Below are 288,358 nucleotides of genomic sequence, written 5' to 3'. Positions count from 1 at the left end.
ACAGGGAGGCCTATGCTCTGGGTAAGAAGGAGAGACTATATAATGTGTTACAGGGAGGCCTATGCTCTGGGTAAGAAGGAGAGACTATATAATATATAATGTGTTACAGGGAGGCCTATGCTCTGGGTAAGAAGGAGAGACTATAGATGTGTTACAGGGAGGCCTATACTCTGGGTAAGAAGGAGAGACTATATAATATATAATGTGTTACAGGGAGGCCTATGCTCTGGGTAAGAAGGAGAGACTATATAATATATAATGTGTTACAGGGAGGCCTATGCTCTGGGTAAGAAGGAGAGACTATATAATATATAATGTGTTACAGGGAGGCCTATGCTCTGGGTAAGAAGGAGAGACTATATAATATATAATGTGTTACAGGGAGGCCTATGCTCTGGGTAAGAAAGAACGTCCCCCCTTTGTTCCTCGTGAAGCGTCATCGTCTGAAGATGAGGCTGATCCAATCCCTGATGAGCTGCTCTGCCCCATCTGTAATTACCGCATTCATTATTATCATTACACTTTAATTATACAATTTGTTTATTGGTTTAATTTAACTAGGATAATTTTTTTTTTGTCAAAAACTCAAAAAATGCCATCTGAGCAGAGACTTGTTGTTAAAATGTCTTTGAATCACTTTGTCTTCTAATATGTTCCAGGTAACGACCTGATGAATGATGCTGTGGTCATACCCTGCTGTGGTAACTCCTACTGCGACGACTGTGAGTTAACACACACACAGCTGGTCCAGGCCTCCCACCCCTCGTTAGACAAACTGGTGACCCAGGGCCCCCTCCCCCCCGCCCAGACAAACTGGTGACCCAGGGCCCCCTCCCCCCCGCCCAGACAAACTGGTGACCCAGGGCCCCCTCCCCCCCGCCCAGACAAACTGGTGACCCAGGGCCCCCTCCCCCCCGCCCAGACAAACTGGTGACCCAGGGCCCCCTCCCCCCCCGCCCAGACAAACTGGTGACCCAGGGCCCCCCCCCCCCCGCCCAGACAAACTGGTGACCCATGGCCCCCTCCCCCCCCGCCCAGACAAACTGGTGACCCAGGGCCCCCTCCCCCCCGCCCAGACAAACTGGTGACCCAGGGCCCCCTCCCCCCCGCCCAGAAAAACTGGTGACCCAGGGCCCCCTCCCCCCCCCGCCCAGACAACCTGGTGACCCAGGGCCCCCCCCCGCCCAGACAAACTGGTGACCCAGGGCCCCCCCCGCCCAGACAACCTGGTGACCCAGGGACCCCTCCCCCCCCGCCCACACAACCTGGTGACCCAGGGACCCCTCCCCCCCCGCCCACACAACCTGGTGACCCAGGGCCCCCTTCCCGCCCGCCCAGACAACCTGGTGACCCAGGGCCCCCTTCCCGCCCGCCCAGACAACCTGGTGATCCAGGGCCCCCCCCCCCCCCCCACCCAGACAAACTGGTCACCCATGGCCCCCTCCCCCCCCCCGCCCAGACAAACCGGTGACCCAGGGCCCCACTTTCCCAGAGTGGGATGAATAGATGGCCTGCTAGCTGCTCCTGTAGACTTCCAGCGCTAATGCTAGTTAGCATTGTCTTTGTGAAACTAACTCTTATCTTCCTTTTTCGATAGCAGCAGACATGTGGTGAGCAATATGTCTGGAACATCGAAATCGCAATAAAATCGCAGTATTGAATCCTAAAACCCGTGGTATCGGCGCCTAAGTATCGTGATCGTATCGTGAGGCCCATCCCTAGGTTATATTTGGGCATTTCCCACGCCTATATTTGGGCATTTCCCGCGCCTATATTTGGGCACTTCCCACGCCTATATTTGGGCACTTCCCACGCCTATATTTGGGCATTTCTCACGCCTATATTTGGGCATTTCCCACGCCTATATTTGGGCATTTCCCACGCCTAGGTTATATTTTGGTCTGAATTCAGCCTTTTTCAAGCATAAAAAAAATAAGAATTTAAAAACAGAAGTATCTTGCAAGATGAACTTAAAGCAAGACATTAGGAAATGTAGCTGACTGTAAATCTCTCTCTGCCAATAAGACATCTGATGGCCTTTGCAAAACGTTCCTCTTTCATTGGAAGTTAAGTTGTGTGGCTGCCAGCCGAATAGTGTTGCCCTTCTGTTGTCATGGGAAAAAAAGCTATTTTCTGTTTGGTGAACATTTATTTAGTGATGAACTAGTCCCCTGAGCACTCTACTGAAGCAACACAACATTTATTTAGTGATGAACTAGTCCCCTGATCACTCTACTGAAGCAACACAACATTTATTTAGTGATGAACTAGTCCCCTGATCACTCTACTGAAGCAACACAACATTTATTTAGTGATGAACTAGTCCCCTGATCACTCTACTGAAGCAACACAACATTTATTTAGTGATGGTGAACTAGTCCCCTGATCACTCTACTGAAGCAACACAACATTTATTTAGTGATGGTGAACTAGTCCCCTGATCACTCTACTGAAGCAACACAACATTTATTTAGTGATGGTGAACTAGTCCCCTGATCACTCTACTGAAGCAACACAACATTTATTTAGTGATGGTGAACTAGTCCCCTGATCACTCTACTGAAGCAACACAACATTTATTTAGTGATGAACTAGTCCCCTGATCACTCTACTGAAGCAACACAACATTTATTTAGTGATGGTGAACTAGTCCCCTGATCACTCTACTGAAGCAACACAACATTTATTTAGTGATGAACTAGTCCCCTGATCACTCTACTGAAGCAACACAACATTTATTTAGTGATGGTGAACTAGTCCCCTGATCACTCTACTGAAGCAACACAACATTTATTTAGTGATGGTGAACTAGTCCCCTGATCACTCTACTGAAGCAACACAACATTTATTTAGTGATGGTGAACTAGTCCCCTGATCACTCTACTGAAGCAACACAACATTTATTTAGTGATGGTGAACTAGTCCCTTGATCACTCTACTGAAGCAACACAACATTTATTTAGTGATGAACTAGTCCCCTGATCGCTCTACTGAAGCAACACAACATTTATTTAGTGATGAACTAGTCCCCTGATCACTCTACTGAAGCAACACAACATTTATTTAGTGATGGTGAACTAGTCCCCTGATCACTCTACTGAAGCAACACAACATTTATTTAGTGATGAACTAGTCCCCTGATCACTCTACTGAAGCAACACAACATTTATTTAGTGATGGTGAACTAGTCCCCTGATCACTCTACTGAAGCAACACAACATTTATTTAGTGATGGTGAACTAGTCCCCTGATCACTCTATTGAAGCAACACAACATTTTATTTAGTGATGAACTAGTCCCCTGATCACTCTACTGAAGCAACACAACATTTATTTAGTGATGAACTAGTCCCCTGATCACTCTACTGAAGCAACACAACATTTATTTAGTGATGAACTAGTCCCCTGATCACTCTACTGAAGCAACACAACATTTATTTAGTGATGAACTAGTACCCTGATCACTCTACTGAAGCAACACAACATGTATTTAGTGATGAACTAGTCCCCTGATCACTCTACTGAAGCAACACAACATTTATTTAGTGATGAACTAGTCCCCTGATCACTCTACTGAAGCAACACAACATTTATTTAGTGATGAACTAGTCCCCTGATCACTCTACTGAAGCAACACAACATTTATTTAGTGATGAACTAGTACCCTGATCACTCTACTGAAGCAACACAACATGTATTTAGTGATGAACTAGTCCCCTGATCACTCTACTGAAGCAACACAACATTTATTTAGTGATGAACTAGTCCCCTGATCACTCTACTGAAGCAACACAACATTTATTTAGTGATGAACTAGTCCCCTGATCACTCTACTGAAGCAACACAACATTTATTTAGTGATGGTGAACTAGTCCCCTGATCACTCTACTGAAGCAACACAACATTTATTTAGTGATGGTGAACTAGTCCCCTGATCACTCTACTGAAGCAACACAACATTTATTTAGTGATGGTGAACTAGTCCCCTGATCACTCTACTGAAGCAACACAACATTTATTTAGTGATGGTGAACTAGTCCCTTGATCACTCTACTGAAGCAACACAACATTTATTTAGTGATGAACTAGTCCCCTGATCGCTCTACTGAAGCAACACAACATTTATTTAGTGATGAACTAGTCCCCTGATCACTCTACTGAAGCAACACAACATTTATTTAGTGATGGTGAACTAGTCCCCTGATCACTCTACTGAAGCAACACAACATTTATTTAGTGATGAACTAGTCCCCTGATCACTCTACTGAAGCAACACAACATTTATTTAGTGATGAACTAGTCCCCTGATCACTCTACTGAAGCAACACAACATTTATTTAGTGATGAACTAGTCCCCTGATCACTCTACTGAAGCAACACAACATTTATTTAGTGATGAACTAGTCCCCTGATCACTCTACTGAAGCAACACAACATTTATTTAGTGGTGAACTAGTCCCCTGATCACTCTACTGAAGCAACACAACATTTATTTAGCGATGAACTAGTCCCCTGATCACTCTACTGAAGCAACACAACATTTATTTAGTGATGAACTAGTCCCCTGATCACTCTACTGAAGCAACACAACATTTATTTAGTGATGAACTAGTCCCCTGATCACTCTACTGAAGCAACACAACATTTATTTAGTGATGAACTAGTCCCCTGATCACTCTACTGAAGCAACACAACATTTATTTAGTGGTGAACTAGTCCCCTGATCACTCTACTGAAGCAACACAACATTTATTTAGTGATGAACTAGTCCCCTGATCACTCTACTGAAGCAACACAACATTTATTTAGTGATGAACTAGTCCCCTGATCACTCTACTGAAGCAACACAACATTTATTTAGTGGTGAACTAGTCCCCTGATCACTCTACTGAAGCAACACAACATTTATTTAGTGATGAACTAGTCCCCTGATCACTCTACTGAAGCAACACAACATGTATTTAGTGATGAACTAGTCCCCTGATCACTCTACTGAAGCAACACAACATTTATTTAGTGATGAACTAGTCCCCTGATCACTCTACTGAAGCAACACAACATGTATTTAGTGATGAACTAGTCCCCTGATCACTCTACTGAAGCAACACAACATGTATTTAGTGATGAACTAGTCCCCTGATCACTCTACTGAAGCAACACAACATTTATTTAGTGATGAACTAGTCCCCTGATCACTCTACTGAAGCAACACAACATTTATTTAGTGATGAACTAGTCCCCTGATCACTCTACTGAAGCAACACAACATTTATTTAGTGATGAACTAGTCCCCTGATCACTCTACTGAAGCAACACAACATTTATTTAGTGGTGAACTAGTCCCCTGATCACTCTACTGAAGCAACACAACATTTATTTAGTGATGGTGAACTAGTCCCCTGATCACTCTACTGAAGCAACACAACATTTATTTAGTGATGGTGAACTAGTCCCCTGATCACTCTACTGAAGCAACACAACATTTATTTAGTGATGGTGAACTAGTCCCCTGATCACTCTACTGAAGCAACACAACATTTATTTAGTGATGGTGAACTAGTCCCCTGATCACTCTACTGAAGCAACACAACATTTATTTAGTGATGGTGAACTAGTCCCCTGATCACTCTACTGAAGCAACACAACATTTATTTAGTGATGGTGAACTAGTCCCCTGATCACTCTACTGAAGCAACACAACATTTATTTAGTGATGGTGAACTAGTCCCCTGATCACTCTACTGAAGCAACACAACATTTATTTAGTGATGGTGAACTAGTCCCCTGATCACTCTACTGAAGCAACACAACATGTATTTAGTGATGAACTAGTCCCCTAATCACTCTACTGAAGCAACACATTTATTTAGTGGTGAACTAGTCCCCTGATCACTCTACTGAAGCAACACAACATTTATTTAGTGATGAACTAGTCCCCCTGATCACTCTACTGAAGCAACACAACATTTATTTAGTGATGAACTAGTCCCCTGATCACTCTACTGAAGCAACACAACATTTATTTAGTGATGAACTAGTCCCCTGATCACTCTACTGAAGCAACACAACATTTATTTAGTGATGAACTAGTCCCCTGATCACTCTATTGAAGCAACACAGCATTTATTTAGTGATGAACTAGTCCCCCTGATCACTCTACTGAAGCAACACAACATTTATTTAGTGATGAACTAGTCCCCTGATCACTCTACTGAAGCAACACAACATGTATTTAGTGATGATGAACTAGTCCCCTGATCACTCTACTGAAGCAACACAACATTTATTTAGTGATGAACTAGTCCCCTGATCACTCTACTGAAGCAACACAACATTTATTTAGTGATGAACTAGTCCCCTGATCACTCTACTGAAGCAACACAACATTTATTTAGTGATGAACTAGTCCCCTGATCACTCTACTGAAGCAACACAACATTTATTTAGTGATGAACTAGTCCCCTGATCACTCTACTGAAGCAACACAACATTTATTTAGTGGTGAACTAGTCCCCTGATCACTCTACTGAAGCAACACAACATTTATTTAGTGATGGTGAACTAGTCCCCTGATCACTCTACTGAAGCAACACAACATTTATTTAGTGATGGTGAACTAGTCCCCCGATCACTCTACTGAAGCAACACAACATTTATTTAGTGATGAACTAGTCCCCTGATCACTCTACTGAAGCAACACAACATTTATTTAGTGATGAACTAGTCCCCTGATCACTCTACTGAAGCAACACAACATTTATTTAGTGATGGTGTACTAGTCCCCTGATCACTCTACTGAAGCAACACAACATTTATTTAGTGATGAACTAGTCCCCTGATCACTCTACTGAAGCAACACAACATTTATTTAGTGATGAACTAGTCCCCCTGATCACTCTACTGAAGCAACACAACATGTATTTAGTGATGAACTAGTCCCCTGATCACTCTACTGAAGCAACACAACATTTATTTAGTGATGAACTAGTCCCCTGATCACTCTACTGAAGCAACACAACATTTATTTAGTGATGAACTAGTCCCCTGATCACTCTACTGAAGCAACACAACATTTATTTAGTGATGGTGAACTAGTCCCCTGATCACTCTACTGAAGCAACACAACATTTATTTAGTGATGGTGAACTAGTCCCCTGATCACTCTACTGAAGCAACACAACATTTATTTAGTGATGGTGAACTAGTCCCCTGATCACTCTACTGAAGCAACACAACATTTATTTAGTGATGAACTAGTCCCCTGATCACTCTACTGAAGCAACACAACATTTATTTAGTGAACTAGTCCCCTGATCACTCTATTGAAGCAACACAACATGTATTTAGTGATGAACTAGTCCCCTGATCACTCTACTGAAGCAACACAACATGTATTTAGTGATGAACTAGTCCCCTGATCACTCTACTGAAGCAACACAACATTTATTTAGTGATGAACTAGTCCCCTGATCACTCTATTGAAGCAACACAGCATTTATTTAGTGATGATCTAGTCCCCCTGATCACTCTACTGAAGCAACACAACATTTATTTAGTGATGAACTAGTCCCCCTGATCACTCTACTGAAGCAACACAACATTTATTTAGTGATGAACTAGTCCCCTGATCACTCTACTGAAGCAACACAACATTTATTTAGTGGTGAACTAGTCCCCTGATCACTCTACTGAAGCAACACAACATTTATTTAGTGATGAACTAGTCCCCTGATCACTCTACTGAAGCAACACAACATGTATTTAGTGATGAACTAGTCCCCTGATCACTCTACTGAAGCAACACAACATTTATTTAGTGATGAACTAGTCCCCTGATCACTCTACTGAAGCAACACAACATGTATTTAGTGATGAACTAGTCCCCTGATCACTCTACTGAAGCAACACAACATGTATTTAGTGATGAACTAGTCCCCTGATCACTCTACTGAAGCAACACAACATTTATTTAGTGATGAACTAGTCCCCTGATCACTCTACTGAAGCAACACAACATTTATTTAGTGATGAACTAGTCCCCTGATCACTCTACTGAAGCAACACAACATTTATTTAGTGATGAACTAGTCCCCTGATCACTCTACTGAAGCAACACAACATTTATTTAGTGATGAACTAGTCCCCTGATCACTCTACTGAAGCAACACAACATTTATTTAGTGGTGAACTAGTCCCCTGATCACTCTACTGAAGCAACACAACATTTATTTAGTGATGGTGAACTAGTCCCCTGATCACTCTACTGAAGCAACACAACATTTATTTAGTGATGGTGAACTAGTCCCCTGATCACTCTACTGAAGCAAAACAACATTTATTTAGTGATGGTGAACTAGTCCCCTGATCACTCTACTGAAGCAACACAACATTTATTTAGTGATGGTGAACTAGTCCCCTGATCACTCTACTGAAGCAACACAACATTTATTTAGTGATGGTGAACTAGTCCCCTGATCACTCTACTGAAGCAACACAACATTTATTTAGTGATGGTGAACTAGTCCCCTGATCACTCTACTGAAGCAACACAACATGTATTTAGTGATGAACTAGTCCCCTAATCACTCTACTGAAGCAACACATTTATTTAGTGGTGAACTAGTCCCCTGATCACTCTACTGAAGCAACACAACATTTATTTAGTGATGAACTAGTCCCCCTGATCACTCTACTGAAGCAACACAACATTTATTTAGTGATGAACTAGTCCCCTGATCACTCTACTGAAGCAACACAACATTTATTTAGTGATGAACTAGTCCCCTGATCACTCTACTGAAGCAACACAACATTTATTTAGTGATGAACTAGTCCCCTGATCACTCTATTGAAGCAACACAGCATTTATTTAGTGATGAACTAGTCCCCCTGATCACTCTACTGAAGCAACACAACATTTATTTAGTGATGAACTAGTCCCCTGATCACTCTACTGAAGCAACACAACATGTATTTAGAGATGATGAACTAGTCCCCTGATCACTCTACTGAAGCAACACAACATTTATTTAGTGATGAACTAGTCCCCTGATCACTCTACTGAAGCAACACAACATTTATTTAGTGATGAACTAGTCCCCTGATCACTCTACTGAAGCAACACAACATTTATTTAGTGATGAACTAGTCCCCTGATCACTCTACTGAAGCAACACAACATTTATTTAGTGATGAACTAGTCCCCTGATCACTCTACTGAAGCAACACAACATTTATTTAGTGGTGAACTAGTCCCCTGATCACTCTACTGAAGCAACACAACATTTATTTAGTGATGGTGAACTAGTCCCCTGATCACTCTACTGAAGCAACACAACATTTATTTAGTGATGGTGAACTAGTCCCCCGATCACTCTACTGAAGCAACACAACATTTATTTAGTGATGAACTAGTCCCCTGATCACTCTACTGAAGCAACACAACATTTATTTAGTGATGGTGTACTAGTCCCCTGATCACTCTACTGAAGCAACACAACATGTATTTAGTGATGAACTAGTCCCCTGATCACTCTACTGAAGCAACACAACATTTATTTAGTGATGAACTAGTCCCCCTGATCACTCTACTGAAGCAACACAACATTTATTTAGTGATGAACTAGTCCCCTGATCACTCTACTGAAGCAACACAACATTTATTTAGTGATGAACTAGTCCCCTGATCACTCTACTGAAGCAACACAACATTTATTTAGTGATGGTGAACTAGTCCCCTGATCACTCTACTGAAGCAACACAACATTTATTTAGTGATGGTGAACTAGTCCCCTGATCACTCTACTGAAGCAACACAACATTTATTTAGTGATGGTGAACTAGTCCCCTGATCACTCTACTGAAGCAACACAACATTTATTTAGTGATGAACTAGTCCCCTGATCACTCTACTGAAGCAACACAACATTTATTTAGTGAACTAGTCCCCTGATCACTCTATTGAAGCAACACAACATGTATTTAGTGATGAACTAGTCCCCTGATCACTCTACTGAAGCAACACAACATTTATTTAGTGATGAACTAGTCCCCTGATCACTCTATTGAAGCAACACAGCATTTATTTAGTGATGATCTAGTCCCCCTGATCACTCTACTGAAGCAACACAACATTTATTTAGTGATGAACTAGTCCCCCTGATCACTCTACTGAAGCAACACAACATTTATTTAGTGATGAACTAGTCCCCTGATCACTCTACTGAAGCAACACAACATGTATTTAGTGATGATGAACTAGTCCCCTGATCACTCTACTGAAGCAACACAACATTTATTTAGTGATGAACTAGTCCCCTGAGCACTCTACTGAAGCAACACAACATTTATTTAGTGATGAACTAGTCCCCTGATCACTCTACTGAAGCAACACAACATGTATTTAGTGATGAACTAGTCCCCTGATCACTCTACTGAAGCAACACAACATTTATTTAGTGATGAACTAGTCCCCTGATCACTACTGAAGCAACACAACATTTATTTAGTGATGAACTAGTCCCCTGATCACTCTACTGAAGCAACACATGTATTTAGTGATGAACTAGTCCCCCTGATCACTCTACTGAAGCAACACAACATGTATTTAGTGATGAACTAGTCCCCTGATCACTCTACTGAAGCAACACAACATTTATTTAGTGATGAACTAGTCCCCCTGATCACTCTACTGAAGCAACACAACATGTATTTATTGATGAACTAGTCCCCTGATCACTCTACTGAAGCAACACAACATTTATTTAGTGATGAACTAGTCCCCTGATCACTCTACTGAAGCAACACAACATGTATTAGTGATGAACTAGTCCCCTGATCACTCTACTGAAGCAACACAACATTTATTTAGTGATGAACTAGTCCCCTGATCACTACTGAAGCAACACAACATTTATTTAGTGATGAACTAGTCCCCTGATCACTCTACTGAAGCAACACAACATTTATTTAGTGATGAACTAGTCCCCTGATCACTCTACTGAAGCAACACAACATTTATTTAGTGATGGTGAACTAGTCCCCTGATCACTCTACTGAAGCAACACAACATTTATTTAGTGATGGTGAACTAGTCCCCTGATCACTCTACTGAAGCAACACAACATTTATTTAGTGATGGTGAACTAGTCCCCTGATCACTCTACTGAAGCAACACAACATTTATTTAGTGATGAACTAGTCCCCTGATCACTCTACTGAAGCAACACAACATTTATTTAGTGAACTAGTCCCCTGATCACTCTATTGAAGCAACACAACATGTATTTAGTGATGAACTAGTCCCCTGATCACTCTACTGAAGCAACACAACATGTATTTAGTGATGAACTAGTCCCCTGATCACTCTACTGAAGCAACACAACATTTATTTAGTGATGAACTAGTCCCCCTGATCACTCTACTGAAGCAACACAACATTTATTTAGTGATGAACTAGTCCCCTGATCACTCTACTGAAGCAACACAACATGTATTTAGTGATGATGAACTAGTCCCCTGATCACTCTACTGAAGCAACACAACATTTATTTAGTGATGAACTAGTCCCCTGAGCACTCTACTGAAGCAACACAACATTTATTTAGTGATGAACTAGTCCCCTGATCACTCTACTGAAGCAACACAACATGTATTTAGTGATGAACTAGTCCCCTGATCACTCTACTGAAGCAACACAACATTTATTTAGTGATGAACTAGTCCCCTGATCACTACTGAAGCAACACAACATTTATTTAGTGATGAACTAGTCCCCTGATCACTCTACTGAAGCAACACAACATGTATTTAGTGATGAACTAGTCCCCTGATCACTCTACTGAAGCAACACAACATTTATTTAGTGATGAACTAGTCCCCTGATCACTCTACTGAAGCAACACAACATGTATTTAGTGATGAACTAGTCCCCTGATCACTCTACTGAAGCAACACAACATTTATTTAGTGATGAACTAGTCCCCTGATCACTACTGAAGCAACACAACATTTATTTTGTGATGAACTAGTCCCCTGATCACTACTGAAGCAACACAACATGTATTTAGTGATGATGAACTAGTCCCCTGATCACTCTACTGAAGCAACACAACATTTATTTAGTGATGAACTAGTCCCCTGATCACTCTACTGAAGCAACACAACATGTATTTAGTGATGAACTAGTCCCCTGATCACTCTACTGAAGCAACACAACATTTCTTTAGTGATGAACTAGTCCCCTGATCACTCTACTGAAGCAACACAACATTTATTTAGTGATGAACTAGTCCCCTGATCACTCTATTGAAGCAACACAACATTTATTTAGTGATGAACTAGTCCCCCTGATCACTCTACTGAAGCAACACAACATTTATTTAGTGATGAACTAGTCCCCTGATCACTCTACTGAAGCAACACAACATTTATTTAGTGGTGAACTAGTCCCCTGATCACTCTACTGAAGCAACACAACATTTATTTAGTGATGGTGAACTAGTCCCCTGATCACTCTACTGAAGCAACACAACATTTATTTAGTGAACTAGTCCCCTGATCACTCTACTGAAGCAACACAACATTTATTTAGTGAACTAGTCCCCTGATCACTCTACTGAAGCAACACAACATTTATTTAGTGGTGAACTAGTCCCCTGATCACTCTACTGAAGCAACACAACATTTATTTAGTGATGGTGAACTAGTCCCCTGATCACTCTACTGAAGCAACACAATATTTATTTAGTGAACTAGTCCCCTGATCACTCTACTGAAGCAACACAACATTTATTTAGTGAACTAGTCCCCTGATCACTCTACTGAAGCAACACAACATTTATTTAGTGAACTAGTCCCCTGATCACTCTACTGAAGCAACACAACATTTATTTAGTGATGAACTAGTCCCCTGATCACTCTACTGAAGCAACACAACATTTATTTAGTGGTGAACTAGTCCCCTGATCACTCTACTGAAGCAACACAACATTTATTTAGTGGTGAACTAGTCCCCTGATCACTCTACTGAAGCAACACAACATTTATTTAGTGATTTGGTGAAATAAACAGTTCTGTATTTGTTTCACCACTGACCTCTAACTTCTGTGTATGACCTTTTAACCTCTAGGTATCAGGACCAGTCTGCTGGACTCAGAGGAACACACCTGTTTCACCTGCAAACAGTCTGACGTCTCACCTGACGCTCTCATCGCTAACAAGTTCCTACGACAGGTACACATCACGGAGACGCATTAAGCCAAACCCCACACACACACACACACACATTGACAAACCACACACACACTCGGTCGGTCAGTAATTAAACTACACTCATACACACTATAGCTTTATTTATTAATTCCAAATCTCTCCTCCTCTCTCTCTCTCTCCCCTCAGGCAGTGAATAACTTTAAGAATGAGTCTGGTTACACCAAACCAGCGCGAAACAAAACCCTGCAGCAGTCTGCCCCGCCCCCAGCACGGCCTCAGCCATTCAGAACCCTCGGCTCACGCCAGCAGGACCCCCTATTGGCCAACACTCGCCAGCAGGACCCCCTATTGGCCAGCACTCGCCAGCAGGACCCCCTATTGGCCAGCACTCGCCAGCAGGACCCCCTATTGGCCAGCACTCGCCAGCAAGACCCCCTATTGGCCAGCACTCGCCAGCAGGACCCCCTATTGGCCAGCACTCGCCAGCAGGACCCCCTATTGGCCAGCGCTCGCCAGCAGGACCCCCTATTGGCCAGCGCTCGCCAGCAGGACCCCCTATTGGCCAACGCTCGCCAGCAGGACCCCCTATTGGCCAACGCTCGCCAGCAGGACCCCCTATTGGCCAACGCTCGCCAGCAGGACCCCCTATTGGCCAACGCCTCTCGCCCCCCAGCCTCCCTCACTCCTCCTGTCGCCCTGACACAAAGCCTGCCCATTCAGACCCCACCGATGGGACCGCCTGAGGTGTCAATCTCTCCTGACCCCGCCCCTGAACCACACCGGGCGGAGCCACGGCACTTGGCCAATCACAACGAGCCACCGCCTCCAGGGTGAGTTGCCGGGACTACGGACGCCACACAGATGCACATCTCAACCGTTGATATTTGACTGATTTGATTAACTGACTGATTCATTGGTGTTTTGTTTTTTTCTCTCAGTGAGATGGAGGCGGGGCCTTACATGGTGTCAGAGCCACCAATCAGATCAGCCGACAGCGGACCTCAGGTGAGACACTAGTTGTATTAGAGGCTACATTATGACCTGTCGTAGCCTCTGTACATTCTAAGACACACTTAAAAAGAACTAACTATCTTATTTGCATTTCATAAAATGTTCCTCTGTACTTCCTTGAGATTTCTCTCTGATTGGTTCCCCAGGGATACCACATGCCTATGATTGGTCACCCTCCACCCATAAGGCCCTCCCACCCATCAGGTCCACCTCCACAGCCCTCCCATTCCCACAGAGGAGGACCCAGACCACCTTGGGACAGGTACGACACTGATCACACAGGACTATAGAATATAGAGGTCATAACAGGGTTACTGTAGAATACAGGACTATAGAATATAGAGGTCATAACAGGGTTACTGTAGAATATAGAGGTCATAACAGGGTTACTGTAGAATACAGGACTATAGAATATAGTGGTCATAACAGGACTATAGAATATAGAGGTCATAACAGGGTTACTGTAGAATACAGGACTATAGAATATAGAGGTCATAACAGGGCTATAGAATATAGAGGTCATAACAGGGTTACTGTAGAATATAGAGGTCATAACAGGGTTACTGTAGAATATAGAGGTCATAACAGGGTTACTGTAGAATATAGAGGTCATAACAGGGTTACTGTAGAATATAGAGGTCATAACAGGGTTACTGTAGAATATAGAGGTCATAACAGGGTTACTGTAGAATATAGAGGTCATAACAGGGTTACTGTAGATATAGAGGTCATAACAGGGTTACTGTAGAATATAGAGGTCATAACAGGGTTACTGTAGAATATAGAGGTCATAACAGGGTTACTGTAGAATATAGAGGTCATAACAGGGTTACTGTAGAATATAGAGGTCATAACGGGTTACTGTAGAATATAGAGGTCATAACAGGGTTACTGTAGAATATAGAGGTCATAACAGGTTACTGTAGAATATAGAGGTCATAACAGGGTTACTGTAGAATATAGAGGTCATAACAGGGTTACTGTAGAATATAGAGGTCATAACAGGGTTACTGTAGAATATAGAGGTCATAACAGGGTTACTGTAGAATTAGGTCATAACAGGGTTACTGTAGAATATAGAGGTCATAACAGGGTTACTGTAGAATATAGAGGTCATAACAGGGTTACTGTAAGATATAGAGGTCATAACAGGGTTACTGTAGAATATAGAGGTCATAACAGGGTTACTGTAGAATATAGAGGTCATAACAGGGTTACTGTAGAATATAGAGGTCATAACAGGGTTACTGTAGAATATAGAGGTCATAACAGGGTTACTGTAGAATATAGAGGTCATAACAGGGTTACTGTAGAATATAGAGGTCATAACAGGGTTACTGTAGAATATAGAGGTCATAACAGGGTTACTGTAGAATATAGAGGCATAACAGGGTTAACTGTAGAATAAGAGGTCATAACAGGGTTACTGTAGAATATGAGAGGTCATAACAGGGTTTACTGTAGAATATAGAGGTCATACAGGGTTACTGTAGAATATAGAGGTCATAACAGGGTTACTGTAGAATATAGAGGTCATAACAGGGTTACTGTAGAATATAGAGGTCATAACAGGGTTACTGTAGAATATAGAGGTCATAACAGGGTTACTGTAGAATATAGAGGTCATAACAGGGTTACTGTAGAATATAGAGGTCATAACAGGGTTACTGTAGAATATAGAGGTCATAACAGGGTTACTGTAGAATATAGAGGTCATAACAGGGTTACTGTAGAATATAGAGGTCATAACAGGGTTACTGTAGAATATAGAGGTCATAACAGGGTTACTGTAGAATATAGAGGTCATAACAGGTTACTGTAGAATATAGAGGTCATAACAGGGTTACTGTAGAATATAGAGGTCATAACAGGGTTACTGTAGAATATAGAGGTCATAACAGGGTTACTGTAGAATATAGAGGTCATAACAGGGTTACTGTAGAATATAGAGGTCATAACAGGGTTACTGTAGAATATAGAGGTCATAACAGGGTTACTGTAGAATATAGAGGTCATAACAGGGTTACTGTAGAATATAGAGGTCATAACAGGGTTACTGTAGAATATAGAGGTCATAACAGGGTTACTGTAGAATATAGAGGTCATAACAGGGTTACTGTAGAATATAGAGGTCATAACAGGGTGACTGTAGAATATAGAGGTCATAACAGGACTATAGAATATAGAGGTCAACTGGTCATAACAGGGTTACTGTAGAACACAGGACTATGGAATATAGAGGTCATAACAGGACTATAGAATATAGAGGTCATAACAGGGTTACTGTAGAATACAGGACTATAGAATATAGAGGTCATAACAGGACTATAGAATATAGAGGTCATAACAGGGTTACTGTAGAATACAGGACTATAGAATATAGAGGTCATAACAGGACTATAGAATATAGTGGTCATAACAGGACTATAATATAGAGGTCATAACAGGGTTACCGTAGAATACAGGACTATATAATATAGGACTATAGAATATAGAGGTCATAACAGGGCTATAGAATATAGAGGTCATAACAGGGCTATAGAATATAGAGGTCATAACAGGGCTATAGAATATAGAGGTCATAACAGGGTTACTGTAGAACACAGGACTATAGAATATGGAGGTCATAACAGGACTATAGAATATAGAGGTCAACTGGTCATAACAGGGTTACTGTAGAATACAGGACTATAGAATATAGAGGTCATAACAGGGTTACTGTAGTATATAGGACTATAGAATATAGAGGTCAACTGGTCATAACAGGACTATAGAATATAGAGGTCATAACAGGGTTACTGTAGAATACAGGACTATAGAATATAGAGGTCATAACAGGGTTACTGTAGAATACAGGACTATAGAATATAGAGGTCAACTGGTCATAACAGGACTATAGAATATAGAGGTCATAACCGGGCTATAGAATATAGAGGTCATAACAAGGTTACTGTAGAATACAGGACTATAGAATATAGAGGTCATAACAGGACTATAGAATATAGAGGTCATAACGTTACTGTAGAATACAGGGCTATAGAATATAGAGGTCATAACAAGGTTACTGTAGAATACAGGAGTCATAACAGGGCTATAGAATATAGAGGTCATAACAGGGCTATAGAATATAGAGGTCATAACAGGGCTATAGAATATAGAGGTCATAACAGGGCTGTAGAATATAGAGGTCATAACAGGGCTACTGTAGAATAGAGGTCACAACAGGGTTACTGTAGAATACAGGACTATAGAATATAGAGGTCATAACAGGCTACTGTAATGCTGTTTTGTCACCTTTACATAAGAGCTACTAAATTACTCAAGTCTAAATTGTAACCCTCTCTCTCACCCCCCTCCAGACCCTACAGACCTCTTTCTGACCACATCCCCCCCCCACGCCACCCCCTTCCTTCCGCCCCGGGCCCAGCCCCTCATCTCTACCCGGGCCCTAACCTTTACCACCCTCCCCCCAACCCCCACTCCATCCCGCCCCAGTCCTACCCCCCTCCATACTCCACCGGACCCCCTCCCCCTGTTAACTACCCCCCTCAGCCCCTCTACCCACACGGCCAGATGCCTCCGGGGGTTAATGCCCCCTGGGTTCCCCCTCCCAACACCCAGCCCCACTCGCTGGGCCCCCCGCCCCTCCTACCCTCCGGACCCCCTCTCTCCAAGGAGGACTTCTACAGACAGAGGAGACTCCAACAGGAACAGTGAGTTGTACCTGATTTCATTCATTGTAATGATGCTTCATTGTAATGATGCTGAGGCTGCTAGGCCTGAGGCTGGTAGCTTCACATTACTGGGATTAGTAAACAGTTGCCGGTTTACACAGGCAGCCCGATTCTCATCTTTTTCAGATCTGATCATTTGAATTGCTACCTGTGTTAAACGCAGAGGCCAAACTAGCCCACCAAGGCACGGCGCAGAATGTTACCCCGGGATAGTAGTGGGGGGGAGGATGTTACCCCGGGCTAGTAGTGGGGGGAAATGTCACCCCGGGCTAGTAGTGGGGGGAAATGTCACCCCGGGCTAGTAGTGGGGCAGAATGTTACCCCGGGCTAGTAGTGGGGGGAAATGTTACCCCGGGCTAGTAGTGGGGGGAAATGTTACCCCGGGCTAGTAGTGGGGGGAAATGTTACCCCGGGCTAGTAGTGGGGGAAATGTTACCCCGGGCTAGTAGTGGGGGGAAATGTTACCCCGGGCTAGTAGTGGGGGGAAATGTTACCCCGGGCTAGTAGTGGGGGGAAATGTTACCCCGGGCTAGTAGTGGGGGGAAATGTTACCCCGGGCTAGTAGTGGGGGGAAATGTTACCCCGGGCTAGTAGTGGGGGGAAATGTTACCCCGGGCTAGTAGTGGGGGGGGGGGAAATGTTACCCCGGGCTAGTAGTGGGGGGGGGGGGAAATGTTACCCCGGGCTAGTAGTGGGGGGGGGGGGGAATGTTACCCCGGGCTAGTAGTGGGGGGGGGGGGGGGGGGGAATGTTACCCCGGGCTAGTAGTGGGGGGGGGGGGGGGGAATGTTACCCCGGGCTAGTAGTGGGGGGGGGGGGAATGTTACCCCGGGCTAGTAGTGGGGGGGGGGGGGGGGGGGGAGGAATGTTACCCCGGGCTAGTAGTGGGGGGGGGGGGGGGGAATGTTACCCCGGGCTAGTAGGGGGGTGGAAATGTTACCCCGGGCTAGTAGTGGGGGGGGGAATGTTACCCCGGGCTAGTAGTGGGGGGGGGAATGTTACCCCGGGCTAGTAGTGGGGGGGGGGGGGGAGGGAATGTTACCCCGGGCTAGTAGTGGGGGGGGGGAATGTTACCCCGGGCTAGTAGTGGGTGGGGGAATGTTACCCCGGGCTAGTAGTGGGGGGGGAATGTTACCCCGGGCTAGTAGTGGGGGGGGAATGTTACCCCGGGCTAGTAGTGGGGGGGAATGTTACCCCGGGCTAATAACCCGACTATTCTAAATCCTTGCGTTCTGTGACCTGTTCAAAGGTTTCCCTCAGACATGTATTATGGGATGTGACCAGTCCTGTCTCTCTGTGTTACCAGGGTAACGTCCAAGCTGGATGAGTTCACTAAAGACTTTGCCAAAGAGCTGATGGAATACAGACCTGCTCCCAAGAGACGGAGACGCTCCTACTCCAGGTAACACCATGACATCTCATCATATTTCTGGATTAAACCTCTTGAACTGTTCATAGAGATATCTTCTCTGACAGAGATATATCTAGGACAGAGATTATATGAATTTTGTAGAGATGGTAAACAGACGATATCAAGTGTGTTTCTCTCCTCCCCAGGTCTCGTTCCTACAGTCGTTCTCCGTTCAGCCGTTCCCCCTACTCCCGATCTCCTCGGTCCCGCTCCAGGTCTTACTCGTACACCCCAAGCCGCTCCCGTTCCCGTTCCAGGTCTTACGGACGCTCCCCCTTCTCCAGACGCAACGTTTCCCGGGGAGGACGCAGCCGATCCTACGGTCGCTCGCCACGGTCCCGCTCACGCTCCCGTTCCTACGGCTACCGTCGCTCCGGCTCTCCTCGCTCCCCTCCGCCTTACCGAGGTGGTGGTGGTGGAGGGGGCTGGGAAGGAGGAGACGGAGCTGAAGGAGGAGGAGGGGGGTATCGGCCCAGGTCTCGCTCCCCGGGGGGCTACAGGAGGAGCAGGAGTCCTGGAGGGGTTAGAGGTCACCATAAGCCCCCCCCTCGAGAGCCGGCTCCTTACGAGCCTAAAGGCGGACCTGACCTGTCTCCCGGCGGCAGGGAGCGCTGGGAGAGAGACAGCTACAGACAGTGGGAGAAAGAGTACAGGGACTGGTACAACAAGTACTACAAAGACTACAGTACCCAGCATGCCTCGGTGCACCACCGCGGTGGCCGGGGCAGCAGAGAGAGGGACCGCCTCACCCCTCCGCCCAGAGACTACTCCCCCCAGGGGCGGGTGAGGAGGGGTGAGAGAGGGGGACCTCCCGGACCCCACAGAACTCACCACGCCTTGTCCGCTCTGCCCTCTGCCTCTGTCAGGGGGGGTGGAAGTAAGGAACGCACGCAGGGGGGAACCAAAACGTCAGAGGGCGGAACTAAAACTCTGAAAGGGAAGAAACTGAAGAAAAAGAAGAATGGGGAGGAGCTGGATTCAGCCGACCAATCGCTGGACAGGGGAGACGCCACACCCGTCAGGGACGAGCCAATGGATGATCTCCACACCCTGACCCCTAGCAAAGCCCCACCCACCTCCACCAAGGTCTCGAGCAATAAGGCAGCGCTGCTGTCCGGTAAAACCCCTCCCACCTCATCCGGCCAATCAGAGAAGAGCAGGAAGGAGAAGGTGGGTAAGGTGAAAGTAAAGATGGAGGGAAAGGTAAAAGGAGAGAAGGTTAAGAGAAAGACTGGAGGAGAGGCGACGGTCACAGCCTCTAAGAACAAAGAGTCTTCAGCCGCTAAACCAACCAAAGCATCCAAGGTCAAACCGGACGAGCCAATCAGGAGAGAGAAGGGGCGGAGCACCCCTACTGTTCGAGGAGGTTTGGCTAAACTCCCCCTGCCCCGCCCCCTCCCCCCTCACCCCCACGACCTCCCTAAACACCTGGGCGACGCCCGGGGGGGAAGGAGAGATCCCATTCACAGTGTCGGGGTACGCCCCCCTGGTCGCCCCCTCCAGCCTGCACCTCCCTCCCCAGCAGAGAAGAGGAGGAGAGTGGAGGAGAGGGAAAGGGGGAGGGGGATGGACAGGGGGATGGGGGGGCCCCCGGCTAAGCTCCGCCGCGCCGAGGGTCCGTACCCCCAGAGAGGACTTCCTGCCAAGCCTTCCCTCCTCCTGAACCTGGCATGCAGAGAGTCGGGTAGAGGAGAGGGTCTGCTCCCCATCCCAGGTTCCTCACAGACAGGGAGGCTAGACCGTTTCCATCCCATCTCCATCTCCATCCCTGGTTCCTCCATGGACCTGGGGAGAGAGGGGAGAGGCGATGGGCTGCTGCCCACCCCAGGGAGCTCTGAGGCGGGCAGAAGAGAGAGTGACAGGGGGTCTATCTGGCCTCTCATGGGTCTGCAGGTCAAACCCTTCCCCCAGAGGAGAATCAAACTGAACAGAGACCTAGGGAGAAACAGCAGTATGGCCCGCCCAGAGGAGAGACCAGCTCCAGCTGCTAATATCACCACCACTATCACCTCTACTGGAGAGAGACCTGCTGGTCCTGAGAGAGGAGGAGCAGAGAGGGATGGAGGGACGGAGAGGGTGGCGGTGATGGTGGAGCGGAGGTCGTCTGGCGAGAGGTCAGAGGTCAGGTCTGTTAGGTCCGAGAGGCCGTTGTCAGGGGAACGTTTGCCGGAGAGAGGAGGAGGAGGAAGGTCAGTCTCTCTAGACCGCATGACCATCGCGGAACGCTCGGCCATCGCTAAGAAACCTGATGTCACCGGGGAGAGAACAGAGAGCGAGTACACGCCGCCCGCTGAGAGAGAGAGACCAGCTGAGAGCTCCAAGGAGAGAGAGAGACCAGCTGAGAGCTCCAAGGAGAGAGAGAGACCAGCATCAGCCAAGACGGACAGGTCATCTTCCAGGGAGAAGTCAGCCACCAGGGAACAGAAAGGAGAGAAGACCTCGTCCTCCGTAGACAGGCCTGCCTCTACAGGGGAGCGAGCGGCAGGGTCCCAGAGAGAGACTGTAGCTGAAGACAGAGTGGTAGTGGTGGTGAAGGAGGGTTCTGGTTCTGGAAAGACCAGAAAGATCAGCAGAAAGAGTTCTGAGCCCACCACCCACCACTCATCAGACCACTCTGTCACTTCAACTGGGTGAGTTGCCCGTTCTCCTTTAGTCAACACTATCAGCTTTCTAGAGCTTTCTCCTTTAGTTAACACTATCAGCGTTCTAGAGCTTTCTCCTTTAGTCAACACTATCAGCTTTCTAGAGCTTTCTCCTTTAGTTAACACTATCAGCGTTCTAGAGCTTTCTCCTTTAGTCAACACTATCAGCGTTCTAGAGCTTTCTCCTTTAGTTAACACTATCAGCGTTCTAGAGCTTTCTCCTTTAGTAAACACTATCAGCGTTCTAGAGCTTTCTCCTTTAGTCAACACTATCAGCTTTCCAGAGCTTTCTCCTTTAGTTAACATTATCAGCGTTCTAGAGCTTTCTCCTTTAGTCAACACTATCAGCGTTCTAGAGCTTTCTCCTTTAGTCAACACTATCAGCGTTCTAGAGCTTTCTCCTTTAGTTAACACTATCAGCGTTCTCCTTTAGTTAACACTATCAGCGTTCTCCTTTAGTTAACACTATCAGCTTTCTCCTTTAGTTAACACTATCAGCTTTCTCCTTTAGTTAACACTATCAGCGTTCTCCTTTAGTTAACACTATCAGCGTTCTCCTTTAGTTAACACTATCAGCGTTCTCCTTTAGTTAACACTATCAGCTTTCTCCTTTAGTTAACACTATCAGCTTTCTCCTTTAGTTAACACTATCAGCGTTCTCCTTTAGTTAACACTATCAGCGTTCTCCTTTAGTCAACACTATCAGCGTTCTCCTTTAGTCAACACTATCAGCGTTCTCCTTTAGTCAACACTATCAGCGTTCTCCTTTAGTTAACACTATCAGCGTTCTAGAGCTTTCTCCTTTAGTCAACACTATCAGCGTTCTCCTTTAGTTAACACTATCAGCGTTCTAGAGCTTTCTCCTTTAGTCAACACTATCAGCTTTCTCCTTTAGTTAACACTATCAGCTTTCTCCTTTAGTTAACACTATCAGCTTTCTCCTTTAGTTAACACTATCAGCGTTCTCCTTTAGTTAACACTATCAGCGTTCTAGAGCTTTCTCCTTTAGTCAACACTATCAGCGTTCTAGAGCTTTCTCCTTTAGTCAACACTATCAGCGTTCTCCTTTAGTTAACACTATCAGCGTTCTAGAGCTTTCTCCTTTAGTTAACACTATCAGCGTTCTCCTTTAGTCAACACTATCAACGTTCTCCTTTAGTTAACACTATCAGCGTTCTCCTTTAGTTAACACTATCAGCGTTCTCCTTTAGTTAACACTATCAGCGTTCTCCTTTAGTTAACACTATCAGCGTTCTCCTTTAGTTAACACTATCAGCGTTCTCCTTTAGTTAACACTATCAGCGTTCTCCTTTAGTTAACACTATCAGCGTTCTCCTTTAGTTAACACTATCAGCGTTCTCCTTTAGTCAACACTATCAGCGTTCTCCTTTAGTTAACACTATCAGCGTTCTCCTTTAGTTAACACTATCAGCGTTCTCCTTTAGTTAACACTATCAGCGTTCTCCTTTAGTTAACACTATCAGCGTTCTCCTTTAGTTAACACTATCAGCGTTCTCCTTTAGTTAACACTATCAGCGTTCTCCTTTAGTTAACACTATCAGCGTTCTCCTTTAGTCAACACTATCAGCGTTCTCCTTTAGTTAACACTATCAGCGTTCTCCTTTAGTTAACACTATCAGCGTTCTCCTTTAGTTAACACTATCAGCGTTCTCCTTTAGTTAACACTATCAGCGTTCTCCTTTAGTTAACACTATCAGCGTTCTCCTTTAGTTAACACTATCAGCGTTCTCCTTTAGTTAACACTATCAGCGTTCTCCTTTAGTCAACACTATCAGCGTTCTCCTTTAGTCAACACTATCAGCGTTCTCCTTTAGTCAACACTATCAGCGTTCTCCTTTAGTTAACACTATCAGCGGTCTCCTTTAGTTAACACTATCAGCGGTCTCCTTTAGTTAACACTATCAGCGGTCTCCTTTAGTAAACACTATCAGCGTTCTCCTTTAGTAAACACTATCAGCGTTCTCCTTTAGTTAACACTATCAGCGTTCTCCTTTAGTTAACACTATCAGCGTTCTCCTTTAGTTAACACTATCAGCGTTCTCCTTTAGTCAACACTATCAGCGTTCTCCTTTAGTCAACACTATCAGCGTTCTCCTTTAGTTAACACTATCAGCGTTGCCCTCTACTATGAGAATTGTGATCGAATATTCTGCACAGACCGGTGCAACAACCAATCAGAGCTGCAGTAGGCCTATATGCAAATAGCCATTTCCATATATGAATCTGTGCCACTGTTAAAACTGGAACTTAAAGCAGGTATAGCCTTCACAGTAAACGGGTGGGGACTTCACAGTAAACGGGTAAGGGCCTTCACAGTAAACGGGTAAGGGCCTTCACAGTAAACGGGTAAGGGCCTTCACAGTAAACGGGTAAGGGCCTTCACAGTAAACGGGTAAGGGCCTTCACAGTAAACGGGTAAGGGCCTTCACAGTAAACGGGTAAGGGCCTTCACAGTAAACGGGTAAGGGCCTTCACAGTAAACGGGTAAGGGCCTTCACAGTAAACGGGTAAGGGCCTTCACAGTAAACGGGTAAGGGCCTTCACAGTAAACGGGTAAGGGCCTTCACAGTAAACGGGTAAGGGCCTTCACAGTAAACGGGTAAGGGCCTTCACAGTAAACGGGTAAGGGCCTTCACAGTAAACGGGTAAGGGCCTTCACAGTAAACGGGTAAGGGCCTTCACAGTAAACGGGTAAGGGCCTTCACAGTAAACGGGTAAGGGCCTTCACAGTAAACGGGTAAGGGCCTTCACAGTAAACGGGTAGGGCCTTCACAGTAAACGGGTAAGGGCCTTCACAGTAAACGGGTAAGGGCCTTCACAGTAAACGGGTAAGGGCCTTCACAGTAAACGGGTAAGGGCCTTCACAGTAAACGGGTAAGGGCCTTCACAGTAAACGGGTAAGGGCCTTCACAGTAAACGGGTAAGGGCCTTCACAGTAAACGGGTAAGGGCCTTCACAGTAAACGGGTAAGGGCCTTCACAGTAAACGGGTAAGGGCCTTCACAGTAAACGGGTAAGGGCCTTCACAGTAAACGGGTAAGGGCCTTCACAGTAAACGGGTAAGGGCCTTCACAGTAAACGGGTAAGGGCCTTCACAGTAAACGGGTAAGGGCCTTCACAGTAAACGGGTAAGGGCCTTCACAGTAAACGGGTAAGGGCCTTCACAGTAAACGGGTAAGGGCCTTCACAGTAAACGGGTAAGGGCCTTCACAGTAAACGGGTAAGGGCCTTCACAGTAAACGGGTAAGGGCCTTCACAGTAAACGGGTAGGGGCCTTCACAGTAAACGGGTAGGGGCCTTCACAGTAAAGGGGTAGGGGCCTTCACAGTAAAGGGGTAGGGGCCTTCACAGTAAAGGGGTAGGGGCCTTCACAGTAAAGGGGTAGGGGCCTTCACAGTAAAGGGGTAGGGGCCTTCACAGTAAAGGGGTAAGGGCCTTCACAGTAAAGGGGTAAGGGCCTTCACAGTAAAGGGGTAAGGGCCTTCACAGTAAAGGGGTAAGGGCCTTCACAGTAAAGGGGCAAGGGCCTTCACAGTAAAGGGGCAAGGGCCTTCACAGTAAACGGGCAAGGGCCTTCACACCCGCCGGAAGCTGCACAGTATTTTCACAACATTCAAGTTTGAGCTCAGCTGACCTGAAATTTCTCAGTCCCGAAACAAATGAGGGAACATTGGTTAGAATGGTCCTAGATCTGTGTATATAACATGGGTATAATGGTTCCTAATTGATGTTCTCTCTAACCCCTGATCTTGGATCTGTGTATATAACATGGGTACAATGGTTCCTAACCCCTGATCCTAGATCTGTGTATATAACATGGGTATAATGGTTCCTAACCCCTGTTCCTAGATCTGTGTATATAACATGGGTATAATGGTTCCTAACCCCTGATCTTAGATCTGTGTATATAACATGGGTATAATGCTTCCTAGTTGATGATCTCTCTAACCCCTGATCTTGGATCTGTGTGTTCCAGCAGCAGCAGGTCTGAGCCGAGCCAGAGCCAGGGTGCTGTGTCAAAACCCCGGGACCTCCAGACCCAGAGGAGACCCAGTCCCGTCCAGTTCCCCAGCCCAGGCAGGGAGAGGAGGGACCGTGGGACCGGAGGAGTTCTCATCCAGCCTCCACCCCGGTCCAAGTGGGAGAGAGAGGAGGAGGAGGAGGAAGAGGAGCAGCACTCAGCGTCCAGGGAGAATGGGGCATTGGCGGTTTCCTCCTCCGTGCCCAGAGACGCTCTGAGGAGAGAAGTCTCACCAGCACCGCCTAGTGGCCAAGGCAGGGAGGTGCAGGGTAGTGTCTCTAAAACAGCCAACACAGAGGGGAGGAGAGGGAGGGAGGAGGGGACTAGAAGGAGGGAGGAAGGCAGAGGGCTTAAAAAGGGGCAGGTGAACTTTAGAAAACCAGCTAAGACCGAATCCAGAGGAGTGAAGGAGGAAGGAAGAGGAGGGGTAGGGAGGGAGGAGAGTCGAGGGGCGGGTCCAGAGCCAAGGCGACAGCGTCTGTGTTCTGACCTGGGTAGAGAGACGGACGAGGCAGCCTTCGTCCCCGACTACAGCGAAGGGGAGGGGTCAGACGGGGAGCGGGGCAGTGGCCTGAGCCATAGCCCCTCTCACAACACCCAGAGCCCCGCCTCCCAGAGCCCCGGCGGCTCCCCTAGCAACCACAGCGGCTCCACGGCGACGGACAAGAAGAAGAAGAAGAAACACAAGAAGCATAAAAAACACAAGAAGCACAAGAAGCATTCTGCCGACGTGGAGCCTCCCGTCGAAGGAAGGAAGGAACACAAACACAAGAACAAGAAGAAGAAGCACAGGAAGAATAAAGAGGAAGAGGGAGGAGGAGGAGGGGAGGCAGAGGAGAAGACTGGGCAGGAGTCAGCCACCATCTGAGACCCTGCTAGCTCCGTTAGCATCTAGCTCATGGTTACAACCTGAGTTTTTCTAGTTCATGCTAGCTCTTTTAGCATCTAGCTAAAGACTACAACTGAGACTGCTAGCTCATGCTATCTCCGTTAGCATCTAGCTAATGGTTACAACCTGAGTTTGCTAGTTTATGCTAGCTCCGTTAGCATCTAGCTAATGGTTACAACCTGAGTTTGCTAGTTTATGCTAGCTCCGTTAGCATTTAGCTAAAGGTTAAAACTGGACTAAACCTTCTTGGGGGGGATACTTTGTCAAATTCTTTTAAGTACTTAAGCTGAGCTGGATATAGTTTGTCTATAATGGAACCACTGGAATAAGTGGAGCTCACCTCAGATATTTGTACGTATTTTGTGTTTTCTGTTAATGTGATGCTGTCTCTCTGATGCAGGTTCTCTGTGAATGTGTTTTTGTACAAAGATGATGCTGCGTTCTATTCAATTACCCTGATCTATGACTATAAGGTGTCTGAAACTCTGAAGTGTTCCAAATTTAACCCTGTTCACTATATAGTACACTACATTTGACCAGAGTCGTATGGGCCCTAGTCATTAGAGCCCTTGTCTCATGAGCCCTAGTCCAATGGGCCCTAGTTTTGCAGGACTCTGGTCGAATGTAGTTCACTATAAAGGGATTCGAGGTTAATTTGGGACACCTCCCTGATGTATAGTAGGTTATATCATCATGTTCATATGAACTGATCTGAAGCGGGGCTAACTGATCTGAAGCCGGGCTAACTGATCTGAAGCCGGGCTAACTGATCTGAAGCCGGGCTAACTGATCTGAAGCCGGGCTAACTGATATGATGCCGGGCTAACTGATCTGAAGCCGGGCTAACTGATCTGAAGCCGGGCTAACTGATCTGAAGCCGGGCTAACTGATCTGAAGCCGGGCTAACTGATCTGAAGCCGGGCTAACTGATCTGAAGCCGGGCTAACTGATCTGAAGCCGGGCTAACTGATCTGAAGCCGGGCTAACTGATCTGAAGCCGGGCTAACTGATCTGAAGCCGGGCTAACTGATCTGAAGCCGGGCTAACTGATCTGAAGCCGGGCTAACTGATCTGAAGCCGGGCTAACTGATCTGAAGCCGGGCTAACTGATCTGAAGCCGGGCTAACTGATCTGAAGCCGGGCTAACTGATCTGAAGTCAGGCTAACTGAATGGTGACTAGTGGATGTTAGTTATTAAACTTTGTTTTCCCTTTAAACTTTCTGACTGTTGTCTTTTCATTTATAGTTTGGTGAATAAAACCTAATGTTTATTATCAGAATACCACAGTTTGTGTTTTATTGACTTTATTGACATGTTTAAATGGTTTATTTTCTAAACTCATAACACTTGTAAAACCTATCTTATGTCCAGAACCTTTTGATCAGCCATTCATTGGAGTTCAACACTTCTCTCATTAACACCATATGTACATTTAGCTGAGTCACCAGTCCATAATCATAAGCTGGTTAGTCACCAGTCCATAATGATAAGATGGTTAGTCACCAGTCCATAATGATAAGCTCACTAGTTAGTCACCAATCCATAATGAAAAGCGGGTTAGTCACCAGTCCCTAATGATAAGCTCACTGGTTAGTCACCAATCCATAATGATAAGCTGGTTAGTCACCAGTCTGTAATGATAAGCTCACTGGTTAGTCACCAATCCGTAATGATAAGCTCACTGGTTAGTCACCAATCCGTAATGATAAGATGGTTAGTCACCAATCCATAATGATAAGATGGTTAGTCACCAATCCATAATGATAAGATGGTTAGTCACCAATCCATAATGATAAGCTGGTTAGTCACCAGTCCGTAATGATAAGCTGGTTAGTCACCAGTCCGTAATGATAAGCTCACTGGTTAGTCACCAGTCCGTAATGATAAGCTCACTGGTTAGTCACCAATCCGCAATGATAAGATGGTTAGTCACCAATCCATAATGATAAGCTCACTGGTTAGTCACCAATTGATAAAGGAATTTATATGTTTAAGGTAATGACTAAAGTATTCCAGCCTGAAACAGTACAACAGAGTGAAATATATTAGAATTATAAGAGTATAATTCTGTAATGTGTGTGCATAGGAAGACTTAAGACAGTATGTCACTATTTGACAATAAGCAGAAGTTGAGACATTCAAGGAGAAGAGTAACTGTCAACAGACGACTTGTGAATCTGTTAACAGGAAGGAAGTCTCCCCACCCAGGGAGGGGAGAAACCGTTAGGCTTGCGGTAGATTATGGAACATGTGGCAGAATAAGATGAGCAATATATGGGTAGAACATTGGGATAGAGTTAGAGAAGAGGGGCATTTATAAAGTATATGTTATAACGCAATGTATGATTTTCAGAACTCTTGAAAAATCTCAGAACTCAGAACCTTTTGCAGAATTCTGAGACTGTCTAATTCTTCTATTAGCCAGGGCCTTACAACCTCTGGGGAATTGGTCAAAGCTTATAGTGATTATTATCATCATTGGGATTAGATATTCTCGTGACACCAATCCATAAGGATAGACTCACTGGTTAGTCATTCTGACATTTAGGGCACCATTCAATCAGATCAAACAACCTAAATAATGGTATCAGACTAGTTGAGGTGTAGATTACATATAACTTAATTAATTAGATAATTACATAGCAACTGTTGTGGAAATTCAATCAGAAGGAAGAGGCAGATTCTTAAAACAACGTTTATTATAAGAATTACAATTCTGCAGGGGGTTAACAATCACTCAGTGGTGAGGAGATAAGAGCCCCTGAACAGAGTTGGGTCTCAGGTTTAATAAAAAGCTCTTTGTCTACGTAGCAGTCAGCAGAAGTGTGAAAGCATAAAAGGGTATATTGTGCACTCAAGCAGGAACAACAAGATTAGCTCAGAGCAGGTGGAGTTTCTGTCTCCAGGTCATATTGCTGTTGCTATACAAAAGTCATCTTTCAGTTCTCCTCCAATCAGCTGGAAGACAGGATGTAGCTGCACCCTCAGTGTCTGGAAGACAGGATGCAGCCTTATCACAAGGTTACACCAAATCGGCTGTTGGCCCAGAGGCCTACCTGTTGGCTTTAAACCCAGAGGCCTACCTGTTGGCTTTAAACCCAGAGGCCTACCTGTTGGCTTTAAACCCAGAGGCCTACCTGTTGGCTTTAAACCCAGAGGCCTACCCGTTGGCTTTAAACCCAGAGGCCTACCTGTTGGCTTTAAACCCAGAGGCCTACCTGTTGGCTTTAAACCCAGAGGCCTACCTGTTGGCTTTAAACCCAGAGGCCTACCTGTTGGCTTTAAACCCAGAGGCCTACCTGTTGGCTTTAAACCCAGAGGCCTACCTGTTGGCTTTAAACCCAGAGGTCTACCTGTTGGCTTTAAGCCCAGAGGCCTACCTGTTGGCTTTAAACCCAGAGGCCTACTTGTTGGCTTTAAGCCCAGAGGCCTACTTGTTGGCTTTAAGCCCAGAGGCCTACCTGTTGGCTTTAAGCCCAGAGGCCTACCTGTTGGCTTTAAGCCCAGAGGCCTACCTGTTGGCTTTAAGCCCAGAGGCCTACCTGTTGGCTTTAAGCCCAGAGGCCTACCTGTTGGCTTTAAGCCCAGAGGCCTACCTGTTGGCTTTAAGCCCAGAGGCCTACCTGTTGGCTTTAAGCCCAGAGGCCTACCTGTTGGCTTTAAACCCAGAGGCCTACCTGTTGGCTTTAAGCCCATAACAGTATAGAACATAATCTTGTAATTGTGCACTGTACAACATATCAGGCTAATCGGGGTGTAGATTACAGCATATCAGGCTAATCAAGGTGTAGATTACAGCATTATATCAGGCTAATCAAGGTGTAGATTACAGCATTATATCAGGCTAATCAAGGTGTAGATTACAGCATTATATCAGGCTAATCAAGGTGTAGATTACAGCATTATATCAGGCTAATCAAGGTGTAGATTACAGCATTATATCAGGCTAATCAAGGTGTAGATTACAGCATTATATCAGGCTAATCAAGGTGTAGATTACAGCATTATATCAGGCTAATCAAGGTGTAGATTACAGCATTATATCAGGCTAATCAAGGTGTAGATTACAGCATTATATCAGGCTAATCAAGGTGTAGATTACAGCATTATATCAGGCTAATCAAGGTGTAGATTACAGCATTATATCAGGCTAATCAAGGTGTAGATTACAGCATTATATCAGGCTAATCAAGGTGTAGATTACAGCATTATATCAGGCTAATCAAGGTGTAGATTACAGCATTATATCAGGCTAATCAAGGTGTAGATTACAGCATTATATCAGGCTAATCAAGGTGTAGATTACAGCATTATATCAGGCTAATCAAGGTGTAGATTACAGCATTATATCAGGCTAATCAAGGTGTAGATTACAGCATTATATCAGGCTAATCAAGGTGTAGATTACAGCATTATATCAGGCTAATCAAGGTGTAGATTACAGCATTATATCAGGCTAATCAAGGTGTAGATTACAGCATTATATCAGGCTAATCAAGGTGTAGATTACAGCATTATATCAGGCTAATCAAGGTGTAGATTACAGCATTATATCAGGCTAATCAAGGTGTAGATTACAGCATTATATCAGGCTAATCAAGGTGTAGATTACAGCATTATATCAGGCTAATCAAGGTGTAGATTACAGCATTATATCAGGCTAATCAAGGTGTAGATTACAGCATTATATCAGGCTAATCAAGGTGTAGATTACAGCATTATATCAGGCTAATCAAGGTGTAGATTACAGCATTATATCAGGCTAATCAAGGTGTAGATTACAGCATTATATCAGGCTAATCAAGGTGTAGATTACAGCATTATATCAGGCTAATCAAGGTGTAGATTACAGCATTATATCAGGCTAATCAAGGTGTAGATTACAGCATTATATCAGGCTAATCAAGGTGTAGATTACAGCATTATATCAGGCTAATCAAGGTGTAGATTACAGCATTATATCAGGCTAATCAAGGTGTAGATTACAGCATTATATCAGGCTAATCAAGGTGTAGATTACAGCATTATATCAGGCTAATCAAGGTGTAGATTACAGCATTATATCAGGCTAATCAAGGTGTAGATTACAGCATTATATCAGGCTAATCAAGGTGTAGATTACAGCATTATATCAGGCTAATCAAGGTGTAGATTACAGCATTATATCAGGCTAATCAAGGTGTAGATTACAGCATTATATCAGGCTAATCAAGGTGTAGATTACAGCATTATATCAGGCTAATCAAGGTGTAGATTACAGCATTATATCAGGCTAATCAAGGTGTAGATTACAGCATTATATCAGGCTAATCAAGGTGTAGATTACAGCATTATATCAGGCTAATCAAGGTGTAGATTACAGCATTATATCAGGCTAATCAAGGTGTAGATTACAGCATTATATCAGGCTAATCAAGGTGTAGATTACAGCATTATATCAGGCTAATCAAGGTGTAGATTACAGCATTATATCAGGCTAATCAAGGTGTAGATTACAGCATTATATCAGGCTAATCAAGGTGTAGATTACAGCATTATATCAGGCTAATCAAGGTGTAGATTACAGCATTATATCAGGCTAATCAAGGTGTAGATTACAGCATTATATCAGGCTAATCAAGGTGTAGATTACAGCATTATATCAGGCTAATCAAGGTGTAGATTACAGCATTATATCAGGCTAATCAAGGTGTAGATTACAGCATTATATCAGGCTAATCAAGGTGTAGATTACAGCATTATATCAGGCTAATCAAGGTGTAGATTACAGCATTATATCAGGCTAATCAAGGTGTAGATTACAGCATTATATCAGGCTAATCAAGGTGTAGATTACAGCATTATATCAGGCTAATCAAGGTGTAGATTACAGCATTATATCAGGCTAATCAAGGTGTAGATTACAGCATTATATCAGGCTAATCAAGGTGTAGATTACAGCATTATATCAGGCTAATCAAGGTGTAGATTACAGCATTATATCAGGCTAATCAAGGTGTAGATTACAGCATTATATCAGGCTAATCAAGGTGTAGATTACAGCATTATATCAGGCTAATCAAGGTGTAGATTACAGCATTATATCAGGCTAATCAAGGTGTAGATTACAGCATTATATCAGGCTAATCAAGGTGTAGATTACAGCATTATATCAGGCTAATCAAGGTGTAGATTACAACGAACATTTGAATCTAAAAAGACCGCATGAGATTATCCAATGGCAACATCCGTGATGATATTACAGCAGGTTTCTGATTGGACAGCTCTAATGTGGTTACACCTCGGACATCACCGGAATAAAAACAATGAAACGACTCTGCAGTTGTCGGATATCGCGGGTTAAGGTAGAATCCAGCCTTAATGTTTATCATTTGTATCCAATGAAACGACTCTGCAGTTGTCGGATATCGCGGGTTAAGGTAGAATCCAGCCTTAATGTTTATCATTTGTATCCAATGAAACGACTCGGCAGTTGTCGGATATCGCGGGTTAAGGTAGAATCTAGCCTTAATGTTGTTTATCATTTGTATCCAATGAAACGACTCTGCAGTTGTCGGATATCGCGGGTTAAGGCAGAATCTAGCCTTAATGTTTATCATTTGTATCCAATGAAACGACTCTGCAGTTGTCGGATATCGCGGGTTAAGGTAGAATCTAGCCTTAATGTTTATCATTTGTATCCAATGAAACGACTCTGCAGTTGTCGGATATCGCGGGTTAAGGCAGAATCTAGCCTTAATGTTTATCATTTGTATCCAATGAAACGACTCTGCAGTTGTCGGATATCGCGGGTTAAGGTAGAATCTAGCCTTAATGTTGTTTATCATTTGTATCCAATGAAACGACTCTGCAGTTGTCGGATATCGCGGGTTAAGGTAGAATCTGGCCTTAATGTTTATCATTTGTATCCAATGAAACGACTCTGCAGTTGTCGGATATCGCGGGTTAAGGTAGAATCTAGCCTTAATGTTTATCATTTGTATCCAACGACAAGTTGTGAGCATGTTGAGAAATGTGTCCGTTCTCCGGGCTGGATTCAATCAGATCCGTTTCCATCTGCATAGCGGTTGTTTTGGCGGAACTGCAATAGAGCTGTCCAATCCACAAGCGGCTCCTGGCATGATAAATAAAGCGGACATTGCCATTGGCTGCACAGAGTCAATCCCATGAGGCCGTGTTTCAAAGTTCAAACGATGTTATTGACTCTGAGCAGCCAATGGCAATGTCCGCTTTATGTATCATGCCAGGAGCCGCTTGTGGATTGGACAGCTCTATTGCACCTTGACAGAAATACTCATTTTGTTGAATGTTTATGTAAATGTCGTTTATATATATTTACACTTTCTCATTTGGGAACTTCTAATGTGGGTGTGGCTTTGTGACAATGATGAAAAATCTAAATCACAATTTATAAAAGCCCTTTTTTACATCAGCAGAAGTCACAATGTCCTTTTACAGAAACCAAGCCGAAAACCCCAAACATTGCAAACATAGAAGCACGGTGGCTCTGAAAAACTAGCCGGTCGACCTCTCCACATGACATGGATTAATGGCCGTCGGTGAGGAGACTGACCAGAGTGATGTAACAATGGATACCAGAGTAGTTTGACAGAGGCTGTTGTATGAGGTGCAGTCATTGGTGTAGAGTGAGTAGAGGGGAGGGGAGAGTATCCTTGCTGCTCTCTGGTGCTGAGGGACAAAGAGTCACGTTTTAGCCTAAATGAAAAACTATGGGTTTTGGTCAAATCCACAACACTGAGTGAAAGCCTGTGTGGTTTCAGTTGTGGGAATTGTCAAGGACAACCTAGAAGTGTTTCATGTTTCACAGTTGTTACTGTGTGTCCATGATGCTCATTCTATAAAATGTGTTCCATCATTTACAAAATTACATATTTGATCCAGGCATATCTATCAGTGTGGGTTCTCTTGTGCACAGCCATTAGGCCTCAAACCTGTGTGTGATAAGGTTTCTCTCAGGTGTGCATTCTCTTGTGCGAAACTAGAGTTCCTGAATTTGTGAATCTCTTCCCACATTCATCACAGCTGTAAGGCTTCTCTTCTGTATGTGTCCGCTGGTGTGATTGCAGACTGCTCCTTTTACTGAAACTCTCGTCACACTGATCACAGCTGTGAGGTTTCTCTCCGATGTGAATCCTCCTGTGGTACGTCAAAACCACACCCGCAGTCGGTGCATATGAATGGTTTCTCTCCCGTGTGTGTCATCTGGTGGTACTTCAGATGCTGAGGGCAGCTGAAGCTGCGCTCAGAGGGTGCAGTGGTAGGGTGTCCCACTGTTTGCGCTGAACGTGGCATCTCAGGTCCATTAAACACTTGAAGCTCTTGCCGCACTCTGCGCAGTAGTGAGGTTTCTCTCCTGTGTGTCTCTGCTGTTGTCTTGTAAGGTGACTCTTCAAAGTGTATCTTGTCACACTCTGAGCAGCTGTATGGCCTCTCTCCTGTGTGGACTCTCTGGTGAATCTTTAAGTAATCAGATCTAGAAAAACTGAGTCCACAGGCTGTGCAGCAGTATGGCTTCTTTTGGAGTGAGTTTGCAAGTCACCTGACGTGACAAAACTCATCCCACACTGATCACAGTGGTGCGGCTTCTCTCCTGTGTGCCTTCTCTTGTGAACTTTCAAGGCGCTGGCCTGGGCAAAACTCTTCCCACAGTCAGGGAAAGGGCATTGGTATGGCCTCTCTCCTGTGTGTCTTCGCTGGTGAATTCGCAAGGTTGCCATTGTGGCAAAGTTGTTCCCGCAGTCTGAGCAAGAGAACGGTTTCTCTCCCTTGTGACTATGCTCGTGTCCTTTGAGAGACTGTTGCCGAAGGAAGCTCTTGTCACAGTGGGAGCAGTGGTAAGGCTTCTCTCCAGTGTGTATAAGCTGGTGTTTCCTCAATGCGTCTGGCGTTGTGCAGCTCGACTCACACTGGGAGCAGTGGTACATCTTCTTCTCTGAATGTGTGAACATGTGATTTTTTAATGAGCCAAGTCTTGGAAAGCTCTTCTTGCAGTCAGAGCACTGATAGGGTTTCTCTCCTGTGTGTATTCTTCGGTGTGTCCCAAGATCGGTTCTATGTGCAAACTTCTGTCCACATTCAGAGCACTTGTACGGTTTCTCTCCAGTGTGAATCCGCATGTGTCCTTCCAGTGCCCTGGCAGAGGAAAGACTAGCACCGCATTGGGAGCAGCAGTGAGGTTTATCTTCTGTGTGTCTGACCTCATGTTCTTTCAGAGATCTGTTGTTAGTGAAACTCAGCTCGCACTTAGAGCAGTGGTATGGCTTTTCTCCTGTGTGAATTTGCATGTGAATTTTCAGGTGATCGGACCGTCCAAATCTCCTCTGGCAAACATTGCAGCTGTGTGGTTTCTCACCTGTGTGAATTATCTGGTGTTTGTACAGGGCTGAATTAGTGGCAAAGCTTAATTTACAGTGGGAACAGTGGAAGGGTTTCTGTCCAGTGTGTGTTCGCTTATGCTGCTCTAGAGAATTAGATGATCCTAGCTTCTTGCCACACTGTGGACATTGGTATCCTTTCTCTCCAGTGTGCACTATGTTATGTCGCAAGAGTCCAGTCTTAACAGCAAACCTCTTCCCACACTCAGTACATTGGTGGGGCTTTTCTCCAGTATGTCTTAGCTGGTGACGTCTTAAAGAAGATAAAAATCTGAAGTTTTTCCCACAGTCAGTGCATTGGTAAGGTTTCTCCCCTGTGTGAATCCTCTGATGTATTCTGAGTAACTTAGCGGAGGAATAGCTTCCACCGCACTGCTCACAGTGGTGAGGCTTCTCTCCTGTGTGTATTAGTTTGTGTTCAGACAGTGCTGAGGCTTGTTTGAAACTCTTCCCACACTCAGAGCAATGGAACGGTCTCTCTCCAGTGTGAATCCGCCAGTGAGCTTTTAAGCGTTGGGATGTAACAAATCTCTTCCCGCAGTCAGAGCAACAGTGTTGTTTTTCGCCGGTGTGTTTTATTCTCTCGTGTATCCTTAAACCACTGTTGTCTTTAAATCTCTGCCCACATTCTGAGCACTGGTATGGTTTTTCTCCAGTGTGAATCCGCATGTGTCCTTCCAGTGCACTGGCAGAGGAGAGGCTCACTCCACACTGGGAGCAGCAGTGAGGTTTCTCTCCAGTATGAATTCTCTGGTGTCCTCTAAGGTTTACTTTAGAGGTGTAACTCTTCCCACAGTCAGAGCAGCAGTGAGGTTTCTTCCGTGTGGGTCTCTGCTGGTGTTTCTTGAGGTGTTCTGATCTGGAGAGACTTTTCTCTGCCTCCTCAGCATCAGCCTCCCAAGTTGACAAGCCCCTTCTACTGAGAGAGTGACAGTTAGGACTGTCCCCTGTGAAGCAAAGACAGACAGTTATGGTTCCTTCATATCGAAGCCAGATTTAGGCATTCTGACATTTCACACTCTTGTAACCGAATTTAAGAATTTAAAATCTTCAATGTAAAATCGTGTTAAATCTTCAAATTGTCAATATATCCAAGGGTGTAGGAGTGTTGTAATGATAAATTAAATCTAGAATCGGCTTCCTACTTTGCAACAAAGCCTCCTTCACTCACGCCCCCAAACATACCCTCGTAAAACTGACTATCCTTCCGATCCTCAACATCAGTGATGTCATTTACAAAATATCTTCCAATACTCTACTCAGCAAACTGGATGCAGTCTATCACAGGTCTATCTGTTTTTCACCAAAGCCCCTTATACTACCCACCACTGCGACCTGTATGCTCTCGTTGGCTGGCCCTCGCTACATATTCGTCGCTAGACCCACTGGCTCCAGGTCATCTATAAGTCTTTATGCTAGGTAAAGCTCCGCCTTAGCTCACTGGTCACCGTAGCAACACCCACCCATAGCACGCGCTCCAGCAGGTATATCGCACTGGTCATCCCCAAAGCCATTGTTTACAGACCTTTTTTTCTATTGGGTTATTGACTGTACACTTGTAAATTCCATGTGTAACTCTGTGTTGTTGTTTGTGTCGCACTGCTTTGCTTTATCTTGGCCAGGTCACAGTTGTAAATGAAAACTTGTTCTCAACTGGCTTACCTGGTTAAATAAAGATGAAATATATATATATATTTGCTTAATTCTACATCTTTAAAAACAGATTGTATTTAGTGGTAATTAATGACATTCAGGCAGTGTCCTATAATAAATGTTTGTAAGATCATAAACCCACTTAGCGCCGGTGTTTTCCTGCAGTCGACCAACCGCACAGACACCCTCTTCAGACCCAGCAGTAAGGTGTTACCAGGAGAGGTACGACCCGGGGACTCCGGGAGGGGTAGGGGGGAGGAGGGTTGGAGGGAGAGTGTTTCCTGTTAATCCAAAAAGAGAGGAATGTTGTCAAGTAATTTAAAATACTCAAATCATTCCAATCTCGTTTAAAAAGGCAAACGTTAATAACCTCTTTGGGATAGGGGGCAGCGTTTTCACTTTTGGATAAATAGCGTGCACAATTTCAACTTCCTGCTACTCATGCCAAGAATATAAGATATGCATATTATTAGTAGATTTGGATAGAAAACACACTGACGTTTCTAAAACGGTTTGAATCATGTCTGTGAGTATAACATAACGTATGTAGCAGGCAAAACCCAGAGGACTAACCATTCAGAATGATTTATTTTGAGGTCGCTGTCTGTTCAATGAGTTCTATTTGGTAAACAATATTTCTTAGGAGCTTGTTTGCAGTTCCTACCGCTTCCACTGGACGTCACCAGTCTTTGGAATTTGGTTGAGGTTATTCCTTTGTGCAATGAAGAAGTACGGCCATCTTGGACCAGGGTAACGTTGTGTACTGTTGGGAGTTGCGCAAGACTTGAAAAGTGACGTTGGTTTGTGATCCTCATGCATTGAACACAGATAGACCCGTCTTCAATTTGATCGATTATTAACATTTAAAAATACCTAAAGTTGTATTACAAAAGTAGTTTGAAATGTTTTGGCAAAGATTACAGGTAACTTTTGAGATATTTTGTAGTGACGTTGTGCAAATTGGAAGCTGTTTTTTTCTGGATCAAACGTGCCAAATAAATTGACATTTTGGACATATAACAACGGAATTAATTGAACAAAAGGACCATTTGTGATGTTTATGGGACATATTGGAGTGCCAACAAAAGAAGCTCGTCAAAGGTAAGGCATGATTTATATTTTATTTCTGTGTTGTGTGGCGCCTGCAGGGTTGAAATATGCTATTGTCTCTTTGTTTACTGTTGTGCTATCATCAGATAATAGCTGCTTATGCTTTCGCATAAGAACTTCTCCAGAGGAAGTTGATGCCAATATTCCTCTCCTAGTGCAGAAATGCTAGTTTAGTTCCAACCTCTGAAAACTGACAAAATATGGATTAAATTCAGCGTGCACGTCACCTTCTTCTGTGTGCACAGCCAAGTGGAACTTGTGGTCTTCTTTTATTAAAAGATACAAACTGTCGGTTTGCATTTCAGGCCTGGCGGGAAGCAAACATCATTCTGCTGACCAAGACTAGTAAAAACACCCTTTACTGGCTCAAACAGCCAGAACATGCTCAGAACATTTGACAGACTAACACCTCTCGATATTTCTCCTCTCTGAGCTTAAGAGCTTGAAACGGAGATATCTTTAGTTGTTCTCAAAACACGGTCTGGACGTACTGCCAAATTGCAGATACTGTTAGGTGATTTGTACAGTCAGCCACTTGCATGAACACAGAAATTGGTTTACAGAACAGCAGATGAATAGATCGCTGCAATTAGTTGTAAGAAAAGCACAAACATTAAAATTCCCATTACATTATGCTACAGTAGGTCACTAACTAGACTGTCCAACAAATACAAGCAGCAGCAACTCCTATGTCAAGTTGCGTTTACAACTATTATATATTTTATTTTACTGTTATGAAATGAAGAGAGATAAAAAAAAAAACTTGATTCAGATATTCTGCAGACCAAATTAACCGTAATGTCAGGAGCAGAAAAATATGTCCGGATCTCCAGTTGGTAGCTCGTTCAGGAAAATCCAAGGCTTTGCTGCGGCCTACTTTAGCAATCTTCCATTCAGCAATTCACGGCCATTATTACCGTTCGGGAAGAGCAACGAGACATTAAACTACGTAAACAATACTTAGTAAAGCGAAATTAATTAAACAATAAATGAAACTGTGCTATAAGTTAAATAAATTTGTCACCATCTGACCGAGCTCCGTGAAACGTGTTACGTCGTTCGTGGCCGCCGACGTGTCTTTATTTACATGCGTCTTACTCACCTGATTCATTGTAGACACTCGTTTACGGTCGGTCGTTTGCAGAGTTCAGACCAAGTGAACCAGATGAGATGTCCTATTCCTAGTCTGTTGAATTGTAGATTATGGAGGTAACGGACGGTTATATTTCAACTCTGCCTAAAGTCCCGAAAGAAAAGACTCTGCCTTCACATCCGTTCCATTGAAAACATTTCCTTCACGTCGCAGATCATGAAAAGGCGGATATGTTACTCACCTGATTCATTGTAGACACTCGTTTACGATCGGTCGTTTGCAGAGTTCAGACCAAGTGAACCAGATGAGATGTCCTATTCCTAGTCTGTTGAATTGTAGATTAGGGAGGTAAGAGTTTATTCTAACCTGTGACTGTGGGAGCATGACTATGGTTCCATTTCCATTATTAGCAGCATCTAGGCTGTCCACTTTGAAGAGCTGAGACAGAATGGCTATATAAGGAATGGAACGTGGTAGGTCTTAGCTTGCATTTTGAATCGGGAAAGAGAGGTTGGTGACCACTGTACTAAGTAAATGACCTTGATAACAGCATTTTCAGGATGTTAAATGTAACAACAATATTTTTTTCTCTCCAAAAAGCAATCTATTAGTATGGTTTTTAAACACTATACATTTGCTTGCATCATGATCAGAGCTCTATAATAATAGATAATGGCATGCTTACAGGCTGAGCAGAGCTCTATAATAATATATAATGGCATGTTTATAGGCTGAACAGAGCTCTATAATAATATATAATGTCATGTCTCCAGGCTGAGCAGAGCTCTATAACAATAGATAATGTCATGTTTACAGGCTGAGCAGAGCTCTATAACAATAGATAATGTCATGTTTACAGGCTGAGCAGAGATCTATCATAATGATAATGTTTATAGGCTGAGCAGAGCTCTCTAATAATAGACAATGTCATGTTTATAGGCTGAGCAGAGCTCTATAATAATAGATAATGTCATGTATTTAATCTGAGCAGAGCTCCATATTAATAGATAGTTTATTCATAGGTTTCATTGGATCCATAGTTAAAAAGGGATAGCCCCCTTTTTTGCAATTTTAGCCTAAAATGACATTCCCAAATCTGACTGCCTGTAGCTCAGGACCTGAAGCAAGGATATGCATATTCTTGGTACCATTTGAAAGGAAAGACTATGAAGTTTGTGGAAATGTGAATTGAATGTAGGAGAATATAACACAATAGATCTGGTAGAGGAAAATACAAAACAAAAATCTTTGAAATGCAACAGAAAGGTCCCACATCACTCTGGTCGTAGTTCTAACCATCACTCTGGATGTAGTTCTAGCCATCACTCTGGCTGTAATTCTAGCCATCACTCTGGCTGTAATTCTAGCCATCACTCTGGCTGTAATTCTAGCCATCACTCGGGATGTAGTTCAGAAGGTTGTGCAATGTAACAGCAATATTTAGACTTATGGATGCCACCCGTTCGATAAAATACGGAACGGTTCCGTATTTCACTTAAAGAAATGATAGTTTCCGGATTTGACCATATTAATGACCTAAGGCTCGTATTTCTGTGTGTTTATTATATTATAATTAAGTCTATGATTTGATATTTGATAGAGCAGTCTGACAGAGCGGTGGTAGGCAGCACATTCATTCAAACCAGCACTTTCCTGCGTTTGTCAGCAGCTCTTCGCAATGCTTGAAGCTCAGCTCTGTTTATGACTTCAAGCCTATCAACTCCCGAGATTAGGCAATAATATAGTGCCTATAAGAACATCCAATAGTCAAAGGTATATGAAATACAAAATGGTATAGAGAGAAATAGTCCTATAATTCCTATAATAACGATAACCTAAAACCTCTTAACTGTGAATATTGAAGTCTCATGTTAAAAGGAACCACCAGCTTTCATATGTTCTCATGTTCTGAGCAAGGAACTGAAACGTTAGCTTTCTTACATGGCACATATTGCACTTTTACTTCTCCAACACTTTGATCTTGCATTATTTAAACCAAATTGAACATGTTTCATTATTTATTTGAGACCAAATAGATGTTTATTTATGTATTAAGTTAAGTGTTCATTCAGTATTGTTGTAATTGTCATTATTACAAATATATTTAAATATCGGTATCAGCTTTTTTTGGTCCTCCAATATTCGGTATCAGCGTGGAAAATTCATAATCGGTCGACCTCTAGTTTAGATCCCTGTAATATGGATGTCATACAGGGTTGTAGCACAATACGTTCAGAAGAGTGTGCTTCCACTACACCGAGTCACTACATGTCCAGAAGAGGTTCCACTACACCGAGTCACTACATGTCCAGAAGAGGTTCCACTACACCGAGTCACTACATGTCCAGAAGAGGTTCCACTACACCGAGTCACTACATGTCCAGAAGAGGTTCCACTACACCGAGTCACTACATGTCCAGAAGAGGTTCCACTACACCGAGTCACTACATGTCCAGAAGAGGTTCCACTTGACCGAGTCACTACATGTCCAGAAGAGGTTCCACTACACCGAGTCACTACATGTCCAGAAGAGGGTGCTTCCACTACACCGAGTCACTACATGTACAGAAGAGGTTCCACTACACCGAGTCACTACATGTCCAGAAGAGGTTCCACTAGACCGAGTCACTACATGTCCAGAAGAGGGTGCTTCCACTACACCGAGTCACTACATGTCCAGAAGAGGGTGCTTCCACTACACCGAGTCACTACATGTCCAGAAGAGGTTCCACTAGACCGAGTCACTACATGTCCAGAAGAGGGTGCTTCCACTACACCGAGTCACTACATGTCCAGAAGAGGTTCCACTACACCGAGTCACTACATGTCCAGAAGAGGTTCCACTAGACCGAGTCACTACATGTCCAGAAGAGGTTCCACTACACCGAGTCACTACATGTCCAGAAGAGGTTCCACTACACCGAGTCACTACATGTCCAGAAGAGGTTCCACTACACCAAGTCACTACATGTCCAGAAGAGGTTCCACTACACCGAGTCACTACATGTCCAGAAGAGGTTCCACTACACCGAGTCACTACATGTCCAGAAGAGGTTCCACTACACCGAGTCACTACATGTCCAGAAGAGGTTCCACTACACCGAGTCACTACATGTCCAGACAGGATGTCCCTTCTTTAATGCATTTATTCCATTCCTCGTACCTAATGTTTTGTCCTGTGTAATTGCGTGTCTTGTTAGCTAAAAAAAAATCCATCGTTTTTAATCAAACACATTTTATGTGACGTCTTTCCATTGTTGTCCAATGAAGTAAAGGACTCCAAGCGTGCTCTACCACTCGATATTTTATAAACATCCATTCTTTAACACCTACTGTGTACCTATCCTGACTGTTAATCAGTTGGCAGTTGGAATCCATCGTTTTTTTTTTTTTTTAAATTGAATTCTATGCATCCGTTGCCAAACCAAATCTGCAGTGGAATGGCGGGCTGCTCCTTCTCCGTTAAGAAACAACGACCCCTCTCGGGCAGAGGTCGCATTTAAATAGTTTATTTAGATTTCTTATTTATTTATTCAAAGCTACGGATTTCAGAAAACAAAGAAAGGCACGCAATTACACAGGACAAGCATAGGTACAAAGAATAAAAATAACTGACATTTTTACAAGTACGGATTTAAAGTGACTCGGTGTTGTGGTGGAACCTCATTCTGGACTCATTAAGATAGAACCCTGTACGGGAGATAGAACCCTGTACGGGAGATAGAACCCTGTACGGGAGATAGAACCCTGTAAGGGAGATAGAACCCTGTACGGGAGATAGAACCCTGTACGGGAGATAGAACCCTGTACGGGAGATAGAACCCTGTACGGGAGATAGAACCCTGTACGGGAGATAGAACCCTGTACGGGAGATAGAACCCTGTACGGGAGATAGAACCCTGTACGGGAGATAGAACCCTGTACGGGAGATAGAACCCTGTACGGAAGAGAGAACCCTGTACGGGAGATAGAACCCTGTACGGGAGAGAGAACCCTGTACGGGAGAGAGAACCCTGTACGGGAGATAGAACCCTGTACGGGAGATAGAACCCTGTACGGAAGAGAGAACCCTGTACGGAATAGAGAACCCTGTACGGGAGATAGAACCCTGTACGGGAGATAGAAATAGGAATGAATAGAAAGGGCATCTGTATTGAAGTCAATGAAGGCATCATGTAGGGTTTCCCACACTCTGTCCTCAGAACCCCAAGGGGAAGCACGTTTTGTTTTCTCTCCCCTCCTAGCACTGCATCAGCTCATTCAAATCATCTAATCATCAAACATTGAATCAGCTGTGTAGTGTTAAGGGCCCTTGTTGTACCGAGTTTAGGAAACTCTGGCAGAATGGGTGGAGTGGCAGCCATTTTGAGTGGACCCATGCCAGGAAGTAAAAGTAGGAAGTGTACCCTTCAATATGTGCTGTGATTGGTTGAGCAAACTCAACTGACATTACAAAAAATGACATTCCATTGCATGAGCCACATCAGTTAAATGAACATTCTACATTACCACTGCAATCCAGCATCAGTTAAATGAACATTCTACATTAGCATTGCAATCCAGCATCAGTTAAATGAACATTCTACATTACCATGGCAATCCAGCATCAGTTAAATGAACATTCTACATTACCATGGCAATCCAGCAGAAGTTAAATGAACATTCTACATTACCATGGCAATCCAGCATCAGTTAAATGAACATTCTACATTACCATGGCAATCCAGCAGAAGTTAAATGAACATTCCAAAACACCATGGGAATTATTGCATCACAATACAAGGCAGACATTGTGAGTGTACCTATGTGTTTACCAGTCAATTTCCAGGGTTGGACCTTCCAAGCACGTTCTATTCATTCTTATTTCTATGGTATGGTATTACAGTGATCTAAACTAGAGACAGAGTTGGAGCCAACAACCTACAGGAGGGTGGCTCTCCAGGAACAGGGTTGGAGAGCCCTGTTTCACAGCGTAGTTTTAACAATTCCTACAGTACTAAACAACATATTCAAGTGTAAAACGACAGTAGAATGACCCTTTAAAACCACACATGGGTTTAACAATTGCATAGTTTGTATCCTTGTTGAGACAGTACTCACTCATGGTGTTAATCAGATCTCCTGTCTCCTCCTCCTCTCCTTCCTCCAATGTGACAGTCATCTCCCCCTCCTCTCCTTCTTCCTTTACTCCAAACACGTCTTCCTCTTCTTTCACCGTGACAGTCATCTCCTCCTCTTTCACTCTTTCAATTGCATCCTCTTCTTTCACAGTAACATCTTCTTTCACAGTAACATCTTCTTCTTTCACAGTAACATCTTCTTTCACAGTAACATCTTCTTTCACAGTAACAACTTCTTCTTTCACAGTAACAACTTCTTCTTTCACAGTAACAACTTATTCTTTCACAGTAACATCTTCTTTCACAGTAACATCCTCTTCTTTCACAGTAACATCCTCTTCTTTCACAGTAACATCCTCTTCTTTCACAGTAACATCTTCTTTCACAGTAACATCTTCTTTCACAGTAACATCTTCTTTCACAGTAACATCTTCTTTCACAGTAACAACTTATTTCACTGTACAACTTCTTCTTTCACAGTAACAACTTCTTCTTTCACAGTAACATCTTCTTTCACAGTAACATCTTCTTTCACAGTAAGATCTTCTTTCACAGTAACAACTTCTTTCACAGTAACTTCTTCTTCTTTCACAGTAACATCTTTTTTCACAGTAACATCTTCTTTCACAGTAACATCTTCTTTCACAGTAATTTCTTCCTCTTCTTCTTCCACAGTAACATCCTCACCCTCTACTTCTCTTTTAACAGTCTCTTCTTCTTCCACAGTAACATCCTCACCCTCTACTTCTCTTTTAACAGTATCTTCTTCCACAGTAACATCCTCACCCTCTACTTCTCTTTTAACAGTATCTTCTTCCACAGTAACATCCTCACCCTCTACTTCTCTTTTAACAGTCTCTTCTTCTTCCACAGTAACATCCTCACCCTCTAGTTCTCTTTTAACAGTCTCTTCTTCTTCCACAGTAACATCCTCACCCTCTACTTCTCTTTTAACAGTCTCTTCTTCTTCCACAGTAACATCCTCACCCTCTACTCCTCTTTTAACAGTATCTTCTTCCACAGTAACATCCTCACCCTCTACTTCTCTTTTAACAGTCTCTTCTTCTTCCACAGTAACATCCTCACCCTCTACTTCTCTTTTAACAGTCTCTTCTTCTTCCACAGTAACATCCTCACCCTCTACTTCTCTTTTAACAGTAACTTCTTCCACAGTAACATCCTCACCCTCTACTTCTCTTTTAACAGTCTCCTCTTCCACAGTAACAGCCTCAACCTCTACTTCTCTTTTAACAGTCTCTTCTTCTTCCACAGTAACACCCTCACTCTCTACTCTTTTAACAGTAACTTCTTCCACAGTAACATCATCACCCTCTACTTCTCTTTTAACAGTCTCTTCTTCTTTCACAGTAACAGCCTCACCCTCTACTCCTCTTAACAGCATCTTCTTCCACAGTAACATCCTCACCCTCTACTTCTCTTTTAGCAGTATCTTCTTCTTCCACAGTAACATCCTCACCCTCTACTTCTCTTTTAACAGTATCTTCTTCTTCCACAGTAACATCCTCACCCTCTACTTCTCTTTTAACAGTATCTTCTTCTTCCACAGTAACATCCTCACCCTCTACTTCTCTTTTAACAGTCTCTTCTTCTTCCACAGTAACAGCCTCACCCTCTACTTCTCTTTTAACAGTATCTTCTTCCACAGTAACATCCTCACCCTCTGCTTCTCTTTTAACAGTATCTTCTTCTTTCACAGTAACATCCTCACCCTCTACTTCTCTTTTAACAGTATATTCTTCCACAGTAACATCCTCACCCTCTACTTCTCTTTTAACAGTATCTTCTTCCACAGTAACATCCTCACCCTCTACTTCTCTTTTAACAGTATCTTCTTCCACAGTAACATCCTCACCCTCTACTCCTCTTTTAACAGTATCTTCTTCCACAGTAACATCCTCACCCTCTACTTCTCTTTTAACAGTCTCTTCTTCTTCCACAGTAACATCCTCACCCTCTACTTCTCTTTTAACAGTCTCTTCTTCTTCCACAGTAACATCCTCACCCTCTAGTTCTCTTTTAACAGTAACTTATTCCACAGTAACATCCTCACCCTCTACTTCTCTTTTAACAGTCTCCTCTTCCACAGTAACAGCCTCACCCTCTACTTCTCTTTTAACAGTCTCTTCTTCTTCCACAGTAACACCCTCACCCTCTACACTTTTAACAGTAACTTCTTCCACAGTAACATCCTCACCCTCTACTTCTCTTTTAACAGTCTCTTCTTCTTTCACAGTAACAGCCTCACCCTCTACTCCTCTTAACAGCATCTTCTTCCACAGTAACATCCTCACCCTCTACTTCTCTTTTAACAGTATATTCTTCTTCCACAGTAACATCCTCACCCTCTACTTCTCTTTTAACAGTATCTTCTTCCACAGTAACATCCTCACCCTCTACTTCTCTTTTAACAGTCTCTTCTTCTTCCACAGTAACATCCTCACCCTCTACTCCTCTTTTAACAGTATCTTCTTCCACAGTAACATCCTCACCCTCTACTTCTCTTTTAACAGTCTCTTCTTCTTCCACAGTAACATCCTCACCCTCTACTCCTCTTTTAACAGTATCTTCTTCTTTCACAGTAACATCCTCACCCTCTACTTCTCTTTTAACAGTATATTCTTCCACAGTAACATCCTCACCCTCTACTTCTCTTTTAACAGTATCTTCTTCCACAGTAACATCCTCACCCTCTACTTCTCTTTTAACAGTCTCTTCGTCCACAGTAACAGCCTCACCCTCTACTTCTCTTTTAACAGTCTCTTCGTCCACAGTAACAGCCTCACCCTCTACTCCTCTTTCAACGGTCTCTTCTTCTTTCTCCTCTTCTGTACCGGGTGGGAAGTAGCTTAGTGAGCTCATGGTTGGGGATGTTAGCTAGCTAGTTAGCCTAGCACTAGGCTAATGCTATTTTAGCTATTCAGAAAGTTACTAGCAACGTAAAGGGGATAACTACCTATACGACAAAAGTGTAATTACAACAAAGTGGCTATTTTACATCGAAAGCGTATACAGAGCTTAAATGTTTCGTCTGTGTTGGCTAGCAAGCTACCGAAGTGGCTGACAAGCTGCTGTTGAGGAAGCGTCTCGTCCACTAGATTAGACGTCACGCTGGCAGCGTCGCTACCGAAGTGGTGTTCGCGCCTACCATTTTCTCAATGGCGTCACACCTGGAGTTGATGAGTAAGGAGAGGGTAGCCACGATGTCAGAGTTCATGTTTTTTTTTTTGGAGGGTGGAGGTTTGCACGGAGTAACCGGTAAAGAGGGGAATTCGTCATCTTCAGCATTCGAAAGCATGATATTATCCATAGGCCAAGTGTAGTTATGGCAGTTGTCTATAAGCACGTTCCTCTCTTGTTGATTAGCAATAGAACGGCTAACTTTTTCCTTTCTTTTTTTGTCACGACTTTGCATGGACATGCTGAAATAAATGATCCAATTATCATTCCAGTCACAGGAAAGGTCTAATATCTTGAACAAATAAAAATAATAATGACTAAACTTTTTTTTATTTTTTTTCACAATCTTTCTGAAGTTTGGTACGGAGCTCGGTAAAAAAAAAGCGTCTGTTCAAGCAGCCATCTTGGCACTGTCACCAGCAAGCTACCGAAGTGGCTGACAAGCTGCTGTTGGTTGAAGAAGCGTCCCGTCCACTAGATTATACGTCACGCTGGCAGCGTCGCCTGAAAGATGCTCATCTGCTGACTGGAGTAGACAACGCAGTTAAGGAAAATATGTATTACATATTTTTATGTATTTAATTAAATAATGTTATATTGAGATGTATAAAGAGAAGCATGTGTTGATTGATTAGTTCAGAATTTTAATGAGTGAGAATTTAAAACAAACTTCACACAAACTAAACATCTACATTTAAAGCAATTTCTGATTCATTCAGTCAAACAGACAGATAATATCAAAATACGCATCTAGGTCTATAAAATAAATAAATGTACAGCACCAATCAAAAGTTTGGACACGCCTACTCATTCAAGGTTTATTTTTTTAAATTTTTTTTTACTATTTTCTACATTGTAGAATAATAGTGAAGACATCAAAACTATGAAATAACACATATGGAATCATGTAGTAACCAAAAAAGTGTTAAACAAATCAAAATATATTTATATTTTAGACTCTTCAAAGTAGCCATCCTTTGCCTTTGATGACAGCTTTGCACACTCTAGGTATTCTCTCAACCAGCTTCATGAGGTACCTGGAATGCATTTTAATTAACAGGTGTGCCTTGTTAGAAGCTCATTTGTGGAATTTCTTTCCTTCATAATCAGTTTGAGCCAATCGATTGTGTTGTGATAAGCCAGGGGTTGGAAACAGAAGATATTTGGTAAAAAATCAAGTCCATATCATGGCAAGAACAGCTCAAATAAGCAATGAGAAAAGACAGTCCATCATTACTTTAAGACATGAAGCTCAGTCAATCTGGAACATTTAAAGAACTTTGAAACTTCAAGTGCAGCCGCAAAAACCATCAAGCGCTATGATGAAACTGTCTCTCATGAGGACCGCCAGAGAAAAGGAAGACCCAGAGTTAGCTCTGCTGCAGAGGACAAGTTCATTAGAGTTACCAGCCTCAGAAATTGCATTGCAGCTCAAATAAACGCTTCACAGAGTTCAAATAACAGACACATCTCAACATCAACTGTTCAGAGGAGACTTCATGGTCAAATTACTGCATAGAAACCACTAATAAAGGACACCAATAAGAAGAAGAGACTTGCTTGGGCCAAGAAACACTGGACATTAGACCGGTGGAAATCTGTCTTTTGGTCTGATGAGTAGAAATGTGAGATTTTTGGTTGCAACCACTGTGTCTTTGTGAGACGCAGAGTAGGTGAACGGATGATCTCCGCATGTGTGGCTCCTACAGTGAAGCTTGGAGGTGTGATGGTGCTTTGCTGGTGACTCTGTCAGTGATTTATTTAGTGGGACTATCATTTGTTTTTCAACAGGGCATTGACCCAAAACACACCTTCAGGCTGTGTAAGAGCTATTTGACCAAGAAGGAGAGTGATGGAGCGCTGCATCAGATGACCTGGCCTCCACAATCACCTGACCTCAACCCAATTGAGACGGTTTGGGATGAGTAGGACAGCAGAGTGAAGGAAAAGCAGCCAACAAGTGCTCAGCATATGTGGGAAAGCCTTCAAGACTGTTGAAAAATCATTCCAGGTGAAGCTGGTTGAGAGAATGCCAAGAGTGTGTAAAGCTGTCATCAAGGCAAAGGGTGGCTACTTTGAAGAATCTAAAATATATTTTGATTTGTTTAACACTTGTTTTGTTACTACATGACTCCATGTGTGTTTTTTCATAGTTTTGATATCTTCATTATTATTCTACAATGTAGAAAATAGCAAAAAATTTAATAAAAACCCTTTAATGAGTAGGTGTGTCCAAACTTTTGACTGGTACTGTCAAACAATAGGTGTATTGTTTGTTAAACTTTGCAATCAATGTTTTTTTTCTTGGCATACATTTTAAAGTGGAAACGTGAGTCTCAGCATCACTCCGTTACAGTGGAATGGCCCATAAACAAAAACACATTCTCAGGTCAAAAACACAAGTCAGAACAAAGCCTCTCTATTCTCTCATGTGATTTCAGGTTCTCTGACTGGGAAAATGTCTTTCCACACTGAGAGCAGTGGTATGTCTTCTCCTCCTGTGTATGTATTCTTTCATGCTTATTCAGATGTCTTAACCGGTTAAATCTCTTTCCACAGTGGGAGCAGTGGTAGGTCTTATCCCCTCCTGTGTGTGTCCTGTCATGTCTATTCAGGCCTCCTAACTGGGTAAAACTCTTTCCACACAGGGAGCATTGGTATGGCTTTGCTCCTGTGTGGGTATTCTCGTGAGTTTTCATGGTCACCAACCACCTAAAACTCTTTTCACAATAGGAACAGTGGTAAGGCTTCTCACCTGTGTGTATTCTCTCGTGCATTTTCAGGGACCCTGACTTGGTAAAACTCTTTCCACATTGGGAGCAGTGGAAAGTCTTCCTCCCTTCTGTGTGTATTTTCTCATGTGTTTTCCAGTTCCCTATCCAGGTAAAACTCTTTCCACATTGGGAGCAGTGGTAAGGCTTCTCTCCTGTGTGTATTATCTCATGCGCTTTCAGGTTGCCCAACTTAGTAAAACTCTTTCCACAGAGGGAACAGTGGTGTTTTCCTGCTGGTTTGGGCGTCACTGGGTCTGGTTCCCCTGAAGGACTCTTCCCGCTGTCAGAGTGAGAGTCTGGTCTCTCTCCTGCCAAAACAAAGAGTATTTAGTTAATCAGAGACCTGAATGAAACCTTCACATGATAATACTGTCTTCCTATTTGGTTTAATCAAGACTGGTTCCCTCAGCTGTTAAAAATACACTTGGGTGAGATTTTAAAAGCAAATAATATAGAGCTTCAAATTGAATCTTGCACTTATGGAATGTCATGTTTATAGACTGAGCAGAGATCTATAATAATAGATAATGTCATGTTTACAGGCTGAACAGAGATATAATAATAGATAATGTCATGTTTATAGACTGAGCAGAGATCTATAATAATAGATAATGTCATGTTTACAGGCTGAGCAGAGATCTATAATAATAGATAATGTCATGTTTACAGGCTGAGCAGAGCTCTATAATAATAGATAATGTCATGTTTACAGGCTGAGCAGAGATCTATAATAATAGATAATGTCATGTTTACAGGCTGAGCAGAGCTCTATAATAATAGATAATGTCATGTTTATAGGCTGAGCAGAGCTCTATCATAATGATAATGTTTATAGGCTGAGCAGAGATCTATAATAATAGATAATGTCATGTTTACAGGCTGAGCAGAGATCTATAATAATAGATAATGTCATGTTTATAGGCTGAGCAGAGATCTATCATAATGATAATGTTTATAGGCTGAGCAGAGCTCTATAATAATGGAGCTCTAAATTAAAATGCATCATTGTTAACACTGGTACTCCCAACTTAAACAAGTGAAGACAACATAAAATATAACCAGGAACAAATATTAGTTTTAAATCCATTGAGATATAGCCTATAGGGCCTAGTTTTAAATCCATTGAGATATAGCCTATAGTGCCTAGTTTTAAATCCATTGAGATATAGCCTATAGGGCCTAGTTTTAAATCCATTGAGATATAGCCTATAGTGCCTAGTTTTAAATCCATTGAGATATAGCCTATAGTGCCTAGTTTTAAATCCATTGAGATATAGCCTATAGGGACTAGTTTTAAATCCATTGAGATATAGCCTATAGGGCCTAGTTTTAAATCCATTGAGATTTAGCCTATAGGGACTAGTTTTAAATCCATTGAGATTTAGCCTATCGGGCGTAGTTTTAAATCCATTGAGATTTAGCCTATAGTGCATAGTTTTAGAGCAAATAAATCCCAGAACGACAGCAAAGGACCTTGTGAAGATGCTGGGGGGAACAGGTACAAAAGTATCTATATCCACAGTAAAACACGTCCTATATCGACATAACCTGAAAGGCCGCTCAGCAAGGAAGAAGCCACTGCTCCAAAACTGCCATAAAAAAGCCAGACTACGGTTTTCAACTGCACATGGGGACAAAGATTGTACTTTTTGGAGAAATGTCCTCGGGTCTGATTAAACTTTTTGGCCATAATAACCATCGTTATGTTTGGAGGAAAAAGGGGGAGGCTTGCCGAAGAACACCATCCCAACCGTGAAGCACAGGGGTGGCAGCATCATGTTGTGGGGGTGCTTTGCTGCAGGAGTGGTGCACTTCACAAAATAGATGACATGATGAGGATGGAAAATGATGTGGATATATTGAAGCAACATCTCTAGACATCAGTCAAGAAGTAAAAGCTTGGTTGCAAATGGGTCTTCCAAATGGACAATGACCCCACGCATACTTCCAAAGTTGTGGCAAAATGGCTTAAGGACAACAAAGTCAAGGTATTATCGTGGCCATCACAAAGCCCTGACCTCAATCCTATAGAAAATGTGTGGGCAGAACTGAAAAAGCTTGTGCGAGCAAGGAGGCCTTACAAACCTGACTCGGTTACACCAACTCTGTCAAGAGGAATGAGCCAAAATTCACCCAACTTATTGTGGGAAGCGTGTGGAACACTACCTGAAACGTTTGACCCAAGTTAAACAATTTAAAGGCTATGCTACCAAATACTAATTTAGTGTATGTAAACTTCTGACCCACTGGGAATGTGATGAAAGAAATAAAAGCTGAAATAAGTAATTATCTCTACTAATTATTCTGATATTTCACATTCTTAAAATAAAGTGGTGATCCTAACTAACCTAAGACAGGGATTTTTTACTCTGATTTAAATGTCAGGAATTGTGAAAAACTGAGTTTAAATGTATTTGGCGTGTATGGTGTATGTAAAACTTTCGACTTCAACTGTAGTTATCATTGTTTTTTTGATGATCTCAGCATGTGTGGTTCCCACCGTGAAGCATGGAGGAGGAGGTGTAATGGTGTGGGGGTGTTTTGCTGGTGACACTGTTAGTGATTTATTTAGAATTCAAGGCACACTTAACCAGCATAACTCAGCATTCTGGTTACTACATGATTCCATATGTGTTATTTCATAGTTTTGATGTCTTCACTATTATTCTACAAGGTAGAAAAAAAGTCAAATTAAGAAAAAACCTTGAATAAGTAGGTGTGTCCAAACTTTAGACTGGTACTGTATATGATGTGGTATCAGACATCAGGTGGTTGCCATAGTAACATACTATACAATGTGGTATCATATATAGGACATTTCAATCAGATCAGTCTGCCTTACAATATAACTGAAAAACGTAGGACCTAATAAAACCATAGATTTTATAAACAAATTATTTAGATCTTCAAATCATATTTTAGAAAAATATATTCAAAGATGTTTTAAAATTGTGAAAAAATATATAACGGTGAGCATTTTATCCATTAACATTATGTTGGTTGAGTCCCCACTCTGTAGCTTTAACAATTCCTACAGCACAACATTATTCAAGTGTAGAATACCCTTTAAAAAACATTAGTTTAACAACTGCAGACTTCGTGCCCTTGTTTTTTAAGACTTACTGGTGTTAATCAGATCTCCGGTCTTCTCTTCTTGTTCCTCCTCCCCCAATGTAACGGTAATCTCATCCTCCTCCTCTTTCACTCCAAAAACTGCATCCACCTCTTTCCCTTCCTCTTCTTTCACAGTAACATCCTCCTCCTCTTCTTTTACTGTAACATCCTCCTCCTCTTTCACTCTGAACTCGTCTTCCTCTTCTTTCACTGGAACAGCCTCATCCTCTACTTCTGTTTTTACCGAGACATCCTCCTCTTCCTTCTCCTCTTTCACGACAACGTTCAGCCACAGACCCTCTTTCTCCGTCCAGCAGACCTCCTCTTCTTTATCAGGAGGAGAGCAGCTCAGTGAACTCATGGTCGGAGATGTTATCTAGCTAACTAGTCAGCATTAACGATTAGCCTAGTGCTACTGCTAACTTAACCAGACAGGTAGATGACTACGGTAACGAACAACGTAGGCATGAATATTAAATTAAATGGGATAACAAGTAGATACGACAGAAGTGTGTTTAAAACATAGCTAGTAATAGACTGGAGCAGTCTAAATAGCTTGTTTCGACTTTGTTGTCTAGCAAGCTACCGACGTATCTGAATAGCTGTTGTTGTTGAAGGAACGTCCCGTCCACTAGATTATACGTCACAGCTGGCAGCGTCGTCTGAAAGACGCTCATCGCCATCTGCTGACTGGAGTTGGTAACGCAGTTGAGGGAAAAGTCATTTCATTATAAAATTCCAATCTATAGATACGTACAAATATTAGCATGTGTTGATTGATTAGTGCAGATTTTTAATGAGTGAAATTTTGAATCAAACTCAACATCTACTACACATGTTGGCTTGGCCCCTAAGACCCTCACAAACTTTTACAGATGCACAATTGAGAACTTCCTTTCGGGCTGTATCACACCTGGTACGGCAACAGCATCGCCCACAACCGCAGGGCTCTCCAGAGTGTGGTGCGGTCTTCCCAACGCATCACCGGGGGCAAACTAGGACACCTACAGCACCCGATGTCACATGAAGGCCAAAAAGATCATCAAGGACATCAACAACCGAGCCACGGACGATTCTCCCCGCTATCATCCAGAAGGCATGGTCAGTAAAGGTGCATCAAAGCTGGGGCCGAGAGACTGAAAAACAGCTCCTATCTCAAGGCCATCAGACTGTTAAACAGCCATCACCAGCCGGCTACCTCCCGGTAACTCAACCTTTCACCATAGCGGCTGCTGCCCTATATACATAGACATGGAAACACTGGTCACTTTAATAATGTTTACATACTGCTTTACTCATTTCAAATCAAATCAAATTGTATTTGTCACTTACGCGAAATACAACAGGTGTAGACGTTACAGTGAAATGCTGACTACAAGCCCTTAACCAACGATGCAGTTTTAAGAAAATACCTAAAAAAATCAAAAGTAAGAAAAAAAAGTAAGAGAAGAAAAACAAATGATTAAAGAGCAGCAGTAAATAACAACAGCAGAGCTACCAGTACAGAGTCAATAGCAGAGCTACCAGTACAGAGTCAATAGCAGAGCTACCAGTACAGAGTCAATAGCAGAGCTACCAGTACAGAGTCAATAGCAGAGCTACCAGTACAGAGTCAACAGCAGAGCTACCAGTACAGAGTCAATAGCAGAGCTACCAGTACAGAGTCAATAGCAGAGCTACCAGTACAGTCAATAGCAGAGCTACCAGTACAGAGTCAATAGCAGAGCTACCAGTACAGAGTCAATAGCAGAGCTACCAGTACAGAGTCAATAGCAGAGCTACCAGTACAGAGTCAATAGCAGAGCTACCAGTACAGAGTCAATAGCAGAGCTACCAGTACAGAGTCAATAGCAGAGCTACCAGTACAGAGTCAATAGCAGAGCTACCAGTACAGAGTCAATAGCAGAGCTACCAGTACAGAGTCAATAGCAGAGCTACCAGTACAGAGTCAATAGCAGAGCTACCAGTACAGAGTCAATAGCAGAGCTACCAGTACAGAGTCAATAGCAGAGCTACCAGTACAGAGTCAATAGCAGAGCTACCAGTACAGAGTCAATAGCAGAGCTACCAGTACAGTCAATAGCAGAGCTACCAGTACAGAGTCAATAGCAGAGCTACCAGTACAGAGTCAATAGCAGAGCTACCAGTACAGAGTCAATAGCAGAGCTACCAGTACAGAGTCAATAGCAGAGCTACCAGTACAGAGTCAATAGCAGAGCTACCAGTACAGAGTCAATAGCAGAGCTACCAGTACAGAGTCAATAGCAGAGCTACCAGTACAGAGTCAATAGCAGAGCTACCAGTACAGAGTCAATAGCAGAGCTACCAGTACAGAGTCAATAGCAGAGCTACCAGTACAGTCAATAGCAGAGCTACCAGTACAGAGTCAATAGCAGAGCTACCAGTACAGAGTCAATAGCAGAGCTACCAGTACAGAGTCAATAGCAGAGCTACCAGTACAGAGTCAATAGCAGAGCTACCAGTACAGAGTCGATAGCAGAGCTACCAGTACAGAGTCAATGTGTCAATATGCACAGGTGTCGAGGTAATTGAGATAATTATGTACATGCAGGTAGGGTTGTTAAAGTTGCTATGCGAAAGATAATAACAGAGAGTAGTAGCAGCGTGGGGGGGGGGGTGCAAATAGTCTGGGTAGCCATTTCATTAGCTGTTCCGGAGTCTTATGGCTTGGGGGGTAGAAGCTGTTTAGAAGCCTCTTGGACCTAGACTTGGAGCTCTGGTACCGCTTGCCGTGCGGTAGCAGATAGAACAGTCTATGACTAGGGTGGCTGGAGTCTTTGACAATTTTTAGGGCCTTCCTCTGACACCGCCTGGTATAGAGGTCCTGGATGGCTGGAAGCTTGGCCCTAGTGATGTACTGGGCTGTGCGCACTACTCTCTGTAGTGCCTCGCGGTCGGAGGCCGAGCAATTGCCCTACTAGGCAGTGATGCAACCCGTCAGGTTGCTCTCGATGGTGCAGCTGTAGAACCTTTTGAGGATCTGAGTACCCATGCCAAATCTTTTCAGGGGGAATAGGTTTTGTCGTGCCCTCTTCACTACTGTCTTGGTGTGCTTGGACCGTGTTAGTTTGTTGTTGATGTGGACACCAAGGAACTTGAAGCTCTCAACCTGCTCCACTACAGCCCCGTCGATGAGAATGGGGGCATGCTCTGTCCTCTTTTTTCCTGTAATCCACAATCACCTCTTTTGTCTTGATCACGTTGAGGGAGAGGTTGTTGTCCTTGCACCACATGGTCAGGTCTCTGACCTCCTCCCTATAGGCTGTCTTATCATTGTCAGTGATCAGGCCTACCACTGTTGTGTCACCAGCAAACTTAATGATGGTGTTGGAGTTGTGCCTGGCCGTGCAGTCATGAGTGAACAGGGAGTACAGGAGGGGACTGAGCACGCACCCCTGAGGGGCTCCCGTGTTGTGGTGGATGTGTTGTTACCTACCCGTCAGGAAGTCCAGGATCCAGTTGCAGAGGGAGCTGTTCAGTCCCAGTGTCCTTAGCTTAGTGATGAGCTTTGAGGGCACTATGGTGTTGAACGCTGAGCTGTAGTCAGTGAATAACATTCTCACATAGGTGTTCCTTTTGTCCAGGTGGGAAAGGGCAGTGTGGAGTGCAATCGAGATGGCATCATTTGTGGATTTGTTGGGGCGGTAGACAAATTGGAGTGGGTCTAGGGTTTCTGGGATAATGGTGTTGATGTGAGTCATTACCAGCCTTTCAAAGCACTTCATGGCTACAGACGTGAGTGCTACGGGTCGGTAGTCATTTAGGCAGGTTACCTTAGTGTTCTTGGGCACAGGGACTATGGTGGTCTGCTTGAAATATGTTGGTATTACAGACTCAGTCAAGAACAGGTTTAAAATGTCGGCATTAAGTTAGATACTACTGCACTGTTGGAGCTAGGAACACAAGCATTTAGTTAGATACTACTGCATTGTTTGGAGCTCAGGAACACAAGCATTTAGTTAGATATTACTGCACTGTTGGAGCTCGGAACACAAGCATTTAGTTAGATATTACTGCACTGTTGGAGCTCGGAACACAAGCATTTAGTTAGATATTACTGCACTGTTGGAGCTAGGAACACAAGCATTTCTCCACACCCGCAATAACATCTGCTAAATATGTGTATGTGACCAATAACATCTGCTAAATATGTGTATGTGACCAATAACATCTGCTAAATATGTGTATGTGACCAATAACATCTGCTAAATATGTGTATGTGACCAATAACATCTGCTAAATATGTGTATGTGACCAATAACATCTGCTAAATATGTGTATGTGACCAATAACATCTGCTAAATATGTGTATGTGACCAATAACATCTGCTAAATATGTGTATGTGACCAATAACATCTGCTAAATATGTGTATGTGACCAATAACATCTGCTAAATATGTGTATGTGACCAATAACATCTGCTAAATATGTGTATGTGACCAATAACATCTGCTAAATATGTGTATGTGACCAATAACATCTGCTAAATATGTGTATGTGACCAATAACATCTGCTAAATATGTGTCTGGACCAATAACATCTGCTAAATATGTGTCTGGACCAATAACATCTGCTAAATATGTGTATGTGACCAATAACATCTGCTAAATATGTGTATGTGACCAATAACATCTGCTAAATATGTGTCTGGACCAATAACATCTGCTAAATATGTGTATGTGACCAATAACATCTGCTAAATATGTGTATGTGACCAATAACATCTGCTAAATATGTGTCTGGACCAATACAATTTGTAACAATACATCATGTATATAATGAACAGACTAGGTCTATACTGCTCCTACATGGTGTAACAATACATCATGTAGATGTATATAATGAACAGACTAGGTCTATACTGCTCCTACATGGTGTAACAATACATCATGTATATAATGAACAGACTAGGTCTATACTGCTCCTACGTGGTGTAACAATACATCATGTATATAATGAACAGACTAGGTCTATACTGCTCCTACATGGTGTAACAATACATCATGTAGATGTATATAATGAACAGACTAGGTCTATACTGCTCCTACATGGTGTAACAATACATCATGTAGATGTATATAATGAACAGACTAGGTCTATACTGCTCCTACATGGTGTAACAATACATCATGTAGATGTATATAATGAACAGACTAGGTCTATACTGCTCCTACATGGTGTAACAATACATCATGTAGATGTATATAATGAACAGACTAGGTCTATACTGCTACTACATGGTGTAACAATACATCATGTAGATGTATATAATGAACAGACTAGGTCTATACTGCTCCTACATAGTATAACAATACATCATGTAGATAATGAACAGACTAGGTCTATACTGCTCCTACATGGTGTAAAATACATCATGTATATAATGAACAGACTAGGTCTATACTGCTCCTACATGGTGTAACAATACATCATGTATATAATGAACAGACTAGGTCTATACTGCTCCTACATGTAACAATACATCATGTATATAATGACCAGACTAGGTCTATACTGCTCCTATGTTACATGTAAAATATGAAATATCAAAACCAAATGTTCCCCCCTTTGTTACTATGTAGTGGCAATAATTAACATGGTGAGGCATGGAATAATAAAACATGTATCTGTTGTCAGGCTGAATGTTTGAAATATGAGGTGATTTGAGTCATGCTTCTTCAGTAGTGGAATAAAGACAAATAGCACTATAATGTTGTAAAGAAATACTGTGTATACTGGAGTGATGTAGGATTGTCAATAAAATTGTTCATAGACCAATTTTTGATAGTCCATGTGTATAGGCTGCAAGTACGTTGAAATTAAGTTGTTTTCAAATCGCTGAGCACAAGCACCCGAAGAAGACATCTTTTCAACTTTCACTTTCAACCAAAACCGACCATATTGGATGTCGGGTCTGGTCTTATTTCAACGTCTTTTTAATGACATTTTGACATTGTAAATAAGACTTTGTTCTTAACTGACTTGCCTAGTTAAATAAAGGTTACATTACTACAATGTTAAAAACATTGTACATTGTGCTATTAATTCAAATACTCCTGTGATTTTAAAGCATTCTACATTGTGACATCATTAGAACACTCCTACTACAATGTTAAAGCATTCTACATTGTGACATCATTAGAACACTCCTACTACAATGTTAAAACATTCTACATTGTGACATCATTAAAACACTCCTACTACAATGTTAAAGCATTCTACATTGTGACATCATTAGAACACTCCTACTACAATGTTAAAGCATTCTACATTGTGACATCATTAGAACACTCCTACTACAATGTTAAAACATTCTACATTGTGACATCATTTCCATTGATATCATGAAACAACTCCTTCATAAATGTATTTTCTGATGTTTAAATCACAGATCTTTTATCAGAGTATCTCTTCCAACATTGACTACAGCTATGAGGTTTCTCTCCTGTGTGTTCTCAGGTGTGTAGTCAGATGGCTAGATGAAGTGAAACTCTTCCCACATTGATCACAGCTATAAGGTTTCTCTCCAGTGTGTATTCTCAGGTGTGCTACCAGGTTGCCTGCATGAGCAAAACACTTTCCACATTGATTACAACTATATGGTTTCTCTCCTGTGTGTGTTCTCTGGTGAATAGTCAGATTGCTGGATGTAACAAAACTCTTCCCACATTGATTACAGCTATAAGGTTTCTCTCCTGTGTGTGTTCTCTGGTGAATAGTCAGAATGCTAGATGTAGTAAAACTCTTCCCACATTGATCACAGCCATGTGGTTTCTCTCCTGTGTGTGTTCTCTGGTGAATAGTCAGATTGCTAGATGTAGTAAAACTCTTCCCACATTGATCACAGCTATGAGGTTTCTCTCCAGTGTGAATTCTCTGGTGTGATTGTAATGTATATAATTTGGAAAATGTCTTCCCACATTGATCACAGCTATAAGGTTTCTCTCCTGTGTGTGTTCTCTGGTGAATAGTCAGATGACTAGATGTTGTAAAACTCTTCCCACATTGATCACAGCGATGGGGTTTCTCTCCAGTGTGAATTCTCTGGTGTGATTGTAATGTATATAGTTTTGAAAAGGTCTTCCCACAGTCAGAGCAGCTATAAGATTTCTCCCCTGTGTGTGTTCTCTGGTGTGTTTTCAGGCTGCTTGGAGCATTAAAACTCTTTCCACATTGATCACAGCCATGTGGTTTCTCTCCTGTGTGTGTTCTCTGGTGAATAGTCAGATTGCTAGATGTAGTAAAACTCTTCCCACATTGATCACAGCTATTACGTTTCTCTCCTGTATGGATTCTCTGATGTCTTTTGAGCTCTGCTGAAGAGGTTCTCTTCCAACAGTCAGAGCAGCAGTGAGATGTCTCTTCTGTGTGAAATCTCTGGTGCACTTTCAGTGAACCTGATATTGAGTAACTCTTCCCACGGTCAGAGCAGTGGAGAGATTTCTTCCCTGTGGGTTTCCGCTTGAGATGTTCTGATGTGGAGAGATTCTTGTCTGCCTCGTCAGCTTCATGATGTTGTTGAGGCTCCCCAGTGGATCCACGATGGTCACGTCTCGCTCCTGTGTGAACAACAAGTCAAACAGATGGTTGAAAAGGCCCACAACAGCAGAAATCCACTGTTTATTTTAGCTAAAAAGGTGATGCCCATGATGCTGTACAACAATTTACGTTCTTAATGAATGTTTAAATGCTTTTACAAACTTATTTGACAATCAGTGAACAACAGTCACATTTTGTCTTGTTTTTTTTCTCACTTTAGTTGTAAAGTTGATGATTCTAGAATGTCTATATGGGCCCTTTTCTGTGTTTGCTCAAATTTGCCACACGAGGATGATGTGCATGCAATTTAGTTGCAGAAACTTTTCCCCGCTGAAGAAGAAACCACTAGTTATGGACGTTGTATATCTACATTGATAAAAAATGGTGAGGGGCGATTGTAGTTTTTCACAATGTATTCTGAATATTACAGCGCAAGATCAGGAGAGCTACTGAAGGAAACTCACATTAAGCTCTGTGTCTATTCACTAATTCACCACCGTGGGGAAAAACTCAGGGGAGTTCTCATAGGCTGACAGCAAAAATAGCCTCCATTTACAGGTTGAATATGAGTGCATTTCACACTACTTTTGGATTATAATTGTGAGGCTCGTTTCTCCTGCTTAATATAATGTTTAAGCGGTAAAAAATAAAAAACAACAACATTTTATTACATTTTAGAATAAGGCAAAACAGTCTGAACTGGACCAGACGGTAACCATAACAACCACAGACATGGTCAGAGAATCAGACAACCAATAAGAACCTCAGAAACATTTAAAAATGGACCAGTTTCACATAGTCTGCGTCCCAATTGGGAAAAAGTCAAGGGGCCTGAATACTTTCCGAAGGCCCTGTACACTGAATGAAAACATTGCTCTTTCTATGACATACACTGACCAGGTGGATCCAGGTGAATCAGAGAAGGGTGAAAGGTTAAGAGTTGACCCTGAACTGACAACCAATTAGCAAAATAAAAAACAATCCCAATAAAAAGCTGTTTCAGCTGAGATCTATTTGTTTTGCATCAATGGGCTGCATCTCAATCCACCAATCATCTGTCTTCTCACATAAACGTCTGTAGCGTCCGAACAGCTTGGGCCTAAACACTGATACTGAAACCCCCTCTGTGGAAAGGCAAGTCTCTCACAAAAAACACATACAGTACCAGTCAAAAGTTTTGGACACACCTACTCATTCAAAGGTTTTTACTAGATTTCTACATTGTAGAAATGGCTTGTTTTAATTGCTTTACTAGGAATACAGTAGACATGCTCATGTTATTTATATTAGTGCAGGCTGCACACAGTGGACTTCCTACTAGGGCACACTGCCTCAGTGTTAACAGTGGACTTCCTACTAGGGCACACTGCCTCAGTGTTAACAGTGGACTTCCTACTAGGGCACACTGCCTCAGTGTTAACAGTGGACTTCCTACTAGGGCACACTGCCTCAGTGTTAACAGTGGACTTCCTACTAGGGCACACTGCCTCAGTGTTAACAGTGGACTTCCTACTAGGGCACACTGCCTCAGTGTTAACAGTGGACTTCCTACTAGGGCACACTGCCTCAGTGTTAACAGTGGACTTCCTACTAGGGCACACTGCCTCAGTGTTAACAGTGGACTTCCTACTAGGGCACACTGCATCAGTGTTAACAGTGGACTTCCTACTAGGGCACACTGCCTCAGTGTTAACAGTGGACTTCCTACTAGGGCACACTGCCTCAGTGTTAACAGTGGACTTCCTACTAGGGCACACTGCCTCAGTGTTAACAGTGGACTTCCTACTAGGGCACACTGCCTCAGTGTTAACAGTGGACTTCCTACTAGGGCACACTGCCTCAGTGTTAACAGTGGACTTCCTACTAGGGCACACTGCATCAGTGTTAACAGTGGACTTCCTACTAGGGCACACTGCCTCAGTGTTAACAGTGGACTTCCTACTAGGGCACACTGCCTCAGTGTTAACAGTGGACTTCCTACTAGGGCACACTGCCTCAGTGTTAACAGTGGACTTCCTACTAGGGCACACTGCCTCAGTGTTAACAGTGGACTTCCTACTAGGGCACACTGCCTCAGTGTTAACAGTGGACTTCCTACTAGGGCACACTGCCTCAGTGTTAACAGTGGACTTCCTACTAGGGCACACTGCCTCAGTGTTAACAGTGGACTTCCTACTAGGGCACACTGCCTCAGTGTTAACAGTGGACTTCCTACTAGGGCACACTGGCTCAGTGTTAACAGTGGACTTCCTACTAGGGCACACTGCCTCAGTGTTAACAGTGGACTTCCTACTAGGGCACACTGCATCAGTGTTAACAGTGGACTTCCTACTAGGGCACACTGCCTCAGTGTTAACAGTGGACTTCCTACTAGGGCACACTGCCTCAGTGTTAACAGTGGACTTCCTACTAGGGCACACTGCCTCAGTGTTAACAGTGGACTTCCTACTAGGGCACACTGCCTCAGTGTTAACAGTGGACTTCCTACTAGGGCACACTGCCTCAGTGTTAACAGTGGACTTCCTACTAGGGCACACTGCCTCAGTGTTAACAGTGGACTTCCTACTAGGGCACACTGCCTCAGTGTTAACAGTGGACTTCCTACTAGGGCACACTGCCTCAGTGTTAACAGTGGACTTCCTACTAGGGCACACTGCCTCAGTGTTAACAGTGGACTTCCTACTAGGGCACACTGCCTCAGTGTTAACAGTGGACTTCCTACTAGGGCACACTGCCTCAGTGTTAACAGTGGACTTCCTACTAGGGCACACTGCCTCAGTGTTAACAGTGGACTTCCTACTAGGGCACACTGCCTCAGCTCAGTGTTAACAGTGGACTTCCTACTAGGGCACACTGCCTCAGTGTTAACAGTGGACTTCCTACTAGGGCACACTGCCTCAGTGTTAACAGTGGACTTCCTACTAGGGCACACTGCCTCAGTGTTAACAGTGGACTTCCTACTAGGGCACACTGCATCAGTGTTAACAGTGGACTTCCTACTAGGGCACACTGCATCAGTGTTAACAGTGGACTTCCTACTAGGGCACACTGCCTCAGTGTTAACAGTGGACTTCCTACTAGGGCACACTGCATCAGTGTTAACAGTGGACTTCCTACTAGGGCACACTGCCTCAGTGTTAACAGTGGACTTCCTACTAGGGCACACTGCCTCAGTGTTAACAGTGGACTTCCTACTAGGGCACACTGCCTCAGTGTTAACAGTGGACTTCCTACTAGGGCACACTGCCTCAGTGTTAACAGTGGACTTCCTACTAGGGCACACTGCATCAGTGTTAACAGTGGACTTCCTACTAGGGCACACTGCCTCAGTGTTAACAGTGGACTTCCTACTAGGGCACACTGCATCAGTGTTAACAGTGGACTTCCTACTAGGGCACACTGCATCAGTGTTAACAGTGGACTTCCTACTAGGGCACACTGCCTCAGTGTTAACAGTGGACTTCCTACTAGGGCACACTGCCTCAGTGTTAACAGTGGACTTCCTACTAGGGCACACTGCATCAGTGTTAACAGTGGACTTCCTACTAGGGCACACTGCCTCAGTGTTAACAGTGGACTTCCTACTAGGGCACACTGCATCAGTGTTAACAGTGGACTTCCTACTAGGGCACACTGCCTCAGTGTTAACAGTGGACTTCCTACTAGGGCACACTGCCTCAGTGTTAACAGTGGACTTCCTACTAGGGCACACTGCCTCAGTGTTAACAGTGGACTTCCTACTAGGGCACACTGCCTCAGTGTTAACAGTGGACTTCCTACTAGGGCACACTGCCTCAGTGTTAACAGTGGACTTCCTACTAGGGCACACTGCCTCAGTGTTAACAGTGGACTTCCTACTAGGGCACACTGCCTCAGTGTTAACAGTGGACTTCCTACTAGGGCACACTGCATCAGTGTTAACAGTGGACTTCCTACTAGGGCACACTGCCTCAGTGTTAACAGTGGACTTCCTACTAGGGCACACTGCCTCAGTGTTAACAGTGGACTTCCTACTAGGGCACACTGCATCAGTGCTTTCAAGGGGTTTTCTTCATTTTTTACTATTTTCTACATTGTAGAATAATCAAAACACTGGACATTAGACCTGTGGAAATCTGTATGAACATTAGACCGGTGGAAATCTGTCTTTTGGTCTGATGAGTCCAAATTTGACATTTTTGGTTCCAACCGCTTTGTCTTTGTGAGACGCAGAGTAGGTGAACGGATGACCTCCACATGTCTGGTTCCCACTGTGAAGCATGGAGGAGGTGTGATGGTATGGGGGTGCTTTGCTGGTGACTCTGTCTGGGATTTATTTAGAATTCAAGGCACACTTAACCAGCATGGCTACCACAGCATTCTGCAGCGATACACCATCGCATCTGTTTTGCACTTAGACTATCATTTGTTATTCAACAGGACAATGACCTAACACACTTCCAGGCTTGGTAAGGGCTATTTGACCAAGAAGGAGAGTGATGGAGTACTGCATCAGATGGCCTCCACAATCACCCAACCTCAACCCAATTGAGATGGTTTGGGATGAGTTGGACGGCAGAGTGAAGGAAAAGCAGCCAACAAGTGCTCAGCATATGTGGGAACTCCTTAAAGACTGTTGGAAAAGCATTCCAGGTGAAGCTGGTTGAGAGAATGCCAAGAGTGTGCAAAGCTGTCATCAAGGCAGAGCGGCTACATTGAAGAATAACACTAACACTTTGGTTACTACGTGATTCCATTTGTGTTATTTCATAGTTTTGATGTCTTCACTATTATTCTACAACATAGAACATAGAAAAAAGAAAAGAAAAGAAAAACTTGAGGCGGTAGGAAGGAAGTCCACTGTGTGCAGTTCACCCTGCACTAACATAAATAACATGAGCACGTCTACTTCGCTAAGCATCCCAGTAAAGCAATTAAAACAATCAAGCATCCCAGAAAAGTGCTAAAATAGCCCACGTTAACATACAGTGGGGAGAAAATTGTTTCCTACTTACAAAGCATGTAGAGGTCTGTCATTTTTACTTATGCCATGCAATAAAATGCAAATGAATTACTTAAAAATCATACGTGATTTTCTGGATTTTTATTTTAGATTCCGTCTCTCACAGTTGAAGTGTACCTATGATAAAAAATTACAGACCTCTACATGCTTTGTAAGTAGGAAAACCTGCAAAATCGGCAGTGTATCAAATACTTGTTCTCCCCACTGTATGTAGCTTAAAAAACAACAATAATTTGCTTGTAACAGTTGACATTCATATTCTGACTATCTCTGAAACTCACTTAGATAACACCTTTGATGATACAGTGGTAGCAATACATGGTTATAACAGCTACAGAAAAGACAGAATTTCCAAAGGTGGAGGTGTGGCCGTTTTATATTCAGAACCACATTCCTGTAACGCTTAGAGATGATCTCATGTGAAATGAAGTAAGATGGCTACAGGTTCATCTGCATCTCACCTAAAGCCCATTCTGGTGGGAAGTTGCTATAGACCAAGTGCTAACAGTCAGTATCTGGATAATATGTGTGAAATGCTTGATAATGTATCTGATATCAACAGAGGTATATTTTCTGGGTGATTTAAATATTAAACATCAAGCTGCCCACTCAAGAAAAAGCTTCAAACTGTAACTAGTAACTGTAAGCCGGTTCAGGTTATCAGACAACCTACCAGCATTGTTACAAACAGCACAGGAATTAAATCATCAACATGGTTTGATCATATCTTTACTAACGCTGCAGAAATGTGTTTTAAAACAGAATCCAAATCCATCAGATGTAGTGATCACAAAATAGTAGCCGTATCTAGGAAAACCACAGTTCCAAAGGCTGGGCCTAATATAGTGTATAAGAGGTCAGGCTGGGCCTAATATAGTGTATAAGAGGATTTATTCAAGAGGTTTTGTAGTGATTCATATGTTGTTGATGTGAATAATATCTGTTGGTCCGTGGTGTGTAATGAGGAGCAACCAGACGCTGCTGGTCTGTGGTGTGTAATGATGAGCAACCAGATGCTGCACTTGACACATTTATGAAATTGCTTATTCCAGTTACTAATAAGCATGAACCCATTAAGAAAAGGACTGTAAAAACGGTTCAATCCCTGTGGATTGATGAGGAATTGAAACATTGTACGGTTGAGAGGGACGAGGCAAAGAGAATGACAAAAAAAGTCTGGCTGCGCAACCGATTGCCCTGCAAACTGAGAAGTCATGTTTCTAAACTGAATAAAAAGAAGAAACTACACTATGAAACAAACATAAATGATAGAAAGAATGATAGAAAGAATGATAGAAAGAATGATAGAAAGAATGATAGAAAGAATGATAGAAAGAATGATAGAAAGAATGATAGTAAAAAAGCTTTGTAAAGTTGGGCAAAAGGGCAAACTCAGCTCCATCATTCATTGAATCAGATGGTTCATTAAATCACAAAACCCACTGATATTGCCAACTACTCGAATCACTTTTTCATTGATTAGCAAACTAAGGCTTGAAAAGCTGACACATCCAAATATAACTGTTCAAATTATGAAAGACAAGCATTGTCATTTTTTTATTTCGTAAACTGAGTGTGGAAGAAGCTAAAAAAAAATATTGTTGTCTATAAACAATGACAAGCCACCGGGGTCTGACAACTTGGAGGGAAAATGACTGAGGATAACAGCTGACGATATCGCCACTCCTATTTGCCACATCTTCAATTTAAGCCCACTAGAAAGTGTGTGCCCTCGGGGTCTGGAGGGAAGTAAAAGTCATTCTCAATAATATTAAAACACACTTTAGTGCCTCAAATAACCGACCAATCAGCCTGTAAACAACTTTTTTTTTCAATCTTTACTAACGACATGCCACTTCACTGACATTTTCAACGTCTCCCTGACCCAGTCTGTAATACCAACATGACAGACAACTATAGTCCCTGTGCCCAAGAACGCCAAGGTAACCGGTCTAAATGATTACCACCCCAAAGCGTCACATCCGTAGCCATGAAGTGCTTTGAAAGGCTGGTCATGGCTCACATCATCCCAGAAACCCTGGACTCACTCCAGTTTGCATACCGCCCCAACTGATCCACAGATCTCTATTGCGCTCCAAACTTCCCTTTCCCACCTGGACAAAAGGAACACCTACGTGAGAATGCTGTTCATTGACTACAGCTCATCGCTCCACACCATAGTGCCCTCAAAACTCATCACTTAGCTGGGACCGAACTCCATCTGCAACTGGATCCTGGACATCCTGACAGACTGCTCCCAGGTGGTGAGGGTTGGCAACAACACATCCACCACACTGACCCTCAACACAGACCCCTCAGGGGTCGTGCTTATCATGGACTACAGGAAACGGAGGGCCAAACTTTCCCACGTTCACATTGACTTGGCTGTAGTCGAGCCGGTCGAGAGCTTCAAGTTCCTCTCTGTTCACATCACTGACCAATTATGGTCCAAACACACCAACACAGTCGTGAAGAGGGCATGACAACGCCTCTTCAAATTCAGGAGTATGAAAAGATTTGGCACGGGGGCCTCAGATCTCAAAAAGTTATACAGAGGCACCATTGAGAGCATCTTGACTGGCTGCTACACCGCCTGGTTTGAGAGCATCTTGACTGGCTGCTACACCGCCTGGTTTGAGAGCATCTTGACTGGCTGCTACACCGCCTGGTTTGAGAGCATCTTGACTGGCTGCTACACCGCCTGGTTTGAGAGCATCTTGACTGGCTGCTACACCACCTGGTTTGAGAGCATCTTGACTGGCTGCATCACCGCCTGGTTTGGCAAGGTGCTATAGAGTGTGGTGCGTACTGCTAAGCACACCACTGGAGCCAAACTCCCACTCAGGGCCTCTATACCAGGCGGTGTCAGAGGAAGGCACTAAATATTGTCAGCCACCAGCCATCCTAGACTGTTCTCTCTAGGTCCAAAAGGCTCCTTAACATTCCACTTCACAATAACAGCACTTACAGTGGACCAGGGGAAGCTCTAGCAGGGCAGAAATTTTACGAACTGACTTGTTGGAAAGGTGGCATCCTATGACGGTGCTACATTTTAAAGTCACTGAGCTCATCAGTAAGGTCATTCTACTGCCAATGTTTGTCTATGGAGATTGCATGGCTGTGTGCTCGATTTTATACACCAGTCAGCAGCGGGTGTGGCTGAAATAGCTGAATCCACTAATTTGAAGGGGTGAACACAGTTGTATATGTAGTGTACTTGCAACTGCTCGACAAAATAAATATTTAAAAAATCTTGACAAACAGCCTACTGACAAAACAATCGACCAGTCGACTAGTGTCTGAATATTGGCTGAATATTATACAATGACTTATCAACAGCTCTAACAATTTGACCTCCACAGGGAATCTACACTGGTCATTCTAGAATATACTATATAGCCTAGAAACCTGGTTAAACTATCATTATGACCTCATGGATGAATTCTAGAATATACTATATAGCCTATAACCCTGGTTAAACTATCATTATGACATCATAGATGAATTCTAGAATAGACTACGGTCAACCCTAAAACAATTGGCTGAATATTACACAATGACTTATCAACAGCTCTAACAATTTGACCCCCACAGGGAAACCTACACTGGTAGCTATAGAACGACCCATATAATATATCACCATTGATTCCTGAAGAATAGAGCTTATAAACGACTCATGTTTCAACTGTCTCACCCCATCAGAAACCTATAATATAACAGTGCCTGTATGACGCCACTGTTTGTAAACAAACACTGTATAGCTTCAAAAGTAGGTTAAAACTCTTATGTTTAACTCATGGATGGCCAGTCCTTGTATTCATTATGTAGTAAACTCAGGGGGTAGCCCTGAGCTTAACTCAAACCTGGGTCCAGTGACCGTCAAGCCAACAACTTATAACTGTTACGCCAAGATGTCTGAACTTCTTGACGAGGTCGCTCGGTGTTGGGTTACGGTTTCTACAATAGCGTTCTCTATGAATTTGAGAGTGGTTACACTTCTCCTTTCCCCATCTGTTCACCAAACCAAGTCTCTGGGCAGCCATTTTGTTGCTGTTTAAAAACCCCACACAACCCAGCAATCTGCAGTTCAAACAAAAACAAATCTGTCATTCCGCCACTTCATAAACGTTTATGATGTAACAATGATGTGATGATGTAATTCCACATTCCATCACTGTTTAGGTAATAAGATGATGGATGGGGCTGGAGAAATGTAACTACTCTCAAATTCATAGACAGACCTATGGATGCAAGGACTGACCATCCATGAGATCAACATTATAGTTTTAACCATGTTGAGGCTATACAGTGTTGGTTTACATTGTTTCTAAACATTGGAGTAAAACAAGCTTATTTGGGTTCTGATGGGGTACAACAGTTGAACTCAGCTCATGAGGCATGTCTTATATTCTTCAAGAATCAATGGATATAAATTAATAATTTAAAAGTCCAAACATGGATGTAGAAACTACAGATTTCCCCTTTAACACCAAACATCAGTTCAATAACTGCAGAGTTTGTGCCTCTGTATTTAAAACAGTACTTACTAGTGTTAATCAGGGAACGGTTTCTCAAAACCATCTTACTGCTATGTTCATCATTAGAACCATTGGATGCCTTAAGATGCGTTTGGGAAACCGGGCCCAGATATTCAGTTTCCTCCTCTTCTGCCTCCTCCTTTTTCGACGTGACAGTCATCTCCTCCTCCTCCTCTTTCACTCTGAACGCGTCTTCCTCTTCTTTCACTGAAACGTATTTCTCTTCTTCTTTCACGGTAACAGCCTCACCCTCTACTTGTTTTTGTATTGTAACAGCCTCCTCTTCCTCTTTCATGAGACCCTCTTCCTCCGTCCAGCAGACCTCCTCTTCTTTATCAGGAGGAGAGTAGTTTAGTGAACTCATGGTCGGAGATGTTAGCTAGCTATGCTAATGCTAACTTAACCAGCCAGCTAGAAGACCAATAATAACAAGGCCGTAAATGGGATAACTAACAAGACGACAGAAGTGTGTTTAAAACCCAGTGGCTAATAAACACTAATGCGTCTAAAGATCTTTATTGGTTCGTCTATTTTGTCTATCAAGCTACCGAGGTGTCTGACTAACTGTTGCTGCTGTTGAAAGAAGCGTTCCGTCCACTAGATTATACGTCACACCAGCAGCATCGCCTTAAAGTCGCAGACCGCCATCTGCTGACTGGAGTGGGAAACGCAGTTGAGAGAAATCAATATTTTATTTTCAGAAGAAAAAAAAAAGTTAAACGGTAGGAAGTTTTTACTCACCAATGTAGCAACACAGTGTAGTTTTATAAAGACGTAATAATGTAGTTGTAGTCACGACCTGATTACCTATATGGCGGTGCACAATTCGACGTCGTCTGGGTTTGGCCGGAGTAGACCGTCATTGTAAATAAGAAGTTGTTCTTAAAACTGCCTGGTTAAATAAAAGGTTAATAATAATAATAACAACACTGCTAACTGCTACACTAAATGTTCAGTGAATGTGAGTCTATTTAGATGGTTCATTCATAATTAGCTTTCCTTTTTCCCACAGCCTGTCTGCCTGCTCTGTGGTGCTCAACCCAGACAGTTAGCTTTCCTTTTTCCCACAGCCTGCCTGTCTGCTCTGTGGTGCTCAACCCAGACAGTTAGCTTTCCTTTTTCCCACAGCCTGTCTGTCTGCTCTGTGGTGCTCAACCCAGACAGTTAGCTTTCCTTTTTCACACAGCCTGTCTGCCTGCTCTGTGGTGCTCAACCCAGACAGTTAGCTTTCCTTTTTCCCACAGCCTGTCTGCTCTGTGGTGCTCAACCCAGACAGTTAGCTTTCCTTTTTCACACAGCCTGTCTGCCTGCTCTGTGGTGCTCAACCCAGACAGTTAGCTTTCCTTTTTCACACAGCCTGTCTGCCTGCTCTGTGGTGCTCAACCCAGACAGTTGGCTTTCCTTTTTCACACAGCCTGTCTGCCTGCTCTGTGGTGCTCAACCCAGACAGTTAGCTTTCCTTTTTCACACAGCCTGTCTGCCTGCTCTGTGGTGCTCAACCCAGACAGTTAGCTTTCCTTTTTCACACAGCCTGTCTGCCTGCTCTGTGGTGCTCAACCCAGACAGTTAGCTTTCCTTTTTCCCACAGCCTGTCTGCTCTGTGGTGCTCAACCCAGACAGTTAGCTTTCCTTTTTCCCACAGCCTGTCTGCCTGCTCTGTGGTACTCAACCCAGACAGTTAGCTTTCCTTTTTCCCACAGCCTGTCTGCTCTGTGGTGCTCAACCCAGACAGTTAGCTTTCCTTTTTCCCACAGCCTGTCTGCTCTGTGGTGCTCAACCCAGACAGTTAGCTTTCCTTTTTCACACAGCCTGTCTGTCTGCTCTGTGGTGCTCAACCCAGACAGTTAGCTTTCCTTTTTCCCACAGCCTGTCTGCCTGCTCTGTGGTACTCAACCCAGACAGTTGGCTTTCCTTTTTCCCACAGCCTGTCTGCCTGCTCTGTGGTACTCAACCCAGACAGTTAGCTTTCCTTTTTCCCACAGCCTGTCTGCCTGCTCTGTGGTACTCAACCCAGACAGTTAGCTTTCCTTTTTCCCACAGCCTGTCTGCCTGCTCTGTGGTGCTCAACCCAGACAGTTGGCTTTCCTTTTTCCCACAGCCTGTCTGCCTGCTCTGTGGTACTCAACCCAGACAGTTAGCTTTCCTTTTTCACACAGCCTGTCTGCCTGCTCTGTGGTGCTCAACCCAGACAGTTGGCTTTCCTTTTTCCCACAGCCTGTCTGCCTGCTCTGTGGTGCTCAACCCAGACAGTTGGCTTTCCTTTTTCCCACAGCCTGTCTGCCTGCTCTGTGGTGCTCAACCCAGACAGTTAGCTTTCCTTTTTCACACAGCCTGTCTGCCTGCTCTGTGGTACTCAACCCAGACAGTTAGCTTTCCTTTTTCACACAGCCTGTCTGCTCTGTGGTGCTCAACCCAGACAGTTGGCTTTCCTTTTTCCCACAGCCTGTCTGCTCTGTGGTGCTCAACCCAGACAGTTGGCTTTCCTTTTTCCCACAGCCTGTCTGCTCTGTGGTGCTCAACCCAGACAGTTAGCTTTCCTTTTTCCCACAGCCTGTCTGCTCTGTGGTGCTCAACCCAGACAGTTGGCTTTCCTTTTTCCCACAGCCTGTCTGCCTGCTCTGTGGTGCTCAACCCAGACAGTTAGCTTTCCTTTTTCCCACAGCCTGTCTGCCTGCTCTGTGGTACTCAACCCAGACAGTTAGCTTTCCTTTTTCCCACAGCCTGTCTGCCTGCTCTGTGGTACTCAACCCAGACAGTTAGCTTTCCTTTTTCACACAGCCTGTCTGCCTGCTCTGTGGTGCTCAACCCAGACAGTTAGCTTTCCTTTTTCCCACAGCCTGTCTGCCTGCTCTGTGGTACTCAACCCAGACAGTTAGCTTTCCTTTTTCACACAGCCTGTCTGCCTGCTCTGTGGTACTCAACCCAGACAGTTAGCTTTCCTTTTTCCCACAGCCTGTCTGCCTGCTCTGTGGTACTCAATCCAGACAGTTAGCTTTCCTTTTTCACACAGCCTGTCTGCCTGCTCTGTGGTGCTCAACCCAGACAGTTAGCTTTCCTTTTTCCCACAGCCTGTCTGCCTGCTCTGTGGTACTCAACCCAGACAGTTAGCTTTCCTTTTTCCCACAGCCTGTCTGCCTGCTCTGTGGTACTCAACCCAGACAGTTGGCTTTCCTTTTTCCCACAGCCTGTCTGCCTGCTCTGTGGTGCTCAACCCAGACAGTTAGCTTTCCTTTTTCCCACAGCCTGTCTGCCTGCTCTGTGGTGCTCAACCCAGACAGTTAGCTTTCCTTTTTCCCACAGCCTGTCTGCCTGCTCTGTGGTACTCAACCCAGACAGTTAGCTTTCCTTTTTCCCACAGCCTGTCTGCCTGCTCTGTGGTACTCAACCCAGACAGTTGGCTTTCCTTTTTCACACAGCCTGTCTGCCTGCTCTGTGGTACTCAACCCAGACAGTTGGCTTTCCTTTTTCCCACAGCCTGTCTGCCTGCTCTGTGGTACTCAACCCAGACAGTTAGCTTTCCTTTTTCCCACAGCCTGTCTGCCTGCTCTGTGGTACTCAACCCAGACAGTTAGCTTTCCTTTTTCCCACAGCCTGTCTGTCTGCTCTGTGGTACTCAACCCAGACAGTTAGCTTTCCTTTTTCACACAGCCTGTCTGTCTGCTCTGTGGTGCTCAACCCAGACAGTTAGCTTTCCTTTTTCACACAGCCTGTCTGCCTGCTCTGTGGTACTCAACCCAGACAGTTAGCTTTCCTTTTTCACACAGCCTGTCTGTCTGCTCTGTGGTGCTCAACCCAGACAGTTAGCTTTCCTTTTTCACACAGCCTGTCTGCCTGCTCTGTGGTACTCAACCCAGACAGTTAGCTTTCCTTTTTCACACAGCCTGTCTGCCTGCTCTGTGGTGCTCAACCCAGACAGTTAGCTTTCCTTTTTCACACAGCCTGTCTGCCTGCTCTGTGGTGCTCAACCCAGACAGTTAGCTTTCCTTTTTCACACAGCCTGTCTGCCTGCTCTGTGGTGCTCAACCCAGACAGTTGGCTTTCCTTTTTCACACAGCCTGTCTGCCTGCTCTGTGGTGCTCAACCCAGACAGTTAGCTTTCCTTTTTCACACAGCCTGTCTGCCTGCTCTGTGGTGCTCAACCCAGACAGTTAGCTTTCCTTTTTCACACAGCCTGTCTGCCTGCTCTGTGGTGCTCAACCCAGACAGTTGGCTTTCCTTTTTCACACAGCCTGTCTGCCTGCTCTGTGGTGCTCAACCCAGACAGTTAGCTTTCCTTTTTCACACAGCCTGTCTGCCTGCTCTGTGGTGCTCAACCCAGACAGTTGGCTTTCCTTTTTCACACAGCCTGTCTGCCTGCTCTGTGGTACTCAACCCAGACAGTTAGCTTTCCTTTTTCACACAGCCTGTCTGCCTGCTCTGTGGTGCTCAACCCAGACAGTTAGCTTTCCTTTTTCACACAGCCTGTCTGCTCTGTGGTGCTCAACCCAGACAGTTAGCTTTCCTTTTTCACACAGCCTGTCTGCTCTGTGGTGCTCAACCCAGACAGTTGGCTTTCCTTTTTCACACAGCCTGTCTGCCTGCCCTGTGGTGCTCAACCCAGCCAGTTGAAAACTGTCTGCCTGCTCTGTGGTGCTCAATCCAGCCAGTTGAAAACTGTCTGCCTGCTCTGTGGTGCTCAACCCAGCCAGTTGAAAACTGTCTGCCCACTCTGTGGTGCTCAATCCAGCCAGTTGAAAACTGTCTGCCTGCTCTGTGGTGCTCAATCCAGCCAGTTGAAAACTGTCTGCCTGCTCTGTGGTGCTCAATCCAGCCAGTTGAAAACTGTCTGCCTGCTCTGTGGTGCTCAATCCAGCCAGTTGAAAACTGTCTGCCTGCTCTGTGGTGCTCAATCCAGACAGTTAGCTTTCCTTTTTCACACAGCCTGTCTGCCTGCTCTGTGGTGCTCAATCCAGCCAGTTGAAAACTCCAAAAAAGAAGACCGCTCTGAGCCGTCCGCATGGTCCTAAAGCACACCCCATCCGTTTTTGTATCACATTGCAATGATATAACTAGGTAAAAGTGAAATTTCAGAATGTGGGGGGGACACCCCCCTGGCTCCAGTTAAAGCTGCGTCCCTGCAAATAGCACCTGCCTTTCAGAGAGCAGCATTTCTTTATCAACCGGAAGCAATAAGCCCAATTAGTCTTCCATGACAAACAAAATCATAAACAACAGAGTAGGCTAATAAGTGCTTAGTTTTAGGGTTATGCTCAGGTTAAACAGATTTATACTTCATAATTCAAGTCTTATTCCTGAAGACTGTAAAATATGACAGAAAATGTTATCTTTTAGGCCTAAAGATATAATGGGGCGGCAGGGTAGCCTAGTGGTTAGAGTGTAGAGGTGGCAGGTAGCCTAGTGGTTAGAGTGTAGAGGCGGCAGGTAGCCTAGTGGTTAGAGTGTAGAGGCGGCAGGTAGCCTAGTGGTTAGAGTGTAGAGGTGGCAGGTAGCCTAGTGGTTAGAGTGTAGAGGCGGCAGGTAGCCTAGTGGTTAGAGTGTTGAGGCGGCAGGGTAGCCTAGTGGTTAGAGTGTAGAGGCGGCAGGTAGCCTAGTGGTTAGAGTGTAGAGGCGGCAGGTAGCCTAGTGGTTAGAGTGTAGAGGCGGCAGGTAGCCTAGTGGTTAGAGTGTAGAGGCGGCAGGTAGCCTAGTGGTTAGAGTGTAGAGGCGGCAGGTAGCCTAGTGGTTAGAGTGTTGAGGCGGCAGGTAGCCTAGTGGTTAGAGTGTAGAGGCGGCAGGTAGCCTAGTGGTTAGAGTGTAGAGGTGGCAGGTAGCCTAGTGGTTAGAGTGTAGAGGCGGCAGGTAGCCTAGTGGTTAGAGTGTAGAGGCGGCAGGTAGCCTAGTGGTTAGAGCGTAGAGGCGGCAGGTAGCCTAGTGGTTAGAGTGTAGAGGCGGCAGGGTAGCCTAGTGGTTAGAGCGTTGGGCTAGTAACCAGCAGGTAGCCTAGTGGTTAGAGTGTAGAGGCGGCAGGTAGCCTAGTGGTTAGAGTGTAGGGACGGCAGGGTAGCCTAGTGATTAGAGTGTAGGGATGGCAGGGTAGCCTAGTGGTTAGAGTGTAGAGGAGGCAAGGTAGCCTAGTGGTTAGAGTGTAGAGGCGGCAGGTAGCCTAGTGGTTAGAGTGTAGAGGTGGCAGGTAGCCTAGTGGTTAGAGTGTAGAGGAGGCAAGGTAGCCTAGTGGTTAGAGTGTAGGGACGGCAGGGTAGCCTAGTGGTTAGAGTGTAGGGACGGCAGGGTAGCCTAGTGGTTAGAGTGTAGAGGAGGCAGGGTAGCCTAGTGGTTAGAGTGTAGAGGAGGCAGGGTAGCCTAGTGGTTAGAGTGTAGAGGTGGCAGGGAGCCTAGTGGTTAGAGTGTAGAGGCGGCAGGGTAGCCTAGTGGTTAGAGTGTAGAGGTGGCAGGGTAGCCTAGTGGTTAGAGTGTAGAGGAGGCAGGTAGCCTAGTGGTTAGAGTGTAGGGATGGCAGGGTAGCCTAGTGGTTAGAGTGTAGAGGAGGCAGGGTAGCCTAGTGGTTAGAGTGTAGGGATGGCAGGGTAGCCTAGTGGTTAGAGTGTAGAGGAGGCAGGGTAGCCTAGTGGTTAGAGTGTAGGGACGGCAGGGTAGCCTAGTGGTTAGAGTGTAGAGGAGGCAGGGTAGCCTAGTGGTTAGAGTGTAGGGATGGCAGGGTAGCCTAGTGGTTAGAGTGTAGAGGAGGCAGGGTAGCCTAGTGGTTAGAGTGTAGGGATGGCAGGGTAGCCTAGTGGTTAGAGTGTAGAGGAGGCAGGTAGCCTAGTGGTTAGAGTGTAGAGGAGGCAGGGTAGCCTAGTGGTTAGAGTGTAGGGATGGCAGGGTAGCCTAGTGGTTAGAGCGGTGGACTAGTAACCGGAAGGTTGTGAGTTCAAACCCCCGAGCTGACAAGGTACAAATCTGTCGTTCTGCCCCCTGAACAGGCAGTTAACCCCACTGTTCCCAGGACGTCATTAAAAATAATAATTATTATTATATTGTATTATTATTATTATATTATTATTATTATTGTTATTGTTTTATTATTATTAAATATTGTAAATAAATAAAGGTCAAAATAACCTAATAGTTTTATTATCTGTTGTAGAAAGCGATGGTTTAGAAGAAGAAGCCTAAATAAAATTCATAGTTAAACACAACATCCAGCTATGTCTATATCTAACATTATCCTGCAATAGATGTTACAATTGGTAATATTATGTCTGTCTTCTTCTAATGCCTCTTAAGCAGGTTGATGTTTATTGTGATGAATCTCGGCCCGGAGGCAGAACTGACAGATTTCCGCTAGACGGACCAGCTGGAGTCAAAATGTGCAATATTGTAAAAATGTATGAATTTTTTTTAAAATGTTTATTAGGCATTAGGGTTAGTAGTATGGTTAAGGTTAGGGTTATTTAAGGTAAGGATTAGGCATTAGGGTTATCAGTATGGTTAAGGTTAGTAGTATGGTTAAGGTTAGGGTTATTTAAGGTAAGGATTAGGCATTAGGGTTATCAGTATGGTTAAGGTTAGGTTTAGGCATTAGCGTTAGCAGTATGGTTAAGGTTAGGCATTAGGGTTATCAGTATGGTTAAAGTTAGGCATTAGGGTTATCAGTATGGTTAAAGTTAGGCATTAGGGTTAGCAGTATGGTTAAGGTTAGGGTTATTTAAGGTTGGGGTTAGGCATTAGGGTTAGCAGTATGGTTAAGGTTAGGGTTAGCAGTATGGTTAAGGTTAGGGTTATTTAAGGTTGGGGTTAGGGTTAGCAGTATGGTTAAGGTTACGGTTAGGGTTAGCAGTATGGTTAAAGTAAGGGTTAGGTATTAGCAGTATGGTTAAAGTTAAGGTAATTTAATGTTAGGGTTAGCAGTATGGTTAAGGTTAGGTTTAGGCATTAGGGTTAGCAGTATGGTTAAGGTTAGGTTTAGGCATTAGGGTTAGCAGTATGGTTAAGGTTAGGTTTAGGCATTAGGGTTAGCAGTATGGTTAAGGTTAGGTTTAGGCATTAGGGTTAGCAGTATGGTTAAGGTTAGGCATTAGGGTTAGCAGTATGGTTAAGGTTAGGCATTAGGGTTAGCAGTATGGTTAAGGTTAGGTTTCATCTCAGATTTTTGGTACTCTTTAGGGGAGGATAATCTAAAAGTAATCAGATTACTTACTGATTACAATTCTGGACAGGTAACTAGTAACTAACAGATTACTGATGACACTTTTAGACAGGTAACTAGTAACTAACAGATTACTGATGACACTTTTAGACAGGTAACTAGTAACTAACAGATTACTGATGACACTTTTAGACAGGTAACTAGTAACTAACAGATTACTGATGACACTTTTAGACAGGTAACTAGTAACTAACAGATTACTGATGACACTTTTAGACAGGTAACTAGTAACTAACAGATTACATTTAGAAAGTAACCTACCCAACCCTGGATACAGTATAAAGGTCTCTCCATGGGTGGGAGACAGACATTTAAGATGATCAACACTCTCTTTATATTACTGACTTGTTGACTGATTGATCCATTCATCCTTCCATCCCTCCTCAGCCTTCCTCTCCTCTGAAGACCCAGTGAGGGTGGAGCTCAGTTAGAGAGCTGTTGAGGGACTGGTTAGGAAGAACACTTCTACAGCCAGAGAGGTGAGAGGTCACACATGGTTTAGATGGTAAATATTTATGGTTCATCACATCAGCAAAGGGAAATATGTTCCATCATCCATGTTTATTTACATTAGTACAAATTGACCACTGATATTGGTGTAATTTCTCACCCCTTTTGGCTGTATGAAAGTTAATTTCCCCTCAAACAAACATTTTAATTAATTAATTAATTTGGGCTCGTTCGACATTGCAGCCGACAGAGCAGGTGGCTGCTGACTGCTGACGGATTAACTACGGGAGTTTTGTAACTTTTTCCACCTTGGCTTACTGTTAGTTGGGTTCTAACTGGTCTCCGGTAGTTAGTCTCTTTGACCATAACCATGCTGGTTGGCCACGCTGTTTAGGCAAATTGTCCACTGATATTGATGTAATTTCTCACCCCTTTTGGCTGTATGAAAGTTAATTTCCCCTCAGGCACATGCATTTGTTCTTTGATATTATGAAGGTAATTTGTGTCAAATATACTTTCCCCCACTCATTCACCCCATCTCTTTACATTGCTTATGCATATTCAGTGGCCAGACTCAAATTCCGAACACAATGCCCATCCTGGTAGATCTGAACCGAATGCAGCTTGGAGTGATCAGATGACAGAAGTCACAATTAGGGTGCCAGGTGTAACTGAGGCTGTAGATTGGACAAAACCGAGTGTAGATTGGACATCGGGCAGAGGCATTGAATAATAAAAACGATCTTTTGTCAGGCAGAATGTTTGAAATATGAGTAGGTGATTTGAGACATGCTTCTTCAGTAGTGGAATAAAGACAATTAGCACTTGAATGTTGTAAAGAAAAATACTGGAGTGTCAGATGGTTAATAAAACTGTTAATTGTTAATAAAACTGTTAATTGTTAATAAAACTGTTAATTGTTAATAAAACTGTTAATTGTTAATAAAACTGTTAATTGTTAATAAAACTTTTCATTGTTAATAAAACTGTTCATTGTTAATAAAACTGTTAATTGTTAATAAAACTGTTAATTGTTAATAAAACTGTTAATTGTTAATAAAACTGTTAATTGTTAATAAAACTGTTAATTGTTAATAAAACTGTTAATTGTTCATAAAACTGTTAATTGTTAATAAAACTGTTAATTGTTAATAAAACTGTTAATTGTTAATAAAACTGTTCATTGTTAATAAAACTGTTAATTGTTAATAAAACTGTTCATTGTTAATAAAACTGTTCATTGTTAATAAAACTGTTCATTGTTAATAAAACTGTTCATTGTTAATAAAACTGTTCATTGTTAATAAAACTGTTCATTGTTAATAAAACTGTTCATTGTTAATAAAACTGTTCATTGTTAATAAAACTGTTAATTGTTAATAAAACTGTTCATTGTTAATAAAACTGTTAATTGTTAATAAAACTGTTCATTGTTAATAAAACTGTTAATTGTTAATAAAACTGTTAATTGTTAATAAAACTGTTCATTGTTAATAAAACTGTTCATTTACTGTTTCTTTTATATATATAAAAGCCTCCATGCTGCAAGTATGTTGAAACTAAGTTGTTTTCAAGTCGTTGAAACAACCTGCAAAAATACCTACTTTCAAAATAAATGTCAACTTCAAATTCCAAAACTGAATTTAGATTGGATGTCAGAATAGTCTTTACTTGGTGTTGCTAGGTGGGATAGCCCCAATGTCAAAACACAGTTTTAACCTGTCCGAATCAATAAACAATTTCCAGAAACAACAAGAGGCAATAAATCACTGATATATCTATTAGGGGGGAAATCAGGCTGTACATGCTATTGATGCTAACAGAACAACAAAAAAACACATGGAAATGGGAGATATCTTCTACCTCCCTGGTTAGAGGACAACCTGCAGAAGACAGTCAGCTACATGTTGGAGTGATACATTTAAATGTAGGGGTCGCTAAACAAAGGAGAGCAACACTTATTTCTCATCACTCATATACATATCACGTTGAAATCAATTGTGCCGAGAGAAGGAGATGAGGTTGCACTTCCTGTTAAAACTAACAGCTCAAAAACCACAAGGAATCTGGGTTTAATGTGTACATCATTGGTTTGAGGACAATTTGTAGAAAACAGCTAGCTACATTTTGAAGTGTTGCATTTTGATTCAAGTGGGTCACCGACGAGGTAAGTCTAACACAACACGATGTTAATCACATAAATACTACTCTTTCATTTCAGAGCCTGGATTTTTCCCCTGACGAGGCTCATATCCATATCATGCTGAAATCAATAGAACAGGGAGCAAATGTTTAGGGTTCTACATTATGACATCATTAGAATACTCCTACTACAATGTTAAAACATTCTACATTGTGACATCATTAGAACACTCCTACTACAATGTTAAAACGTTCTACATTGTGACATCATTAAAATACTTCTACTACAATGTTAAAACATTCTACATTGTGACATCATTTCGTTGATATCATGGAACAACTCCTTCATGTATGTACTTTCTGATGTTTTATCAGAGATCTTTTACCAGAGTAACTCTTCCCACATTGATCACAGCTATGAGGTTTCTCTCCTGTGTGTGTTCTCCGGTGTGCTATCAGGATATTTGCCTGAGTGAAACTCTTCCCACATTGATCACAGCTAAAAGGTTTCTCTCCTGTGTGTGTTCTCTGGTGCATAGTCAGACAGCTAGATGTAACAAAACTCTTCCCACATTGATCACAGCTATAAGGTTTCTCTCCAGTGTGTGTTCTCAAATGTACCATCAGGTTGCTTGAGTGAGTAAACCTCTTCTCACATTGACTACAGCTATAAGGTTTCTCTCCTGTGTGTGTTCTCTCGTGAATAGTCAGCTGGCTAGATGAAGTAAAACTCTTCCCACATTGACTACAGCTATAAGGTCTATCTCCTGTGTGTGTTCTCTGATGTGTTTTCAGGCTGCTTGGAACATTAAAACTCTTCCCACATCGATCACAACTATAAGGTTTCTCACCAGTGTGTATTCTCTGGTGTATAGTCAGACTGCTAGATGTAACAAATCTCTTCCCACATTGATCACAGCTATAAGGTTTCTCTCCTGTGTGTGTTTTCTGGTGTGCTTTCAGGCTGCTTGTAACACTAAAACTCTTCCCACATTGATCACAGCTATTAGGTTTCTCTCCCGTGTGGATTCTCAGATGTCTTTTGAGGTCTGCTGAAGAGGGGAATCTCTTCCCACAGTCAGAGCAGTGGTGAGGTTTCTTCCCGGTGGGTCTCCGCTGGTGTTTGAGGTGTTCTGATGTGGAGAGACTCTTCTCTGCCTCGTCAGCATCATGCTGTTGTTGAGGCTCCCCAGAGGATCCACAATAGTCACGTCTCTCTCCTGTGTGAACAACGAAGTCAAACAGATGGTTAAAGGCCCACAACAGCAGTAATCCACTGTTTATTTTAACAAAAAAAATTATGCACATGATGTTGTGTCCAAACTTGTTTAACAATTGTCTTAAGACAGAAGGGGCGGTAGGGTAGCCTAGTGGTTAGAGGGGAGGGGGGTCAGGTAGCCTATTGGTTAGAGGGGAGGGGGGTCAGGTAGCCTAGTGGTTAGAGCGTTGTACTAGTAACCGAAAGGTTGCAAGTTCATATCCCCGAGCTGACAAGGTACAAATCTGTCGTTCTGCCCCTGAACAGGCAGTTAACCCACTGTTCTTAGGCCGTCATTGAATATAAGAATTTGTTCTTAACTGACTTGTCAAGTTAATTAAAAGTAAAATAAATTTAAAAATGAATTTTCTTCTTCTTCGGTTTCTTTTTTTCTTCGGCAAGTTGAGGCATCTGTTTCTAGACATTTCTAAAGTACCTGACCACCCCAGTAAAACGAATCCCGCCCGAATAGGGCTGTTTCCTCATCTCTCTGCTGCTGCTGCCTCCGTCACATCCTGACCCAGTCTGTAATATCTACATGTTTCAAGCAAACCACTATAATCCATGTGCACAAGAACGCCAAGGTAACTGGTTTAAATGACTACCGACCCGTAGCTCTCACATCTGTAGCCATGAAGTGCTTTGAAAGGCTACTTCATGGCTCACATCAGCACCATTATCCCAGAAACCGCCTCAACACCCACTCCAATTCACATACCGCCCCAACAGATCCACAGATGATTGCAATCTCTATTGCGCTCCACACTGCCCTTTCCCACCTGGACAAAAGGAACACCTATGTGAGAATGCTATTCATTGACTACAGCTCAGCATTCAACACCATAGTTCCCTCAAAGCTCATCACTAAGCTAAGGAACCCAGGGGGCGAGGGGCTCTCTGGGATCCATCCGTCTTGGGTGGTTTGTGACCTGGCGGTTGAGAGCTTGGGCCGGTGGCCAACAGGAGCTTGGTGAGAGATCTGTCGACGTTTCCTTGGGCGCTTGACCCTGGTTGCTCCTGTGGGTCCCTCTGGACGGGAGTCTGCAAGATGACTAAAGTGAATTGTAAATGTTGAGCAGCTTGTTTTAATAATCCTTTTTTTTTTATCATCCGCCATACTGATCCTCAACACGGGAGCTCAGTCCCGTCCTCTACTTCCAAGTTCACCCACAACTGTATGGCAGCGCAACACTCCACCACCATCATTAAGCTGGCTGACAACCAGACGGTGGTAGGCCTGATCACAGATGATGAAGAGACAGGCTATAGGGAGGAGGTCAGAGACCTGACAGTGTTGTGCCAGGATAACAACCTCTTCCTCAACGATGAGACAGGCTATAGGGAGGAGGTCAGAGACCTGACAGTGTGGTGCCAGGATAACAACCTCTTCCTCAACAATGAGACAGGCTATAGGGAGGAGGTCAGAGACCTGACAGTGTGGTGCCAGGATAACAACCTCTTCCTCAACGATGAGACAGGCTATAGGGAGGAGGTCAGAGACCTGACAGTGTGGTACCAGGATAACAACCTCTTCCTCAACGATGAGACAGGCTATAGGGAGGAGGTCAGAGACCTGACAGTGTGGTCTCAGGATAACAACCTCTTCCTCAACGATGAGACAGGCTATAGGGAGGAGGTCAGAGACCTGACAGTGTGGTGCCAGGATAACAACCTCTTCCTCAACGATGAGACAGGCTATAGGGAGGAGGTCAGAGACCTGACAGTGTGGTGCCAGGATAACAACCTCTTCCTCAACGATGAGACAGGCTATAGGGAGGAGGTCAGAGACCTGACAGTGTGGTGCCAGGATAACAACCTCTTCCTCAACGATGAGACAGGCTATAGGGAGGAGGTCAGAGACCTGACAGTGTGGTGCCAGGATAACAACATCTTCCTCAACGTGGGCAAGACAAAGGAGCTGATCGTGGAGTTCAGGAAACGGAGGGCCGAACACGCCCCCATTCACATTGACAAAAACACACCAAGACAGTCGTGAAGAGGGCACAACAAAGCCTATCCCCCCTCAGGAGACTGAAAAGATTTGGCATGGGTCCTCAGATCCTCAAAAGGTTTTACAGCTGCACCATCAAGAGCATCCTGAATGGTTGCATCACTACCTGGTATGGCAACTGCTCGGACTCCAACCGCAAGGCACTACAGAGGGTACTGCGTACGGCCCAGTACATCACTGGGGCCAAACATCCTGCCATCCAGGACCTCTATACCAGGCGGTGTTAGAGGAAGGCTCCAAAAATTGTCAAAAGACTCCAGCCACCCAAGTGACAGACAGTACTCTCCGCTACCGCACAGCAAGCAGTACCAGATTGCCAAGCCTGGGACCAAAAGACTGCTGAACAGCTTCTACCCCCAAACCATAAGACTGCTGAACAGCTTCTACCCCCAAACCATAAGACTGCTGAACAGCTTCTACCTCCAAACCATAAGACTGCTGAACAGCTTCTACCCCCAAACCATAAGACTGCTGAACAGCTTCTACCCCCAAACCATAAGACTGCTGAACAGCTTCTACCCCCAAACCATAAGACTGCTGAACAGCTTCTACCCCCAAACCATAAGACCGCTGGACAGCTTCTACCCCCAAACCATAAGACCGCTGAACAGCTTCTACCCCCAAACCATAAGACTGCTGAACAGCTTCTACCCCCAAACCATAAGACTGCTGAACAGCTTCTACCCCCAAACCATAAGAATGCTGAACAGCTTCTACCCCCAAACCATAAGACTGCTGAACAGCTTCTACCCCCAAACCATAAGACCGCTGGACAGCTTCTACCCCCAAACCATAAGACTGCTGAACAGCTTCTACCCCCAAACCATAAGACTGCTGAACAGCTTCTACCCCCAAACCATAAGACTGCTGAACAGCTTCTACCCCCAAACCATAAGACCGCTGGACAGCTTCTACCCCCAAACCATAAGACTGCTGAACAGCTTCTACCCCCAAACCATAAGACTGCTGAACAGCTTCTACCCCCAAACCATAAGACCGCTGGACAGCTTCTACCCCCAAACCATAAGACCGCTGAACAGCTTCTACCCCCAAACCATAAGACTGCTGAACAGCTTCTACCCCCAAACCATAAGACTGCTGAACAGCTTCTACCCCCAAACCATAAGAATGCTGAACAGCTTCTACCCCCAAACCATAAGACTGCTGAACAGCTTCTACCCCCAAACCATAAGACCGCTGGACAGCTTCTACCCCCAAACCATAAGACTGCTGAACAGCTTCTACCCCCAAACCATAAGACTGCTGAACAGCTTCTACCCCCAAACCATAAGACTGCTGAACAGCTTCTACCCCCAAACCATAAGACCGCTGGACAGCTTCTACCCCCAAACCATAAGACCGCTGAACAGCTTCTACCCCCAAACCATAAGACTGCTGAACAGCTTCTACCCCCAAACCATAAGACTGCTGAACAGCTTCTACCCCCAAACCATAAGAATGCTGAACAGCTTCTACCCCCAAACCATAAGACTGCTGAACAGCTTCTACCCCCAAACCATAAGACCGCTGGACAGCTTCTACCCCCAAACCATAAGACTGCTGAACAGCTTCTACCCCCAAACCATAAGACTGCTGAACAGCTTCTACCCCCAAACCATAAGACTGCTGAACAGCTTCTACCCCCAAACCATAAGACCGCTGGACAGCTAATCAAAATGGCCACCCAGACTATTTACATTGACCCCCACCCTTTTCCCCCCTTAACTCGCTGAACCCCTTTTATCATTTATTTACCCCCCAAAAAGCTCCAATGACTCTACCCGCACACTCACTACACTCTACCCGCACACTCACCACACTCTACCCGCACACTGACTACACTCTACCTGCACACTCACTACACTCCACCCACACACTCACTAGACTCCACCCGCACACTCACTACAATCTACCCGCACACTCACTACACTCCACCCGCACACTCACTACACTCCACCCACACACTCACTAGACTCCACCCGCACACTCACTACACTCAACCTGCACACTCACTACACTCTACCTGCACACTCACTACACTCCACCCGCACACTCACTACACTCAACCTGCACACTCACTACACTCACTACACACTCACTACATTCTACCTGCACACTCACTACATTCTACCCGCACACTCACCACACTCTACCCGCACACTCACTACACTCTACCCGCACACTCACTACACTCTACCCGCACACTCACTACACTCTACCCGCACACTCACTACACTCTACCCGCACACTCACTACACTCTACCCGCACACTCACTACACTCTACCCGCACACTCACCACACTCTACCCGCACACTCACCACACTCTACCCCGCACACTGACTACACTCTACCTGCACACTCACTACATTCTACCTGCACACTCACCACACTCTACCTGCACACTCACCACACTCACTACTCTACCCGCACACTCACCACACTCTACCCGCACACTCACCACACTCTACCCCCACACTCACTACACTCTACCTGCACACTCACTACACTCTACCCGCACACTCACTACACTCTACCCGCACTACACTCTACCCGCACACGCACTACACTCTACCCGCACACTCACTACACCTACACACTCTCTACACTCTACCTTCACACTCACTACACTCTACCCGCACACGCACTACACTCTACCCGCACACTCACTACACCTGCACACTCACTACACTCTACCCGCACACTCATTACACTCTACCCGCACACTCATTACACTCTACCCGCACACTCATTACACTCTACCCGCACACTCATTACACTCTACCCGCACACTCATTACACTCTACCCGCACACTCATTACACTCTACCTGCACACTCACTACACTCTGCCTGCACACTCACCACACTCTACCCGCACACTCACCACACTCTACCTGCACACTGACCAGACTCTACCTGCACACTCAATAAACTCAACCTGCACACTGACCAGACTCTACCAGCACACTCACTACACTCTACCTGCACACTCACTACACTCACCACACTCACCACACTCTACCGGCACACTCACAACACTCTACCCGCACACTGACTACACTATCTGCACACTCACTACACTCTACCCACACACTAACTACACTCTACCAGCACACTCACTAGACTCTACCCCAACATCCTACACTGACACTCCAACACACATACTACTAGTGTTACACAGTACCACAAGAATGTAACGGTAGCAAAACGTTATGATACACTACATGACCAACAGTACGTGGACACTCCATGACCAACAGTACGTGGACACTACATGACCAACAGTACGTGGACACTAAATGACCAACAGTACGTGGACACTACATGACCAACAGTACGTGGACACTACATGGCCAACAGGACACTACATGACCAACAGGACACTACGTGACCAACAGTACGTGGACACTACATGACCAACAGGACACTACATGACCAACAGGACACTACATGACCAACAGTACGTGGACACTACATGACCAACAGGACACTACATGACCAACAGGACACTACATGACCAACAGGACACTACATGACCAACAGGACACTACGTGACCAACAGTACGTGGACACTACATGACCAACAGGACACTACATGACCAACAGGATACTACATGACCAACAGGATACTACATGACCAACAGGATACTACATGACCAACAGGACACTACATGACCAACAGGACACTACATGACCAACAGGACACTACATGACCAACAGGACACTACATGACCAACAGGACACTACATGACCAACAGGACACTACATGACCAACAGTACGTGGACACTACATGACCAACAGTACGTGGACACTACATTTTTATTTATTTTTATTTATTTCACCTTTATTTAACCAGGTAGGCTAGTTGAGAACACCTTTATTTAACCAGGTAGGCTAGTTGAGAACAAGTTCTCATTTGCAACTGCGACCTGGCCAAGATAAAGCATAGCAGTGTGAGCATACAACAAAGAGTTACACATGGAGTAAACAATTAACAAGTCAATAACACAGTAGAAAACAGAGGGGGGGTCTATATACAATGTGTGCAAAAGGCATGAGGAGGTAGGCAAATAATTACAATTTTGCAGATTAACACTGGAGTGATGAATGATCAGATGGTCATGTACAGGTAGAGATATTGGTGTGCAAAAGAGCAGAAAAGTAAATAAATAAAAACAGTATGGGGATGAGGTAGGTGAAAAGGGTGGGCTATTTACCAATAGACTATGTACAGCTGCAGCGATCGGTTAGCTGCTCAGATAGCTGATGTTTGAAGTTGGTGAGGGAGATAAAAGTCTCCAACTTCAGGGATTTTTGCAATTCGTTCCAGTCACAGGCAGCAGAGTACTGGAACGAAAGGCGGCCAAATGAGGTGTTGGCTTTAGGGATGATCAGTGAGATACACCTGCTGGAGCGCGTGCTACGGATGGGTGTTGCCATCGTGACCAGTGAGCTGAGATAAGGCGGAGCTTTACCTAGCATAGACTTGTAGATGACCTGGAGCCAGTGGGTCTGGCGACGAATATGTAGCGAGGGCCAGCCGACTAGAGCATACAAGTCGCAATGGTGGGTGGTATAAGGTGCTTTAGTGACAAAACGGATGGCACTGTGATAGACTGCATCCAGTTTGCTGAGTAGAGTGTTGGAAGCCATTTTGTAGATGACATCGCCGAAGTCGAGGATCGGTAGGATAGTCAGTTTTACTAGGGTAAGCTTGGCGGCTTGAGTGAAGGAGGCTTTGTTGCGGAATAGAAAGCCGACTCTTGATTTGATTTTCGATTGGAGATGTTTGATATGAGTCTGGAAGGAGAGTTTGCAGTCTAGCGAGACACCTAGGTACTTATAGACGTCCACATATTCTAGGTCGGAACCATCCAGGGTGGTGATGCTAGTCGGGCATGCGGGTGCAGGCAGCGACCGGTTGAAAAGCATGCATTTGGTTTTACTAGCGTTTAAGAGCAGTTGGAGGCCACGGAAGGAGTGTTGTATGGCATTGAAGCTTGTTTGGAGGTTAGATAGCACAGTGTCCAAAGACGGGCCGAAAGTATATAGAATGGTGTCGTCTGCGTAGAGGTGGATCAGGGAATCGCCCGCAGCAAGAGCAACATCATTGATATACACAGAGAAAAGAGTCGGCCCGAGAATTGAACCCTGTGGCACCCCCATAGAGACTGCCAGAGGACCGGACAGCATGCCCTCCGATTTGACACACTGAACTCTGTCTGCAAAGTAATTGGTGAACCAGGCAAGGCAGTCATCCGAAAAACCAAGGCTACTGAGTCTGCCGATAAGAATATGGTGATTGACAGAGTCGAAAGCCTTGGCAAGGTCGATGAAGACGGCTGCACAGTACTGTCTTTTATCGATGGCGGTTATGATATCGTTTAGTACCTTGAGTGTGGCTGAGGTGCACCCATGACCGGCTCGGAAACCAGATTGCACAGCGGAGAAGGTACGGTGGGATTCGAGATGGTCAGTGACCTGTTTGTTGACTTGGCTTTCGAAGATCTTAGATAGGCAGGGCAGGATGGATATAGGTCTGTAACAGTTTGGGTCCAGGGTGTCTCCCCCTTTGAAGAGGGGGATGACTGCGGCAGCTTTCCAATCCTTGGGGATCTCAGACGATATGAAAGAGAGGTTGAACAGGCTGGTAATAGGGGTTGCGACAATGGTGGCAGATAGTTTCAGAAATAGAGGGTCCAGATTGTCAAGCCCAGCTGATTTGTACGGGTCCAGGTTTTGCAGCTCTTTCAGAACATCTGCTATCTGGATTTGGGTAAAGGAGAACCTGGAGAGGCTTGGGCGAGGAGCTGCGGGGGGGGCGGAGCTGTTGGCCGAGGTTGAAGTAGCCAGGCGGAAGGCATGGCCAGCCGTTGAGAAATGCTTATTGAAGTTTTCGATAATCATGGATTTATCAGTGGTGACCGTGTTACCTAGCCTCAGTGCAGTGGGCAGCTGGGAGGAGGTGCTCTTGTTCTCCATGGACTTCACAGTGTCCCAGAACTTTTTGGAGTTGGAGCTACAGGATGCAAACTTCTGCCTGAAGAAGCTGGCCTTAGCTTTCCTGACTGACTGCGTGTATTGGTTCCGGACTTCCCTGAACAGTTGCATATCACGGGGACTATTCGATGCTATTGCAGTCCGCCACAGGATGTTTTTGTGCTGGTCGAGGGCAGTCAGGTCTGGGGTGAACCAAGGGCTGTATCTGTTCTTAGTTCTGCATTTTTTGAACGGAGCATGCTTATCTAAAATGGTGAGGAAGTTACTTTTAAAGAATGACCAGGCATCCTCAACTGACGGGATGAGGTCAATGTCCTTCCAGGATACCCGGGCCAGGTCGATTAGAAAGGCCTGCTCACAGAAGTGTTTTAGGGAGCGTTTGACAGTGATGAGGGGTGGTCGTTTGACTGCGGCTCCGTAGCGGATACAGGCAATGAGGCAGTGATCGCTGAGATCCTGGTTGAAGACAGCGGAGGTGTATTTGGAGGGCCAGTTGGTCAGGATGACGTCTATGAGGGTGCCCTTGTTTACAGAGTTAGGGTTGTACCTGGTGGGTTCCTTGATGATTTGTGTGAGATTGAGGGCATCTAGCTTAGATTGTAGGACTGGCGGGGTGTTAAGCATATCCCAGTTTAGGTCACCTAACAGAACAAACTCTGAAGCTAGATGGGGGGCGATCAATTCACAAATGGTGTCCAGGGCACAGCTGGGAGCTGAGGGGGGTCGGTAGCAGGCAGCAACCGTGAGAGACTTATTTCTGGAGAGAGTAATTTTCAAAATTAGTAGTTCGAACTGTTTGGGTATGGACCTGGAAAGTATGACATTACTTTGCAGGCTATCTCTGCAGTAAACTGCAACTCCTCCCCCTTTGGCAGTTCTATCTTGACGGAAGATGTTATAGTTGGGTATGGAAATCTCTGAATTTTTGGTGGCCTTCCTGAGCCAGGATTCAGACACAGCAAGGACATCAGGGTTAGCAGAGTGTGCTAAAGCAGTGAGTAAGACAAACTTAGGGAGGAGGCTTCTGATGTTGACATGCATGAAACCAAGGCTTTTTCGATCACAGAAGTCAACAAATGAGGGTGCCTGGGGACATGCAGGGCCTGGGTTTACCTCCACATCACCCGCGGAACAGAGAAGGAGTAGTATGAGGGTGCGGCTAAAGGCTATCAAAACTGGTCGCCTAGAGCGTTGGGGACAGAGAATAAGAGGAGCAGGTTTCTGGGCATGGTAGAATATATTCAGGGCATAATGCGCAGACAGGGTTATGGTGGGGTGCGGGTACAGTGGAGGTAAGCCCAGGCACTAGGTGATGATGAGAGAGGTTGTATCTCTGGACATGCTGGTAGTAATGGGTGAGGTCACCGCATGTGTGGGAGGTGGGACAAAGGAGTTATCAGGGGTATGAAGAGTGGAACTAGGGGCTCCATTGTGAACTAAAACAATGATAACTAACCTGAACAACAGTATACAAGGCATATTGACATTTGAGAGAGACATACAGCGAGGCATACAGTAATCACAGGTGTTGAATTGGGAAAGCTAGCTAAAACAGTAGGTGAGACAACAGCTAATCAGCTAGCACAACAACAGCAGGTAAAATGGCGTAGACTAGGCAACGGGGCCAACAGATAAAACAAACAAGCAGAATGGAGTACCGTGATTAATGGACAGTCCAGCGTGCATCAGCTATGTAGCCAAGAGATCAGTGTCCAGGGGGCAGCGGTGGATGGGGCAGGGAAGCTGGACTGGCGAGTGTTATCCAGGTTAAAAAAAACTAACAATGACTAAATAGCTTGTAGCTAGTTAGCTGGTTAGCTTCTGGAGGTTCTTGAGTGTGTTCTAAAAATAAATTAAAAAATAATAGCGATTCCGAATCACATTGGGTGAGGCAGGTTTCCGGAAGGTATAAACAAATTAAAAGTCAAAAGAGATAGAAAGTAAATATGGGTCCGGTGGGCGTTTGGGACGCGGCAATTCAGGCGGTTAGCAGGCCTGTGCTAACAAGCTAACAGTTTGTAGGCCCGGGCTAGACAAGGTAGCAGTTAGCGGACCGGAGCTGGACAAGCTAGCAGTTAGCAGGCCGAATTAGCAAGCAGGGAGATAGCGAGGGCTAGAGAGTTAGCCTTTGGGGGACGTCGCGATGGGGTGAGTCTGTTTATTCCTCTTCATGCGGTGACATCGATAGACCGGTCGTGGGCCCGGGTATTGTAGCTCAGGAGTATGCTACGGTGGTAGCGCAGGCCGGGCTAGCTTCAAGCTAAGTGGGTGGAAACGCTAGCCAGGGGTAATCATCCGGGGTTGCGGTTTAGCTAGATAGCTAGTTGTGAAGATCCAGCGTATTTGGAAGCTTAGGTTTAGCAAAATGTTTTTAAAGGGATAGCTATGTAAAAAACGAAAAACATGTAAAAAACGAAAAATAAACGAAAAATAAACGAAATATACAGGGACACGACACAACAGGACGACAGGATGACTTACTGCTACGCCATTTTGGAGATTCATTTGACCAACAGTACGTGGACACTACGTGACCAACAGTAGGTGGACACTACGTGACCAACAGTAGGTGGACACTACGTGACCAACAGTAGGTGGACACTACGTGACCAACAGTAGGTGGACACTACGTGACCAACAGTAGGTGGACACTACGTGACCAACCGTAGGTGGACACTACGTGACCAACCGTAGGTGGACACTACGTGACCAACAGTAGGTGGACACTACGTGACCAACAGTAGGTGGACACTACGTGACCAACAGTAGGTGGACACTACGTGACCAACAGTAGGTGGACACTACGTGACCAACAGTAGGTGGACACTACGTGACCAACAGTAGGTGGACACTACGTGACCAACAGTAGGTGGACACTACGTGACCAACAGTAGGTGGACACTACGTGACCAACAGTAGGTGGACACTACGTGACCAACAGTAGGTGGACACTACGTGACCAACAGTAGGTGGACACTACGTGACCAACAGTAGGTGGACACTACGTGACCAACAGTAGGTGGACACTACGTGGCCAACAGTACGGGGACACTACGTGGCCAACAGTACGTGGACACTACGTGACCAACAGTACGTGGACACTACGTGACCAACAGTACGTGGACACTACGTGACCAACAGTACGTGGACACTACGTGACCAACAGTACGTGGACACTACATGACCAACAGGACACTACATGATCAACAGTACGTGGACACTACATGACCAACAGTACGGGGACACTACATGATCAACAGTACGTGGACACTACATGACCAACAGTACGTGGACACTACATGACCAACAGTATGTGGACACTACGTGGACACTACATGACCAACAGTACGTGGACACTACATGACCAACAGTACGTGGACACTACATGACCAACAGTACGTGGACACTACATGACCAACAGTACGTGGACACTACATGACCAACAGTACGTGGACACTACATGACCAACAGTACGTGGACACTACATGACCAACAGTACGTGGACACTACATGACCAACAGTACGTGGACACTACATGACCAACAGTACGTGGACACTACATGACCAACAGTACGTGGACACTACATGACCAACAGTACGTGGACACTACATGACCAACAGTACGTGGACACTACATGACCAACAGGACACTACATGATCAACAGTACGTGGACACTACATGACCAACAGTACGTGGACACTACATGACCAACAGTATGTGGACACTACATGGACACTACATGACCAACAGTACGTGGACACTACATGACCAACAGTACGTGGACACTACATGACAAAACAGTACGTGGGACACTACATGACCAACAGTATGTGGACACTACATGACCAACAGTACGTGGACACTACATGACCAACAGTATGTGGACACCTGCTCGTCAAACATCTCATTCCAAAATCATGGGCATTAATATGCAGTTCTGTGCAGGCAAGTCAAGTTCTTCCACACCGTACCTCGACAAACCATTTCTGTTTGGCTTGTGTTGTCATGCTGAATTGTCATGCTGAAACAGGAAAGGGCCAAACTGTTGCTACGGATTTGGAAGCATGCTGTAGCATTAAAATGTCCCTTCACTGGAACTAAAGGGGCCTGAACCATGAAAAAACAGCCCCAGATCATTATTCCTCTTTCCACCAAACTTTACAGTTCAAACTATGCATTCAGGCAGGTAGCACCCGCCAAACCCAGATTTGTCCGTCAAGAATGAATCACACTTCACCACCTGGCAGTCCGATGCTCCAGAATCACCTGGCAGTCCGATGCTCCAGAATCACCTGGCAGTCCGATGCTCCAGAATCACCTGGCAGTCCGATGCTCCAGAATCACCTGGCAGTCCGATGCTCCAGAGTCCAATGGCGGAAACCTTTACACCACTCCGGCCGATGCATGGCAGTGCGCGTGGTGATCTTGGTGCTCGTGTGCGGCTGCCCGGCCGTCCGAGTCAGAGTGGAACACACTTCAGCACTCGGCCTTCCCGTTCTGTGAGCTTGTGTGGCCTACCACTTTGCAGCTGAGCCGTTGTTGCTCTTAGACGTTTCCACTTCACAATAACAGCACACAGTGGACCAGGGGAAGCTCTAGCAGGGCAGAAATTTGACAAAACTGACTTGTTGGAAAGGTGGCATCCTATGACGGTGCTACGTTTTAAAGTCACTGAGCTCTTCAGTAAGGTCATTCTACTGCCAATGTTTGTCTATGGAGATTGCATGTCTGTGTGCTTGATTTTATACACCAGTCAGCAACGGGTGTGGCTGAAATAGCCGAAACCACTAATTTTAAGGGGTGAACACATACATTTGTTTATTTAGTGTACTTGCAACTGCTTGACCAAAAAATATTAGTCAACAAAACAGCCTATCGACCAAAGAATCGGCCAGCTGCCATAAAAAAAAAGTGGGGAAAAAATGTGCAGAATATTATACAATTTGACTTAACAGCTGTAACAACTTGACCCCCACAGGAAATCTACACTGGCAGTTATAGAATATACTATATATCATAGGAACCTGGTTAAACTATCATTATGACATCATGGACGAATGCTAGAATATACTACATAGCCTAGAAACCTGGTTAAACTAACATTATGACATCATAAATGAATTCTAGAATATACTATATATCCTAGACAATTTGACCCCCACAGGAAATCTCCACTGGCAGTTATAGAAATACACATTTACTATATAATTCTTGAAGAATATAACTTAGAAATGCCTCAAAAATGTCAACTCTATTACACTGTCAGAAACCAAAACATAAAGCTCCTATAACACCACTGTTTGTAAACAAACACTCTGCATAGCCTCAAAACCTGTTCCAACCTGCTTATTTGGGTTCTGATGTGGTACAACAGTTGAACTAAGCTCATAAGGCATGTGTTATATTCTTCATGAATCAATGACTATAAATAAATAATTTAAAAGTCAATATGGATGTAGCAATTGCAGATTTCCCCTTTAACACCAAACATCAGTTCAATAACTGCAGAGTTTGTGCCTCTGTTGTTAAGACAGTACTTACTAGTGTTAATCAGGGAACGGTTTCTCAAAACCATCTTATGGTTAAGTTCATCGTTAGAACCATTGGATGCCTTAAGATGACTTTGGGAAACCGGGCCCAGATATCCAGTTTCCTCCTCTTCCTCCTTTTTCGATGTGACAGTCATCTCCCCCTCCTCCTCCTCTTTCACTCCAAAAACTGCATCCTCCTCTTTCTCTTCCTCCTCTTCTTTTACTGTAACATCCTCCTCCTCTTTCACTCTGAACGCGTCTTCATCTTCTGTCAATGTAACGTCTTTCTCTTCTTCTTTCACTGTAACAGCCTCACCCTCTACTTGTTTTACTGTGACATCATCCTCTTCTTCTTTCTCCTCTTTCAGGACAATGTTCAGCCACAGACCCTCTTTCTCCGTCCAGCAGACCTCCTCTTTAGAAGGAGAGTAGCTTAGTGAACTCATCGTCGGAGATGTTAGCTAGGTAGGCTAATGCTAACTTAACCAGCCTGCTAGCTGACCAAGCTTGAACAAAAACAACACCGTAAATATTACATTAAATTGGATCAAATTAAATTGGACAACTAACTAGACGATATGAGTGGGTTTAAAACACAGTGGCTAATATACACTAAAGCGTCTAAAGAGCTTTAATGGTTCGTCTATTTTGTCTAGCAAGCTACCGAGGTGTCTGACTAACCGTTGCTGCTGTTGAAAGAAGCGTTCCGTCCACTACATTATACGTCACACCAGCAGCATTGCCTTAAAGTCTCAGACCGCCATCTGCTGACTGGAGTGGAAAAGCAGTTGAGTAAAATGTATATTTTATTTTCAGACAAAATGCTAAAGCGCAGGAAGAAATTAGAAGAAATTAGTCAAGGAAGTGAAGTCTCCGGAGGCAAGCAGAGGCCAAATTGAGCTCCATTCCGCATTGCTGTGTGCTTCTTAGGATTTTGTATCAATGCGGAGGGGGCTATGTATAGCTCTGCATTGACATGATTGATTTAAGGCAGGCGAGGGCGGGGACACAACCTCACAAACTCAATTCCTTGACAACTTTCTTGACAACAGCTCTGCGCTGCTCTGCGAAGCACGAGAAGTATGACACTTTTGTTGAATAATATATATATATAAATATATATGTATATATTTATTGTCGGTTATATATAAAGCCCCGCAGAACTGATCGATTTCCGCTACAGTCAAAATGTGCTATATTGTAAAATATCATGAAAACAAAAATGTAAGGTTAGGCATTAGGGTTAGCAGTATGGTTAAAGTTAGGCATTAGGGTCAGCAGTATGGTTAAGGTTAGGTTTAGGCATTAGCGTTAGCAGTATGGTTAAGGTTAGGCATTAGGGTTATCAGTATGGTTAAAGTTAGGCATTAGGGTCAGCAGTATGGTTAAGGTTAGGGTAATTTAAGGTTGGGGTTAGGCATAGGGTTAGCAGTATGGTTAAGGTTGGGGTTATTTAAGGTTGGGGTTAGGCATTAGGGTTAGCAGTATGGTTAAGGTTGGGGTTATTTAAGGTTGGGGTTAGGCATTAGGGTTAGCAGTATGCGTAAAGTTAAATCAGATTTTATGACTGTGGTACTAGCCTGTGCCTCTTAAGGGGAAAGTCATCTGAAAGTAATCAGATTACATTAGTGAGTTTGGGGAATCCAAAGGTTGTTACTGATTTCAATGTTAGACAGGTAACTAGTAACTAACAGATTACTGATGACACATTTAGACAGGTAACTAGTAACTAACAGATTACTGATGACACTTTTAGACAGGTAACTAGTAACTAACAGATTACTGATGACACTTTTAGACAGGTAACTAGTAACTAACAGATTACTGATGACACTTTTAGACAGGTAACTAGTAACTAACAGATTACTGATGACACTTTTAGACAGGTAACTAGTAACTAACAGATTACTGATGACACTTTTAGACAGGTAACTAGTAACTAACAGATTACTGATGACACTTTTAGACAGGTAACTAGTAACTAACAGATTACTGATGACACTTTTAGACAGGTAACTAGTAACTAACAGATTACTGATGACACTTTTAGACAGGTAACTAGTAACTAACAGATTACTGATGACACTTTTAGACAGGTAACTAGTAACTAACAGATTACTGATGACACTTTTAGACAGGTAACTAGTAACTAACAGATTACTGATGACACTTTTAGACAGGTAACTAGTAACTAACAGATTACTGATGACACTTTTAGACAGGTAACTAGTAACTAACAGATTACTGATGACACTTTTAGACAGGTAACTAGTAACTAACAGATTACTGATGACACTTTTAGACAGGTAACTAGTAACTAACAGATTACTGATGACACTTTTAGACAGGTAACTAGTAACTAACAGATTACATTTAGAAAGTAACCTACCCAACCCTGGATACAGTATAAAGGTCTCTCCATGGGTGGGAGATGGACGTTTATGATGATCAACACTCTCTTTATATTACTGACTTGTTGACTGATTGATCCATCCATCCCTCCTCAGCCTTCCTCTCCTCTGAAGACCCAGTGAGGGTGGAGCTCAGTTGAGGGACTGGTTAGGAAGAACACATCTACAGCCAGAGAGGTGAGAGGTCACACAATTCTCCTGTGTTATCTGGTGTCCTGTGTGAACTTAAAGTATGCTTCCTCTAATTTTCCTCTCTCGTGCCCTCTCTCTCTGGGGACCTGAGCCCTAGGACCATGCCTCAGGACTACTTGGCCTGATGACTCCTTGCTGTCCCCAGTCCACCTGGTCGTGCTGCTGCTCCAATTATAACTGTTCTGGCTGCGGCTATGCAACCCTGAACTGTTCACCAAACGTGCTACCTTGTCCCAGACCTGCTGTTTTCGACCCTCTCTCTACCGCACCTGTTGTTTCGACCTCAGACTGCTCAGCTAACTACAGATCCTGGTTCGATACCCGGCAGTGCCACAGCCGGACGCGACCGGGAGACCCATGAGGCGACACACAATTGGCCCAGCGTCGTCCGGGTTAGGGGAGGGTTTGGCCGGTTGGGATATCCTTGTCCCATTGGGCTCTAGCACTGGTGGTGCAGAAAGGTTAGGGGAGGGATATCCTTGTCCCATTGGGCTCTAGCACTGGTGGTGCAGAAAGGTTAGGGGAGGGATATCCTTGTCCCATTGTGCTCTATCACTGGTGGTGCAGAAAGGTTAGGGGAGGGATATCCTTGTCCCATTGGGCTCTAGCACTGGTGGTGCAGAAAGGTTAGGGGAGGGATATCCTTGTCCCATTGGGCTCTAGCACTGGTGGTGCAGAAAGGTTAGGGGAGGGATATCCTTGTCCCATTGGGCTCTAGATGGATTGGTTGAAAACTGATACTAAAGTTCTATACTATTTTGACACGGTGAAAGATGTACTGAATTGATATGGTTTATTGTACTAAAATGGACCAAGATGTGTTGATTTTGCACATGTTTGTTGATTGGTCAGTCATTGAGTTAATTTGTTTTGATTGGTCAGTCATTGAGTTAATTTGTTTTGATTGGTCAGTCATTGGGTTAATTTGTTTTGATTGGTCGGTCATTGAGTTAATTTGTTTTGATTGGTCAGCCATTGGGTTAATTTGTTTTGATTGGTCAGTCACTGGGTTAATTTGTTTTGATTGGTCAGCCATTGGGTTCATTTGTTTTGATTGGTCAGTCACTGGGTTAATTTGTGTTGATTGGTCAGTCACTGGGTTAATTTGTGTTGATTGGTCAGTCATTGGGTTAATTTGTGTTGATTGGTCAGTCACTGGGTTAATTTGTGTTGATTGGTCGGTCACTGGGTTAATTTGTGTTGATTGGTCAGTCACTGGGTTAATTTGTGTTGATTGGTCGGTCACTGGGTTAATTTGTGTTGATTGGTCAGTCATTGGGTTAATTTGTTTTGATTGGTCAGTCACTGGGTTAATTTGTTTTGATTGGTCAGTCATTGGGTTAATTTGTTTTGATTGGTCAGTCACTGGGTTAATTTGTTTTGATTGGTCGGTCACTGGGTTAATTTGTTTTGATTGGTCAGTCACTGGGTTAATTTGTTTTGATTGGTCAGTCACTGGGTTAATTTGTTTTGATTGGTCAGTCACTGGGTTAATTTGTTTTGCAATATGTTCAAATCAGATCAAGCTTTATTTATACAGAACATTTCAGACATGGATGCAACACAATGCAGAATAAAAAATATGAAAATAAAAACTGAAATATTTACAACACAACAAACATAAGAGCATAGAAAAACTAAAGAATAACAATAAAAGTGAGACTAATGATCATTCTAAGGAAATGACATTGATTAAAATAGTAAGAATAGGATGTAATACCCAACCAGAAATATAAACTAGTTTTACTACATTGTTAGTAAACAATATAATTGTACCAATAAAAATTCAGTTAGTCGCATAAATTGTGATTACTAAATGTTTCATTACATTGAAATCTTATGAAATATAAAAACCGAATATACACTCCTTTGTTAATTAATATGTATTAGCAACAATTCACTTCATGGTGAGGCATGGAATAATAAAACATGTATCTGTTGTCAGGCTGAATGTTTGAAATACGAGGTGATTTGAGTCATGCTTCTTCAGTAGTGGAATAAAGACAATTAGCACTTGAATTCTGTAAAGAAATACTGTGTGTAAATATTGGAGTGATGTATGATTGTTTAAAAAAATGGTTCACAAGATGGTTCAAGTTTTTTTTAAATTATACTGCATCCATATGTATAGGCAGCAAGTACGTTGATATGGAGTTTTTTGTTTTCATTGAAACGATCACCTGAAAACAGTTTTTTCGACTTTCAACCAAAACCGAACGTAGATTGGACGTCGGGCATAGTCTTATTTTCAACGTCTTTTCAACAACATTTTGAAACAAATTTAACGTGTAAAAAACAATAACCAATATGCAGAAACAGTTTGTGATACATTGAAACTAAAACATAACATTTACTATCGAAACAAACATGTTCCACATGTTAATCACATCTCTTGTATTTTTTTTAAACGAGCACCTTATAAACTGCACAAGTACCAACAACGCTGTTGTTTTGACAAGTAGCAAATACATCACTGATATCAATTAGGGGGGGAAATCAGGTTGTAAGTGCTGTTGAAACTAACACAACTTAAACAAACACATGGAAATGGGAGATATCTTTTACCTCACTGGTTAGAGGACAACCTGCAGAAGACAGTCAGCTACATTTTGGAGTGATGCATTTAAATTTAGGGGTCCCCAAAACTAAGAGAAACGCAACACCTATTCAGCATCACTCATATCGATATCACGTTGAAATCAATTGCGCGAGAGGGGAGAGATGAGGTTTCATGTCCTGTTAAAACAGCTCAAACAACACACGGAATGTGGGAATAATGTGAACATCACTGTTTAGAGGTTAATTTGTAGAAAACAGCTAGCTACATTTTAAAGTGTGTCAGTTTGATTCAAGTAACGCGGGAAGTGAAACGCAACACTTTATTTGCGTTTATGTTAATCATATAAATACTACTCTTTCAATTCAGAGCCTGTTCTTTTCTCAATGTGGCTAATATCCATATCATGCTGAAATCAACAGAACAGGGGGCAAACATTTAGGGTTCTACATTATGACATCATTAGAATACTCATACTACAATGTTAAAGCATTCTACATTATGACATCATTAGAACACTCCTACTACAATGTTAAAACATTCTACATTGTGACATCATTTCATTGATATCATGAAACAACTCCATGTATTTTCTGATGTTTAATCAGAGATCTTTTATCAGAGTCTCCCTTCCCACATTGATCACAGCTATGAGGTTTCTCTCCTGTGTGTGTTCTTTGGTGGGCTATCAGGATGTTTGCCTGAGTAAAACTCTTTCAAAACGTGTATTTAATTTCACCTTTATTTAACTAGGCAAGCCAGTTATGAATAAATTCTTATTTTCAATGACGGCCTAGGAACAGTGAGTTAATTGCCTGTTCAGGGGCAGAATGACAGATTTGTACCATGTCAGCTCTGGGATTCGAACTTGCATTGATTATAGACACAAGATTTCTATCCTGTGTGTGTTCTCTGGTGTGATATCATGTTCCTTGAGTGAGTAAAACTCCTCCCACATTGATCACAGCTATAAGGTTTCTCTCCTGTGTGTGTTTTCTGGTGTGATTTTAAATTCTGGGACGAAACAAAACTCTTTCCACAGTCAGAGCAGTGGTAAGGTTTCTCTCCTGTGTGTGTTCTCTGGTGTATAGTCAGCTGGCTAAATGAAGTAAAACTCTTGCCACATTGATCACAGCAATAAGGTTTCTCTCCAGTGTGCGTTCTCAAATGCACCATCAGGTTGCTTGAGTGACTAAATCTCTTCCCACATTGATCACAGCTATAAGGCTTCTCTCCTGTGTGTGTTTTCTGGTGTGATTTTAAATATTGTGAAGAAACAAAACTCCTTCCACAGTCAGAGCAGTGGTAAGGTTTCGCTATTGTGTGTGTTCTCTTGTGTGATTTTAAATATTGGGAAGAAACAAAACTTGTTCCACAGTCAGAGCAGTGGTAAGGTTTCTCTCCTGTGTGTATTCTCTGGTGTATAGTCAGCTGGTTAGATGTAGTAAAACTCTTCCCACACCGATCACAGCTATAAGGTTTCTCTCCTGTGTGTGTTCTCTGGTGTGTAGTCAGAATGCTAGATGTAACAAAACTCTTCCCACATTGATCACAACTATAAGATTTCTCTCTTGTGTGTGTTTTCTGGTGTGCTTTCAGGCTGCTTGTAACACTAAAACTCTTCCCACATTGATTACAGCTATTCGGTTTCTCTCCCGTGTGGATTCTCTGATGTCTTTTAAGGTCTGCTGAAGAGGTGAATCTCTTCCCACAGTCAGAGCAGTGGTGAGATTTCTTCCTTGTGGGTTTCCGCTGGTGTTTCTTGAGGTGTTCTGATCTGGGGGGACTCTCATCTGCCTCGTCAGCTTCATGATGTTGTTGAGGCTCTCCAGATGATCCCTGATAGTCAGGTCTCTCTCCTGTGTGAACAACAAAATCAGACAGATGGTTAAAGGCCCACAACAGCAGAAATCCACTGTTTATATGAGCTTAAGGTGATGCCCATGAACATGTGTCTACAACAATTTACATCTGTAATGAATGTTTAAAATCTTTCACAAACTTTGACTATTTTCTTAACTTCTTATGGGCATTGATTACAGCCACAAGATTTCTATCCTGTGTGTGTTCTCTGGTGTGATATCATGTTCCTTGAGTGAGTAAAACTCCTCCCACATTGATCACAGCTATAAGGCTTTTCTCCTGTGTGTGTTTTCTCGTGTGATTCCGGTGAAATTGCAGAGCACGAAATTCAAGCTGAAGAATTATAAATATTTAACTTGTGACATCAAAATAAAGTTTAACTTCTTCTTCTTCTTCTTCGCTTCTTGCCGCTGTGTCAGATTTCAAAAAAGGCTTTACGGCGAAAGCAAACCGTGCGATTATTTGAGGACAGCGCCCCGTATTCAAAAGCATGAAAAACATATTTCAACCAGGCAGGTGCGCCACGAAAGTCAGAAATAGCGATAGAATAAATGCCTTACCTTTGATGATCTTCTCCTGTTGGCACTCCAAAAGGTCCCAGATACATCACAAATGGTACTTTTGTTCGATAATGTCCTTTATATCCATAAAAAATCAGTTTAGCTGGCGTGCTTCAGTCAATAATCCATAATAATAATCCATATAGATATATAGATATATATATATATATGAGAGAGAGAGATGTTATCTAGTTATGGATGTGGTATATATAAACAGTAGTAGTATATTTGTTATCTACTTGTAGTATATCTGTTATCAAGTTATGGATGTAGAAATATATATATATATATATATATATATATAGATGTAGTATATCTGTTAACTAAATATGGATGCAGCACATCTGTTATCTAGTTATGAATGTAGTAATATATATAAATATATATATATATAGTTTCAGTACATCTGTTATCTAGTTGCAGTATATCTGTTATATAGTTGCAGTATATATGTTATCTAGTTGTAGTATATCTGTTATCTAGTTGTAGTTGCAGTATATCTGTTCTCTAGTTGCAGTATATCTGTTATCTAGTTGCAGTATATCTGTTATCTAGTTGCAGTATATCTGTTATCTAGTTCTAGTTGCAGTATATCTGTTCTCTAGTTGCAGTATATCTGTTATCTAGTTGCAGTATATCTGTTATCTAGTTCTAGTTGCAGTATATCTGTTCTCTAGTTGCAGTATATCTGTTCTCTAGTTGCAGTATATCTGTTATCTAGTTGCAGTATATCTGTTCTCTAGTTGCAGTATATCTGTTATCCAGTTGTAGTATATCTGTTATCTAGTTGCAGTATATCTGTTATCTAGTTGCAGTATATCTGTTATCTAGTTGCAGTATATCTGTTATCTAGTTGCAGTATATCTGTTATCTAGTTGCAGTATATCTGTTATCTAGTTCTAGTTGCAGTATATCTGTTCTCTAGTTGCAGTATATCTGTTCTCTAGTTCTAGTTGCAGTATATCTGTTATCTAGTTGCAGTATATCTGTTATCTAGTTGCAGTATATCTGTTATCTAGTTCTAGTTGCAGTATATCTGTTATCTAGTTCTAGTTGCAGTATATCTGTTCTCTAGTTGCAGTATATCTCTGTTATCTAGTTGCAGTATATCTGTTCTCTAGTTGCAGTATATCTGTTCTCTAGTTGCAGTATATCTGTTCTCTAGTTGCAGTATATCTGTTCTCTAGTTGCAGTATATCTGTTCTCTAGTTGCAGTATATCTGTTCTCTAGTTGCAGTATATCTGTTCTCTAGTTGCAGTATATCTGTTCTCTAGTTGCAGTATATCTGTTATCTAGTTGCAGTATATCTGTTCTCTAGTTGCAGTATATCTGTTCTCTAGTTGCAGTATATCTGTTCTCTAGTTGCAGTATATCTGTTATCTAGTTCTAGTTGCAGTATATCTGTTATCTAGTTCTAGTATATCTGTTCTCTAGTTGCAGTATATCTGTTATCTAGTTCTAGTTGCAGTATATCTGTTCTCTAGTTGCAGTATATCTGTTCTCTAGTTCTAGTTGCAGTATATCTGTTCTCTAGTTCTAGTTGCAGTATATCTGTTATCTAGTTCTAGTTGCAGTATATCTGTTATCTAGTTCTAGTATATCTGTTCTCTAGTTGCAGTATATCTGTTATCTAGTTCTAGTTGCAGTATATCTGTTCTCTAGTTGCAGTATATCTGTTCTCTAGTTCTAGTTGCAGTATATCTGTTCTCTAGTTCTAGTTGCAGTATATCTGTTCTCTAGTTGCAGTATATCTGTTCTCTAGTTGCAGTATATCTGTTATCTAGTTGCAGTATATCTGTTATCTAGTTGCAGTATATCTGTTATCTAGTTGCAGTATATCTGTTATCTAGTTGCAGTATATCTGTTATCTAGTTGCAGTATATCTGTTATCTAGTTCTAGTTGCAGTATATCTGTTATCTAGTTCTAGTTGCAGTATATCTGTTATCTAGTTCTAGTTGCAGTATATCTGTTATCTAGTTCTAGTTGCAGTATATCTGTTATCTCGTTGCAGTATATCTGTTCTCTAGTTGCAGTATATCTGTTCTCTCTATTGTTGCAGTATATCTGTTATCTAGTTGCAGTATATCTGTTATCTAGTTGCAGTATATCTGTTATCTAGTTGCAGTATATCTGTTATCTAGTTGCAGTATATCTGTTATCTAGTTCTAGTTGCAGTATATCTGTTATCTAGTTCTAGTTGCAGTATATCTGTTATCTAGTTCTAGTTGCAGTATATCTGTTATCTCGTTGCAGTATATCTGTTATCTAGTTGCAGTATATCTGTTCTCTAGTTGCAGTATATCTGTTCTCTAGTTGCAGTATATCTGTTCTCTAGTTGCAGTATATCTGTTATCCAGTTGCAGTATATCTGTTATCTAGTTGCAGTATATCTGTTCTCTAGTTGCAGTATATCTGTTCTCTAGTTGCAGTATATCTGTTATCCAGTTGCAGTATATCTGTTATCCAGTTGCAGTATATCTGTTATCCAGTTGCAGTATATCTGTTATCTAGTTGCAGTATATCTGTTCTCTAGTTGCAGTATATCTGTTATCTAGTTCTAGTTGCAGTATATCTGTTATCTAGTTGCAGTATATCTGTTATCTAGTTGCAGTATATCTGTTCTCTAGTTGCAGTATATCTGTTCTCTAGTTGCAGTATATCTGTTATCCAGTTGCAGTATATCTGTTATCTAGTTGCAGTATATCTGTTCTCTAGTTGCAGTATATCTGTTCTCTAGTTGCAGTATATCTGTTATCTAGTTCTAGTTGCAGTATATCTGTTCTCTAGTTGCAGTATATCTGTTCTCTAGTTGCAGTATATCTGTTCTCTAGTTGCAGTATATCTGTTCTCTAGTTGCAGTATATCTGTTATCTCGTTGCAGTATATCTGTTATCTAGTTCTAGTTGCAGTATATCTGTTATCTAGTTCTAGTTGCAGTATATCTGTTATCTCGTTGCAGTATATCTGTTATCTAGTTCTAGTTGCAGTATATCTGTTCTCTAGTTGCAGTATATCTGTTATCTAGTTGCAGTATATCTGTGTGGGCAGAAATGGTTAGCGAAGGTATTTGTTTTTCACAATGTATTCCAAATATTACCACACATTAATCAGAGCAAGATCAGGATGCTACTCAAGGAAACTCACATTAAGCTCTGTGTTCTCATAGTCTGACAGCAAAAACAGCCTCCATTTTACAGGTTGCTTATGAGCGCATTTCACAGGCTCGTTTGAATATCCCGCTTAATATCATGTTTAGAGTAAAATGCTCTTTGGTTAGCTTTGCTACCAGCCTGTCAATGAGTGTTAGCATTCAAGCTGAGAACTGCTGCATCAAAAATAGGTATTTTGCAAATATCACAACCAAATATCTTAGCGACTGTTCAAGCAACAATAAAAACAACAATTGTAAGCCCATGAGAACCCCAACAAGTAATAACCTGGTAAATCTAGACTGTTGAATGGACCCAGATGGTGAACAGTTTATTTAGAAGTAATAACCTGGTAAATCTAGACTGTTGAATGGTCCCAGATGGTGAACAGTTTATTTAGTAATAACCTGGTAAATCTAGACTGTTGAATGGTCCCAGATGGTGAACAGTTTATTTAGTAATAACCTGGTAAATCTAGACTGTTGAATGGTCCCAGATGGTGAACAGTTTATTTAGAAGTAATAACCTGGTAAATCTAGACTGTTGAATGGTCCCAGATGGTGAACAGTTTATTTAGTAATAACCTGGTAAATCTAGACTGTTGAATGGTCCCAGATGGTGAACAGTTTATTTAGTAATAACCTGGTAAATCTAGACTGTTGACTGGTCCCAGATGGTGAACAGTTCATTTAGTAATAACCTGGTAAATCTAGACTGTTGAATGGTCCCAGATGGTGTTGATGGTGAACAGCAGTTTATTTAAAAGCCAGACATTTAATTCACAGACAGTGATGATGTCATCTCACAGGGACGTGATCTAGATAGTCTGTTTCCCCAGTCATCTGTAATAATAATAATAATTCACAGACAGTGATGAGGTCATCTCACAGGGACGTGATCTAGATAGTCTGTTTCCCCAGTAATCTGTAATAATAATGATTCACAGACAGTGAATGAGTTGGTGCGTCCAAATTTTAACTGGTACTGATTTATAAAGCCAGGCATATTCAACAGTTAGGCAATTGATTACAGACCTAATGAAGTTGGGGTTTGCTCTCTCCTCAATTTTCTTAGACAATTAAGCTAAGACCAATTCATCCCTAAGGTGTTCGATGGTGTTGAGATTAGGGCTCTGTGCAGGCAAGTCAAGTTCATCCACACCAAACCTCGACAAACAAATTCTGTTTGGATTTCGCTTTATGCACAGGGGCATTGTCATGCTGCAACAGGAAAGAGCCTTCCACAAACTGTTCCCAAAACTGTTGGAAGCACAGAATCATCTAGAATGTCAGAATGCTGTAGCACTAAGATTTCCCTTCACTGAAACTAAGGGGCCCGAACCATGAAAAAACATACCCAGATCATTATTCCTCTTCCACCAAACTTTACAGTTTAATGCGTCACCAAGGTGGCATAGCAGTTCAGACGTCTTTTGTCCTCGTCTTGTCGTGTCCTGTATATATATATATTTACAACTTTTTTTTATTATTTTTTTTTTCCCATCAACTCATCTTCAAAACACTCTCCTGCAACCCGCCTCACCAATTTATATTTATAAAAAAGTATTATTTACCTCAAATCTGTAATCCTCCAAGAAGCTAGCCAGAAACTCCAAGAAGCTAGCCTGAAACTAGTCAGAAGCTAGCCAGAAGCTAGCCAGAAACTCCAAGAAGCTAGCCTGAAACTAGTCAGAAGCTAGCCAGAAGCTAGCCTGAAACTAGCCAGAAGCTAGCCAGAAACTCCAAGAAGCTAGCCTGAAACTAGCCAGAAGCTAATCAGAAGCTAGTTCTTCTTTACTGGCAAATCGTTAGTATTCAGCTAACCACGGTTTGTGGTCATCAGCTATCCTTTAGCTCGAAAATCTATCGCCAGTTCTGTACGGCGCAGCGCGGCTCGGAACGGAACATACCGGACCAATTTTTCTCTCATGTCCCTGGATTTCGACTGCTCTCTGGACATTCATACCCGGATCTCACAGCTAGCTAGCTGCTATCCGTGTGACTATCGGCCTTCGTCGATTCCGGAGCAAACATCAATTATTCCCGGAGCTAGCCAGCTCCGTCAATCACTCCTGGGCTGCAGTCACCTATCCGGACCCGTTTTGCTGCCTACGCGGAGCCCCACCGGGCCTTCACGGCTGGACTGCCGACGTTGTCTACCCGAAGGAGTTGTCCGGCTGGCTCCTCCGTCGCGACGTTGCCTGAACGCCCATCTGCGGCCTGCTAACCGTTAGCTGTCTTACCGGCTGCTATCTGAATAGACAAATCGGACAATTTATTTATTTTTATTATTATTATGTTTTCTTCTTGGGCCTCTATAACTATATCTATTGTTTTTATTTTTGTTGTTGTTGTGTGATTTGGATTGGTCCCCTCTACCACACGGAACCACACTGATCTACTGACGGAACGCAAGAGGTGGCTAACAGCAGACCTCCATCCTATGCTGGCTTGCTGCCGATGGCCTGGCTAGCGGTCTAGATCACCGTGATCCCCGGCCAACCTCTCCGCTCACTGGACCCTTTTGATCGCTTGACTAAGCATGCCTCTCCTTAATGTCAATATGTCTTGTCCATTGCTGTTCTGGTTAGTGTTTATTGGCTTATTTCACTGTAGAGCCTCTAGTCCTGCTCACTATACCTTATCCAACCTATTAGTTCCACCACCCACACATGCAATGACATCTCCTGGTTTCAATGATGTTTCTAGAGACAATATCTCTCTCTTCATCACTCAATACCTAGGTTTACCTCCACTGTATTCACATCCTACCATACCTTTGTACATTATACCTTGATGCTATTTTATCGCCCCCAGAAACCTCCTTTTACTCTATGTTCCAGACGTTCTAGACGACCAATTCTCATAGCTTTTAGCCGTACCCATTCTACTCCTCCTATGTTCCTCTGGCGATGTAGAGGTGAATCCAGGCCCTGCAGTGCCTAGCTCCACTCCTATTCCCCAGGCGCTCTCTTTTGACGACTTCTGTAACCGTAATAGCCTTGGTTTCATGCATGTTAACATTAGAAGCCTCCTCCCTAAGTTTGTTCTATTCACTGCTTTAGCACACTCTGCCAACCCGGATGTTCTAGCTGTGTCTGAATCCTGGCTTAGGAAGATTTTTATTCCAAACTACAACATTTTCAGACAAGATAGAACTGCCAAAGGGGGCGGTGTTGCAATCTACTGCAAAGATAGCCTGCAGAGTTCTGTCCTACTATCCAGGTCTGTACCCAAACAATTTGAACTTCTACTTTTAAAAATCCACCTCTCTAAAAACAAGTCTCTCACCGTTGCCGCCTGCGATAGACCACCCTCTGCCCCCAGCTGTGCTCTGGACACCATATGTGAACTGATTGCCCCCCATCTATCTTCAGAGTTCGTGCTGCTAGGCGACCTAAACTGGAACATGCTTAACACCCCAGCCATCCTAAAATCTAAACTTGATGCCCTCAATCTCACACAAATTATCAATGAACCTACCAGGTACCTCCCCAAAGCCTTAAACACGGGCACCCTCATAGATATCATCCTAACCAACTTGCCCTCTAAATACACCTCTGCTGTCTTCAACCAAGATCTCAGCGATCACTGCCTCATTGCCTGCATCCGTAATGGGTCAGTGGTCAAACGACCTCCACTCATCACTGTAAAACGCTCCCTGAAACACTTCTGCGAGCAGGCCTTTCTAATCGACCTGGCCGGGGTATCCTGGAAGGATATTGATCTCATCCCGTCAGTAGAGGATGCCTGGATATTTTTTTTAAATGCCTTCCTAACCATCTTAAATAAACATGCCCCATTCAAGAAATTTAGAACCAGGAACAGATATAGCCCTTGGTTCTCCCCAGACCTGACTGCCCTTAACCAACACAAAAACATCCTATGGCGTTCTGCATTAGCATCGAACAGCCCCCGTGATATGCAGCTGTTCAGGGAAGCTAGAAACCATTATACACAGGCAGTTAGAAAAGCCAAGGCTAGCTTTTTCAAGCAGAAATTTGCCTCCTGCAACACTAACTCAAAATAATTCTGGGACACTGTAAAGTCCATGGAGAATAAGAACACCTCCTCCCAGCTGCCCACTGCACTGAAGATAGGAAACACTGTCACCACTGATAAATCCACCATAATTGAGAATTTCAATAAGCATTTTTCTACGGCTGGCCATGCTTTCCACCTGGCTACTCCTACCCCGGACAACTGCACTGCACCCCCAACAGCAACTCGCCCAAGCCTTCCCCATTTCTCCTTCTCCCAAATCCATTCAGCTGATGTTCTGAAAGAGCTGCAAAATCTGGACCCCTACAAATCAGCCGGGCTAGACAATCTGGACCCTTTCTTTCTAAAATTATCTGCAGAAATTGTTGCCACCCCTATTACTAGCCTGTTCAACCTCTCTTTCGTGTCGTCTGAGATTCCAAAAGATTGGAAAGCAGCTGCGGTCATCCTCCTCTTCAAAGGGGGGGATACCCTTGACCCAAACTGCTACAGACCTATATCTATCCTACCGTGTCTTTCTAAGGTCTTCGAAAGCCAAGTCAACAAACAGATTACCGACCATTTCGAATCTCACCATACCTTCTCTGCTATGCAATCTGGTTTCAGAGCTGGTCATGGGTGCACCTCAGCCACGCTCAAGGTCCTAAACGATATCTTAACCGCCATCGATAAGAAACATTACTGTGCAGCCGTATTCATTGATCTGGCCAAGGCTTTCGACTCTGTCAATCACCACATCCTCATCGGCAGACTCGACAGCCTTGGTTTCTCAAATGATTGCCTCGCCTGGTTCACCAACTACTTCTCTGATAGAGTTCAGTGTGTCAAATCGGAGGGTCTGCTGTCCGGACCTCTGGCAGTCTCTATGGGGGTGCCACAGGGTTCAATTCTTGGACCGACTCTCTTCTCTGTATACATCAATGAGGTCGCTCTTGCTGCTGGTGAGTCTCTGATCCACCTCTACGCAGACGACACCATTCTGTATACTTCCGGCCCTTCTTTGGACACTGTGTTAACAACCCTCCAGGCAAGCTTCAATGCCATACAACTCTCCTTCCGTGGCCTCCAATTGCTCTTAAATACAAGTAAAACTAAATGCATGCTCTTCAACCGATCACTACCTGCACCTACCCGCCTGTCCAACATCACTACTCTGGACGGCTCTGACTTAGAATACGTGGACAACTACAAATACTTAGGTGTCTGGTTAGACTGTAAACTCTCCTTCCAGACCCATATCAAACATCTCCAATCCAAAGTTAAATCTAGAATTGGCTTCCTATTTCGCAACAAAGCATCCTTCACTCATGCTGCCAAACATACCCTTGTAAAACTGACCATCCTACCAATCCTCGACTTTGGCGATGTCATTTACAAAATAGCCTCCAATACCCTACTCAACAAATTGGATGCAGTCTATCACAGTGCAATCCGTTTTGTCACCAAAGCCCCATATACTACCCACCATTGCGACCTGTACGCTCTCGTTGGCTGGCCCTCGCTTCATACTCGTCGCCAAACCCACTGGCTCCATGTCATCTACAAGACCCTGCTAGGCAAAGTCCCCCCTTATCTCAGCTCGCTGGTCACCATAGCATCTCCCACCTGTGGCACACGCTCCAGCAGGTATATCTCTCTAGTCACCCCCAGAACCAATTCTTTCTTTGGCCGCCTCTCCTTCCAGTTCTCTGCTGCCAATGACTGGAACGAACTACAAAAATCTCTGAAACTGGAAACACTTATCTCCCTCCCTAGCTTTAAGCACCAACTGTCAGAGCAGCTCACAGATTACTGCACCTGTACATAGCCCACCTATAATTTAGCCCAAACAACTACCTCTTTCCCAACTGTATTTAATTTTATTTATTTATTTTGCTCCTTTGCACCCCATTATTTTTATTTCTATTTTGCACATTCTTCCATTGCAAAACTACCATTCCAGTGTTTTACTTGCTATATTGTATTTACTTTGCCACCATGGCCTTTTTGCCTTTACCTCCCTTCCCACCTCATTTGCTCACATTGTATATAGACTTGTTTATACTGTATTATTGACTGTATGTTTGTTTTACTCCATGTGTAACTCTGTGTCGTTGTATCTGTCGAACTGCTTTGCTTTATCTTGGCCAGGTCGCAATTGTAAATGAGAACTTGTTCTCAACTTGCCTACCTGGTTAAATAAAGGTAAAATAAAAAAATAAAAAAATAAATGAACTACAGTGGGGCAAAAAAGTATTTAGTCAGCCACCAATTGTGCAACTTCCCCCACTTAAAAAGATGAGAGAGGCCTGTAATTTTCATCATAGGTACACTTCAAGTATGACAGCCAAAATGAGAAAAAGAAATCCAGAAAATCACATTGTAGGATTTTTTATGAATATATTTGCAAATTATGGTGGAAAATAAGTATTTGGTCAATAACAAAAGTTTAACTCAATACTTTGTTATATACCCTTTGTTGGCAATGACAGAGGTCAAACGTTTTCTGTAAGTCTTCACAAGGTTTTCACACACTGTTGCTGGTATTTTGGCCCATTCCTCCATGCAAATCTCCTCTAGAGCAGTGATGTTTTGGGACTGTTGCTGGGCAACACGGACTTTCAACTCCCTCCAAAGATTTTCTATGGGGTTGAGATCTGGAGACTGGCTAGGCCACTCCAGGACCTTGAAATGCTTCTTACGAAGCCACTCCTACGTTGCCCGGGCGGTGTTTTTGGGGTTATTGTCATGCTGAAAGACCCAGTCAAGTTTCAACTTCAATGCCCTTTCTGATGGAAGGAGGTTTTCACTCAAAATCTCATGATACATGGCCCCATTCATTCTTTTCTGATCCATGATCAGTCGTCCTGATCCCTTTTCAGAAAAACAGCCCCAAAGCATGATGTTTCCACCCCCATGCTTCACAGTAGGTATGGTGTTCTTTGGATGCAACTCAGCATTCTTTGTCCTCCAAACATGACGAGTTGAGTTTTTACCAAAAAGTTATATTTTTGTTTCATCTGACCATATGACATTCTCCCAATCTTCTTCTGGATCATCCAAATGCTCTCTAGCAAACTTCAGACGGGCCTGGACATGTACTGGCTTAAGCAGGGGGACACGTCTGGCACTGCAGGATTTGAGTCCCTGGCGGCGTAGTGTGTTACTGATGGTAGGCTTTGTTACTTTGGTCCCAGCTCTCTGCAGGTCATTCACTAGGTCCCCCCGTGTGGTTCTGGGATTTTTGCTCACCGTTCTTGTGATCATTTTGACCCCACGGGGTGAGATTTTGCGTGTAGCCCCAGATTGAGGGAGATTATCAGTGGTCTTGTATGTCTTCCATTTCCTAATGATTGCTCCCACAGTTGATTTCTTCAAACCAAGCTGCTTACCTATTGCAGATTCAGTCTTCCCAGTCTGGTGCAGGTCTACAATTTTGTTTCTGGTGTCCTTTGACAGCTCTTTGGTCTTGGCCATAGTGGAGTTTGGAGTGTGACTGTTTGAGATTGTGGACAGGTGTCTTTTATACTGATAACAAGTTCAGACAGGTGCCATTAATACAGGTAACGAGTGGAGGACAGATGAGCCTCTTAAAGAAGTAGTTACAGGTCTGTGAGAGCCAGAAATCTTGCTTGTTTGTAGGTGACCAAATACTTATTTTCCACCATAATTTGCAAATAAACTCTTCAAAAATCCTACAATGTGATTTTCTATATATTTTTTTCTCATTTTGTGTGTCATAGTTGAAGTGTACCTATGATGAAAATTACAGGCCTCTCTCATCTTTTTAACTGGGAGAACTTGCACAATTGGTGGCTGACTAAATACTTTTTTGCCCCACAGTATGCATTCAGGCAGGTAGTGTTCTCCTGGCATCCGCCAAACCCAGATTAATCCATCGGACTGCCAGATGGTGAAGTGGGATTCATCACTCTGCTCCAGAGTCCAACGGCGGCGAGCTTTACACCAAGCCGACGTTGGGCATTGCGCATGGTGATCTTAGGCTTGTGTGCGACTGCTGGGCCATGCAAACCCATTTCATGAATCTCCCGACTAACAGTTCTTGTGCTGACGTTGCTTCCACAGGCAGTTTGGAACGCTCGGCGGTCCCGTTCTCTGAGCTTGTGTGGCCTACCACTTCGCGGCTGAGCCGTTGTTGCTCCTAGAGGTTTCCACTTCACAATAACAGCACTTACAGTTGACCCGAGGCAGCTCTAACAGGGCAGAAATTTGACAAAATGACTTGTTGGAAAGGTTGCATCCCATGATGGTGCTACATTTAAAGTAAGAGCTCTTCAGTAAGGCCATTCTACTACCAATGTTTGTCAACGGAAATTGCACGGCTGTGTTCTCGATTTTATTCACCAGTCAGCAACGGATGTGGCTGAAATAGCTGAATCCACAAATTAGAATAGCCGTTTCCACAAAATGTTGTATATATAGCGTATTTGCGGCTGCTCTACAAAAATAAATCACGGTCAACAAAACAGCCCATCAACAGAACAATCGACCAGTAGACTACGGTCAGACCTAAAACAAATTGTCTGAATATTATACAATGACTTATCAACAGCTCTAACAACTTGACCCCCACAGGAAATCTACACTGGTAATTCTAGAATATACTATATATCCTAGAAATCTGGTTAAACTATCATTATGACATCATGGATGAATTCTAGAATATACTATATATCATAGAAACCTGGTTAAACTATCATTATGACATCATGGATGAATTCTAGAATATACTATATATCATAGAAACCTGGTTAAACTAACATTATGACATTATGGATGAATTCTAGAATATACTATATACCCTAGACAATTTGACCCTCACAGGAAATCTACACTGGCAGTTATAGAAATACCCATGTACTATATAACCATTGACACTTGAAGAATATAACTTGTAATGCCTCAAATGATTCAACCGTATTACCCCACCAGAAACCAAAACATAAGCTCGTATAACGCCACTGTTTGTAATAAAGCACTATATAGCCTAGAAATCTGGTTAAAACTATTATTTTGACCTTATGGATGGCCAGTCCTTGTACTCATAGTGTGGTGAATTCAGGGGGAGCCCTGAGCTGAACTCAAACCTGGGTCCAGTGACTGTCAAGCCAACACCTTACAACTGTTACACCAAGATGTCTGAACTTCTTGATGAGGTCGCTAGGTTTTGGGTTGTGGGTTCTACAATAACTTTCTCTATGAATTTGAGAGTGGTTACATTTCTCCAGCCCCCAGCTGTTTACCAAACCACATCTCTGGGCAGCCAGTTTGTTGCTGCTTAAAACCTAGCTAGCTCCCTTTAAAAAAGCCACATCCATCAATCTGCAATTGAAACAATAACAAATCTGTCATTCCATCACTGTTTTGGTAATAAAATGATGGATGGGGCTGGAGAAACGTAACTACTCTCCAATGCATAGACAGACCTATGGATGCAAGGATCCATGATATGAACATTATAGTGTTAACCATGTTGAGGCAATACAGTGTTGGTTTACATTGTTTTGAAACATTGGAGTAAAACAAAGCTTATTTGGGGTTCTGATGGGGTACAACAGTTGAACTAAGCTCATGAGGCATGTGTTATATTCTTCAAGAATCAATGGCTATAAATAAATAATTTAAAAGTCACAATATGGATGTAGCAACTACAGATTTCCCCTTTAACACCACACATCAGTTCAACAACTGCAGAGTTAGTGCCTCTGTTTTTAAGACAGTACTTACTAGTGTTAATCAGGGAACGGTTTCTCAAAACCATCTTACGGCTAAGTTCATCATTAGAACCATTGGACGCCTTGAGTTGCTTTTGGGAAACCGGGCCCAGATATTCAGTTTCCTCCTCCTTTTTCGATGTAACAGTCATCTCCCCCTCCTCCTCCTCTTTCACTCTGAACTCGTCTTCCTCTTCTTTCACTGAAACGTCTTTCTCTTCTTCCTTCACGGTAACAGCCTCACCCTCTACTTGTTTCTGTATTGTAACAGCCTCCTCTTCCTCCTCCTTTTTCACGATAACTTCTTTCTCCGTCCAGCAGACCTCCTCTTCTTTAGCAGAAAGAGAGTAGCTTAGTGAACTCATGGTCGGAGATGTTAGCTAGCTAGGCTAATGCTTACTTAACCAGCCCGCTAGCTGACGAATAACAACACCGTAAATAGGAAATTAAATGGGATAACTAACAAGACGACAGAAGTGGTTTTAAAACACAGTGGCTAATATACACGAAAGCGTCTACAGAGCTTTATTGGTTCGTCTATTTTGTCTATCAAGCTACCGAGGTATCTGACTAACTGTTGCTGCTGTTGAAAGAAGCGTTATGTCCACTAGATAATACGTCACACCAGCAGCATCGGCTTAAAGTCTCAGACCGCCATCTGCTGACTGGAGTGGGTAACGCAGTTGAGGGAAAATGTATATTTTATTTTCAGACAAAATGTTAAAGCGTAGGAAGCATGAGTTTTTACTCACCAATGTAACAACACTGTGTGGTTAAAGACTTAGTACATTCGTTGCAGTCATGATCTGATTACCTATAAGAACAAACAGGGTATCTTCTAAACTTCCCACAATTCACTATTTCTCAACGTCATATGGATCTAGTCTGTGCTACTGAGTTCATATTGTAAGTATATGCATGTCCCTTAAGGTCCTTGTGTAATTGTAATGTGATATTGTACCCCCTAGCCCCGCCCCTAGCCCCGCCCCCAGCCCCGCCCCTAGCTCGATTGTCTATTGTTTGTAATCTATGTATGCTTGTGTTCCCTCATGTGCTTTATGTATTGATTTGTTATTAATAAAAAATATATATATAAAAAAATTGCGTTTTGTTTGATTTGATTTGTTGTTAATAATACAAATAAAAAATTAAAGTAAATAACATTAAATAAAACATTAAATAAAAAAAGAGTTGATATCCTAGTAAACCCATTACATTAGGACACCTGTTGTAATGAACACTTATGATGGGCTGAATCTTCTGGACTTTACTACCTTAATAAATAATACTCTTAAGATCAGTTGGATAAAACAATTCCTAAGAAGACCCACTTCTATGTGAAATGTTATTCCTCATCATGTCTTCTCTGCTTTTGGTGGCCTTAACTTCATGTTGGTTTGTAATTATAATATTGACAAAGTTCCAGTGAAATTGGAGCTTTGCATTTCTCTACGGCTGGTCAGCAGGTTTTCTTGTCCTCGTCCTTCATTTATAAGCATAATTCTTCTCCTCACAGGTATTATATATGGAATAATCGGGATATATTGTATGAAAATACTTCTTTATTTTTTAGAATATTGGTTCAGAAATAATATCCTATTGGTGAGCCAACTGGTAAATGCAGAGGGTCTTTAACTCAGTTATAAGGAATTCTTATCACTTTACAAAGTCCCTGTAACACCTAAAGATTTTACAATTGTTTTAGATGCCATTCCCTCAGGTGTTGTTTTACTATTCAGGAACGTGTCAAGACCTGACCCTCAGAGCCTACCTTCTATTGACCATGTTGACTCATCAGTAGGAAAGATTTGTTTCTCTTTTGGTCCATACAACAACAGAGAGATACAAACCTTGTTTCAGCAGGATGTTGTATCCATACCTTATGTCATTCCTTATTGGAACGGATTTATTGATAATAGCTGTTGGAAGAAAGTCTGGATTTTGCTAGGTGACCTAAACTGGGACATGCTTAACACCCCGGCCATCCTACAATCTAAGCTTGATGCCCTCAATCTCACACAAATTATCAATGAACCTACCAGGTACAACCCCAAATCCATAAACACGGGCATCCTCATATATATCATTCTAACTAACTCGCCCTCCAAATACACCTCTGCTGTTTTCAATCAAAATCTCAGCAATCACTGCCTCATTGCCTGCATCTGTAATGGGTCTGTGACCAAACGACCACCCCTCATCACTGTCAAACGCTCCCTAAAATACTTCAGCGAGCAGGCCTTTCTAATCGACCTGGCCGGGGTATCCTGGAATGACATTGAACTCATCCCTTCAGTAGATGACACCTGGTTATTCTTTAAAAGTGCCTTCCTCACCATCTTAAATAAGCATGCCCCCTTCAAAAAATGTAGAACTAGGAATAGATGTAGTCCTTGGTTCACTCCAGACCTGTCTGCCCTCGACCAGCACAAAAGCATCCTGTGGTGTTCTGCATTAGCATCGAATAGCCCCCGTGATATGCAACTTTTCAGGGAAGTTAGGAACCAATATACACAGGCAGCTAAGGCTTTTTCAAACAGAAATGTGCATCCTGTCGTACAAACTCAAAAAAGTTCTGGGACACTGTAAAGTCCTTGGAGAATAAGAGCACCTCCTCCCAGCTGCCCACTGCACTGAGGCTAGGAAACACTGTAAAGTCAATGGAGAATAAGAGCACCTCCTCCCAGCTGCCCACTGCACTGAGGCTAGGAAACACTGTAAAGTCAATGGAGAATAAGAGCACCTCCTCCCAGCTGCCCACTGCACTGAGGCTAGGAAACACTGTAAAGTCCTTGGAGAATAAGTCAATGGAGAATAAGAGCACCTCCTCCCAGCTGCCCACTGCATTTCTCTATGGCTGGCCATGCTTTCCACCTGGCTACCCCTACCCTGGTCAACTGCCCGGCACCCTCCACAGCAACCCTCCAAAGCACCCAACATTTCTCCTTCATCCAAATCCAGATAGCTGATGTTCTGAAAGAGCTGCAAAATCTGGACCCCTACATATCAGCCGGACTAGACAATCTGGACCCTCTCTTTTAATTTATTTATTTATTTTACCTTTATTTAACCAGGTAGGCAAGTTGAGAACACCTTTATTTAACCAGGTAGGCTAGTTGAGAACACCTTTATTTAACCAGGTAGGCTAGTTGAGAACAAGATCTCATTTACAATTGCGACCTGGCCAAGATAAAGCAAAGCAGTTCGACAGATACAACGACACAGAGTTACACATGGAGTAAAACAAACATACAGTCAATAATACAGTATAAACAAGTTTATATACAATGTGAGCAAATGAGGTGAGAAGGGAGGTAAAGGCAAAAAAGGCCATGGTGGCAAAGTAAATACAATATAGCAAGTAAAACACTGGAATGGTAGTTTTGCAATGGAAGAATGTGCAAAGAAGAAATAAAAATAATGGGGTGCAAAGGAGCAAAATAAATAAATTAATTAAAATTAAATACAGTTGGGAAAGAGGTAGTTGTTTGGGCTAAATTATAGGTGGGCTATGTACAGGTGCAGTAATCTGTGAGCTGCTCTGACAGTTGGTGCTTAAAGCTAGTGAGGGAGATAAGTGTTTCCAGTTTCAGAGATTTTTGTAGTTCGTTCCAGTCATTGGCAGCAGAGAACTGGAAGGAGAGGCGGCCAAAGAAAGAATTGGTTATCTCAGCTCACTGGTCACCATAGCAGCACCCACTCGTAGCATGCGCTCCAGCAGGTATATCTCACTGGTCACCCCCAAAGCCTTTCCTTCCAGTTCTCTCCTGCCAATGACTGGAATGAACTGCAAAAATCACTGAAGCTGGAGACTCATATATCTCTCACTAACTTTAAGCAACAGCTGTCAGAGCAGCTCACAGATCACTGCACCTGTACATAGCCCATCTGTAAACAGCCCATCTATCTACCTCATCCCCATACTGTATTTATTTACCTTGCTCCTTTGCACCCCAGTATCTCTACTTGCACATTCATCTTCTGCACATCTACCATTCCAGTGTTTAATTGCTATATTGTAATTACTTCGCCACCATGGCCTATTTATTCCCTTATCTTACCTCATCTGCACTATTTATTGCCTTAAAACTCCCTTATTTGACCTAATTTGCACTCACTGTATATAGATTTTTTGTTTTCTTTTTTCTACTGTATTATTGACTGTATGTTTTGTTTATTCCATGTGTAACTATGTGTTGTTGTATGTGTCAAATTGCTTTGCTTTATCTTGGCCAGGTCGCAATTGCAAATGAGAACTCGTTCTCAACTGGCCTACCTGGTTAAATAAAGGTTAAATAAAATACATGTAAAAAATCTATCCTGTTGTTGGGTGACCGATCTAAATCTCTCCAGGTGCTTCTGGATTTTGGGGCCGACGAGAGCTTAATGGACACTACCCTGGTGTCGGAGCTGCGTATCTCCACACAACTCCTCTCCGTTCCCATGGAAATGCTATCCTGTTGTTGGGTGACCGGTCTAAATCTCTCCAGCCTTATGTATTGGAGATAATGAACTGAATAGTGAGTCATGGAATAATTAAACATGTATCTGTTGTCAGGCTGAATGTTTGAAATACGAGGTGATTTGAGTCATGCTTCTACAGTAGTGGAATAAAGACAATTAGCACTTGAATGCTGTAAAGAAATACTGTGTGTAAATATTGGAGTGATGTATGATTGTTTTAAAAAATGGTTCACAAGATGGTTCAAGTTTTTTTTAAATTATACTGCATCCATATGTATAGGCAGCAAGTACGTTGGAATTGAGTTGTTTTGTTTTCATTGAAACAATCACCTGAAAAAAGTTTTTTCGACTTTCAACCAAAACCGAACGTAGATTGGACGTCGGGCATAGTCTTATTTTCAACATCTTTTCAACAACATTTTGCTAGGTGGGATAGCCCCAATGTCAAAACAATTTTAACGTGTAAATCTGTTGTCAGGCTGAATATTTGAAATATGAGGTGATTTGAGACATGCTTCTTCAGTAGTGGAACAAAGACAATTAGCATTTGAATGTTGTAAAGAAATACTGGAGTGATGTAAGATTGTTAATGAAACTGTTAATTGTTAATAAAATTATTCATAAGATAGTCTAAGTTCATTTTTTAAAAACTGCATCCATATGCATAGACTGCAAGTACGTTGAAATTAAGTTGCTTTGAAGTCATTGAAACAATGACCTGAAAAATAAGTATTTTCAACAACCGAACGTAGATTGGATGTCGGGCATAGTCTTCTTTTTCAACATTTTCCTAGGTGGGATAGCCCCAATATCAAAACAGTTTTAACGTGTCCAAATCAATAACCAATATGCAGAAATGGTTTGTGATATATTGAAAACCTAAACATAAAATGTTTATTTACACAAACATCTGCCACAATAATCATATTACTATTACTTTAAAACAAACTATTATTAAAATATTACTTAAACAAGCTCCTTATAAACTGCACAAGCACCAGAAACAATGTTGTTTTGACAAGTAGCAATAAAATCACTGAAATCGATTAGGGGGGAAATTAGGTTGTACGTGCTGTTGAAACTGACACAACAAAAAAACACATGGAAATGGGAGATATCTTTTACCTCACTGGTTAGAGGACAACCTGCAGAAGACAGTCAGCTACATTTTGGAGAGACGTTGGAGTGATGCATTTAAATGTAGGGTCGCTAAACAAAGGAACGCAACACTTATTCGTCATCACTCATATCGATATCACGTTGAAATCAATTGCGCGAGAGGGGAGAGATGAGGTCCCGTTAAAAGTAACAGCTCAAACACCACACGGAATGTGGGAATAATGTGTACATCACTATTTAGAGGTACATTTGTAGAAAACAGCTCGCTACATTTAAAGTGTTGCAGTTTGATTCAAGTAGGTCGCCAACGCGGGAAATGAAACGCTACACTTTATTTGTGTTTTATTTGTGTTTATGTTAATCATATAAATACTACTCTTTCAATTCAGAGCCTGTGCTTTTCTCAATGAGGCTAATATCCATATCATGCTGAAATCAACAGAACAGGGGACAAACGTTTAGGGTTCTACATTGTGACATCATTAGAACACTCCTACTACAATGTTAAAGCATTCTACATTGTGACATCATTAGAACACTCCTACTACAATGTTAAAGCATTCTACATTGTGACATCATTAGAACACTCCTACTACAATGTTAAAGCATTCTACATTGTGACATCATTAAAATACTCCTACTACAATGTTAAAGCATTCTACATTGTGACATCATTAGAACACTCCTACTACAATGTTAAAACATTCTACATTGTGACATTATTTCATTGATATCATGAAACAACTCCTTCATGTATGTATTTTCTGATGTTTCATCAGAGCTCTTTTACCAGAGTAACTCTTCCCACATTGATCACAGCTATAAGGTTTCTCTCCTGTGTGTGTTCTCTGGTGGGCTATCAGGATGTTTGGCTGAGTAAACCTCTTCCCACATTGATTACAGCCACAAGATTTCGCTCCTGTGTGTGTTCTCTGGTGTGATATCATGTTGCTTGAGTGAGTAAAACTCCTCCCACATTGATCACAGCTATAAGGCTTCTCTCCTTTGTGTGTTTTCTGGTGTGATTTTAAATATTGTGAAGAAACAAAACTCTTTCCACAGTCAGAGCAGTGGTAAGGTTTATCTCCTGTGTGTGTTCTCTTGTGTATAGTCAGCTGACTAGATGAAGTAAAACTCTTCCCACATTGATCACAGTTATAAGGTTTCGCTCCTGTGTGCGTTCTCAAATGTACCATCAGGTTGCTTGAGTGACTAAAACTCTTCCCACATTGATCACAGCTATAAGGCTTCTCTCCTGTGTGTGTTTTCTGGTGTGATTTTAAATATTGTGAAGAAACAAAACTCTTTCCACAGTCAGAGCAGTGGTAAGGTTTCGCTATTGTGTGTGTTCTCTTGTGTGATTTTAAATATTGGGAAGAAACAAAACTTGTTCCACAGTCAGAGCAGTGGTAAGGTTTCTCTCCTGTGTGTATTCTCTGGTGTATAGTCAGCTGGCTAGATGTAGTAAAACTCTTCCCACACCAATCACAGCTATAAGGTTTCTCTCCTGTATGGATTCTCTGATGTCTTTTAAGGTCTGTTGAAGAGGTGAATCTCTTCCCACAGTCAGAGCAGCGGTGAAGTTTCTTCCTTGTGGGTTTCCGCTGGTGTTTCTTGAGGTGTTCTGATCTGGGGGGACTCTCCTCTGCCTCGTCAGTTTCATGATGTTGTTGAGGCTCTCCAGATGATCCCCGATAGTCAGGTCTCTCTCCTGTGTGAACAACAAAGTCAGACAGATGGTTAAAGGCCCACAACAGCAGAAATCCACTGTTTATTTGAGCTAAAAGGTGATGCCCATGATTTTTACATCCGTAATGAATGTGTAAAAGCAAACGGACTATTTTCTTAACAGTCAAGTGAGCAACAACAGTCATATTTAGTCATATTATTTCACAGTAGTAAAGTGGATGATTGTAGAAATAAGATATTACAGTTGTTGAAAACCTAAGCAGACGACTCTTGGTCCCCAATATGCAGTATAACTGTTGTCTAGTTGTAGTTGCAGTATATCTGTTATCTAGTTGCAGTATATCTGTTATCCAGTTGCAGTATAACTGTTGTCTAGTTGCAGTATATCTGTTATCTAGTTGTAGTATAACTGTTGTCTAGTTGTAGTTGCAGTATATCTGTTCTCTAGTTGCAGTATAACTGTTGTATAGTTGCAGTATATCTGTTATCTAGTTCTAGTTGCAGTATATCTGTTATCTAGTTGCAGTATATCTGTTCTCTAGTTGCAGTATATCTGTTATCTAGTTCTAGTTGCAGTATATCTGTTATCTAGTTGCAGTATATCTGTTCTCTAGTTGCAGTATAACTGTTATCTAGTTGCAGTATATCTGTTCTCTAGTTGCAGTATATCTGTTCTCTAGTTGCAGTATATCTGTTCTCTAGTTGCAGTATATCTGTTCTCTAGTTGCACTATATCTGTTCTCTAGTTGCAGTATATCTGTTCTCTAGTTGCAGTATATCTGTTCTCTAGTTGCAGTATATCTGTTATCTAGTTGCAGTATATCTGTTCTCTAGTTGCAGTATATCTGTTATCTAGTTGCAGTATATCTGTTATCTAGTTCTAGTTGCAGTATATCTGTTCTCTAGTTGCAGTATATCTGTTATCTAGTTCTAGTTGCAGTATATCTGTTCTCTAGTTGCAGTATATCTGTTATCTAGTTGCAGTATATCTGTTATCTAGTTGTAGTATATCTGTTATCCAGTTGCAGTATATCTGTTCTCTAGTTGCAGTATATCTGTTCTCTAGTTGCAGTATATCTGTTCTCTAGTTGTAGTATATCTGTTATCTAGTTGTAGTATATCTGTTATCTAGTTGCAGTATATCTGTTATCTAGTTGCAGTATATCTGTTCTCTAGTTGCAGTATATCTGTTATCTAGTTGCAGTATATCTGTTATCTAGTTGCAGTATAACTGTTGTCTAGTTGTAGTTGCAGTATATCTGTTATCCAGTTGCAGTATATCTGTTATCCAGTTGCAGTATATCTGTTATCTAGTTGCAGTATATCTGTTATCTAGTTGCAGTATATCTGTTCTCTAGTTGCAGTATATCTGTTCTCTAGTTGCAGTATATCTGTTCTCTAGTTGCAGTATATCTGTTATCTAGTTGCAGTATATCTGTTATCTAGTTGCAGTATATCTGTTATCTAGTTGCAGTATATCTGTTATCTAGTTCTAGTTGCAGTATATCTGTTCTCTAGTTGCAGTATATCTGTTCTCTAGTTGCAGTATATCTGTTATCCAGTTGCAGTATATCTGTTATCTAGTTGTAGTATATCTGTTCTCTAGTTGCAGTATATCTGTTCTCTAGTTGCAGTATATCTGTTATCTAGTTGCAGTATATCTGTTATCTAGTTGCAGTATATCTGTTATCTAGTTCTAGTTGCAGTATATCTGTTCTCTAGTTGCAGTATATCTGTTCTCTAGTTGCAGTATATCTGTTCTCTAGTTGCAGTATATCTGTTATCTAGTTGCAGTATATCTGTTATCTAGTTCTAGTTGCAGTATATCTGTTCTCTAGTTGCAGTATATCTGTTATCTAGTTGCAGTATATCTGTTCTCTAGTTGCAGTATATCTGTTCTCTAGTTGCAGTATATCTGTTCTCTAGTTGCAGTATATCTGTTCTCTAGTTGCAGTATATCTGTTATCTAGTTGCAGTATATCTGTTCTCTAGTTGCAGTATATCTGTTATCTAGTTCTAGTTGCAGTATATCTGTTATCTAGTTGCAGTATATCTGTTATCTAGTTCTAGTTGCAGTATATCTGTTCTCTAGTTGCAGTATATCTGTTATCTAGTTCTAGTTGCAGTATATCTGTTCTCTAGTTGCAGTATATCTGTTATCTAGTTGCAGTATATCTGTTATCTAGTTGTAGTATATCTGTTATCCAGTTGCAGTATATCTGTTCTCTAGTTGCAGTATATCTGTTCTCTAGTTGCAGTATATCTGTTCTCTAGTTGTAGTATATCTGTTATCTAGTTGTAGTATATCTGTTATCTAGTTGTAGTATATCTGTTATCTAGTTGCAGTATATCTGTTCTCTAGTTGCAGTATATCTGTTCTCTAGTTGTAGTATATCTGTTATCTAGTTGTAGTATATCTGTTATCTAGTTGTAGTATATCTGTTATCTAGTTGCAGTATATCTGTTATCTAGTTGCAGTATATCTGTTCTCTAGTTGCAGTATATCTGTTCTCTAGTTGCAGTATATCTGTTCTCTAGTTGCAGTATATCTGTTCTCTAGTTGTAGTATATCTGTTATCTAGTTGTAGTATATCTGTTATCTAGTTGCAGTATATCTGTTATCTAGTTGCAGTATATCTGTTATCTAGTTGCAGTATATCTGTTATCTAGTTGCAGTATATCTGTTATCTAGTTCTAGTTGCAGTATATCTGTTCTCTAGTTGTAGTATATCTGTTATCTAGTTCTAGTTGCAGTATATCTGTTATCTAGTTGCAGTATATCTGTTATCCAGTTGCAGTATATCTGTTATCCAGTTGCAGTATATCTGTTATCTAGTTGCAGTATATCTGTTATCTAGTTGCAGTATATCTGTTCTCTAGTTGCAGTATATCTGTTCTCTAGTTGCAGTATATCTGTTCTCTAGTTGCAGTATATCTGTTATCTAGTTGCAGTATATCTGTTATCTAGTTGCAGTATATCTGTTATCTAGTTGCAGTATAACTGTTGTCTAGTTGTAGTTGCAGTATATCTGTTATCCAGTTGCAGTATATCTGTTATCCAGTTGCAGTATATCTGTTATCTAGTTGCAGTATATCTGTTATCTAGTTGCAGTATATCTGTTCTCTAGTTGCAGTATATCTGTTCTCTAGTTGCAGTATATCTGTTATCTAGTTGCAGTATATCTGTTATCTAGTTGCAGTATATCTGTTATCTAGTTGCAGTATATCTGTTATCTAGTTCTAGTTGCAGTATATCTGTTCTCTAGTTGCAGTATATCTGTTCTCTAGTTGCAGTATATCTGTTATCCAGTTGCAGTATATCTGTTATCTAGTTGTAGTATATCTGTTCTCTAGTTGCAGTATATCTGTTCTCTAGTTGCAGTATATCTGTTATCTAGTTGCAGTATATCTGTTATCTAGTTGCAGTATATCTGTTATCTAGTTCTAGTTGCAGTATATCTGTTCTCTAGTTGCAGTATATCTGTTCTCTAGTTGCAGTATATCTGTTCTCTAGTTGCAGTATATCTGTTATCTAGTTGCAGTATATCTGTTATCTAGTTCTAGTTGCAGTATATCTGTTCTCTAGTTGCAGTATATCTGTTATCTAGTTGCAGTATATCTGTTCTCTAGTTGCAGTATATCTGTTCTCTAGTTGCAGTATATCTGTTCTCTAGTTGCAGTATATCTGTTCTCTAGTTGCAGTATATCTGTTATCTAGTTGCAGTATATCTGTTCTCTAGTTGCAGTATATCTGTTATCTAGTTCTAGTTGCAGTATATCTGTTATCTAGTTGCAGTATATCTGTTATCTAGTTCTAGTTGCAGTATATCTGTTATCTAGTTGTAGTATATCTGTTATCCAGTTGCAGTATATCTGTTCTCTAGTTGCAGTATATCTGTTCTCTAGTTGCAGTATATCTGTTCTCTAGTTGTAGTATATCTGTTATCTAGTTGTAGTATATCTGTTATCTAGTTGTAGTATATCTGTTATCTAGTTGCAGTATATCTGTTCTCTAGTTGCAGTATATCTGTTCTCTAGTTGTAGTATATCTGTTATCTAGTTGTAGTATATCTGTTATCTAGTTGTAGTATATCTGTTATCTAGTTGCAGTATATCTGTTATCTAGTTGCAGTATATCTGTTCTCTAGTTGCAGTATATCTGTTCTCTAGTTGCAGTATATCTGTTCTCTAGTTGCAGTATATCTGTTCTCTAGTTGTAGTATATCTGTTATCTAGTTGTAGTATATCTGTTATCTAGTTGCAGTATATCTGTTATCTAGTTGCAGTATATCTGTTATCTAGTTGCAGTATATCTGTTATCTAGTTGCAGTATATCTGTTATCTAGTTCTAGTTGCAGTATATCTGTTCTCTAGTTGTAGTATATCTGTTATCTAGTTCTAGTTGCAGTATATCTGTTATCTAGTTGCAGTATATCTGTTATCCAGTTGCAGTATATCTGTTATCCAGTTGCAGTATATCTGTTATCTAGTTGCAGTATATCTGTTATCTAGTTGCAGTATATCTGTTCTCTAGTTGCAGTATATCTGTTCTCTAGTTGCAGTATATCTGTTCTCTAGTTGCAGTATATCTGTTATCTAGTTGCAGTATATCTGTTATCTAGTTGCAGTATATCTGTTATCTAGTTGCAGTATATCTGTTATCTAGTTGCAGTATATCTGTTATCTAGTTCTAGTTGCAGTATATCTGTTCTCTAGTTGCAGTATATCTGTTCTCTAGTTGCAGTATATCTGTTATCCAGTTGCAGTATATCTGTTATCCAGTTGCAGTATATCTGTTATCTAGTTGTAGTATATCTGTTCTCTAGTTGCAGTATATCTGTTCTCTAGTTGCAGTATATCTGTTATCTAGTTGCAGTATATCTGTTATCTAGTTGCAGTATATCTGTTATCTAGTTGCAGTATATCTGTTATCTAGTTCTAGTTGCAGTATATCTGTTCTCTAGTTGCAGTATATCTGTTCTCTAGTTGCAGTATATCTGTTATCTAGTTGCAGTATATCTGTTATCTAGTTCTAGTTGCAGTATATCTGTTCTCTAGTTGCAGTATATCTGTTCTCTAGTTGCAGTATATCTGTTATCTAGTTGCAGTATATCTGTTCTCTCGTTGTAGTATATCTGTGTGGGCAGAAATGTTGAGCGAAGATCTTCGTTTTTCACAATGATTCCGAATATTACCACACGTTATCAGAGCAAGATCAGGAGTGCTACTCAAGGAAACTCACATTAAGCTCTGGTGTCTATTCACTAATTCACCACCATGGGGAGAAAACTCTGGGGAGTTCCCATAGTCTGACAGCAAAAACAGCCTCCATTTTACAGGTTGCCTATGAGCGCATTTCACAGGCTCGTTTGAATGTCCTGCTTAATATCATGTTTGAGTAAAATGCTCTTTGGTTAGCTTTGCTACCAGCCTGTCAATGAGCGTTAGCATTCAAGCTGACAAATGCTGTATCAAAAATAGGTATTTTTTATTATGTTAGCGACTGTTCCCACATATGCTGAGCACTTGTTGGCTGCTTTTCCTTCACTCAGCGGTCCAACTCATCCCAAACCATCTCAATTGCGTTGAGGTCGGGTGATTATGGAGGCCAGGTCATCTAACGCAGCACTCCATCACTCTCCTTCCTGGTCAAATAGCCCTTACACAGCCTGGAGGTGTTTTTGGGGTCATTGTCCTTTTGAAAAACAAATGATAGTCCCACTAAGTGCAAGCCAGATGGGATGGTGCATTGCTGTGGTAGCCATGCTGTTAAGTGTGCCTTGAATTCAAAATAAATCACCAGCAGTGTCAACAGCAAAGCACCCGCATTCCATCACACCTCCTCCTCCATGCTTCACAGTGGGAACCACAGATGCGGAGATCATCCATTCACCTAATCTGCATCTCACAAAGACACCGCGGAACCAAAAATCTGAAATTTGTACTCATCAGACCAAAGGACAGATTTCCACTGGTCTAATGTCCATTGCTTGTGTTTCTTGGCCCAAGTAAGTCTCTTCTTCTTGTTATTGGTGTCCTTTAGTAGTGGTTTATTTTCAGCAATTTGACCATGAAGGCCTGATTTTACACAGTCTCCTCTGAACAGTTGATGTTGAGATGTGTCTGTTACTTGAATTCTGAAACATTTATTTGGGCTGAAATCTGGGGTGCAGTTATTTGCCCATTTCTGAGCCTGGTAACTTTAATGAACTTATCCTCTACAGCAACAGAGGTAACTCTGGGTCTTCCTTTCCTGTGGCGGTCCTCATGAGAGCCAGTTTCATCATAGCTCAATGGTTTTTGCGAAATTTTCCAGATTGACTGACCTTCATGTCTTAAAGTAATGACGGACTGTCATTTCTCTTTGCTTATTTGAGCTGTTCCTGCCATAATATGGAATGGGTCTTTTACAAAATAGGGCTATATCACCCCTACCTTTTCACAACACAAGTGATTGGCTCAAACACATTAAGGAGGAAAGAAATTCCACAAATGAACTTAACAAGGAACACCTGTTAAAACTTATTTGGGATAGGGGGCAGTATTTATCACATCTGGATGAAAAGTGTACCCAGAGTAAACTGCCTGCTACTCAGGCCCAGAAGGTAGGGTATGGTAGATTTGGAAAGAAAACACTCTGAATTTCTAAAACTGTTTGAATGATGTCTGTGAGTATAACATAACTCATATGGCAGGAGAAAACCTGAAACAAATCCAACCAGGAAGTGGGAAATCTGAGGTTTGTAGTTTTTCAAGTGATTGCCTATCCGATTTTCAGTGTAAATGGGGTCATATTGCACTTACTACAGCTTCCACTAGATGTCAACAGTCTTTAGAACATTGTTTCAGGCCTCTACTGTGAAGGGGGAGCAAATAAGAGCTGTTTCAACCAGGTGTCTGGCAGAAAGCCTTGAGCTAAGTCTCGCAAGCTCAGTTCCTTTTCATTTCTAAAGACAAAGGAATTGTCCAGTTGGAATATTATTGAAGATTTATGATAAAATCATCCTAAAGATTGATTATATACATCGTTTGACATCTTTCTACGAACGGTAATGGAACTTTTTTGACTTTTCGTCTGGACTAGCCCGCGCCTAGTGCATTTGGAATAGTGAACTAAACGCGAGAACAAAAAGGAGGTATTTGGAGATAAGTATGGACTTTATTGAACAAAACAAACATTTATTGTGGAACTGTGATTCCTGGGAGTGCATTCCGATGAAGATCATCAAAGGTAAGTCAATATTTATAATGCTATTTCTACATTTTGTTGACTCCACAACATGGCGGGTATCTGTATGGCTTGTTTTGGTGGCTGAGCGCTGTAGTCAGATAATCGCATGGTGTGCTTTTGCCGTAAAGCTTTTTAAAAATCTGACACAGCGGTGGCATTAAGGAGAAGTTTATCTTTAATTCTATGTATATCACTTGTATCTTTCATCAGCGTTTATGATGAGAATTTCTGTAAATTGACGTGGCTCTCTGCAAAATCACCGGACGATTTGGAGGCAAAACATTACAGAACATAACGCACCAATGTAAATTGAGATTTTTGGATATAAATATTAACTTTATCAAACAAAACATACATGTATTGTGTAACATGAAGTCCTATGAGTGCCATCTGATGAAGATAATCAAAGGTTAGGGATTAATTTTATCTCTATTTCTGCTTTTTGTGACTCCTCTCTTTGTCTGGAAAATGGCTGTATGTTTTTTTGTGACTAGGCGCTGTCCTCAGATAATCACAATGTATGCTTTCGCCGTAAAGCCTTTTTTAAATCGGACACTGTGGTTGGATTAACAAGAAGTTTATCTTTAAAATGGTGTATAATACTTGTATGTTTGAGGAATTTGGCGCCCTGCAATTTCACTGGCTGTTGTCGAGGTGGAACGCGAGCGTCCCACATATCACAGAGAAGTTAATTGAAATGCATTCCAGGTGACTACCTCATGAAGCTGGTTGAGAGAATGCCAAGAGTGTGCAAAGCTGTCATCAAGGCAAAGGGTGGCTATTTGAAGAATCTGAAATATAAAATACATTTTGGTTTGTTTAACACTTTTTTGGTTACTACATGATTCCATATGTGTTATTTTATAGTTTTGATGACGTCACTATTATTTCACAATGTAGAAAATAGTCCAAATAAAGAAAAAGCCTTGAATGAGTAGGTGTGTCCAAACTTTTGACTGCTACTGATTTATACTGCCAGGCATATTCAACAGTTAGGCTTATTATTGTCCTAATTAAGTAGCGGTTTGCTCTCTCCTTAATTTTCTTAAACAATTAAGCTAAAACCAATGTATCCCTAGGGTGTTCGATGGGGTTGAGGTCAGGGCTCTGTGCATGCAAGTCAAGTTCTTCCACACCGATCTCGACAAACCACTTCTGTTTGGACTTCGCTTTAGGCACAGGGGCATTGTCGTGCTGCAACAGGAAAGAGCCAAACTGTTCCCCAAACTGTTACCACAAAGTTGGAAGTACAGAATCATCTACAACGTCACTATATGCTGTAGCACTACAGGAAAGAGTCTTCCCCAAACTGTTGGAAGCACAGAATATTCTAGAATGTCATTGTATGATGTAGTGTTAACATTTCCCTTCGCTGGAACTAAGGGGCCCGAACCATGAAAAAACAGCCCCAGATCATTATTCCTCTTCCACCAAACTTTACAGTTGGCACTGTGCATTGACAGGTAGTGTTGTCCGGGCATCTGCCAGATGGGAGTCATCACTCCAGAGAACTCGCGTTTCCACTGCTCCAGAGTGCAATGGCGGCGAGCTTTACACCAAGCCGACGTTTGGTATTGCGCATGGTGATCTTAGGCTTGTGTGAGACTGCTGGGCCATGGAAACCCATTTCATGATGCTCACGACAAACAGTTCTTGTGCTGACGTTGCTTCCACAGGCAGTTTGGAATGCCCTTGAGCACATGGCGGTCCCGCTCTGTGAGCTTGTGTGGCCTACCACTTAGCGGCTGAGCCGTTGTTGCTCCTAGAGTTTTCCACTTCACAATAACAGCACTTACAGTTGACCCGAGGCAGCTCTAACAGGGCAGAAATTTGACAAACTGACTTGTTGGAAAGGTTGCATCCCATGATGGTGCTACATTTAAAGTAAGAGCTCTAATTTGAAGGTGTGTCCACAAAATGTTGAATATATAGAGTATTTGCGACTCTTCTACAAAAATAAATCACAGTGAACAAAACAGCCCATCGACAGAACAATCGACCAGTAGACTACGGTCAACCCTAAAACAATTGGCTGAATATTACACAATGACTTATCAACAGCTCTAACAATTTGACCACCACAGGTAAACCTACACTGGTAGCTATAGAAAAACCCATATAATATATCACCACTGATTCCTGAAGAATAGAGCTTATAAACGATTCATGTTTCAACTGTCTCACCCCATCAGAAACCTATAATATAACAGTGCCTGTATGATGCCACTGTTTGTAAACAAACACTGTATAGCTTCAAAAGTAGGTTAAAACTCTCATTATGACCTCATGAATGAATTCTAGAATATACTATATATTCTAGAAACCTGGTTAAACGATCATTATGACCTCACGGATGAATTCTAGAATATACTATATGTAACAGTATAACTTCAGACCGTCCCCTCGCCCATACCCGGGTGCGAACCAGGGACCCTTTGCACACATCAACAACAGTCACCCACGAAGCATCATTACCCATCGCTCCACAAAAGCCGCGTCCCTTGCAGAGCAAGGGGAACCACTACTTCAAGGTCTCAGAGCAAGTGACGTCACCGATTGAAACGCTATGTAGCGCGCACCACCGCTAACTAGCTAGCAGTTTCACATCCGTTACATATGAATTAATTCGAGAATATACTATATATCCTAGAAAACTGGTTAAATTATCATTATGACATCATGGATGAATTCTAGAATATACTATATAGCCTAGAAAACTGGTTAAACTATTTTATGACATCATGGATGGCCAGTCCTTGTATTCATTGTGTAGTGAATTCAGGGGGAGCCCTGAGCTGAACTCAAACCTGGGTCCAAACCTGACTCATGGCTGGCATTTTGTTGCTGTTTATATCCTACGTTGTCCCATTAAAAAAGCTACACAATCAATCAACCAATATGCAGTTTAAACAATAACAAAGCTGTCATTCCACCACTATTTTGGTAATAAGATGGATGGGGCTGGAGAAATGTAACTACTCTCAAATTCATAGACAGACCTATGGATGCAAGGACTGACCATCCATGATATGAACAGTATAGTTTTAACCATGTTAGGGCTATACAGTGTTGATTTACATTGTTCCTAAACATTAGAGTAAAAAAGCTTATTTGGGTTCTGATGGGGTACAACAGTTGAACTAAGCTCATGAGGCATGTGTTATATTCTTCAAGAATCAATGGCTATAAATAAATAATTTAAAAGTCCAAACATGGATGTAGAAACTACAGATTTCCCCTTTAACACCAAACATCAGTTCAACAACTGCAGAGTTTGTGCCTCTGATTCTAAGACAGTACTTACTAGTGTTAATCAGGGAACGGTTTCTCAAAACCATCTTACGGTTGAGTTCATCGTTAGAACCATTGGATGCCTTAAGATGACTTTGGGAAACCGGGCCCAGATATCCAGTTTCCTCCTCCATTTTAGATGTGACAGTCATCTTCCCCTCCTCCTCTTTCACTCCAAAAACGGCACCCTCCTCTTTCTCCTCCTCCTCTTCTTTTACTGTAACATCCTCCTCCTCTTTCACTCTGAACACATCTTCCTCTTCTTTCACTGAAACGTCTTTCTCTTCTTCTTTCACGGTAACAGTCTCACCCTCTACTTGTTTTTGTATTGTAACAGCCTCCTCTTCCTCCTCCTCTTTGACGAGAGGTTTTTTCTCCGTCCAGGAGACCTCCTCTTCTTTATCAGGAGGAGAGTAGCTTAGTGAACTCATGGTCGGGGATGTTAGCTAGCTTAGGCTAATGCTAACTTAACAAGCCCGCTAGCTGACCAAGAACAACAACACCATCAATATGAAATTAAATCGGATAACTAACTAACGCTAGCCGACAGAGGTGTGTTTAAAACACAGCGGCTAATATACACGAAAGCGTCTAAAGCGGTTTATTGGTTAGGCTATTTTGTCTTGCAAGCTACGGAGGTGTCTGACTAACTGTTGCTGCTGTTGAAAGAAGCGTTCCGTCCACTACATTACACGTCACACCAGCAGCATTTCCTTAAAGTCTCAGACCGCCATCTGCTGACTGGAGTGGGTAACGCAGTTGAGAGAAAATGTATATTTTATTTTCAGACAAAATGTTAAAGGGTAGGAAGCATGAGTTTTTACTCATTAAGAAAAAACAGTTATGTTTTTGCGTTATTACCTATTTATTAACTTATTTCCAGGGTATCTTCTAAACTTCCCACAATGCACTATTTCTCAACGTCATATGGATCTATTCTGTGCTACTGTGTTCATGTCCTAGCAGCCTTTTAAATATGAGGTTGGAAAATATTTAAGAATATATGGGAATATTCTTGCCAAGACGAGGAGAGTTGAAGAAGAAAGTATAATTCCAAAGATCACCTGTCTCGTTCCAAAGTCTGTTGAAAGGCTCTCAGAGGAGGACAAATCTGTTCTGTTTGAGCTACAACACAAGTTGGATGATATGTATAAACTGAAAGCAGAGGGAAACTTTGTCAGATCTGGGAAGAAGAAGTGGCTGGAGGAGGATGAACAAAATTAATCTTGTTTTTTTCAGGTTAGAAAAAGACCACTCTTAAAAAAATTATACAATTCAACAATTAAATATTAATGGTCTCATCACAGACGATCCCAAATTAGTCTCTGACTTTAGTTCCAACTTCTACAGGAATTTATATAGTTCTAAGTACTGTGAGATTTCCACCACTATTTTTATTTTTTTACTCTGGGGGATGTGAAATCAATTGGTGAGGCTGACAAGGAAACAGTGTGATGACTCTATTATAGTTGAAGAGATCATTTATGCTGTTGAACACCTAAAAAAGTATTTAGTCAGCCACCAATTGTGCAAGTTCTCCCATTTAAAAAGATGAGAGAGGCCTGTAATTTTCATCATAGGTACACGTCTACTATGACAGACAAAATGAGGAAAAAAATACAGAAAATCACATTGTAGGATTTTTAATGAATTTATTTCCAAATTATGGTGGAAAATAAGTATTTGGTCAATAACAAAAGTTTATCTCAATACTTTGTTATATACCCTTTGTTGGCAATGACAGAGGTTGAAAGTCCGTGTTGCCCAGCAACAGCCCCAAAACATCACTGCTCTAGAGGAGATCTGCATGGAGGAATGGGCCAAAATACCAGGAACAGTGTGTTGTGAAGACTTACAGAAAACGTTTGACCTCTGTCATTGCCAACAAATGTGATTTTCAGGATTTTTTTTCCTCATTTTGTCTGTCATATTTGCATAGATAATAAACACCAAATAGCAGCAGTGTAAAAAAAAATGCAAATAGTCTGGGTAGCCTTTTTATTAATTGTTCAGCAGTCTTATGGCTTGGGTGTAGAAGCCGTTAAGGAGCCTTTTGGACCTAGACTTGCCTGTAATCCATGGCTTCTGGTTGGGATATGTACGTACTAATGTTAGCTAGTTAAGATGAGCTAGAAGCCTAGTGGTAGGCTATTTTAGCTGTTCAGCTGATTAGTACATAAATATGAAATACATATTTTTTTCAAACACAGTGTCTAATATACACCGAAAGCATCTCAAGGAGCTATAATGTTTCGGCTATGTTGTCTGGCAAGCTACCGAAGTGGCTGACGAGCTGTTGTTGTTGACGAAGCTTCCCGTCCACTAAGATTATACGTCACACCAGCAGCATCATCTGAAAGATGCACATCGCCATCTGCTGACTGGGCAACGCAGTTTAGGAAAAATGTTTATTTTACTTTCAGACAAAACCTTTTTCTTCTTCATGTATTTAATTAAATAGTCCTAATATATTGAGACATACAAAAATGTACATATGTTGGTTCAGACTTTTAACGAGAATTGAAAACATACTAAGTGGCGAGTGGTGCAGTGGTCTAAGGCACTACAGTCCCTGGTTCGATTCCAGGCTGTATCACAGCGGTCTAAGGCACTGCAGTCCCTGGTTCGATTCCAGGCTGTATCACAGCGGTCTAAGGCACTGCAGTCCCTGGTTCGATTCCAGGCTGTATCACAGCGGTCTAAGGCATCTCAGTGCTAGAGGCGTCACTACAGTCCCTGGTTCGATTCCAGGCTGGATCACAGCGGTCTAAGGCATCTCAGTGCTAGAGGAGTCACTACAGACCCTGGTTCAATTCCAGGCTTTATCACAGCGGTCTAAGGCATCTCAGTTCTAGAGGCGTCACTACAGTCCCTGGTTCAATTCCAGGCGGTATCACAGCGGTCTAAGACACTGCATCTCAGTGCTAAAGGTGTCACTACAGACACCCTGGTTCGAATCCAGGCTGTATTACAACCGGCCGTGATTGAGAGTCCCATAGGGCGGCGCACAATTGGCCCAGCGTCGTCCGGGTTTGGTTGGTGTAGGCAGTCATTGTAAATAAGAATTTGTCCTTAATTAACTGACTTGCCTAGTTAAATAAAGGTTAATAAATAAATAAATAAATAAATAAATCAACTGCAAAACCACATTTAAGGCAATATATTATTCAGTCAATACTGCTTCTATATAATGTAAGAAAACATTGATGTAGCTGTATACAGTCCACTAGTGACGTTCCGAATTTGAATTCTATTCAGACAGAAACATGTGACATGAACTACATCCTTTTTAAATCAGCACTCTGACATGGTGGAAAAATACTGATGGGAAGAATTGATGAGGATTGGTGGCTGTTTTAATATATGTTGATAATTTATCAACGTTATCACAACATCACATTTCCGTTTCGCTACTAGACTAGAAACACAAATGAACTCAATTTATTTATCCGTTATTTTACCAGGTAAGTTGACTGAGAACACATTCTCATTTGCAGCAACGACCTGGGGAATAGTTACAGGGGAGAGGAGGGGGGATGAATGAGCCGATTGGAATGAAAGACATTGACTAAATTAAAGAGGTTTCAAGGTTGGCATGAATAAATGCACATTCTATTCATCTACTTAGTTATTTTCATTTTAAAATATCCAAATCATATACCAAACATCTAAGGATGCAATATATCAAAGTTCATGATCAAAACAAAATACACATTTTAACATTAAAACAAATTTTATTTAATTTCTCAAGTAGGTCTATTAAAAAAAAAAAACTTTCATGCCATTTCATTTAATTGTCATAGAAACACATTTTTAATCAAAAACTTAAGTCAGAACACAGTCTCTCTATTCTCTCATGTGATTTCAGGTCCTCTGCCCGGGAAAATGTCTTTCCACACTGAGAGCAGTGGTATGTCTTCTCCTCCTGTGTGTTAGTATGTTGGAAAGACTTTTCTCCTGTGTGTGTCCTCTCATGCTTTTTCAGGTTCCATGATCGGGGAAAACTCCTTTCACACTGGGAGCATTGGTAAGGCTTTTCTCCTGTGTGTATTCTCTCATGTTCCTTCAGGCCCCCTGACCACCTAAAACTCTTTCCACAGTGGGAACAGTGGTAAGGCTTTTCTCCTGTGTGTATTCTCTCATGCTCCTTCAGGCTCCCTGACCACCTAAAACTCTTTCCACAGTGGGAACAGTGGTAAGGCTTTTCTCCTGTATGTAATCTCTTGTGCATTTTCAGACTCTGTAAATGAGTAAAATTCTTTCCACAGTGGGAACAGTGGTGTCGTCCTGTTGGTTTGGGCATCTCTCGGTCTGGTTCCCCTGAAGGACTCTTCCTGCTGTCAGAGTGAGGGTCTGGTTCCCCTGAAGGATTCTTCCTGCTGTCAGAGTGAGGGTCTGGTTCCCCTGAAGGACTCTTCCTGCTGTCAAAGTGAGGGTATGGTTCCCCTGAAGGACTCTTCCTGCTGTCAAAGTGAGGGTCTGGTTCCCCTGAAGGACTCTTCCTGCTGTCAGAGTGAGGGTCTGGTTCCCCTGAAGGACTCTTCCTGCTGTCAAAGTGAGGGTCTGGTTCCCCTGAAGGACTCTTCCTGCTGTCAGAGTGAGGGTCTGGTTCCCCTGAAGGACTCTTCCTGCTGTCAGAGTGAGGGTCTGGTTCCCCTGAAGGACTCTTCCTGCTGTCAGAGTGAGGGTCTGGTTCCCCTGAAGTATTCTTCCTGCTGTCAGAGTGAGGGTCTGGTTCCCCTGAAGGATTCTTCCTGCTGTCAGAGTGAGGGTCTGGTTCCCCTGAAGGACTCTTCCTGCTGTCAGAGTGAGGGTCTGGTTCCCCTGAAGGACTCTTCCTGCTGTCAGAGTGAGGGTCTGGTTCCCCTGAAGGACTCTTCCTGCTGTCAGAGTGAGGGTCTGGTTCCCCTGAAGGACTCTTCCTGCTGTCAGAGTGAGGGTCTGGTTCCCCTGAAGGACTCTTCCTGCTGTCAGAGTGAGGGTCTGGTTCCCCTGAAGGACTCTTCCTGCTGTCAGAGTGAGGGTCTGGTTCCCCTGAAGGACTCTTCCTGCTGTCAGAGTGAGGGTCTGGTTCCCCTGAAGGACTCTTCCTGCTGTCAGAGTGAGGGTCTGGTTCCCCTGAAGGACTCTTCCTGCTGTCAGAGTGAGGGTCTGGTTCCCCTGAAGGACTCTTCCTGCTGTCAGAGTGAGGGTCTGGTCTCTCTCCTACCAGAGACAAACATATCATTTAATTAAACAGAGAACTGAAGGAAACCTCCACATGATAAAACGGTCTAATCCAAACAGGTTGAATCCAGACCATATCCCACAATAGCCAGAGATCAGTCTTCACAACATTTCATAATACAAAATAAACTTGGTGAGATTTAATGATGTAGAGATGCAAATCTAATCCTGCTCTCATCCTGCTCTAATCCTGCTCTAATCCTGCTCTCATGGAATGTCTTGATTATAGGCTGAACAGAGCTCTATAATAATAGATAATGTCATGTCTCCAGGCTGAGCAGAGCTCTGTAATAATAGATAATGTCATGTTTATAGGCTGAACAGAGCTCTGTATAATAGATAATGTCATGTTTACAGGCTGAGCAGAGCTCTATAATAATAGATAATGTCATGTTTACAGGCTGAGCAGAGCTCTATAATAATATATAATGTCATGTTTATAGGCTGAGCAGAGCTCTATAATAATAGATAATGTCATGGTTATAGGCTGAACAGAGCTCTATAATAATAGATAATGTCATGTTTACAGGCTGAGCAGAGCTCTATAATAATAGATAATGTCATGTTTACAGGCTGAGCAGAGCTCTATAATAATAGATAATGTCATGTTTACAGGCTGATCAGAGCTCTATAATAATAGATAATGTCATGTTTATAGGCTGATCAGAGCTCTATAATAATAGATAATGTCATGTTTACAGGCTGAGCAGAGCTCTATAATAATAGATAATGTCATGTTTACAGGCTGAGCAGAGCTCTATAATAATAGATAATGTCATGTTTACAGGCTGATCAGAGCTCTATAATAATAGATAATGCCATGTTTACAGGCTGAGCAGAGCTCTGTAATAATAGATAATGTCATGTTTACAGGCTGAGCAGAGCTCTATAATAATAGATAATGTCATGTTTACAGGCTGATCAGAGCTCTATAATAATAGATAATGCCATGTTTACAGGCTGAGCAGAGCTCTGTAATAATAGATAATGTCATGTTTACAGGCTGAGCAGAGCTCTATAATAATAGATAATGTCATGTTTATAGGCTGATCAGAGCTCTATAATAATAGATAATGTCCTGTTTATAGGCTGATCAGAGCTCTATAATAATAGATAATGTCATGTTTATAGGCTGATCAGAGCTCTATAATAATAGATAATGTCATGTTTACAGGCTGAGCAGAGCTCTATAATAATAGATAATGTCATGTTTACAGGCTGAGCAGAGCTCTATAATAATAGATAATGCCATGTTTACAGGCTGAGCAGAGCTCTGTAATAATAGATAATGTCATGTTTACAGGCTGAGCAGAGCTCTATAATAATAGATAATGTCATGTTTACAGGCTGAGCAGAGCTCTATAATAATAGATAATGTCATGTTTACAGGCTGATCAGAGCTCTATAATAATAGATAATGCCATGTTTACAGGCTGAGCAGAGCTCTGTAATAATAGATAATGTCATGTTTACAGGCTGAGCAGAGCTCTATAATAATAGATAATGTCATGTTTACAGGCTGATCAGAGCTCTATAATAATAGATAATGCCATGTTTACAGGCTGAGCAGAGCTCTGTAATAATAGATAATGTCATGTTTACAGGCTGAGCAGAGCTCTATAATAATAGATAATGTCATGTTTATAGGCTGATCAGAGCTCTATAATAATAGATAATGTCCTGTTTATAGGCTGATCAGAGCTCTATAATAATAGATAATGTCATGTTTATAGGCTGATCAGAGCTCTATAATAATAGATAATGTCATGTTTACAGGCTGAGCAGAGCTCTATAATAATAGATAATGTCATGTTTACAGGCTGAGCAGAGCTCTATAATAATAGATAATGCCATGTTTACAGGCTGAGCAGAGCTCTGTAATAATAGATAATGTCATGTTTACAGGCTGAGCAGAGCTCTATAATAATAGATAATGTCATGGTTACAGGCTGAGCAGAGCTCTATAATAATAGATAATGCCATGTTTACAGGCTGAGCAGAGCTCTATAATAATAGATAATGTCATGGTTACAGGCTGAGCAGAGCTCTATAATAATAGATAATGTCATGTTTATAGGCTGAGCAGAGCTCTATAATAATAGATAATGTCATGTTTATAGGCTGAGCAGAGCTCTATAATAATAGATAATGTCATGGTTATCCATGAAGACGAACAAACTCACAGGGGCCATACTTGCGAACAGTCGAGCACCACTAACAATAAGCAAGCATTTAAATTTAAACAGGTTCTCCTGCTCAACATTAAAATAGTTGACTGTAGCGTCTTAGTCTCTGACTGGACCTGGTATCCTGGATGTCAGGAAGCCTGGCCCCACCATACGCTCCACCCTCTGTAGTGTCTTAGTCTCTGACTGGACCTGGTATACAGGTCCTGGATGTCAGGAAGCCTGGCCCCACCATACGCTCCACCCTCTGTAGTGTCTTAGTCTCTGACTGGACCTGGTATACAGGTCCTGGATGTCAGGAAGCCTGGCCCCACCATACGGTCTACCCTCTGTAGCGTCTTAGTCTCTGACTGGACCTATTATACAGGTCCTGGATGTCAGGAAGCCTGGCCCCACCATACGCTCCACCCTCTGTAGCGCCTTAGTCTCTGACTGGACCTATTACAGAGGTCCTGGGTGTCAGGAAGCCTGGCCCCACCATACGCTCCACCCTCTGTAGCGTCTTAGTCTCTGACTGGACCTATTATAGAGGTCCTGGATGTCAGGAAGCCTGGCCTCACCATACGCTCCACCCTCTGTAGTGTCTTAGTCTCTGACTGGACTCTTTGGGCCTTCCTCTAACACCACCTATTATAGAGGTCCGGATGTCAGGAAGCCTGGCCCCACCATACGCTCCACCCTCTGTAGCGCCTTAGTCTCTGACTGGACCTATTACAGAGGTCCTGGATGTCAGGAAGCCTGGCCCCACCATACGCTCCACCCTCTGTAGCGTCTTAGTCTCTGACTGGACCTATTACAGAGGTCCTGGATGTCAGGAAGCCTGGCCCCACCATACGCTCCACCCTCTGTAGTGTCTTAGTCTCTGACTGGACCTGGTATACAGGTCCTGGATGTCAGGAAGCCTGGCCCCACCATACGCTCCACCCTCTGTAGCGCCTTAGTCTCTGACTGGACCTGGTATACAGGTCCTGGATGTCAGGAAGCCTGGCCCCACCATACGCTCCACCCTCTGTAGCGTCTTAGTCTCTGACTGGACCTATTATAGAGGTCCTGGATGTCAGGAAGCCTGGCCCCACCATACGCTCCACCCTCTGTAGCGTCTTAGTCTCTGACTGGACTCTTTGGGCCTTCCTCTAACACCACCTATTATAGAGGTCCTGGATGTCAGGAAGCCTGGCCCCACCATACGCTCTACCCTCTGTAGCGCCTTAGTCTCTGACTGGACCTGGTATAGAGGTCCTGGATGTCAGGAAGCCTGGCCCCACCATACGCTCTACCCTCTGTAGTGTCTTAGTCTCTGACCAGTCTCTGACTGGACCTGGTATAGAGGTCCTGGATGTCAGGAAGCCTGGCCCCACCATACGGTCTACCCTCTGTAGCGTCTTAGTCTCTGACTGGACCTGGTATAGAGGTCCTGGATGTCAGGAAGCCTGGCCCCACCATATGCTCCACCCTCTGTAGTGTCTTAGTCTCTGACTGGACTCTTTGGGCCTTCCTCTAACACCACCTATTATAGAGGTCCTGGATGTCAGGAAGCCTGGCCCCACCATACGCTCTACCCTCTGTAGCGCCTTACGGTCAGATGCAGAGCAGTTGCCATATCAGAGCCTGGCCCCACCATACGCTCTACCCTCTGTAGCGCCTTACGGTCAGATGCAGAGCAGTTACCATACCAGAGCCTGGCCCCACCATACGCTCTACCCTCTGTAGCGCCTTACGGTCAGATGCAGAGCAGTTGCCATACCAGAGCCTGGCCCCACCATACGCTCTACCCTCTGTAGCGCCTTACGGTCAGATGCAGAGCAGTTACCAGGCGGTGATGCCTCTGCCGTTCTATACCATCACTCATTCATATATTTTTTTTATGTACATTTTCTTATTCATTCCTTTACACTTGGTGTGTATAAGGTAGTTGTTGTGAATTTGTTAGGTTAGATTACTCGTTGGATATTACGGCATTGTCAGAACTAGAAGCACAAGCATTTCGCAACACTCGCATTATCTGCTAACCATGTGTATGTGACAAATAACATTTGATAATTACTTTGATGCAACCGGTCAGGATGCTCTCGATGGTGCAGCTGTATAACTTTTTGAGGATCTGGGGACCCATGCCAAATCTTTTCAGTCTCCTGAGGGGGAAAAGGTTTTGTCGTGCCCTCAGCTGGTGCTGCTCTCGATGAAGGATACAGTATACATTATATACATTTAAGATGAGTAATGCATAGATACGTAAACATTCTTAAAGTGGCATTATTCAAGTGACTAGTGTTCCACTTATTATAGTGGCCAATGATATCAAGTCTGTAGGTAGAAGCTGTTTTTCAGTCTCTCGGTCCCAGCTTTGATGCACCAGTACTGACCTCGTCTTCTGGATGGAAGCGGGGTGAACAGGCAGTGGCTCAAGTGGTTAATGTCCTTGATGATCTCTTTTCCTTTCCTGTGACATCGGGTGCTGTAGGTGTCCTGTAGAGCAGGTAGTTTGCCCCCAGTGATGCGTTGTGCAGACCGCACCACCCTCTGGAGAGCATTGTGGTTGTGGGCTGTGCAGTTGCCATATCAGGCGGTGATACAGCCCGAGAGGATGCTCTCAAATGTGCACCTGTAAAAGCTAGTGAGGGTTTTCGGTGACAAGTCAAATTTTTTCAGCCTCCAGAGTTTGAAGAGCCACTGTTGCACCCTCTTCACCACACGGTCTGTGTGGGTGGACCATTTCAGTTAGTCGGTGATATGAACACAGAGGAACTTAAAACCTTTCACCTTCTCCACTGTTGTCCCGTCGATGTGGATACCGTTGTAATGGACACATTTTTTTTTGCTTTTCTTTCAAAAACAAGGACATTTCTAACTGACCACAAACTTTTGAACGGTAGTTTATGGGATCAGCCTTTTTAAAATGATAAACTTGGATTAGCTAACACAACGAGCCATTGGAACACAGGAGTGAAAGTTGCTGATAATGGGCCTCTGTACGCCTATATAGATATTATTATTATTTTTTAAATCAGCCGTTTCCAGCTACAATAGTAATATTAACAATGACTACACTGTATTTCTGATCAATTTGATGTTATTTTAATGGACAAAAAGAAGAATCTTTTCTTTCCAAAACAAGGACATTTAAAAGTGACCCCAACATTTGAACGGTAGTGTGTTGTTCATGTCAAATACTTAGAAATACTTGAGCTGGATATATTCTTCTCAACTTTTGGATAATGGAACCAATGGAACCCTTTTGGATAATGGAACCAATGGAACCCTTTTGGATAATGGAACCAATGGAACCCTTTTGGATAATGGAACCCTTTTGGATAATGGAACCAATGGAACCATTTTGGATAATGGAACACTTTTGGATAATGGAACCAATGGAACCATTTTGGATAATGGAACACTTTTGGATAATGGAACCAATGGAACCATTTTGGATAATGGAACACTTTTGGATAATGGACCCCTTTTGGATAATGGAACCAATGGAACACTTTTGGATAATGGAACCCTTTTTGATAATGGAACCCTTTTGGATAATGGAACCCTTTTGGATAATGGAACCCTTTTGGATAATGGAACCAATGGAACACTTTTGGATAATGGAACCAATGGAACACTTTTGGATAATGGAACCCTTTTGGATAATGGACCCCTTTTGGATAATGGAACCAATGGAACACTTTTGGATAATGGAACACTTTTGGATAATGGAACCAATGGAACCATTTTGGATAATGGAACCCTTTTGGATAATGGACCCCTTTTGGATAATGGAACCAATGGAACACTTTTGGATAATGGAACACTTTTGGATAATGGAACACTTTTGGATAATGGAACCATTTTGGATAATGGAACCAATGGAACACTTTTGGATAATGGAACACTTTTGGATATGTGAACCAATGGAAGCTAACAATATTATATTGAGATGAATAAGGAGAAGCATGTGTTGATTGATTGGTGAAACATTTTTATGAGTGACAATTGAAAACAAACTTTACATCTACTAAACATCTGTATTTAGGCCATTTCTGATTAATTCAGTCAAATAAACAGAAAATATCAAAATATTTCAAAATAAGCATCTAGGTCTATACTGCTCCTACATGTAACAATACATCATGTATATAATGAACAGACTAGGTCTATACTGCTCCTACATGTAACAATACACAGATGTAGATAATGAACAGACTAGGTCTATACTGCTCCTACATGTAACAATACACAGATGTAGATAATGAACAGACTAGGTCTATACTGCTCCTACATGTAACAATACATCATGTATATAATGAACAGACTAGGTCTATACTGCTCCTACATGTAACAATACACAGATGTAGATAATGAACAGACTAGGTCTATACTGCTCCTACATGTAACAATACATCATGTATATAATGAACAGACTAGGTCTATACTGCTCCTACATGGTGTAACAATACATCATGTAGATGTATATAATGAACAGACTAGGTCTATACTGCTCCTACATGTAACAATACATCATGTATATAATGAACAGACTAGGTCTATACTGCTCCTACATGTAACAATACATCATGTATATAATGAACAGACTAGGTCTATACTGCTCCTACATGTAACAATACACAGATGTAGATAATGAACAGACTAGGTCTATACTGCTCCTACATGGTGTAACAATACATCATGTAGATAATGAACAGACTAGGTCTATACTGCTCCTACATGGTGTAACAATACATCATGTAGATGTATATAATGAACAGACTAGGTCTATTCTGCTCCTACACGGTGTAACAATACATCATGTAGATGTATATAATGAACAGACTAGGTCTATACTGCTCCTACATGGTGTAACAATACATCATGTAGATGTATATAATGAACAGACTAGGTCTATACTGCTCCTACATGGTGTAACAATACATCATGTAGATAATGAACAGACTAGGTCTATACTGCTCCTACATGGTGTAACAATACATCATTTAGATAATGAACAGACTAGGTCTATACTGCTCCTACATGGTGTAACAATACATCATGTAGATGTATATAATGACCAGACTAGGTCTATACTGCTCCTACATGGTGTAACAATACATCATGTAGATGTATATAATGAACATTCACTAGATATTCAGATTTATATTAAAAGATATGTTGCTTTGATAAAATGCTTTTTACTAAATTCATAACATTTCCAGGTAAAAAAATCAAGAAATGCACATTCTACTAATCTATTTAATAATTGTAATTTAAAAATATCCAAATCATATTTTGCATATCAACATTTAATAAAAAACGAAAACATACGTCAGTACACAGCCTCTATTCTGTCATGTGATTTCAGGTCCTCTGTCCAGGAAAGTATGTTAAGATTTCTCTCCAGAGTGTATTCTCTTCTTATGTTTGTTCAGGCTTCCTAACTGGGTAAAACGCATTCCACAATGGGTGCAGTGGTGTGGTTTCTCCCCCGTGTGTGTCCTTTCATGTGATTTTAGGTCCTGTGAACGTGAAAATCTATTTCCACAGTGGGAACATTGGAACGGCTTTTCTTCTGTGTGTATTATATTATGGTTGTTCAGGTTCCCTAACTGGGTAAAACTCTTTCCACACTGGGAGCAGTGGTAAGGCTTTTCTCCTGAGTGTATTCTCTTATGTTTGTTCAGGCTCCCTAACTGGGAAAAACTTTTCCCACACTGGGAGCAGTGGTGTGGTTTCTCCCCTGTGTGTGTCATCTCATGTGATTTTAGTTCCTGTGACCGTGAAAATCTTTTCCCACACTGGGAACATTGGAAAGGCTTTTCTCCTGTGTGTTTCATCTGATGTTTTTTTAGGTTCCCTAACTGGGTAAAATCCTTTCCACACAGGGCACAATGGTGTGGCTTCTCCCCTGTGTGTGTCCTCTCGTGTGATTTTAGGTGATGCAATCCTGAAAATGTCTTTCCACACTGGGAACATTGGAAAGGTTTTTCTCCTGTGTGTATTCCTTTATGCTTTTTCAGGCTCCCCAACTGGGTAAAACTCTTTCCACACTGGGAGCAGTGGTGTGGTTTATCCCCTGTGTGTGTCCTCTCATGTGATTTTAGGTGCTGTGATCGTGAAAATCTCTTTCCACACTGGGAACATTGGAAAGGCTTTTCTCCTGTGTGTATTCCTTTATGCTTTTTCAGGTTCCCTAACAGGGTAAAACTCTTTCCACACTGGGAGCAGTGGTGTGGCTTCTCCCCTGTGTGTGTCCTATCATGCTGTTTCAGCTTCCATAACCACTTAAAACTCAAATTACACTGGGAGCAGTGGTGTCGTCTCACTGGTTTGGGCGTCTCTGGGTCTGGTTCCCCTGAAGGACTCTTCTTCCGTCTGTCAGAGTGAGAGTCTGGTCTCTCTCCTGCCAAAGACAGAGTATTTAGTTAAACAGAGAGACCTGAATGAAATCTCCTGCTCTTCCTATGAGGTTTAATCCATTACCCTGTTGTAAAATATAGTGGCGCAGGAGGAGATGGCTGTGTTTTACAGGCTCTTAACCAATTGTGTATTTGTGTGTGTTCTTTCACATTATTTGTAACTTAGTTTGTACATAATGTTTCTGTCACAGTCTATTGCTGCTCTTTAATTATTTGTTTTTATTCATCTATTTGCTACTTAACACTTATTTTTCTTAAAACTGCATTGTTGGTTAAGGGCTGGTTGTGTTCCTGTTGTATTCGGTACCTGTGACAAATAAAATCTGATTTGATGACTAGATCCCTCGTACATTTGGATCCTGGATGCCGATTGGTTAATAACAGTTCCATTTGAATTATCCCTACACATCCACTGTTCCACAGCCCTGCCAGGAAATTCATCAACTAATCTCCACTGGAAAAAAGCATCTTGTATAATCTAGTGACCAATTGTTGGCTGGCTACTAGAATGGTACATAAGGGGTTATTAAGATGGGGCTAGAATGGTAATAAAACGGGTTAAGATGGGGCTAGACTGGTACATAACGGGTTAAGATGGGGCTAGACTGGTACATAACGGGTTAAGATGGGGCTAGAATGGTAGATAAGGGGTGAAGATGGGGCTAGAATGGTAGATAAGGGGTGAGGATGGGGCTAGAATGGTACATAAGGGGTTAAGATGGGGCTAGAATGGTAGATAAGGGGTGACGATGGGGCTAGAATGGTATGCAACAAGTGTTTTGTTTAATTCTCTTTTCTATGGCAAAATTAAGTTACTGTTGTGTTTTCTGCAACATAATATAATTACCAGTATGCCTATAGGGTTACTCGCACTCAAACCATGAAATGGAAAAAGTGTGAGATGCTAAACTTAATGCTGCAATATAATAACGAGTTTATATTTTCCCCATAAACAATGACTTGACTCAGGACTACGTTTGCTATTACCCTAATAAAGTTTAGAAACTTTTGTTTAGGTTTGGTGAGGATATTATAGGACTATGGTTTGGATATTATAGGGTTTAGTTATGGTTTGGTGTGGATATTATAGGACTATGGTTTGGTGTGGATATTATAGGACTATGGTTTGGTGTGTATATTATAGGACTATGGTTTGGTGTGGATATTATAGGACTATGGTTTGGTGTGGATATTATAGGACTATGGTTTGGTGTGGATATTATAGGACTATGGGTTGGTGTGGACATTATAGGGCTATGGTTTGGTGTGGATATTATAGGGCTATGGTTTGGTGTGGATATTATAGGACTATGGTTTGGTGTGGATATTATAGGACTATGGTTTGGTGTGTATATTATAGGGTTTAGTTATGGTTTGGTGTGGATATTATAGGACTATGGGTTGGTGTGGACATTATAGGGTTTAGTTATGGTTTGGTGTGGATATTATAGGACTAGGGTTTGGTGTGTATATTATAGGACTATGGTTTGGTGTGGATATTATAGGACTATGGTTTGGTGTGGATATTATAGGGCTATGGTTTGGTGTGGATATTATAGGACTATGGTTTGGTGTGGATATTATAGGACTATGGGTTGGTGTGGATATTATAGGGTTTAGTTATGGTTTGGTGTGGATATTATAGGACTATGGGTTGGTGTGGATATTATAGGGTTTAGTTATGGTTTGGTGTGGATATTATAGGACTATGGGTTGGTGTGGATATTATAGGACTATGGTTTGGTGTGGTTATTATAGGGCTATGGTTTGGTGAGGATATTATAGGGCTATGGTTTGGTGTGTATATTATAGGGCTATGGGTTGGTGTGGATATTATAGGACTATGGTTTGGTGTGGATATTATAGGACTATGGTTTGGTGTGGATATTATAGGACTATGGTTTGGTGTGGATATTATAGGACTATGGTTTGGTGTGGATATTATAGGACTATGGTTTGGTGTGGATATTATAGGACTATGGTTTGGTGTGGATATTATAGGACTATGGTTTGGTGAGGATATTATAGGACTATGGTTTGGTGTGGATATTATAGGACTATGGTTTGGTGTGGATATTATAGGACTATGGTTTGGTGTGGATATTATAGGGCTATGGTTTGGTGAGGATATTATAGGGCTATGGTTTGGTGTGGATATTATAGGACTATGGTTTGGTGAGGATATTATAGGACTATGGTTTGGTGTGGATATTATAGGGTTTAGTTATGGTTTGGTGAGGATATTATAGGACTATGGTTTGGTGTGGATATTATAGGGTTTAGTTATGGTTTGGTGTGGATATTATAGGACTATGGGTTGGTGTGGATATTATAGGGTTTAGTTATGGTTTGGTGTGGATATTATAGGACTATGGTTTGGTGTGGATATTATAGGACTATGGTTTGGTGTGGATATTATAGGGCTATGGTTTGGTGTGGATATTATAGGACTATGGTTTGGTGTGGATATTATAGGGCTATGGTTTGGTGTGGATATTATAGGACTATGGTTTGGTGTGGATATTATAGGACTATGGGTTGGTGTGGATATTATAGGACTATGGTTTGGTGTGGATATTATAGGACTATGGTTTGGTGTGGATATTATAGGACTATGGTTTGGTGTGGATATTATAGGACTATGGGTTGGTGTGGATATTATAGGACTATGGTTTGGTGTGGATATTATAGGACTATGGTTTGGTGTGGATATTATAGGACTATGGTTTGGTGTGGATATTATAGGAATATGGTTTGGTTATTATAGGGCTTATCTATGGTTTGGTGTGGATATTATAGGACTATGGTTTGGTGTGGATATTATAGGACTATGGTTTGGTGTGGATATTATAGGGCTATGGTTTGGTGTGGATATTATAGGACTATGGTTTGGTGTGGATATTATAGGACTATGGTTTGGTGTGGATATTATAGGACTATGGTTTGGTGTGGATATTATAGGACTATGGTTTGGTGTGGATATTATAGGGCTATGGTTTGGTGTGGATATTATAGGACTGACTGACAGTTGAACTTGAGGTGGGGAAGAATGTTTCAAGCCAAACAGAGTTACTCCTTTAATCTAACAATATAATGTTTGGACTTTATAGCACTCGCAGAAGGCCTGAATCATGGAGTCACCGTTCGTTTTACACTTAGGACATGACTCTGCCGTTGAGCTGTAGAATTTAAATAAACTGAAGAAAATAAATTCAAGAAGGGTACAGACTTTCTATAGGTACTGTATGTACAAATATAGATGTGGAGACACCCCACAGTTGGCCCCGGGGAGAGTAACAGCCATTATAACATAAAGAGGGTTAATATGTAAATACATATTAAGCTTCCAGAGTTGATAGTCCACAGCGTTCCATTGTCTATAACGGAGTTGAGTTCCAGAGTCCACAGCGTTCCATTGTCTATAACGGAGTTGAGTTCCAGAGCCCACAGCGTTCCATTGTCTATAACGGAGTTGAGTTCCAGAGTCCACAGCGTTCCATTGTCTATAACAGAGTTGAGTTCCAGAGTCCACAGCATTCCATTGTCTATAACGGAGTTGAGTTCCAGAGTCCACAGCGTTCCATTGTCTATAACAGAGTTGAGTTCCAGAGCCCACAGCGTTCCATTGTCTATAACGGAGTTGAGTTCCAGAGTCCACAGCGTTCCATTGTCTATAACGGAGTTGAGTTCCAGAGCCCACAGCGTTCCATTGTCTATAACAGAGTTGAGTTCCAGAGCCCACAGCGTTCCATTGTCTATAACGGAGTTGAGTTCCAGAGTCCACAGCGTTCCATTGTCTATAACAGAGTTGAGTTCCAGAGTCCACAGCATTCCATTGTCTATAACAGAGTTGAGTTCCAGAGACCACAGCGTTCCATTGTCTATAACAGAGTTGAGTTCCAGAGTCCACAGCGTTCCATTGTCTATAACAGAGTTGAGTTCCAGAGCCCACAGCGTTCCATTGTCTATAACGGAGTTGAGTTCCAGAGACCACAGCGTTCCTTATAAGTGGCTATTTTAGGTCGTCAGATTAGCCCAAATGCTAATTTCTCAGCCTATCACAGACACACACAACTTTTGAATGGAAAAAAATTTAATGGATGAAATGTATCTAAATGACTGTTCAAAACATGGAAAACATATTTGTAAAAAGTAAATTTGACAAAAAAAATGTGTACAAATGTTTTAATATGTTTATCTTGGTTAATTTAAAACAGTAACTGTTACAAAAGGTTAAGAAAATATAAATATATAAATGATATAAATGATCCATTTTTCCATAATTTCCAACATGGGGAATGCTGGTGTTTTTAGACTGAGCAAACATATGGAAGTGTTTTAAGATGGTGATGCCATTGATCATTTAGCTATTAGATTAAGAATTGTAGGATCCCTTTAGGTCCCCCCCCCCCCACAAAATATTTAAACATTTGATAAAATATTTTATTTGTCCTTTACTACTATAGCCCATAGAAAAGCATTTTAACAACACATTCATGAATGGCAAAAATGACAGTCAAAATGTTGATTAATAAGGTTTTGAAGTGTCTGTCCTAGATCTAGCAGATATAAAAGATCAGGAAATATTTTTTGTTTTTTTTTGGCACACATTTAACCCCTTATTTCTGTTGGCACAAAACTAACTCCATCGGATTTTAAATAACCTGTGGTAATTATTATTACATTTCATCCAGATCAAAATTTGATAAAAATTATCCTTCCTTGTCTCGTCTTCCCTGTATTTAAGATATTACTCACTGTTGTTAATCAGATCTTCTTTCTCCTCTTCTTCCAATGTGACAGTCACCTCCCCCAATCCAAAAACGTCATCCTCCTCTTCCTCCTTTACTGTAATATCCTCCTCTTTCACTCTGAACGTGTCTTCATCTTCTGTCAATTTAACGTCTTTCTCTTCTTCTATCACTGTAACAGCCTCACCCTCTGTTTCTTGTTTTACGGTGACATCCTCTTCTTCCTTCTCCTCTTTCACGACAATGTTCAGCCCCAGAGTGTCTTTCTCCGTCCAGCAGACCTCTTCTTTAGAAGTGGGGGACTCGTTTAGTGAGCTCATGGTTGGGATGTTAGCTAGATAGCTAGCTAGTTAGTTAGTGACAAGACTAGCACTACTGCTAATTTACCCAGCTAGCTAGCTAACAACAACGTAAATATTAAATTCAATGGTGTAACTAGCTAATAGATACGACAAGTGTGTTTAAAACACAGTGCCTAATATACAACGAAAGCATTTAAAGATCTGCAATTTTATCGTCTATGTTGGCTGGTAAGATACCGAGGTGCTCGAAAGCTACGGAGGTGAATAACTCGCTTTCGTTGTTTGAAGAAGTCCATTAGATTATACGTCACACCGGCAGCATTGCCCTGAAACAGGCACATCGCCACCTGCTGGGTGGGAGGGTAACACAGTCAAGGGAAATTTCCATTTTGGTTAATACTCACTGTAGAAACATCTGTTGGGTTGGTAGAATGTGGAAAGACACACCTAATTGGTTAATATTCCCTGTAGTAGAAACATCTGTTGGGTTGGTAGAATGTGTAAAGACCCACCTCATTGGTTAATATTCCCTGTAGTAGAAACATCTGTTGGGTTTGTAGAATGTGGAAAGACCCACCTCATTGGTTAGTTTTCTCTGGGTAATGAGTAATGCATTTTAAAGGCAGTGGTCCATTTTGAACCCACAACTCCCTCCCTGTTTTTCAACTAGTCGCTCAGTACAGTACCGTTAATATTTAATTGAATGTTCTAGTACTTTTCCATACTGAATACAGCTCAGTACTGTTACACCGTGTAGGAGCAGTTTGGACCTACTCAGTACTGTTACACCATGTAGGAGCAGTTTGGACCTACTCAGTACTGTTACACCTTGTAGGAGCTGTTTGGACCTACTCAGTACTGTTACACCGTGTAAGAGCAGTTTGGACCTACTCAGTACTGTTACACCTTGTAGGAGCAGTTTGGACCTACTCAGTACTGTTACACCGTGTAGGAGCAGTTTGGACCTACTCAGTACTGTTACACCGTGTAGGAGCAGTTTGGACCTACTCAGTACTGTTACACCGTGTAGGAGCAGTTTGGGCCTACTCAGTACTGTTACACCACGTAGGAACAGTTTGGACCTACTCAGTACTGTTACACCGTGAAGGAGCAGTTTGGACCTACTCAGTACTGTTACACCGTGTAGGAGCAGTTTGGACCTACTCAGTACTGTTACACCGCGTAGGAGCAGTTTGGACCTACTCAGTTCTGTTACACCATGTAGGAGCAGTTTGGACCTACTCAGTTCTGTTACACCATGTAGGAGCAGTTTGGACCTACTCTGTACTGTTACACCGTGTAGGAGCAGTTTGGACCTACTCAGTTCTGTTACACCGTGTAGGAGCAGTTTGGACCTACTCAGTACTGTTACACCGTGTAGGAGCAGTTTGGACCTACTCAGTACTGTTACACCGTGTAGGAGCAGTTTGGACCTACTCAGTACTGTTACACCGTGTAGGAGCAGTTTGGACCTACTCAGTATTGTTACACCGTGTAGGAGCAGTTTGGACCTACTCAGTACTGTTACACCGTGTAGGAGCAGTTTGGACCTACTCAGTACTGTTACACCGTGTAGGAGCAGTTTGGACCTACTCAGTACTGTTACACCGTGTAGGAGCAGTTTGGACCTACTCAGTACTGTTACACCACGTAGGAACAGTTTGGACCTACTCAGTACTGTTACACCGTGTAGGAGCAGTTTGGACCTACTCAGTACTGTTACACCGTGTAGGAGCAGTTTGGACCTACTCAGTACTGTTACACCGTGTAGGAGCAGTTTGGACCTACTCAGTACTGTTACACCGTGTAGGAGCAGTTTGGACCTACTCAGTACTGTTACACCGCGTAGGAGCAGTTTGGACCTACTCAGTTCTGTTACACCGCGTAGGAGCAGTTTGGACCTACTCTGTACTGTTACACCGTGTAGGAGCAGTTTGAACCTACTCAGTACTGTTACACCGTGTAGGAGCAGTTTGGACCTACTCAGTACTGTTACACCGTGTAGGAGCAGTTTGGACCTACTCAGTACTGTTACACTGTGTAGGAGCAGTTTGGACCTACTCAGTACTGTTACACCGTGTAGGAGCAGTTTGGACCTACTCAGTACTGTTACACCGTGTAGGAGCAGTTTGGACCTACTCAGTTCTGTTACACCGTGTAGGAGCAGTTTGGACCTACTCAGTACTGTTACACCGTGTAGGAGCAGTTTGGACCTACTCAGTACTGTTACACCGTGTAGGAGCAGTTTGGACCTACTCAGTACTGTTACACTGTGTAGGAGCAGTTTGGACCTACTCAGTACTGTTACACCGTGTAGGAGCAGTTTGGACCTACTCAGTACTGTTACACCGTGCAGGAGCAGTTTGGACCTACTCAGTACTGTTACACCGTGTAGGAGCAGTTTGGACCTACTCAGTACTGTTACACCATGTAGGAGCAGTTTAGACCTACTCAGTATTGTTACACTGTGTAGGAGCAGTTTGGACCTACTCAGTACTGTTACACCGTGTAGGAGCAGTTTGGACCTACTCAGTACTGTGTAGGAGCAGTTTGGACCTACTCAGTACTGTTACACCGTGTAGGAGCAGTTTGGACCTACTCAGTACTGTGTAGGAGCAGTTTGGACCTACTCAGTACTGTTACACCGTGTAGGAGCAGTTTGGACCTACTCAGTACTGTTACACCGTGTAGGAGCAGTTTGGACCTACTCAGTACTGTTACACCGTGTAGGAGCAGTTTGGACCTACTCAGTACTGTTACACCGTGTAGGAGCAGTTTGGACTTACTCAGTACTTCTTTCCACATTCTACCAACCCAACAGATGTTTCTGCTACAGTGAATATTAACCAATGAGGTGGGTCTTTCCACACAAAATGACATTTTCAACCAGTCCCTGACTGAGTCTGTAATACCAACATGTTTCAAGCAGACCACCATAGTCCTTGTGCCCAAGAACACTAAGGTAACCTTCCTAAATGACTACTGACCCGTAGCACTCACGTCTGTTGCCATGAAGTGCTTTGAAAGGCTGGTCATGGCTCACATCAACACCATTAGACCCTAGACCCACTCCAATTTGCATACCGCCCCATGCAATCTCTATTGCACTCCACACTGCCCTTTCATACCTGAACAAAAGGAACAACTATGTGAGATTGCTATTCATTGACTGCAGCTCCTCATTCAAAACTATAGTGCCCTCAAAGCTCATCAATAAGCTAAGGACCCTGGAACTAAACACCTCCCTCTAAAACTGGATCCTGGACTTCCTGACTGGCCGCCCCCAGGTGGTAAGGGTAGGTAACAACACATCCTCCACGCTGATCCTCAAATGGGTGCCCATCAGGGGTGCGTGCTCTCCTGTACTACCTGTTCACTCATGACTGCACGGCCAGGCACAACTCCACCATCAACACCATCATTAAGTTTGCCGATGACACAACAGTGTTAGGCCTGATCATCGGCAACGACGAGACAGCCTATAGGGAGGGGGTCAGAGACCTGACGGTGTGGTGCAAGGACAACAACCTCTCCCTTAACGTGATCAATATAAAGGAGATGATTGTGGACTACAGGAAAAAGAGGACCGAGCATGCCCCCATTCTCATCGACGGGGATTTAGTGGAGCAGGTTGAGAGCTTCAGGTTCCTTGGCATCCACATCACCAACAGAGGGCACAACAAAACCTATTTCCCCTCAGGAGACTGAAAAGATTTGGCATGGGTCCTCAGATCCTCAAAAGGTTCTACAACTGTACCATTGAGCATCCTTACGGGTTGCATCACTGCCTGGTATGGCAACTGCTCGACCTCCAACCGCAAGGCACTACAGAGGGTAGTGCGTACGGCGCAGTACATCACTGGGGCCAAGCTTCCTGCCATCCAGGACTTATATACCAGACGGTGTCAGGGGAAGGCCCTAAAAATTGTCAAAGACTCCAGCCACTCTAGTCATAGACTGTTCTCTCTGATACCGCACGGCAAGCAGTACCTGAGCACCAAGTCTAGGTCCAAGAGGCTTTTAAACCGTTTCTACCCTCAAGCCATAAGAATCCTGTACATCTAATCAAATGACTACCCAGACTATTTGCATTGGCCCCCTTTTACACTGCTGCAACTCTGTTATTATCGATGCATAGTCACTTTAATAACTCTACCTACATGTACAAATTACCTCAATTACCTCAACTAACCGGTGCCCCTGCACATTGCCTGCCCCTGTATATAGTCTACACATTGACTCTGTCCCGGTACCCCCTGTATATAGCCTCCACATTGATTCTGTACCGGTACCCCCTGTATATAGCCTCCACATTGACTCTGTCCCGGTACCCCCTGTATATAGCCTCCACATTGACTCTGTCCTGGTACCCCCTGTATATAACCACCACATTGACTCTGTCCCGGTACCCCCTGTTTATAGCCTCCACATTGACTCTGTACTGGTACCCCCTGTATATAGCCTCCACATTGACTCTGTACTGGTACCCCCTGTATATAGCCTCCACATTGACTCTGTACTGGTACCCCCTGTATATAGCCTCCACATTGACTCTGTACCGTAATACCCTGTATATAGCCTCCACATTGACTCTGTACCGGTGATTTTAGTTGCTGTGTACGGTGTTTCCTAAGACACAATGGTGTGGCTGGCTTCCGGGTTAAGTGAGTAGTGTGTCAAGAAGCAGTGAGCTGTATAAAGAGAAGCATGTGTTGATTGATTAGTGAACATTTTTAATGAGTTAGATTTGAAAACAAACTTAACATCTACTACACATCTGCACATTAGGCAATTTCTGGTTCATTCAGTCAAACAAACATATATAATCCAATTTTAAAAACCACCTAGGTCTATAATGTATAATGTAACAATACACAGATGTATATAATTTTATGTCCACTAGTACCGTTCCACATTATATTTATATTCAGACAACAATATGTTCCATTAATCAAATCAGCACCTGTGTTTTCTCTGACATGGTGGAATAATACCGATGGGAACATTCATGAGGAAGTGAGTGTTCTTCATGTCCAAAAAATTGTCAACGTCATCAGAACATCATCATCAAATGTTCATAAACCTTTAGGATGAAGACTAGTATACACAACAACTCAATGAAACACAACAACGAAATTCATAACATTTCTAGGTTAAAATCAAGAAATGCACATTCTACTAATCTATTTAATAATTGTAATTTTAAAATATCCAAATCATATTTTTTTATATCAACATTTAATTTAAAAACTACCTCAAAAACATACATCAGTACACAGCCTCTATTCTGTCATGTGATTTCAGGTCCTCTGTCCAGGAAAGTATGTTAAGATTTCTCTCCAGAGTGTATTCTCTTCTTATGTTTGTTCAGGCTTCCTAACTGGGTAAAACTCTTTCCACAATGGGAGCAGTGGTGTGGCTTTTCCCCCGTGTGTATCATCTCATGTGATTTTAGGTCCTGTGATCTTGAAAATCTCTTTCCACAGTAGAAACATTGGAAAGGCTTTTCTTCTGTGTGTATTATATTATGGTTGTTCAGATTCCCTAACTGTATAAAACGCTTTCCACACTGGGAGCAGTGGTAAGGCTTTTCTCCTGAGTGTATTCTCTTATGTTTGTTCAGGGTCCCTAACTGGGTAAAACTCTTTCCACAATGGGAGCAGTGGTGTGGTTTATCCCCTGTGTGTTTCATCTCATGTGATTTTAGTTCCTGTGATCGTGAAAATCTCTTTCCACACTGGGAACATTGGAAAGGCTTTTCTCCTGTGTGTATTCCTTTATGCTTTTTCAGGTTCCCTAACAGGGTAAAACTCTTTCCACACTGGGAGCAGTGGTGTGGCTTTTCCCCTATGTGTGTCCTCTCATGCTGTTTCAGTTTCCATAAAAACTTATAACTCAAATTACACTGGGAGCAGTGGTGTCGTCTCCCTGGTTTGGGCGTCTCTGGGTCTGGTTCCCCTGAAGGACTCTTCTTTCGTCTGTCAGAGTGAGAGTCTGGTCTCTCTCCTGCCAAAGACAAGAGTATTTAGTTAAACAGAGAGACCTGAATGAAATCTGCTCTTCCTATGAGGTTTAATCCATTGCCCTGATGTAAAATATAGTGGCGCAGGAGGAGATGGCTGCTGTTAAACAGGCTCTTAACCAATTGTGTTATTGTGTGTGTTCTTTCACATTATTTGTAACTTAGTTTGTACATAATGTTTCTGTCACAGTCTATTGCTGCTCTTTAATTATTTGTTTGTATTCATCTATTTGCTACTTAACACTTATTTTTCTTAAAACTGCATTGCTGGTTAAGGGCTGGTTGTGTTCCTGTTGTATTCGGTACCTGTGACAAATAAAATCTGATTTGATGACTAGATCCCTCGTACATTTGGATCCTGGATGCCGATTGGTTAATAACAGTTCTTTCACATTATTTATAACATAATGTTTCTGCACACAGCAGTCTGATGCTGCTCTTTAATTTGTAGTTATTTTTATTCATCGATTTGTTACTTAACTATTCTTTTTCTGAAAACGGCATCGTTGTTTAAGGCCTTGTGGTATTCCTGTTGTATTCAGCAGATGTGACAAATAAAATCTGATTTGATGACTAGATGCCTCATTATTCAACTTTACATTTGGATCCTGGATGCCGATTGGTTAATAGCCATTAGTTATTCACAATACTACCCAGGTAATGGCGGTTACCAGTTCCATTTGAATCATTCCTACACATCCACTGTCCCACAGCCCAGCCAGGCAATGTATCAACTAATCTCCACTGTCCCACAGCCCAGCCAGGCAATGTATCAACTAATCTCCACTGTCCCACAGCCCAGCCAGGCAATGTATCAACTAATCTCCACTGTCCCACAGCCCAGCCAGGAAATGTATCAACTAATCTCCACTGTCCCACAGCCCAGCCAGGAAATGTATCAACTAATCTCCACTGTCCCACAGCCCAGCCAGGCAATGTATCAACTAATCTCCACTGTCCCAAAGCCCAGCCAGGCAATGTATCAACTAATCTCCACTGTCCCAAAGCCCAGCCAGGCAATGTATCAACTAATCTCCACTGTCCCACAGCCCAGCCAGGCAATGTATCAACTAATCTCCACTGTCCCAAAGCCCTGCCAGGCAATGTATCAACTAATCTCCACTGTCCCACAGCCCAGCCAGGCAATGTATCAACTAATCTCCACTGTCCCAAAGCCCAGCCAGGCAATGTATCAACTAATCTCCACTGTCCCAAAGCCCAGCCAGGCAATGTATCAACTAATCTCCACTGTCCCACAGCCCAGCCAGGCAATGTATCAACTAATCTCCACTGTCCCAAAGCCCAGCCAGGCAATGTATCAACTAATCTCCACTGTCCCACAGCCCAGCCAGGCAATGTATCAACTAATCTCCACTGTCCCACAGCCCAGCCAGGCAATGTATCAACTAATCTCCACTGTCCCACAGCCCAGCCAGGAAATGTATCAACTAATCTCCACTGTCCCACAGCCCAGCCAGGCAATGTATCAACTAATCTCCACTGTCCCACAGCCCAGCCAGGAAATGTATCAACTAATCTCCACTGTCCCACAGCCCAGCCAGGCAATGTATCAACTAATCGCCACTGTCCCACAGCCCAGCCAGGCAATGTATCAACTAATCTCCGCTGTCCCACAGCCCAGCCAGGCAATGTATCAACTAATCTCCACTGTCCCACAGCCCAGCCAGGCAATGTATCAACTAATCTCCACTGTCCCACAGCCCAGCCAGGCAATGTATCAACTAATCTCCACTGTCCCACAGCCCAGCCAGGCAATGTATCAACTAATCTCCACTGTCCCAAAGCCCAGCCAGGCAATGTATCAACTAATCTCCACTGTCCCACAGCCCAGCCAGGCAATGTATCAACTAATCTCCACTGTCCCACAGCCCAGCCAGGAAATGTATCAACTAATCTCCACTGTCCCACAGCCCAGCCAGGCAATGTATCAACTAATCTCCACTGTCCCACAGCCCAGCCAGGCAATGTATCAACTAATCTCCACTGTCCCACAGCCCAGCCAGGCAATGTATCAACTAATCTCCACTGTCCCACAGCCCAGCCAGGCAATGTATCAACTAATCTCCACTGTCCCACAGCCCAGCCAGGCAATGTATCAACTAATCTCCACTGTCCCACAGCCCAGCCAGGAAATGTATCAACTAATCTCCACTGTCCCACAGCCCAGCCAGGAAATGTATCAACTAATCTCCACTGTCCCACAGCCCAGCCAGGCAATGTATCAACTAATCTCCACTGTCCCAAAGCCCAGCCAGGCAATGTATCAACTAATCTCCACTGTCCCAAAGCCCAGCCAGGCAATGTATCAACTAATCTCCACTGTCCCACAGCCCAGCCAGGCAATGTATCAACTAATCTCCACTGTCCCAAAGCCCTGACAGGCAATGTATCAACTAATCTCCACTGTCCCACAGCCCAGCCAGGCAATGTATCAACTAATCTCCACTGTCCCAAAGCCCAGCCAGGCAATGTATCAACTAATCTCCACTGTCCCAAAGCCCAGCCAGGCAATGTATCAACTAATCTCCACTGTCCCACAGCCCAGCCAGGCAATGTATCAACTAATCTCCACTGTCCCAAAGCCCAGCCAGGCAATGTATCAACTAATCTCCACTGTCCCACAGCCCAGCCAGGCAATGTATCAACTAATCTCCACTGTCCCACAGCCCAGCCAGGCAATGTATCAACTAATCTCCACTGTCCCACAGCCCAGCCAGGAAATGTATCAACTAATCTCCACTGTCCCACAGCCCAGCCAGGCAATGTATCAACTAATCTCCACTGTCCCACAGCCCAGCCAGGAAATGTATCAACTAATCTCCACTGTCCCACAGCCCAGCCAGGCAATGTATCAACTAATCTCCACTGTCCCACAGCCCAGCCAGGAAATGTATCAACTAATCTCCACTGTCCCACAGCCCAGCCAGGCAATGTATCAACTAATCGCCACTGTCCCACAGCCCAGCCAGGCAATGTATCAACTAATCTCCGCTGTCCCACAGCCCAGCCAGGCAATGTATCAACTAATCTCCACTGTCCCACAGCCCAGCCAGGCAATGTATCAACTAATCTCCACTGTCCCACAGCCCAGCCAGGCAATGTATCAACTAATCTCCACTGTCCCACAGCCCAGCCAGGCAATGTATCAACTAATCTCCACTGTCCCAAAGCCCAGCCAGGCAATGTATCAACTAATCTCCACTGTCCCACAGCCCAGCCAGGCAATGTATCAACTAATCTCCACTGTCCCACAGCCCAGCCAGGAAATGTATCAACTAATCTCCACTGTCCCACAGCCCAGCCAGGCAATGTATCAACTAATCTCCACTGTCCCACAGCCCAGCCAGGCAATGTATCAACTAATCTCCACTGTCCCACAGCCCAGCCAGGCAATGTATCAACTAATCTCAGCCATTTTGTAAAATAAAATATGTATAGAACTTATTTTGAACATTTATTATCGAATAGAAATGTTTTATGTAAATCTCCCTTCAATTACTATAATGACACCTAGTGGCCAAGTGGGTTAAGATGGGGTTAGAGTGTTTTATGTAAATCTCCCTTCAATTACTATAATGACACCTAGTGGCCAAGTGGGTTAAGATGGGGTTAGAATGGTACATAATGGGGTTAAGATGGGGTTAGAATGGTACATACGGGTTAAGATGGGGTTAGAGTGGTACATACATGGTTAGGATGGGGTTAGAATGGTACATAAAGGGGGTAAGATGGGGTTAGAATGGCACCTAAAGGGATAAAGATGTGGTTAGAATGGTACATAAATGGGTTAAGAAGAGGCTAGAATGGTACATAAAGGGGTCAATATGGGGTTGGAATGGTACATAAAGGGTAAAGACGAGGCTGAAACTGTAAATAAAGGGGTTAAGATGGGGCTAGAATGGTACATAAATGGGCTAAGATGGGGCTAGAATGGTACACGAAGGGATTAAGATGGGGCTAGAATGGTACATAAAGAGGCTAAGATGGGGTTCGAATGGTACATAAAGGAGTTAAGATGGGGCTGGAATGGTACATAAATAGGTTACGAGGGGGCTAGACTGGTACATAAAGGGGTTACACTGGGGCTATAATGGTACATAAATAGGTTACGGGGGGGTTAGAGTGGTACATAAAGTGATTAAGGTGGGGTTAGAATGGTACATAGGGGGTTAAGATGGGGATGTACAGGTACATAAAGGGGTTAGAATGGGGTTAGAACGGTACATACATGGGTTAAGATGGGGATATACTGGTACATACGAGGTAAAGGTGGGGTTAGAGTGGTACATATGGGGTTAAGATTGGGATATACTGGTACATAATGGGTTAAGATTGGGGTTAGAAGGGTACATAAAGGGGTTAATATGGGGATATACTGGTACATAAATGTGTTAAAATGGGGTTCGAATGTTAGATACTGGGTTAGGATGGGGATATACTGGTACATGAGGGGTTAAGATGGGGTTAGAGTGGTACATAAATGGTTAAGATGGGATTAGAATGGTACATAAATGGGTTAAGATGGGGTTATAATGGTACATAAAGGGTTAAGATGGGGTTAGAATGGTACATAAGGGGTTAAGCTTGGGCTTCAGTTGAACAGTGATTAGAACAGGTGATAGGAGCCTACTGGAAGATGGATAAAGACAGTTTTCAACAGTTCTTCATAGATTTATACCTTTTTGCATTTGTGGATATAAACCTTTAGATTTACAGTTTATTTCACCATTTTACCCTCATCATTTGTGTGCCCTTTTTGAGTTTGTTTTACTATCAGTATGTTTACTAGTATGTTTACTAGTATGTTTACTGGTATGTTTACTGGTATGTTTACTAGTATGTTTACTAGTATGTTTACTAGTATGTTTACATGCACACTAATACTTTGATATTAAACTGATTATGGCAGAAGGCAGAGTAAACATCAGTCATGTAAACACCCTTACTCTGCTCATCTTAAACACCCTTACTCTGCTCATCTTAAACACCTTACTCTGCTCATCTTAAACACCCTTACTCTGCTCATCTTAAACACCTTACTCTGCTCATCTTAAACACCTTACTCTGCTCATCTTAAACACCTTACTCTGCTCATCTTAAATCTAAAACACCTTACTCTGCTCATCTTAAACACCTTACTCTGCTCTTCTTAAACACCTTACTCTGCTCTTCTTAAACACCTTACTCTGCTCTTCTTAAACACCTTACTCTGCTCTTCTTAAACACCTTACTCTGCTCTTCTTAAACACCTTACTCTGCTCTTCTTAAACACCTTTGCTCTTCTTAAACACCTTACTCTGCTCTTCTTAAACACCTTACTCTGCTCATCTTAAACACCTTACTCTGCTCTTCTTAAACACCTTACTCTGCTCTTCTTAAACACCTTACTCTGCTCTTCTTAAACACCTTACTCTGCTCTTCTTAAACACCTTACTCTGCTCTTCTTAAACACCTTACTCTGCTCTTCTTAAACACCTTACTCTGCTCTTCTTAAACACCTTACTCTGCTCTTCTTAAACACCTTACTCTGCTCTTCTTAAACACCTTACTCTGCTCTTCTTAAACACCTTACTCTGCTCTTCTTAAACACCTTACTCTGCTCATCTTAAACACCTTACTCTGCTCATCTTAAACACCTTACTCTGCTCATCTTAAACACCTTACTCTGCTCATCTTAAACACCTTACTCTGCTCATCTTAAACACCTTACTCTGCTCATCTTAAACACCTTACTCTGCTCATCTTAAATCTTAAACACCTTACTCTGCTCATCTTAAACACCTTACTCTGCTCATCTTAAATCTTAAACACCTTACTCTGCTCATCTTAAATTGACAATAAGGTCGAAATCAAAGTAAGCATACACCGATTAAAACACATGATATTCAGGGCCTACCGAGTGGCGCAGCAGTCTATTTTATTTATTTATTTAACCTTAATTTAACTATGCAAGTCAGTTAACTTCTTATGGCTGCAGGGGCAGTATTGAGTAGCTTGGATGAAAGGTGCCCAGAGTAAACGGCCTGCTCCTCAGTCCCAGTTACTAATATATGCATATGATTGATAGTATTGGATAGAAAACACTCTGAAGTTTCTAAAACTGTTTGAATGATGTCTGTGAGTATAACAGAACTCATATGGCAGGCAAAAACCTGAGGAGAAATCCAAACAGGAAGTGAGAAATCTGAGGTTGGTAGGTTTTCAACACAGTTCCCATTGAAATCCCCTTGAGATATGAATGACGTTGCACTTCCTAGGGCTTCCACTAGATGTCAACAGTCTATAGAAATTTGAATGAGGCTTCTACTGTGTTGTGGGACTGAATAAGAACAGAATGAACAGGTGTCAGTCATTTTCTGGTCACGCGCATTCGACATGTTAAGAACAAATTCTCATTTACAATGACGGCCTAGGAACAGTGGGTTAACCGCCTTGTTCAAGGGCAGAACGACAGATTTTGTACCTTGTCAGCTCGGGGATTCGATCTGGCAAAACATTCCGGTTACTGGCCCAACACTCTAACCACTCTAAGCTACCTGCCGCCCTGGTCGAAGGTAATCGTGATAATTAGGACCTTATTCTGCGTACACACCAATTAGCACAAGTGAAGTGAGTTCAGAATGTATCCATATGAGTCATTTTCACATAAAAACAATATGCTTCACAAAAATAACAGTTTTATTTTGATGCCATCAGGAAGACTGAATTCAGATGTGTCCATGTCAACAAGATAATTACAGCCATTTTGATATCAGAAAGGTAATGAACATTCTAGAATCTGAATGGTTCCAGAATCTGAATGGTTCCAGAATCTGAATTGGTTCCAGAATCTGAATTGGTTCCAGAATCTGAATTGGTTCCAGAATCTGAATTGGTTCCAGAATCTGAATTGGTTCCAGAATCTGAATTGGTTCCAGAATCTGAATTGGTTCCAGAATCTGAATTGGTTCCATGCCTGATGTCAGTGTATATTCCTTTTGTTGTTGTTGTCAGTGCCCTGATTTATGTTGCACACTTCCTTCTGCATTCCCCCTCATAAACATCCTGCCCCCCCCTTTACATCTTCCCTGCCTACTGTACCCATGTGGAAGAGGTAAGTTATTGCACAATTGTCCCATGACAATCATACACCTAAACTCAGCAACTGTGTTTATTTTCAGCAAACTTAACATGTAAATATTTGTATGAACATAACAAGATTCATCAACTGAGACATAAACGGAACAAGTTCCACAGACGTGACTAACAGAAATTGAATAATGTGTCCCTGAACAAAGGGGGGGGGGGGGTAAAATCAAAAGTAACAGTCAGTATCTGGTTTGGCCACCAGCTGCATTAAGTACTGCAGTGCATCTCCTCCTCATGGACTGCACCAGATTTGCCAGTTCTTGCTGTGAGATGTTACCCCACTCTTCCACCAAGGCACCTGCAAGTTCCCGGACATTTCTGGGGGAAATGGCCCTAGCCCTCACCCTCCAATCCAACAGATCCCAGACGTGCTCAATGGGATTGAGATCTGGGCTCTTCGCTGGTCATGGCAGAACACTGACATTCCTGTCTTGCAGGAAATCACGCACAGAACGAGCAGAATGGCTGGTGGCATTGTCATGTCAGGATGAGCCTGCAGGAAGGGTACCACATGAGGGAGGAGGATGTCTTCCCTGTAACGCACAGCGTTGAGATTGCCTGCAATGACAACAAGCTCAGTCCGATGATGCTGTGACACACCGCCCTAGACCATGACGGACCCTCCATCTCCAAATCGATCCCGTACTAGAGTACAGGCCTCAGTGTAACGCTCATTCCTTCAACGATAAACGCAAATCCGACCATCACCCCTGAATAGACAAAACTGCAACTCGTTAGCGAAGAACACTTTTTGCTAGTCCTGTTTGGTCCAGCGACGGTGGGTTTGTGCCCATAGGCGATGTTGTTACCGGTGATGTCTAGTTAGGACCTGCCTAACAGGCCGACAAGACCTCAGTCTAGCCTCTCTCAGCCTATTGCGGACAGTCTGAGCACTGATGGAGGGATTGCGTGTTCCTGGTGTAACTCGGGCAGTGATTGTTGCCATCCTGTACCTGTCCCACAGGTGTGATGTCCTAGTAATACCATCCAGTGGACTCCTAACCCTATTAATACCATCCAGTGGACTCCTAACCCTATTAATACCATACAGTGGACTCCTAGTAATACCATCCAGTGGACTCCTATTAATACCATCCAGTGGACTCCTATTAATACCATACAGTGGACTCCTATTAATACCATACAGTGGACTCCTATTAATACCATACAGTGGACTCCTAGTCATACCATACAGTGGACTCCTAGTCATACCATACAGTGGACTCCTAGTCATACCATACAGTGGACTCCTAGTCATACCATACAGTGGACTCCTAGTCATACCATACAGTGGACTCCTAGTCATACCATACAGTGGACTCCTAGTCATACCATACAGTGGACTCCTAGTCATACCATACAGTGGACTCCTAGTCATACCATACAGTGGACTCCTAGTCATACCATACAGTGGACTCCTAGTCATACCATACAGTGGACTCCTAGTCATACCATACAGTGGACTCCTAGTCATACCATACAGTGGACTCCTAGTAATACCATCCAGTAGACTCCTAGTAATACTATCCAGTAGACTCCTAGTAATACCATACAGTGGACTCCTAAGCCTATAGGTCTATATTAATTGCCCTGGCATCACCCAGTGGGAGGTTTATTTATCTCTACACTATTATCCGAACCAGCACTGTTTCTCATGGGCCTTTTCGGACAGATTTCTTTTTAAAATTAATTTATCCACTATCTTAATAATGGAGGGTAATTTCATTAATCCACTGTCAACGATGGAGGGAAATTTGATTCATACACTGTCTTAACGATGGAGGGAAATTTGATTTCCAGTTTTTAAGCAATTTTTTTTCCCCCGAAATGATTGACGAGAAAAGTATGGTTCAACCCATCTCACCGCACACCCATTTGCCATGTCTTGAAATAAGAAGATAGACGGATTAAAAGTTGTACATAGAGTTGACAGTCCATAATGTTCCATTGCCTGTAACGGAGTTGAGTTCCAGAGCCCACAGCGTTCCATTGCCTATTACGGAGTTGCGTTTCAGAGCCCACAGCGTTCCATTGTCTATAACGGAGTTGAGTTCCAGAGTCCACAGCGTTCCATTGTCTATAACGGAGTTGAGTTCCAGAGACCACAGCGTTCTATTGTCTATAACAGAGTTGAGTTCCAGAGTCCACAGCGTTCCATTGTCTATAACGGAGTTGAGTTCCAGAGTCCACAGCGTTCCATTGTCTATAACGGAGTTGAGTTCCAGAGTCCACAGCGTTCCATTGTCTATAACGGAGTTGAGTTCCAGAGACCACAGCGTTCCTTATAAGTGGCTATTTTAGGTCGTCAGATTAGCCCAAATGCTAATTTCTCAGCCAATCACAGACACTCACAGGTTTGAATGAAAAACATGGAATGTATCTAAATGACTGTTCAAAACACATTTGTAAACACAAATTTGAAAAAAAAATGTGTACAGATGTTTTAATATCTGCGTATCTTGGGGAATTTAAAACATTAACTTGTGTTACAAAAGGTTAAGAAAAGAAACAGTGTTTGACAGAAATGGTCATTTTTACATAATTTCCAACATGGGGAATGCTGGTGCTTTTAGACTGAGCAAACATATGGAAGTGTTTTAAGATGGTGATGCCATTGATCATTTAGCAATTTGCAACAACATTTTTATTTATTTATGTGCAAGCCAGTTAATAAGAACAAATTCTTATTTTACAATGACAGCCTACCCCAAGCAGACCCTCCCCTAACTCCGGGAGACGCTGGGCCAATTGTGTGCCGCCCTATGGGACACACATTTAACCCCTTATTTCTGTTGGCACAAAACTAACTACATCGGATTTTCCTTGTCTTGATTCTGTTCTCTTCATTATTGGAAGTCAGACATGAGTTGATTTTTGATTGAATGTGATGTCAAGCAAAGCACTACAGAAAGAGATATTCAGATGTTTACAAATGTTGTGAAAAAATGTAACAGGAAGCATTTGATCCATAAACGTTTTGTTGGTCGCCAGCCACTATTTGTAGTTTAACTTTTCCTACAGTACAGAACTAATGCCCCTTTAAAACCACACATCGGTTCAACAACTGCAGAGTTTGTACACCTGTGATTTTAAGATATTACTCACTGTTGTTAGTCAGATCTCCTGTCTCCTCTACTTCTTCCTCCTCCAATGTGACAGTAATCTCCCCCACTTCCTTCATTCCAAAAACGTCTTCCTCTTCTTTCACTGTGACAGTCATCTCCCCCTCTTTCTCTTCCTCTTCTTTTACTGTAACATCCTCCTCCTCTTTCACTCTGAACGCGTCTTCATCTTCTGTCAATTTAACGTCTTTCTCTTCTTCTTTCACTGTAACAGCCTCAACCTCTGTTTCTTGTTTTACGGTGACATCCTCTTCTTCCTTCTCCTCTTTCACGACAATGTTCAGCCCCAGAGTGTCTTTCTCCGTCCAGCAGACCTCCTCTTCTTTAACAGGAGGAGAGTAGCTTAGTGAACTCATGGTCTGGGATGTTAGCTAGTTAGCATTAGTGACTAGACTAGCACTGCTAATTTACCCAGCTAGCTAGCTAACAACAACGTAAATATTAAATTGAGTAACTAACCAGGAGATACGACAAGTGTGTTTAAAACACAGTGGCTAATATACAACGAAAGCATTTAAAGATCTGCAATTTTATCGTCTATGTTGGCTAGAAAGCTACCGAGGTGAATAACTCGCTTTTGTTGTTTGAAGAAGCGTCCCGTCCATTAGATTATACGTCACACCGGCAGCATTGCCATGAAACAGGCACGTCGCCACCTGGTGGCTGGGAGGGTAACAGTCAAGGCACATTTAATTTGATTTTGAGACACTTAATTCGATTTTTCATTCATTTATTTATATAATATTATTATATTGAGACGTACAAAGAAAAGCATGTGTCGATTAGCGAATATCTTTAATGAGTGAGAATTTAAAACAATTTACTCCTGCACATTTAGAAAATCAAACAAACAGATAATATCCTAATGAGTTAGCAGCTAGGTTAGCTAGCTCCTACACGGTGTAACAGTACTGAGTAGGTCCCAACTGCCCCTACACGGTGTAACAGTACTGAGTAGGTCCAAACTGCTCCTACACGGTGTAACAGTACTGAGTAGGTCCAAACTGCCCCTACACGGTGTAACAGTACTGAGTAGGTCCAAACTGCTCCTACACGGTGTAACAGTACTGAGTAGGTCCAAACTGCTCCTACACGGTGTAACAGTACTGAGTAGGTCCAAACTGCTCCTACACGGTGTAACAGTACTGAGTAGGTCCAAACTGCTCCTACACGGTGTAACAGTACTGAGTAGGTCCAAACTGCCCCTACACGGTGTAACAGTACTGAGTAGGTCCAAACTGCCCCTACACGGTGTAACAGTACTGAGTAGGTCCAAACTGCTCCTACACGGTGTAACAGTACTGAGTAGGTCCAAACTGCTCCTACACGGTGTAACAGTACTGAGTAGGTCCAAACTGCTCCTACACGGTGTAACAGTACTGAGTAGGTCCAAACTGCTCCTACACGGTGTAACAGTACTGAGTAGGTCCAAACTGCCCCTACACGGTGTAACAGTACTGAGTAGGTCCAAACTGCTCCTACACGGTGTAACAGTACTGAGTAGGTCCAAACTGCTCCTACACGGTGTAACAGTACTGAGTAGGTCCAAACTGCTCCTACACGGTGTAACAGTACTGAGTAGGTCCAAACTGCCCCTACACGGTGTAACAGTACTGAGTAGGTCCAAACTGCTCCTACACGGTGTAACAGTACTGAGTAGGTCCAAACTGCTCCTACACGGTGTAACAGTACTGAGTAGGTCCAAACTGCCCCTACACGGTGTAACAGTACTGAGTAGGTCCAAACTGCCCCTACACGGTGTAACAGTACTGAGTAGGTCCAAACTGCTCCTACACGGTGTAACAGTACTGAGTAGGTCCAAACTGCTCCTACACGGTGTAACAGTACTGAGTAGGTCCAAACTGCTCCTACACGGTGTAACAGTACTGAGTAGGTCCAAACTGCTCCTACACGGTGTAACAGTACTGAGTAGGTCCAAACTGCATGGTGTTACAGAACCAACCCAACAGATGTGTCTACTACAAAGAATACTAACCAATGTGGTGTGTGGAGGCCAACTTATTGTTAATGTGTGTTCTGTTCTAAACTGGGAACAAACTAAAGAAGCAAACTCATTTAAATAAAAGGTCAAAGGCTGTCAAAACCCTCCTGATGTTCTGACTGACACATTGTGTTGTCTACCTTCCAGCCACCCATCCTTTCACCCACTCAGAAGAGCTCTCCTGATGTTCTGACTGACACGTTGTGTTGTCTACCTTCCAGCCATCCATCCTTTCACCCACTCAGAAGAGCTCTCCTGATGTTCTGACTGACACGTTGTGTTGTCTACCTTCCAGCCATCCATCCTTTCACCCACTCAGAAGAGCTCTCCTGATGTTCTGACTGACACGTTGTGTTGTCTACCTTCCAGCCATCCATTCACCTACTCAGAAGAGCTCATTTCTGTAAGTACATAGATGGACAGTTGAAGTCGGAAGTTAACATACACCTTAGCCAAATTCATTTAAACTCAGTTTCTCACAATTCCTGACATTTAATCCTAGTAAATATTCTTTGTCTTAGGTCAGTTAGGATGACCACTTTATTTTAAGAATGTGAAATGTCAAAATAATAGTAGAGAGAATTATTTATTTCCCAGTGGGTCAGAAGTTTACATACACTCAATTAGTATTTTGTATCATTGCCTTTAAATTGTTTAACTTGGGTCAAACGTTTAGGGTAACCTTCCAAAAGCTTCCCACAATAAGTTGGGTGAATTTTGGCCCATTCCTCCTGTCAGAGCTGGTGTAACTGAGTCAGGTTTGTAGGCCTCCTTGCTCGCACACACATTTTCAGTTCTCCCCACAAATGTTCTATAGGATTGAGGTCAAGGCTTTGTGATGGCCACACAACATCTCCACCCCGCTGATCCTCAACACTGGTGCTCCACAAGGGTGCGCTCTGAGCCCTCTCCTGTACTCCCTGTTCACCCACGACTGCGTGGCCACGCACGCCTCCAACTCAATCATCAAGTTTGCGGACGACACAACAGTGGTAGGCTTGATTACCAACAACGACGAGACGGCCTACAGGGAGGAGGTGAGGGCCCTCGGAGTGTGGTGCCAGGAAAATAACCTCACACTCAACGTCAACAAAACTAAGGAGATGATTGTGGACTTCAGGAAACAGCAGAGGGAACACCCCCTATCCACATCGATGGAACAGTAGTGGAGAGGGTAGTAAGTTTTAAGTTCCTCGGCGTACACATCACAGACAAACTGAACTGATCCACCCACACAGACAGCATCGTGAAGAAGGCGCAGCAGCGCCTCTTCAACCTCAGGAGGCTGAAGAAATTCGGCTTGTCACCAAAAGCACTCACACACTTCTACAGATGCACAATCGAGAGCATCCTGTCGGGCTGTATCACCGCCTGGTACGGCAACTGCTCCGCCCACAACCGTAAGGCTCTCCAGAGGGTAGTGAGGTCTGCACAACGCATCACCGGGGGCAAACTACCTGCCCTCCAGAACACCTACACCACCCGATGTCACAGGAAGGCCATAAAGATCATCAAGGACAACAACCACCCGAGCCACTGCCTGTGGCTGATGGTGATTTGATTTCCAATACCTTGACTTTGTTGTCCTTAAGCCAAGTATACTTGGGGTCATTGTCCATTTGGAAGACCCATTTGCAATCAAGCTTTAACTTCCTGACTGATGTCTTGAGATGTTGCTTTAATATATCCACATAATTTTCTATTTCACACATTTTCTATGGGATTGAGGTCAGGGCTTTGTGATGGCCACTCCAATACCTTGACATTGTTGTCCTTAAGCCATTTTGCCACAACTTTTGTAAGTATGCTTGGGGTCATTGTCCATTTGGAAGACCCATTTGCAATCAAGCTTTAACTTCCTGACTGATGTCTTGAGATGTTGCTTTAATATATCCACATAATTTTCTATTTCACACATTTTCTATGGGATTGAGGTCAGGGCTTTGTGATGGCCACTGATTTGATTTCCAATACCTTGACTTTGTTGTCCTTAAGCCAAGTATGCTTGGGGTAATTGTCCATTTGGAAGACCCATTTGCGACCAAGCTTTAACTTCCTGACTGATATCTTGATATCTTTTTCCATCCTCATGATGTCATCTATGTTGTGAAGTGCACCAGACCCTCCTGCAGCAAAGCACCCCCGCAACATGATGCTGCCACCCCCGTGTTTCACGGTTGGGATGGTGTTCTCCGGCTTGCAAGACCCCCCCCTTTTTTTCCCTCCAAACATAACGATGGGCATTATGGCCAAACAATTCTATTTTTGTTTCATCAGACCAGAGGACATTTCCCCAAAAAGTACGATCTTTGTCCCCATGTGCAGTTGCAAACCATAGTCTGGCTCTTTTATGGTGGTTTTGGAGCAGTGGCTTTTTCCTTGCTGAGCGGCCTTTCAGGTTATGTCGCTATAGGACTTGCTTTACTGTGTATATAGATACTTTTGTACCTGTTTCCTCCAGCATCTTCACAAAGTCTTTTGCTGTCGTTCTGGGATTGATTTGCACTTTTCGCACCAAAGTACATTCATCACTAGGAGACAGAAAGCGTCTCCTTCCTGAGAAGTATGACGGCTGTGTGGTCTCATGGTGTTTATACTTGCGTACTATTGTTTGTACAGATAAACGTGGTACCTTCAGGTGTTTGGAAATTGCTCCCAAGGATGAACCAGACTTGTGGAGGTCTACAATGTTTTTCCTGAGATCTTGGCTGATTTCTTTTGATTTTCCCATGATATCAAGCAAAGAAGCACTGAGTTTGAAGGTAGGCCTGGAAATACAGAAGCTTCTAAAGCCATGACATCATTTTCTGGAATGTATCAAGCTGTTTAAAGGCACAGTCAACTTAGTGTATGTAAACTTCTGACCCACTGGAATTGTGAAACAGTGAATTACAAATGAAATAATCTGTAACTTGTGTCATGCACAAAGTAGATGTCCTAACCGACTTGCCAAAACTATAGTTTGTTAACAAGAAATGTGTGGAGTGGATGAAAAACTAGTTTTAATGACCTCAACCTAAGTGTCTGTAAACTTCGGACTTCAACTGTATGTTTATTTATTCTCCCTTTTGTACTTTAACTATTTGCACATTGTTTCAACACTGTATATATAAACATAATATGACATTTGTAATGTCTTTATTCTTTTGGAACTTCTGTGATTGTAATATTTACTGTTAATATCTTATTGTTTATTTCACTTCACTTTTGCTAATGATCTATTTCAGCTGCTTTGGTAATGTTAACATGAATTAAAATTAAATTGAGAGAGAGACACAGTAGAGAGAGAGAGAGACACAGTAGAGAGAGAGAGAGAGACACAGTAGAGAGAGAGAGAGACACAGTAGAGAGAGAGAGAGACACAGTAGAGAGAGAGAGAGACACAGTAGAGAGAGAGAGACACAGTAGAGAGAGAGAGACACAGTAGAGAGAGAGAGACACAGAGAGAGAGAGAGACACAGTAGAGAGAGAGAGACACAGTAGAGAGAGAGAGAGACACAGTAGAGAGAGAGAGACACAGTAGAGAGAGAGAGACACAGTAGAGAGAGAGAGACAGTAGAGAGAGAGAGAGACAGTAGAGAGAGAGAGACACAGTAGAGAGAGAGAGAGACACAGTAGAGAGAGAGAGAGACACAGTAGAGAGAGAGAGACACAGTAGAGAGAGAGAGACACAGTAGAGAGAGAGAGAGACACAGTAGAGAGAGAGAGACACAGTAGAGAGAGAGAGACACAGTAGAGAGAGAGACACAGTAGAGAGAGAGAGAGACACAGTAGAGAGAGAGAGAGACACAGTAGAGAGAGAGAGACACAGTAGAGAGAGAGAGAGACACAGTAGAGAGAGAGAGAGACACAGTAGAGAGAGAGAGAGAGACACAGTAGAGAGAGAGAGACAAATTTGACCCCAATTCCCTACCGTGGAATATGTGTCAACAGTAACCTTGGGAAAATCCTCTGCATTATCATTAACAGCAGACTCGTACATTTTCTCAATGAAAACAATGTACTGAGCAAATGTCAAATTGGCTTTTTACCAAATTACCGTACAACAGACCATGTATTCACCCTGCACACCCTAATTGACAACCAAACAAACCAAAACAAAGGCAAAGTCTTCTCATGCTTTGTTGATTTCAAAAAAAGCCTTCGACTCAATTTGGCATGAGGGTCTGCTATACAAACTGATGGAAAGTGGTGTTGGGGGTAAAACATACAACATTATAAGAACTATTTGCACAACACAACAACACTGACATAATATGACATTATTATTATTATTATTATTATTATTATTATTGTTGACTTTTTATTGTTTTATAGTGAATGTCCAACAGAATTAATACATATTCATTGTTCCTTTCATTCAGATAAAAATGTTGCATTAATCAAATGTGTTTTACAATCAGCACCTGTATTTTCTCTAACACAGTGGACTGTTGGGAACATTCAAGAGGTCGTGAATGTTCTTCGTGTTAACAACATCATCACATCTTTAGCTTGGAGACTAGAACACAAATTAACTCAATCGAAACCAAAAACAACTACGTTTCTCGAGGTTTCAAGGTCAGAATCAAGAAATACACACAATATTCATCCAATTTACATTTTAAAATATCTAAATCATGTCATTAATAACATCTAAGGGTTCTAACATGTATCCAATCTATCAAAGTGTAGAATCAAAACAACAAAAAAACATTTTAAAATTATAATCTGATTTTAGACATAATCCTGTCTCAGACACTAAAACAGGTCTATTCTAGAGAACGATTTAATATCAACAATATGATTTAATGTGGCATAAAACAACAGTCAAACATCAGTCAGAACACTGTGACTCATCAGAACACAGTGACTCATCAGAACACGGTGACTCATCAGAACACAGTGACTCATCAGAACACTGTGACTCATCAGAACACAGTGACTCATCAGAACACAGTGACTCATCAGAACACTGTGACTCATCAGAACACAGCCTGGGAATGGGAACATGGGTAAGGCTTCACTCAAGAGTGCATTGTCTTCTTATGTTTGTTCAGGCTCCCTAAATGGGAAAAATCCTTTCCACACAGGGCGCAATGATAAGGTTTCTCCCCGGTGTGTGTCCTCTCATGTGATTTTAGTTCCTGTGATCGTGAAAATCTCTTTCCACAATGGGGACAGGGGTAAGGCTTTTCTCCTGTGTGTGTCCTCTCATGTGATTTTAGGTCCTGTGATCGTGAAAATGTCTTTCCGCAATGGGCACAGTGGTAAGGCTTTTCTCCGGTGTGGATTCTATTATGTTTGTTCAGGCTCCCTAACAGCGAAAAACTCTTTTTACACTGGGAGCAGTGGTATGGTTTCTCCCCTGTGTGTGTCCTCTCGTGTGATTTTAGTTCCTGTGGTCTTGAAAATCTCTTTTCACATAGGGCACAGGGGTAAGGCGTTTCTCCTGTGTGTATTCTCTTATGAGTGTTCAGGCTCGCTAACTGCGTAAAACTTTTTTCACACTGGGAGCAGTGGTATGGTTTCTCCCCTGTGTGTGTCCTCTCATGTGATTTTAGCTGCTGTGCTCGTGTAAATCTCTTTCCACAATGGGAACATTGGAAAGGCTTTTCTCCTGTGTGTTTCCTTTCATGCTCTTTTAGGTTACCTAACAACCTAAAACTCTGTCCACAATGGGAACAGCGGTAAGGTTTTTCTCCTGTGTGCATTCTATTATGTTTGTTCAGGCTCCATAAATGAGTAAAACACTTTCCACACTGGGAACAGAGATACGTTTTCTCCCTTGTGTGTGTCCTCTGATGCATTTTTAGGTTCTGTGATCGGGAAAATCTCTTTCCACACTGGGAACATTGGAAAGGCTTTTCTTCTGTGTGTTTCCTTTCATGCTCTTTTTGGTAAGCTAACTGGGCAAAACCTTTTCCACACACGGAGCAATGGTAGGGTTTCTCCCCTGTGTGCGTCCTCTCGTGCTCCTTCAGCTTATCCAACAACCTAAAATTCTTTCCACAGTGGGAGCAGTGGTAAGGCTTTTCTCCTGTGTGTATTCTACTATGTTTTTTTAGGTTCTGTGATCGTGAAAATCTCTTTCCACACTGGGAGCAGTGGAAAGGCTTGTGTCCTGTGTGTGCCCTCTCATGCTTTTTTAGGTTCAATGACAACTTAAAACTCTTATTACACTTGGAGCAGTCGAGTCGTCTCACTGGTTTGGGAGTCTCCGGGTCTGGTTCCTCTGAAGGACTCTTACTGCTGTCAGAGTGACAGACTGGTCTCTCTCCTGCCAAAGACAGAGTATTTGGTTAAAACAGAGAGACCTGGATGAAACCTCCACATGATAAAACTGTCTTCCTATAAGGTTTAATCTAGACTAGATCCTTCATTATAAAACAGTACACTTGGAACATGAATGCCGATTGGTTAATAGCCACTAGTTATTCACAATACTACCCGGGTAATGGCTGTTAACCCATTATGTACCATTCTAGTAACAACCCAACAATTAACCACTAGCTGTCATTATAGCAAGTAAATGTTGGAAACAAACATTCTAGCCCCATCTTAACCCCTTATGTACCATTCTAACCCCATCTTAACCCCTTATGTACCATTCTAGTAACAAACCAACAATTAGCCACTATCTTTGCATTATAGCAGGTAAAGGGAGATTACATATGAATAAATACATATTTTCATACATTTCTATTGAATAATAAACCAGAATAGGTTCTATACATATTGTCTGTACCTATACAAAATTCAGAGGTCAGAGGTCAGATAGCAAGGTTTAGAACAAGTCCCTTCTGTTACAAACCAAACGCTGGACTAGAAACATGGGGTAATAATGTTGAGTTTATTTTTTCCAGTGGAGATTAGTTTATAAATTGCCTGGCTGGGCTGTGGGACAGTGGAGATTAGTTTATAAATTGCCTGGCTGGGCAGTGGGACAGTGGAGATTAGTTTATAAATTGCCTGGCTGGGCTGTGGGACAGTGGAGATTAGTTTATAAATTGCCTGGCTGGGCAGTGGGACAGTGGAGATTAGTTTATAAATTGCCTGGCTGGGCTGTGGGACAGTGGAGATTAGTTTATAAATTGCCTGGCTGGGCTGTGGGACAGTGGAGATTAGTTGATGAATTTCCTGGCTGGGCTGTGGGGCTGTGGGACAGTGGAGATCAGTTGATGAGCATAGCTCAGCACAGTAGATGAGAGTATAGCTCAGCACAGTAGAGGAGAGTATAGCTCAGCACAGTAGAGGAGAGTATAGCTCAGTACAGTACAGTAGATTATAGCTCAGTACAGTACAGTAGAGTACAGTACAGTATAGCAGAGTATAGTGCAGTACAGTACAGTAGAGTATAGCTCAGTACAGTAGAGTATAGCTAAGTACAGTAGAGTATAGCTCAGCACAGTACATTATAGCTCAGCACAGTGGAGTATAGCTCAGTACAGTAGAGTATAGCTCAGTACAATACAGCCGAGTATAGCTCAGTACAATACAGCCGAGTATAGCTCAGCACAGTAGAGTATAGCTCAGTACAGTAGAGTATAGCTCAGTACAGTAGAGTATAGCTCAGTACAGTAGAGTATAGCTCAGTACAGTAAATGGATGGACAGACCAGTGAGCTGCCAGTCACTATAGACAGACCAGTGAGCTGCTAGTCACCATGGACAGACCAGTGAGCTGATAGTCACTATGGACTATCAGCTCAGTCACCATGGACAGACCAGTGAGCTGCCAGTCACCATGGACAGACCAGTGAGCTGATAGTCACTATGGACAGACCAGTGAGCTGCCAGTCACCATGGACAGACCAGTGAGCTGACAGTCACCATGGACAGACCAGTGAGCTGACAGTCACCATGGACAGACCAGTGAGCTGCCAGTCACTATGGACAAACCAGTCACTATGGACAGACCAGTCACCATGGACAGACCAGTGAGCTGACAGTCACTACGGACAGACAAGTCACTATGGACAGACCAGTCACCATGGACAGACCAGTGAGCTGCCAGTCACTATGGACAGACCAGTGAGCTGACAGTCACTACGGACAGACAAGTCACTATGGACAGACCAGTCACTATGGACAGACCAGTCACTATGGACAGACCAGTGAGCTGATAGTCACTATGGACAGACCAGTGAGCTGACAGTCACTACGGACAGACAAGTCACTATGGACAGACCAGTGAGCTGACAGTCACTACGGACAGACCAGTCACTATGGACATACCAGTGAGCTTCCAGTCACTATGGACAGACCAGTCACTATGGACATACCAGTGAGCTGCCAGTCACTATGGACAGACCAGTCACTATGGACAGACCAGTCACTATGGACAGACCAGTGAGCTGCCAGTCACCACGGACAGACCAGTGAGCTGCCAGTCACTACGGACAGACCAGTGAGCTGCCAGTCACTACGGACAGACCAGTGAGCTGCCAGTCACTACGGACAGACCAGTGAGCTGCCAGTCACTATGGACAGACCAGTGAGCTGCCAGTCACTACGGACAGACCAGTGAGCTGCCAGTCACTATGGACAGACCAGTCACCACGGACAGACCAGTGAGCTGCCAGTCACTACGGACAGACCAGTGAGCTGCCAGTCACTACGGACAGACCAGTGAGCTGCCAGTCACTATGGACAGACCAGTCACCACGGACAGACCAGTGAGCTGCCAGTCACTATGGACAGACCAGTGAGCTGCCAGTCACTACGGACAGACCAGTGAGCTGCCAGTCACTATGGACAGACCAGTCACCACGGACAGACCAGTGAGCTGCCAGTCACTACGGACAGACCAGTGAGCTGCCAGTCACCATGGACAGACCAGTGAGCTGCCAGTCACTACGGACAGACCAGTGAGCTGCCAGTCACTACGGAGAGACCAGTGAGCTGCCAGTCACTATGGACAGACCAGTGAGCTGCCAGTCACTACGGACAGACCAGTGAGCTGCCAGTCACCATCTGAATTAGGCCCACAGAATTAAACCTAGGAGGAGCAGCTTTGAATGTCTGGTGGCTTAACGTTGGGCCCAAGCTAGCTAGCTAACCAGCTTGTTTGTGCAGAGCAGCAACATAATTTAAAAAACGCCTCCCACCTTTTTGTAGTTAACAAATCCAATGTGAAACGTTTAACTGTAGTGTCCTTATCGATCATTAAAAAAGTGCATCCATTCTTGTCTAATTAAACACCTCTCTCCCTGATTTAAGAATCACGCTTGTAAAGTTGTCAGTAGGCTACAGGGTGGTTCCCAAACTGTGGGGCACGACCCCCCCCCAGGGGCACGAGGGGTCAGTTGGGGACTAAAAGTGGTCCTTGTCAATAGAGCTGTATGGTTTGTTGAACTTTGAAATCAATGGTTTCTGTCAGGCAAACATTTTAAGTGAGTCTCAGCACAATTAAATCTAATAATGTATATTTATCTTCCAGAGATGATAGTCTATAATGTTCCATAGGGTTCTATAGCGTTCCATAGTGTTCTATAGTGTTCTATAGTGTTCTATAGTGTTCCATAGTGTTCTATAGTGTTCTATAGTGTTCTATATTTGCACATTCTTCCATTGCAAAACTACCATTCCAGTATTTTACTTGCTATATTGTATTTACTTTGCCAGCATGGCCTTTTTTGCCTTTACCTCCCTTCTCAACACATTTGCTCACATTGTATATAGACTTGTTAATACTGTATTATTGACTGTATGTTTGTTTTACTCCATGTGTAACTCTGTGTCATTGTATCTGTCGAACTGCTTTGCTTTATCTTGGCCAGGTCGCAATTGTAAATGAGAACTTGTTCTCAACTTGCCTACCTGGTTAAATAAAGGTAAAATAAATAAATATAGGGTTCCATAGCATTCCATAGTGTTCCATAGTGTTCTATAGTGTTCTATAGTGTTCCATAGCATTCCATAGCGTTCCATGATAGTATAAAGCACTAAATGAACCTCAGTTAGTGCTAAACACGGTTGCTAGAATCTGGACTAGAACTAGAACATTTGATCATATTACTCCAGTGCTAGCCTCTCTACACTGGCTTCCTGTTAAGGCAAGGGCTGATTTCAAGGTTTTACTGCTAACCTACAAAGCATTACATGGGCTTGCTCCTACCTATCTTTCCGATTTGGTCCAGCTGTACATACCTACACGTACGCTACGGTCACAAGATGCAGGCCCCCTTACTGTCCCTAGAATGTCTACGCAAACAGCTGGAGGCAGGGCTTTCTCCTACAGAGCTCCATTTTTATGGAACGGTCTGCCTACCCATGTCAGAGACGCAAACTCGGTCTCAACCTTTAAGTCTTTACTGAAGACTCATCTCTTCAGTGGGTCATATGATTGAGTATAGTCTGGCCCAGGAGTGTGAACGGAAAGGCTCTGGAGCAACGAACCGACCTTGCTGTCTCTGCCTGGCCGGTTCCCCTCTCTCCACTGGGATTCTCTGCCTCTAACCCTATTACAGGGGCTGAGTCACTGGCTAAGTGGTGCTCTTCCATGCCGTTCCTAGGAGGGGTGTCACTTGAGTGGGTTGAGGCACTGACGTGGTCTTCCTGTCCGGGTTGGCTACAGGGTGGTTCTTTTTTTTAAACCTTTATTTAACTAGGCAAGTCAGTTAAGAACAAATTCTTATTTTCAATGACGGCCTAGGAACAGTGGGTTAACTGCCTGATCAGGGGCAGAACAACAGATTTGTACCTTGTCAGCTCGGGGATTTGAACTCGCAACCTTCCGGTTACTAGTCCAACGCTCTAACCACTAGGCTACCCTGCCCCCCCTTGGGTTGTGCCGTGGCGGAAATCTTTTTGGGCTATACTTGGCCTTGTCTCAGGATGGTAAATTGGTGGTTGAAGATATCCCTCTAGTGGTGTGGGGGCTGTGCTTTGGCAAAGTGGGTGGGGTTATATCCTGCCTGTATGGCCCTGTCTGGGGGTATTGTCAGACGGGCCACAGTGTCTCCCGACCCCTCCTGTCTCAGCCTCCAGTATTTATGCTGCAGTAGTTTATGTGTCGGGGGGCTGGGGTCAGTCTGTTATATCTGGAGTATTTCTCCTGTCTTATCCGGTGTCCTGTGTGAATTTAAGTATGCTCTCTCTAATTCTCTCTCTCTTTCTTTCCCTCTTTCCGAGGACCAGAGCCCTAGGACCATGCCTCAGGACTACATGGCCTAATGACTCCTTGCTGTCCCCAGTCCACCTGGCAGTGCTGCTGCTCCAGATCAAACTGTTCTGCCTGCGGCTATGGAACCCTGACCTGTTCACCGGACGTGCTACAGGTCCCAGAACTGCTGTTTTCAACTCTCTAGTGACAGCAGTAGCGGTAGAGATACTCTGAATGATAGGCTATGAAAAGCAAACTGACATTTACTCCTGAGGTGCTGACCTGTTGCACCCTCGACAACTACTGTGATTATTATTATTTGACCCTGCTGGTCATTTTGGAACATTTGAACATCTAGGCCATGTTCTGTTATAATCTCCACCCGGCACAGCCAGAAGAGGACTGGCCACCCCCCCATAGCCTGGTACCTCTCTACCCAGTACAGCCAGAAGAGGACTGGCCACCCCTCATAGCCTGGTTCCTCTCTAGGTTTCTTCCTATGTTCTGGCCTTTCTAGGGAGATTTTCCTCGCCACCATGCTTCTACACCTGCATTGCTTGCTGTTTGGGGTTTTAGGCTGGGTTTCTGTACAGCACTTTGAGATATCAGCTGATGTAAGAAGGGTATTATAAATACATTTGATTTGATTGATTAACGTTTTATTGGCCACCCCGTCTATTTGTAGCTTTCACAAAGATATTACTCACTGTTGTTAATCAGATCTCCTGTCTCCTCTTCTTCTTCCAATGTGACAGTAATCTCCCCCAATTCCTTCATTCCAAAAACGTCTTCCTCTTCTTTCACTGTGGCAGTCATCTCCCCCTCCTCCCCCTCTTTCTCTTCCTCCTCTTTTACTGTAACATCCTCCTCCTCTTTCACTCTGAACGCGTCTTCATCTTCTTTCACTGTAACAGCCTCAACCTCTGTTTCTTGTTTTACGGTGACATCCTCTTCTTCCTTCTCCTCTTTCACGACAATGTTCAGCCCCAGAGTGTCTTTCTCCGTCCAGCAGACCTCCTCTTTAGAAGTGGGGGAGTCGTTTCGTGAGCTCATGGTTGGGATGTTAGCTAGTCAGCTAGCTAGTTAGTTAGTTAGTGACAAGACTAGCACTACTGCTAATTTACCCAGCTAGCTAGCTGACTAAAAACAACGTAGATATTTAATGAAATGGTGTAACTAGCTAGTAGATACGACAAGTGTGTTTAAAACACAGTCGCTAATATACAACGAAAGCTTTTAAAGATCTGCTATGTTGGCTAGAAAGCTACCGAGGTGAATAACTCGCTGGCGTTGTTTGAAGAAGCGTCCCGTCCATTAGATTATACGTCACACCGGCAGCATTGCCCTGAAACAGGCACGTCGCCACCTGCTGGCTGGGAGGGTAACAGTCAAGGGATTTTATATTAATTTTATTTTGAGACACTTAATTAGATTTGGATACAAAAGTTTGGATACACCGACTCATTCCAGGGTTTTCTTTATTTATTTAATAGTGAAGACATCAAAATTATGAAATAACACATATGGGATCATGTAGTAACCAAAACAAGTGTTAAACCAAGTGTTAAATCAAAATATATTTTATATTTGAGATTTTTCAAAGTAGCCACCCTTTGCCACTCTTGGCTTGTGGATAATTCCCCAGTAGCTTGTGGATGATTCCCCAGTAGCTTGTGGAGGATTCCCCAGTGGCTTGTGGATGATTCCCCAGTAGCTTGTGGAGGATTCCCCAGTAGCTGGTGGAGGATTCCCCAGTAGCTGGTGGATAATTCCCCAGTAGCTTGTGGATAATTCCCCAGTAGCTTGTGGACAATTCCGCAGTAGCTTGTGGATGATTCCCCAGTAGCTTGTGGAGGATTCCCCAGTAGCTGGTGGATAATTCCCCAGTAGCTTGTGGATAATTCCCCAGTAGCTTGTGGATGATTCCCCAGTAGCTTGTGTATGATTCCCCAGTAGCTTGTGGAGGATTCCCCAGTAGCTTGTGGATAATTCCCCAGTAGCTTGTGGATAATTCCCCAGTAGTTTGTGGAGGATTCCCCAGTAGCTTGTGGATAATTCCGCAGTAGCTTGTGGTGGAATCCCCAGTAGCTTGTGGAGGATTCCCAAGTAGCTTGTGGATGATTCCCCAGTAGCATCCTGAATATTAAGGCTATACTCCATGTTATACACACACACAGACACTCAACCATGACACTCAACCATGCAAACTGGCTGGGTTATTCTTTATTTCAGACATCACACATTATAGTCTTACTCTAATCCAGACATCGTACACACTCTCACTAAATCACATCCAGTATCATACACATCAACCTACACAGATCTACTAGACATGTAATATCTTGACTACATTTTCTAACATCCGTGGCATTGGCTCACAGGCAAACAAAACCAAACAAATGGTTGCTTGAACCTGTTTCTTGAATTCTAAACATCAGACATTTGAAATCTCTATTTTTGACCTTCATAATACCTCTTATGGCAGTAACTTTACAAGCACTAATCATGGTCCATTTAGACTGAGAACAGTGTCTAGTTACAGTAAGGGCTACAATAAGTATAGCCAGTTAGAATTGTTACGGTTTAAGACATTATAGGAAAAGATCAGTCTTTATGCGGCTGAAAGAAAAGGAATATAACATATATTATTTACAGGAAACTTAATCTACATCCTGAGATGAAGCTGCGTGGGAAAAGGAAATGGGGTTGGTGAAATAGTGTTCTGTCATGTGGACAAAGGAACTCAAAAGGTGTGATGATATTAATTATCAAAAATGTCGATCCGAATGTGTAAACAGTCAAGAATTATTCGCAAGGAAGGTGGCTCCTTTTGAATATAAAAGTGGATGGAAAAAATAGATCATCGATATTGTCACGTTCTGACCTTTATTTCCTGTGTTCTGTATTTAGTTAGTATGGTCAGGGCGTGAGTTGGGTGGGCAGTCTATGTTTGATTTTCTATGATTTGGGGTTTTCTATGTTTCGGCCTAGTATGGTTCTCAATCAGAGGCAGGTGTCATTAGTTGTCTCTGATTGAGAATCATACTTAGGTAGCCTGGGTGTCACTGTGTGTTTGTGGGTGATTGTTCCTGTCTTTGTGTTTGCACCAGATGGGACTGTTTTAGGTTTTCTCACATTTGTTGTTTTTGTTAGTTATCTCATGTGTAGTTTCTTTATAAATTAAAGAATATGAATAGGTAATCACTCATCACCGTGCCCTTACGGAGATCACAAATATTATGGACTAACAACCCCTGACCTATTACGATATACATGGAGGAGACATAATTAATCTAGTCGTCTTGACTACTTTCTTGTCTCTTTCTCTCTCACATCAAAGGTTAAACAAGTATTGATAGGAGACAGAATGTGATCAGACCATCATCTAATTGGCCTTCATGTGGATGGGGATATTGAAATTGTATCAAAGTCTACTGCAGGACAATTTATTCTTAAATAAGACTAAATAATTTACAACCGTTTTTTTCCCATTACAATATAGGTTCAGCAAATCCCCTTATCGTTTGGGATACCTTTAAATGTAGCTTTCAGAGGTCATTCAATTCAACATTCATCAATAATAATTTAAAAAAAAGTTGTTTCTGTCTAAAGAGACAAGACTAACAATGGAAATACATGAATCTATAGTTCAGGTAGACCGCAATAAAGACAATACTACAGAGATACAAAATAGGTTAGAGAAAAAAAACAAAAAAGAACTTGAGGAACTTATTCCAAAAACGATCTAATGTAATCTATTACAAAAATAAAGCAAATGCACCAAATTCTGCACTTCCTGAATCTCCAACACAGCAACTGTTACGAATCCCTTTTGGCCCGACAGTCTAGGGTGGGATGGTAATGAGACCCGTAACATAACTCATGCAAATTATTATTGTGACAAAGTAAAAGGGTGAACGAAATAACCACGACAACAGAGAAAAGAACACAGGATACCTGTATCCGTAACAGCAACCCTAACAAAAATAATTGGCAGAAACTTATTAAAGACAAAGTCATCTATGATTCTCCAAATTATATTTTAAAAGAGGAAGCTAAATATTTTAAGTAGATATGTTCTTTTCCGTCTCATGCTCTGAATGATGACTACTGTAAGGAATTCTTTCCCTCAAAAAAAAAAAAATGGAAAATTAACAAATGCACAGAAAGACCATTGCGAGGGCCAAATTACAGAGGAATAATTTTTTGAGGCTAGTAAATCCTTTTAGTGTGGAAAACCCCCAGAGCTTGATGGCATACAGGTAGAGGTATATCAAGCCTTCTTTGATATACTCAAAGCTCCATTGTTAGCTTGTTTTAACTAGTCCATATAGAAATGGGAGTCTGTCAGGTACTCAGCAGGAAGGTCTGATTTCACTATTATTAAAACAAGACCCAGATGGCAAATACAAAGACCCAGTCTGTCTAAAAAAAAAATGGAGGCATCTTACACATCAATATTGTGATGCAAAAAATACTAGCGAAAAGCATAGCACTCCGAATTAAAAAAGGGTTTTACCAGGTATTGTTCATCCTGATAAGACAGGTTTTTAACATGGACGATACATTGGAGATAAAATACGACAACTACTAGAAATAATAGAGCACCATGAAACATCTAAGAAGTCAGGCCTGGTATTTATAGCGGATTTTGAAAAGGCCTCTTATTCAATAGGTAAAAGTTATGTGTAGCAACCCCAGCTGTGAAATAGTAAACAGTGGCTACTTCTCAGAGAGTGTTGAATTGTCAAGAGTTAAACAAGGGTGTCCTCTGTCAACACATCTATTCGTTACGGCCATCTAAATGCTAGCTATTAAAATCAGATCAAATAACAACTGTAGTGGCTTCCTTACATATTGACCACAGCCACTGCCCAAACCTGAAGCAGTGTTGTTTCGGATGCGTACAGTCCACATTTAAAGTTCCCAACCGGCAAAAAACATCCAATGAGATCCAGGGATATGGTGCAACAAAAAGGTTTATTCTTCTTATATCTAACAAATAAATGATTCTCCAATCAACTTAAAAGCATAGATTACTTGATGTGAAAATTACATAAGACGGCCTGTTCATATGTCTGAATGGTCAAAAGACTATACCGCACCCGCGTCTAGCTAGGACTCCCCTCACCCCTCACCCCGAAGTCCCAACTTCCTGCCTTACTCCTATCACTAACACACTTACCACAGTACAATGAATGGGCGAGAGGGGAGGGGGAGGAGCCAAACACAAAGTTACTAATAAAGGAATATATCTCAATCAGATAAATGTCAATCATAAAAGGTACCTAATACTAATACACCATATACATTCATATTTCATATATTTCATAAAAGGTACCTAATACTAATACACCATATACATTCACATTTCATATATTTACACACACGTACATGGAGCTCTTGTATGTTCGGTTTTTTATACCAACATGTCCAAATCGGCTCTAACATCATAAATCATGACATCATAACAACAACATTAGAGGATTCTAACATCATAAATCATGACATCATAACAACAACATTAGAGGATTCTAACATCATAAATCATGACATCATAACAACAACATTAAAGCATTCTAACATCATAAATCATGACATCATAACAACAACATTAAAGCATTCTAACATCATAAATCATGACATCATAACAACAACATTAGACGATTAGAAATCCAAGGCTTAAAAAACAAAAAGGTGCCGATGACTCAAGTTTTATATTAAGTCCTCAAGCTGTCTCACTGTCTCATTGAAGATAACTTTTATGACAAGTCTACAATATTGCGTATTGGACCTTTACCAAAAACAGCTTTTACATGATCCTGTAGTTTACCTGTAAAATGGGCTGATGGTGAAGTAGACATACTTGGTATTCATTTCACAAAATATATATATATATATAAATGGTTTGAGTCCTCGATTTGACTTGTTGGAAGATCTGTCGACATCCCTATGGGCGGGACGCTTGAGCCTGGTTGCTCCTGTGGGTCACTCTGGACAGGAGTCTTCTAGATGGCTGAATGTAATGTAAATGTTGAACGGCTTCGCTGCAGGTAGATTGTATGTTGTAATATTCCACAAGAAAACAAAAACAAACAAAAAAAAACATTGCTACTGGTTACAAATGCTAGCAGTGTTAAGTAGCAATTATCTGCTAGCTATCATGAAAATGGAGCAGAAAATGCTAGCAGTGTTAAGTAGCAATTAGCTGCTAGCCATCGTGAAAATGGAGCAGACAAATGCTAGCAGTGTTAAGTAGCAATTAGCTGCTAGCCATCATGAAAATGGAGCAGAAAATGCTAGCAGTGTTAAGTAGCAATTAGCTGCTAGCCATCGTGAAAATGGAGCAGACAAATGCTAGCAGTGTTAAGTAGCAATTAGCTGCTAGCCATCTTGAAAATGGAGCAGACAAATTCTAGCAGTGTTAAGTAGCAATTAGCTGCTAGCCATCGTGAAAATGGAGCAGACAAATGCTAGCAGTGTTAAGTAGCAATTAGCTGCTAGCCATCGTGAAAATGGAGCAGACAAATGCTAGCAGTGTTAAGTAGCAATTAGCTGCTAGCCATCGTGAAAATGGAGCAGACAAATGCTAGCAGTGTTAAGTAGCAATTAGCTGCTAGCCATCATGAAAATAGAGCAGACAAATGCTAGCAGTGTTTTATCCACAGCTGGGCACAAATGTTTATATTGTTAATCTTTAGTTTTTTTATATCCTCTTATGTTTCTTGTGTAGTAAATATTTCAGTTTTTGTTTTCATAGTTTTTTCCTGTGAAGCCCATTGTGTTCCACTCCATGTCTGAAATGTGCTGAATAAATATAGCTTGGTTAGATTTGATGTGAATTTAGGTCATGTGATCGGGAAAATATAGTTCCACACAATGGGAATGGTTCTCTAACTGTGTGTGATTCTTTCCACACTGGGACCAACTGTGTGATTTTTCCCCTGTGTGTTTCCTTCCCCTGTGTGTTTCCTTTTATGTGATTTTAGGTCATGTGATCGTGAATATCTCTTTCCGCACAAGGCGCAATGGTAAAGCTTCTTCCCGGCGTGTGTCTTCTCATGCTCCCTCATGTTATCTAACGACCTAAAGAATTTTCCACAATGGGAACAGGGGTAAGGCTTCTCCCCAGAGTGTATTTTCTTATGTTTGTTCAGGTTCCCTAAATGCAAAAAACACTTTCCACACTGGGAACAACTGTGTGGTTTTTCCCCTGTGTGTGTCCGCTCATGTGATCTCAGGTCATGTGATCGTAAGAAACTATTTCCACACTGAGAGCAATGGTAAGATTTCTCCCCGGTGTGCGTCATCTCATGCTTTTTTAAGTCTGATGACGTTGAAAATCTCTTTCCACAATTGGAGCAGTGGTAAGGCTTTTCTCCTGTGTGTTTCTTCTCGTGATCTTTCAGGTTCCCTAACTTGGTAAAATCCTTGCCACACAGGGAGCAATGGTAAGGTTTCTCCCCTGTGTGTGTCCTCTCATGCGTTTTCAGGTTACCTGACAACCTAAAATTCTTTCCACAATGGGAACAGGGGTAAGGCTTCTCTCCAGAGTGTATTCTCTTATGTTTGTTCAGGTTCCCTAAATGGGAAAAAAGCTTTCCACACTGTGAGCAATTGTGAGGTTTTTCCCCTGTGTGTGTCCTCTCATGTGATTTTAGGTCATGTGATCGTGAGAATCTATTTCCACACTGGGAGCATTGGAAGGGCTTTTCTCCAGTGTGTTTCCTTTCATGCTCTTTCAGCTTCCATAACCACTTAAAACTCATATTACACTGGGAGCAGTGGTGTTGCATCGCTGGGGTCTCAGGGTCTGGTTCCCCTGAAGGACTCTCTCTGCTGTCAGATGGAGAGTCTGGTCTCTCTCCTGCCAAAGACAAACAGAGTATTTAGTTAAACAGACAGACCTGACTGACCATTATAAAACTGTTTTCCTATGAGGTTTAATCCAGACTAGATCCTTCAAAATAAAATCATTATAAAATGCTGATTGGTTGATTATTATCATTATAAAATGCTGATTGGTTGATTGGTTGATTATTATTATTATTAATGCTGATTGGTTGATTATTATTATTATTATAAAATGAGTATTTAGTTAAACAGAATATTTAGTTAAACAGACAGACCTGACTGACCATTATAAAACTGTTTTCCTATGCGGTTTAATCCAGACTAGAGCCCTCATTATGAAACACAAAATGTGGATCCTGGATGCTGATTGGTTGATAGCTGTTAGTTATTCACGTTAATCCCGGGTAATGGCTGTTAACAGTTCCATTTGAATTATTTCTACACATCCACTGTCCCACAGCCCTGCCAGGAAATTCATCAACTAATCTCCACTGTTCCACAGCCCTGCCAGGAAATTCATAAACTAATCTCCACTGTCCCACAGCCCTGCCAGGAAATTCAGAAACTATTATCCACTAGAAAGACTCATTGAGACATTATTACCCCATGCTTTACAGCCTAGCATTTGGTTTGCAAATTGCAATTCAAAACTAATCTCCACTGTCCCACAGCCCAGCCAGGAAATTCATAAACTAATCTCCACTGTCCCACAGCCCTCCCAGGAAATTCATAAACTAATCTCCACTTAATGGCTAATTGTTGGTTTGCAACTAGAATGATACATGATGGGTTAAGATGGGGCTAGAATGGTACATGATGGGTTAAGATGGGGCTAGAATGGTACATGATGGGTTAAGATGGGGCTCGAATTGTACATAAGGGGTTAGGAGGGGGCCAGAATGGTACATAAGGGGTTAAATGGGGCTAGAATGGTACATACAGGGTTAATATGGGGCTAGAATGGTACATGATGGGTTAAGATGGGGCTAGAATGGTGCATACGGGGTTAAGATGGGAAATGGTACATACGGGTTAAGATGGGGCTAGAATGGTACATAAGGGGTTAATATGGGGCTAGAATGGTACATACGGGATTAAGGCGGGGCTAGACTGGTACATACGGGGTTATTAAGGTGGGTCTATAATGGTACATACGGGGTTTTCCAACAATATCAACTGGAACCTGTTTTACCATCATAATCAGTTAGAACCTGTTTTATACTATCATTATCAGTTAGAACCTGTTTTATACTATCATTATCAGTTAGAACCTGTTTTATACCATCATTATCAGTTAGAACCTGTTATACCATCATTATCAGTTAGAACCTGTTTATACCATCATTATCAGTTAGAACCTGTTATCCCATCATTATCAGTTAGAACCTGTTTTACCATCATTATCAGTTAGAACCTGTTTTATCATCATTATCAGTTAGAACCTGTTATACCATCATTATCAGTTAGAACCTGTTTTATACCATCATTATCAGTTAGAACCTGTTTTATCATCATTATCAGTTAGAACCTGTTATACCATCATTATCAGTTAGAACCTGTTTTATACCATCATTATCAGTTAGAACCTGTTTTATACCATCATTATCAGTTAGAACCTGTTTTACCATCATTATCAGTTAGAACCTGTTTAATACCATCATTATCAGTTAGAACCTGTTTTACCATCATTATCAGTTAGAACCTGTTTTATACCATCATTATCAGTTAGAACCATTACCAACTGGGACCGGTCTGTGTTTACCATCATTATCAACTGGGACCTGTCTGTGTTTACCATCATTATCAACTGGGACCGGTCTGTGTTTACCATCATTATCAACTGGGACCGGTCTGTGTTTACCATCATTATCAGTTAGAACCTGTTTTACCATCATTATCAGTTAGAACCTGTTTAATACCATCATTATCAGTTAGAACCTGTTTTATATCATCATTATTAGTTAGGACCATTACCAACTGGGACCGGTCTGTGTTTACCATCATTACCAACTGGGACCGGTCTGTGTTTAACATCATTACCAACTGGGACCGGTCTGTGTTTACCATCATTACCAACTGGGACCGGTCTGTGTTTACCATCATTACCAACTGGGACCGGCCTGTGTTTACCATCATTACCAACTGGGACCTGTCTGTGTTTATCATCATTATCAACTGGGAACGGTCTTTGTTACCATCATTACCAACTGGGACCGGTCTGTGTTTACCATCATTATCAACCGGGACCGGTCTGTGTTTACCATCATAACCAACTGGGACCGGTCTGTGTTTACCATCATTACCAACTGGGACCTGTCTGTGTTTATCATCATTATCAACTGGGAACGGTCTTTGTTACCATCATTACCAACTGGGACCTGTCTGTGTTTACCATCATTATCAACTGGGACCGGTCTGTGTTTACCATCATTATCAACCGGGACCGGTCTGTGTTTACCATCATAACCAACTGGGACCGGTCTGTGTTTACCATCATTACCAACTGGGACCTGTCTGTGTTTACCATCATTATCAACCGGGACCGGTCTGTGTTTACCATCATTATCAACCGGGACCGGTCTGTGTTTACCATCATTATCAACCGGGACCGGTCTGTGTTTACCATCATTATCAACCGGGACCGGTCTGTGTTTACCATCATTATCAACCGGGACCGGTCTGTGTTTACCATCATCTCTGTAGGAAGGACTGGTAGCTGATTATACAGCTGAACCCATAACCATAAAGGACTGGTTTATCCTGTACAGCTGAACCCATAACCATAAAGGACTGGTTTATCCTGTACAGCTGAACCCATAACCATAAAGGACTGGTTTATCCTGTACAGCTGAACCCATAACCATAAAGGACTGGTTTATTATACAGCTGAACCCATAACCATAAAGGACTGGTTTATCCTGTACAGCTGAACCCATAACCATAAAGGACTGGTTTATTATACAGCTGAACCCATAACCATAAAGGACTGGTTTATTATACAGCTGAACCCATAACCATAAAGGACTGGTTTATCCTGTACAGCTGAACCCATAACCACAAAGGACTGGTTTATCCTGTACAGCTGAACCCATAACCACAAAGGACTGGTTTATCCTGTACAGCTGAACCCATAACCATAAAGGACTGGTTTATCCTGTACAGCTGAACCCATAACCATAAAGGACTGGTTTATTATACAGCTGAACCCATAACCATAAAGGACTGGTTTATTATACAGCTGAACCCATAACCATAAAGGACTGGTTTATCCTGTACAGCTGAACCCATAACCATAAAGGACTGGTTTATTATACAGCTGAACCCATAACCACAAAGGACTGGTTTATTATACAGCTGAACCCATAACCACAAAGGACTGGTTTATTATACAGCTGAACCCATAACCATAAAGGACTGGTTTATTATACAGCTGAACCCATAACCATAAAGGACTGGTTTATCCTGTACAGCTGAACCCATAACCATAAAGGACTGGTTTATTATACAGCTGAACCCATAACCATAAAGGACTGGTTTATTATACAGTTGAACCCATAACCATAAAGGACTGGTTTATCCTGTACAGCTGAACCCATAACCATAAAGGACTGGTTTATCCTGTACAGCTGAACCCATAACCATAAAGGACTGGTTTATTATACAGCTGAACCCATAACCACAAAGGACTGGTTTATCCTGTACAGCTGAACCCATAACCATAAAGGACTGGTTTATTATACAGCTGAACCCATAACCATAAAGGACTGGTTTATCCTGTACAGCTGAACCCATAACCATAAAGGACTGGTTTATTATACAGCTGAACCCATAACCACAAAGGACTGGTTTATCCTGTACAGCTGAACCCATAACCATAAAGGACTGGTTTATTATACAGCTGAACCCATAACCACAAAGGACTGGTTTATTATACAGCTGAACCCATAACCATAAAGGACTGGTTTATCCTGTACAGCTGAACCCATAACCATAAAGGACTGGTTTATTATACAGCTGAACCCATAACCATAAAGGACTGGTTTATTATACAGCTGAACCCATAACCATAAAGGACTGGTTTATCCTGTACAGCTGAACCCATAACCATAAAGGACTGGTTTATCCTGTACAGCTGAACTCATAACCATAAAGGACTGGTTTATTATACAGCTGAACCCATAACCACAAAGGACTGGTTTATTATACAGCTGAACCCATAACCATAAAGGACTGGTTTATCCTGTACAGCTGAACCCATAACCACAAAGGACTGGTTTATCCTGTACAGCTGAACCCATAACCATAAAGGACTGGTTTATTATACAGCTGAACCCATAACCATAAAGGACTGGTTTATCCTGTACAGCTGAACCCATAACCATAAAGGACTGGTTTATTATACAGCTGAACCCATAACCACAAAGGACTGGTTTATTATACAGCTGAACCCATAACCATAAAGGACTGGTTTATTATACAGCTGAACCCATAACCACAAAGGACTGGTTTATTATACAGTTGAACCCATAACCATAAAGGACTGGTTTATTATACAGCTGAACCCATAACCATAAAGGACTGGTTTATCCTGTACAGCTGAACCCATAACCATAAAGGACTGGTTTATTATACAGCTGAACTCATAACCACAAAGGACTGGTTTATCCTGTACAGCTGAACCCATAACCATAAAGGACTGGTTTATCCTGTACAGCTGAACCCATAACCATAAAGGACTGGTTTATTATACAGCTGAACCCATAACCATAAAGGACTGGTTTATTATACAGCTGAACCCATAACCATAAAGGACTGGTTTATTATACAGCTGAACCCATAACCATAAAGGACTGGTTTATTATACAGCTGAACCCATAACCACAAAGGACTGGTTTATCCTGTACAGCTGAACCCATAACCATAAAGGACTGGTTTATCCTGTACAGCTGAACCCATAACCACAAAGGACTGGTTTATCCTGTACAGCTGAACCCATAACCACAAAGGACTGGTTTATCCTGTACAGCTGAACCCATAACCATAAAGGACTGGTTTATCCTGTACAGCTGAACCCATAACCATAAAGGACTGGTTTATTATACAGCTGAACCCATAACCATAAAGGACTGGTTTATCCTGTACAGCTGAACTCATAACCACAAAGGACTGGTTTATCCTGTACAGCTGAACCCATAACCATAAAGGACTGGTTTATCCTGTACAGCTGAACCCATAACCATAAAGGACTGGTTTATTATACAGCTGAACCCATAACCACAAAGGACTGGTTTATCCTGTACAGCTGAACCCATAACCATAAAGGACTGGTTTATCCTGTACAGCTGAACCCATAACCATAAAGGACTGGTTTATTATACAGCTGAACCCATAACCATAAAGGACTGGTTTATCCTGTACAGCTGAACCCATAACCATAAAGGACTGGTTTATCCTGTACAGCTGAACCCATAACCATAAAGGACTGGTTTATCCTGTACAGCTGAACCCATAACCATAAAGGACTGGTTTATCCTGTACAGCTGAACCCATAACCATAAAGGACTGGTTTATCCTGTACAGCTGAACCCATAACCATAAAGGACTGGTTTATTATACAGCTGAACCCATAACCATAAAGGACTGGTTTATCCTGTACAGCTGAACCCATAACCATAAAGGACTGGTTTATTATACAGCTGAACTCATAACCATAAAGGACTGGTTTATTATACAGCTGAACCCATAACCATAAAGGACTGGTTTATTATACAGCTGAACCCATAACCATAAAGGACTGGTTTATTATACAGCTGAACCCATAACCATAAAGGACTGGTTTATTATACAGCTGAACCCATAACCATAAAGGACTGGTTTATTATACAGCTGAACCCATAACCATAAAGGACTGGTTTATCCTGTACAGCTGAACCCATAACCATAAAGGACTGGTTTATCCTGTACAGCTGAACCCATAACCACAAAGGACTGGTTTATTATACAGCTGAACCCATAACCATAAAGGACTGGTTTATTATACAGCTGAACCCATAACCATAAAGGACTGGTTTATCCTGTACAGCTGAACCCATAACCATAAAGGACTGGTTTATTATACAGCTGAACCCATAACCACAAAGGACTGGTTTATTATACAGCTGAACCCATAACCATAAAGGACTGGTTTATTATACAGCTGAACCCATAACCACAAAGGACTGGTTTATTATACAGCTGAACCCATAACCATAAAGGACTGGTTTATTATACAGCTGAACCCATAACCACAAAGGACTGGTTTATTATACAGCTGAACCCATAACCATAAAGGACTGGTTTATTATACAGCTGAACCCATAACCATAAAGGACTGGTTTATTATACAGCTGAACCCATAACCATAAAGGACTGGTTTATTATACAGCTGAACCCATAACCACAAAGGACTGGTTTATTATACAGCTGAACCCATAACCATAAAGGACTGGTTTATCCTGTACAGCTGAACCCATAACCATAAAGGACTGGTTTATTATACAGCTGAACCCATAACCATAAAGGACTGGTTTATTATACAGCTGAACCCATAACCATAAAGGACTGGTTTATTATACAGCTGAACCCATAACCATAAAGGACTGGTTTATTATACAGCTGAACCCATAACCATAAAGGACTGGTTTATTATACAGCTGAACCCATAACCATAAAGGACTGGTTTATCCTGTACAGCTGAACCCATAACCATAAAGGACTGGTTTATCCTGTACAGCTGAACCCATAACCATAAAGGACTGGTTTATCCTGTACAGCTGAACCCATAACCACAAAGGACTGGTTTATCCTGTACAGCTGAACCCATAACCATTAAGGACTGGTTTATCCTGTACAGCTGAACCCATAACCATAAAGGACTGGTTTATCCTGTACAGCTGAACCCATAACCATAAAGGACTGGTTTATTATACAGCTGAACCCATAACCATAAAGGACTGGTTTATTATACAGCTGAACCCATAACCATAAAGGACTGGTTTATCCTGTACAGCTGAACCCATAACCATAAAGGACTGGTTTATTATACAGCTGAACCCATAACCACAAAGGACTGGTTTATTATACAGCTGAACCCATAACCATAAAGGACTGGTTTATTATACAGCTGAACCCATAACCATAAAGGACTGGTTTATTATACAGCTGAACCCATAACCATAAAGGACTGGTTTATTATACAGCTGAACCCATAACCATAAAGGACTGGTTTATTATACAGCTGAACCCATAACCATAAAGGACTGGTTTATTATACAGCTGAACCCATAACCACAAAGGACTGGTTTATTATACAGCTGAACCCATAACCATAAAGGACTGGTTTATCCTGTACAGCTGAACCCATAACCATAAAGGACTGGTTTATTATACAGCTGAACCCATAACCATAAAGGACTGGTTTATCCTGTACAGCTGAACCCATAACCATAAAGGACTGGTTTATTATACAGCTGAACCCATAACCATAAAGGACTGGTTTATTATACAGCTGAACCCATAACCATAAAGGACTGGTTTATTATACAGCTGAACCCATAACCATAAAGGACTGGTTTATCCTGTACAGCTGAACCCATAACCATAAAGGACTGGTTTATTATACAGCTGAACCCATAACCATAAAGGACTGGTTTATTATACAGCTGAACCCATAACCATAAAGGACTGGTTTATCCTGTACAGCTGAACCCATAACCATAAAGGACTGGTTTATTATACAGCTGAACCCATAGCCATAAAGGACTGGTTTATCCTGTACAGCTGAACCCATAACCATAAAGGACTGGTTTATTATACAGCTGAACCCATAACCATAAAGGACTGGTTTATCCTGTACAGCTGAACCCATAACCATAAAGGACTGGTTTATCCTGTACAGCTGAACCCATAACCATAAAGGACTGGTTTATTATACAGCTGAACCCATAGCCATAAAGGACTGGTTTATCCTGTACAGCTGAACCCATAACCATAAAGGACTGGTTTATTATACAGCTGAACCCATAACCATAAAGGACTGGTTTATCCTGTACAGCTGAACTCATAACCATAAAGGACTGGTTTATTATACAGCTGAACCCATAACCATAAAGGACTGGTTTATTATACAGCTGAACCCATAACCATAAAGGACTGGTTTATTATACAGCTGAACCCATAACCATAAAGGACTGGTTTATCCTGTACAGCTGAACCCATAACCATAAAGGACTGGTTTATTATACAGCTGAACCCATAACCATAAAGGACTGGTTTATCCTGTACAGCTGAACCCATAACCATAAAGGACTGGTTTATCCTGTACAGCTGAACCCATAACCATAAAGGACTGGTTTATCCTGTACAGCTGAACCCATAACCATAAAGGACTGGTTTATTATACAGCTGAACCCATAACCATAAAGGACTGGTTTATCCTGTACAGCTGAACCCATAACCATAAAGGACTGGTTTATCCTGTACAGCTGAACCCATAACCATAAAGGACTGGTTTATCCTGTACAGCTGAACCCATAACCATAAAGGACTGGTTTATTATACAGCTGAACCCATAACCATAAAGGACTGGTTTATTATACAGCTGAACCCATAACCATAAAGGACTGGTTTATCCTGTACAGCTGAACCCATAACCACAAAGGACTGGTTTATCCTGTACAGCTGAACCCATAACCACAAAGGACTGGTTTATCCTGTACAGCTGAACCCATAACCACAAAGGACTGGTTTATCCTGTACAGCTGAACTCATAACCATAAAGGACTGGTTTATTATACAGCTGAACCCATAACCATAAAGGACTGGTTTATCCTGTACAGCTGAACCCATAACCATAAAGGACTGGTTTATCCTGTACAGCTGAACCCATAACCATAAAGGACTGGTTTATCCTGTACAGCTGAACCCATAACCATAAAGGACTGGTTTATCCTGTACAGCTGAACCCATAACCATAAAGGACTGGTTTATCCTGTACAGCTGAACCCATAACCATAAAGGACTGGTTTATTATACAGCTGAACCCATAACCATAAAGGACTGGTTTATTATACAGCTGAACCCATAACCATAAAGGACTGGTTTATCCTGTACAGCTGAACCCATAACCATAAAGGACTGGTTTATCCTGTACAGCTGAACCCATAACCATAAAGGACTGGTTTATCCTGTACAGCTGAACCCATAACCATAAAGGACTGGTTTATCCTGTACAGCTGAACCCATAACCACAAAGGACTGGTTTATTATACAGCTGAACCCATAACCATAAAGGACTGGTTTATCCTGTACAGCTGAACCCATAACCATAAAGGACTGGTTTATTATACAGCTGAACCCATAACCATAAAGGACTGGTTTATTATACAGCTGAACCCATAACCATAAAGGACTGGTTTATTATACAGCTGAACCCATAACCATAAAGGACTGGTTTATTATACAGCTGAACCCATAACCATAAAGGACTGGTTTATCCTGTACAGCTGAACCCATAACCATAAAGGACTGGTTTATTATACAGCTGAACCCATAACCATAAAGGACTGGTTTATCCTGTACAGCTGAACCCATAACCATAAAGGACTGGTTTATCCTGTACAGCTGAACCCATAACCACAAAGGACTGGTTTATCCTGTACAGCTGAACCCATAACCATAAAGGACTGGTTTATTATACAGCTGAACCCATAACCATAAAGGACTGGTTTATTATACAGCTGAACCCATAACCACAAAGGACTGGTTTATTATACAGCTGAACCCATAACCACAAAGGACTGGTTTATCCTGTACAGCTGAACCCATAACCACAAAGGACTGGTTTATCCTGTACAGCTGAACCCATAACCACAAAGGACTGGTTTATCCCATAAAGGAGGACCACTGTAGAAGACAAAATGTCAAAGTAGTGTCGTTCCGTGACATCAATAAATGTGAAGACTGTTATTTTATCAAATCAATTCTCTGTGTAATTATTATTACGTGATTAAACTAATCATTTAAACTTTAATTAACTAGGAAGTCGGGGGCACCACGGGAAAATCTTTAAAGAGACTATTTCCCAAATCGACAAGATGTTTTCATATCTTATCAAAACAATCGCTTAACGTACTGTATCGCATCAGTTCTCATTACTGAACATCGCAAACCTCAGATATCTGCACAAACCCTCGCATAAATAATGAATCAGCGATATACAAATTGGTTAAAGTATTTATTTACTAACTAACTAATCCAAGTCACAGAATAACATGAAAACACAGTCACGAGAATTTTCAATCCCAAAATGATGATAACTCAACTATTTTATAGCTTTGACCAAATCCCCAAGGTTTGTAAGTCCCTGGTTTAAAAAATAATTCGGCAAAGTCTCAGATTCTGCAAAAGGTTACTTCATTATTCGGAGAGCGCCCTGAAGTCAAAAATGAGAACACAGTCATTTTATAAACACACACACTACTACATTCATAGATAACTACACTCATGGAAATGGCTAATATCTTACATGAACTACGGCTCAATCGAAAATAAATGACATATTTACGAGTGTTGATGCCTTGCTCTGTGGTCGCCGGTTACTCTTGCTGGAGAGTCAATCGACAAAGGCTTTGGTTGTGTTATAATGGATACGTTAGGCGTACCCATGGTTGTCGCATAGAATACTGTAGGTGTTTTGGCGGTTGTCGGTATTCTTGTCCTAGGCTTCGTACATTTCTGGCTGCAGACTGGTAGTTTGATGGCCTAGGACTTCTTACTTCTGTAGTGAATCGATAGTCTCAGAGTTTAACTTCTTGGTGACTGGGGGGCAGTATTGAGTAGCTTGGATGAATAAGGTGCCCAGAGTAGCTGCCTGCTACTTAGCCATAAAAGCTAGAATATGCATATAATTAGTATATTTGGATAGAAAACACTCTGAAGTTTCTACAACTGTTTGAATGATGTCTGTGAGTATAACAGAACTCATATGGCAGGCGAAAACCTGAGGACAAATCCAACCAGGAAGTGGGAAATCTGAGGTTGGTCATTTCTCAACACATTCCCTATTGAAGATACAGTGGGATATTGATCACGTTGCACTTCCTAAGGCATCCACTAGATGTCAACAGTCTTTAGAAACTTGTTTGAGGCTTCTACTGTAAAGGAGGGGCTCGTAAGGGCTATTTGAGTCAGTGGTCTGGCAGAGTGCCACAAGCTTGTGACGCTCGTTCACGTGAGAGGTAGCTCGCGTTCCATTGCATTTCTACAGACAAAGGAATTCTCTGGTTGGAACATTATTGAAGTTTTATGTTAAAAACATCCTTAAGATTGATTCTATACATCGTTTGACATGTTTCTATGGACTGTAACGGAACTTTTTGACATTTCGTCTGCTCCTAGTGAACGCGCTTCGTGACTTTGGATTTGTTTCCAAAACACGCTAACAAAAGTAGCTATTTGGACATAAATGATGGACATTATCGAACAAATCAAACATTTATTGTGGAATAGTGATTCCTGGGAGTGCATTCTGATGAAGATCATCAAAGGTAAGTGAATATTTATAATGTTATTTCTGACTAATGTTGACTATCCAATATGGCGGATATCTATTTGGCTTGTTTGGTCTCTGAGCGCTGTAGTCACATTATTGCATGGTTTGCTTTCTACTTAAAAATAATTGAAATCTGACACAGCGGTTGCATTTAGAAGTTTATCTAAAGTTCCATGTATAATAGTTGTATCTTTCATCAATGTTTATTATGAGTATTTCTGTGAATTGATGTGGCTCTCTGCAAAATCGTCGCATGTTTTAGAAATACTGAACATAACACGCCTATGTAAAATAAGATCTTTGGATATAAAGATGCACTTTATCGAACAAAACATACATGTATTGTGTAACATGAAGTCATCTGATGAAGATCATGAAAGGTTAGTGATTAATTTGATCTATATTCCTGTTTTTTGTGACACCTCTCTTTGGCTGGAAAAATGGCTGTGTTTTTCTGTGACTTGGTGGTGACCTAACAATCGTTTGTGGAGCTTTCGCCGTAAAGCATTTTTGAAATCAGACACTGCGGCTGGATTAACGAGAATTGTATCTTTAAAATGGTGTAAAATACTTGTATGCTTGAGGAATTTTAATTATGACATTTTTGTTGTTTTGAATTTGGTGCCCTGCACTTTCACTGCCTGTTGGCAGGGTGGGACGCTACCGTCCCGAATATCCCAGAGAGGTGAACCATTTCCAGCCGTGTAGCCAATGCTCCACACTGTATAGTCTTGTCCTTTGGTAGAGTTGTCGTGCCAACCATTTCAACTTGTAGCTGCCGCTTCATATTTTCGGTCTTAGAAATTCACCATTTGCAACCTTAGCTTACGTTTGCGTGGTCTGATGTAAATTTCTGTCAGAAGTGGGTTTTATATACTTCTGAGAACAGGGTGGTCCATGCGCCACCATAATGTCTATGCTCACGTGACCGTGGCCCCTGATTTGGTTAACTTGACATGAAAACCCATATTTTATCATATAGAAGGTTGACATCACAATACATCTTTTCACAAATAGTTTCATGTTTAATTACATACGTTTCACAATATGTAGATGGAACCCCCATAATTCAGAAGTGGAACACAACCACAGACACAGTAATGACTGTTTCCTGTCCTTCATGAGATCGTCAAATAAAACACACTCGTCATGACTGTCCCTTAAGTGTCCACAGACCACTCCCACATTCTCAAAAATGTAAATATTGTTTAATTATTCAAACTTTTGATTGTCCAAGGGTCTCTCCGTGTTCCACGGTTTACATTCCAATCTCGAACACTACAGGCCATAGGGGCACCGTATTTGATGACCGACCATAAAACAGACAACTTCCCGCTCTCCCCCCTCTACGAGAGAGACCCACTGTAACCTGATCCTTCAGATCGCCACAGGAGAGTCATGACATTCCCCCTCTACGAGAGAGACCCACTGTAACCTGATCCTTCAGATCATCACAGGAGAGTCATGACATTCCCCCTCTACGAGAGACCCACTGTAACCTGATCCTTCAGATCATCACAGGTAGCGGATTTGTGGAAAACGGCCCAAAATGCCTTAGACTCTAGCCACACACCGACACACCCACCAACTGGAGCAAACCAAAATGTACCTCATAGTCTGTTCAAGAACATACAAGAAAATGTTGGTAATAGTGTTATTCAGTACAAACTCTTCCACAACGTTCAATCAAATTGAACACACCCCTGTTCAATACCCTGAAACCCCTTCAATTTACAGACAAGCTCTCCCCTGATTGGTCGCTACACACCTCCATCAATGAAGGTCTACAGTAGGTTCAACAGCACTCTGTAAGGTAGCACCATGGTGTAGCCGGAGGACAGCTGGCTTCCGTCCTCCTCTTGGTACACTGGCTTCAATATAAAACCTAGGAGGCTCATGGTTTTCACCCCCTTCCATAGATTTACACAGAAATTATGACAACTTCCGGAGGACGTCCTCCAACATTTCAGAGCTCTTGCAGCATTAACTGACATGTTGTTGACCCAATCAAAGGATGAGAGAATGAATTTAGTACTGAAAGCATAAGCTACAGGTAGCTAACACTGCGGTGCACAAAATATGGTGAGTAGGTGACTCAAAGAGAGAAAGACACAATAGTTGAACATTTTTTTACAAAGAATTTATTCAAAAATTAAGGAGAAGCGAAAACTAGCTATATTTCATAGTATGTTTTTTACTTTCACTTAATAGTGAATGCAGCTAGCTAGTTTAGCCTACTAGTTTAGCCTACTCAGGCTCAAACAGAGAGGGATGCTAAGTTAGCTAGCTGGCTATCCAACAGAGAGGGATGCTAAGTTAGCTAGCTGGCTATCCAACAGAGAGGGATGCTAAGTTAGCTAGCTGGCTATCCAACACTGGAACTCTTCCAAGTCAAGGTAAGCTTTTGGTTTTACTCATTTATTGCACTATAAAGCTACTGCATGATTGTAGCAGGTTTACTAATGTGTTAGTCTTATTAGTTGTGTTGACTACCACGTTACCTTAGCTATTATGGTGACAATGATATAGGCTGTGTGTAGCGGTTATGATGTAGTTTGGCTTGGAAAGGTTTTTTCTCCTGGTCACATAGAGCTGATGTGTTGTGCACTGAAGTCCACAAATGAAGGGAAAAGGTGAGAAGTGGAGAGCTAGCTAGTTTAGCCTACTAGTTTAGCCTACTCAGGCTCAAACAGAGAGGGATGCTAAGTTAGCTAGCTGGCTATCCAACAGAGAGGGATGCTAAGTTAGCTAGCTGGCTATCCAACAGAGAGGGATGCTAAGTTAGCTAGCTGGCTATCCAACACTGGAACTCTTCCAAGTCAAGGTAAGCTTTTGGTTTTACTCATTTATTGCACTATAAAGCTACTGCATGATTGTAGCAGGTTTACTAACGTGTTAGTCTTATTAGTTGTGTTGACTACCACGTTACCTTAGCTATTATGGTGACAATGATATAGGCTGTGTGTAGCGGTTATGATGTAGTTTGGCTTGGAAAGGTTTTTTCTCCTGGTCACATAGAGCTGATGTGTTGTGCACTGAAGTCCACAAATGAAGGGAAAAGGTGAGAAGTGGAGAGCTAGCTAGTTTAGCCTACTAGTTTAGCCTACTCAGGCTCAAACAGAGAGGGATGCTAAGTTAGCTAGCTGGCTATCCAACAGAGAGGGATGCTAAGTTAGCTAGCTGGCTATCCAACAGAGAGGGATGCTAAGTTAGCTAGCTGGCTGTCCAACAGAGAGGGATGCTAAGTTAGCTAGCTGGCTATCCAACAGAGAGGGATGCTAAGTTAGCTAGCTGGCTATCCAACACTGGAACTCTTCCAAGTCAAGGAGCGCGTAGACGGGAGTAAGAATTATACCATGAGAAAAGGGATCATGCTGTTTGTATGTGGCTGCTATGAAAGTGAACTGTGTGCGCGGGTGATCAGGGGTGTGTTTATCCCAATGATTCTGTTGAAAAACGTTACGAAACGGGGATAAACATACCTGTATTTCAAAATTCAAATTTCTGTAAGTACATAGATGTACATAATCAATGTCCACTAGTGGCTAACACAGTAAAAAAAAAAATCTATTTCATTTGAATTCAGATAAAAATGTTGCATTAATCAAATGTGTGTAACAATCAGCACCTGTGTTCTCTCTCTAACATGGTGGAATAATACTGACGGGAACATTGATGAGGTCGTGAATGTTTTCCATGTTTACAACGTTATCAGAACATCACCACAGTCAGCACCTGTGTTCTCTCTCTAACATGGTGGAATAATACTGACGGGAACATTCATGAGGTCGTGAATGTTTTCCCATGTTACCAACGTGGGAACATCACCACAGTTTCATAGATCTTTAGCTTGGAGACTAGAACACAAATTAACTAAATGAAACCAAAACTACGTTTCTTGAGGTTTTAAGGTTAGAATCAAGAAATACACACAATATGCAATTAATAATTTACATTTTAAAATATCTAAATCATGTCATTAATAACATCTAAGGGTTCTAACATGTATCCAATCTATCAAAGTGTAGAATCAAAATTGTAATCTGATTTTAGACATAATCCTGTCTCAGACACTAAAACAGGTCTATTCTAGAGAACGATTTAATATCAACAATATGGTTTAATGTGACATAAAACAACAGTCAAACATCAGTCAGAACACTGTGACTCATCAGAACACAGTGACTCATCAGAACACAGTGACTCATCAGAACACTGCCTGTAGATACCATGTATCTAGAGAAAAAAACAAAAACAGGCCTATTGTTGATTAAGATTTCATATCAACAATATGATTTAATGTGGCATAAAACAAGTCAAACATAAGTCAGAACACAGTGACTCATCAGAACACTGCCTGTCTATTCTATCATGTGATTTCAGGTCCTCTGGGAAGATGTCTTTCCACAATTAGGTTCCCTAACTAGAACTCTTTACAAACTTCCTCCCCTGTGTGTGTGTATGTTCCTTTTCAGGCTCCCTAACTAGGTAAAACTCTTTCCACACTGGGAACAACTGGGTGATTTCTCCCAAGTGTCCTCTCATGATCTTATAGTTTCCCTAAATTGGTCAAATCTTTTCCACTGCGACCATGGTAAGATGTGTGTGTGTCCTCTCATGCTCCTTAAGGTTATTTAACAACCTGAAATTCATTAGGCAATGGGAACATGAGTAAGGCTTCACTCCAGAGTGTATTCTCTTCTTATGTTTGTTCAGGCTCCCTAAATGGGTAAAATCATTTCCGCATAGGGAACAATGGTAAGGTTTCTCCCCGGTGTGTGTCCTCTCATGTGATTTTTGGTCCTGTGATCTAGAAAACCTCTTTCCACAATGGGTACAGGGGTAAGGCTTTTCTCCTGAGTGTACTCTATTATGTTTGTTCAGGCTCCCTAACTGCGTAAAACACTTGTCACAATGAGAGCAGTGGTGAAGTTTCTCCCCTGTGTGTGTCCTCTCGTGTGACTTTAGTTCCTGTGATCGTGAAAATCTCTTTCCACACTGGGAACATTGGTAAGTCTTTTCTTCAGTGTGTTTCCTTTCATGCTCTTTTCGGTAAGCTAATTGGGTAAAACTCTTTTCACACAGGGAGCAATGGTAAGGTTTCTCTCCTGTGTGTGTCCTCTCATGCTCCTTCAGCTTATCTAACAACCTAAATTTCTTTCCACAGTGGGAACAATGGTAAGGCTTTTCTCCTGTGTGTATTCGATTATGTTTGTTCAGGCTCCATAACTGGGTAAAACACTTTCCACACTGGGAGCAGAGAAAAGGCCTTTCCCCTGTGTGTGTCCTCTGATGTATTTTTAGGTTCTGTGATCGTGGAAATCTCTTTCCACACTGGGAGCAGTGGAAAGGCTTGTGTCCTGTGTGTGCCCTCTCATGCTCTTTTAGGTTCCATGACAACGTGAAACTCTTATTACACTGGGAGCAGTTGAGTCGTCTCACTGGTTTGGGAGTCTCTGGGTCTGGTTCCTCTGAAGGACTCTTACTGCTGTCAGAGTGACAGACTGCTCTCTCTCCTGCCAAAGACAGAGTATTTGGTTAAAACAGAGAGACCTGGATGAAACCTCCACATGATAAAACTGTCTTCCTATAAGGTTTAATCTAGACTAGATCCTTCATTATTAAACAGTACACTTGGAACATGAATGCCGATTGGTTAATAGCCATTAGTTATTCACAATACTACTCGGGTAATGGCGGTTACCAGTTCCATTTGAATCATTCCTACACATCCACTGTCTCACAGCCCAGCCAGGCAATTCATCAACTAATCTCCACTGTCCCAGAGCCCTGCCAGGAAATGTATCAACTAATCTCCACTGTCTCACAGCCCAGCCAGGAAATTCATCAACTCATCTCCACTGTCTCACAGCCCAGCCAGGAAATTCATCAACTCATCTCCACTGTCAAAAAGAAACTCAACATTATTACCCCTAGTCCAGCATTTAGTTTGTAACAGATGGGACTTGTTCTGAACCTTGTTATCTGACCTCTGACCTCTGAATTTTGTATAGGTACAGACAATATGTATAGAACCTATTCTGGTTTATTATTCAATAGAAATGTATGAAAATACACTGCTCCAAAAAAATAAAGGGAACACTTAAACAACACAATGTAACTCCAAGTCAATCACACTTCTGTGAAATCCAACTGTCCACTTAGAAAGCAACACTGATTGACAATAAATGTCACATACTGTTGTGCAAATGGAATAGACAACAGGTGGAAATTATAGGCAATTAGCAAGACACCCCCAATAAAGGAGTGGTTCTGCAGGTGGTGACCACAGACCACTTCTCAGTTCCTATGCTTCCTGGCTGATGTTTTGGTCACTTTTGAATGCTGGCGGGTGCTTTCACTCTCGCAGCGTAGCCTAGTGGTTAGAGCATTGGACTAGTAACCGGAAGGTTCCGAGTTCAAACCCCCGAGCTGACAAGGTACAAATCTGTCGTTCTGCCCCTGAACAGGCAGTTAACCCACTGTTCCCAGGCCGTCATTGAAAATAAGAATGTGTTCTTAACTGACTTGCCTGGTTAAATAAAGGTAGGTAAAAAAAAAAAAAAAAAAAAAAAAAAAAGGTAGCATGAGACGGAGTCTACAACCCACACAAGTGGCTCAGGTAGTGCAGCTCATCCAGGATGGCACATCAATGCAAGCTGTGGCAAGAAGGTTTGCGGTGTCTGTCAGCGTAGTGTCCAGAGCATGGAGGCGCTACCAGGAGACAGGCCAGTACATCAGGAGACATGGAGACCGTAGGAGGGCAACAACCCAGCAGCAGGACCGCTACCTCCGCATTTGTGCAAGGAGGAGCACTGCCAGAGCCCTGCAAAATGACCTCCAGCAGGCCACAAATGTGCATGTGTCTGCTCAAACGGTCAGAAACAGACTCCATGAGGGTGGTATGAGGGCCCGACGTCCACAGGTGGGGGTTGTGCTTACAGCCCAACACCGTGCAGGACGTTTGGCTTTTGCCAGAGAACACCAAGATTGACAAATTCGCCACTGGCGCCCTGTGCTCTTCACAGATGAAAGCAGGTTCACACTGAGCACGTGACAGACGTGACGGAGTCTGGAGACGCCGTGGAGAACGTTCTGCTGCCTGCAACATTCTCCAGCATGACCGGTTTGGCGGTGGGTCAGTCATGGTGTGGGGTGGCATTTCTTTGGGGGACCGCACAGCCCTCCATGTGCTCGCCAGAGGTAGCCTGACTGCCATTAGGTACCGAGATGAGATCCTCAGACCACTTGTGAGACCATATGCTGGTGCGGTTGGCCCTGGGTTCCTCCTAATGCAAGACAATGCTAGACCTCATGTGGCTGGAGTGTGTCAGCAGTTCCTGCAAGAGGAAGGCATTGATGCTATGGACTGGCCCGCCCGTTCCCCAGACCTGAATCCAATTGAGCACATCTGGGACATCATGTCTCGCTCCATCCACCAACTCCACATTGCACCACACTGTCCAGGAGTTGGCGGATGCTTTAGTCCGGGTCTGGGAGGAGATCCCTCAGGAGACCATCCGCCACCTCATCAGGAGCATGCCCAGGCGTTGTAGGGAAGTGATACAGGCACATGAAGGCCACACACACACTACTGAGCCTCATTTTGACTTGTTTTAAGGACATTACATCAAAGTTGGATCAGCCTGTAGTGTGGTTTTCCACTTTAATTTTGAGTGTCACTCCAAATCCAGACCTCCATGAGTTGATAAATTTGATTTCCATTGATAATTTCTATGTGATTTTGTTGTCAGTGCATTCAACTATGTATATTTCATTCATTCAGATCTAGGAGGTGTTATTTTAGTGTTCGCTTTATTTTTTTGAGCAGTGTTATATAAATTCCTGTGGAAGTTGGAACTAAAGTTAGACTAATTTGGGATCGTCTGTGATGAGACCATTAATATTTAATTGTTGAATTGTATTATTTTTTTAAGAGTGGTCTTTATCTAACCTGAAAAAACCAAGATGAATTTTGTTCATCCTCCTCTAGCCACTTCTTCCCAGATCTGACAAAGGTTCCCTCTGCTTTCAGTTTATACAGATCATCCAACTGGTGTTGTAGCTCAAACAGATTTGTCCTCCTCTGAGAGCCTTTCAACAGACTTTGGAACGAGACAGGTGATCTTTGGAATTATACTTTCTTCTTCAACTCTCGTCTTGGCAACAATATTCCCATATATTCTTAAATATTTTCCAACCTCATATTTAAAAGGCTGCTAGGATATGAACACAGTAGCACAGACTACATCCATATGACGTTGAGAAATAGTGCATTGTGGGAAGTTTAGAAGATACCCTGGAAATAAGTTAATAAATATGTAATAACGCAAAAACATAACTGTTTTTTCTTAATAGGTAACCAAATCGTGACGACAAATAGCTTACTAATAAGTCTTTAACCACACAGTGTTGTTACATTGGTGAGTAAAAACTCTTCCCTAATTTCTTCTAATTTCTTCCTACGCTTTAACATGTCTGAAAATAAAATCTACATATACATCAAATATACATTCTCAAATGCGTCACTCCAGTCAGCAGACATTTTAAGTTTCTAAAATCCCTTATGGGAAAAACGATTGGAATCATTCCCCTGTTTGACCCTGAGGTTTATGGGTACTATGACTCCTACTGTGGTACTTTATGTGAGCCATTCAATATGTGACAGAGATGAAAATCTCCTCTAGGATGGGATGCTAACATGACCAGGATGGGTTGATAACATGACCAGGATGGGTTGATAACATGACCAGGATGGGATGTTAATATGACCAGGATGGGATGTTAATATGACCAGGATGGGATGTTAACATGACCAGGATGGGTTAACATGACCAGGATGGGTTAATAACATGACCAGGATGGGTTAATAACATGACCAGGATGGGTTAATAACATGACCAGGACCAGGATGGGTTAATAACATGACCAGGATGGGTTGATAACATGACCAGGACGGGTTGTTAACATGACCAGGACGGGTTGTTAACATGACCAGGACGGGTTGTTAACATGACCAGGACGGGTTGTTAACATGACCAGGACGGGTTGATAACATGACCAGGACGGGTTGATAACATGACCAGGACGGGTTGTTAACATGACCAGGACGGGTTAATAACATGACCAGGACGGGTTGATAACATGACCAGGACGGGTTGATAACATGACCAGGACGGGTTGTTAACATGACCAGGACGGGTTGTTAACATGACCAGGACGGGTTGTTAACCTGACCAGGACGGGTTGTTAACCTGACCAGGACGGGTTGTTAACCTGACCAGGACGGGTTGTTAACCTGACCAGGACGGGTTGTTAACCTGACCAGGACGGGTTGTTAACCTGACCAGGACGGGTTGTTAACCTGACCAGGACGGGTTGTTAACCTGACCAGGATGGGTTGTTAACCTGACCAGGATGGGTTGTTAACCTGACCAGGATGGGTTGTTAACCTGACCAGGATGGGTTGTTAACCTGACCAGGATGGGTTGTTAACCTGACCAGGATGGGTTGTTAACCTGACCAGGATGGGTTGTTAACCTGACCAGGATGGGTTGTTAACCTGACCAGGATGGGTTAATAACCTGACCAGGATGGGTTAGTAACATGACCAGGATGGGTTAATAACATGACCAGGATGGGTTAATAACATGACCAGGATGGGTTTTTAACATGACCAGGATGGGTTGATAACATGACCAGGATGGGTTGATAACATGACCAGGATGGGTTGATAACATGACCAGGATGGGTTGATAACATGACCAGGATGGGTTGATAACATGACCAGGATGGGTTGATAACATGACCAGGATGGGTTGATAACATGACCAGGATGGGTTAATAACATGACCAGGATGGGTTAAATACATGACCAGGACCAGGATGGGTTGTTAACATGACCAGGATGGGTTGTCAACATGACCAGGATGGGTTAATAACATGACCAGGATGGGTTAATAACATGACCAGGATGGGTTAATAACATGACCAGGATGGGTTGATAACATGACCAGGATGGGTTGATAACATGACCAGGATGGGTTGATAACATGACCAGGATGGGTTAACATGACCAGGATGGGTTAACATGAACAGGATGGGTTAACATGAACAGGATGGGTTAACATGAACAGGATGGGTTAACATGAACAGGATGGGTTAACATGAACAGGATGGGTTAACATGACCAGGATGGGTTAACATGACCAGGATGGGTTAACATGACCAGGATGGGTTAACATGACCAGGATGGGTTAATAACATGACCAGGACCAGGATGGGTTGTTAACATGACCAGGATGGGTTAACATGACCAGGATGGGTTGTTAATATGACCAGGATGGGTTGTTAATATGACCAGGATGGGTTGATAACATGACCAGGATGGGTTAATAACATGACCAGGATGGGTTAATAACATGACCAGGATGGGTTAATAACATGACCAGGATGGGTTAATAACATGACCAGGATGGGTTAATAACATGACCAGGATGGGTTGATAACATGACCAGGATGGGTTGTTAACATGACCAGGATGGGTTGTTAACATGACCAGGATGGGTTGTTAACATGACCAGGATGGGTTGTTAACATGACCAGGACGGGTTGTTAACATGACCAGGACGGGTTGTTAACATGACCAGGACGGGTTAATAACATGACCAGGATGGGTTAATAACATGACCAGGATGGGTTAATAACATGACCAGGATGGGTTAATAACATGACCAGGATGGGTTGTTAATATGACCAGGATGGGTTAATAACATGACCAGGACCAGGATGGGTTGATAACATGACCAGGATGGGTTGTTAACATGACCAGGATGGGTTAATAACATGACCAGGATGGGTTAATAACATGACCAGGATGGGTTAATAACATGACCAGGATGGGTTAATAACATGACCAGGATGGGTTAATAACATGACCAGGATGGGTTAATAACATGACCAGAATGGGTTAATAACATGACCAGGATGGGTTAATAACATGACCAGGATGGGTTAATAACATGACCAGGATGGGGTATTAACATGACCAGGATGGGTTAATAACATGACCAGGATGGGTTAATAACATGACCAGGATGGGTTGTTAACATGACCAGGATGGGTTGTTAACATGACCAGGATGGGTTGTTAACATGACCAGGATGGGTTGTTAACATGACCAGGATGGGTTGATAACATGACCAGGATGGGTTGATAACATGACCAGGATGGGTTGTTAACATGACCAGGATGGGTTAATAACATGACCAGGATGGGTTAATAACATGACCAGGATGGGTTAATAACATGACCAGGATGGGTTAATAACATGACCAGGATGGGTTGTTAACATGACCAGGATGGGTTGTTAACATGACCAGGATGGGTTGTTAACATGACCAGGATGGGTTGTTAACGTGACCAGGATGGGTTGTTAACGTGACCAGGATGGGTTGTTAACGTGACCAGGATGGGTTGTTAACGTGACCAGGATGGGTTAATAACAGGATGGGTTAATAACAGGATGGGTTAATAACATGACCAGGATGGGTTGTTAACATGACCAGGATGGGTTGTTAACATGACCAGGATGGGTTGTTAACATGACCAGGATGGGTTGTTAACATGACCAGGATGGGTTGTTAACATGACCAGGATGGGTTAATAACATGACCAGGATGGGTTAATAACATGACCAGGATGGGTTAATAACATGACCAGGATGGGTTGTTAATATGACCAGGATGGGTTAATAACATGACCAGGACCAGGATGGGTTGATAACATGACCAGGATGGGTTGTTAACATGACCAGGATGGGTTAATAACATGACCAGGATGGGTTAATAACATGACCAGGATGGGTTAATAACATGACCAGGATGGGTTAATAACATGACCAGGATGGGTTAATAACATGACCAGGATGGGTTAATAACATGACCAGAATGGGTTAATAACATGACCAGAATGGGTTAATAACATGACCAGGATGGGTTAATAACATGACCAGGATGGGGTATTAACATGACCAGGATGGGTTAATAACATGACCAGGATGGGTTAATAACATGACCAGGATGGGTTGTTAACATGACCAGGATGGGTTGTTAACATGACCAGGATGGGTTGTTAACATGACCAGGATGGGTTGTTAACATGACCAGGATGGGTTGTTAACATGACCAGGATGGGTTGATAACATGACCAGGATGGGTTGTTAACATGACCAGGATGGGTTAATAACATGACCAGGATGGGTTAATAACATGACCAGGATGGGTTAATAACATGACCAGGATGGGTTAATAACATGACCAGGATGGGTTGTTAACATGACCAGGATGGGTTGTTAACATGACCAGGATGGGTTGTTAACATGACCAGGATGGGTTGTTAACATGACCAGGATGGGTTGTTAACGTGACCAGGATGGGTTGTTAACGTGACCAGGATGGGTTGTTAACGTGACCAGGATGGGTTGTTAACGTGACCAGGATGGGTTGTTAACGTGACCAGGATGGGTTGTTAACGTGACCAGGATGGGTTAATAACAGGATGGGTTAATAACAGGATGGGTTAATAACATGACCAGGATGGGTTGTTAACATGACCAGGATGGGTTGTTAACATGACCAGGATGGGTTGTTAACATGACCAGGATGGGTTGTTAACATGACCAGGATGGGTTGTTAACATGACCAGGATGGGTTAATAACATGACCAGGATGGGTTAATAACATGACCAGGATGGGTTAATAACATGACCAGGATGGGTTAATAACATGACCAGGATGGGTTAATAACATGACCAGGATGGGTTAATAACATGACCAGGATGGGTTGTTAATATGACCAGGATGGGTTAATAAAATGACCAGAATGGGTTGTCAATATGATGATACACCACTACCACCCAGTATATAGATGATACACACCACCCAGTATATAGATGATACACACCACCACCACCCAGTATATAGATACACCACCACCCAGTAAATAGATGCTACACACCTCCACCACCCAATATATAGATGCTACACACCACCACCACCCAATATAGATGATACACACCACCACCACCACCCAGTATATAGATACACACCACCACCACCCAATATATAGATGATACACCACACCACCCAGTAAATAGATGATACACCACCACCCAGTAAATAGATGCTACACACCTCCACCACCCAATATATAGATGATACACCACCAACACCACCCAGTATATAGATGCTACACCACCACCACCACCCAGTATATAGATGCTACACCACCACCACCACCCAGTAAATAGATGCTACACCACCACCACCACCCAGTAAATAGATGCTACACCACCACCACCACCCAGTAAATAGATGCTACACACCACCACCACCCAGTAAATAGATGCTACACACCACCACCACCCAGTAAATAGATGCTACACACCACCACCCAGTATATAGATGCTACACACCACCACCCAGTATATAGATGCTACACACCACCACCCAGTATATAGATGCTACACACCACCACCCAGTATATAGATGCTACACACCACCACCCAGTATATAGATGCTACACACCACCACCCAGTATATAGATGCTACACACCACCACCCAGTATATAGATGATACACACCACCACCACCCAGTATATAGATACACACCACCCAGTATATAGATGATACACACCACCCAGTGTATAGATACACCACCACCCAGTATATAGATGATATACCACCACCCAGTATATAGATGGTACACCACCACCCAGTATATAGATGGTACACCACCACCCAGTATATAGATGGTACACCACCACCCAGTATATAGATGGTACACCACCACCAGTATATAGATGTACACCACCACCCAGTATATAGATGGTACACCACCACCCAGTATATAGATGCTACACCACCACCCAGTATATAGATGCTACACCACCACCCAGTATATAGATGCTACACCACCACCCAGTATATAGATGCTACACCACCACCCAGTATATAGATGCTACACCACCACCCAGTATATAGATGCTACACCACCACCCAGTATATAGATGCTACACCACCACCCAGTATATAGATGCTACACCACCACCCAGTATATAGATGCTACACCACCACCCAGTATATAGATGCTACACCACCACCCAGTATATAGATGCTACACCACCACCCAGTATATAGATGCTACACCACCACCCAGTATATAGATGCTACACCACCACCCAGTATATAGATGCTACACCACCACCCAGTATATAGATGCTACACCACCACCCAGTATATAGATGCTACACCACCACCCAGTATATAGATGCTACACCACCACCCAGTATATAGATGCTACACCACCACCCAGTATATAGATGCTACACCACCACCCAGTATATAGATGCTACACCACCACCCAGTATATAGATGCTACACAATCTGGGTTAGGGTTTGGCTGGGGTAGGCCGTAATTGACCACCACCACCACCCAGTATAAAGATGCTACACAATCTGGGTTAGGGTTTGGCTGGGGTAGGCCGTAATTGACCACCACCACCACCCAGTATAAAGATGCTACACAATCTGGGTTAGGGTTTGGCTGGGGTAGGCCGTAATTGACCACCACCACCACCCAGTATAAAGATGCTACACAATCTGGGTTAGGGTTTGGCTGGGGTAAGCCGTAATTGACCACCACCACCACCCCCCAGTATATAGATGCTACACAATCTGGGTTAGGGTTTGGCTGGGGTAAGCCGTAATTGACCACCACCACCACCCCACAGTATATAGATGCTACACAATCTGGGTTAGGGTTTGGCTGGGGTAGGCCGTAATTGACCACCACCACCCCCCAGTATAAAGATGCTACACAATCTGGGTTAGGGTTTGGCTGGGGTAAGCCGTAATTGACCACCACCACCACCCCCCAGTATATAGATGCTACACAATCTGGGTTAGGGTTTGGCTGGGGTAAGCCGTAATTGACCACCACCACCCCCCAGTATATAGATGCTACACAATCTGGGTTAGGGTTTGGCTGGGGTAGGCCGTAATTGACCACCACCACCACCCAGTATAAAGATGCTACACAATCTGGGTTAGGGTTTGGCTGGGGTAAGCCGTAATTGACCACCACCACCACCCCCCAGTATATAGATGCTACACAATCTGGGTTAGGGTTTGGCTGGGGTAAGCCGTAATTGACCACCACCACCACCCCCCAGTATATAGATGCTACACAATCTGGGTTAGGGTTTGGCTGGGGTAAGCCGTAATTGACCACCACCACCACCCCCCAGTATATAGATGCTACACAATCTGGGTTAGGGTTTGGCTGGGGTAGGCCGTAATTGACCACCACCACCACCCAGTATAAAGATGCTACACAATCTGGGTTAGGGTTTGGCTGGGGTAAGCCGTAATTGACCACCACCACCACCCCCCAGTATATAGATGCTACACAATCTGGGTTAGGGTTTGGCTGGGGTAAGCCGTAACTGTAAATAACAATTTGTCCTTAGCTGACTTGTCTAGTTAAATAAAGATTAAAATAACATACAAAATAACTACTTTTTACCATTTTAGGAAATAAATAAAGCAGTCAAACCCATGTTATTGTGAATAATAACAGACTCTTTAGGGACGTTTCCCAGAACTCAGCTTCACGTCATGTTTAAAGAACGGCCCATTGCTGTGTTGTCGACAATCACACACTGGTTTCTCTTTACTGCTTGATTTGGGCAGGAGCTCACCAGGACTGAGTACCGGCACCTAAAAATGTCCTATCGCTTGAGTTTCTGCACCTCGTATAAAAAACTATTAGTTTTAAAGTATTGTATTGTTCCTGCACCTTAAATATAAACAGTACCGGAACCTTTTTCAGTCCAAGTCAAGCATGAGCTTGCTTCTCCACCTGCATTGCTTGCTGTTTGGGGTTTTAGGCTGGGTTTCAAGTCAAGCATGAGTTCTCATGCCTTATTGCTTACATTCATGTATATAAACATTACCGGAACCTTTTTCAGTCCAAGTCAAGCATGAGTTCTCATATGCCTTATTGCTTACATTCATGTATATAAACATTACCGGAACCTATTTCAGTCCAAGTCGAGCACGGGTTCTCATGCCTTATTGCTTACATTCATGTATATAAACAGTACCGGAACCTTTTTCAGTCCAAGTCGAGCACGGGTTCTCATGCCTTATTGCTTACATTCATGTGGCTCCCTTTTTTCAAAAGAATCATTCCTTGTCTTGATTCTGTCCGTTTGATCATTTGAAATCAGAGTTGGTTGTAATGTATGATATGGTAACCACAGAGATCTCAAACCTTAATGGGTAGCCTAGTGGTTAGAGGGGGGGGGGGGGCAGGTAGCCTAGTGGTTAGAGGGAGGGGTCAGGTAGCCTAGTGGTTAGAGGGAGGGGTCAGGTAGCCTAGTGGTTAGAGGGAGGGGTCAGGTAGCCTAGTGGTTAGAGGGAGGGGTCAGGTAGCCTAGTGGTTAGAGGGGGGGGAGAGGATCAGGTAGCCTAGTGGTTAGAGGGGGGGGAGAGGATCAGGTAGCCTAGTGGTTAGAGAGAGGGGGGGGGGTCAGGTAGCCTGGTGGTTATAGGGGGGGGGGGGGGGGGGCAGGTAGCCTAGTGGTTAGGGGGTTGGAACTAGTAACCGAAAGGTTGCAAGTTTGAATCCCCGAGCTCACAAGGTAAAAATCTGTCATTCAGCCCCTGAACAAGGCAGTTGACCCACTGTTCCTAGGCCAGTTGACCCACTGTTCCTAGGCCAGTTGACCCACTGTTCCTAGGCCAGTTGACCCACTGTTCCTAGACCAGTTGACCCACTGTTCCTAGACCAGTTGACCCACTGTTCCTAGGCCAGTTGACCCACTGTTCCTAGGCCAGTTGACCCACTGTTCCTAGGCCAGTTGACCCACTGTTCCTAGGCCAGTTGACCCACTGTTCCTAGGCCAGTTGACCCACTGTTCCTAGACCAGGTGACCCACTGTTCCTAGACCAGTTGACCCACTGTTCCTAGACCAGTTGACCCACTGTTCCTAGACCAGTTGACCCACTGTTCCTAGACCAGTTGACCCACTGTTCCTAGACCAGTTGACCCACTGTTCCTAGACCAGTTGACCCACTGTTCCTAGACCAGTTGACCCACTGTTCCTAGACCAGTTGACCCACTGTTCCTAGACCAGTTGACCCACTGTTCCTAGACCAGTTCACCCACTGTTCCTAGACCAGTTAACCCACTGTTCCTAGACCAGTTCACCCACTGTTCCTAGACCAGTTAACCCACTGTTCCTAGACCAGTTCACCCACTGTTCCTAGGCCGTCATTGAAAATAGTTAAATAAAGGTCAAATATATATTTCATTTTAAATCAGATCAGTCAGCCTTACCTTATAACTAAACAACCAAGGACCTAATAATACTACCATTGATAATAACTATAATTAATACAAAATAATAACTTGGCTCTTTTTAACCTTTATTTAACCTTTATTTAACCAGGCAAGTCAGTTAAGAACATATTCTTATTTTCAATGACGGCCTGGGAACAGTGGGTTAACTGCCTGTTCAGGGGCAGAACGACAGATTGTACCTTGTCAGCTCGGGGATATGAACTTGCAACCTTTCGGTTGGCATGCTCTCATGGGATGTTGAGGGTAGAGAATGAGCGAAGCACTACAGGAAGGGATATTCAGTGATTAAAAATGTTGGGAAAAATATAAGAAATAGGAAGCATTTTATCCATAGAGCCCTTTATCCATTAACATTTTGTTGGTTGATGACAATCTGTAGCTTTAATAATTCCTAACCACACATATAGTTCAACAACTGCAGAGTTTTTGCCCCTATTTTTAAGACAGTACTTACCGTCGTTAATCAGATCTCCTGTCGTCTCTTCTTCTTCTTTCTCCTCCTCTTCCAATGAGACAGTAATCTCCCCCTCCTCCTTCATTCCAAAAACGGCATTCTCCTCTTTCTCCTCCTTCAGAGTAACATCCTCCTCCTCTTTTACACTGAACGCTTCTTCCTCTTCCTTCACAGTAGCAGTCACCTCCCCCTCCTTCATTCCAAAAACGGCATTCTCCTCCTTCAGAGTAACATCCTCCTCCTCTTTTACACTGAAAGCTTCTTCCTCTTCCTTCACAGTAGCAGTCACCTCCCCCTCCTTCATTCCAAAAAGGGCATAGTCCTCCTCCTCTTCCTTCACAGTAGCAGTCACCTCCCCCTCATCCTTCTTCATTCCAAAAACGGCATTCTGTATCTCTTCAGTTACATCCTCCTCTTTCACTGTAACATCCTCCTCCTCTTTCACTCTGAACGAGTCTTCCTCTTCTTTCACTGAAACGTCTTTCTCTTCTTCTTTCACGGTAACAGTCTCACCCTCCACTAGTTTTTGTATTGTAACATATTTCTCTTCCTCCTCCTCTTTCACCAGAGTTTCTTTCTCCGTCCAGCAGACCTCCTCATGGGTGGAGTAGCTTAGTGAGCTCATGGTCGGGGATGCTAACTTGCTAGCTAGTTAGCATTAGCAACTCGTCTAATACTAGTCCTAACTTAACCAGCTAGCTAGATGACTAACAACGGAATATTTAAACGAAAGGGGTAGTAACTAACTAGACGACAAAAATGAGTTTTAAAACACAATGGCTAATAATCACCGAAAGCGTCTGAAGAGCACCGATGTTTCAGCTTTGTTGCCTAGCAAGATACCGAGGTGGTTGACTTCTTCTTCTTTAGGATTTGGTTGGCGGCGCTCATCCGGGTTTAAGGTGCGTATACCGCCACCTGCTGTACTGGTGTGTGAGGCCATTCACGGCCAACCAACATTCAATTCTTGATTCGGTAACACAAATTGTGTAAAATGAAAGTTTCCCTGACAACTATTAACCCATTCCACTATTTAACCCTATTTAATCGTACTCCAGGCCAACGGTCTGGGAAGACAGAACACTACCACTCAACACCACCTGCAACTGTTCTGCAGTAAATCCTCGCAATCCAGAGTACTTCTCTGTTGCAGCCCCCAACAACCTCCTGTGACCTCCGATCCATTTCTGTAGTACAGTTGACAACCATGGCTATGAATGCTAAAAAAAAAGCCCACCTTTACTGAAGCACATATTCTTCCCATCACTCTCCCTTGATCTCTGCCTATTCACTGGGATCCTCTCGGGATCCCTCACCCTGTACCCATCTTCCTCTACCACTCTCTCATGGTCTCTGCCTATTCACAGGGATCCTCTCAGGATCCCTCACCCTGTACCCATCTTCCTCTACCACTCTCTCATGGTCTCTGCCTACTCACAGGGATCCTCTCGGGATCCCTCACCCTGTACCCATCTTCCTCTACCACTCTCTTCACTGCTATCGGCATACAACACTTTCTGTCCTACTGTAACCCTGGCAACCTCAACCCGCCTTTCTCTCACCGAACACCTCCGATAGGTTGCTGACTTCTTCTTCTTCTTCTTCTTTGGGTTTATTGGCTCAAACTCAAAAGGTGTTTTATCGTCACCAACTGGACGGGGTTGAAACAATTCACCCAAGAAAACGAATTCCACTACAGGAGAATGTATATACATATTCCTAAACCTTCAGTTATTCGATAACCTCAAAATCCTATGTGGGGCCTGAGAGGGTGGGACAGCGTGAGAGTCCATGTAGCTCCTCAGATGTTAAGTAGTTTAATTCCAGGGAATAGTTCAGCTGCAGGAATCAACGAGGACATTTACACACACAGTAATAATTGGATATTAAACTGACTATAGGCAGGAGGTAGATGATGCAGTGGTCATGGTAGCACCTTACACTGCTCATCTTAAATCGGCATCGCAGTGCTAGAGACGTTAACACAGACCCGGGTTCATTCCCGGATATCAGAGGATATCAGAGGGCCATCAGGTAGCCTGATTTCAGATGTGTCTATGGAAACAGGATATCAGAGTGCCATCAGGTAGCCTGATTTCAGATGTGTCCATGGAAACAGGATATCAGAGTGCCATCAGGTAGCCTGATTTCAGATGTGTCCATGGAAACAGGATATCAGTCTATGATAGCCCTACCAACCCTTCTATTTCTGCGTAATGGCCCTTCGCGTGAGTTGGGTTTGTTCCTTCGTTCATGTTGTCACTCCCTTATTTTCCCGGTCTAGTATGAGGCCTTGGATAGATGAGTACTTTATGTTTATAGACTCTTCCTATACTCCCTTACCTTGTCTTCTTTTATATATCAATACCTAATAAAACAATTTTCTGTTAGTTATTATGCTGGTCAGCTAGTAGTCACTGGGAAACTAGTATTGTTATATGTATTGACTCTCCTAAAGATATATTATTGTCCACACAATGAAATATTCTTTAGTGCAATCACTTTAACCTATAACCAGGGTCACTTCTGTTCAGTGAGAGTGTCAAAGCCGTTTGCTCTCCAGATCGTTAATCTGGCCTAGTTGTCAAAGTTTCAAGCTTTTATTAAGTCACTCTGTTTTTTGTCTTATACACATTATTACAATACAATGGTTCTACAGTTTCCTAATACATCAATAATGCTCAATCCTTAATGCGCTATACTAAATAATATTGCAAATATAATTAGCTTAAAACACTTCTAAAACTCTTAAACAAAACAAACACCCATATATTTACCTTGAAGCTCTATTCCCTTGGTCCTTCCCGAAACTGGTCTTTATAAGAGTAGTAATATTTGTGCAGCCTTCTGCTGTTTATACTACTATAATCTTCTTATTTAGTCCGAATGGGTATCGGATGGACCAGTAACTGTAGGTGGGGGTTATTGATGGACCAGTAACTGTAGGTGGGGGTATCGGATGGACCAGTAACTGTAGATGGGGGTATCGGATGGACCAGTAACTGTAGGTGTTTGAGATGGGGGTATTGATGGACCAGTAACTGTAGATGGGGTTATTGATGGACCAGTAACTGTAGGTGGGGGTATCGGATGGACCAGTAACTGTAGATGGGGTATCGGATGGACCAGTAACTGTAGGTGGGGGTATCGGATGGACCAGTAACTGTAGATGAGGGTATCGGATGGACCAGTAACTGTAGGTGGGGGTATCGGATGGACCAGTAACTGTAGATGGGGGTATCGGATGGACCAGTAACTGTAGATGGGGGTATCGGATGGACCAGTAACTGTAGATGGGGTATCGGATGGACCAGTAACTGTAGATGGGGGTATCGGATGGACCAGTAACTGTAGATGGGGGTATCGGATGGACCAGTAACTGTAGGTGTTTGAGATGGGGGTATCGGATGGACCAGTAACTGTAGATGGGGGTATCGGATGGACCAGTAACTGTAGGTGGGGGGTATCGGATGGACCAGTAACTGTAGATGGGGGTATCGGATGGACCAGTAACTGTAGATGGGGGTATCGGATGGACCAGTAACTGTAGATGGGGGTATCGGATGGACCAGTAACTGTAGATGGGGGTATCGGATGGACCAGTAACTGTAGATGGGGGTATCGGATGGACCAGTAACTGTAGATGGGGGTTATTGATGGACCAGTAACTGTAGATGGGGGTTATTTGATGGACCAGTAACTGTAGGTGGGGGTATCGGATGGACCAGTAACTGTAGAGGGGGTATCGGATGGACCAGTAACTGTAGGTGGGGGTTATTGATGGACCTAGTAAGTGGGGGTATCGGATGGACCAGTAACTGTAGATGGGGGTATCGGATGGACCAGTAACTGTAGGTGTTTGAGATGGGGGTTATTGATGGACCAGTAACTGTAGATGGGGGTTATTGATGGACCAGTAACTGTAGGTGGGTATCGGATGGACCAGTAACTGTAGATGGGGTATCGGATGGACCAGTAACTGTAGGTGGGGTATCGGATGGACCAGTAACTGTAGATGAGGGTATCGGATGGACCAGTAACTGTAGGTGGGGGTATCGGATGGACCAGTAACTGTAGATGGGGGTATCGGATGGACCAGTAACTGTAGATGGGGGTATCGGATGGACCAGTAACTGTAGATGGGGGTATCGGATGGACCAGTAACTGTAGATGGGGGTATCGGATGGACCAGTAACTGTAGATGGGGGTATCGGATGGACCAGTAACTGTAGGTGTTTGAGATGGGGGTATCGGATGGACCAGTAACTGTAGATGGGGGTATCGGATGGACCAGTAACTGTAGGTGGGGGTATCGGATGGACCAGTAACTGTAGATGGGGGTATCGGATGGACCAGTAACTGTAGATGGGGGTATCGGATGGACCAGTAACTGTAGATGGGGGTATCGGATGGACCAGTAACTGTAGATGGGGGTATCGGATGGACCAGTAACTGTAGATGGGGGTATCGGATGGACCAGTAACTGTAGATGGGGGTATCGGATGGACCAGTAACTGTAGATGGGGGTATCGGATGGACCAGTAACTGTAGATGGGGGTATCGGATGGACCAGTAACTGTAGGTGGGGGTATCGGATGGACCAGTAACTGTAGGTGGGGGTATCGGATGGACCAGTAACTGTAGATGGGGGTATCGGATGGACCAGTAACTGTAGGTGGGGGTATCGGATGGACCAGTAACTGTAGATGGGGCTATCGGATGGACCAGTAACTGTAGGTGGGGGTTATTGATGGACCAGTAACTGTAGGTGGGGGTATCGGATGGACCAGTAACTGTAGATGGGGGTTATTGATGGACCAGTAACTGTAGATGGGGGTTATTTGATGGACCAGTAACTGTAGGTGGGGGTATCGGATGGACCAGTAACTGTAGATGGGGGTATCGGATGGACCAGTAACTGTAGGTGGGGGTTATTGATGGACCAGTAACTGTAGGTGGGAGTATCGGATGGACCAGTAACTGTAGATGGGGGTATCGATGGACCAGTAACTGTAGGTGTTTGAGATGGGGGTTATTGATGGACCAGTAACTGTAGATGGGGGTTATTGATGGACCAGTAACTGTAGGGGGGGTATCGGATGGACCAGTAACTGTAGATGGGGGTATCGGATGGACCAGTAACTGTAGGTGGGGGTATCGGATGGACCAGTAACTGTAGATGAGGGTATCGGATGGACCAGTAACTGTAGGTGGGGGTATCGGATGGACCAGTAACTGTAGATGGGGGTATCGGATGGACCAGTAACTGTAGATGGGGGTATCGGATGGACCAGTAACTGTAGATGGGGGTATCGGATGGACCAGTAACTGTAGATGGGGGTATCGGATGGACCAGTAACTGTAGATGGGGGTATCGGATGGACCAGTAACTGTAGGTGTTTGAGATGGGGGTATCGGATGGACCAGTAACTGTAGGTGGGGGTATCGGATGGACCAGTAACTGTAGGTGTTTGAGATGGGGGTATCGGATGGACCAGTAACTGTAGGGGGGGGTATCGGATGGACCAGTAACTGTAGATGGGGGTATCGGATGGACCAGTAACTGTAGGGGGTTATTGATGGACCAGTAACTGTAGATGGGGGTATCGGATGGACCAGTAACTGTAGATGGGGGTTATTGATGGACCAGTAACTGTAGATGGGGGTATCGGATGGACCAGTAACTGTAGATGGGGGTTATTGATGGACCAGTAACTGTAGATGGGGGTATCGGATGGACCAGTAACTGTAGATGGGGGTATCGGATGGACCAGTAACTGTAGATGGGGGTATCGGATGGACCAGTAACTGTAGATGGGGGTATCGGATGGACCAGTAACTGTAGATGGGGTATCGGATGGACCAGTAACTGTAGATGGGGGTATCGGATGGACCAGTAACTGTAGGTGGGGGTATCGGATGGACCAGTAACTGTAGATGGGGGTATCGGATGGACCAGTAACTGTAGATGGGGGTATCAGATGGACCAGTAACTGTAGATGGGGGTATCGGATGGACCAGTAACTGTAGATGAGGGTATCGGATGGACCAGTAACTGTAGATGGGGGTATCGGATGGACCAGTAACTGTAGGTGGGGGTATCGGATGGACCAGTAACTGTAGGTGGGGGTATCGGATGGACCAGTAACTGTAGATGGGGGTATCGGATGGACCAGTAACTGTAGGTGGGGGTATCGGATGGACCAGTAACTGTAGATGGGGGTATCGGATGGACCAGTAACTGTAGATGGGGGTTATTGATGGACCAGTAACTGTAGATGGGGGTATCGGATGGACCAGTAACTGTAGTGGGGGTATCGGATGGACCAGTAACTGTAGATGGGGGTATCGGATGGACCAGTAACTGTAGATGGGGGTATCGGATGGACCAGTAACTGTAGATGGGGGTATCGGATGGACCAGTAACTGTAGATGGGGGTATCGGATGGACCAGTAACTGTAGATGGGGGTATCGGATGGACCAGTAACTGTAGGTGGGGGGTATCGGATGGACCAGTAACTGTAGGTGTTTGAGATGGGGGTATCGGATGGACCAGTAACTGTAGGTGGGGTATCGGATGGCCAGTAACTGTAGATGAGGGTATCAGATGGACCAGTAACTGTAGGTGGGGTATCGGATGGACCAGTAACTGTAGGTGTTTGAGATGGGGGGTATCGGATGGACCAGTAACTGTAGGTGTTTGAGATGGGGTATCGGATGGACCAGTAACTGTAGGTGTTTAGATGGGGGGGGTATCGGATGGACCAGTAACTGTAGGTGTTTGAGATGAGGGTTATTGATGGACCAGTAACTGTAGATGGGGGTTATTGATGGACCAGTAACTGTAGATGGGGGTTATTGATGGACCAGTAACTGTAGATGGGGGTTATTGATGGACCTAACTGTAGGTGGGGGTTATTGATGGACCAGTAACTGTAGGTGGGGGTATCGGATGGACCAGTAACTGTATGTGTTTGAGATGAGGGTTATTGATGGACCAGTAACTGTAGGTGGGGGTATCGGATGGACCAGTAACTGTAGGTGTTTGAGATGAGGGTTATTGATGGACCAGTAACTGTAGGTGGGGGTATCGGATGGACCAGTAACTGTAGATGGGGGTATCGGATGGACCAGTAACTGTAGATGGGGGTATCGGATGGACCAGTAACTGTAGATGGGGGTATCGGATGGACCAGTAACTGTAGATGGGGGTATCGGATGGACCAGTAACTGTAGATGGGGGTATCGGATGGACCAGTAACTGTAGATGGGGGTATCGGATGGACCAGTAACTGTAGATGGGGTATCGGATGGACCAGTAACTGTAGATGGGGGTATCGGATGGACCAGTAACTGTAGATGGGGGTATCGGATGGACCAGTAACTGTAGATGGGGGTTCGGATGGACCAGTAACTGTAGATGGGGGTATCGGATGGACCAGTAACTGTAGATGGGGGTATCGGATGGACCAGTAACTGTAGATGGGGGTATCGGATGGACCAGTAACTGTAGTTGTTTGAGATGGGGGTTATTGATGGACCAGTAACTGTAGGTGGGGGGTATCGGATGGACCAGTAACTGTAGGTGTTTGAGATGGGGGTTATTGATGGACCAGTAACTGTAGGTGGGGGTATCGGATGGACCAGTAACTGTAGGTGTTTGAGATGGGGGTTATTGATGGACCAGTAACTGTAGATGGGGGTATCGGATGGACCAGTAACTGTAGATGGGGGTATCGGATGGACCAGTAACTGTAGATGGGGGTATCGGATGGACCAGTAACTGTAGATGGGGGTATCGGATGGACCAGTAACTGTAGATGGGGGTATCGGATGGACCAGTAACTGTAGATGGGGGTATCGGATGGACCAGTAACTGTAGATGGGGGTATCGGATGGACCAGTAACTGTAGGTGTTTGAGATGGGGTTATTGATGGACCAGTAACTGTAGGTGGGGTATCGGATGGACCAGTAACTGTAGGTGTTTGAGATGGGGGTTATTGATGGACCAGTAACTGTAGGTGGGGGTATCGGATGGACCAGTAACTGTAGGTGTTTGAGATGGGGGTTATTGATGGACCAGTAACTTTAGATGGGGGTATCGGATGGACCAGAACTGTAGATGGGGGTATCGGATGGACCAGTAACTGTAGATGGGGTATCGGATGGACCAGTAACTGTAGATGGGGGTATCGGATGGACCAGTAACTGTAGATGGGGGTATCGGATGGACCAGTAACTGTAGATGGGGGTATCGGATGGACCAGTAACTGTAGATGGGGGTTATTGATGGACCAGTAACTGTAGATGGGGGTATCGGATGGACCAGTAACTGTAGGTGTTTGAGATGGGGGTTATTGATGGACCAGTAACTGTAGGTGTTTGAGATGGGGGTATCGGATGGACCAGTAACTGTAGATGGGGGTATCGGATGGACCAGTACTGTAGATGGGGGTATCGGATGGACCAGTAACTGTAGATGGGGGTATCGGATGGACCAGTAACTGTAGGTGTTTGAGATGGGGGTTATTGATGGACCAGTAACTGTAGGTGGGGGTATCGGATGGACCAGTAACTGTAGGTGTTTGAGATGGGGGTTATTGATGGACCAGTAACTGTAGGTGGGGGTATCGGATGGACCAGTAACTGTAGGTGTTTGAGATGGGGGTATCGGATGGACCAGTAACTGTAGGTGGGGGTATCGGATGGACCAGTAACTGTAGGTGTTTGAGATGGGGGTATCGGATGGACCAGTAACTGTAGGTGGGGGTTATCGGATGGACCAGTAACTGTAGATGGGGTATCGGATGGACCAGTAACTGTAGATGGGGGTTATTGATGGACCAGTAACTGTAGATGGGGGTATCGGATGGACCAGTAACGTGTAGATGGGGGTTATTGATGGACCAGTAACTGTAGATGGGGGTATCGGATGGACCAATAACTGTAGATGGGGGTTATTGATGGACCAGTAACTGTAGATGGGGGTATCGGATGGACCAGTAACTGTAGATGGGGGTATCGGATGGACCAGTAACTGTAGATGGGGGTATCGATGGACCAGTAACTGTAGATGGGGGTATCGGATGGACCAGTAACTGTAGATGGGGGTATCGGATGGACCAGTAACTGTAGATGGGGGTATCGGATGGACCAGTAACTGTAGTGGGGGGTTCGGATGGACCAGTAACTGTAGATGGGGGTATCGGATGGACCATAACTGTAGATGGGGGTATCAGATGGACCAGTAACTGTAGATGGGGTATCGGATGGACCAGTAACTGTAGATGAGTATCGGATGGACCAGTAACTGTAGATGGGGGTATCGGATGGACCAGTAACTGTGGTGGGGGGGTATCGGATGGACCAGTAACTGTAGGTGGGGGTACGGATGGACCAGTAACTGTAGATGGGGGGTATCGGATGGACAAGTAACTGTAGGTGGGGGTATCGGATGGACCAGTAACTGTAGATGGGGGTATCGGATGGACCAGTAACTGTAGATGGGGGTTATTGATGGACCAGTCTGTAGATGGGGGTATCGGATGGACCAGTAACTGTAGGTGGGGGTATCGGATGGACCAGTAACTGTAGAGGGGGTATCGGATGGACCAGTAACTGTAGATGGGGGTATCGGATGGACCAGTAACTGTAGATGGGGGTATCGGATGGACCAGTAACTGTAGATGGGGGTATCGGATGGACCAGTAACTGTAGATGGGGGTATCGGATGGACCAGTAACTGTAGGTGGGGGTATCGGATGGACCAGTAACTGTAGGTGTTTGTTGAGATGGGGGTATCGGATGGACCAGTAACTGTAGGTGGGGGTATCGGATGGACCAGTAACTGTAGATGAGGGTATCAGATGGACCAGTAACTGTAGGTGGGGGGTATCGGATGGACCAGTAACTGTAGGTGTTTGAGATGGGGGTATCGGATGGACCAGTAACTGTAGGTGTTTGAGATGGGGGTATCGGATGGACCAGTAACTGTAGGTGTTTGAGATGGGGGTATCGGATGGACCAGTAACTGTAGGTGTTTGAGATGAGGGTATTGATGGACCAGTAACTGTATGATGGGGTTATTGATGGACCAGTAACTGTAGATGGGGGTTATTGATGGACCAGTAACTGTAGATGGGGGTTATTGATGGACCAGTAATTGTAGGTGGGGGTTTATTGATGGACCAGTAACTGTAGGTGGGGGTATCGGATGGACCAGTAACTGTATGTGTTTGAGATGAGGGTTATTGATGATGGACCAGTAACTGTAGGTGGGGGTATCGGATGGACCAGTAACTGTAGGTGTTTGAGATGAGGGTTATTGATGGACCAGTAACTGTAGGTGGGGGTATCGGATGGACCAGTAACTGTAGATGGGGGTATCGGATGGACCAGTAACTGTAGATGGGGGTATCGGATGGACCAGTAACTGTAGATGGGGGTATCGGATGGACCAGTAACTGTAGATGGGGGTATCGGATGGACCAGTAACTGTAGATGGGGTATCGGATGGACCAGTAACTGTAGATGGGGGGTATCGGATGGACCAGTAACTGTAGATGGGGGTATCGGATGGACCAGTAACTGTAGATGGGGGTATCGGATGGACCAGTAACTGTAGATGGGGGTATCGGATGGACCAGTAACTGTAGATGGGGGTATCGGATGGACCAGTAACTGTAGATGGGGGTATCGGATGGACCAGTAACTGTAGATGGGGGTATCGGATGGACAGTAACTGTAGATGGGGGTATCGGATGGACCAGTAACTGTAGTTGTTTGAGATGGGGGTTATTGATGGACAGTAACTGTAGGTGGGGGTATCGGATGGACCAGTAACTGTAGGTGTTTGAGATGGGGGTTATTGATGGACCAGTAACTGTAGGTGGGGTATCGGATGGACCAGTAACTGTAGGTGTTTGAGATGGGGGTTATTGATGGACCAGTAACTGTAGATGGGGGTATCGGATGGACCAGTAAACTGTAGATGGGGTATCGATGGACCAGTAACTGTAGATGGGGGTATCGGATGGACCAGTAACTGATAGATGGGGGTATCGGATGGACCAGTAACTGTAGATGGGGGTATCGGATGGACCAGTAACTGTAGATGGGGGTATCGGATGGACCAGTAAACTGTAGATGGGGGTATCGGATGGACCAGTAACTGTAGGTGTTTTGAGATGGGGTTATTGATGGACCAGTAACTGTAGGTGGGGGTATCGGATGGACCAGTAACTGTAGGTGTTTGAGATGGGGGTTATTGATGGACCATGGACCCGTAACTGTAGGTGGGGGTATCGGATGGACCAGTAACTGTAGGTGTTTGAGATGGGGGTTATTGATGGACCAGTAACTTAAGATGGGGGTATCGGATGGACCAGTAACTGTAGATGGGGGTATCGGATGGACCAGTAACTGTAGATGGGGGGTATCGGATGGACCAGTAACTGTAAGGGGGGTATCGGATGGACCAGTAACTGTAGATGGGGGGATCGGATGGACCAGTAACTGTAGATGGGGGTATCGGATGGACCAGTAACTGTAGATGGGGGTATCGGATGGACCAGTAACTGTAGATGGGGGTATCGGATGGACCAGTAACTGTAGTGTTGAGATGGGGGTTTATTGATGGACCAGTAATGTAGGTGGGGGTATCATCGGATGGACCAGTAACTGTGTAGGTGTTTGAGATGGGGGTTATTGATGGACCAGTAACTGTAGGTGGGGGTATCGGATGGACCAGTGTTCAGTCTGGCAAGCAATGTCATAAGAAGTCATTTAAAAATAACCAGATGTTATGTTCTTACTTCTTACAGCCAATACTTTCCTCCAGGATTGGCCTGCCTATTAGGCAGGATTAGGTGACAGATAGAATAGGGTGCCATACTCCGAGCTAAATTGACCAAGGCTCATCACGAACAACACATAACACTTCATATAATGCTGCCCAAATACAATGAAAACTTCTCTCACCCAGTGGCATATGGGCTATTTAGGTGAGTGTTGGTGTCTCCCATCTCCACAGAGGAACACTAGATCTCTGTCAGAGTGACCATCAGGTTCTCGGTAACATCCCAGACCAAGGCCCTTCTCCCCTGATTGCTCAGATTGGCCAGGCGGCCCGCTCTAGGAAGAGCCTTGGTGGTTCCAAACTTTTCCTTTTAAGAACCATGGTAGCCACTGTGTTCTTTGGGAACTTCAATGCGGCAGAATTATATTTTTTATTTGTCTCCCTTCCCCATATCTGTGTCAGGGCTCTACGGACAATTCCTTCCATCTCATCTCAAGGATGATTAATGGAAACAAGATGCACCTGAGCTCAATTTCGATTCTCATAGCAAAGGGTCTGAATACTTATGTAAATAAGTTATTTCTGTTTAAATATATATACATTTGTAATAATTTCTAAAAACCTGAATACTTTCCAAAGGCACTGTATGTATAAACATATATTTTCCCTTTGTTTTCCACTACCTACCTACCACCCCTTCCCTGATTGGAGGAAACTAATGCACAACAACTATTAGGCTTCTACGTCCAGCTCATACATACTATGTACATTTTATAGCCACAATGTATTATACAATAGTTATCCTTCAGTTACCCTAAACCTCTCCCATCTATCTCTGAAGACCATCCAGTCCTATCCTTCAGTTACCCTAAACCTCTCCCGTCTATCTCTGAAGACCATCCAGTCCTATCCTTCAGTTACCCTAAACCTCTCCCATCTATCTCTGATGACCATCCAGGTCCTATCCTTCAGTTACCCTAAACCTCTCCCATCTATCTCTGAAGACCAGCCAGTCCTATCCTTCAGTTTCCCTAAACCTCTCCCGTCTATCTCTGAAGACCATCCAGTCCTATCCTTCAGTTACCCTAAACCTCTCCCATCTATCTCGGAAGACCAGCCAGTCCTATCCTTCAGTTTCCCTAAACCTCTCCCGTCTATCTCTGAAGACCATCCAGTCCTATCCTTCAGTTACCCTAAACCTCTCCCATCTATCTCTGAAGAGCATCCAGTCCTATCCTTCAGTTACCCTAAACCTCTCCCATCTATCTCTGAAGACCATCCAGTCCTATCCTTCAGTTACCCTAAACCTCTCCCATCTATCTCTGAAGACCATCCAGTCCTATCCTTCAGTTACCCTAAACCTCTCCCATCTATCTCTGAAGACCATCCAGTCCTATCCTTCAGTTACCCTAAACCTCTCCCATCTATCTCTGAAGACCATCCAGTCCTATCCTTCAGTTACCCTAAACCTCTCCCATCTATCTCTGAAGACCATCCAGTCCTATCCTTCAGTTACCCTAAACCTCTCCCATGCTATCTCCGAAGACCATCCAGTCCTATTCTTCAGTTACCCTAAACCTCTCCCATCTATCTCTGAAGACCATCCAGTCCTATCCTTCAGTTACCCTAACCCTCTCCCATCTATCTCTGAAGACCATCCAGTCCTATCCTTCAGTTACCCTAAACCCCTCCCATATATTTCTGAAGACCATCCAGTCCTATCCTTCAGTTACCCTAAACCTCTCCCCATCTATCTCGAAGACCATCAGTCCTATCCTTCAGTTACCCTAAACCTCTCCCATCTATCCCGAAGACCATCCAGTCCTATCCTTCAGTTACCCTAAACCTCTCCCATCTATCTCGAAGACCATCCAGTCCTATTCTTCAGTTACCCTAAACCTCTCCATCTATCTCCGAAGACCATCCAGTCCTATCTTCAGTTACCCTAAACCTCTCCCATCTATCTCTGAAGACCATCCAGTCCTATCCTTCAGTTACCCTAAACCTCTCCCATCTATCTCTGAAGACCATCCAGTCCTATTCTTCAGTTACCCTAAACCTCTCCCATCTATCTCTGAAGACCATCCAGTCCTATCCTTCAGTTACCCTAAACCTCTCCCATCTATCTCTGAAGACCATCCAGTCCTATCCTTCAGTTACCCTAAACCTCTCCCATCTATCTCTGAAGACCATCCAGTCCTATCCTTCAGTTACCCTAAACCTCTCCCATCTATCTCTGAAGACCATCCAGTCCTATCCTTCAGTTACCCTAAACCTCTCCCATCTATCTCTGAAGAGCATCCAGTCCTATCCTTCAGTTACCCTAAACCTCTCCCATCTATCTCTGAAGACCATCCAGTCCTATCCTTCAGTTACCCTAAACCTCTCCCATCTATCTCTGAAGACCATCCAGTCCTATCCTTCAGTTACCCTAAACCTCTCCCATCTATCTCTGAAGACCATCCAGTCCTATCCTTCAGTTACCCTAAACCTCTCCATCTATCTCTGAAGACCATCACAGTCCTATCCTCAGTTACCCTAAACCTCTCCCATCTATCTCTGAAGACCATCCAGTCCTATCCTTCAGTTACCCTAAACCTCTCCCATCTATCTCCGAAGACCATCCAGTCCTATTCTTCAGTTACCCTAAACCTCTCCCATCTATCTCTGAAGACCATCCAGTCCTATCCTTCAGTTACCCTAAACCCTCTCCCATCTATCTCTGAAGACCATCCAGTCCTATTCTTCAGTTACCCTAAACCTCTCCCATCTATCTCTGAAGACCATCCATCCTATCCTTCAGTTACCCTAAACCTCTCCCATCTATCTCTGAAGACCATCCAGTCCCTATCCTTCAGTTACCCTAAACCTCTCCCATCTTATCTCTGAAGACCATCCAGTCCTATCCTTCAGTTACCCTAAACCTCTCCCATCTATCTCTGAAGACCATCCAGTCCTATCCTTCAGTTACCCTAAACCTCTCCCATCTATCTCTGAAGACCATCCAGTCCTATCCTTCAGTTACCCTAAACCTCTCCCATCTATCTCTGAAGACCATCCAGTCCTATCCTTCAGTTACCCTAAACCTCTCCCATCTATCTCTGAAGACCATCCAGTCCTATCCTTCAGTTACCCTAAACCTCTCCCATCTATCTCTGAAGACCATCCAGTCCTATCCTTCAGTTACCCTAAACCTCTCCCATCTATCTCTGAAGACCATCCAGTCCTATCCTTCAGTTACCCTAAACCTCTCCCATCTATCTCTGAAGACCATCCAGTCCTATTATTCAGTTACCCTAAACCTCTCCATCTATCTCTGAAGACCATCCAGTCCTATTCTTCAGTTACCCTAACCTCTCCCATCTATCTCTGAAGACCATCCAGTCCTATCCTTCAGTTACCCTAAACCTCTCCCATCTATCTCTGAAGAGCATCCAGTCCTATCCTTCAGTTACCCTAAACCTCTCCCATCTATCTCTGAAGACCATCCAGTCCTATCCTTCAGTTACCCTAAACCTCTCCCATCTATCTCTGAAGACCATCCAGTCCTATCCTTCAGTTACCCTAAACCTCTCCCATCTATCTCTGAAGACCATCCAGTCCTATCCTTCAGTTACCCTAAACCTCTCCCATCTATCTCTGAAGACCATCCAGTCCTATCCTTCAGTTACCCTAAACCTCTCCCATCTATCTCTGAAGACCATCCTGTTCTATTTGCCATATATTTTAACTGTGATGTTTCACAAAAGTTCTTGACCTTTATATTCTCATAGTTGCTGCAGATAGTAAATTAAAATAAACATGTTTGCTAAAAGTATTATTATATTATTGATCAATCGTCTATGACTTTTCAAATCCCCCAGTAGTGCTGTCTGCAGAGTTAGCTCCAGGTAAATGTTGCCATTCCTTGACATGCGACCAAAAACAAGCTACATATGGACAGAACTAAAACAAATGATCTAATGATTCTGTCTCTTCGCAGCTAAATCTGCAGAGAGGTTCATTGTATCCCCCATATATAGAACATTGTTTTGGTTGCAATAATTTTGTATAATAATTCAAATTGAAAAATTCCAAGTTTTGAATCTTGCGTCATTCATCATTTTCTTTAACCAATTTTGGTCTTTAATGCAGGACTGACAGACAAGTTTCTTACTTTTTCCCCTTTCCACCATTTTTGTGGTAATGCTGCAATTAGTTGGTTGTAATTTTGGGTAGTGCAGACATTTCCATATATTTTTGTTAGATGCATGTGTGACAACTCCACCAGTCCTATTTATGATATAATTTACAAAGATTAAACCTTTTTTATGTATTCAATTGTACTTTTATTTTTTTAACCAATTAGTATATTTGAGTTTAACCTGAATTTTTGAAGAATCTTTTCTGGATTAAACTGAAATTGCAACATTCTATGGCTTGTATTGTAATATAGCCCGACAGGATGCTTTCATTGTGCATCTGTAAAACTGTGTGAGGGTTTTAGGTGACAAGCCAAATTTATTGTGCCTCCTGATGTTGAAGAGGCTCTGCCGTACCAGGCGGTAATACAGCCCGACAGGATGCTTTCATTGTGCATCTGTAAAACTGTGTGAGGGTTTTAGGTGACAAGCCAAATTTCTTGTGCCTCCTGATGTTGAAGAGGCTCTGCCGTACCAGGCGGTAATACAGCCCGACAGGATGCTTTCATTGTGCATCTGTAAAACTGTGTGAGGGTTTTAGGTGACAAGCCAAATTTCTTGTGCCTCCTGATGTTGAAGAGGCTCTGCCGTACCAGGCGGTAATACAGCCCGACAGGATGCTTTCATTGTGCATCTGTAAAACTGTGTGAGGGTTTTAGGTGACAAGCCAAATTTATTGTGCCTCCTGATGTTGAAGAGGCTCTGCCGTACCAGGCGGTAATACAGCCCGACAGGATGCTTTCATTGTGCATCTGTAAAACTGTGTGAGGGTTTTAGGTGACAAGCCAAATTTCTTGTGCCTCCTGATGTTGAAGAGGCTCTGCCGTACCAGGCGGTAATACAGCCCGACAGGATGCTTTCATTGTGCATCTGTAAAACTGTGTGAGGGTTTTAGGTGACAAGAGAGCAGAGGGTAAAGGAACACTGTGTTTATTCCGGAGAAAAGTAGGTCACGCCAAAACCCCAGGCGCATACAATGACCGGCCCAAAAAACAGGACACAAACAGTCCGGAGAAATACAGAAAATAACACACCCACAAAACGAACAGAGAAACAAGCCCGCACAATAGCCGGCGGGCCTAGTGCCCTTAAATAGCCAACAAACAAAACTAAACTCAAAACAGGTGTAACCAATCAGACCAAACTAACTGAAACAAATAAAAGGTAATCGATGGCAGCTAGTAGGCGACGACGACCGCCGAGCACCGCCCGAACAGGAAGAGGCACCATCTTTGGCGGGATTCGTGACAACAAGCCACATTTCTTCTGCCTCCTGATGTTGAAGAGGCTCTGTTGCGCCTTCTTCACCACAGTGTGTTCTTGGGGTCCTTTAATGCTGCAGAAGTGTTTTGGTACCCTTCCCAAGATTTGTGCCTCAACGTAATCCTGTCTCGAAGCTCTGCAGGCTATTCCTTCTACCTCATGGCTTGGTTTTTGCTCTGACCGTCTCATAGCAAGGGGTCTGAATACTTACTGTTATGTAAATAAGGTATTTCTGCTTTTTATCTTTTAATAAATTAGCTACATTTTCTAAAAACCTGTTTTTGCTTTCTCATATTGGGGTATTGTGTAGATTGCTGATAGAGAACCAGTTCGGAATATGTCATTTTTTTAAATCCATTTAAAAATAAGGCTGTAACTTAACAAAATGTGGAAAAAGTCAAGAGGTCTGAATACTTCCCGAATGCACTGTACAAACATCACATTGAATATTCACCTCACTTATGAAAAGCTCCATGAGGAAAAAAGGATTCCCAGATGATCTTTTAGATGTTCTGTCTTCAGGATGTTCTGGGTTGATGGCTGTTGGAGAGGGAGGGGCAGTTGAGTGAGCTGGGGCCTTTCATTGCCCTTCCTCTGGGAGCCTGACAGCTTGTGACATAATGAGAGAGTTCGTTACCCCACTCCAGTCAGCAGATGGCGATGTGAGTCTATCAGGTGATGCTTCTTGCGTGACGTATAATCTTGTGGACGGGACAAAAGGCTTCTGATTCAACCAACGCGGTGGTTTGCTATCGAACATAAAACTGAAACGTTGAAGCGTTTAAAGATAAACTTCTCCTTAAAACTTCTTAAAGCTAGGAACCACTAGACAACATCCGCTGAAATGGCAGAGCATGAAATTAATTTAGGCTCGGAACCACTAGACAACATCCGCTGAAATGGCAGAGCGCGAAATTCATTTAGGCTACGAACCACTAGACAACATCCGCTGAAATGGCAGAGCGCGAAATTCAAAAATATTTTTGGGATTATTTAACTTTCATACATTCACAAGTGCAATACACCAAATTAAAGTTTAACTTCTTGTTAATCGTGTCCGATTTCAAAAAGGTTAAAGGTAACTTCAGGATACAGCTGTTACTCTACACTATCCCTAGACAATCCAGTAATGAGAGAAAATGTAGCTAACATTTAATTGACACGGTTTGTGGGAAAGCTTTTCCATCAACCAGAAGATGATTGTCATTAGCATCATCGCTAACAGCTACACATAGTGTTAGACTGCACTTAGACAGGGGCATTTCCTGGCTGTTTAATCTTCAAAAACGGAAAATCTAAATCACATAGGCAAATTTAACGACAATTTTCAGGCAGAGGATTCAGAATAACTATGATAAAAAATGAATACAAATTATACCAGGGCACTTTAGAGACTGGAAGGGTAAAGGGGCATGTGCTCTACACAGGTAGAGTCCTATCTGTCCATGTTGCCTTTTGCAAAGTGGGCACTGCTTCATGTGGCAACACCACCACTTACCTAAATAGCCCACATGCCGCTGGGTGAGAAGTTTTCCTTGATTTTGGGCAACATTATGTGAGGTGTTATTATGTGTTGTTAGCAATGAGCCTTGGTCAATTTCGCTCGGAATATGCCACCCTCTTCAATCTGTCACCTAATCCAGCCTAATGGGCAGGTCAGGCCTGGAGGAAAGTATTGGCTGTAAGAGAAAACATAACATCTGGTTGTTTTTAAATGACTTCTTATGACATTGCTTGCCAGAATAAACATTGTAATTAATATTTTTCCAAACTGCGTTACCCACTCCAGTCAATAGATGGCGATATGAGTATTTCAGGTGATGCTTCTTGCGTGACGTACAATCTAGTGGACGGAACTGGAGGCTTCTTCAACAGAGACAGAAGGCTTCTGATTCAACCAACGTGGTGGTTTGCTAGCGAACGTTAAACCGAAACATTGAAGCGTTTAAGACACATCTTGGGTATATTATTCTTAGTGTTTTCACCACAATTCTGTTAATTGAAACGTGTGTGGTAAATTGATATTGCACTAGGCTAATCGCCCGGAACATGAGCTCATTAATCTCGACGGAGAAAGAAGCTCTGGTGAAAGGAGAGGAAGAAGCTTTCAGGATGAAAAGGGAGGAAGAGGAGTCTATCACATTGAAAGAAGAAGAGGATGGTATTACAGTGAAAGAGGAATATGGGAAAGAGGTTGTGGAAGAGGAGGAGGTAGAAGCTTTCAGAATCAAAAAGGAGGAATATGCTGGAATTTTGAAAGAAGAGGAAGAACCTTTTGGAGTAAAAGAGGAAGAGGAGGCTATCTCAATTAAAGTGGAGGAGGAAGACGTTTTGGGAGTGAAAAAGGATGACGCTGAAGATTCGAGTAAGACCAGTGAGCACTGACTTAAATACGGGCACTAAATATGCATTTTCTTGAACTAATGTGGGGTTTGAAAGGGGCATTCTACTGAAGTTCTACACTTTAATATGTTGTTCAGTGCTCAATAAATTGTTAAAGGTGCTATCCGTCATTTGTACATATATTTTCGTGACTTTAATATTAGATTTATTGAAATGTCCATGTGGTCCACATTAAAGTGCACTTCATCTAACAGGCTTTTCAGAATTCAACATTGGTGCATAATTTCTACTTAAATTGTCAAAGGGATGCAAAAGGCACCCATTTCGTGGAAAGACCCTTTTTACATTTGCAACACAAACAATATTTTAGGAAATCACATTAAAGTGCACTTCATTTAAGGCTTCATTTAGGCTTTTCAAATTCAACATTGGTGCATAATTTCTACTTAAATTGTCAAAGGGATGCAAAAGGCACCCATTTCGTGGAAAGACCCTTTTTACATTTGCAACACAAACAATATTTTAGGAAATCACGATGAAAGTGGCCATTATAGGCACTTTTTCTTAATGCATATTCATGCCTCTTGTAAGACTGATTGCAGTAGATGGTCATAAGTTTACCATCTGTTTGATGTTCTCATTCACACAGGAGAGACACATGACTATCGTGGATCCTCTGGGAAGCCTCAACAACATCCTGATGCTGACGAGGAAGAGAAGAGTCTCTCCAGATCAGAACACAAGATGGTACAGCTTGGTCTGGTCTAGCATACAGCTTGCTCTATCTGGGTCTGGGCTGGGTTTCTGTAGAGCACTTCATGACAACAGTGACATCAGCATCCATAATGATATGTGTCTGTGTCCCCTCTTTATGGTTACCAGGACAACGCTTTATTTAACCAGGTAGGCTAGTTGAGAACACCTGTATTTAACCAGGTAGGCTAGTTGAGAACACCTTTATTTAACCAGGTAGGCCAGTTGAGAACACCTTTATTTAACCAGGTGGGCTAGTTGAGAACACCTGTATTTAACCAGGTAGGCTAGTTGAGAACACCTTTATTTAACCAGGTAGGCCAGTTGAGAACATGTTCTCATTTGCAACTGCAACCTGACCAAGATAAAGCAAAGCAATGTGACACATACAACAACACAGAGGTACACATGGAATAAACAAAACATACAGTCAATAATTCAGTAGAACAAAAGAAAACAAAAAGTCTATATACAGTGAGTGCAAATGAGGTAAGTTAAGGAAATAAATAGGCCATGGTGGTGAAGTAATTACAATATAGCAATTAAACACTGAATGGTAGATGTGCAGAAGATGAATGTGCAGGTAGAGATACTGGGGTGCAAAGGAGCAAAATAAATACCAGTATGGGGATGAGGTAGGTAGATAGATGGGCTGTTTACAGATAGGCTAAGTACAGGTGCAGTGATCTGTAAACTGCTCTGACAGCTGGTGCTTAAAGCTAGTGAGGGAGATGTGCGTCTCCAGCTTCAGAATTTTTTGCAATTCGTTCCAGTCATGGGCAGCAGAGAACTGGAAGGAAAGACGACCAAATGAGGAATTGGCTTTGGGGATGACCAGTTAGATATACCTGCTGGAGTGCGTGCTACAAGTGGGTGCTGCTATGGTGACCAGTGAGATATACCTGCTGGAGCGCGTGCTATGGGTGGGTGCTGCTATGGTGACCAGTGAGCTGAGATAAGACGGGGCTTTACCTAGCAGAGACTTGTAGATAACCTGTAGCCAGTGGATTTGGCGGCGAGGGCCAGCCAACGAGAGTGTACAGGTCGCAATGGTGGGTAGTATATGGGGCTTTGGTGACAAAACAGATGGCACTGTGATAGACTGCATCCAGTTTGTTGAGCATCGATGGGGGCATTCACGGGGCCTATTCGATGCTAATGCAGAACGCCACAGGATGTTTTTGTGCTGGTCAAGGGCAGGCAGGTCTGGTGTGAACCAAGGACTATATCTATTCCTAGTTGAACATTTTTTGAGAGGGGCATGCTAAGATGGTGAGGAAGGCACTTTTAAAGAATAGCCAGGCATTATCTACTGAAGGGATGAGTTCAATGTCATTCCAGGATACCCCTGCCAGGTCTATTAGAAAGGCCTGCTCGCAGAAGTGTTTCAGGGAGCGTTTGACAGTGATGGGGTCGTTTGGTCGCAGACCCATTACGTATGCAGGCAATGAGGCAGTGATCGCTGAGATCTTGATTGAAAACAGCAGAGTTGTATTTGGAGGTCGAATTAGTTAGGATGACATCTATGAGGGTGCCCGTGTTTACTGATTTGGGGTTGTACCTGGTACGTTCATTGATCACTTGTGTGAGATTTGGGGGCATCAAGCTTAGCTTGTAGGATGGCTGAGGTGTTAAGCATGTCCCAGTTTAGGTCACCTAGTAGCATGAGCTCAGAAGATAGATGGGGGGCAATCAGTTCACATATGGTGTCCAGAGCACAGTTGGGGGCAGAGGGTGTTCTATAGCAGGCGGCATCTATCAGAAGATAGATGGGGAGCAATCAGTTCACATATGGTGTCCAGAGCACAGCTGGGGGCAGAGGGTGTTCTATAGCAGGCGGCATCTATCAGAAGATAGATGGGGAGCAATCAGTTCACATATGGTGTCCAGAGCACAGCTGGGGGCAGAGGGTGGTCTATAGCAGGCGGCATCTATCAGAAGATAGATGGGGAGCAATCAGTTCACATATGGTGTCCAGAGCACAGCTGGGGGCAGAGGGTGGTCTATAGCAGGCGGCATCTATCAGAAGATAGATGGGGAGCAATCAGTTCACATATGGTGTCCAGAGCACAGCTGGGGGCAGAGGGTGTTCTATAGCAGGCGGCATCTATCAGAAGATAGATGGGGAGCAATCAGTTCACATATGGTGTCCAGAGCACAGCTGGGGGCAGAGGGTGGTCTATAGCAGGCGGCATCTATCAGAAGATAGATGGGGAGCAATCAGTTCACATATGGTGTCCAGAGCACAGCTGGGGGCAGAGGGTGGTCTATAGCAGGCGGCATCTATCAGAAGATAGATGGGGAGCAATCAGTTCACATATGGTGTCCAGAGCACAGCTGGGGGCAGAGGGTGGTCTATAGCAGGCGGCATCTATCAAAAGATAGATGGGGAGCAATCAGTTCACATATGGTGTCCAGAGCACAGCTGGGGGCAGAAGGTGGTCTATAGCAGGCGGCATCTATCAGAAGATAGATGGGGAGCAATCAGTTCACATATGGTGTCCAGAGCACAGCTGGGGGCAGAGGGTGGTCTATAGCAGGCGGCATCTATCAGAAGATAGATGGGGAGCAATCAGTTCACATATGGTGTCCAGAGCACAGCTGGGGGCAGAGGGTGGTCTATAGCAGGCGGCATCTATCAGAAGATAGATGGGGAGCAATCAGTTCACATATGGTGTCCAGAGCACAGCTGGGGGCAGAGGGTGGTCTATAGCAGGCGGCATCTATCAGAAGATAGATGGGGAGCAATCAGTTCACATATGGTGTCCAGAGCACAGCTGGGGGTAGAGGGTGGTCTATAGCAGGCGGCATCTATCAGAAGATAGATGGGGAGCAATCAGTTCACATATGCACTGCTCAAAAAATAAAGGGAACACTAAAATAACACATCCTAGACCTGAATTTATTAAATATTATTATTAAATACTTTTTTCTTTACATAGTTGAATGTGCTGACAACAAAATCACACAAAATTGATCAATGGAAATCAAATTTATCAACCCAAGGAGGTCTGGATTTGGAGTCACACTCAAAATTAAAGTGGAAAACCACACTACAGGCTGATCCAACTTTGATGTAATGTCCTTAAAACAAGTCAAAATGAGGCTCGGTAGTGTGTGTGGCCTCCACGTGCCTGTATGACCTCTCTACAATGCCTGGGCATGCTCCTGGTGAGGTGGCGGATGGTCTCCTGAGGGATCTCCTCCCAGACCTGGACTAAAGCATCCGCCAACTCCTGGACAGTCTGTGGTGCAACGTGGAGCGAGACATGATGTCCTAGATGTGCTCAATTGGATTCAGGTCTGGTTACCACCTGTAGAACCACTCCTTTATTGGGGGTGTCTTGCTAATTGCCTATAATTTCCACCTGTTGTCTATTCCATTTGCACAACAGCATGTGAAATTTATTGTCAATCCGTGTTGCTTCCTAAGTGGACAGTTTGATTTCACAGAAGTGTGATTGACTTTGAGTTACATTGTGTTGTTTAAGTGTTCCCTTTATTTTTTTGAGCAGTGTAGTACCGAGGGCACAGCTGGGGGCAGAGGAAGGTCTTTGTGTTGTTTAAGTGTTCCCTTTATTTTTTTTGAGCAGTGTAGTATCGGGGGCACCGCTGGGGGCAGAGGAAGGTCTATAGCAAGCGGCAAAAGTGAGAGACTTGTTTCTGGATGCATTTTTAGAAGTAGAAGCTCAAATCGTTTGGGTCTTAGGACTTAGCATGCAGAGTGCTGTATTACTTTCTATCTTTGCAGTAGATTGCAACACCGCCCCCTTTGGCAGTTCTATCTTGGCGGAAAACTTTATAGTTAGCAATGGAGATTTCAGGGTTTTTGGTGGTTTTCCTAAGCCAGGATTCAGACACGGCTAAGACATCTGGGTTGGCAGAGTGTGCTAAAGCAGTGAGTAGAACAAACTTAGGGAGTCGGCTTCTAATGTTAACATGCATGAAACCAAGGCTTTTACGTTCACAGAAGTCAACAAATGAGAGCACCTGGGGGGTGGGAGTGGAGCTAGGCACTGCAGGGCCTGGATTAACCTCCACATCACCAGAGGAACAGAGGAGAAGTAGGATAAGGGTACGGCTAAAGACTATATGAACTGGTCGTCTAGCACGTTCAGAACAGAGAGTAAAAGGAGCAGGTTTCTGGCCACGATAGCATAGATTCAAGGCATAGTGTACAGACAAAGGTAAGGTAGGATGTGAATACATTGGAGGTAAACCTAGGCATTGAGTAATGATGCGAGAGATATAGTCTCTAGAGACGTTTAAACCAGGTGATGTCATCGCATATGTAGGAGGTTGAACAACATGCTTGGTTAAGGCATATTGGAGCAGGGCTAGAGGCTCTACAGTGAAATAAGACAGTAATCACTAACCAGGACAGTAATGGACAAGGCATATTGATATTAGAGAGAGGCATGCGTAGCCTAGTGAACATATGGGTCCAGTGAGTGGTTGAGCTGGCTTGGGACACGGCGATTCAGACAGTTAGCAGGCTAACAAGCTAGCAGTTAGCAAGGGCTAGCAGTTAGCAGACCGGGCAGGCAAGCTAGCAGTTAGCAGACCTGGTTAGCAAGCAGTTAACAAGGGCTAGCAGTTAGCAGACCTGGTTAGCAAGCAGTTAGCAAGGGCTAGCAGTTAGCAGGCCGGGCAGGCAAGCTAGCAGTTAGCAGACCTGGTTAGCAAGCAGTTAGCAAGGGTTAGCAGTTAGCAGACCTGGTTAGCAAGGGCTAGCAGTTAGCAGACCTGGTTAGCAAGCAGTTAGCAAGCAAGCAGATAGCAGGCCGGGCAGGCAAGCTAGCAGTTAGCAGACCTGGTTAGCAAGCAGTTAGCAAGGGCTAGCAGTTAGCAGACCTGGTTAGCAAGGGCTAGCAGTTAGCAGGCCGGGCAGGCAAGCTAGCAGTTAGCAGACCTGGTTAGCAAGCAGTTAGCAGACCGGGCAGACAAGCTAGCAGTTAGCAGACCTGGTTAGCAAGCAGTTAGCAAGGGCTAGCAGTTAGCAGACCGGGTTAGCAAGCAAGCAGATAGCAGGGGCTAGAAAGTTAGCCTTGGGGGGGGGCGTCGCGATGGGGGTAAGTCTGTTTTTGCCTCTTCGTGCGGTGACGTCGATAGACCAGCTTGGTCTGGTCTAGCATACAGCTTTCTCTATCAGGGGCTGGATTTCTGTAAGGCACTTTATGACAACAGTGACATCCGCATCCATAATGATATGTGTCTGTGTCCCCTCTTTATGGTTACCAGGACAACGCTAGCCCTTCCTCCCTCCCGGAGTCCCTGTATCGTGCCTCTCCCGGTAGCACCTTACTGCTGGGTATGAAGAGGTTGTCTGTGCTGCTGGTGGACTGCAGGAAAACAATGGGGCTGAGTGGAACTGTGAGAGGAGGAGAGAAGAAAGGATCAGATTTGACACATCAAAGTAAGTCGTTTAGTTTGAACAAATACAATAGATCTGCCCACTGGTATCTGTTACCAGGACAACCAGCAGAGTTGTGTTAGTTGACAGGAAGGTGGACTGGTATCTGTTACCAGGACAACCAGCAGAGTTCTGTTAGTTGACAGGAAGGTGGACTGGTATCTGTTACCAGGACAACCAGCAGAGTTCTGTTAGTTGACATGAATATAGACTGGTGGATATGGGTGTTATGAATATCATAACACTGAATAAGGATTCTGCCAATGAAAAGAGAGAAACCAGTAGACCATATAAAACCTTGATGAAAGTTAAGCTTTAGAGGGAAACCAATAGACCATATAAAACCTAGATGAAAGTTAGCTTTAGAGAGAAACCAATAGACCATATAAAACCTTGATGAAAGTTAAGCTTTAGAGAGAAAGTTTCAAGATGATCCAATGTAAGGTGCTTGTTTTACAAAGACGTTTCCATAAAACACTATGGATGTTACATTGCCTGTCCCAGTCAACCCCCCTCTCTTTACAAGACTGTAGAACAGGCCAACTAAACTCAAGACACTGTTAATTAATTAACTAATACTGGAGGAAAGCTGTGATCAGGCTGCCTACTCAAGAGAAAGCTTCGAACTGTAACCAGTGCCGGCAACCTTGTTCAGGTTATCAATCAACCTACCAGGGTAGTTACAAACAGTAGAGGAATAAAATCATCAACATGGTTTGATCATATCTTTACTAATGCTGCAGAAATGGGTTTTAAAGCAGCATCCAGATCCATCAGTAGTTGTGATCACAATATAGTAGCCATGTCTACAAAAACCACCGTTCCAAAGGCTGGGACTAATATAGTGTATAAGAGGTCATACAATTTTTTTGTAGTGATTCCTGTTGTTGATGTAAATAATATTTGTTGGTCCGTGGTGTGTAATGAGGAGCAACCAGACACTGCCCTTGACACATTTGAAACTGCTTATCCCAGTTACTAATAAGCATGCACCCATTAAGAAAATGACTGTTAAAAACTGTTAAAACTGATATTGCCAGTTCCATTATCTTCAATTTAAGCCCATTAGAAAGTGTGTTCCCTCAGGCTTGGAGGGAAGCTAAAGTCATTCCACTCCCCAAGAATAGTAAAGCTCCCTTTACTGGCTCAAATAGCCGACCAATCAGCCTGTTACCAACCCTTACAATTTTGGAAAAAAATAGTTTGTCCAGATACAATGCTATTTTACAGTAAACAAATTGATACTTTCATCTTATAGGGAAGGACATTCAATAAGCACAGCACTTTAAGAACAAATTCTTTTTTTCAATGACGGACTAGGACTGCCTTGTTCAGGGACAGAAGGACAGAGTTTTACCATGTCAGCTCGGGGATAAGATCCAGAAATCTTTCGGTTACTGGCCTACCGCTCTAACCACTAGGCTACCTGCCGCCCCAGAACTACCTGTCTAACAGAAGACAGAGAGTGTTCTTTAATGGAAGCCTGTACAACAAAATCAAGGTAGAATCAGGAATTCCCCAGGGCAGCTGTTTGGCACCTACTGTTTTCAATCTTTACCAACAACATGCCAATGACATTTGAGTAAAGCCAGTGAGTCTATGTATGCGGATGACTCAACACTGTACACGTCAGCTACTACAGCGACTGAAATGACTGCAACACTTAACATAGAGCTGCAGTTAGTTTCAGAATGGGTGGCAAGGAATAAGTTAGTCCTAAATATTTCTGATTACCTTAAGTTACAAGGCCTACTATGCTAATTCTGTAGCGGTATTGTTAGAGGTGGGTAAAGAAATATTTTGTTGGTGCGCCAGGCAGGTAATAACCCTAGTTATTAAAGTTAGTTATTACCTATTATAACATTATTATTATTAAATATTATTAAAACCGAAAGAATGAGAGTAGAATAGATATAGTAGCGCTTCCAGACACATTCTAAACATGATGGAGTCTTGAAGGAGGACTATAGCATCTAATGATGAAACATTATGGAGTCTGAAAGGAAGACTGTAGCATCTAATGATGAAACATTATGGAGTCTTAAAGGAGGACTGTAGCATCTAATGATGAACCATTATGGAGTCTTAAAGGAGGACTGTAGCATCTAATGATGAAACATTATGGAGTCTTAAAGGAGGACTGTAGCACCTAATGATGAAACATTATGGAGTCTTAAAGGAGGACTGTAGCATCTAATGATGAAACATTATGGAGTCTTAAAGGAGGACTGTAGCATCTAATGTTGAAACATTATGGAGTCTTAATTACTATGGAGTCTGATGCTTTAAAGGGGAAGTTTACCCAACATCCAGGAACTCCTAAGTGATTTCATACATTGAAACTAGTCCAGTGGATTTTTCCCTCTCCCCCTGTAGTGCTGTACTGAAACAGCTGCTCTCCCCCTCTCTCTCCCTGTAGTGCTGTACTGAAACAGCTGCTCTCCCTCTCTCTCCCTGTAGTGCTGTACTGAAACAGCAGCTACCCCTCTCTCTCCCTGTAGTGCTGTACTGAAACAGCTGCTCTCCCCCTCTCTCCCTGTAGTGCTGTACTGAAACAGCTGCTCTCCCCCTCTCTCCCTGTAGTGCTGTACTGAAACAGCTGCTCTCCCTCTCTCTCCCTGTAGTGCTGTACTGAAACAGCTGCTCTCCCCCTCTCTCTCCCTGTAGTGCTGTACTGAAACAGCTGCTCCCCCTCTCTCTCCCTGTAGTGCTGTACTGAAACAGCTGCTCTCTCCCTGTGGTGCTGTACTGAAACAGCTGCTCTCCCCCTCTCTCCCTGTGGTGCTGTACTGAAACAGCTGCTCTCCCCCTCTCTCTCCCTGTAGTGCTGTACTGAAACAGCTGCTCCCCCTCTCTCTCCCTGTAGTGCTGTACTGAAACAGCTGCTCTCCCTGTAGTGCTGTACTGAAACAGCTGCAAAAACGTGACGCGTGACGTTGCTGGATGCGGGCCTCGCTCTGCTGCTTTGCCAGTTAATTTGTTATTTTATTACAGCTATGGCCTTTGTCTTTCACCTGGAGTTGTTTATTGTTGTTTATTGTTGTTTATTGTTGTTTATTTATGTCTGAGAATAAAAAACACTTGTCAACATAAAGCATATAGAAAATGAACTCAGAAAACAAAAGGATGTTTTTCAGCACCCTGTCTTTAAAAGATTATTCGTTAAAAAAATCCTAATAACGCCACAGATCTTCATTGCAAAGGGTTTAAAAACTGTTTCCCATGCTTGTTCAATGAACCATAAACAATTAATGAACACGCACCGGTGGAACGGTCAAACCTCTTGGATCTACCCATCCCGGATCCAGGAGAATTGTCATCAACTGACACGAAGTAGCATAACGCAACGGACAAAAAATCTTACTAGAAAATATTAATATGTCTGTGTGTATACAGAACCAAAATATAAACAACAATTTGAAGGATTTACAGCTCATATAAGTCAGTCATTGTAAGTAAATAAATACATTAGGCCCTAATCTATGGACTTTACATGACTGGGCAGGGGCGCAGCCATTGGTGGGCCATGGAGGGAATACGCCCACCCATTGCGTGGCCCAGCCAATCAGAATGAGTTTTTCCCCACAAAAGGGCTTCATTACAAAGTGAAATACAACTCTGGTGGCTGGTCTCAGACGATGTGGAGGTCCTGGGCGTCGTTATGTGTCATGAATGAATTCTAGAATATACCATTGATCCTAGGATGGTCTGTGGTTGTGAGGCAGTTGGATGTACTGCCAAATTCTCTAAAACGACTTTGGAGGAGGCTTCTGGAAGAGAATTTAACATTCAATTCTCTGTTAACTGCTCCAGTAGATATTCCTGCATGCCAATTGCTCGCTCCCTCAAAACTTGAGACAATCTGCGGCATTGTGTTGTGTGACACAACTGCACATTTTAGAGTGGCCTTTTATTATCCCCAGCACAAGGTGCACCTGTGTAATAATCAAGCTGTTCAATCAGCTTCTTGATTGGTGGATGGATTATCTTGGCAAAGAATAAATGTTCAATCAATTCTGCAATCTCTTTTTTTCAGCTCATGAAACATCCAACACTTTACATGTTGCGTTTGTATTTTTGTTTATTGTAGCTACTATCAGTTTTAGGAACATCTTTCCAAATATTTCACCTTGTTTTTTTACCCAAAATATGACATCAGCGATAGTCAAAATGTTGAAAATCTGTGAATGTCTAAATAAGAAATTGGTCCAATTAAACAGCAATGTGTCGAACCCTTTCAACAACGGGGAGATGTTACTGATGTGCTTTGTATCTGCGACGTAAAAACAAGTTTTGGACTTCCACACAAAATGACTTATTTACTTATTTTATGTTTAAGGAAGTGTGATCAGTCCTGGGCAAAAGTTGAGACACAAATATTAATTTTCACAAAGTCTGCTGCCTCAGTTTGTATGATGGCAATTTGCATATACTCCAGAATGTTATGAAGAGTGTTCAGATGAATTGTAATTAATTGCCAAGTCCCTCTTTGCCATGCAAATGAACTGAATCTCCCACCCCAAAACTGGAAGCTTCAAAAGGAGGGTGGGGCTCGGAATCATTGTTCTTCCACTGTCACTCATGGTTACCTGCAAGGAAACACATGCCATCATAGTTTCTTTGCACAAAAAGGGCTTCACAGGCAAGGATGTTGCTGCCAGTAAGATTGCACCTAAATCAACAATTTATCGGATCATCAAGGACTTCAAGGAAAGCGGTTCAATTGTTGTGAAGAAGGCTTCAGGGTGCCCAAGAAAGTCCAGCAAGCGCCAGGACCGTCTTCTAAAGTTGATTCAGCTGCGGAATCGGGGCACCACCAGTACAGAGCTTGCTCAGGAATGGCAGCAGGCAGGTGTGAGTGCATCTACACGCACAGTGAGGCGAAGACTTTTGGAGGATGGCCTGGTGTCAAGAAGGGCAGCAAATAAGCCACCTCTCTCCAGGAAAAATATCAGGGAGACTGATATTCTGCAAAAGGTACAGAGATTGGACTGCTGAGGACTGGGGTAACGTCATTTTCTCTGATGATCCCCTTTCTGATTGTTTGGGAAGTCTGGATAAAAGCTTGTCCTGAGAAGACAAGGTGAGCGCTACCATCAGTCCTGTGTCATGCCAACAGTAAAGCATCCTGAGACCATTCATGTGTGGGGTTGCTTCTCAGCCAAGGGAGTGGGCTCACTCACAATGTTGCCTAAGAACACAGCCATGAATAAAGAATGGTGCCAACACATCCTCCGAGAGCAACTTCTCCCAACCATCCAGGAACAGTTTGGTGAAGAACAATGCCTTTTCCAGCATGATGGACGGCCTTGCCTTGCCACCTGCTAGATTGGAATCCAGCGACGTTTGTGTCTTGAGTGTTCTAGAACTGTTTCGTGTTTCGTGTTCTGACTTGTAAAACAGGATGAATAAATAGGTCTTGTAAACATCAGTAATTACCAGGAAACTCTACAATATTTGTTTTAAAATCACACCAAGATTGTTAAAACTGGCCTCGGGTTATTGAGGGATCTGATTAGGATTTACCCTCGTAGCAAGGCCGTTTCATCATGTGGAGGTTTCATTCGGGTCTCTATTTTAAAAACACACTCTCTCTTTGGCAGGAGAAAGACCAGGCTCAGAGGAACCAGAGCCAGGGACGTCCAAACCAGCAAGACGACACCAGTGTTCCCACTGTGGAAAGGGTTGTAACCTCTTATGGGAGCTGAAACAACATGAGAGAATACACACAGGGGAGAAGCCTTTCCACTGCTCCCAGTGTGGAAAAAGTTTTGGTCATAAAGGAACCCTGAACAAACACGAGAGAATACACACAGGGGAGAAGCCTTACCACTGCTTCCAGTGTGGAAAGAGTTTTAACCTGTTAGGGTCTCTGAAACGACATGAGAGATTACACACAGGGCAGAAGCCTTATCACTGTTCCCAATGTGGAAAGGGTTGTAACCTCTTATGGGAGCTGAAACAACACGAGAGAACACACACAGGGGAGAAGCCTTACCACTGCGCGCAGTGTGGAAAGAGTTTTAACCAGAAAGGACACATGAAAGCTCACGAGAGAATCCACACAGGGGAGAAGCCTTACCACTGCTCCCAGTGTGGAAAGAGTTTTAGCAGGTTAAGGAACCTGAAAGTTCATGAGATAATACACACAGGGGAGAAGCCTTACCAGTGCTCCCAGTGTGGCAAGTGTTTTAACCAGTTAGGGGCCATGAAACAACATGAGAGAATACACACGGGGGAGAAGCCTTACCACTGCTCCCAGTGTGGAAAGTGTTTCAACTGGTCAGGGGATCTGAAAAAACATGAGAGATTACACACAGGGGAGAAGCTTTACCACTGTTCCCAATGTGGAAAGGGTTGTAACTTATTATGGGATCTGAAACAACATGAGAGAACACACACAGGGGAGAAGCCTTACCACTGCTCGCAGTGTGAAAAGAGTTTTAAACTGAAAGGACACCTGAAAGCTCATCAGAAAATTCACACAGGGGAGAAGCCTTACCACTGCTCCCAGTGTGGCAAGTGTTTCAGCCGGTCAGGTGATCTGAAGAAACATGAGAGAATACACACAGGGGAGAAGCCTAACCACTCCTCACAGGGTGCAAAGCTTTTGCCCATTTAGGAAGCATGAAAGAACACATGAGACTGCACACAGAGGAGAAGGCTTACAAAAGCTCAGGGAAAACATATTACTCGTAACATATTACACTTAAATGTCATTAGAGAATCCACACAGGAGAGAGAAATGACTTCTCTTAGCGTGCATATTGATATTTCACATCACATTGACTTAAAATTCATCAGAGAACATACACAGTGCTCCCGTTGTCTTATATTGTTGACTGACAATGTGTTGACCTGTTTTTACCATATTAAATTGTTTCTTCCAATTATTGATAAACATGTACCTGTTAAGAAACTGACTGTTAGAACTGTTAAGGCTCCATGGATTGATGAGGAATTTAAAAACTGTATGTTTGAAAGAGTTGGGGGAAAAGGATAATAAGTCTGGCTGCACAGCTGGCAAAATGGAGAAATGATGCGACCAAACTCAACAAAAATAATACCCTTTATTATGAAGCCAAGATCAATGATATTGATGGATTTAAAAAAATAAAAACATAGTGAAAGTAAAGCAGTGCAATTATTGAATTTTGTAAAGTTGTTGTGGGAGAGGTGGAAAAATGGTTATCGATCAATAATGACAAACCTCCTGGGATTGACAACAGATGGAAAGTTACTGAGGACGGTAGCTGACTCTATAGCCACTCCTACTGAGGATGGTATCTGACTCTATAGCCACTCCTACTGACTCTATAGCCACTCCTACTGAGGATGGTAGCTGACTCTATAGCCACTCCTACTGAGGATGGTATCTGACTCTATAGCTACTCCTACTGACTCTATAGCCACTCCTACTGATGATGGTAGCTGACTCTATAGTCACTCCTACTGAGGACAGTAGCTGACTCTATAGCCACTCCTACTGAGGATGGTAGCTGACTCTATAGCCACTCCTACTGAGGATGGTAGCTGACTCTATAGCCACTCCTACTGAGGATGGTAGCTGACTCTATAGCCACTCCTACTGACTCTATAGCCACTCCTACTGATGATGGTAGCTGACTCTATAGTCACTCCTACTGAGGACAGTAGCTGACTCTATAGCCACTCCTACTGAGGATGGTAGCTGACTCTATAGCCACTCCTACTGAGGATGGTAGCTGACTCTATAGCCACTCCTACTGAGGATGGTAGCTGACTCTATAGCCACTCCTACTGAGGACGGTAGCTGACTCTATAGCCACTCCTACTGAGGATGGTAGCTGACTCTATAGCCACTCCTACTGACTCTATAGCCACTCCTACTGATGATGGTAGCTGACTCTATAGTCACTCCTACTGAGGACGGTAGCTGACTCTATAGCCACTCCTACTGAGGATGGTAGCTGACTCTATAGCCACTCCTACTGAGGATGGTAGCTGACTCTATAGCCACTCCTACTGAGGATGGTAGCTGACTCTATAGCCACTCCTACTGACTCTATAGCCACTCCTACTGAGGATGGTAGCTGACTCTATAGTCACTCCTACTGAGGATGGTAGCTGACTCTATAGCCACTCCTACTGAGGATGGTATCTGACTCTATAGCCACTCCTAGCCACAAGAAAGTCTTTGTCCTCAGGCCTGGAGGGAGGCCAAAGTAATTTCGCTACCCAAGAGTGGTAAAGCGGCCTAACAGTTCTAACAGCAGACCTATCAGCTTGCTGCCAGCTCTTAGCAAACTGTTGGAAAAAATTGCAAATACAATGATATTTCTCTGTAAACAAATTAACAACAGACGTTCAGCATGCTTATAGAGAAGGGCACTCAACATGTACTGCACTAACACAAATGACTGATGATTGGTTGAGAGAAATTGAAAACAACAAGATTGTGGGAGCTCTATTGTTAGATTTCAGTGCAGCCTTTGATATTATTGACCATAACCTGTTGTTTAAGAATGTTTGTGCTATGGCTTTTAATGGAAGCTTCTCTAATGTCAAACATATAAAGTGTGATGTACCGCAGGGCAGCTCTCTAGGCCCTCTACTCTTTTCTATTTTTACCAATGACCTACCACTGGCATTAAACAAACCATTTAAGCACCAGCATCCACAGCAAATGAAGCCACTGAAACCTTTAACAAAGACTTGCAGTCTGTTTTGCAATGCGTGGCCAGTAATAAACTGGTCCTGAACATCTCTAAAACTAAGAGCATTGAATTTGGTACAAATCATTCCTTAAGTGCTAGACCTCCGCTGGATCTGATAATGAATTGTGTGGCTGTTGAACAAGTTGAGGAGACTAAATTACTTGGCATTACCTTAGATTGTAAACTGTCATGGTCAAAACATATAGATTTAATGGTTGTAAAGATGGGGAGAGGTTTGGCCGTAATAAAGAGATGCTCTGCTTTTTTAACACCACACTCCACAAAGCAAGTTCTGCTCTAGTTTTGTCTAATCTTGATTATTGTCCAGTGCTGCAAGGAAAGACCTAGTTAAGCTGCAGCTGGCCCAGAACAGAGAGGCACGTTTTGCTCTTCATTGTAATCAGAGGGCTGATATAAATACTATGCTGCCAGTCACTCTTGGCTAAGAGTTGAGGAGAGAATGACTGCATCACTTATTATTTTTATAAGAAACATGAATGTGTTGAAAATCCCAAATTGTTTGCATAGTCTGTAAGGGAATTCTGCCCCATGTGCACAGAAGAGACCACAGGAAAACGTATTTGATCAGAGGTTAGTTTGTATAATAAGGACTGCAACCCGGAGTTTACACTTACAGCAATTTGCAAGCAAGACACTCAGTTCAAAAGATGGTGTTTTCCCTTTTTATCCCCTACTGAGGATCACCCCGCCCAGAGGGATGTCCCTTAACTTTAATACCATATAAGCTCATAATTAAGAGTTGCTAATACAAAGATGTCTCTGCTAGGCGGGGTTCAGCTTATTGCGTTATTGGCAGTTAGTTTCCCAATGACTCTTCCCCTTATTGCTATCATGTAAGACTGGAAGTAAGACTGGAACATAGTATCAACAGGAACTCTTAGTTCCCTTTATCCATCTGTTACCTAAAATATAGTTTCAACACACAGACATCTGACTTTGTACAGTTGACCTTTTCATGCACTTGCAAGGTGTCTACCACTGATTCTTAATCTCAAGCTAAAGCAAAACATGAATCATTGTACTTTTGTCATCACAGGTGTTCCTGTAATGTACAGATATCATCAAAGTTCTTACAAGTCAAATTACACACATCTCTGACACACACACTTATCCCACCAGACATGCCACCGGGGGTCTTTTCACAGTCCCCAAGATTCCAGAACAAATTCAAGAAAGCGTACAGTATTATATAGGGCCCTTATTGCATGGAACTTCCTTCCATCTCATATTGCTCAAATAAACAGCAAACCTGGTTTCAAAAAACAGATCAAGCAACACCTCGCGGCACAACCCCTCTCCCCTATTTGACCTATATAGTTTGTGTGTATGAATTGATATGTAGGTGTCATGACGTTGGCCTGGGGGGTAGGTTTATGACAGTCATAAATACCTCTTCCCCCCTTTTTCCTCTCTCTACCCTACTGATGTGACATTAGAAAACCCCTTGGTTAACATAGAGATTCTGGGAACATCAGAAGGTGGGGGGAAATGAACTATATTCTGGTAATCCGATCAATTGAACATATGCGGTGGTACTTAATGAATATGATGTCAGTTCGGTTGTTATACACCGATTATACCAAACATTTGGAACACCTTCCTAATATGGAGTTGGACCCTCCCCTTTCTCCTTCTGAACATTCTCAGTTCGTCGGGGAATGGACTCTACAAGGTGTCGAAAGCTTTCCACAGGAATGCTTGCCCATGTTGACTCCAATGCTTCCCACAATTGTGTCAAGTTGGCTGGATGTCCTTTGGGTGCAGTGGAGGCTCCTCAAAGGAGCCATTGTCCTCAAGTTATTTTATTAAAAATAAAAATGGTAAAACATCTCAAAAGTTATCCTTTTTAGATAAAACTATACTAAATACAATCATGTAACCAAATAATTGATTAAAACATACTATTTTGCGTCCTCTCCTGGGTACATTGACTTCAATACAAAACCTAGGAGGTTTATGGTTCTCAAGGCTTCCATAGACTTACACAGTTATTATGACAACTTCCGGAGGACATCCTCCAACCTATCAGAGCTCTTGCAGCATGAACTGACATGATGTCCAACCAATGAAAGGATCAGATAATGTATCTAGTACTGAAAGCATAAGCTACAGCTAGCTAGCACTGCAGTGCATAACATGTGGTGAGTAGTTGACTAAAAGAGAGAAAAATACAATAGTTGAACAGTTTTGAACAAATTATTTCATTCCAAAATGAAGGAGAAGCGAGAGAGAGATATTTCGTCATTTATTTTCCACTTTCAGTTTCACTTACTTAGCTAGCAAATGCAGCTATCTAGTTTAGCCTAATCAAACACTTGGCAATAACAAAGGGATGCTATGTTAGCTAGCTGGTTCTGTGTTTGAACTTTTGAAAGAGTATGGCCCCACACCCCCAGTTTTATTGTCCTTATGGTTGCTATCTATGAAGCAGGAGTGTGTGTGTGTGTGTGTGTGTGTGTGTGTGTGTGTGTGTGTGTGTGTGTGTGTGTGTGTGTGTGTGTGTGTGTGTGTGTGTGTGTGTGTGTGTGTGTTAGAAACAAGGTCCCTTGGCCTTGTGTCCATTTCCAGTTTTCAACAACAATAAAACAGCCATCTAAATAATGTTTCTCAGACTAACACACTGCCTAACACACTGCCTAACACACTGCCTAACACACTGCCTAACACACTGCCTAACACACTGCCTAACACACTGCCTAACACACTGCCTAACACACTGCCTAACACACTGCCTAACACACTGCCTAACACACTGCCTAACACACTGACTAACACACTGCCTAACACACTGCCTAACACACTGCCTAACACACTGCCTAACACACTGCCTAACACACTGCCTAACACACTGCCTAACACACTGTCTAACACACTGCCTAACACACTGCCTAACACACTGCCTAACACACTGCCTAACACACTGCCTAACACACTGCCTAACACACTGCCTAACACACTGCCTAACACACTGCCTAACACACTGCCTAACACACTGCCTAACACACTGCCTAACACACTGCCTAACACACTGCCTAACACACTGCCTAACACACTGCCTAACACACTGCCTAACACACTGCCTAACACACTGCCTAACACACTGCCTAACACACTGCCTAACACACTGCCTAACACACTGACTAACACACTGCCTAACACACTGCCTAACACACTGACTAACACACTGCCTAACACACTGCCTAACACACTGCCTAACACACTGCCTAACACACTGACTAACACACTGCCTAACACACTGCCTAACACACTGACTAACACACTGCCTAACACACTGCCTAACACACTGCCTAACACACTGCCTAACACACTGCCTAACACACTGACTAACACACTGCCTAACACACTGCCTAACACACTGCCTAACACACTGCCTAACACACTGCCTAACACACTGCCTAACACACTGCCTAACACACTGCCTAACACACTGACTAACACACTGCCTAACACACTGCCTAACACACTGCCTAACACACTGTTGAGTTCCCTCTGCTAGGGGATATTCAATGTACAACAGTAGTATTCTGTAACATGCAATACGTGTTAAATATGTGTCACAGTCAATCATGACAACCTCTTTTACGAAAGGCCTTTCCTTATGGCTAAACAGTGTTCTACCCATCTTATTAATGAATGCTGTGGGCATACCCAGGATTTACATGCTGGACGGATGATCTACCCATGGAGGGAAAACTTACAGAGCTTTGATGGAGCAGGTGTCTTTGTGATGGTGAATTGGAAACGGATAATGTTCAGGGCTAAACAGCCCCTTTATCTGTAACAAATAGGGTTTCATGTTGAATTATAACGTGTGTTAAAATGTACTAAATATTTTAGAATTAAATCAATGTTTTTAAAAATGTATCTCACCATTTAACGAACGGGGAAGCTGTCTTTTCCCAGGGTCTGTCGCAGAGAAATGTCTTTCAAAAAAAAAACATGTATTATTTTATAGTCTTTCCTACAATGTTATGTTATAAACATGACTGGTTATTAAAGGATGTAATGATGTACAACTGTAGGCCTCCAATGTTATGTTATAAACATGACTGGTTATTAAAGTTTGTAATGATGTACAACTGTAGGCCTCCAATGTTATGTTATAAACATGACTGGTTATTAAAGTTTGTAATGATGTACAACTGTAGGCCTCCAATGTTATGTTATAAACATGACTGGTTATTAAAGTTTGTAATGATGTACAACTGTAGGCCTCCAATGTTATGTTATAAACATGACTGGTTATTAAAGTTTGTAATGATGTACAACTGTAGGCCTCCAATGTTATGTTATAAACATGACTGGTTATTAAAGGATGTAATGATGTACAACTGTAGGCCTCCAATGTTATGTTATAAACATGACTGGTTATTAAAGTTTGTAATGATGTACAACTGTAGGCCTCCAATGTTATGTTATAAACATGACTGGTTATTAAAGTTTGTAATGATGTACAACTGTAGGCCTCCAATGTTATGTTATAAACATGACTGGTTATTAAAGTTTGTAATGATGTACAACTGTAGGCCTCCAGTGCTTTTACATAAAACACTCGTGATGCATGTTTAAATATTAGTCACATTTGGTAATTAAAAATCAAATGTATTTATCTAGCCCTTCGTACATCAGCTGATATCTCAAAGTGCTGTACAGAAACCCAGCCTAAAACCCCAAACAGCAAGCAATGCAGGTGTAGAAGCACGGTGGCTAGGAAAAACTCCCTAGAAAGGCCAAAACCTAGGAAGAAACCTAGAGAGGAACCAGGCTATGTGGGGTGGCCAGTCCTCTTCTGGCTGTGCCGGGTGGAGATTATAACAGAACATGGCCAAGATGTTCAATGTTCAGAGAGGAACCAGGCTATGTGGGGTGGCCAGTCCTCTTCTGGCTGTGCCGGGTGGAGATTATAACAGAACATGGCCAAGATGTTCAATGTTCAGAGAGGAACCAGGCTATGTGGGGTGGCCAGTCCTCTTCTGGCTGTGCCGGGTGGAGATTATAACAGAACATGGCCAAGATGTTCAATGTTCAGAGAGGAACCAGGCTATGTGGGGTGGCCAGTCCTCTTCTGGCTGTGCCGGGTGGAGATTATAACAGAACATGGCCAAGATGTTCAATGTTCAGAGAGGAACCAGGCTATGTGGGGTGGCCAGTCCTCTTCTGGCTGTGCCGGGTGGAGATTATAACAGAACATGGCCAAGATGTTCAATGTTCAGAGAGGAACCAGGCTATGTGGGGTGGCCAGTCCTCTTCTGGCTGTGCCGGGTGGAGATTATAACAGAACATGGCCAAGATGTTCAATGTTCAGAGAGGAACCAGGCTATGTGGGGTGGCCAGTCCTCTTCTGGCTGTGCCGGGTGGAGATTATAACAGAACATGGTCAAGATGTTCAATGTTCAGAGAGGAACCAGGCTATGTGGGGTGGCCAGTCCTCTTCTGGCTGTGCCGGGTGGAGATTATAACAGAACATGGCCAAGATGTTCAATGTTCAGAGAGGAACCAGGCTATGTGGGGTGGCCAGTCCTCTTCTGGCTGTGCCGGGTGGAGATTATAACAGAACATGGCCAAGATGTTCAATGTTCAGAGAGGAACCAGGCTATGTGGGGTGGCCAGTCCTCTTCTGGCTGTGCCGGGTGGAGATTATAACAGAACATGGCCAAGATGTTCAATGTTCAGAGAGGAACCAGGCTATGTGGGGTGGCCAGTCCTCTTCTGGCTGTGCCGGGTGGAGATTATAACAGAACATGGTCAAGATGTTCAATGTTCAGAGAGGAACCAGGCTATGTGGGGTGGCCAGTCCTCTTCTGGCTGTGCCGGGTGGAGATTATAACAGAACATGGCCAAGATGTTCAATGTTCAGAGAGGAACCAGGCTATGTGGGGTGGCCAGTCCTCTTCTGGCTGTGCCGGGTGGAGATTATAACAGAACATGGCCAAGATGTTCAATGTTCAGAGAGGAACCAGGCTATGTGGGGTGGCCAGTCCTCTTCTGGCTGTGCCGGGTGGAGATTATAACAGAACATGGCCAAGATGTTCAATGTTCAGAGAGGAACCAGGCTATGTGGGGTGGCCAGTCCTCTTCTGGCTGTGCCGGGTGGAGATTATAACAGAACATGGCCAAGATGTTCAATGTTCAGAGAGGAACCAGGCTATGTGGGGTGGCCAGTCCTCTTCTGGCTGTGCCGGGTGGAGATTATAACAGAACATGGCCAAGATGTTCAATGTTCAGAGAGGAACCAGGCTATGTGGGGTGGCCAGTCCTCTTCTGGCTGTGCCGGGTGGAGATTATAACAGAACATGGCCAAGATGTTCAATGTTCAGAGAGGAACCAGGCTATGTGGGGTGGCCAGTCCTCTTCTGGCTGTGCCGGGTGGAGATTATAACAGAACATGGCCAAGATGTTCAATGTTCAGAGAGGAACCAGGCTATGTGGGGTGGCCAGTCCTCTTCTGGCTGTGCCGGGTGGAGATTATAACAGAACATGGCCAAGATGTTCAATGTTCAGAGAGGAACCAGGCTATGTGGGGTGGCCAGTCCTCTTCTGGCTGTGCCGGGTGGAGATTATAACAGAACATGGCCAAGATGTTCAATGTTCAGAGAGGAACCAGGCTATGTGGGGTGGCCAGTCCTCTTCTGGCTGTGCCGGGTGGAGATTATAACAGAACATGGCCAAGATGTTCAATGTTCAGAGAGGAACCAGGCTATGTGGGGTGGCCAGTCCTCTTCTGGCTGTGCCGGGTGGAGATTATAACAGAACATGGCCAAGATGTTCAATGTTCAGAGAGGAACCAGGCTATGTGGGGTGGCCAGTCCTCTTCTGGCTGTGCCGGGTGGAGATTATAACAGAACATGGCCAAGATGTTCAATGTTCAGAGAGGAACCAGGCTATGTGGGGTGGCCAGTCCTCTTCTGGCTGTGCCGGGTGGAGATTATAACAGAACATGGCCAAGATGTTCAATGTTCAGAGAGGAACCAGGCTATGTGGGGTGGCCAGTCCTCTTCTGGCTGTGCCGGGTGGAGATTATAACAGAACATGGCCAAGATGTTCAATGTTCAGAGAGGAACCAGGCTATGTGGGGTGGCCAGTCCTCTTCTGGCTGTGCCGGGTGGAGATTATAACAGAACATGGCCAAGATGTTCAATGTTCAGAGAGGAACCAGGCTATGTGGGGTGGCCAGTCCTCTTCTGGCTGTGCCGGGTGGAGATTATAACAGAACATGGTCAAGATGTTCAATGTTCAGAGAGGAACCAGGCTATGTGGGGTGGCCAGTCCTCTTCTGGCTGTGCCGGGTGGAGATTATAACAGAACATGGCCAAGATGTTCAATGTTCAGAGAGGAACCAGGCTATGTGGGGTGGCCAGTCCTCTTCTGGCTGTGCCGGGTGGAGATTATAACAGAACATGGCCAAGATGTTCAATGTTCAGAGAGGAACCAGGCTATGTGGGGTGGCCAGTCCTCTTCTGGCTGTGCCGGGTGGAGATTATAACAGAACATGGCCAAGATGTTCAATGTTCAGAGAGGAACCAGGCTATGTGGGGTGGCCAGTCCTCTTCTGGCTGTGCCGGGTGGAGATTATAACAGAACATGGCCAAGATGTTCAATGTTCAGAGAGGAACCAGGCTATGTGATGCATGTTTAAATATGAATCAAATTTGGTAATTCATTCTAACATGTCTTTAAAAAGTTTGTACTAAAAATGTTGGAATGAAATAAAATGAATTTAGCTGTGCCTGCACTCTGACCTGTTATCTCAATGACATACTTATGAAATGTCCTCCTAAATGGATTGAGAAATACTCCTTTTCTGGACAATAAATAGACAGGCAGAGGGTTCAAGAAAAGTGCATGTTCCTGGTGAGGCTCGAACTCACAACCTCGGCATTGCTTCGCTGCATACTGCTGTATAAGTACCACGCGCTAACCGATTGCGCCACAGGAGCCTGATACACTGATTACCAATGTTTGTGTGTGTGGGGTGTAAAATGTTTTGAATTATAACATTGCCCAGGCATACGCACTCAGAGCACTTTATCTCTGTAGAAGATCGTTTGAAACCAAGGTTTGCACTATCATGCATACAGCATGTCCAGATATCTGCCGAACCCCCGGAGTTAAACATTGATATTTCTAATCAGCGCCCGATGCCCCCACACCCGGTTGTAGACAGAATGTCTCGACATCCCCTCCTGTTGTTTGAATTCACTGCCTTTGTTCTCTAAACCAAATATACAGGGTGTTGCATACATGATATCTCCCGATAAAATGCCGCCACGGCCCTGTAAACTCATTCCGTACATTCTCTAGTTAGGGACAGAACGCGGAGCGAGTCTAGTGGAGCATACTTTAACACTATGTTAGCACAGCTTTAGCACAGGCCAACAGCCCCGAATATATAGTGGCCAGGACAGATAAAAAGATAGTCTGTGAATCCCTCCTAATGGATATTTCTGAAGGCTACTGGACATAAGTGATTGGGGAAGCGACTGTAAGACGGGGATTCTCAGAAGCAAACCTTCCGTTACGTAGCCCTTCACCATCACACAATTTTCGGCGTAAGTCCAAATAACCGCATACCCAAGAATATTTAGATCGTTAAAAAATGAAAAGTGTGCACTCTGAACGACTTCGGAAGAGCAGATGAAACAGTTGCTATTCTACGTTACTGACGGCCTTACCCGAACTCCAAACACCAGGCAGCAGTCCCAGGACAGGATGGGGAATTCTTCCTTCCTCATGGCCTTACCCGAACTCCAAACACCAGGCAGCAGTCCCAGGACAGATAAAAACGATAATCGGGGAATCCTTCCTTCCTCATGGAACTTTTTTGAGCTGAATATTCAAGGTGATGTGTGTATATAGATATATATTATTTAACAATGATAGGTATTAATTCTAGGCATTTACATGTATGTTTAAAAAAAAATGAAGCCTATTTATACAATGAAACAATGTTTTTTATTCATACTGTTTGTAAACAATAGCTTCTGCCCTCTTAGGGTCTACTTGACCCGCTTATTGATTAGAAAGTATGATTAGTAACCAAGGCCACCTATATTTATATTCAATCTGTGATTAGAAACGATAATTAGAAGCTATGACAAAACTATGATAATAAACTATAAACAACTATGAAGACAGGGCTATGTCTGTTGTCATGCTGAATGTTTGAAATAGGAGGTGATTTGAGACATGCTTCTTCAGTAGCGGAATAAAGACAATTAGCACTTGGATGTAGTAAAGAAATACTGGAGTGATGTAGATTAGATGTAAATTAGATGTAGATTTGTTTATAAAATGTATTATAGACCAATTTATTATACTATCCCAAAACTGAAGGTAGATTGGATGTTGGCATAGTCTTGTTTTCAAAGTCATTTTGCTAGATGGGATAGCCCCAATGTCAAAACAGTTTTAATGTGTCCATATCAATCACCAAATATGCAGAAACAGTTTGAGATATATTGAAAACCTAAACATAAAATGTACACAGACATCTGCCACACATATTACTTGTATTTTTTAAAACAATCACAATCACTGCACAAGCACCAGAAACACTGTTGTTTTGACAAGTAGTAATAAATCACTGATATCGATTAGGGGGGAAATCAGGTTGTACGTGCTGTTGAAACTGACACAACTAAACAAAACACCTGAAAATGGGAGATATCTTTTGCCTCACTGGTTAGAGGACAACCTGCAGAAGACAGTCAGCTACATTTTGGAGGGTTTCAATTATATGTCTCCAAAATTAAACTAACAGCTCAAACACCACACGGAATCTGGGAATAATGTGTACATCACTGGTTAGAGGACAATTTGTAGACAACAGCTAGCTACATTTTGAAGTGATGCATTTTAATTCAAGTGGGTTGCCAACGAGGTAAGTGTAACGCAACACTTCTTTGGTTAAATAATACTCTTTCAATACAGAGCCTGGATTTTTTTCCCCTGATGAGGCTCATATCCACATGACACTTAAATCAACAGAACATCGTTAAAATACCCCTACTACAATGTTAAAACATTCTACATTGTGACATCATTAGAACACTCCTACTACAATGTTAAAACATTCTACATTGTGACATCATTAGAACACTCCTACTACAATGTTAAAACATTCTACATTGTGACATCATTAGAACACTCCTACTACAATGTTAAAACATTCTACATTGTGACATCATTTCATTGATATCATGAAACAACTCCTTCATGTATTTTCTGGTGTTTAATCAGAGATCTTTTATCAGAGTATCTCATGTCACATTGACTACAGCTATGAGGTTTCTCTCCAGTGTGTATTCTCTGGTGCATAGTCAGACTGCTAGATGTAACAAATCTCTTCCCACATTGATCACAGCTATAAGGTTTCTCTCCTGTGTGTCCCCTCTGATGTGTTTTCAGGCTGCTTGTAACACTAAAACTCTTCCCACATTGATCACAGCTATAAGGCTTCTCTCCTGTGTGTGTTTTCTGGTGTGATTTTAAATGTTTTGATGAAACAAAACTCTTTCCACAGTCAGAGCAGTGGTAAGGTTTTTCTCCTGTATGGATTCTCTGATGTATTTTAAGATCTGCTAAAAAGATGAATCTCTGCCCACAGTCAGAGCAGCAATGAGGTTTATCTCCAGTGTGTATTCTCAGGTGTGCTATCAGGTTGCCTGAGTGAGAAAAATTCTTCCCACATTGATTACAGCTATAAGGCTTCTCTCCTGTGTGTGTTCTCTGGTGTGATGTTAAATTTCCTGAGATAACAAAACTCTTTCCACAGTGAGAGCAGTGATACGGTTTCTCTCCTGTGTGTGTTCTCTGGTGTATAGTCAGACAGCTAGATGTAGTAAAACTCTTCCCACATTGATCACAGCTATAAGGCTTCTCTCCTGTGTGTGTTCTCTGGTGTATGGTCAGGTGGCTAGATGAAGTAAAACTTTTCCCACACTGATAACAGCTGTAAGGTTTCTCTCCTGTGTGTGTTCTCTGGTGTGCTTTCAGGCTGCTTGTAACACTAAAACTCTTCCCACATTGATCACAGCTATTAGGTTTCTCTCCCGTGTGGATTCTCAGATGTCTTTTAAGGCCAGCTGAAGAGGGGAATCTCTTCCCACAGTCAGAGCAGCGGTGAGGTTTCTTCCCTGTGGGTCTCTGCGGGTGTTTATTGAGGTGTTCTGATGTGGAGAGACTCTTCTCTGTCTCTTCAGCATCATGCTGTTGTTGAGGCTCCCCAGAGGATCCACGATAGTCACATCCTTCTCCTGTGTGAACAACAAAGTCAGACAGATGGTTAAAGGCCCACAACAGCAGGAATCCACTGTATCTTTCAGCTAAAAGGTGATGCCCAGGCTGTTGTACAACAATTGATGTCTGTAATGAATGTTTAAATGTTTTTACAAACTTAATTGACTATTGTCAAGTGATCAAAAATAGCCATATTTGTCGCAGCTGGCCGTGACCGGGACATGGGGCGATGCACAATTGGCCTAGCGTCGTCCGGGTTAGGCCGGTAGGGATATCCTTGTCTCATCGCGCACCAGCGACTCCTGTGGCGGGCCGGGCACAGTGCACGCTAACCAAGGTTGCCAGGTGCACGGTGTTTCCCCCGACACATTGGTGCGGCTGGCTTCCGGGTTGGATGTGCGCTGTGTTATGAAGCTGTGCGGATTGGTTGGGTTGTGTATCGGAGGACGCATGACTTTCAACCTTCGTCTCTCCCGAGCCCGTTGTAGCGATGAGACAAGATAGTAGCTACTAACAATTGGATACAACGAAATTGGGGTAAAATTCACAAAAAAAAGTTGAACACCGGTTGAAAATATCCTGATGAAAATAAATATCATATAAATCACATTGGCTGCACATGCTAATGAGGAAACCACTAGTTATGGATGTAGTATATCTGGTAATGAGGAAACCACTAGTTATGGATGTAGTATATCTGGTAATGAGGAAACCACTAGTTATGGATGTAGTATATCTGGTAATGAGGAAACCACTAGTTATGGATGTAGTATATCTGGTAATGAGGAAACCACTAGTTATGGATGTAGTATATCTGGTAATGAGGAAACCACTAGTTATGGATGTAGTATATCTGGTAATGAGGAAACAGCTAGTTATGGATGTAGTATATCTGGTAATGAGGAAACCACTAGTTATGGATGTAGTATATCTGGTAATGAGGAAACCACTAGTTATGGATGTAGTATATCTGGTAATGAGGAAACCACTAGTTATGGATGTAGTATATCTGCTAATGAGGAAACCACTAGTTATGGATGTAGTATACCTGGTAATGAGGAAACCACTAGTTATGGATGTAGTATATCTGGTAATGAGGAAACCACTAGTTATGGATGTAGTATATCTGGTAATGAGGAAACCACTAGTTATGGATGTAGTATATCTGGTAATGAGGAAACCACTAGTTATGGATGTAGTATATCTGGTAATGAGGAAACAGCTAGTTATGGATGTAGTATATCTGGTAATGAGGAAACCACTAGTTATGGATGTAGTATATCTGCTAATGAGGAAACCACTAGTTATGGATGTAGTATATCTGCTAATGAGGAAACCACTAGTTATGGATGTAGTATATCTGCTAATGAGGAAACCACTAGTTATGGATGTAGTATATCTGCTAATGAGGAAACCACTAGTTATGGATGTAGTATATCTGCTAATGAGGAAACCACTAGTTATGGATGTAGTATATCTGGTAATGAGGAAACCACTAGTTATGGATGTAGTATATCTGCCAGGAGCAAAAATGGTGAGCAAAGATTTGAGTTTTAATGTATTCTGAATGTTACTACACATTATCAGCTCAAGATCGTAGGCTGCAAAATTAGCCTCCATTTCCAGGTTGCTTATGAGAGCATTTAACTTTGGGATTATAATCGTAAGGCTCGTTATAATGTCCTGCAAAATATAATGTTTGTGTCATTGTCACAAATCAACCGCTTTGTCGGAACTAGAAGCACAAGCATTTCGCTACACTCGTATTAACATCTGCTAACCATGTGTATGTGACAAATAAAATGTGATTTATACCTTTAAAAAAAATACTTCAACCAGTAAAAATGCTCTTTGGCTTTGCAACCAGCCTATCAATGAGTGTTAGCATTCAAGCTAATAAAAATAATTTAAAAAATAACTGCAGATTTCCCTTTTAACAACCACACATCAGTTCAACAACTGCAGAGTTCCCTTTTAACAACCACACATCAGTTCAACAACTGCAGAGTTCCCTTTTAACAACCACACATCAGTTCAACAACTGCAGATTTCCCTTTTAACAACCACACATCAGTTCAACAACTGCAGAGTTCCCTTTTAACAACCACACATCAGTTCAACAACTGCAGATTTCCCTTTTAACAACCACACATCAGTTCAACAACTGCAGAGTTCCCTTTTAACAACCACACATCAGTTCAACAACTGCAGAGTTCCCTTTTAACAACCACACATCAGTTCAACAACTGCAGATTTCCCTTTTAACAACCACACATCAGTTCAACAACTGCAGAGTTCCCTTTTAACAACCACACATCAGTTCAACAACTGCAGAGTTCCCTTTTAACAACCACACATCAGTTCAACAACTGCAGAGTTCCCTTTTAACAACCACACATCAGTTCAACAACTGCAGAGTTCCCTTTTAACAACCACACATCAGTTCAACAACTGCAGAGTTCCCTTTTAACAACCACACATCAGTTCAACAACTGCAGAGTTCCCTTTTAACAACCACACATCAGTTCAACAACTGCAGAGTTCCCTTTTAACAACCACACATCAGTTCAACAACTGCAGAGTTCCCTTTTAACAACCACACATCAGTTCAACAACTGCAGAGTTCCCTTTTAACAACCACACATCAGTTCAACAACTGCAGAGTTCCCTTTTAACAACCACACATCAGTTCAACAACTGCAGAGTTCCCTTTTAACAACCACACATCAGTTCAACAACTGCAGATTTCCCTTTTAACAACCACACATCAGTTCAACAACTGCAGAGTTCCCTTTTAACAACCACACATCAGTTCAACAACTGCAGAGTTCCCTTTTAACAACCACACATCAGTTCAACAACTGCAGAGTTCCCTTTTAACAACCACACATCAGTTCAACAACTGCAGAGTTCCCTTTTAACAACCACACATCAGTTCAACAATATTACCAAATATACAAGATATTACCAAATATACAAGATATTACCAAATATCACAGCCAAATATACAAGATATTACCAAATATACAAGATATTACCAAATATACAAGATATTACCAAATATACAAGATATTACCTTAGCGACTGTTTCAAGTAATAATCAAAACAAAAACAACAGTTGACTATGACAACCGCAAAAAATATATAAAAAAATATTCAGAACTAATAACCGCACTGTCAATCAAGTTTCCGTTGGTGGTCATTGGACCAAGACACTGTCAATCAAGTTTCCGTTGGTGGTCATTGGACCAAGACACTGTCAATCAAGTGAACACCGCTCGTCTCGTTGAAAAGTTTGTATAAGAGAACGAACCAATGTAAACTACCGTGTGTCCTGTTTCCGTTGGTGGTCATTGGACCAAGACACTGTCAATCAAGTGAACACCGCTCGTCTCATTGGTGAGTAATGGTGGTTGACCTTCGTGGTATAATTGACGTGTTGCATAGCCAATATGTAATGTAGAATGAGGAAACAAGTGTCTTGGTTGTCTTCTAGAGTGTCTGGGGGATTTGCACAGGAACCAAACTTGACCGGGTTAAACAACGTTTTGCCGATTTAGATTTCATAAATTGTTTTGTTGCAAGTTGAAAGAGTCTGGAATTAATGCAAAACACTGGATATAAAAAACGATGTTATCAAACAAAAGTACACTACATTTTTATCTCTGGGATGCAGCAACTGTCCAGACTTTGGGACAGTTTTTCCTGTAGAAGTTCAATAACAAAGATGTCACTCTGCCAAAAAAAACAAAAAAAAAAGCCACAATCAACCAACCAATCTGCAGCTCAAACAATAAAGTGTCATTCCGCCACTTATAAACGTTTATGATGTAACAATGATGCGATGATGTAATTCCACATTCCACCACTGTTTAGGTAATAAGAAGATGGATGTGGCTGGAGAAATGTAACTACTCTAAAATTCCATCCACGAGATCAACATTCTAGTTTTAACCACGTTTTGAGGCTACACAGTGTTGGTTTACATTTACATTGTTTCAACCAATCTGCAGTTCAACCAATAACAAAGCTGTAATTCCACCACTGTGTTGGTTTACATACACCACAAACCCTTGACGTGCCTTATCTATATAAACTGGTTACCAACGTAATTAGAACAGTAAAAAGTTGTTATACTCGTGGTATACGGTCTGATATACCATGGCTGTCAGCCAATCAGCATTCGGGGCGGGAACCACACAGTTTATAATCTTCAAGAATCAATGGCTAGAAATAAATAATTTAAAAGCAACTACAGATTTCCCTTTTAAAACCACACATCAGTTCAACTGCAGAGTTTATGCCTCTGTTTTTAAGACAGTACTTACTAGTGTTTATCAGGCCCCGGTTTCCCAAATGCATTTCACGGCTAACTTCATCTTTAGAACCATGCCTAGATGCCTTAAGGGAGCTTTGGGAAACGGGGCCCAGATATCCAGTTTCCTCCTCCTCCCTTTTCGATGTAACAGTCATCTCCCCCTCCTCTTTTACTCCAAAAATGGCATCCTCCTCCTCTTTCACTCTGAACGCGTCTTCTTCTTCTTTCACTGAAACGTCTTTCTCTTCTTTCACTATAACAGCTTCACTCTCTACTTCTCGTTTTACTGTAACAGCTTCTTCTTCCTCCTCCTCTTTGACGAGACCCTCTTCCTCCGTCCAGCAGACCTCCTCTTCTTTAGCAGGAGGAGAGTAGCTTAGTGAACTCATGGTCGGAGATGTTAGCTAGCTAGGCTAATGTTAACTGAACCAGCCCGCTAGTTGAATAATAACAACAACACCGCAAATATGACATTAAAGCGGATAACTAACTAGACGACAGAAGTGTGTTTAAAACCCAGTGGCTAATAAACACTAAAGCGTCTAAAGAGCTTTATTGGTTCGTCTATTTTGTCTATCAAGCTACCGAGGTGTCTGACTAACTGTTGCTGCTGTTGAAAGAAGCGTTCCGTCCACTAGATAATACGTCACACCAGCAGCATCGGCTTAAAGTCCCAATGCTTTTTGCCGACTGGGGTAAAACGCAATTTTTTTATATATATATTTTTTATTAATAACAAATCAATACATAAAGCACATGAGGGAACACAAGCATACATAGATTATTTGAGTCAACAGGGTCAACAGAAGGTAGGCTCTGAGGGTCAGGTCTTGACACGTTCCTGAATAACATAGCAACACCTGAGGGAATGGCATCTAAAACAATTGCAAAATCTTTAGGTGTTACAGGGACCTTGTAAAGTGATAAGAATTCTTTATAACTGAGTAAAAGACCCTCTGCATTTACCAGTTGGCTCACCAATAGGATATTATTTCGGAAGGTAAAACGCAGTTGAGTAAAATATATGTTATAGCGTGACGTGTAATCTAGTAGACAGGACGCTTCTTCAACAACAACAGCTAGTCAGCCACCTCGGTAGCATGCAACTGACATTATACGGTCAAGACTGGAGTTAAGTCCTGATACTAGGACGCTTCTTCAACAACAACAGCTAGTCAGCCACCTCGGTAGCATGCAACTGACATTATACGGTCAAAACTGGAGTTAAGTCCTGAATTAGGTCTTAATTGTTTAACATGTTATTCATTAAACAGACGCAGATCGACTTACATTAGCGTGTGCATACATTTTCGTACTGGTCCCGCTCGGGTATCAAACCAACAACTCTGGCGTTGGGTGCGGCATGGTTTACCAACTGGGCGAAACTATTATCACCTCATGTATCCATAACGTACATATTCACATGTAGCTATAGGTCTGCATTAAACTATTCTACCAGTATATATTCCTAATGTACATATTCACATGTAGCTACAGGTCTGCATTAAACTATTCTACCAGTATATATTCCTAATGTACATATTCACATGTAGCTATAGGTCTGCATTAAACTATTCTAATAGTATATATTCCTAATGTACATATTCACATGTAGCTATAGGTCTGCATTCATAATGTACATATTCACATGTAGCTATAGGTCTGCATTTAACTATTCTAACAGTATATATTCATAATGTACATATTCACATGTAGCTATAGGTCTGCATTCATAATGTACATATTCACATGTAGCTATAGGTCTGCATTCATAATGTACATATTCACATGTAGCTATAGGTCTGCATTCATAATGTACATATTCACATGTAGCTATAGGTCTGCATTAAACTATTCTAATAGTATATATTCCTAATGTACATATTCACATGTAGCTATAGGTCTGCATTCATAATGTACATATTCACATGTAGCTATAGGTCTGCATTCATAATGTACATATTCACATGTAGCTATAGGTCTGCATTAAACTATTCTACCAGTATATATTCCTAATGTACATATTCACATGTAGCTACAGGTCTGCATTAAACTATTCTACCAGTATATATTCCTAATGTACATATTCACATGTAGCTATAGGTCTGCATTAAACTATTCTAATAGTATATATTCCTAATGTACATATTCACATGTAGCTATAGGTCTGCATTCATAATGTACATATTCACATGTAGCTATAGGTCTGCATTCATAATGTACATATTCACATGTAGCTATAGGTCTGCATTAAACTATTCTAACAGTATATATTCATAATTGTTACGGATACAGTTATCCTGTGTGTGTGTGTGTATCCTGTGTGTGTGTTTCTTTTCTCTCCTTCTCCCCTCACAGGTGAAAATCATCACTCCCCAATCAGTCAACAATCAATCATCAATCAGAAGACACACCTCCACCTAGTTCCTACCCTATCACAGTTCCTTCCCCATGGTTTAAAAACCCCATAATTTGTTTGCTCTAGAGCTAGCTCAATATCTCTCTGTAAATGCCATGTCTGTAGGTCTCTGTGTTTCACTCTCGCTTTGTGTCTTAACCTCTCTTTTGTTTGAGCACCTCATAGCACTTTGTCATCTCCTGTGAGTATTGTTTTTGGTTATGGTGTTTGTGTTTGATTGCTGGTGGGAAAAGGGGAAACCAAGACAAGTCGCCCATGGGCATACACTACCCGTAGGTGAAATTCTAAATACACTAGTTAGAACTGGGCGGACCACCCACTGTATTTTTGGTTAGTTAGTTAGCTGTTGTTAAAGTAGGCTAGTCTAGCTTAGGGGTGTTTTTGTATATTTGTTGTTTCTTTCCTTGGGTCCAGCTCAGCCCCTTTTCCTGCTCCCCCCATTACCGTGTGTTTATAAATAAACTTTGAGTTTGACGGTAGATTTCAGTTGTCCTGGTTATTTCGTTCACACTTTTACTTTGTCACAATAATAATTTGCATGAGTTATGTTACGGGTCTCATTACTACCATCCCCCCTAGACTGTCGGGCCAAAAGGGATTCGTAACATAAGTGGGGGCTCATCCGGGATCTGTCATAACTGACACCCATGCCGCTCATGTAGATTGTTGTAGTGGTATAGTTCAGTGTTGAGCGTCATAGCTGAAGTAGCATTAGTGTTTGCTATTTTCTTTGGCACTTGTGAAGTAGTGTAAAATGACTACTTTTTATTTGAAATCCTTTTTGGATAACCCTTCGTGGGAGGTTTTTGACAAATGTCGTAGAGTTGATTTAATGACCTTGGCTGACCATTATTCAGTATCGATTCCGCAGAGTTTAGTTAAGGCGGAGGTTAAACAGCTAGTATTAACTGTATTGTTGGAAGAGCAGGTGCTTGTGTTACCGCTGCCTGAGTGTACTACCCCTGTAGGGGATGTTGCTGCTCCTGTAAGCCCATTGGTGTCTGATAATGAGGGAGAGGCTAAAACACCAGCCACATTGTCCCGTTTTGATCCACTGTCAAATGGTGATGCCAGGAGGGATGTCCGTTTAGCACAGTTCCAACTGGAGGTGGAAGAGAGGGCCCAAATTAGGCGAGAGACTCTCCAGTTGGAGATGTGTAAAATTGAGGCAGACAGAGAACAAAGGCAGTTGGAGTTCAAAATGCGCCAGATGGAACTGGAGGCAGAGACAGCAAGGCTAGCCTTCGTTCCTACTGTACCTGTTTGTGAGCTGTCCTCACTTGCTGTGTCCTCAAACACGTTTGACATTAGTAGGCAGATTGCCTTAGTACCTTTGTTCAGAGAGTCGGAGGTTGACTCCTATTTTTGTGTATTTGAGCGTATAGCCGTAGCATTGAAATGGCCTGAAGAGGTATGGTGCCTATTACTTCAGTGTAAATTAACTGGTAAAGCCCAAGAGGTTTTGTCAGCGCTACCTCTGGTGGACAGTTTGAATTATGAAGTGGTCAAAGCTACTGTTCTTCGTGCCTATGAGCTTGTGCCTGAGGCATACTGACAGAGATTTAGGTCTCATAGAAAGTCTTCTAGTAAGACTTATGTGGAATTTGCTAGAGACGAGGGAAATCTGTTTGATAAATGGCATGCTGCTAGTAAGGTAACTGATTTCAACTCTCTCCGGGAGTTAATCTTGTTGGAAGAGTTTAAAAATTGCTTACCCGAACGCATTGTAGTTTACCTAAACGAACAGAAAGTATCCTGTCTGGCAGAAGCGTCTGTGTTGGCAGACGAGTTTGTGTTGACGCACAAGAGTGTGTTTTCGGCTCAAACTGAGAGTAGAGCCACTGAGTTTCCTACCTTTAGCCCTAGTCGACCAGCAGTAGTATATCACGCACGCCAGAAGAAAGAGCGTCCCTGTTTCTATTGTCATAAAGTAGGACATATGATTAATGATTGCTTCCTGCTTAAACGCAAACAAGGGATGCCTCTTCGTGCCAAGCCACCAACAGGTGTTGCTCTAATTCGTACGGTTAAGAGGTCTGCAACAAAACAGGTGCCTCAGGGTAACTGTAGTTTGAAAGTCTCAGTCCCCGACCACAGTTATGAACCATTCATTTGCGAGGGGTTTGTGTCCCTAACGAATGACGAAGCGTCTCAGCGTCCGGTTAAAATCCTTAGAGATACTGGTGCGGCGCAGTCGTTTATATTGTCTGATGTGTTGCCCTTATCTGACGATACATACTGTGGTTCCAGTGTGTTAGTGCAGGGTATTGAAATGGGTTTTGTCCCAGTGCCATTGCACTTTGTGAAAGTACACTCTGAGTTAATCAGTGGAATATTCAGAGTGGGGGTACGTCCTATGTTGCCAGTGAAAGGTGTGACCTTTATAATGGGTAACGATATTGCCGGAGGAAAGGTATTACCCGTATTGGAAGTATTGGATAAAAGTGACCACTCTCTCTCGAATGAGCTGGCACAAAAGTATCCACATGTGTTCCCCGCTTGTGCTGTCACTCGTGCTCAGGCACTACAAGAGGGTGACGTGATAGATTTATCGAACACTGTTCTGTTCAAAGAGGTTGATCAAGAAGATGGATTGTGTGATACCTCTGAGAAGCTGATCACCTCTGACAAACAGCCCAGGAAAGAATCAAAGAACGTTTAACTTATTGCTGAGGCAATACAGTTACCAGTCACTCGTGAGCAGCTGATTGCTAACCAAAAGGTTGACAACAAGCTTGCTAAATGTTTTTCTAGTGTTGTCTCATTGGAAGATGTGAAGAAGAAGAGCGTGGCTTACTTAATTGATGGTAATCTCCTCATGCGTAAATGGAAATCCCATGTTGACGCGGATGGAGATTGGAATGCTGTTTACCAAATAGTGATTCCTACAGCCTTTCGACAAAATGTGTTATCCCTTGCTCATGATCACCAGTGGTCTGGTCATTTAGGAATCACAAAAACTTATGATCGGATCCTTCGACATTTCTTTTGGCCGGGTTTAAAACAAGATGTGGCTCAGTTCTGTCGGACATGCCACACATGTCAGATAACAGGAAAACCAAATCAGGTTATTCCTCCCGCTCCTCTTTGTCCCATACCTGTCATAGGTGAACCATTCGAGCATGTGGTGGTTGATTGTGTCGGACCGTTACCGAAGACAAAATCGGGTAACCAGTTTTTGTTAACGATAATGTGTATGGCTACAAGATACCCCGAGGCCATTCCTCTGAGAAGGATTACAGCCCCGGTAGTGAGTAAAGCCTTTAATAAAATTCTTCACGACATTCGGGTTACCTAAGGTGGTACAAAGCGATCAAGGTACCAATTTCCTATCCAAGCTCTTCAAGCAGGTGTTAAAATCCTTGTCAATTACGCACCGTGTGTCAAGCGCCTATCACCCAGAGTCTCAGGGTGCGCTTGAAAGATGGCATCAGACACTGAAGTCTATGCTACGTAAATATTGTTTGGAATCTGAGAAAGATTGGGATGAGGGAGTTCCTCTAGTTTTGTTTGCTGCTCGTGAAACTGTGCAGGAGTCCCTAGGTTTCAGCCCGGCTGAACTGGTGTTTGGTTACACAGTGAGAGGACCAATGAAAGTCCTTAAAGAACAGTTCTTGTCCCAAGAGTTGTGTACCAGAGATGAGAATGTGTTGGACTACGTTAGTCGCTTTCGTGAGCGCCTACACCAAGCTTGTGCTCTCGCAAAGGAAGCTCTGTCTTCCTCACAGAGGAGCATGAAAAGACACTATGATAAAGAGGCTGTTTCTCGTCCACTACAGCCAGGTGACCAAGTACTGGTGTTATTACCTGTTCCAGGATCTTCACTGTCAGCTCGTTTCTCTGGTCCTTATTTAATTGAAAATAAAATAAGTGAAACTGACTGTCCTTCAAACTCCTGATAGACAACGCCAATCTCGTGTGTGTCACATTAGCATGTTGAAAGCTTACCACACCCGACCCATCACACAGTTAGAGAGTTCAAAAACAGAGGAAGGTACTGCTGTCTCCTCTGCTACTACTGCTATCATAGTGGACTGTCATATTGATGATGATGATGATGGATTGGAGTTGCGCAACACTCAACAGCAGTGTGTTAGATTGCCCAACTCAGAAATGCTGCTGTCTATCCAATCCGGTCTGGTTCATTTAACGGATGGACAGGCCAATGATATTGTGAGGCTACTACACAGTTTCCCATGTCTCTTTAATGACGTTCCTACTCGCACCAATGTGTTGGAACATGACATTAATGTTGGAAATGCTACACCTATCAAGCAACACCCATATCGTATCAACGCTTCCAAGAGGAAGATAATGAGGGATGAGGTGAGATATTTGTTGGAGAATTACCTGGCTAAGCCAAGTTCAAGCCCTTGGAGTTCTCCTTGCATTCTAGTTCCTAAACCTGATGGTACGTCCAGGTTATGTACGGATTATCGAAAGGTAAATTCTGTCACAATGCCAGATTCGTTCCCGTTACCCCGACTGGACGACTGTATCGACACTATTGGTGCTGCTAAGTATGTAACTAAGTTAGACCTCTTAAAAGGTTACTGGCAGGTTCCGTTAACTTTACGTGCTTCTGAGATTTCTGCCTTTGTGACCCCAGACAACTTCCTACAGTACTCAGTCATGGCTTTTGGGATGCGAAATGCACCAGCCACTTTCCAACAACTGGTTAACTCCGTATTAGCTGGCGTTCCTAATTGTAGTGCATACCTTGATGACCTAGTGATTTATTCATCTGAGTGGTCAGATCATGTTGACTCGCTAAGGGTAGTATGTGAACGGTTGGCAGCTGCTTCTCTAACCCTGAACTTGGCAAAGTGCGAGTTTGGGAAGGCTACTGTTACCTATCTCGGTAAAGAGGTTGGCCATGGACAGGTGCGCCCTGTTGATGCCAAGGTCTTGGCAATAACTGCATTCCCTGCACCTACCACCAGACGAGAGCTACGCCGCTTTTTAGGGATGGTTGGCTACTACCGTAGCTTCTGTAAAAATTTCTCTGCGGTAGTTGCTCCAATTACCGATTTGCTTAGTCCGGCTAGATCATTTGTGTGGTCCCCTGATTGCAACAGAGCTTTTGAATCAGTGAAAGCACTCTTATGTAGTACACCTGTACTTGCTGCTCCAGATTTTGAACAACCGTTCAAACTTGAGGTAGATGCTAGTGCCAGAGGTGCTGGTGCTGTTCTACTGCAGCAGGACAAGAGTGGAGTGGATCATCCTGTTTGTTATTTTTCACGTAAATTTAATAAATGTCAAACAAACTATGCGACAATAGAACAAGAAGCTCTTGCTTTGTTGTGGGCTCTGCAATACTTTGAAGTATACATTGGTTCCAGTGCCCTACCAGTGATTGTGTATACTGACCATAACCCCTTAGTTTTTCTCCACCGAATGTACAACCAGAACCAGCGCCTTATGCGTTGGGCGCTGATTGTACAAAATTATAATTTGGAGATCCGCCACAAAAAGGGTTCAGATAATGTGTTGGCAGATGCTTTGTCTGCCAACAAATGATTTCTGTATGTTTTGCAAGTTTGTTGCTTTGTTGTGAGTATTCATGGAAATACTGTAGTCGCAACCCCTAGGGTTGCTCTTTTAAGGGTGGGAGTGTTACGGATACAGTTATCCTGTGTGTGTGTGTATCCTGTGTGTGTGTGTTTCTTTTCTCTCCTTCTCCCCTCACAGGTGAAAATCATCACTCCCCAATCAGTCAACAATCAATCATCAATCAGAAGACACACCTCCACCTAGTTCCTACCCAATCACAGTTCCTTCCCCATGGTTTAAAAACCCCATCATTTGTTTGCTCTAGAGCTAGCTCAATATCTCTCTGTAAATGCCATGTCTGTAGGTCTCTGTGTTTCACTCTCGCTTTGTGTCTTAACCTCTCTTTTGTTTGAGCACCTCATAGCACTTTGTCATCACCTGTGAGTATTGTTTTTGGTTATGGTGTTTGTTTGTTGCTGGTGGGAAAAGGGGGGAAACCAAGACAAGTCGCCCATGGGCATACACTACCCGTAGGTGAACTTTGTTAAATACACTAGTTAGAACTGGGCGGACCACCCACTGTATTTTTGGTTAGTTAGTTAGCTGTTGTTAAAGTAGGCTAGTCTAGCTTAGGGGTGTTTTTGTACATTTATTGTTTCTTTCCTTGGGTCCAGCTCAGCCCCTTTTCCTGCTCCCCCCATTACCGTGTGTTTATAAATAAACTTTGAGTTTGAAGGTAAATTTCAGTTGTCCTGGTTATTTCGTTCACACTTTTACTTTGTCACAATAATAATTTGCATGAGTTATGTTACGGGTCTCATTACCATCCCCCTAGACTGTCGGGCCAAAAGGGATTCGTAACAATAATGTACATGTTCACATGTAGCTACACGTCTGCATAGACGAATGTATTGGCTGTAAGAAGGCAGACAAAACATATTTGCTCATCTTTAAATGAATAAACAATGTAGTGAGTATTTTTCTAAACTGCGTTACCCATTGGGGCGGCAGGGTAGCCTAGTGGTTAGAGTGTTGGACTAGTAACAGAAAGGTTGCAAGTTCGAATCCCCGAGCTGACAAGGTACAAATCTGTCGTTCTGCCCCTGAACAGGCAGTTAACCCACTGTTCCTAGGCCGTCATTGAAAATAAGAATTTGTTCTTAACTGACTTGCCTAGTAAAATAAAGGTAAAATAAAATAAAATTTAAACAAATAAATTCCAGTCAGCTGACGGCAATACGCGACCTTCAGATGGTGACGTCATATTTAGTGGACCACACGACACCGGAAGCTGTTTCACCAACACGGATACTGATTCATTCAACCACCTCTTTAGCCTGGTAGCCAACATACAACCGAAAACAAGCTCTTTCGACCATTTTTGTGTATATTGATCTCGGTGTTTTTAACACAATCCTCTTTACGTATGTAGATACGTTTAACTTAAAGTAATTTGCGGAATCTGCCCATCTGTAATTTGCTTGTTAAATGTACAAATGTGTTGATTATACCGAGTCTAGCACTAAGCTTATCGTTAATGCTAGCTAGCCCGACCATGAACTCACTGAACGACTACCCTCCTGTTAAAGAAGAGGTCTGCTGGACGGAGAAAGAAGCTCTGGGTCTGAACATTGTCCTGAAAGAAGAGAAGGGGGATATTACAGTGAAAGAAGAGAACATTTTCGAGTGAAAGATGAAGAGGGGATAGAGGCTGTCTCAGTGGAAGAAGAGGAGGGGATAGAGGCTGTCTCAGTGGAAGAAGAGGAGGGGATAGAGGCTGTCACAGTGGAAGAAGAGGAGGGGATAGAGGCTGTCACAGTGGAAGAAGAGGAGGGGATAGAGGCTGTCACAGTGGAAGAAGAGGAGGGGATAGAGGCTGTCACAGTGGAAGAAGAGGAGGGGATAGAGGCTGTCACAGTGGAAGAAGAGGAGGGGATAGAGGCTGTCACAGTGGAAGAAGAGGGGATAGAGACTGTCACAGTGGAAGAAGAGGAGGGGATAGAGGCTGTCTCAGTGGAAGAAGAGGAAGAAGCTTTCAGAATGAAAGAGGAGGAAGAGGAGGCCATCAGTATCACATTGAAAGAAGAGAAGGATGTTACAGTGAAAGAAGAGAGAACATTTTAGAGTGAAAGATGAAGAGGGGATAGAGGCTGTCTCAGTGGAAGAAGAGGAGGGGATAGAGGCTGTCTCAGTGGAAGAAGAGGAGGGGATAGAGGCTGTCACAGTGGAAGAAGAGGAGGGGATAGAGGCTGTCACAGTGGAAGAAGAGGAGGGGATAGAGGCTGTCACAGTGGAAGAGGAGGGGATAGAGGCTGTCACAGTGGAAGAAGAGGAGGGGATAGAGGCTGTCACAGTGGAAGAAGAGGAGGGGATAGAGGCTGTCACAGTGGAAGAAGAGGAGGGGATAGAGGCTGTCACAGTGGAAGAAGAGGAGGGGATAGAGGCTGTCACAGTGGAAGAAGAGGGGATAGAGACTGTCACAGTGGAAGAAGAGGAGGGGATAGAGGCTGTCTCAGTGGAAGAAGAGGAAGAAGCTTTCAGAATGAAAGAGGAGGAAGAGGAGGCCATCAGTATCACATTGAAAGAAGAGAAGGATGTTACAGTGAAAGAAGAGACAGAACATTTTAGAGTGAAAGATGAAGAGGGGATAAAGGCTGTCACAGTGGAAGAAGAGGAAGTAGAAGTTTTCAGAATGAAAAGGGAGGAAGGGGAGGCTGTCACCTTGAAAGAAGAAGAGGAGGATGTTTTGGGAGATGAAGGAGAGGAAGAGGAGACTGAAGATCTGATTAACACCAGTGAGTACTGTCTTAAAAACATGTCCAGAAACTCTGTAGTTGTTGAACTAATGTGTGGTTTTAAAGCCAAAGGGACATTGCACTGAAATGTGCTCCTCACCAGAACCCCAAATATAAGCTTGTAAACAGTGCAAATGTAAACAACCACTGTATTTGACTCAAAACGGTTTTAAAACCATCATTTTGATCTGATGGTGGGTCCTTGCATCCACAGCTCTGTCTATGAATGAGAGATGTTCCATTTGTTCAAACCCTCAGCTACTCTCTGGTTATTAGGACAGTGGAGATATAAAACGTTTAAGTACCAATAAGGAGTATGATATTTATGGCTCTACCTTTCTCACTCATTATTATTCATGATCCATTCATGATTATCCCTAATCATGTTAGCATCCATATTAATATACAAGTGTTCAGAAACATATTCTATTCTTGTGTGACTCGTATGATACGATAAATTATGTACTGTTCATTTCTGTTGGGAACAATATCATCTGAAACACAACCAAAACAAACTGCAAATGTATCCAACAAGTTTGCTGAGTCACAAGCTTGATGTAGTCATTGTGTTCTAGGAATATGGGACCAAATACTTTAATACACATATAAGTGAATTTGTCCAAATACTTATGAGGCATTCAAATGTAGGGACTAGATATTTTATTTCTAAATGGTAAAACTGATATGTATGAATATACCTTCAACTAAAAGGTGACATTCTGTCCCTTTGTCTCATATGAAATATTTGATCTCCAATCTAAACTAGTGGAGTACAGAGCCACATTAAACTGTTATCTTCCCTGTCCAGATAAATACGTAGTGGAACACAGAGCCACATTAAACTGTTATCTTCCCTGTCTAGATAAATACGTAGTGGAGTACAGAGCCACATTAAACTGTTATCTTCCCTGTCCAGATAAATACGTAGTGGAACACAGAGCCACATTAAACTGTTATCTTCCCTGTCTAGATAAATACGTAGTGGAACACAGAGCCACATTAAACTGTTATCTTCCCTGTCCAGATAAATACGTAGGGGAACACAGAGCCACATTAAACTGTTATCTTCCCTGTCTAGATAAATACGTAGTGGAACACAGAGCCACATTAAACTGTTATCTTCCCTGTCCAGATAAATACGTAGTGGAACACAGAGCCACATTAAACTGTTATCTTCCCTGTCCAGATAAATACGTAGGGGAATAGTTTAAGCAATAAAGCCCGTATACCACAGGAATGACAACCTGATTAATAATATCACAGGTATGACAACCTGATCAATAATACCACAGGTATGACAACCTGATCAATAATACCACAGGTATGACAACCTGATCAATAATACCACAGGAACCTGATCAATAATACCACAGGAATGACAACCTGATCAATAATACCACAGGAATGACAACCTGATCAATAATACCACAGGAATGACAACCTGATCAATAATACCACAGGAATGACAACCTGATCAATAATACCACAGGAATGACAACCTGATCAATAATACCACAGGAATGACAACCTGATCAATAATACCACAGGTATGACAACCTGATCAATAATACCACAGGTATGACAACCTGATCAATAATACCACAGGTATGACAACCTGATCAATAATACCACAGGAATGACAACCTGATCAATAATACCACAGGCATGACAACCTGATCTACATGAATGCAGCTTCCACTTCATTAAAGCTGTTACCCAATCACAGGGATGGATAACTCTGGAAAGAGGAGGGCAGATTACTGGTAGGAGTTACCCAATCACAGGGATGGATAACTCTGGAAAGAGGAGGGCAGATTACTGGTAGGAGTTACCCAATCACAGGGATGGATAACTCTGGAAAGAGGAGGGCAGATTACTGGTAGGAGTTACCCAATCATAGGGATAAAATGCAAATGAATTACTTAAAAATCATACAATGTGATTTTCTGGATTTTTGTTTTAGATTCCGTCTCTCACAGTTGAAGTGTACCTATGATAAAAAATTACAGACCCCTACATGCTTTGTAAGTAGGAAAACCTGCAAAATCGGCAGTGTATCAAATACTTGTTCTCCACACTGTATATATCATTATTTATCATTATATATCATTAAACTAAACCTAACTAGTTTAAACCTGATAGTATAACAATAGTAGTAATTAATGTATTATATACAACACTTTTCATTGCAAAGACCATCTCAGACTGTAAAAACTGCCAAAACTAACAAAACACATGTAGAGATCTGGCAGGTCTTGGTGATGGTCTTCCACAGATTCAGATGATAAGGTGTTGTTCAGTCAGGCAGTTCAGAAAGACTGGGCAGTAGTTTAAAAGGAGGGAGCAACGATGTCACAGAGGGAGCAGCGATGTCACAGAGGGAGCAGCGATGTCACGGAGGGGGCAGCGATGTCACAGAGGGGGCAGCATCAGTCAGTTTCTCAGACCGGAGCTCTTCACCAGGCTCCTACTCGACATGGAGCCAGTTTTATCATGTAGAAATTTCATTCAGGTCTCTATTAAGTATTTAACTAAATAATCTGTTTGTCTTTGGCAGGAGAGAGACCAGACTCTCACTCTGACAGCGGAAAGAGTCCTTCGGGGGGACCAGACCCAGTGACACCCAAACCAGCGAGACAACACCACTGCTCCCAATGTGAAAAGATATTTTCCCTATCATGGGCCCTAAAAAGGCATGAGAGGACACACACAGGAGAAAGGCCTTTCCAATGTTCCCAGTGTGGAAAGAGTTTTACTTTGTTAGGAAACCTCAGGGAGCATAAGAGAATACACTCTGGAGAGAAACCTTACCACTGTTCCCAGTGTGGAAAGAGTTTCGCCTGGTTAGGGAGCCTGAAGCAGCATGAGAGGATACACACAGGGGAAAAGCCTTTCCAATGTTCCCAGTGTGGAAAGCGTTTTACCCAGTTAGGGACCCTAAAAGAGCACGAGACAACACACGCACAAGAAAAGCTCTACCAATGCTCCCTGTGTGGAAAGAGTTTTATCAATTTTACACATCTGAATAAGCATGAAAGAATACATACACAGGAGGAGAAGACATACCACTGCTCTCAGTGTGGAAAGACATTTTCCCAGTCAGAGGACCTGAAAACACATGAGAGAATAGAGAGGCTGTGTTCTGACTTAAGTTTTTGACCTGAGAATTTAGGTTTTCGTTTATGCCAAATGAAATCATATTGTTAACATGAAATCATTAACAAAATAGACCTACTCTTTTCAAGTTTTCATCTGGAGATGATAAATACTATAAATGATAAATACTATACTATAAATACTATATACTATACTAACCTTCATCCATTGCATACGAGTATAAACCCTCTACTATTGTTCATTATATTTGGGGGATATTGCTAAATGTTAATTATTATATAGATGAATGGAGTTTTGCATTTCTTGATTCTAACCTTAAACCTCTGGGATTTGATGTGATCTGGCTTTTCGCTAAATGAATTTGATTGAATACATGATTTAGATATTGCACCATGTAAATTATGTAATAAATTAATAGAATGAGCATTTCTTGATTTTGAACATTGAAACCTCTTGAATTGAGTCGTTTTGTTTCATTGAGTTAATTTGTTTACTAGTCGTCAAGATAAAGGACGAAGTTGTTGACGTGAAAAACACGAGTTCCCATCAATGTTATTCCACTATGTAGAAGCAGTATAGAGAGAGTGAAAGAAATGAAAATAAAAAGTAGAATAAGGCTCCATGTTAGCTAATACATTAGAGTAGAATAAGGCTCCATGTTAGCTAATACATTATAATAAGGCACCATGTTAGCTAATACATTATAATAGAATAAGGCTCCATGGTAGCTAATACATTATAATAGAATAAGGCACCATGGTAGCTAATACAGTAGAGTAGAATAAGGCTCCATGGTAGCTAATACAGTAGAATAGAATAAGGCTCCATGGTAGCTAATACATTATAATAGAATAAGGCACCATGGTAGCTAATACATTATAATAGAATAAAGCTCCATGGTAGCTAATACAGTAGAGTAGAATAAGGCTCCATGGTAGCTAATACATTATAATAGAATAAGGCTCCATGGTAGCTAATACAGTAGAATAAGGCTCCATGGTAGCTAATACAGTAGAATAAGGCACCATGGTAGCTAATACAGTAGAGTAGAATAAGGCTCCATGGTAGCTAATACAGTAGAATAAGGCTCCATGGTAGCTAATACAGTAGAATTGAATAATCCTCCATGGTAGCTAATACAGTAGAGTAGAATAAGGATCCTAATACATGAGAATAAGGCTGCATCCTATACTGACCAGTCTATTTACCCATTAGGTCTAATACATGTATCCTATACTGACTAGTCTATTACATGTATCCTATACTGACTAGTCTATTACATGTATCCTATACTGACTAGTCTATTTATCCATTAGGTCTAATACATGTATCCTGTACTGACTAGTCTATTACATGTATCCTATACTGACTAGTCTATTACATGTATCCTATACTGACTAGTCTATTTATCTATTAGGTCTAATACATGTATCCTATACTGACTAGTCTATTACATGTATCCTATACTGACTAGTCTATTTATCCATTAGGTCTAATACATTTATGCATGTTGATTTTGTCCATCCACACCAGATGCGATCAGGACACGCAGGTTGAAATATCAAAATTAACACTGAACCAAGTACATACATTTTGGGACAGGTCGAAAAGCATTCATGGCAATTTAGCTAGTTCGCTTGCTGTTGCTAGCTAATTTATCCTAGGATATAAACATTGGGTTGTTATAATATCTGAAATGCACAAGGTCCTCTAGTCCTACTATGAATCCATTGTTGCATGGCCACGCCTCCAACTCAATCATCTTAGTCACGGCTTCATACTAAATGGTATGCATGTGTCGATATTGCAGGAAAATCTTTCTTTGTTGTAATCTGATGATCCAGTCCTCCAATGCTAAGTTTTCAAATATGTCTGTCACTAGCTGGCCTCCACCCAGTACCCTGCCCTGAACTTGATCACTGTCACTAGCTGGCTACCGCCCGGTACTCAACACTGCTCGTTCAAGTCTGCTGCCCTATCTAACACTGGTCACTGTAATAATGGAACACTGGTCACTTTAATAATGGAACACTGGTCACTAATAATGGAACACTGGTCACTAATAATGGAACACTGGTCACTAATAATGGAACACTGGTCACTAATAATGGAACACTGGTCACTTTAATAATGGAACACTGGTCACTTTAATAATGGAACACTGGTGTCACGACTTCCGCCGATGTTTGCTCTCCTGCCCGTTCGGGCGGTGCTCGGCGTTCGTCGTCACCGTCCTACTAGCCACTACCGATCCCTTTTCGTGTATCTGTTGGTTTTGTCTGATTGGTTTCACCTGTGTGTTATTTAGTTAATTAGTGTCTGTATTTAATGTAGGTTGTCCCACCCTTGTTTTGTGCGGGATTGTTTATTTTGTCATTTCATTTTCGTCTGTCGTGGTTTTCGTGTTTTCTTATTCTCCGGTTTGTTTGTTCTCCTATGTTGGATAATTTCACCCTGTGTTTGTTTGGGTTGACCGTGTTTGTTTGTTTACCGGAGAATAAACTTCAAGATCGCATTCTGCTCTCTGCGCCTGATTCCACCCACCTTGATTAGACGTGACAACTGGTCACTTTAATAATGGAACACTGGTCACTATAATAATGGAACACTGGTCACTATAATAATGGAACACTGGTCACTTTAATAATGGATCAAGATCGCATTCTGCTCTCTGTGCCTCGATTCCACCCACCTTGATTAGACGTGACAGAATCCCGCACCACCATGGAATCAGCAGGAGCAGCAGCGTCTCCTCTCCCATCGATGGAGGAGAGGGTCCTCCATCATACCAGCCTGATTCACCGGATTGGTTCTGCTATGGACCAAATGATGGAGAAAATGGATCGATGGGAGAGGAGTGGCCTCCCCACCTCATCTTTAGCAACCCCTTCTCCAGCACCTCCTGTTTCTGCGACCATATCTGGCTCTGGGGCTCTTCGGCTGACACTCCCACGGGAGTTTGACGGATCGGCGGCTGGGTGCCAGGGTTTCCTCCTTCAGCTGGATCTATACCTGGCTACCGTGCGTCCTGCTCCCTCTGGAGAGGAGAGCGTGTGCGCCCTCATCTCCTGTTTGACTGGGCGAGCCCTCGAGTGGGCCAACGAAGTGTGGAATGGTCCGGACCCGGCTAAGGATAATTACCCAGAGTTCACCCGCCGATTCCGAGCTGTTTTTGACCATCCACCCGAGGGTCGGGCGGCGGGTGAACGGCTGTTTCACCTGCGTCAGGAGACGAGGAGCGTACAGGATTTTGCCCTAGAGTTTAGGACTTTGGCAGCAGGAGCAGGATGGAACGACAGGGCCTTGATTGATCATTTTAGATTTAGTCTCAGTGAGGACGTCCGCAGGGAGCTGGCATGTCGGGACGCCACATTCACTCTGGATGGACTTATCGATCTGGCTATCCGTCTCGACAACCTGCTGGCTGCTCGCGGGCGTTCGGATCAGGTCCTGTCGTTTCCAATCCCCAGGCCCCCTGTTCCTATCCCTATGGAATTAGGAGGTACGGCTTCAAGGGGGACCGGAGGAGGAGTGTCCTCCTGCACCAGTTGTGGTCGACGAGGGCACACGTCCGACCGGTGCTGGAGGAACTCGTCT

General features: G+C 42.9%; 11 protein-coding genes, 1 non-coding gene and 1 pseudogene across 20 annotated transcripts in view; 2 read left to right on the top strand and 11 right to left on the bottom strand.

Annotated features, from left to right (window-relative positions):
- LOC109885400 (E3 ubiquitin-protein ligase RBBP6) overlaps positions 1-28,221 on the top strand; it is a 49,120-nt gene extending 20,899 nt beyond the window's left edge. For 2 of the 5 annotated variants that reach the window (XM_031815717.1, XM_031815721.1), the window contains 10 exons: positions 382-491; positions 660-722; positions 13,129-13,232; positions 13,398-14,041; positions 14,150-14,216; positions 14,369-14,484; positions 17,582-17,935; positions 19,263-19,358; positions 19,514-21,997; positions 26,006-28,221. In XM_031815717.1, the coding sequence (XP_031671577.1) occupies positions 382-491; positions 660-722; positions 13,129-13,232; positions 13,398-14,041; positions 14,150-14,216; positions 14,369-14,484; positions 17,582-17,935; positions 19,263-19,358; positions 19,514-21,997; positions 26,006-26,918 (4,951 nt within the window). In that variant the 3' untranslated portion in view covers positions 26,919-28,221. The remainder of the gene's footprint in view (positions 1-381; positions 492-659; positions 723-13,128; positions 13,233-13,397; positions 14,042-14,149; positions 14,217-14,368; positions 14,485-17,581; positions 17,936-19,262; positions 19,359-19,513; positions 21,998-26,005) is intronic. The other 3 variants (XM_031815720.1, XM_031815719.1, XM_031815718.1) reach the window with 3 other exon arrangements.
- Positions 28,222-33,022: 4,801 nt separating this feature from the next.
- On the bottom strand, positions 33,023-40,749 carry LOC109885404 (zinc finger protein 883-like). Its single transcript, XM_031815716.1, has 3 exons — positions 40,201-40,749; positions 38,131-38,269; positions 33,023-37,282 (listed from the first exon to the last, which is right to left on the bottom strand). Exons 1-3 carry the CDS (start codon positions 40,207-40,209, stop codon positions 35,421-35,423), a joined length of 2,010 nt encoding a protein of 669 aa, XP_031671576.1. The 5' UTR covers positions 40,210-40,749; the 3' UTR covers positions 33,023-35,420.
- A 9,941-nt stretch (positions 40,750-50,690) lies between these two features.
- Positions 50,691-55,016, bottom strand: LOC116360827 (zinc finger protein 239-like). The gene is made up of 2 exons (XM_031815714.1): positions 54,407-55,016; positions 50,691-51,591 (listed from the first exon to the last, which is right to left on the bottom strand). Exons 1-2 carry the CDS (start codon positions 54,756-54,758, stop codon positions 50,900-50,902), a joined length of 1,044 nt encoding a protein of 347 aa, XP_031671574.1. The 5' UTR covers positions 54,759-55,016; the 3' UTR covers positions 50,691-50,899.
- Positions 55,017-60,775: 5,759 nt separating this feature from the next.
- Positions 60,776-71,755, bottom strand: LOC109885403 (zinc finger protein OZF-like). The gene is made up of 2 exons (XM_031815712.1): positions 71,509-71,755; positions 60,776-61,979 (listed from the first exon to the last, which is right to left on the bottom strand). Exons 1-2 carry the CDS (start codon positions 71,657-71,659, stop codon positions 60,850-60,852), a joined length of 1,281 nt encoding a protein of 426 aa, XP_031671572.1. The 5' UTR covers positions 71,660-71,755; the 3' UTR covers positions 60,776-60,849.
- A 10,836-nt stretch (positions 71,756-82,591) lies between these two features.
- Positions 82,592-97,342, bottom strand: LOC116360829 (gastrula zinc finger protein XlCGF17.1-like; annotated as a pseudogene).
- A 4,356-nt stretch (positions 97,343-101,698) lies between these two features.
- LOC116360826 (zinc finger protein 501-like) lies at positions 101,699-118,118 on the bottom strand. Its single transcript, XM_031815711.1, has 2 exons — positions 117,540-118,118; positions 101,699-104,096 (listed from the first exon to the last, which is right to left on the bottom strand). The coding sequence occupies exons 1-2, from the start codon at positions 117,889-117,891 to the stop codon at positions 103,132-103,134; spliced, it is 1,317 nt and encodes a 438-aa protein (XP_031671571.1). The 5' UTR covers positions 117,892-118,118; the 3' UTR covers positions 101,699-103,131.
- Positions 118,119-123,439: 5,321 nt separating this feature from the next.
- On the bottom strand, positions 123,440-135,991 carry LOC116360824 (zinc finger protein 501-like). The gene is made up of 2 exons (XM_031815708.1): positions 135,334-135,991; positions 123,440-124,820 (listed from the first exon to the last, which is right to left on the bottom strand). Exons 1-2 carry the CDS (start codon positions 135,749-135,751, stop codon positions 123,859-123,861), a joined length of 1,380 nt encoding a protein of 459 aa, XP_031671568.1. The 5' UTR covers positions 135,752-135,991; the 3' UTR covers positions 123,440-123,858.
- Positions 135,992-147,764: 11,773 nt separating this feature from the next.
- On the bottom strand, positions 147,765-154,456 carry LOC116360825 (zinc finger protein 568-like). The gene is made up of 2 exons (XM_031815709.1): positions 153,889-154,456; positions 147,765-149,114 (listed from the first exon to the last, which is right to left on the bottom strand). The coding sequence occupies exons 1-2, from the start codon at positions 154,199-154,201 to the stop codon at positions 148,099-148,101; spliced, it is 1,329 nt and encodes a 442-aa protein (XP_031671569.1). The 5' UTR covers positions 154,202-154,456; the 3' UTR covers positions 147,765-148,098.
- A 4,439-nt stretch (positions 154,457-158,895) lies between these two features.
- On the bottom strand, positions 158,896-184,884 carry LOC116360822 (zinc finger protein 883-like). 4 transcript variants are annotated; one of them, XM_031815704.1, is made up of 3 exons: positions 184,460-184,880; positions 170,460-170,672; positions 158,896-160,189 (listed from the first exon to the last, which is right to left on the bottom strand). In XM_031815704.1, the coding sequence occupies exons 1-3, from the start codon at positions 184,614-184,616 to the stop codon at positions 159,510-159,512; spliced, it is 1,050 nt and encodes a 349-aa protein (XP_031671564.1). In that variant the 5' UTR covers positions 184,617-184,880; the 3' UTR covers positions 158,896-159,509. The 4 variants fall into 4 exon arrangements, with proteins under 4 accessions (XP_031671564.1, XP_031671563.1, XP_031671562.1 ...); XM_031815703.1 differs by having other exon boundaries at positions 170,460-170,790; positions 184,578-184,879; XM_031815702.1 differs by lacking the exon at positions 184,460-184,880 and having other exon boundaries at positions 170,460-171,142.
- A 3,640-nt stretch (positions 184,885-188,524) lies between these two features.
- Positions 188,525-221,761, bottom strand: LOC109876987 (zinc finger protein 391-like). Of its 2 annotated transcripts, none has more exons than XM_031815705.1 (2): positions 220,889-221,761; positions 188,525-191,430 (listed from the first exon to the last, which is right to left on the bottom strand). In XM_031815705.1, exons 1-2 carry the CDS (start codon positions 221,511-221,513, stop codon positions 190,457-190,459), a joined length of 1,599 nt encoding a protein of 532 aa, XP_031671565.1. In that variant the 5' UTR covers positions 221,514-221,761; the 3' UTR covers positions 188,525-190,456. The 2 variants fall into 2 exon arrangements, with proteins under 2 accessions (XP_031671565.1, XP_031671566.1); XM_031815706.1 differs by lacking the exon at positions 188,525-191,430 and adding an exon at positions 206,237-208,523 and having other exon boundaries at positions 220,889-221,755.
- A 41,460-nt stretch (positions 221,762-263,221) lies between these two features.
- Positions 263,222-263,315, bottom strand: trnai-uau (transfer RNA isoleucine (anticodon UAU)). Its single transcript has 2 exons — positions 263,278-263,315; positions 263,222-263,257 (listed from the first exon to the last, which is right to left on the bottom strand). It is a non-coding gene; the product is annotated as a tRNA-Ile (tRNA).
- Positions 263,316-264,770: 1,455 nt separating this feature from the next.
- Positions 264,771-271,560, bottom strand: LOC116360823 (zinc finger protein OZF-like). Its single transcript, XM_031815707.1, has 2 exons — positions 270,945-271,560; positions 264,771-266,633 (listed from the first exon to the last, which is right to left on the bottom strand). The coding sequence occupies exons 1-2, from the start codon at positions 271,321-271,323 to the stop codon at positions 265,576-265,578; spliced, it is 1,437 nt and encodes a 478-aa protein (XP_031671567.1). The 5' UTR covers positions 271,324-271,560; the 3' UTR covers positions 264,771-265,575.
- Positions 271,561-280,153: 8,593 nt separating this feature from the next.
- LOC116360828 (gastrula zinc finger protein XlCGF17.1-like) lies at positions 280,154-285,135 on the top strand. Its single transcript, XM_031815715.1, has 2 exons — positions 280,154-281,644; positions 284,202-285,135. Exons 1-2 carry the CDS (start codon positions 281,392-281,394, stop codon positions 284,801-284,803), a joined length of 855 nt encoding a protein of 284 aa, XP_031671575.1. The 5' UTR covers positions 280,154-281,391; the 3' UTR covers positions 284,804-285,135.
- Positions 285,136-288,358: the final 3,223 nt, after the last annotated feature.

Source organism: Oncorhynchus kisutch, unplaced genomic scaffold (genome assembly GCF_002021735.2).
Source record: "Oncorhynchus kisutch isolate 150728-3 unplaced genomic scaffold, Okis_V2 scaffold503, whole genome shotgun sequence".
Lineage (NCBI taxonomy): Eukaryota > Metazoa > Chordata > Actinopteri > Salmoniformes > Salmonidae > Oncorhynchus > Oncorhynchus kisutch.
Note: the sequence above shows the minus strand (reverse complement) of the source record. Positions and strands in the feature narration are given on the sequence as shown.

Coding starts and splice junctions, on each gene's coding strand:
- LOC109885404 (XM_031815716.1), bottom strand. Junction 37,283..38,130: donor CAGGAAAACACCGGCGCTAA/GTGGGTTTATGA, acceptor TTTGCTTCACAG/GGGACAGTCCTAACTGTCAC.
- LOC116360827 (XM_031815714.1), bottom strand. CDS start 54,758: ATGAGTTCACTGAGCTGCTCTCCTCCTGATAAAGAAGAGGAGGTCTGC. Junction 51,592..54,406: donor CGGAGATCTGATTAACACCA/GTAAGTCTTAAA, acceptor TTGTTTTGGCAG/GAGAGAGACCAGACTCTCAC.
- LOC109885403 (XM_031815712.1), bottom strand. CDS start 71,659: ATGACTGTCACGTCGAAAAAGGAGGAGGCAGAAGAGGAGGAAACTGAA. Junction 61,980..71,508: donor CCGTTCCCTGATTAACACTA/GTAAGTACTGTT, acceptor TTGTTCACACAG/GAGCGAGACGTGACCATCGT.
- LOC116360826 (XM_031815711.1), bottom strand. CDS start 117,891: ATGAGTTCACTAAGCTACTCTCTTTCTGCTAAAGAAGAGGAGGTCTGC. Junction 104,097..117,539: donor CCGTTCCCTGATTAACACTA/GTAAGTACTGTC, acceptor TTGTTCACACAG/GAGAGAGACCTGACTATCAG.
- LOC116360824 (XM_031815708.1), bottom strand. CDS start 135,751: ATGAGTTCACTAAGCTACTCTCCTCCTGATAAAGAAGAGGAGGTCTCC. Junction 124,821..135,333: donor CCGTTCCCTGATTAACACTA/GTAAGTACTGTC, acceptor TTGTTCACACAG/GAGAGAGACCTGACTATCGG.
- LOC116360825 (XM_031815709.1), bottom strand. CDS start 154,201: ATGAGCTCACTAAACGAGTCCCCCACTTCTAAAGAAGAGGTCTGCTGG. Junction 149,115..153,888: donor AGAAGATCTGATTAACAACA/GTGAGTAATATC, acceptor TGTCTTTGGCAG/GAGAGAGACCAGACTCTCAC.
- LOC116360822 (XM_031815701.1), bottom strand. CDS start 184,616: ATGAGCTCACGAAACGACTCCCCCACTTCTAAAGAGGAGGTCTGCTGG. Junction 178,738..184,270: donor AGGAGATCTGATTAACAACA/GTGAGTAATATC, acceptor TGTCTTTGGCAG/GAGAGAGACCAGTCTGTCAC.
- LOC109876987 (XM_031815705.1), bottom strand. CDS start 221,513: ATGAGCTCACTAAGCTACTCCACCCATGAGGAGGTCTGCTGGACGGAG. Junction 191,431..220,888: donor AGGAGATCTGATTAACGACG/GTAAGTACTGTC, acceptor TGTCTTTGGCAG/GAGAGAGACCAGACTCTCCA.
- LOC116360823 (XM_031815707.1), bottom strand. CDS start 271,323: ATGAGTTCACTAAGCTACTCTCCTCCTGCTAAAGAAGAGGAGGTCTGC. Junction 266,634..270,944: donor CCGGGGCCTGATAAACACTA/GTAAGTACTGTC, acceptor TTGTTCACACAG/GAGAAGGATGTGACTATCGT.
- LOC116360828 (XM_031815715.1), top strand. CDS start 281,392: ATGAAAGAGGAGGAAGAGGAGGCCATCAGTATCACATTGAAAGAAGAG. Junction 281,645..284,201: donor TGAAGATCTGATTAACACCA/GTGAGTACTGTC, acceptor TGTCTTTGGCAG/GAGAGAGACCAGACTCTCAC.